General features: G+C 40.2%; 5 protein-coding genes and 1 long non-coding RNA gene across 28 annotated transcripts; 5 read left to right on the top strand and 1 right to left on the bottom strand.

Moving 5' to 3' along the window:
• Positions 1 to 3,654: 3,654 nt before the first annotated feature.
• On the top strand, positions 3,655 to 49,994 carry TMEM156 (transmembrane protein 156). Its single transcript, XM_025437921.3, has 7 exons — positions 3,655 to 3,842; positions 25,735 to 26,004; positions 27,427 to 27,687; positions 30,700 to 30,819; positions 32,198 to 32,281; positions 46,534 to 46,636; positions 49,431 to 49,994. The coding sequence occupies exons 1-7, from the start codon at positions 3,755 to 3,757 to the stop codon at positions 49,441 to 49,443; spliced, it is 939 nt and encodes a 312-aa protein (XP_025293706.1). The 5' UTR covers positions 3,655 to 3,754; the 3' UTR covers positions 49,444 to 49,994.
• Positions 49,995 to 57,569: 7,575 nt separating this feature from the next.
• Positions 57,570 to 61,330, top strand: LOC112653314 (uncharacterized). Its single transcript, XR_003132072.2, has 3 exons — positions 57,570 to 57,695; positions 59,210 to 59,346; positions 61,196 to 61,330. It is a non-coding gene; the product is annotated as an uncharacterized LOC112653314 (long non-coding RNA).
• A 3,016-nt stretch (positions 61,331 to 64,346) lies between these two features.
• On the bottom strand, positions 64,347 to 134,526 carry FAM114A1 (family with sequence similarity 114 member A1). Of its 4 annotated transcripts, none has more exons than XM_035714514.2 (14): positions 134,446 to 134,526; positions 124,968 to 125,323; positions 112,932 to 113,019; positions 100,735 to 100,848; positions 100,509 to 100,606; positions 97,867 to 98,001; positions 92,126 to 92,278; positions 85,649 to 85,769; positions 80,092 to 80,183; positions 78,219 to 78,380; positions 76,702 to 76,841; positions 74,022 to 74,094; positions 69,715 to 69,768; positions 64,347 to 67,996 (listed from the first exon to the last, which is right to left on the bottom strand). In XM_035714514.2, exons 2-14 carry the CDS (start codon positions 125,313 to 125,315, stop codon positions 67,895 to 67,897), a joined length of 1,680 nt encoding a protein of 559 aa, XP_035570407.2. In that variant the 5' UTR covers positions 125,316 to 125,323; positions 134,446 to 134,526; the 3' UTR covers positions 64,347 to 67,894. The 4 variants fall into 4 exon arrangements, with proteins under 4 accessions (XP_035570407.2, XP_025293117.3, XP_035570406.2 ...); XM_025437332.3 differs by having other exon boundaries at positions 100,509 to 100,609; XM_035714513.2 differs by lacking the exon at positions 134,446 to 134,526 and adding an exon at positions 133,401 to 133,747 and having other exon boundaries at positions 100,509 to 100,609.
• Positions 134,527 to 144,401: 9,875 nt separating this feature from the next.
• LOC112653490 (toll-like receptor 1) lies at positions 144,402 to 185,421 on the top strand. Of its 18 annotated transcripts, none has more exons than XM_035714522.2 (5): positions 144,421 to 144,530; positions 150,219 to 150,276; positions 166,239 to 166,417; positions 179,370 to 179,468; positions 181,814 to 185,421. In XM_035714522.2, exon 5 carries the CDS (start codon positions 181,881 to 181,883, stop codon positions 184,251 to 184,253), a length of 2,373 nt encoding a protein of 790 aa, XP_035570415.1. In that variant the 5' UTR covers positions 144,421 to 144,530; positions 150,219 to 150,276; positions 166,239 to 166,417; positions 179,370 to 179,468; positions 181,814 to 181,880; the 3' UTR covers positions 184,254 to 185,421. The 18 variants fall into 18 exon arrangements, with proteins under 18 accessions (XP_025293460.1, XP_025293463.1, XP_025293468.1 ...); XM_035714520.2 differs by having other exon boundaries at positions 144,464 to 144,619; XM_025437682.3 differs by lacking the exon at positions 166,239 to 166,417.
• Positions 185,422 to 188,279: 2,858 nt separating this feature from the next.
• On the top strand, positions 188,280 to 193,717 carry LOC112653675 (proteasome subunit alpha type-1-like). The gene has a single exon (XM_035714527.2). It carries the CDS (start codon positions 188,339 to 188,341, stop codon positions 189,128 to 189,130), a length of 792 nt encoding a protein of 263 aa, XP_035570420.1. The 5' UTR covers positions 188,280 to 188,338; the 3' UTR covers positions 189,131 to 193,717.
• An 8,800-nt stretch (positions 193,718 to 202,517) lies between these two features.
• TLR10 (toll like receptor 10) lies at positions 202,518 to 230,132 on the top strand. 3 transcript variants are annotated; one of them, XR_004814452.2, is made up of 3 exons: positions 202,518 to 202,614; positions 206,066 to 206,157; positions 229,743 to 230,132. XR_004814452.2 is itself a non-coding variant. In XM_025437861.3 (3 exons), exon 3 carries the CDS (start codon positions 209,148 to 209,150, stop codon positions 211,569 to 211,571), a length of 2,424 nt encoding a protein of 807 aa, XP_025293646.1. In that variant the 5' UTR covers positions 202,518 to 202,614; positions 206,066 to 206,157; positions 209,086 to 209,147; the 3' UTR covers positions 211,572 to 216,043. The 3 variants fall into 3 exon arrangements, 1 of the variants encoding a protein (XP_025293646.1); XR_004814451.2 differs by lacking the exon at positions 229,743 to 230,132 and adding an exon at positions 215,826 to 216,043; XM_025437861.3 differs by lacking the exon at positions 229,743 to 230,132 and adding an exon at positions 209,086 to 216,043.
• Positions 230,133 to 261,242: the final 31,110 nt, after the last annotated feature.

Below are 261,242 nucleotides of genomic sequence, written 5' to 3' on the forward strand. Positions count from 1 at the left end.
CCTCATTCACTTCTAAAGCTCTGGGAGCTGCCTTTGCTTCTCACAGTTCCTCAAGGTAAATAACCAAATTAAATTCTAACAATAACCCAGGGTCATGCATATAAAGGTTTAGACCTTGCCATTCCTCTGTTCCTTCATAGTATATAAATAGAAGTCACAAGTAACATCGTTAAAGAAAGCTTTTTTTTACACACCACTTGATGCTTGTCTATTACATGTTTGCTCCTTCCCTCTTTCCCTTCCTTTCTCCCTCCCTTCCTTTCTTTTTAAAAGATTTTATTTTTAAGTAATCTCTACATCCAATGTGGGGCTTGAACTCACAACCCCAAGATCAAGAGTCGCATGCTCCACCAACAGAGCCAGCCAGGTGCCCTGTTTTGCTCATTTCTGACTTTTCTGTTACTTGAGTTCTATTTTCAGAATAAAATTAAAAGTTAAATAATTAAATACATACCCTTACGTTTACTGCTACCCCTATGTTTATTTACAAAAGCCAAGATATGGAAGCAACCCAAGTGTCCATTAATAGATGATCAGATAAAGCAGATGTGGTATATATAATGGAATATTACTCAAGCTTAAAAAAAGATGAAATCTTGTCATTCAGAAACCATGGATGGACCTAGAGGGTATAATGCTAAGTGAGATAAGTCAGAGAAAGACATACCACATCATTTTACTTACATGTGAAATCCAAAAAATAAAACAAATTAAGAAACAACAAAGTAATAGAAACAGACTCATAAATACAGAGAGCAAATTTGTGGTTGCCAAAGGGGCAGAAGGTGGGGGGTGGGGTAGGCAAAATAGGTGAACGGAATTAAGAGGTAAAAAATTTTGGTTATAAAATAAGTCACAGGGATGAAAAGCATAGTATAGGGCACAGAGTCAATAATACTATAATAAGAACTTCAATCAAAAATAAAAAGTTAAATCAAAAGTGAGTGCAAACTCTGTTTTTTTTTAAATTTATTTGAGAGAAAATGAGCAGGAGTTGGGGGGCAGGGAGAGCAGAAGAGAGAGAGAAACAGACTTTCCACTAAGCAGGGAACCAATGCAGAGCTCTATCCCAGGCCCCAGGATTATGACCTGAGCTGAAGGCAGACCCTTAACCGACTGAGCTACCCAGGTGACCCTATTTGTTTATCTCTAAGAAACTATCATTTAAAGTTGGATTACCTATACGAAACTGCATCTTAATTCTTAAATTTTAGTGATTGCTGATATTTAAAATGCAAACATTTAATACTGTAATTTATGTAACAATTTCAGTTATAAAATATTTTAGTGGATAAATTTTGACAGTCAGAAAGAGCAAGATATTTTGACTCTTTAATTTTAACCTTGACATTGAATCTTGGAGGATTTCACCCAGGGGATATTTGAAACTTGCCATTGGTCATTGTTCTGCTAACATTTTATGCAGAGGGCAGAATGATTGAAAGTGTTTATATAAAACTTAGATTCAGATATAGTCAAAAAATCATGGACAATAAAGATTCTTGAAATATCTGAGGGTGTATTATATTTCTCATAATCTGCTGCTAAATCAGAGATGACACACTGGTGTCCAGCAAGTGGATTACAGGCCAGGTGTGAGATACTGACTCCCCCATATCGTCAGAGCAGTGAGACAGTGGCCTGGGTTTTAGGAACCCTGGTTGGTCTCCTGACATCCACTATCTGAGGAGCACCAGAGAAGCCAGCTGCAGAGAACATGGGTCAGCACATTATGTACAAAGAGCCCATGGAGCTTACTAGGGAAATTTGTCTTTCAGGTGCTCAAGAATAAAATAACCAGTCTGAGGCCATATCAGGGGTAGGGGTAGGTAAGGAAGGAGGAGGTCTGCAAGAATGCTACCACAAAGACAACTCACAAATCAATAAAATTTGATGTGGACAAGAGAATTCATCAATGAACCAACATGTTGTTCATAAAAAAAAAAAATAGATACTAACAAAAGTAGTTTCAGTAAAATCAGAGTAGAAGAATAAAGAAGTGGTTTACTTGCCCTTTTAAAGAAAATTAATCAAGGAATTAGACTAACTTGATAGTGTAACATCAGGTTAATATTTTCTTTTTTTTAAAGATTTTATTTATTTATTCATGAGAGACACAGAGAGAGAGAGAGAAAGAGAGAGAGGCAGAGACACAGTCAGAGGGAGAAACAGACTCCATGCAGGGAGCCCGATGCAGGACTCAATCCCGGGACTCCAGGATCACACTCTGCGCCAAAGGCAGGTGCCAAACCGTTGAGCCACCCAGGGATCCCCCAGATTAATATATATAATTTTAAATTTTATTTATTTATTTATTTATTTATTTATTTATTTATTTATTGGTTAATATTTTCTTGATCAATTTCTTCTCTAGTAGGAAAATTATGGTTGGAATGTGTGTATTCATAAATAAAAATTAGGAATCAAAACAAGGTCAAATGGGGAGTAGAAAGTCCACTGTCACTTAGTGCCACCTGTAGGATGGGAAAGAATTAAGGGACAGAGTCTCTTACCCCTTTCCACCAGCATCTTTACTGAAGACGCTGCCGGACTCGTAACACAATATATCTCAGTTCAGTAAGCTGTGTAGGCATTGACTCTCATCAACTCCTCTCTTCCTTAGAATGACCCTGATGCTATTCATAAAATAAGTCTAACGTTTGAAGTTCTAGTCCCATTTTGACTGTCCTTAGATTCAGTTTTTAAGGTCTCTTAACCCACTATTCCCATCTGTCTATCAAATCCCCACACCCAATCAGAAGATGAGTCAGTTCATTTGTATTCACAATCTATCCACAGCACAACCTCTGTTTCCTGCCTCCTGCTCCTCACTCACCCATTGTGTCATAAAGCCCAGAGTTGCACGGGTAAGAGCAGATAGGGTGAATGGAAACAGATGGGGTGATGGAGGTACCAGAGGGAACCAGCAAGCAGAAATTGATTGGAGATACCCCCTACCATTTTTTTTAAAAACCAGAAGGCAATGGAATAAAAGTGTTTGCACATATTCTTTTTTAACCATGGACTTTTCTTACTCTTCATTTGTATTCTAAAACAAAGTATTTTACTTCACTGAGATTACAATGAAAGATCATTTTTTTGAAACGAGAACTGACAGTGTAGATTCGGTAACAGTTGTCACAATGTTTATAGGCATCATGATAATGAGTCCCATTCCACTGCCTTATACAGGGTAGTAAAGTAAAATTGAGATTTTGGTTTATCCTTACATTCATCCTCACATTTATACTGTTTGCTGTCTTACAGACACACTCTTTTCCGAACACCAGGATGCAGTTCAGCCTGGTACATATAAGGGGTCATCAATCATTTAATAAGCAAATGAGGAAATGGACATGACTGACCATCATTTTATTTTGGGTGTCAATATTGTGGGTTTATATTTACTCATACAGATTGGTAAATATGGGAAAATAGCTTCAAATCCAGATGAGAACAAGACCCCTTAGCCTCTTGAGATTTTTTTTTTTTTTTTTTTTTACTCTTTCTTTTTTTAGAAGATAGTTTGAAAGTGTCTTCCTTATTAGATGGTAGTTTTCACAATGGTAAGTGACTCAAAATGAAGTCTCAGTTCAAGCCCTCTTTTTTTTTTTTTTTTTTAAGTCTTACCCAAAAGGAAGTGAGTATGAAGTAAATTGCATAAACTTAAAGCACCACAGAGATGAAGCCCGAAGCAGGAAGAAACATGCTACCGATGTCCCAGAAGGGAACACATCGTATCATGTGAAGAGACATGACAAAAACAGCCCTCTTTAAATTACTTTTGGCAATAGTGGTCACATTCATTTTAATTTTGCCAGAATATTTTAAGACATCAAAAGGTGAGTATGTAATTTATCTTTTCTTTTTCTAATTTTTAAAAATTATGATAGCTAATGGTTACAGGAAAGGTCTTTTTGGACACATGCTGCATGAGCTGAAGCTCTATGTCTGAAAAGTTAGGAAAATGAGATTGTAATTTTAGCTGTTAGAGAGCACAGTAACCTTATTCACAGTACTTAATTATTGTGGCACACAATAATGAGATAAAAAATGAAGAGAACTATTTAAACTCTATAGTCTAGATTTTAAACATTAATTTACATTAATTTTATCACATGATTTTGCTCTTTGAAAAGGAGTTTCCTTCAAAACAGTTTTAAGTATACTTTTACATTCTGGAGTTATTTTATAAAGCAAGTAATATTTATTATGTTAAAATGCTTGATTTCCCTCCATCACAGCTATTTCACACAAATAACTCACTGTTGCCTTTTGACAAGTAAGATTATTGAAAAATACAATTAAAATAAGATGAGTGAAAATTTCAGCAGGTGTGTGTACGTGGATTCGTAACTGATGAAAAAAATGAACTCTATGGGTAATTCAGGGACTTGTGATCTGATTGCTGAAGCCTAGGATAAGAAAATAAGTAAATGTAAACTATTTTTACATCGTTTTGAAAATATATTAATGTGACTGTTTAGATGATCATTGTGCTCCTCAGCATTTAATAAGAAAAAAGGATAAAAAGAAAGTGCTGTATTCTATCATTAAAGTTACATGAATTTGCTTAAAATCAGGGAAAAGCTTATTTTTGAGACTTGCTGGGATGATTATGGTTGCATATACATGGCATTAAGTGGCCAGAGAACAATATTTTACTAAATAAACACTATGTGCAATTTTGTGAATGACTGTATTTTTCAAAATTTTCTTGGTTTTCTGGTATTCTGTTGCTTAGATTAAACAATCATAACATATATTTTAAATTTTTGATTCCACTCAGGTGAAAATATAAAGAGAATAATTAGAATTGGAATAGAGACAACATATTTCAATTTTTAAGCTTTTTGTGGTGGAGAGTAAGCTCATTTAATGGTATCTAAGGTAGGCCATAAAGGTGCACCTTGTACTTCCAAAAAGGCAGGTTCATCTAATGAAAACCAGGTAATCAGCCTTTCATAAACTGTTTGCTAACTGTCGGTTAGTGTTTTATAAGACCTGGTGATTGCTAGAGCATGCTAGAAGTTTTTCTTTTGGGGGCAGATGCCTTGACAGTAATCAACCATCAATGATTTTTGTTTTCTTACTTTCATAACTGATTAGATCAGCTTTCAATACTCCCTGTATTGCCTCCCCAAACTGAAAATGGCCATTTCTCTTTTCCTAGACCAAGAATAGTATAGATATTTCCTTGGACATTTTGGGGGGGATGGATTTACTTGGGAATTTTGTTTCAAAGGGACCCTCCCTGGGGCCAACAAACAAAAATGTTTGAAAATCATCATCTTAATCCTGATGTCATGTTGTGGTAGAAGGAATTTTGCACAGAGCCACCATCAATGAAAGGTCGATGGTTGAGCAAAATATTTTACACATGCAATAGTGCAAAATAATACTTTATATTTCACAATGGCTTATGGATCACCAGGAACAAGTTCATATAGCCTCACCTTATATAGTTTAATATAGATTCAACTAAGGGCACATATTGTTTCACTTTTTCTCAGTACTTTTTTTTTTAAGATTTTATTTATTTATTCATGACAGAGAGAGAGAGAGAGAGAGAGAGGCAGAGACACAGGCAGAGGGAGAAGCAGTTTCCATGCAGAGAGCCCGACGTGGGACTCGATCCCGGGTCTCCAGGATCACACCCCAGGCTGAAGGCGCCGCTAAACCGCTGGGCCACTGGGGCTGCCCCTCTCAGTACTTTTTAAATCACAATAATAGTTGCCTCACGAAGTGAGTTGACTTATCAACTAGTATATTTTATAAAATAAAATATATGGTAAAATTATTTATATGATAAGCTAAGAGTGTTCAAGAAGTGCTAAAATTAACTTTGAGACTCTCCCTATTACTTGGGTTACTTGGGTTCTTTTTTTTCAGTTTTTTCTTATATTCTATTCACTTTAATTTCTAAGATAAATATTATAAAATGATTTTTACTTATAAATTATTCACAGATACTGTGTCGTTAAGATATCAAATTAATTCAGAAGGAATCTTAATGAGGAATAATGTATTCACGAAGTTTAATAGATTTGATTTCAAAATAATAAACCCTCTGAAGGCCTAAGTTAAAAATAGAGAACCGTGTTTGATCATTTTTCATCAAGAATGTATCTGAGACCCTGAATAATCATTACTCGGAATATTCAATTATCATAATTACACAGTATAAGCTATCTAGTCTAACTTCGCCAAAGAAGAGAAACTTCTTCAATGGTGTTTTGGACTTTTAATGAGTTTGCATTGAGCATGCACTGGCAAGAAAAACCACTTTAGTACTTTCAGTTTATTTGAAAGGCAGCTTATCCTAAGATACGGTAGTTAATATAATGATTTGATACACGCATATTGCATATAGATAATAGAGATAGAAAAGGGAATGCATATATTTTGATTCAGAACTGCTTGCAATTAAGGGAGCCTGGGTAGCCCCAAACAAGAGACTTCACCAACCTTTTATTGAATTTACAGTGTTTGGGAGAGAACTGGTTAACTCCTATAAATCTCAGTGATCTTTTATTTATTTATTGATACTTCCACTTATGAATAGTGCCTACCTGTGGTCGCTTTGGCCCATATACTGATATTGAAATGAATAGTGTCTACCTGTACCAGGAACCCAGGGCCACAGAAACAAAAGGCAATTCTTCTTTCAAGGAGTTTTCAGTTAGGGGGATGCCTGACTGATAAATAATTAAATATAATACTATAATTACTAAAATAGCAATGTAAAAAGTGTGATGGGAACATAAAAGTTGCTTCCATTCCTGTCTGGGGTAGATGTTCCTTCCATTTTTGTTGCAAAGAAAAACCACTGTCACAGTTCTAATGATCAGCTAATATTTCTCCTTACCTACTTGCAGAAGCACTCTCTAAGAGCAGTAATTATTGTTGATTTTCAAATAAAATGTACTCATCTAAATATCTCAGAAGTTCTGGAAACCAGAAACTGTAGTGAGTTATAAAAGTGCCTTACTGATACTGAGGCAAGGCAAGACAGGAATAGCAGAGATGAAAATACCTGAAACCTAATTTTATCTAGCTGTCTGACTTCCTCACTTACATTTAAGAAACAAACTGACATGAACCATGTTTACCAGCTTTCATTTCCCCCTTGCATTTCATACTTTTTGATGGAAATGGTAGTATAATGGTCAGTGAACTTTAAGAAAAAAATGGATAGGGATCCCTGGGTGGCGCAGCAGTTTGGCGCCTGCCTTTGGCCCAGGGCGCGGTCCTGGAGACCAGGGATCGAATCCCACGTCGGGCTCCCGGAGCATGGAGCCTGCTTCTCCCTCTGCCTGTGTCTCTGCCTCTCTCTCTCTCTCTCACTGTGTGCCTATCATAAATAAATAAATAAATAAAAGTTTAAAAAAAAAAAAAAGAAAAGAAAACAATGGATAAAAGAACTTTACTCATGAACTATAGGATAAACCCTGAAGTATATGAGCTTATGTACACTTTACTCAGGTCTGTATGATAAAGAAGAGTGTTATCAAGGGTAACTGCAACTAATTTGCCTGAAAGGATTATTTTAGTTCTTAGAGATGGGCACTTTATTTCCCTCCTATTGACTGGCTCATTAAAAAGTTAATCAGTAATTCCCAGTAAGGTCTGGGAAAGAGACTAGAGACTTAAAAAAAAAAAGATTTTTTTATTTATTTGAGAGAGTAGAGAGAGAGAGAGAGAGAGGGAGAGAGAGAGAGAGCGGCGTTTACGACCAAACATGGGTGGGGGGAGGGACAGAAGGAGAGAGAGAATCTCAAGTAGACTCCTTGCCTACCTCAGAGCTTGTTGGGGGGCTTGATCTTACTACCCTGAGATCATGAGCTGAGCAGAGATCATGACCTGGGCCAAAATCAAGAGTTGAAGAGCCGAAATCAAAAGTTGGATGCTTAACCAACGAGCTACCCAAGCACCCCTAAAAAAGTTTTAAAAATGTAATACTTACACATGTACCAGGTACCATACCAAGTACTTTTACATATAAAAATTTTTTTAAAAAAGATTTTATTTATTTATTCATGAGAAACACACACGGAGAGAGAGGCAGAGACAAAGCGAAGGGAGAAGCAGGTTCCCCATGGGGAACCCAATGCGGGACTCCATCCCAGGACCCCAGGATCATGACCTGAGCCAAGGGCAGTTGCTCAACCACTGAGCCATTCAGGCATCCCATGTCTCATTACAACACATTAAGTATTTCAAATCATTCATGGTGAAGCATCATTCTGAAGAGTGACTTTTCTTGAAATATTCAGAGAGAAGGAATAAAATTAGATGGATAGATTTACTTCGTTGTAACATTTTTTTTCTAAAAAAAAAACAAAAAAAAAACATTTTTTTTCTTATGGAATTTTCTGAATCTTTGTAGCATGGAAATGGATAATAATCAATACAATATGTTTACTTATATTTTTAGACAATAGGTGCTGGTTAAAAAAAAAAGGATATTGATGAATATAATGCTTTCCACTGCTTTCACAGAACTGTTTTATTCTCTCCTCTCTTATATTATATACCAGCAACCCTTGCTTGGGATGCTTTTGCTATCAGCTTGTCTTATTGCATTGGTAGATAAATGCTCTCTCTATATCTTTTTTGTTTTTATAGAAAAAACAACTTTCTTTAAAACAGCATATGGTGATATATCTTACCCCTATACTGCTCTGTTTCTTTTCTCCATAGCACTTATACCCTATATAACTGACTTATTTATTATATATACTTCTTGTCTTATTTCTCCAAATAGAATGTAAGCTCAATGGAAATGAGATTTTTGTCTGTTTGGTCATATTTTAAGCACTTAGGACAGTACACGTCACATTAGGAGGAACTCACTGAGTATTTGTTGATTGAGTGAATTTTCTGAGTCATATTGTAAAGGAGATAAAAAGGAAACATATTTAAAGGAAGCATTTCTTGGCTGATCCTCACAACCACCTTCTGATTCAGGCAGACCAGGCATTATTATCTTCATGTTACACTTTTGAAACAAAATTTTTCTGCACACCTAGAATTTTTAGGGTCCTAGGATTGAGCCGTGCCTCTAGCTTCTAGTTCAGTGGAGTGGAGTCGGCTTATCCCTCTGCCCCTCCCCCCAATTGTGCACACACTCTCTCTCTCTCCCTTCCTCTCAAATAAATAAATAAAATCTTAAAAAAATAAATTGTCTTTCCCAAATGTTCTATGAATAAATCCATTCGTAGGGATGCCTGCATTCAGCTCAGGTCATGATCCTGGGGTCCTGGGATGGAGCCCCACATCGGGCTTCCTGCTCAGTGGGGAGTCTGCTTTTCCTCTACCCCTACCTCCTGCTTGTGCTCTCTCTCTCTGTTAAATAAATAAAGTCTTTAAAAAAAATTTAAAAGCAAAACTAAAAAAATATCTTTATCATATCCAGACTCCCCCATTCCTTATCTGGTAACACCATGGGTATATTATTCATTTGCAACATGATATATTTTTACCCTTTCCCACTCAATATTACTAGAGAAGCTTCAATTACTGAGCCCCAAATAGAAATAAAATGATTTGAGCTTTTGCTATTGAAATTGGTACTCTGTGAGTCGTTGCCAGTTGTTAAAGAGGCTGACCTGTGACCAAAGGACAACAATGTACATTAACTAGTATCTCTGTAAATGAGGCTGCTAAGCCATAAGCTTTTTTCTCTCCTGGCAGCTAATATTTTTAAATTGCTGAATTATGATACATAATCTCCAATAACGATGAAAGATACTTAGAAACCATTGTCTGTGTTTTGTTTAGTTTCGTTGTTTTTAAAGGCACAACTTACAATAAAATACAAAGATCTTAAATGTTTGGTTTTATAAATTTTGACAATTGTATGTGCCTCTGTAACTACAGCCCCATACAAAATACAGATTTTCATCAGTACCAGAAAGATTCCTTTTGCTCTTTCCTGTCAAATCTCCTCCTCTCCCCAAGGCAACTTTCCGACCTATGTCATCATAGCTTAGCTTTATCCCTTCTTATACTTTATATAGATGGAATCATCACATAGTGTCTACTTTTGGTCTGTTTTTTTAGCTCAGCATAATGTTTTTGAGATTCATTTGTGATGAAGTACATCAGTGCCTCATTTCTATTTATTGCTAAATATTCCATTGTAAGAATAACATCACATCTGTCCTTTTGGCCGTCACATTTGTCCTTTTTGGTTGTTTCCAGCCTTTGGCCATTATAAATATGCTGCTATGAACCTTCTTGTACAACTCTTTGTATGAAAATATGTTTTTGTTTCTATCAGGTAAATAGTAGTAAAATAGCTTACTTTAATAAAAAAAAAAACTGCGTGCATCTTCAAAGTGGCTGTTTCTAGTGGTAAAAATTTCTTATTTTCTTCAGCTTGCATTTCATATATTGAAGAAATAACACCTAAAATACGTACTGTCTGAAATAATCCATGCTTCCTCCAAAGTTTCTTGACAACTCATTAAAAGAGAAATAGCTTAGGTATTGAGAAAATATGACTTGACATACAGTAGTTTCTGGAGCTCCTATTGTCTGTCAAACAATGAAGGTTTTCCTGTAAATTCTCACTTTTTTTGAAGGTCAACAGAGAGTTGAGACTTTTGTTCTTGCAGTTGTAACTTGGAAAATACACTTGGCACAAAATATCTAAAAATGTGAGATTAAAACATTGAAGACAACTACCAAAAAACACATAGTTGAAGTAGTAAGAAAATAAGAAAACTCCTTAAAGGTGGAAAAGGATTAGAAATTACGAATCCAGGGCCGCCCAGGTGGCTCAGTGGTTTAGCGCCGCCTTCAGCCCAAGGCGTGATCCTGGAAACTTGGGATCCAGTCCCACATCCGGCTCCCTGCATGGAGCCTGCTTCTCCTTCTGCCTGTGTCTCTGCCTCTCTCATGAATAAATAAATAATATCTTAAAAAAAAAAAAGAAATTACGAATCGAGATAGGTAAGCAAGAGTGAACAGATTGGTGTGATCTGAGGAACATCTACAAATTCCTGGTGGCCTAGAGTCTTGGTTTCCTGGGTCACACATGGAGGAACAGAAGCCAAAGCTTAACATTGGGATGCAAAGGTAACATGCTCTGTGAGGGAGTAAGGAGTAGTCTAGGAAAAGTCTTGCTTGGCTGTGAGGAAATTTGTCTATCTCCATCTAGGCCGTAGAGAGAGCAAGGAAAAAATTTCCCTGGAGAGTTTGTGAATATGTACTAGCCATAACTTGGATATTAATACTCATTGCCTATGAGGTGTGAAAAGCCCAATCCAATTGGGCTTTAATTTAATTAATTAAATTAAGTTTTGCTTTTGTTTTTTTTTTCTTGGATAAATTTGACATATGAGTTTGTATAAATTTAAGGGGTATAGCCTGTTACTTTGATACATTTATATATTTGTAATATGGTTGCCATCATAATAATTATCATATCACATACTTAAAGTAAAATGTTACTATGATCAATATACTGCACATTAGGTATCTATGACTTATTTAGTACTTATTTAATTACAAATGTGTACCTTTAAATACCATCAATCTTGTCCCCCCAGGGGCACCTGGGTTGAGTGTCTGTTTTTGGCTCAGATCATGATTCCAGGGTCCTGGGATTGAGTCTCACATTGGACTCCCTGCAGGGAGCCTGCTTCTCCCTCTGACTATGTCTCTGCCTCTCTTTGTGTGTCTCTCATGAGTAAATAAATAAAATCTTTTTTTTTAAGATTTTATTTATTTACTCATGAGAGACAGAGAGAGAGAGCTTGGCAGAGACACAAGCAGAGGGAGAAGCAGGCTCCACACAGGGAGCCCGACGTGGGACTCAATCCCGGGTCCCCAGGATCACACCCTGGGCCAAAGACGGCGCTAAACCGCTGAGCCACCCGGGCTGTCCCTAAATAAATAAAATCTTAAAAAAAAAAATCTTGCCCCTCTATCCTCATCCCTTGGTTTGTTTTACTCTCTCTTTTTAACTGCATTTTAAAAATATTTTTAAGTTTTTATTTAAATTCCAGTTAACATACAGTGTAATATTAGTTTCATGTGTACAATATAGTGATTGAACACTTCCATACAATACTCTGTGCTCATGACAAGTGTCCTCCTTAATCCCCATCACCTATTTAACCCATATTTCCAGAATGGCTGCACCAGTTTGCATTCCCACCAACAGTGCAAGAGGGTTGCCCTTTCTCCACATCCTTGCCAACATCTGTTGTTTCACGTGTCAATTTTAGTCATTCTGACAAGTGTAAGATATTTCGTTGTAGTTTTGATTTGCATTTCCCTGATGATCACTTATATTGAGCATCTTTTCATGTGTCTGTTGGCCATCTGTACATCTTCTTTGGAAAAATGTCTATTCATGTCTTCTGCCCACTTTTTCATTGGATTATTCATTTTTGGAATGTTGAGTTTTAGTTTTGTTAAATGTTTCCTTCACACTGGAGAAGCTTTTTATTTTGATGAAGTCCAATAATTTCTTTTTGTGTTTGTTTCCCTTGCCTCAGGAGACATATTTAGAAAGAAGTTGCTATAGCTGATTTCAAAGAGGTTACTGCCTCTAGGACTTTTATGGTCTCATGTCTCACATTTAGGTCTCTAATCCATTTTGAATTTATTTTTGTGTATGGTATAAGAAAGTGATCCAATTTCATGCTTTTGCTTTTTGCTGCCCAGTTTTCCCAACACTATTTGTTGAAAAGCCTGTTTTTTCCCCATTGGATATTCCTTCCTGCTTTGTCAAAGATTAATTGACCGTATAGTTGTGGGTTCATTTATAGGTTTTCTATTCTGTTCTACTGATCTATGTGTCTATTTTTGTTGCCAGTACCATACTGTTTTGATTATTACAGTTTTGTAATATAACTTGAAGTTTGGAATAGTGATGCCTCCAGCTGTTCTTTTTCAAGGTTTCTTTGGCTAGTTAGGGTCTTTTGTGGTTCAACACAAATTTTAGGATTATTCCAGCCCTGTGAAAAACCCTGTTGGTATTTTATTAGGAATTGCATTACATATATAGATTACTTTGGATAGTATAGACATTCTTGCAATATTTGTTCTTCTAATCCATAAGTATGGAATGTCTTGTGTGTCATTTCCTTGTGTCATCTTCAATTTCTTTCATCAGTATTTTATAGTTAGAGTACAGGTTTTTCACCTCTTTGGTTAGGTTTATTCTTAGGTATTATAGAATGAATATGGAAGTTTTCCTTTCTTTTCTATTTTTTTGAATAGTTTGAGAAGAATAGACATTAACTCTTCTTTAAATGTTTGGTAGAATTCACCTGTTAAGACTTCTGGCCCTGAAATTTTGTTTTTTGGGAATTTTTTGATTCTTGATTCAATTTCTTTGCTAATTATCAATCTGTTCAAGTTTTCTATTTCTTCCTGTTTCAGGTAATTTATATGTTTTTAGGAATTTATAAATTTCTTCCAGGCTGTCTCATTTGTTGGCATATACTTTTTCATAATATTCTCTTATAATTGTATTTCTATGGTATTGGTTGTTTTTTCTCCTCTCTCATTTGTGATTTTTTTTTTAAATTAGGTTCTTCTCTTTTCTTTTTGATAAGTCTGGATTCTTTTTGATAAGTCTGCCATTGATAAGAATAGAACAACAATTTGTTCTATTGTTTGTTTAGTTTCTATATCATTTATCTCTGCCCTAATCTTTAGTATTTCCCCTCCTTCTTCTGGCTTTAGGCTTTGTTTGCTGTTCTTTTTTGAGCTCCTTTAGGTGTAAGGTTAAGTCATTTTTTGAGATTTTTTTTTTTTCCTGAAGTAGGCCTGCATTGCTGTATACTTCCCTCTTAAGACTGCTTGTGCTGCATCCCAAAGGTTCTAAACCATTGTATTTTCATTTTTATTTATTTTCATGTATTTAAAAAATTTCTTCCTTTTTGATTTAAATTTTGTTTATTTAACATATAGTAGAACATTAGTTTCTGGAGTAGAATTCAGTGATTCATTACTTACATACAATACCTAGTGATCATCATTAATTTCTTCTTGGATTTTCTGGTTGACCCATTCATTAGTTAGTAGAATGTTTTGTAACCTCCATGTATTTGTGGTCTTCCCTATTTTTTTCTTTCGGTTGACTTCTAGTTTCAAAGTATTGTGGACAAAAAACGGTGCATGGTACGATTTCGATCTTTTTGTATCCGTTGAGCCGTTTTATGACCTAATACATGATCTATTCTGGAGAATATTCTATGTGCACTTGAAAAGAATGTGTATTCTGCTGTTTTACAATGAAATGTTCTGAATATATCTGTTAAATCCATCTTGTCCAGTGTGTCACTGAAAGCCATTATTTCCCTGTTCATTTTCAGTTTAGATGATCTGTTCATTGATGTAAGTGGGATGTTAAGGTCCCCTACTATTATTGTATTATTATTTATTATTCCTTTATGTTTGTCATTAACTGTTTTATATATTTGGGTGCTTCCATGTTTTGTGCATATTTATAATTGTTAGACCTTTTTGTTGGATTGTCCCTTTCATTATGATATAGTGCCCTTCTTTACTCTTGTTACAAGTCTTTGTTTTAAAATCTAGTTTGTCCAATATAAGTATTATTACTCCAGCTTTCTTTTTTTTTCCAGCTTTCTGGAATTTGCATGATAAATATTTGCATGATAAATATTTCTCCATTCCCCTCACTTTCAATTTTCAGGCGTCCTTAGGTCTAAAACAAATCTCTTGTAGGCAGCAGATAGATGGGTCTTGTTTTTTGTTTTAATTTATTCTGATACCCTATGTCTTTTGATTGGAGCATTTAGTCCCCTTATATTCAAAGCAATTATTGATAGATATATATTTATTTCCGTTTTATTTCTTGTTTTGTGGTTGATTCTGGAGATTTTCTCTAATCCTTTCTTGTCATTTTGGTCTTTCCTTTTCACTCAAGGAGTCCTCTTTAATATTTCTTGTAGACCTATTTAGTGGTCACAAAATTATTTAGTTTTTTTCTATCTCAGAAACTCGTTGCCTATCCTTTTTATTCTGAATGATAGTTTTGCTGGACAGAGTATTCTTGGCTGTAGGTTTTTCCCATTTAGCACTTTAAATATATCATGCCAATCTCTTCTGGCTTGCCAAGTTTCTGTTGAGAAATCTTCAGCTAGCCTTATGGGTCTTCTCTTGTAAATTAAAGACTTCTGTCTTGCTGCTTTTTTTTTTTTTTTAAGATTTTTTATTTATTCATGAGAGACAGAGAGAGAAAGAGGCAGAGACATAGGCAGAGGGAGAAGCAGGCTTCCTGCAGGGAGCCTGATGTGGGACTCAATTCCAGGACCCTGGGATCATGCCCTGAGCCAAAGGCAGACATTTGTTTTGGTTGCTCTATCCTTCAGCCTAGTCATCTGCAGAGGCTCTCCTTGCCTGCTATGGGCAGTGTTTGGTCCTTGGCCAATTTTAACTAGGTGTGCTCTATCTGCTTGTGAGATGAGACCTGATATCACTTCCACCAGAACTGGGACCCTACAGAACTCTCAGGTCAGGAGATGTGCTGTAGGTAGGAGTTTGTGCTGGCCTTTCTAATGAGGGGCTCACCAAGCTGAGACTGAGGCAGGCTTGCCCAAGAAGGGCAGTCTAGTCAGAGAGCAGGTGTGGGGGGCTTGGCGTAAGCAACACTAGCTAGTGTTGGTGCTGCCCTGACTCCTGCCAGTGGCTCTGGGTCTATGCTGAGGGTCAAGAGAGGGAAATGGCACCAGCCAGCTCCTTTGTTCCCAGAGAGGAGTCTCCATGAGCACTTCCTCTCAGGGACATGCTCTGAGAAGAGCAAATAATCTCCCCACTGTGTGCCTCAGGCACTCTTCAGACTGTTGTTTTCATGCCATCTGCCTTCCATCCCCGGGTTGTTTGCCTGTCTTCTCTCCAGGAGCAGAACAGTGTCCTCTAGGCTCTATTTCAACCAAGCCTACTGACCTTTCAAACTCCAGGCTTTAAGCCCTGCTGGTTGCAAGAACTCACAAAATTCAGCCCCTCTCATTTTCCAAGTCCATCACATCAGGGAATCATTCTCCTTGTGCATTCCCCTGTGTGCTCCTCTCTCTCTCTTTGCCTTTCTGCATGACCATGGCTTCCTCCCCTCATAGCACCTGTGATCCCGTTTCTCCCCTAAACCATATCTCCACATTTCCTACCTTCTTTTATGTGACCTCTTCTCTCTCTTTAGTTGTAGAGTTTGTTCTGTCAGTCTTCAGGTGATTTCTGGGGTGATAGGATGATTTGATAGTTATCTAGCTGTGTTCATGGGATGAGATGAGCCTACGGTCCTCCTACTCTGACATCATCCTCCCTCTCTCCCATTTGACCTTTTTAGATTTTACATATATATTATATCATATAGTAATTGTCTTTCTCTGTCTTATGTCAGAATAATGTGCTCAAGTGCATCCATGTTGTTACAAGTAACAGGATATTCTTCTTTCCCGTAAGTGAATAATATTCCATTGTATATGTAACATATCTTCTTTATTCGTTCACCCATTGATGGGCATTTGGGTTGTTTCCATATCTTGGCTATTATGAATAATACTGTGATAAACATGGGAATACTGTGAACCTGTTTTCATTTCCTTTGGGTATCTACCCAGAAGTGGAATTTTTGGATGATATGGTCTGTTTTTAATTTTTTGATGATCCTCCATATTGTTTTCCATAGTGGATGAACTAATTTACATAACAACAGTATATAAGGGTTCCTTTTTTTTTTCCACCACACCCAGAAATTTAATTTAAAGTAGTTTTGAGATAATGTGTTATTAGACACCAAGCAGAGGTAAACACCAATCCTCTCTGGAGGAAAATATCTTCAAACCAGATCTCAAATATTTCACAAACAAAATTCTAAGGAACATAGCTACTACTAAAAATCATAAAACACATGAAGACATAATAGACAAGAGTCAACAGAGACTAAAAGGGAGAATCAGATTTTTAAGGAATTCAGATATTGGAGTTATGAGATATATAACACAAAGTAAGTATTTGGTTTGTTTCAATAAAAATGATATAAAAAAGTATGAGTAGGAAACAAGACTATTAAAAATAATCAGGCAGATTTTTGAATCACTATATTGTACACCTGAAACCAATATAACACTGTATGTTAACAATACTGGAATCTCAAATTAAATTTAATTTAAAAATATAATCAGGTAGATTTGAAAGAGTCAACTGAAAATTCTAATTATAAAAATATAATAACATGATGTAGAAACACAAGGAATGAGTAAATGGATCAGACACAACTGAATAGTGAATTAATGACTGGGAATATAGATCTGAATAAATTATTGAGAACATATCACAGAGAGCCAGAGAAAGAGAAAATATGAAACAGAGGTTAAGAGACACAGAGAACAGAGGGAGAGATCTCTAATTGAAGTTACCACAGGAGAGAAGAGACAAAATGGGGAAAAGACAATGTTTGAAGAGAGTGGCTGAGAATTTTACAAAAGTGATGAAAGACACAAATCCTCAGATTCAGGAAACCCAACATGTCCCAAACAAAATAAATTTAAAAATTCCATGGAACATGAAAACTAAAGAGATAAACCAGAGATTAAGACTGATGGTCTTCACAGGAATAATAATTAGCCTGGCAGCTCATTTCTTGAAAGCAACAATGAAATTCAGAGGCCAGTGGAATAATGTCTGCAAAGTGTTGAGGTAAAATTAATGTCAAACTGGAATTGGTGAGATACATTTTCACATGAGCAAAAACAGACAGTTTATGACCAGCAGATCTTTTTTTTTTTTTTTCTTTTTTTTTTTTAAAGATTTTATTTATTCACGAGAGACGAGAGAGAGAGAGAGAGAGAGAGAGAGAGGCAGAGACATAGACAGACGTAGAAGCAGGCTCCATGCAGGTAGCCCGATGTGGGACTTGATCCCGGGTCTCCAGGATCAGGCTCTGGGGTGAAGGCGGCACTAAACCACTGAGCCACCAGGGCTGCCCCTGACCAGCAGATCTTTAGTGAAGGAATTTGTAGAGAATTAACTTCAGGAGAAAAACCATAATCCTAGAAGGGAGGCCAGAGATGTAAGAAATGGCAGGGAAAAGACTCTCAATAATTATAAGCATGTGGATATCTAAGTAAATCTTGAAAATATTAGCTGCGTAAAACAAAAATAACTACTAATTTGTATATCAATGAAAAAGTAAGAGAACTAAAATGCGTACAAAAATAGCATTCCTTTCAGAAGCTGTAGGTGAGAATCAATTTTGTTTACTTTTCCAGTTTTTGGAAGCTGCCTGTATGCCCCAGTTTGTGTCTTCCTTCCACCTTCAAAGCCAGCAATGGCCTGTTGAGTCTTTGTCACATTGTGTTATCTGACACAGACTCTTTTGCCTCTCCTTTCCACATTTGTGATTATATTAGGCCCTTGGATAATCTAGAATAATTTCCCAGTTAAAACTTTTTTTAAAAAGATTTATTTATTTATTTTAGAGAGAGAAAGAAGGGGCAGAGGGAGAGGTAGAAAGAGAATCCTTGAGCGCACTCCCCACTGAGCATGGAGCTTGATGTGGGGCTGGATCCCAGGACTCTGGGAACATGACCTGAGCCAAAATCAAGGGTGGGACACTTAACCGACTGAGCTACCCAGGCACCCCAATAATTTCCCTATTTTAAGATAAATGTACAAGATACCTTCATTCCTTCTTCTGCCTTAATTTCTCTTTAGCATGTACCATAAACACATTTATAGGTTCTGGGAATTAGGATGTGGACATTCTTAGGAGGCCATTACTCTGTCTATTAGAATTGAATAATCAAAAAACAAGCAAGAACAAGTAAGAAATGTTAGGACCGGAAATGGACATAGTAGAAATTTAAAATGTAGTAAGAGTATTATGAATAACTTTAAGTCAATAAATTTAAAACATTAAGGACATATTTATGGAAAAATATAATGTACCCAAACCTACTTTGGAAGAAATGGAAAACTGAAGAGTTGTAGAACTCAAAGAAATTGAGCCAATAGGTTATATTCCCTGAAGGAAACACTAGGTTTCAATAATTTTACATGGTTTTCTGCCAAACTTTCAAGAAATAGATTCAATAGATAAATGCAATTTTACAATAAACCTTTCCAGAAGATAGAAACAGGGGAATATTTTCCAATTTAATTTTAAGTCTAATTTACCTTGGTACCCACGCCTAACAAAGATAAAACAAAAAAGAAAAACTTATAGGCAAATCTCATTTATAAACAGACAAATTTGAAAAGGGGTTGGCTGGTTGCTTGGCTCAGTTGGTTAAGCATCTAACTCTTGATTTCAGCTCAGTTCTTGATTTCAGTGTTGTGAGTTCAAGCCCGGGTTGGGCTTTATGCTGGGCATGGAGCCTACATTAAAACATTAAGAATCTACTTGGATAAAAATGATCAAATATGTATAAAAATGTGTAAAATTATCAAATTAGATTTATGCTTGGAATTCATGATGAGTCAGCATTAGAAAATCTAATAATATAATTTGCTGTATTAATGATTATTTATGAGAGACTACATAATCATCTCAAAGTTGTTGAATGAACATTCAATTATATTCAGCAGCCCTTATAATGAAAAACTGTTCCTTCTATAAGGAACAGAAGAGAACTTCCTCCAAAAATGATTATGTAAAATATTATTCTCAGTGATGAGACATTGTAAGTATTCTTCTTAAGATTAAGAGCAAGCAAGGATGACCTCTCCCCACATGCCTGTTCATTGTGGTACTGGGGGTCATGACAGGGCAATAAGAAAAGTAAAAGAAATAGGACACCTGGGTTGCTCAGTTAGTTGGGTGTCTAACTCTTGGTTTTGGCTCGGGTCATGATTTCAGCGTTGTGAGATCAAACCCCACTTCAGGCTCTGTGCTCAGTGGGGAGTCTGCTCCAGATTCTTTCCTCTACCACACCCTCCCTCTCTGTTCCTCCCTCTGCTTGTACACATATGTACACTTTCTTGCTCTCAAATAAATAAATAAAATCTTTTTAAAAAATTAAAAGAAATAAATGTATGGAGATTGGAAATCCAGATATAAAGCTGTTATTATGTATAATTGATATGCGTATCTGCATAGAAAGCCCAAAAGATTTAATTTGTAAGAAACAGAAGTTAATAAGGAAGTTTGTAAAGTGGCAAAAATAAAATTGATATTCAAAAGTTAATTGTGTTTCCATATACCACTAACAAACTGAAAACATATTCCTTAGAAGATAGCGTTGGCACTGGAAACAGAAAGAACAGTACCTAGGAGGAAATGTAATAAAAGATAAATGAGACCATCATGGAGAGAATTTGGAAATTTCACTGAACAATATCAAAGAAAACTCATACAAATAGAGAAAGAAAGTAAGAAAAAAGTGATAGGAGGAACTCAGATTTTATCTTCTCCAGTGGATTTCAAGATTCAAGTCAGAATTGCAACTAGGTTCTTCACTGAACTTAAGCTGATTCTAAAATTTATTGCAAAGAGCAAAGGGCCAAGGATAGGTAAGACACTCTTAAAGGAGATGAACGAGGGGACTTTTCCTATCAGATATAAAAGCTTTTACATAGAAAAAAAAGAAAAACTATAAAAGCTTTTACAAAGAAAACGTAATTAAATAAGTATAATATCTTTGCCAAGATAGAACAATGGAATATAGAACAAAATTCAGACCCCAGAAACACACCCATATGTCTATGGATACTTGTTATATGGTAGAGGCACTTTATAGGTAGTGAGGAAAAGATAGACAATCTAATAAATGCTAGTGCAATTGCTTATCACATGTGGAAAAACTAATGTGGCTTTCCACACTGAACCAATTTCAGATAGATGAGGAACATACATGGGGACATCTGGGTGGCTCAGTCAGTTAAGTGTCTGACTCTTGATTTCAGCTTGGGTCACAGTCTCAGGGTCATGAGATAGAGCCCTGAGTTGGGCTGCAGGCTGGGTGTGGAGCCTGATTAAGATTCTCTCTCTCAGGGCACCTGGGTGGCTCAATGATTGAGCGTCTGTCTTTGGCTCAGGGCGTGATTCCGGGGTCCTGGGATTGAGTCCCACATTGAGCTCCTCTGCGTCAGCCTCTGTGCTCAGCATGGAGCCTGCATGAGATTCTCTCCTTTTCCGTCTCCCTCCCCTTCTACCTCTCCCCCTTCTTGCACACACACGGTGTACTGTCTCTGTCAAATAAATGAAGAAATAAAAAAATTTAAAATATTAAATAAAAAACTTAAAATTTTAAACAAAAAACTTAAGGAACTCCTAAATAGTAATAAGAAAAAGACAAACAGGGGCACCTGGGTGGTTCAGTAGGTTAAGCCGCTGCCTTCCCCTCAGGTCATGATCTTGGGTCCTGTGATTGAGCCCCGCATTGGCTTTTCTGCTCAGCAGGGAGTTTGCTTCTCCCTCTACCTCTGTGCTCTCTCTCCCTCTGTCACTCTCTCTCAAATAAATAAAATCTTAAAAAAAAAAAAGAAAAAACAAAAACAGAAAAAAAATGGAGAAGTAGAAAAAATGAAAGAAAGTACACTTTTAAACCATCATAAGATTCTATTTAACACTGACTAAATTGGCAAAACTTGAAAAGCCTTGACCAAGATGTATGTCAGGTGGAGCTTTTATACATTGCATGTAAGAGTATTAATTGGTACAATCACTTCATATAATGAATTGACATTTTCTAGAAAAATCAAAGATGTGCATACTGAATACCCAGCAATTTTACTCAGTATGTATACTAGAGGAACTTCTGTATTTTTGTACCAGCAGATACATTCATGAATATTCATAGCAGTATTCAAAAATAAAATTTGAGATAAAATATACATATAATAAAATGTTCTCATTTTAAGTGTATAAAGTTTGACAAATGTTTACATCAATGTAACTAGCACTACTATCAAGATAAAAACTTTCCAATATCCCCCAAAGATCCCTCTTTCTCCTCTGCAGAAAAACCCTTCTCCCACTGTCAATATACTTTTTCATTTCCCAGGATATCATATAAATGGAATAATGAACTATGTAATCACTTGTCTTGCTTCTTTTTCTTGGCATAATACACTTCAGATTCGTTGTGTACACGTTGTTGTTTGGATCAGTATTTTCTTGCTTTTTGTTGCTGAGTAGTATTCTATTGTATAGATATGTCAGGAATCGCTTTAATAATTCACTAGTTGTTGGGCTTTTAGATTGTTTCCAGTTCTTGGCTATTACAAATAAAAGAGCTGCCATGAAAATTCATGTACAGGTATTTTTATTTTTCTTGTGTAAATTCCTAGGAGTAGAATTATTGGGTCAAAAAATAAGTATATATTTAACATATAAGAGATATAATTCTGTTTTCCAAAGTGGTTGCACTATTTTACGTTCCCACTAGCAATATATGAGGGCTATGGTTCATAGCAGCGTTATTCATAACAGCAAAAATAGAAACAACCCAAATGTTTACTGTCAGAAGAATGAATAAATTATGGTATATTCATTCAAAAGAACACAACAGACAATTAAATTAACCATAGCTATATGGAGCAACATGACTAAAATTTATTTAAAAAGGCAAGTCATAGATGAATACATAAAGTCTATTTCATATATATATATATATATATATATATACACACACACACATGTCTAAAATATGCTAAATGAAACAATGTTATTTAGGAATATATACATTTTGGAAAGGCTCTAAGATAAAGCAAAGGAGTGATAAACACAAAATTCATGATAGTGGTTAACCTCTGTGAAAGGATTATGTAGGGATGGGAATGGATAGTGTTTTTCAAAGATATTGGTAATATTGATATCCTTAATCTTCATGATAGATAGATGCATGGCATTTATCTTTGTTATTCTTTAACTGGCACCAACATTTTACATATGCTTATATATGATAAAGTTTTATAACAAAAAATTAAAAGGAAACATATTTGATATTTCTTTAGCCTTACTGTCAGGTTTCCTTAAGGAAAAAAAGATTGACTTGAGCATTTGTCCTATACTGTAATATATTTTCCTAATTCTATTTAGTATTCTGTATACTATGCTTAGAGATTGTAGTCATAGTACTGGAATAATTCTGGAATGCATTTCTTTCTATGGGAGTAAGAAGCTAGATGTCTGACTCCCAGCAATATTAATGGCAGTAATTAAATTCATATATCCTTGTTTATGGAGATGAGAATATAGTCCACCTGATAACAACAATGATTGAATAGAATTCATTATTTCTTAAAATTATGCCAGGGAAGGATATATATCTTCTATTTATTTCCTTTCCAACTGAATAATTTAAAACTAGGGTTTAAAAACCATCATAAAATGACCTCAAAGTCAAAAATATGTCATTAATTCTAGAAAGCCTGGGTGGTCACTTTATTGGGTAAGAGGACTATAATATAGACAGTAGAAATTTCTCTATTTTGGTTGTATCTTAGGCATACAAGTTCAAGAAGTGGAAAATTTTGTAAGATGAAAAATCCCAGTGAGTAAAATAGAAACATGCAAGAAATGTTTTTATGTATTTTGTTAGTATAAAAAACCCCATAGGTTATAGAGTTCCATCAGATGGTACATTTCTGTCTCTTTCCTGGGATATTATTACTGAAGACAATTGTTTAAAAAATTAGTTACAATTTGATCTTTGTTTATCTACTTTGTTTACAAATATATTAAGACATAAAATTGTGAATTTGAGTAAAATACCATCTTCTCCCCCAAAAAAACCTTTACAGCAACTCAAGTATGAAACGTGTTTGTAGCTGGAAATCACATGTGAATTATTACAGAAACAACTTCAAATGTAGAGGGCTGGTAATGAGCTTCTCATTTTATTAAATAATAAAAATATAATAATCGTAAGGAGATACTTAAGGAATTACTATTAGAGTACAAATTCCACAAATAAAAAATTCCTTAATACCAATCAATAGCCTGGTTTACTCTTAAGATTGAACCAAGTTGTATGACTAGCAGTAATCATTTTAAGAACTAATGTGATACTTTCATTGTGCTCCACATTACTTAGAAAAAATTTAAAAAATTATTTTGACCTATATGATTAGATAAGAAATGGTAAAGAAAGCCACATAAAGGTACAATTGAGCATGTGAGTTATTTTCTCATACTAGCAAATGATTGTCAGACTAGGAATACCTGAGAGAGAGGTTTCCTATTCCTTAAATGATCATCACTGACAAATAGGGATTCTGGATTTTTATACAGTGAGCTTTAATTACTTGTGTGAATTGGATCACAGATAATCCTACTCTAAATGAAGGTTGAATTTTCATTTTCACTTTGGAATATAAGTTTGAATTTTTTAAAAAAGATTTATTTACTGGGGCACCTGGGTGGCTCAGTGGTTGAGCATCTGCCTTCTGCTCAGGTGGTAATCCAGGGGTCCTGGGATCAAGACCCACATCAGGCTCCCTTCATGGAGCCTTCTTCTCCCTTTGCCTATGTCTCTTCCTCTCTTTGTGTGTCTCTCATGAATAAATACATAAAATCTTTTGTAAAAAGATTTACTCATTTTAGAGAGAGAGTGCACATACATGAGTGGGGGGATGGCATAGGGAGAGAATCTTCAAGCAGACTCTACACTCAGCATGGAGCCCAATGTGGGGCTGGAGCCCAAGGTGGGGCTCGATCCCATGACCATGAGATCATGACCTGAGCCAAAACCAAGAGTCAGTTGCTTAACCAACTGACTATAGAGATAGGTTTGAATTTTAAATAATATACATTTGTGCAAATTTCAAAAATGTTTTCATATGTACCATACACTTGAAGCTACTATAACCCTATGACGTTAGTGGGATCTATAGTTACTTTTCTCTATTTTGCTGATGAGAAAACAAGACTTATGGAGATTAATTGTCCAAGTATCTTGCCTAATGACTGGAGTCCTTGTATTATATTTTGAATACAGTGCTCTTTCTTCTGTATATCATTTCCATATCTGATGTTTGTCTTCAGACAAAAATAAAAATTATGATGTCATCTTGTTACATTTCATCTTTGTAGGTTCAGGTAGGTTGAGTAATGGCTACCCAAAGGTATCATGTGCTAATGCCTGGGACTTGTACATGTTACCTTATGAGGAAAAAAGATTTCCACAGATGTGATTAACTTCAGGATCTTGAGATAGGGAGATAATCCTGCATTATCCAGGTGAAACTATATCCCATCAGAAGTGTCCCATATAAGATGCTTATAAGAGAGAAGCAGAGGGATATGACACAGAAGAGTAGAAGACAGAGACACAGAGGAAAAGGCAACGTGACCAGAAAGTCAGAGACTGGAGGGATGTGGCCACAAGCCAAGGAATGCCAACATCCAGCAAAAGTTGGAAGAGGAACAAAGAACAGAGCCTTCCCTGGAGCTTTAAAAAGGAATGGTGGTCAATGCAAACACCGAGATTTCAGACCAGTTAAATTGATGTTGAACTTTTGGCCTCTAGAGCTTTCCTAGGAGAGAATGGTTAAAATGTTAGGGTTTATAAGAATATCTCTAGTTCTCGTCTCTGAAAATTAATAGGGAATATTTACATATTTTAAAAGGAAATATTTAAGTGAAGTAGATATTGTTAATTCATGTAAAAACAAAGTCATATCACTGACAAACTGAAGTATACTGTATCCATCTAAGAAAAACTGGGAGCTTATTGTGTATTTATTTGAATGACAAAACCTCAGTATTTCATTTCATAGTAAACAATTTTTTTTCTTTTATAGGAAATATATTGGAGCTATCATGTCTGGAAGTATGTTTACAACCTAATTTCAATTATTCACTCCCCTCTTTAAATTTTTCTTTTGTGACTTTTCTGAAACCATTAAGAGAAACTCAGACTATTATGGGAATCTTTCTAAATCACTCCAACTTTCAAAACTTCACCAGAATTTGCCAAGGCATCACAGGTGAATTCAAAATGTGCTCTCCGTGTTTGGCTTGTAAGTCCAAAAAGAGCATGGATTTTATTTCTCAGGAACGAACATCAAAAGGTAAAATGATAATAGAATTTATCAAGAATAAATTACCTTAGTCTGTTAAAAAAATAATGATATATTACAATTTTAAATCCAATAGTATCAGAACACTCAGCAGTGTGGCTTTTGATGAGTGACTTGCAGGGCTTTGGGATATTACTTGTTCTTGGTTTAGTTTATCTAAAACAAAATATCTACTTTTAAAAGATATCAAAATGCCACCATAATTTATGTATGTTTGATGGTTAAAAGATTATTTAGCATGCTCTCTTCAGAGGTATTGCAATTTTTTAATTGAAAAAAAAATTCTAAGTAAATCTGTAGGCTCTCAAGTAAAATCAAACTTTGATTTCCTAAGAGGTCATTGAATCCTTGATACATTTGTACCTTCCCCTGCCTAACATTTATTCACTGTGTATGAATTATCTTTTTACTTGTCTAACTGTCCAGTGAGCCACTTGATGTTAGGGACTTTGTCTTTATTCATGATATTTCTAGATCTTAGAATAATGCCTGCCATTAGGCACTCAATAAATATTTCTTTAATGAATAAACAAACGAAAGAATAACCATGTATTATGTGTAATGTCTAACTGAATCTTGCATCTATTTTGAGATCAATATATGTTATTTAATTAAATTAAATCAGCTTTCATCATTGAGAAATTAAATGACTCATTTGTAGTCATAAAATATACTTGTGGCCTCAGGCCCAAGCATCAAATTTATTATTTATACCCTATTCAGTGAAATTGCCCTCTGTATCACTCCATATTGGCATCTTTCCCATTCTTTCAGGATGGGAATGAGATTTCTTGGCATGGAATTTGGATAAAAGACAAAAGATCTTTTTCTGAGTTCTTGCTCATGTAGTGCTGTAACTATTGCACTGTTCTGGGTCAAATTCACCAGAGAGTAAGCTGAGGTGATAAACCTTTATGCTGAGAGAGAACTAGGAAGTGTTTTGAGGGTTGCTAACTCACAGATGCTACTTCTCTGCCTCCTTGAAATGTGAGACACTGCATTGATAAGTTATGCCTGTTGCTATGGCTGTATAACATACCACCTGGAAACTCAGTGGCTTACACAATGGCAATCATTTTATTCTTTCCCTTCCTTTCCTTGTCTTCCTTTTCTTTCCCTCTGTCTCCCTTCTCCTTCTTCTCTGGTTGGCCAGGGATTCAGAATGGGCATAATGGGGACATTTCTGGCTTGGAACATTATAATCTGTCCCACAAGTCCTCAGAGAAAGGTCTCTATTTTGTTGAGATACTCCAATTCTATTTCAACCCTACCGTGACCTGGTTTTCACAATTAAAAAAAAATGTAAACACTACTTTATCTGTAGAGGAAAGACGGTGTTTAGTTCTGAGTGGTGTGTGTCTTCTTAATATGTATTACTATTTTGCAAATAATATTTTCTTAATCTCTTTCTAGTTCTTACCATGAAAGGATCAACAGAAGTGAAGGCAAATGATTTTCATTCACCCTGTCGACATTTTAACTTCACTGCAGCTCCTACATTTGATCCCTTGGAAGAATATAACATTACTTGTAATCTAAAAACCCACACGAGAAGGTTAGCAATCATGGAGGAAAATCCACCCAAGGAAAAGTCTAGGAACTATACTTGTAGGACTATGGAAATCCTGAACAATTGTACATACATTTCTCTGTACCTAGAAATGGATGTCAAAAGTAAGTACTTAAGGAAGTTAGAGGGAAAAGAGAATTGGATACAAAATCAAATAAAGGTTAACTAACACATTAACTTCATTAAAAGTTAAATAGTTGAAGACTTTGTTGATGAATATGACTAGAAAGAAGCTAGTCCTTTTACCTGTTTATATTTTTTCTTTCAAAATTTGCTTTTCCTGAGTACAGCTAGACCTGTACTGAGAAACAGAGAAGGCATCTGTGGGTTGTGATTTGAGGGGCACTAGCAAGACCTCAGAGTAAACTTTGGACATGCCTATTAGCTGTACTTGAAGTAACACTATGACACCTTCATAGTGTCACAGAGTATTAAAGGGTGAAATTTATTTATTTATTTTTGGTGAAATTTATTTTTAAATGCAAATATCCATGTACCTTGGGATGGGCTATTAAAATCTTACTTTGGATAGACTTATGTCTTCTAGAGTTGAGAACCAGGACTAAATAAAGATTTTTGATGTAAAGCCATAGAGATAGGCAGTGTGCAGATGAGGCATTTTGGGTCACTGGATAGCTCTGAGGCAAAGGGAGTAGCCCAAAAGATAAACATCACACATATCTTATTAGCTTATTAGCTTCCTAGGCACCCTATTCGCAATTACCACAATTGATCCTTTCCACTAAGCAGTATGCCCCACTTTACCTATAAAATCTATTTTTGAAGAGTATTTTATGATATAACCATTTAATAAGTGCCTACTGTATGGCAAGCAATATGCTAGCATTAGGGACACAAAAGTAGATGAATGTCAAACAATTCAGGAAGTGTGTCCAGTGTAACAGAAGCTATGGTAGAGTAAGTTGCTGAGCTTTTTGATACTCCAGACATATGGAAGCCTTTCGTATTGCCTTAGAGTGCTTTTTTAAAAGCTTTAATTTTTTAGAAGTAATTCTATTATTTTTAAAAATATTTTATTTAAATTCAATTTGCCAACGTATAGTGCCCTCCTATAGAGGTAATTATTTTTAAAATATTATATATATTTTCAAGCAAATAAACTATGTAATATGTATGCATTTTTAAAGTAAAATATAAGGCTTCAAAGGAATTTCTTTTGTGAGTTAGTCTGCAGGGCCATACAGCATCTGCAATTAGGGGTTATTTCAAGGTGTGTGTATGTGTGTAAGATACGGGGAGGATCTGAGATGATCTGAACAGAGGTCAATTCTCTTGGGTTTAGGAGTGAGGTTAGAAGGTAGGGTTTGGAAGGACTGCATAGAGATGGTGACAATGATGGAATGTGAAAGATAAAGAGGTTTAGATTACAAATATTAAAAATCATATTTATTTCCATGTATCCATCGAATTGCTTTTTTGTTTTCTAAAACATGAAGTAAAAATAAGCATTTCTATAATTATGATTTCAAGAGAATTTTCTGTGTTAATGAAAAAATCCATAAATGCTAGTCAAAGTGAAATAGTAGTTAACATAATTCAGAAAGATACAGTCTAAACAAACATATAGTCTTGTATTCTGGAAAAAGTATATCTATTTGCCACATGTAGAAGATATAACATTTATGTGTATTTTACTCTGCTGTGCAGAGACTAATTTGATCTCCCTTAAAAGCCCTATCCCCCAGCAGGTGAAAGTAAATTTAGTCCAATTTGGTAAATTTACTCTGAAACAATAATTTAAATTCTCTCTTCAGATTTTTTTTTCAGATTCCTGTCTGTTCCCCCTTGCTTCTCTCCAAGATGACTGCTGGGATGGGGGATAGGTAGGCAGCATGGGATGTGGGAGAGACACTCTTCTGCATTTGCATCAGGGCTTTGGTGGCTGTACAGGCTGGCCTGGCCCCAGTTGCACACATTCTGCTATTGCTAGATAAAGTTGGTGAATGTGTCATTCTTTTTTCATAGATTGATCAGTGCTCAACAACTCTTTGAGCATTGGCCCACCGTGGCTCTTGCTGGCACTGTAAGGCTTCTATTCCAATTAACTGCTGAGCAAGGAATGCAAATTTGCAGCTGAATAGCATGGGATGATTTGGGGGACACTGAGAGATGCCATCCCAGTCAACGTTTACCCTTTTAGCATTTAGCCTCTTTTCTGAATAAATGTTGGATGGCTATATAATGTACATCTGCTCATGGGGGTAGGTCCTGTGAAAGGGGTACCCAAATAGTGAACCCCACAAGGACAATCATCCAAGGGGATAAACAAGTTATATATCCTGCTAACTTTGAGCAAGTGTTGTGCTTTGTGTTCAAGAAAGAGGGTATATAGGGTGGCTTGGGAAGACAGTAGGCAGTTATATCTTGGACATGGCGAGGTCACCTTTCATTATGTCACTGATTCCTAGGTCCACTGGCCAGTGTATCTTTATGAGACCAAAGGAGATGGTGCTAAGCTATTGTTGGATGGGGACTATCCTTCCCGTGTGCCTCACTGTCATTTGAATGAACAAGTTTTTACTTAGGGTAACGGCATGTTTAATTAATGTGTGCACCTGCTCTGATCATTGCAGAGAGTCCATGCAGAAGGGGGGTTCTGATTATTCATCTGCCTTGGCTTCTCATATGCTCAGTCCAACCTTTTCTCTGTATTTTTCTTTCCTCTACATCTTTCTTACACTCACTATATCTTTGTCAATTTGAGGGCCATAATTACAAATGGCCTTGACTTTGGGACTCAGCTTGTTGTAGTCTTAGCTTTGAGATAGTAACCCCAAGGAAACTATCACCAACATAAATAATCTGTAACTGAAATTAATCCCACAATTTCGGAATTAGAGGGATCCCTGGAAGCTCTCTGGTCAAATTTCTTCACTTAATACAATCATTTGACATATCAGAGAAGAAATAAAGATAGCAAATGACCCTATAACAGAGATGATCATATATTCAGTGTTTCAGTTAAGGCCAGAATATGTAGTAGAACACAACTACTCCACCATAAGGCCTCTCTCTGTTGCATCATTTTATTGTATTTTTTGTGTGTGTGCACGTGTGTTTTTATTGTATTTTAATAGTACTTTTTTTCTTTGTAGATTTCACTTGTTCCATGAAGATGACTTGGTATGTTTTAGTTCTAGTCGTTATTATATTTTTTCTCATCCTCACTATCCATAAAATACTTGAAAGCCACAGAAGAATGTGGAAATGGCAGAGTAAGTATTGAGGGATAAATCCATTGTTTGGGACAATCCATTTAGGGTCTTACTTATAGATTTACATTTTTTTAAGGTTCAATTTATCACTTATTGAGCACTTACTATAAGTGGCAGTTCTAGGTAACCCAAGGAATATAAGCATAAGTAAGACACAGTATTGGCACTCAAGGAGCTTTGTGCATCTTTCTCTACTTAGACAAGCAAATAGGGAGGCTGAGCAGACGCTTAATGAACGTGAAGACAGAAGACAGGTAGAAGAATAAGGAGTGGTGATAAAGAATTTCAGAGTTGGAGATCTTAAACAGAGTGGTTCTAGGTGATGAGGGTGAATGGGAATGAATCTTTAATAAGTATAAGGGTGTCAGTAGAGTTTTGGTTGGGCAGAGGTATAATGTGTCATTGGAATCAGGCAATAGGGATGATACTAAAATTTTTAACTAGCATGACACAGGCATCCACCTATCAGGATGGACACTGACTGTAAACTACTCAGGTCACCCTAGTGGTCTGTACCCACACACATATACCAACCCTTCTCGTGTGTACCTATGCATGTACTGACACTACTAGTAAGTACCCATGCATATACTGCCTGAATATCAGGCCTGAGGGATGGGGGAGAGGGAGAGAAAGAGAGAGAATCCTAAGCAGGCTCCATACCCAGCACAGAGCCCCACATGGGGCTCGATCTCACGACCCCGAAATCATGACCTGAGCCCAAATCAAGAGTCAGATGTGTAATTGACTGAGCCACCTAGGTGCCCCTGTTGCAGATATTTCTGAGAGCAGTTTCAAATCATTGTCCTTGATACCTTAGTGCATAGTTTTGAGTTTCTTGATCTATTTTGCCACATAACTGCATATCAGGAAAGAGAGAGAAGCCAGATAGAGAAAATGTCTGGAAAGGAACCAATAGTGAGGAGTGAACATCCCTATAAACATCCACCCAAATGACGGGCTTAGCGGCTTTTGAAGGCTTGCCTCACAAATCCAAGTGTATGAAGTAATGAAACATGTCTCGCCATTTAGGGCATTAAAATCATTAAATATTAAATATGCATTAAATATTCTGTAAATATCTATGTATATATAATAATGTAAATAATATAATATTCTGTACATAAGACCTGGTGCTTTTCATTAGAGGCAATGGCATGATGGCACTGGCGGTCGTGGAGAAACCACTTGTTTTAGAAAGAACCTGTGTTTGCTCATGGAAAACCACTTAATGAGGAAAGCCCTTAATGTCTTGTTACTCCTGGCTCTATTGTAAATGGCCCATTTTCCTCAGTAACCTTTTGAATCAACATGGGGAATGTATATTAAGAATGTGCTTGTTTTTCATTTAAATATTTAATTTCTTTTCTTGGACTAGATCATAAATACAAACCTACATCTGCTCTCTTACGAGGACAAGATTCTGAGAAACTGCGAACACTGCACGTGCAGGTTATTTCAGGTGAGTTTTGTGGCCCGCAGCAGAGCATGGCTTTGAAAATCCCAGCGCTTCACCATTTTACTATAGACCCATGATCGAATGATCTGAGCTCCTTTAAATTAGCCTTGTATCTGGAAGAAAGGAGCTGCGGGCAAATGAAATCTAGTTTAATATGTCTCATTATCAGGGGACAGTTATGATCAAAACTAGCTCCTTAAATAATGGAAAGTTTGCCTAATTGGCAAGAAGAAATTCATGTGAGTGGGCAGAGGAGAGAAAGCAATAAGGAAGAAGCCTCAGATTTATTTTTAAATGAGACAAGATACCATTATTCCTCAGAATTGCAAGAGGTAATTGCAGAGTGGGCATGGCTTTTGCTGGAGCTTTCACTTAGCAAAGGGTGTCATTGTGTAAAGAGAACTTCTAATAGCCCCAATTAAAAAGTCCCCTGTCCTCTCCCGAGAAAGAGGAATGGAAGGGGGAACCCTAATTAGAGCAGTGAAGGGAGCTGTTAGCACAGACGCTGTGGTTCGATCTCCTAATTGCGAAGCCTCCTTTGGAATTCAAGCTGTCACATCCTATTAAAAAGGGAGAGAGGGAGAATGTGACGCGAGCAAAGTCCTCTTCATCAGGGAGACATCATATCCTCAGCTCTTTGAAAAACCGCAGCATGATGAGTGATAATTTCTCCAGCTCCTTGTGTACAGCCGGTGAGCGAGCAGTCGTCTTCACACTTTGAGAAGTCAGATAAGGAGGCTTCAGGTTGGGTGTATGAACGGTTTCCAAAAATGAAAGGAAAGTGAACAAAGCCCAGTCCCCCACCCCCCACGCCCCACAGCTGCATCTGCAGCCACATGCACATCTGCACAGCATTTCACTGGAAACTCTGCTCCCGAGGCTTTTCTCACCTATTTAAATTAGCAGCGACTCAGCAACCCTGAGCTGGAGGAAAAATCAGATGGAATGTACCTAGAGAACTCAATTAAAAAAAAAAAAATCAGGCTTTCTGTTCTCTGCATTAGCAGTAAGTATTCGCCTGTGGCTGATAATAGGCAGTAGCTAAGTAGTCATTTGATACCAGCTAAATGTGGGGACCATTGATGGAAGTGTTGTGTGCTCAATGACAGTTCTGTTTGATTAATGAAATGAAAATCAGCAGGTTGTTTCAAATGCCCAAATTCACCTTTATAGGGGAAAAAAAAATGCCATTCCTCTTGTTCTCCCCTCTGTGGCTGGACCCAGGCCTTGACATTCACGCACCCTTATAACCTTGTTCTGTTGAGCTTTTTCCGTGGCCTCAGGAATCCTGGTCCTGCCTCTTTTTTGAATCATAATTTTGAGCACTGCAGCTTCGTCTGAGAAAAAGGCAATAGTCCCCCTGTCAATTCACATCATCAGGGGGATCACAAATTTAAAGTACTAGCTAACCACAAGGCTAACCTCACAAGTTGTTTTTATGAGCCTTTGATTTTAATTCAGCAGAGGAAACGGTCTTGGCCATCCGCTCCCTTTAACAGCTCTCACTAAAAATCCTCGAGCTTTATCACCAGGTATAGAATATTAATGTTTCGAGCAAGCCAAGAGGGGAAAGACTTTAAAAAAAAAAATCAAGAGTCCTTTTGAGGCTTAGCATCTTAAGGGGGGGTGGGGCAGGAAGAAGCAGATTCTTTCTTGTTATTTATGATCCTTTAACCTGAATGCCATTTTTCCCCCTCCTATTATAAGTTGCTCTTTCTGAGAGAGAAACGGGAAGGAAATAATGTCTCCCTCGAGTGCCGTTTTTAAGGCCTCTCTTTGTAATGATGGATTACAGGCAGCAGTGAGAATGGAAGGAAAAAACGTGCCAGCCTGGTTTTCTGGCGAAGCAGTAACGCGAGTGCAAAAAAACCAGTTCAAAGGGAGTTGACTACTGTCACATTCAGTGGAGCAGCTTGCTGCTGTCTCAGGCTGTATGTTCCAGAATGTCTCTCCAGTTGTTCATGTATTACAAAGGAAGTGTTGTCACTCAGAGATAGATGGGCTCACACCCTCGAAAGACGGGAGAGAAATAAAGGGAGATGACCTTGACCTTGGCGCTGCGCGGTGCCTGGCGCCGCCCGGAGCCCAGTGACCACTGGCAGAAGACGTGCGTCTCCTGGCTGCAGAAAGCCGTGTCCCAAAGAATCAAATCCCAAGCTTTTATATGCCTCTGATGTTCTGAGAAGCGTGATGGCTTCTGTTGCCTGCCTTGGCATTTATCTACATTTTATTCAGCCGAGTGTTACCTTCACACAGGTGCTGACTCTCTTTTTTCAGCTTTGGATCCTTGTCTCCAGCATAATATCTGGCACTGTAGTTAGTGTGTGCACCAGAAAAGCTTATTAAGTCACATAAAGCCTAACAGGAAAGGAGTATAGAGTGAAAAAGAGCAGATGAGCAAGGAATGAATCTTGGGGTTTGAGAAAGGTGAAAAGAGAGAGTGATCAGAAGAGACATAATTCAACTTCATCAAAGAATATGTAACTTGGGGCATCTGTGTGGCTCAGTGGTTGAGCATCTGCCTTCGGCTCAGGTCGTGATCCTGGGGTCCTGGGATCGAGTCCCGCATGGGGTTCCCCGTGAGGAGCCTGCTTCTCCCTCTGCCTATGTCTCTGCCTCTCTCTGTGTCTCTCATGAATAAATAAAATCTTAAAAAAGAAAAGACTATGTAACCCTATAGAATTGCCAAGGATATTAAAGAATCACGGAATATATCAACTGTCTAGAAGAAGAGATTTTGAGAACTATGCAAAAGTAAATTTGAAATATATCCCTAGAAACAGTGTTTAAAGGTTGATCACATTGGGAGACCAGAGTCAAGAGCAGGAGCAGGGGACTAGGACCCCAATAACTGGATACAAACAATAGCAATCAACTTGGCTGGCTTGGCAGAAAGGAAACGTGTTGGAATACCAGCAGGTAACCCATAGAAACAACGGGAATGTTAGGCATTCAGAGATTGAAGATGAACAGGAGCTAAGGGAGGACAGGCAGCCAAAAGTACAATGAAAGTCATGATGGGAATGGTCCTGTGAGAATGCCTCTCTGTTGGTATCACCACCACTAGACATTCCCTCGGAGCTTCCAGACCTATCCTTTGATCATTCAGCTTTGCATCACTGTCCAGGATTGTAAGCCCTGACTGAGTGCAGGCCATGGATTGGTACTCTGGGTGCCAGGAAGCAGGGAGAAGGACTATCTGCCCCTCTGGCTTCCTGCATCTTTGAGAGCACCCCAGAGATGTCCCCATTGTTGGATTGCCAATAACTAAGTTTCTACGACACCAGGTTTCTAGGATTAGAGCCTCCACAGACTTGCTGCATGGGTTGGTGAAGGGGCTCACTTCATCTCTCCACTCTATGTCCACTGAAAATGGTGAAATCTTTAAAACTTGAAATTCTTCACCTTCAACTATTCAACCAAAATCTGTTGGACACTAAGGGCCAGGCATTACGCTAAGCACTGATGATACAGTGGCACAGCCCAGCACGGTCTCCGCTTTCACAGAGCTGATGTCAAGGTTAAGGAGATTCTATGCCCCCCACCCCCACCCCTCCACCTACCCTGTGGCCTTAGGAGAAGGGAAATCTGGTTAAACTATAAACATTCACTAAGCAACTTTCATAGACCACATTTTATTTCACAAGAATCTTACTTTTTTCCTGATGAGAAAAACTGGAACTAAGAGAGTTTTAGTAACTGACCCACAGCCAGTTCCTGGCACAGTCAGGGTTCAAACTCAGTTTTGTCCAGCGGGCTTTTCGGCACAGCACTTACCGGCTTTGGTGCACTGGGGAGTTTACCCCTGCTGGTTCAAGTCACAGATCAAAACTCACCTTGTTCTTTTACATTTAACATTGGAAACTGAGATGAAACATTTTTCCCTATGCTGTATAAGGTTGTGGGAGCTTGTGTGTGACAGTGTGAGTCACCCTCAAAGTAACACTTCAGCTTTAGTGAAATGTTTTTTGCAGTTAATGTGGGTGGGTTCTTAGGGACCATGAAGCAAACAAAATGGAATTTTACTGTGAAAGAGAATTACTAAATGCCAAAAGTAAGTGGATGACCCTATAATTTGTATTACCCCAAAATATAACTAATGGCAACGTAAAATCATAATTTGCAACATGTTTACGGCCAGCATAATAAAGACTAAATCCGTTTCGATTTCCAGCAGAGGAGAAGATAAATTACCCATGCCAGATGTCCAACAACCAAGCAAAATAACATGGAAATTTAATTTTTACTTGCTTAACTATAATATTTATGACTCTTAGAGTACAGATTTGGGTTCATAAAACAGTAAAGGTTGAAGCCATCTGCTTGATAACAGAGCAGACTGCGGAGAGTGACTCTTTATGCTGAAAGAATTTCTTAAGTGTGGAGAATCTACAGGCCAAATAGAATGATTTATTCTGTTCATTCATTGGATGCCTTTATGTGATGGCCTTTTGTGCAAGGTCTGGAAGACCTGATGATAAAACATATACAGACCAACCTCTTCTCCATCTTTGCGCAGATTCTCCTCGCCAGGACCATCCTGCCTCCCTTGCCCCTCCTTGCAGATCTCCCTTCCTCTTACCCTGCCTTTGTCTAGCTCATGCCAGCCCTCACTTCTGATCTCAGCTCCACAAACACTTCCTCAAAGAAATTATACTGGGCCTCCGAGTCTAGGTCAGTTCCCCTTCTTACCCTCATAACACCACACATCTCTCCCTGTGCCGGCTGTCACTACTGTTATTTTATTTGTGTTATTTTAAAAGAGACTTTTATTTATTTATTCATGAGAGATACAGAGAGAGAGAGGCAGAGACATAGGCAAAGGGAGGCAGGCCCCTGTAGGAAGCCTGATGTGGGACTTGATCCCAGGACCCTGGGACCCAGGACCCTAGGGTTCACGCCTTGAGCCAAAGGCAGATGCTCAACCACTGAGCCACCCAGGCATCCATATATTTGTGTTATTTGATTGATATTGTTCCCATGAGTCACCTAGCTCCTTGAGATCAGGAACTCTACCTAATAATATTCATCACTGCATCCCCAGCTCATAGCATAGTGCATATGGGGGCACAGAGTAGGTACCAATAAATATGTGTGAGATAAATACAGTTCTACATTGACTATGTGGAAAGTACAGCTGCTGTGGTGTCTTACGAAGACCCTTCAAAAACTCTTCCCCCCTAAATTATAACTGAGATCAGAAGTGAGGGCTGGCATGAGCTAGACAAAGGCACTTTATCAGCTTCATTCCTTGAAGTGCCAAGGATATCCACAGTGTGAATGAACTAGGAGTTGAGACAATAGCTCAGAATATTGGCAGCTGTCTGTTCTCTTTAGTCGTTAATTCTAGGTAATTTTGCAATCATGTACTTTCCCATCCTCATTTGATTTTCACACTGGCCAGATTTGGAACAGCTGAGTGGTTTTAGGATCACTGTTAACAGATGGAGCTTTGAATGTAGTAGAAAGTTGGCTCCTTGAATAATGGAAGTCTATTTCAAGCTGCCATAATTGGTTCTATTAGCCCTAAAAAGCAAGTAGCTATCTTGGGCTTGCACAAAAGTGCCCAGGTTTTTATGTGCTAAAAAGGTCAGAATGATGCATAGCAACGCTGAAGTTTTGGGTTCCTGGGGCAGTAAGAAGAAATAAGACTGGAAGGTTTTTTGGAGCCAGATTAGAGAACTGATTAAGAATCACCAAACCATCTGAAAATGCCCACATCCATCTTGACTACGGTCATCTGGGAGGGTTAATGTGAGTTCCTTCTTTTCTGGGGAAGCTCTTAAAAGGAAAGCCGGTACTTTGTGGGTACCAGGGTAGACATTATTGCCATTGGCACCACAGAGTCATAGCTGAATCTCCCAAAGTACGGGGAGAGGAAGGAAGCGCTAAGGTCCCCATTTCCAAGGTCAGCCATCCTGCTGAGCACCTATGCGGTCCCACCCAATTCCAAAAATACCCCTCGAGTGGGCTTAAAATGATGCTTGAAAAATACTCTGTTTTACAGTTGGTAGTGCTTTCTATTTTTCAAAGTACATCAAAATACACCTTAATTACCTCAATTACCCTTACCTTTAGTTTCTTCCATGTAGCTTCAAGGCAGCCACACTAGCTTTGCTGACGTCACAAGGAAGTTCAGGTGTTGTATCCACTGCTGAACCTTTAAAGAGAACCTGTGGGGAGAGGCCAGCGGGGACTGCCTCACTGCTCCACCCACCAGGCAACACGAGTGCCTCATGTAGGTGACTACTTGGTCCAGGGCCTTCCTTCAGGCTTGTAGGCTCAGCCTTCTGCAATAGCGGCCTACCAAAAAAGATCCATTGTGTGATCCAGCCCACAAAACAGGTTAATAAGAGCAGAAGGCCAATGCATTAATTCACAATGAGCAACACAATCGAGAGAAAATATGGACCAAAACACTTCAGACAGCTAACACGTGTGTCCTCTCTCCGTAGAGAAAACCACGTGGGAAGTCAAATCACGGCTAAGGCTTGTTTGGTAGGTCTTAAAAGTAGATTCCTTTGCCAACACAGCTTGACAGGCCTTCTCCCCAACTTTAGGGGTAGCCTGACTGGCTCACTTAACATAGCACTTTTAACACATAATAGGCTTTAACTTTGTTTGGAGTGATTTCTGAAGACGACTTTGCATGTTTCTGTGTAATCATGAGTTGATTTTACAGGCCAGCTCTCAGAGGACAATCTTATTTTCTTATCCCCAAATTCCTAGGTGGCACCTCAGAGTTGACTTCTTGTACTGCTTGGACCCCCACACTTTTATTAAGAAAAATGAAACTCAAAGAAGTTAGGTGTCATTCTTTCAGTCATTCAACATTTTTTTTTTTTTTTAACCTGTTATGGGTCATGCCCCAAGGTTGGTTTTGGGGAAAATGGGTTGCATAAAATACAGTCTTTGTACACAAGGAGGCAGGCAAATAAGCAGTTGCAACAAAATCGGATAAATTCACTATCAGGAAATAGAAGTCACAAGATTATAGTCTGGATCCCTAGCTCTGTCTACTACTCCTTGTTTTGTTGGTTGTTATTTTATTTCGACTTTCCAATTTCATACCCAAGTAGAGCTGAACAAGTAGTTTTGTAAATACAAATATAAAAAATTGATGGATCGATGGGGCAAAACTCTCTAAGCAGCCAAGAGATTCCCAGCTAGGACGAGGAGGTTTTAGATGTACCATCACCATGGGGGATGCGCCTTGTCTTTGACATGAAAATCATCAAGAAGCAAAGTGAAGAAAAGACCTTGCAAGTTTCCATTACTCAGTGGGAATCAAAAATTACTTTGGAAAGGTGAATTAAGGTTAGATACCAGATGTTATAGACATAAAGCACTTTTGAAAAGTGACAGAGATCTAAAAAAAAAAAAAAAAGAAGAAGAAGAAGAAAGGAAATATCAGAGGGCCATCTGGACATTGTCATGGCCAATGTGACAGGGGCTTATTCAAGAATATAAGGCATGGAATTTTAATTCAAGTTTCTACTGCTGGAAATTCATTTTGTGTACTAGATTCAGGCAGGTCAAAACTTATACTAAGGTTCTTTTTAATTTTTAAGGCTCTTCCAAGGTTCCTGAAAAAAAAAGTCAAAGAAGTATTTGGTTCAGACCTTTGACAAATTCATGAATAGACTTCTGTGAAGATTTAAAATATTCCTGACAGCTTCTGCTGCCTTAACTAGTCCTGGTGAATTAATATTATTTGAAAGAAATTCTATTTCCCAGTGTAGAATCAGAATAATATCCCACTCATCTTAGCTATTCTGAAGAAGGCCTACCTTTTTGCCTTTTTATCAATTTTTCAGAAATTTTTCTATTAGCATATAAGTTACATTTCCTTGGATATGAGGAGAAACAGAATATAATGCACTACTAGAAAATTATTTTGGACTAGCCACCATTTTGACAGATAATAGCTTTATATAGTAAATTATGGTTACACCATATTATCCAACATCAGCAAACCAAATAACTCACAAATGATGAACAGTTTGGCTTTCCAACCAAAAGAGCTCTGCTAATTTTCTTTGATAATTATTTAATGTCATGAATAGGTTCTTTTGATATTTTATCCATAGAAAGAACTGCCTCCAAATCTCAAATTCTGTATATAAGATACTTTGTCAAAGATTACCTAAGCAATTATCTGCATTCTGAAGCCTTAATGTGTATCAGAATCAACTTGGATGTCTGTAAAATTTCAGGCCCTTGGACCATTTTGAAGAGAGATTATAATTCAGTAGATTTGGGACAGGGTTCTAGAACCTGCATTCTAAACTCAACTTCTTGTGGTTTGCAGGCCAAGGGTCCGTTGATCACTTTATTTGTTTTCTATTGTTGTGTGAAAAATTACCACAAATTTGAAGCCTTAAAATAACACTCTTGTTATTTCAGTTTCTGTGGGTCAGAAATCTGGCCATAGTTTTGCTGGATCTTGGGGTCTGACAAGGCTAAAATAAAGATGAGAGCTGGCCTCTATTCTCATCTGGAGGCTCTACTTTATTTTATTTTATTTTATTTTATTTTATATTTTATTTTATTTATTCATGAGAGAGGCAGAGACATAGGCAGAGGGAGAAGCAGGATCCCCATGGGGTGCCAGATGTGGGATTTGATCCCAGGACCCCAGGATCATGACTTGAGCTGAAGGCAGATGCTCAGCCGCTGAGCCACTCAGGGGTCCCCTGGAGGCTCTACTTCTAATCTCATTTAGATTGTTGGCAGGATGCATTTCTTTGAGGTTCTATACTAAGGGCCCTGGCTTCTTACCACCTGTCTGCCTGAAGTACCTCAGCATCCAGAGGCCACCTGCAGACTCCCACTAACTGACCTTTCCATAGACAGTTCACAGCATGGCAGTTTGCTTCCTGGAGCCCCACAAGAGATCCTCTCCAATTTCAGGTTAGGCCCAGTCTCTTTTGTAAGGGCTTTTACCCCATGAGGTCAGGCACACCCAGAATAATCTCCCTTTTCAGTAACTCAACATCAACTGATTTGGAGTGTTAAATACACCTGCAAAAATCTCATCTTTGCCATATAATGTAACCAAATCACAAGAGGGAAATCCCATTCATGGTCCTGCACACACTCAAGGGAAAGGAATTAGAAGAGGCATTGTGCCAGGGGATGGGAATCTCAGGAGCTGTCTTAGAGTTCTGCCTACAACACTCACCTGTGGAGAAGGTGAGATTTAGAAAGACAAAAATCACAGATTCCTAGGAACTTTCAGTGTGAGACAAATAGGGCTTATAGAATTATCCCCATAGATGTGGTTGTCCTTATAGACAATAAGGTAAAAATAAAGGATGCTAAGGTAATCAAATGCGATGGGTCTGTGAGGAAGAGAGCAAGGAGATGAGAGCTTGGTGTCCACATAAAAACCGGTCTCATTTTCTCACCTTTGTCCCAGCCAGTCAGGAAAGCTTTGTCAATCACTTTTTAGAAGGCTAAATATTGTGTAAGAAGAAATTCTGGCTTTGGTGGTTATTTTAGCATTTTCATAGGAATGGAAGGGTCCTCAATGTCTGTTGAAATGGCCCCTAAAAGGCATCATTCCTGCCCCTTAAAGAGTAGTTGCTACTTTTTAACATCTCTAATTAACATTGATAATTTTCTGGAAAATTTTACAAAACCTGATACCAGAGGAGATAGAAAATCTAGACAAAACCATTATCATAGAAGAAATAGAAAATTTGTCAGTTACCCCTCAGAAAGTAACAGAGCAGTTCATGGGGGAATTTTTACCAATCACCAAAGAATAGATTTTCTTTCTTTCTTTCTTTCTTTTTTTTTTTTTAAGATTTTATTTATTTATTTACTCATGATAGACACAGAGAGAGAGAGAGAGAGAGAGAGAGAGAGGCAGAGACACAGGCAGAGGGAGGAGCAGGCTCCATGCCAGGAGCCGGACACAGGACTTGATCCCGGGACTTGAGGATCGTGTCCTGGGCCAAAGGCAGGCGCCAAACCGCTGGGCCACCCAGGGATCCCCGAGAATAGATATTTTCAATGTATTTATTATTGGCCATAGAAAAGAAGGCTGCTTCCAAATTCTATTGTAAAGTAAACATTAATAATATTTTATTTTATTTTTTTTTTATTTTTATTTTTATTTTTTTAATTTTTCTATTTATTATTTATGATAGTCACACACAGAGAGAGAGAGAGGCAGAGACACAGGCAGAGGGACAAGCAGGCTCCATGTACTGGGAGCCCGACGTGGGATTCGATCCCGGGTCTCTAGGATCGCGCCCTGGGCCAAAGGCAGGCGCCAAACCGCTGCGCCACCCAGGGATCCCAATAATATTTTAAACTAAGAAAGATTGTGCCTAAAATTAAATCATTGAGCAATATTGCTTATGTATATAGATGCAAAAACCCTAAACAAATATTATCAAAAGAACCCAGTAGTAGCACAGTTTAAAAAATATATGTATCTGGGCAGCCCGGGTGGCTCAGTGGTTTAGCACCGCCTTCAGCCCAGGGCCTGATCCTGGAGACCTGGGATTGAGTCCCACGTCAGGCTCCCTGCAGAGAGCCTGCTTCTGCCTCTGCCTGTGTCTCTGCCTCTCTCTCTCTCTCTCATAAATAAGTAAATAAAATGTTTAAAAATATATATATATGTATCTATACATACATATATACACTCCTACTTATTCCAAGACTATAGGAACAGTTTGCCATTAGGAGATATCTACTAACATCACTCATTAATAGATCTAAGGGAAAATTTGTTTGGTTATCTTTCTACATCCTAAAAATGCATTTGACAAACTCTAATGTCCATCCTTCATAAAACTCCCAACCAATAAAAATAAGATAAACAGGTACTTCCTTAACATGATAAAATATATCTATCTCAAACAAAAACCCAGAATTATATTTATTAGGGAAACACTAAAAGCATGTCTATAAAGCCAGCAATTTTCAAGACTGTCCACTGTTGCCACTTTACCTACCATCATCCTGGAAGTACTGGTCAACATAATTAGGTAAGAGACAGAAATCGGAAAGGTAAAATGATCACTTTATGTACTGGAAAATTTAAGAGAATTCTCTAGAAAAATTTAAAAGTAAAATTCAATAAGGGGCAAGGTATGAAATTAATACAAAAAATCAATACCATTCATATATTTAAACAACTAGTTAAAAGATATGCTGCATTTAAAACAACCATAAAAAGATAAAATAACTAGGAATAAAATTAATATAAAGAAATGAGTAAGAGCTTTCTGAAGAAACCCAGAAAAATGCTCCTGAGAGACATAAAAATGACTTGAAGAACAACAAAAAGGTATATCATGTTCTTGAATAAAAAGATGAATATGTAAAGTTGCCAGTTCTTCCTAAATCATAAACAAGGTCATTTTAGCATCCTGATGAAAAATAAGCTGTCAGTAATAGCCAGATAAAAATTGACAGAGAAGACTAAAGAAGAGAAGGATCTGTTCCACCATGGTACAGGCACATAAGTAGATAAATATATTTAATGAAGGGCACCTGGGTGGCTCAGTCAGTTAACTGTCCAACACTTGGCTTTGGCTCAGGTTGTGATCTGAGGGTTGTGAGGCTGAGCCCTGTGTCCAGCTCCCCTGCTCAGCATGGAGTCTGCTTAAGATTCTCTCTCCCTCTTCCCTTCCTGCTTCTGCTCTCTCAAATAAATAAATAAATCTTTAAAAAATATATATCTAATGAAATATGAGAAAGTTTAAGACTTGAGTAAATGATGAGAGTCACATATCTAATTGGTAGGAAAGAGAAGGATTACTGAATGAATGGTATTGGGACAACTGAATAACCACCAAAAACATTTCCTTTTTTTTTTTTTTAAGATTTTATTTATTTATGGCAGAGAGGGAGAGAGAGAGGCAGAGACACAGGCAGAGGGAGAAGCAGGCTCCATGCAGGGAGCCTGATGTGGGACTCGATCCTGGGACTCTGGGACCACGCTCTGGGCCAAAGGCAGGTGCTAAACCGCTGAGCCACCCAGGGTTCCCTGGAAAAAAATTTTCTTACTCCAGAGTTCACACTAGTATGAGGGTAAATTTCAAATGGATCAATAATTTTAATGTAAACATGAAACCATAAAAGTAATAGAAACAATGGTAGAATTAATTTATAATCACAAAGTAGGGCTTCCTATCCATGACACAAAATTCAGTTAAAAGACTGATAAATATAACTATGTGAAAAAGAATGTACATAGCAAAACCCACTAGGAAAAAATTATTTGCAGTTCGTCACATATGATAAGCAAACTTTCCTGGTAAAAAAGGAAGTTCTAATAATTGATAGAAGATCATAACCCAATAGACAAATGGATAAGGATATAAATGGACTGTTTACAGAAAAGAAACTACAAATGGCTCTTAAATATATGAAAGGTTGTTCAGTCTCATTAACAATAAATTCTTTCAAAAGAAACTTTTCTTTTGATGTCTACTATGTGCCAAATAATATTGGCCTTCTGGGAGTAGGACACACAGCAATGAGCCAAATAAAGATCTCTGTTTTGTTGAGCTTACATTCAGGTGGCAATGAAAATTAAAGTTACATGGAAATGCCATTTTCATCTACCAGATTGGTAAAAATCCAGAAGTTAGATATATTCTGTAGCAAGGGGCAATAGGCGTTCTGCATTCTCATACTTGGCTAAGGTAAACCGACAGGCTAAAATGAGTAACAACTTCTATGATATGTAATTTCAAAGTTACAAATATACAAGCCCTTTGAGCCAGCAATTCTATTTCTAGGAATTTTTCCCATGGATTGCTTATATATGACAGAAATGACAAAAGTACAATGTTTATTGCTAGCGTGTTTGCAGTATGAGACTGGACACAATCTAATAGGATGTGTTTGAAGACAGGATGATACATCCATACTATGGAGTACCAGGAAATTGTAAAAAAGAATGAGGAAGCATTTATGGAAAGATCTTAGCCATACCGTTAAATATACATATATATGTATAGTATGCTACCAGCTGTGTAAATAAAGACAAAAATAACATATATGTACATATGAAAGTGTAAATCTATCTACCTATTATCTATATATCTATCCCCCCATATCTAAAAGCCTTGGTTGCCTGTGGCAAAGAAAGGAAAGAAGGAAGAGAATTATCTGGTGTGGTAGAAAGTGATTGTCTATAGCAAATGGAGTAAGAGGGAGACATTTTGCTGAATATTCCTTTATAGTTTGTAAAATTTTAATCATGTTTATGTGTCCCTTATTCAGAAAATTAAATCCCCAAAATAAGTCTTTCTTATTAAATGTTTTTCTAATTAAAAGTAAATAATTCCAAAAAAAATTTTTTTTAAAGTATATAATTCCAAGAGATGGTTTGACAGTATTTCTATTTTGGTAACCTATTCCAGTGTTTAATCATCTTCATGAATAAGAAACATGATATTCTTTTTTTATGCATATGGAAATTTCTTTAAAATTTAAAAGCGTTTTTGATAAGCATCATATTCTTGATTACACTTAAGTCTTTTTGATTTGTCTTCTTCAGAAGCAGCTACTCAAACTTCTCTTTAAATTATAGGTCACCTCATTTCCATTCATGTCCATGGCTTTGTATAAAAAGTAGAGACATCTGTGAAGCAAAAACCACATGTATTATGTAAAACTCTAGTTTCAGTATAAAAACTAGAAAAGCAAGGCCCTAGATCCCAGTGGAATGAAAGAGATACCATATGCCATGGGCCTGAAATTTCATCTCCTACCTTGAAGTCAGCTGCAGATAATATTAGAAGGATTTGATGCCACATAGTCTTTGAAAAGGAGGACAGACTAGAATTCATCTGATTTGTAACTTGGTTTCTTGGTAAAATTGTCCCTGAAATCAAAGATGTTGTTAATAAAAATTCTTAGGGACCTATTTTAACGAAATGCAGAGATGGAAATGTTTGCAGTCAATTTCCATACTAAAGTTCTATTCTTTCTACTTGGCATTGTATGGAAAAAATGGTTTTCTCTGCTTTGCTCCTCCTTTAACAGTGCTTCGGGGCTTGTACTCAGGAAGTGGGGAGAGAGGAGAAATGAAAAAAACAGAGTTAAGAGAAATGGGTAAAAGGTATCACAGTTGTAGGCAGGAAATTCAGTGAGTGAGGGAAACTGCCAGTATCCTTGCCAGATGGAGGGCATGATTCTCTTAGTACGTTGGAAAATGTTGGATCTGTTTTTGCATTGCTATTAACTAAACACAGACTGGAACAGCTCTCTTTCTTAAAAACTAGAGACCAAGCAAAGGCTGCCCTTGAATCAGGTCAAGAAAGTGCTTCCTCCAATACCAGAACTAGAAGTTACTTCCACGGTGCATCCGCAAGATCAATATACACGGTGAGTGATGATTTGGCCTTCTTAATGATTTGCCTTTATCCAATTAAAAACATAAAAAAAAAACATGAAAAGACCTGAGGAGGTACAGTTTACCCCAGCCTCCCAACCTTCTTTTCTATCTGCGTGTAGGATACAAAAAGTGATGAACTTGCAAAAGCAGTTTATATGAATTAGATGACATGAAATAAAATCACTATTTCTTCCAAGGTCTAGGAAGTACGAATAAACTAATCTTTGTCTGTTAAACAGCATCTGCCCCTGAAATGTCAGCTCATCCCTTGGCTGTTTCCGGGGTTGAGTTATAGATGATTCTAGCAGGCCAATCGTTGTTTCAGTCAGAACATGAGAGAAGAGAGAATGCAAATTTATAAGCCGAGCTACCCACTGACCCTCAATTACTGAAATTAAAAAAACTTTCCTCGACATAACATCTGATGACCTAATTAACATGCACCGATTTTCAGGTGCTGGAATCCAGACTGTGGTCAGAAGTGTCTTAGAAATTGTTTTTCATTCATTCAACAAATATTTATTAAGTAGCTATTATGTTAAGGCACTATTGATAGCTATTGTAGAGGCTATAAAAATTATAAGGAAGAGGGGCGACACTAGCATTTACTAGTATCCTTCTCTTGTGCTTGGTAGCGATAGGCTACATCGTTTACTCTTTTTTATTTTTTTCAGTTTCAGGCGTAGACTTTAGTAATTCAAAACTTATGTACAACACCTGGTGCTCATCACAACTGCCCTCCTTAATCCCCATCACCTATTTCAACCATCCACCCCCACCCCTCCACCAACCTCACCTCTGGCAACCATGTTAAGAGTCTGTTTCTTGGTTCTCCCTTTTCTTCCCCCCCTATATTTGTTTGTTCTGTTTCTTAAATTCCACATGAGTAAAATCACATGGTATTTGTCTTTCTCTGACTTATTTCACTTAGCATAATACTCTCTAATTCCATCCACATCATTGCAAATGGCACGATTTCATTCTTTTTTTTAAAAAAATTTTTTTCTTTTTAAATTTATTTATTCATGATAGTCACACGGAGAGAGAGAGAGAGGCAGAGACACAGGCAGAGGGAGAAGCAGGCTCCAAGCACCGGGAGCCCGATGTGGGATTCGATCCCGGGTCTCCAGGATCGCGCCCTGGGCCAAAGGCAGGCGCCAAACCGCTGCGCCACCCAGGGATCCCGATTTCATTCTTTTTTATGAAGTGGTATACCTATATCTCCCTATTTACTCTTCATGATACTTGAGTAGTTACCAGTCAAGATTCTAGCAGGAAACTAATAGTATACTCAAATTGGATCATTTGAGGTGAATTTAATAAAGGGTCTATTAACTCAGGATGTGGGAAAATCCAAAAGGAGAGCACAGCACTGAAAACTAGTAGTAGTGGGGCACTGCCACTGTCCCTAAGACTAAAGTGGCAAGGAACCCAGAGAGACAGAGGCACACACACACACAAACACACACACACACACTCTCTCTCTCTGATGGACTACGTGGGGAGGGCTACTGCTAGGAACTGTGATTTTTAGTCAAGTGACACAACAGCCTGTGATTGCCCTGAAGAGAGAGAATACTTCAATTTGGCTGTCCTGTTCTCTTTCCCCCATGTGATAGTACTTCCCATTGGTCAAACCCAACCAGAGCCAGAAGACACTGAAGCTGGACTGAAGCAGTTCATATAGATTGGCCTCCCAGGGTACCAAACAGGGTGGCAAAAAATGAAATGCAGATCTAGAGAAGCAACCAAAGGGATCGAGTGTAGGTGGCTCAATATGTCAAACTGGAAACTAAGGGCTAAGGAGATACTTGTGTTCAGGCTTAGAGAGAAGCAGGTCTTAGTGGAATCAGAGTCTGCTATTGGTTCAGAAATCGTTAGGTAGACTAATGTAATCATACAGTTGTTTTAATGAAATAGGATGTTTGATACCTCTCATTCCAGTCCTTATTCTGGGATGATTAGCCTTGCCTATGAGGAGATTCTCTTTGTTCATTCACCTAATGCTTTTTGAGAACTACTGTATTTCCAGAGTTCTGCTATTCATTGGCAAAATAACATGCAGTCAGTGGGGAAATCAGATTGAGGAATCCCAATTCCAACAGAATGCCAATAATGTGATAGAAGTATCACAGGGAACTCACAGAGCACAACGGAGAGACCCCTCATTCTGAGGAAATCCTGCCTAGCATTTAGTAGATGTCCAATAAGTATATGTTGAATGCATGATTAAGTTCCAAATTTTATGTCTCTTTAAAAGAACTTGTGTGTAGGGGGCCCCTGGGTGGCTCAGCGGTTTGGTGTCTGCCTTTGGCCCAAGGTGTGATCCTGGAGTCCTGGGATCGAGTCCCACATCGGGCTCCCTGCATGGGGCCTGCTCTCTCTCTGCCTGTGTCTCTGCCTCTCTCTCTGTGTCTCTCATGAATAAAAAAATAAAATCTTAAAAAAAAAAAAAAAGAAACTTGTGTGAACACTTACACTTTCATTCTATAGAAGAGGAAAATAACCCAAACATACTGTGGTGACAAAAGCTCAAGGAGACCCTAGGTTTCCTGGGTCCTAGGCTGAGGAGTTGTTACCACTAACCACACTGTCTTCCTAGGCTTATTATGGAGGTTCCATTGCCTAACACAGGATTGGAAAGAGATGTTAATTAGTGATATTGGGAAGGTTTTTGGTATTCTTATAAGACACAGTTTTAATAAATGGTTTAAAAATTATTATCCACTAATCTTTTCATCTTTGTGTAAATAATATTTGTCTTTTTTCCCTTTCAATCTTCAGAATATCCTTATGAATTCCTCTGGACTGTTTGGACTGAATCCTTTTGAAGAATACTCATAATTTTACTTTGGGAATGAGTTAACTAGTGAATATATGGGTTCAGCTGAGAATTCACAATAGGAAACAGTAGGAATGCTGACTGGTTGATGAAAACTGGCTCAAGAGCATTCATTTGCCCCACGAGATCAAAGAAATGAGTTTTTTTTCCAGGAAGGCATCATGAGTCATGAAAAACAAGCTGATGAAACCCATGGAAACAACAAGGGAATGCTCACTGTCCTTGCATATCTGTCATCCTACAGCTTACAATGGACCCAAGATTTAGATTTTGAAAGGAACCAAAACCAGGATCAAGGAAGAAAATCTTTTCTCTCATTAGCCCACATTGCAGATTCTCATGTGATAGGTTTTCTTATATAAATGGATTCTATTTGGTAAATTACTTAACAGTGCCTGGGTTGTTTGTTTATACATTTGTTTGGATTTATAAATTTTGCCTCCTTTCAGCACTGAGGATGTTTTAAAAAAATCAAAGATATCAAAATAAAATGAATTTAAATGAAATACTAAGTGAAACTTGAATATTTAAATCTAATAGCAAAATGTTTCCTCTGATTCTTTTTGGTGTCATATTTTTCATAGCTGTTACTGATGTCAAGAAAAATGATAGTTATTAATTACAATAAAAGCACATATAGACAAAAGGGCATCTCTTAACATTGAAAAATAGAAAAATATCTTTCCAGAGTTAGGGTAGAATTTAATCAGTTGGCATCGATATATGGTTACAATTGCTTCTCTGAGCAGATTTCTAGAGTTTAACTTCAGGGTCAGATTTAATGTTAAGCGACCTAACAGGCATGGATGATTCAGCACACAGAGGTTTTCCCTTGTACTCTTTTCTTTCTTTCTTTTTGCTAGACCACAAACTGAGATTCTAATCATAACATTTAGGGGTTGAAGATTTGGCAAATGGAATTCTAGTAGCCTCACTTTTTATTGTCTCTGTAAACTTGATTAATAGGTGAGTCAGGCTCAGGTCTGGCATTATTCAGCAGGAGTTTAGGGGTATCACACTCCATGAAGGATGGATATTATACAATTTCTGAGAGGCCAAATTATTGTTTCCTCGCACACTGCCTATTATGTTCAGACAAATGACTTGAAAATCAATGGGAACTTGGCTTACAAAAGGCATAAATTAAGCTTCAAATTCTGTTAAATTGTGGCAGCTTTCTGGAAGCTAATTTTGCTTATTTATTGAAATAATAGACTCTAATAGATATTATGAAGCGTTCGAACATGTAGATGGCCTGCTGTCTGCCTACAAAGAGTCCAAAATCTGGTAGAGGAGACAGGGCATGCATACTACTAGTTATAATGCTAGACACAATAGGGTAAGATAAATGTCATTTATAGGCTCCACGCTTCCCGCTGAGAATTCACAGGCCAGTAGAATCATTTCCTGTTGGAGGTAAGCAGGGTAGGCTTTTCAAGAAAGTGGGTTTAGGCAGCACTGAAAATGGTTTCTCTTGGTCTTTTAGAAGAGGTCAAATTTTTCAAGGATACACTTTCTCAGCCCCCATAGCCCTTTTCATATCTGTTATTTACATTTATTTTCATGGTTACTAATTTATTCTGTTGCCCTTTCTAGACTGATTCTGCTCACCATAATATCCCTGGCAGCTGGTATGATGCTTGGTTCACAGAAGGTTCTTAATACATATTTATTGGATAAGAGACTATTAACCCCCCTGTATATCAGGCACATGTCCTCTATAGTCTCACTTCTTCCCTCCAATGACTCCGGGAGACAGATGTCATCGTCCCTAAGGAACCTCAGCCTGAGAAGCTCACCAATTTGCCTATGGTCTCAGGATTAATATGTAGTTTCCGTCCTAGATTGAAGTATATAAAATACATACACTTTTTGTATCTATATTTAATAAACCTAAATTTTACAAAAGACAAGTATCATATGAATTGCGTTTTCCTTTCTCCCTCTGTCAGTAGATAGCTTCTGCCTGTCTACCTTCTCTCTTTTGCTCTCCCAACTTATTTCTTTCTGTTCATGTAAAACATGATAGAATAAAGACTTGAACACAATTTTCTGACAATTTATTCTCATAATTTGACTTTGATTGCTTCCTTCTCTGTTTCTTTTTTACTCTACTTCTCTTTTCTGTCTACATCTTTCATAACCATCTCTAACTATTGGTGCTATTCTGATGGATGGTGATCTTAGGACAATGAGGGGGAGGAAGTTCTTACATTTTTAAAATCTAAGTAGGATATGTTATCAATTAACCTAGAGGTATGACAACACAAGGTGCATTAAAAACCCCTCTGTGAACTGGAAATCGTGTACTTTAGTAAAAGCAAAAGAGTCTAGAAGTTTCTGTGATTTGAAGGACAAGGTGAAGTGTACATGCCTAGCTAGGAAGGGGGAAATCAGAACATCCTGGTAAAAATATACTTCATAAAATCCTCTGGATAAGTCATTTTCCTTCCTGAGAGCTAAGGCTGTTCCAGAGGGAAATATGGATCTACCATGGCTATTTACTGGAAGAAAATCATTTTACGGGCTATCAGTTAAGATATTTTCATTTGTAAATAATAACAGGCCCAAGTCAAAATGCCTTAAATGATAAAATGTATTGTCTTACCTAACAGGAATTCTGAAAGGAACACTTCCAGAATTGGTGAATTCAAGAACTCCCACCGAAATACAACCAGGTTTCCCCCCACTTTCCTTTCTGCCCTCATCAACTTGCTCGCTTTTGTCTTCAGGTGCTTTGTCTCACGGTTCCAAGAAGAGATGAGATGGTGGTACCACAGTGCCAGCAACCATCACATCCACAATGCCATTTTTAAGAGTAAAGAAACCTTTATAAGAAGCCTCCCCCCGCCCCCCCAAAAAAAGAAGCCTCCCCAGATTTCTCCTCATGTCAGAGCATCTAGAATTGGATTATAGATGTGCTCTTACACCAACCAATGGTGAGGGAATGGGGCCATTGTTATAAATTCAGGAGGATCAAGATTTGCCCGGTTCTTAAGGTGGGGAAAGGAATTGACAGTTAGAATCAAAACAGGACTCTGCAAATATGGAAGACAGAAGACTGGCAGGTGCCTCTGTGCACATGTCTCCTCAATTCCAGGGAGATGTGAGGAGAGAAACTGACTAAAAATAAAACCCAGGCTTGGTTTTCCCGAGAACAATCCCTTGAAGCATGTTAAGGCTACTCTTCAAGTATGTGCTGTTGCCCAAACTTTCATGATGGGTGTCCACAAAGTTGTCATGGCATCATAATCTCGCTCCAAAGTTCTGTTTATTTTCAGATGGGCTGTAAAAATAGCCCATCTCTTTGCACATAGAAGAGTGATATCAGTGTGCAATATTACAAAAGCAGGCACAACATCCATAGTGAAGAGCCACATAGTAGGCATTATCTTTCTTTCATAGCCTTATACCAGTTTCCTCTTAGGGAATTACCTCTCACCCATGGAATGATGTCTTGACAGGACAGTAAATCAAGGTTTCTTGTCAATCAGCCAAGGGGTGACATGTGGCCAGAGCTAGACCACTTTGATCCTCTATGTCAGGACTTGGATTTATGGGTGTAATGATGTACGTGTGGAAAAAAAGACTTGGGTTTGTTCATTCCAGCAGCAGAGTTGAGTCATTTCTGCTTTTGGATGCCCCAGTACACCCCGAACTCCCACCCAACTGCTTTGGTTCCGAGCTTGCTTCTCCAGCCTTCCCTTTGATTCTGTGAGCTACCAATAATATCCTTGCAGAAAGATCCTTTTCCTGCTTAAGTTTCCAGACTTGGCTTCTGTTGCCTGCTGAATATAACATCTAACATCTATTTTATTTCATAAAGTCAGGATGTCTGAACTGTAGGAAATCTTAGAGATCATCCGGTTAACTCCCTCGTTTTACAGCTGAAGAAACTGAAGTCTCCCAGGCTGAGGCTTTCACCCAAGTTCACATCACAGACTTCATCTGTGACAGAATTGAGATGAAGGCAAGGTCTTCTTTGCCCAGGGTCCTAGAGTCTGCTTTTTATTTTAATTCCTTTTTAGTACAAACCACAGCCTCCTTCTCTGTCTCTCTTCTCTCTCTCTCTCTTTCTCCCTGCAATGCTTAATAGAAAATAGTGGCCTAAAAATCACCCCCCCCCCCAACTGACAACTTGCTTTGTATAGTTTAAAAACTTGTTTCAGAGATAGTCCTTTCTGGGATTTGGCATCTGGTAAGGACAGGCATCAGTTTATATCCTTATATGGAGCCTTGATTCTTCCCAGCTATCTTTAAATGTTTATTTTCCTCTTACATGAAAATAATGTTGGGAAAGGAAGTGGTTCGCTCTAGGGAAATGTATGGGCTGAGGTTCTCAAAGTGATTACTTACCACTTCCAAGTCTGTCTGACTTTTAGCTGTGTGTATTTGGAGAGAGCCTTTCTTCTTGCACACTAACAAATAATATATCTGCTGTATTTTTTTTCCAGTTGTTTTAGGGCAGTCATAGCTCATGCAATCACTGCCAAAAGGGCCAAATGTTGGGGTAGGAGTTGGGTAGGGGATTAATAATGATAAGTACTCTTCCCTTATCTGTGGGGGATATGTTCCAAGATCCTCAGTGGATGCCTGAAACCATGGATAGTGCCAAGCCCTATGTATACAATGTTCTTTCCTACACATACATACCTCGAGTTTAATTTATAAACTAGGCACAGTAGAAGATTAACAGCAATAACTAATCATAGAGAAAAATTATAACAATACACTATAATAAAAGTTATGAGAATGTGGTCTCTCTCTTGAAATATCTTACCGTACAGCACTCACCTTTCTTCTTGTAATGGGGTGAGATGAGAAAATGCCTCCTTGATAAGATGAAATGACAAGAACCACTTAGGCCTTACAATGTAGTGTTGGGCTACTTTTGACCTTCTGCTGATTCCTTGGGAGGATCACCTGCCTCCAGACCACCAGTAACTGATCCCAAGGAAAGTGAAACCCTGGATAAGGGGGCAGGACTGTAGCACTAATTATGTGCCAGCTACTACTATAAGCACCTAGCAGGGATTGGTTAATTGGTTTTGTCTCATAACACTCACAGCTATACCTTCCATCCCCCTTTTGGAGAGTTAAAATGCACAGTAACGACCTAAAACGTTTGCTGTGTCCTTGTAGTTAAGTTTTTTTTTTTTTAAGGTTTACTAGTGATTAAAGATAGTTCTCAGGAAAATCCTTTTCTTTTTCTTCCCAATTATCCCTAAATACCAGTACTGAAGCAGGAGGTAAGGACTATTATCAATCACCCCAATTTACAGGTGGAAAAATGAAGGCAAAGAGAGGTTATGTAACTTACTCAAGATCACACAGCTATTAAGTGGCAGAGTTGAGGGGAACCTGGGTGGTACAGTCTGTTAAGCCTCTGACTCTTTGTTTTGGCTCAGTTTTTGAGCTCAGGATCCTGGGATGGAGCACCTCATTGGGCTCCGTGCTCAGTTTGAGTCTGCTTGACATTCTCCCTTCCTCTCCCTCCCACTCCTGTCTCTCTCTCTCTCTCTTTCAAAAATAAATAAATAAATAAATCTTAAAAAAATAAGTGGCAGGGTTGAGAATCGAACCCAGAGAGTCTAGGTTTAAACTCCATGCTTTTAACCCTCTACTCTGTTGCATCATAATCATGGACTCTCTCTTTATGTAGGGAAGATTGGTTTATTTTTCTTAGGAAAAAAAATATCGTCCAATACAGACAAATGCCTTCTGTAAACACTTCCAACGGGGGTTCTGTATCATGAATTTCTGTGTTTCAACAATGCTTGGAGGGTACACTACAAACAATACTCTACCACAAGTATTCTTACGCCGCAAATGCTTCTATCTACCCGTGTATCAAAGTACCTTCATAGAACTGAATCATTTGGTGACTGTGAGAAGAATTGCACAGAATGAAGCTTTTGGCTCTAGATACTCATAAAATAACTCAACAAATCATTGTTTCATCATTGTGTCATTGATTACTTGAAAGAGTTAAAATCTTTTCATTCATTTCAAGATCCCCTGTGGTGGAAGATAATAATGACAATGCAAAAACAGCCAAATATTGATGAAGAAAGGCTGTGAATTGAGTACCTGAAAGTCTCTTTCTACTCACTAGGTTCAAAACATATTTTTTGACTTGAAATTTGCTACACAGAGACAGGAAATCATCTCTAGTCCCCTCCCTATTTTGGCAAACGGACAATATAGGTTTTATTTTTAAACAATGTAGCATAACAAAGTTCCACTGTGTCAAAACAAACAACAGTGCTTAATAATTACATCATAGCAAGATTTTTTTTCTTATTTTATTCTTTATTCAGAGTGAAAAATTCAGTAGGAAAAAAAAAGTGTTTTAAAAACTTGTCTATTTTATTCTATCTAAATAACAGACTAATACCAGAAGAAAAGTTTTCCATTATTCAGTAATTGTTACTTTTTTTACAGAACAATTAGATTAATGTGAGCAAAAAAGATCTTTTTCAATGGCATGTTTTAGTGCCAGAAATTCCATCAGAGACAGAAATCACATAGGCCATATTCTAGACAATGTTCTCATTTGGAATGAATAATGGTGGAGGAGCAAGAGTGAGGTCAGAAAAGGAGAGAGGACATTATCCTGCCTCTCTTGAGAACCAGTGGTATGAGCCCTGCAACTCAGGTTGGCCTACCTGTGCTCCAAACAAGCCAGTGTTTGAAAGTCCATCTTTCCTTCCCATTTAATTAATCCCACCACAATATTTGAGCAGTGTAGAACCTTCCCTACCATCTCAGTACCCAGACTTAATTTTTATTAGCAGTTTTTTTTCAGTGAAATTTAATTAAAGCTTTAGATGGGCTCCCTTTTAACATATTGCTGAAGTGCAGTCTTTTAGTTATTCATCCACTCGTTAATATATCAGCTACTTTATTTATTCTATTCTTTATTTTACCTGTCCCATAACCAAGACAGGTAATCCAGACAGTTATAATGCAGCCTGAAAAGAGCTGGGCTGGGGCTTACGTCCTTGAGGAACTGATTTCATCCGTCTTTGAATTCCTAGTACCAAACCAGATGCCTGATATGGAAATAACCCAATAAATGTTTGTGGACTTAATGAATGGAGTGCGATGGTACCCAGACAAGGGGCACCTAAATGGAGGAGGAAGACAGAACTGAGGGAAGACTTCCTGGAGGAGGGGACACAATCTCTTCCAGGAAGGAACACATATATAAAGACATCTGGGTGATGATGTACAGGAAAGGAGGCCCTACATCAAGATCTATGTGTTCTTCAAACACACACACACACACACACACACACACACACACACACACAGGGGCTGACATGCAGGAGACAGAAATATGCTCTCTTTTCAAATAGTAATAACTATGCTATTCTCTATTTCAAGGACATCACAGTAATTAATATGTGACAGAGATGGCCTTTGTTAAACTTGAGAATGCCAGAGTTCTGCAGGAGAAATTAACAATACTGTGATCTATTGTGATATTTTTCACACTATATAATTTGAGCTTGTAACTGCTTACCCAATTAAAGATTAAGCAGGCAGGCCTTAAATGCTACTGCACAACTGAAAGAATGATTTATTACAGCAAAGGATATTGGAATAGAGGGAAGGCAGATTGCAATCAGAGGAGCACCATTGCAGGGTGTTGTTCACTGGTGCTCCGGAACCAGGCTTTCCTATTCAACCTGGAGAAAAGCTGTCCCTTAAATCCACCTTCTAGAGAGTTCCAGTGAACAATAACTAACTAAAAGTCCCTATAGTTTAAAAAAGGCACGTGTGTGTGTGTGTGTGTGTGTGTGAAGGGGGGTCTCATTAATGGTTAAACACACTTTTTAGGAAAATCCTTTTTTCCCCCCCAAATTATTCCTAAATACCAGCTTTGAATCATTGCAGTAAGAGAAGACTGAGACACTGGAGGATTTATGGAATTTCATCCCACCTTTGGGGTTATACTATAGCCAAATTTTTAAAATCCAGTCAAAAATAAATTCCATTAAATACAGTTTCAGTTGTGCTAATGATGTTATACTGATTTTGGAATGCATTGTTCTATGATGTCATCAGTATTGTTCAATACTTCAATCCATGAGGGCCCTTCATGAGCTCCAGCTATGCATGGTGGCAGTTATATATGTTCAATTGCCACTACATAGAGATGAGAGGGGGCATGGTGCCAGGGACAGTCCGCAAGAATCTCTGTGAGTTTGACCCTTGAGTTGGTAAGGAATTGATGAAAGTGCTAGAAAATGTAGAACCAAAGTGTAAGGATTTGTTTGGGTATTTTCCAGAATACTGAGGCTAGTCAGTGAAGGTTTTAGTCAAGGGATTTCTCAGAGAGTCCGTCCCAATCCACTTCCATGGAGGAGTACTAGGACCTGTGTTGACATCAAGTTGGTGTTGAGGAGGAAAAATAATTTCCCCCCTACCTTTCTGAGTTCTTAGCTGAGACCCTTGTAATAAAAGTCAGAATAACAAGAGAAAAACAAAAACAAGTTTATTACCTTGTAACCTCATGTAACATTAGTGATACCCAGGGGAAAATGAGTAACTCAAAGAGGTGGCTTAGTTCAGGCTTATACACCATTACTAGGGAAAGAGGAGGAAGATACAGACCTCTTAGGAGAAAGCAAATGATTTTTAGGAAAGATGAGTCCGCCCTGAAAAGAACAGATGGGAGGTATGATGGGTTGTGATGAAATCTGCCTGGGTGTGGTGTCACTTCTAGTCTCCTCTCCTGTAGTTAGAGTTTACCACCTCTGGTTTGATGAATCTCCAGAGGAAAGGATTTGTGACAACTAAGTTCCTCTTTGGGAATTTTAGGCAGATAAAGGGAGCGCAGAGGAAGCCTTTCCCTGCATTTGCGGTTTTTCAAGTGCCTACAGCTCAAAGTAATCAACATACCGAAGCACCATATTTTGAGGTGTACATCCTAAGCCCCACAGTCACATAGTGGAGTGCCATATCCTGCTATCCTTCAATATCTTTTACACCAGTTCATAGAACAGAAAAGAAGAAAGTGAAACAAGACTGAGGCAATGGGATAACGGAAGATACAAAGAGAAGTGATAGAACTTGGCAACTGAATGAATGTTGAAGGTGAAGAGAAGCAGCAGCCTAGGGTGGCAGCTAGGCTTCTGACAGAAGTAACACCATGTATCCAACATAGGATGTAGGAGGAGAAAGAAAGATGATGGATTCAATTTGGACACATTCAGATTAAGTTTAGTGGGATATCGAAATACTGATGTACAGGTGTCTGGTAGGAAGACAATTCCGGTTAAAATTTAGGAGTGATGTTAGGGTTCCAGGTAGAAATTTGAGTGTCATTAGCATAGTGGGCTGTTTGTAGAACCATGGATATACCTACTGGATTTCTTGGCTCAAACTAATTTACCTAATTTTGGATGGGAGAAAGGCAAAGTGAATTTCAAATTGAACCCTATGTTGAGACCTACTGGATAGATATATGAATGGATAAGTGATTGAAGAAAGAGTATAGGTTCATGAACATCAATAAATGTTCTCTTTATCTCATGATTTACTTCAGCTTTAGCTCTGGTTAAGAAAAAAAAATGACTACTTCAAAAGGCAAAAGGGCAACATTTGTGTGCAAAATATGGAGGACTTTATTCCTGCTTTTAAAAATCCTTTCCTAGCCTTTCATTTTTCAAGCTAACTAATTTGAGACCATTTGATGTGTTATTCTCATTAGGTATCAATGACCTAGCAATGACTGACCAACTACTGCCATTGCAGCAAATCCTGATGGAGATGACCAGTCAAGTGACAGACTGGGTACTGGTCAGCAAGCAAACATGTTATTTTGCACCTGACTTCACTTAAGTAAATGTGAGTCTTCATGTTCCTTGCCAAAGACCAGGTGGTTTTAAAAGAAAGAGAGATGTGGGATACCAGGCATTGGTTTGTAACATCCACATCTTAGATAAATGGTCATATATGGTCCCAGGAGCTGCAGGACAAACAAGACTCCTTAGTAATCAATCACAACACTCCTCGCAACTCCCTTCCATCAAGGTAATGTACAGGGCAGGATGGAAACAAGTCTTTCATTACCACTGATGAATCATTTTTACCTTGCCAGGGAAAGGTAGTTCTGACCCTTCATGAATCGTTGAGGAAATGCTTAAAACATACAGTTGTGGCCCAAAATGGCCAAAATGTTTTCACACCTCACTACAGGCACCAAATAGTTTGGGCAATGCCAAATAAATTGCAAATCCATTTTGTAGTTCAGGAAGGTCATTAGGACTCAGATTCGTTTTCTACTGAGACTTTGCTTTGCTTTCCATTTATTACTCTCCTTTGAGTGAAATGGAGCCGTAGGAGGAGAGCAGAGACCTCAGTTCATTCAACCCTGACACATTATTCGTGTCTATGATTTCGCCATAAATTTGGAGGGGAGACAGAAATTGCAAATGCAGGGATTTAAATCCCCTTGTGCTACATTTGTCAAGAAGAGCAGATTGTAAACTGCTTCTTGCAAATATGATATGCATTTGGGCATCAAGCTAATAACTCTGAACCACAGACTCATTTATTTGTGTGGTGTTTCCCTCCAGAAGTTTCTGAAATTGCTTCTGTTGCCATTACGTATCTCAGAGCTGTTTGGATTTAGCAGGAAGATTACAGAGACTATCTGGCTAAGAAAGAAAGAGTCCTTCTCCAGTGAGATGAAAATGACAAATTTTTCTGTTTACATCATCACAGTCTTTACAAACTATGCTTTTGGAATACCTGGTTTGGGCTTCTCTGAAGAAAGCAAAAGAGATTTGTATAGTCATCAAACTTGTCTGAGAACCTTATAGAAATATTGATGATGAAGAAATCCAAATCATGAACATGCCCCCACTCACACTTCTGGCTCTTCTATTGAGAAATAATTTGTCTTTTACTTTTTAAATCACTGGTAGGGCCCTATCTTCTTGTCTTCCCAATCAGAAGCAATTTTCTTTTGCTTCTTGTTTTGATTTTTCTTGAGGGAGGGGGCGAAGAGGGAGAGAGAGACGATCTCAAGCAGGTTCCACACCCAACACAGAGCCTCATGTGGGGCTTGATCTCACAACCCTGAGATCCTGACTTGAGCTGAAATTGAGAGTCAGATGCTTAACCAACTAAGCCACCCAGGCACCCAGCTTCTTGTTTTGATTTTTTAAAATTTTGTTACATGTCATCTATTAATACATTTTCATTGTAAAAACAATTATTACAAATAACAACGGAGTTCCCTTTGATTACTATGCCAAATTCTGAAGTTCTCCTCTACCTTATCACAACACTTCCCACTCCTGGTAACAGCATTGTTGGTGGTTATATGTGTATCTTTCTAGATCTTCTTCTAGGGATGTGTGTCTGTGTGTAGTCTATCTTTGTGTGTGTGTCTGTGCGTGCGTTGTTTTAGATAATATTATACAAGTACCACCATACTGTGAATTTCTTTTTTTCAGTCAATAATACACCTTGGGGATCTGTTAGTACAGAGATCTATTCCATCCTGCCATGGACTGAATATTTGTGTTCCCCAAAATTCAGCATAATCCCCAGTATACTGATATTTGGAGAGATGGAACTTTGGGAGGTAATTGGGTCATAAGAGGGGAACCCTCATGAATGAGATTAATGCTCTTATAAGAAGAGACACAATAGAGCTTGCTTCCTGTTTCTCTGCTCTCTGCCACAGGAGGATACAGTGAGAAGACAGTCATCTGCAAACCAGGATACTAGATTTCACCAGACACTGGGTCTGCCAGCACCTTGACCTTGGACTTCTCAGTCTCCAGAACTGTAGAAATAAATGTTTGTTCTTTAAGCCCCCCAGTCTATGCTGTATTTGTTGCACCAATCCCAAATGACTAAGACATTCTTTTTTATTTCTTGTAATGGTTGCATACTATTCCACAGTATTGGTATACCATAGTTATGCAGGTGGTTTTAATTTTTCACCATAGGCTACCTCTGCTTGATAAGAGTCTTGAAAAATCTCTCAGGGAGTGAATTCCCCTAAGTTAAAAATGCAAACTCCATTCACTTTAATGGAAAAATGTTTATATATTTCTAAGCCTCCAAATCATATCTATTTGTCCCATGACATCAAATACCATTATAACGGACACAACTACTTCTATAGTTAACATTTCATAATCTAATTCAACCATTTTCTCATTAATTGCTCTATAATATGGCTGTTTCCAACCTCTCATTCAGTATTCACAGATTGTACATTTAAGACTTTGATGGATTTGTTCAAATAATTACTGAGCACCCACTATGTGCGAAGCACCAGCTTTGGGTATAGAGAATATGGTAACAGACAAAAAAAAAATCTCTGTCTTGTGGAATTTATATCCTAGTGCAAGAGGCAGATAATAGACAAGTAAGATACAAAGGATGTTAGCTAGTGATACATCTGAAGGAGAAAAAGACAAAGCCAGGAAAGGGAATATGAAATATTGGGAAGGTTGCAATTTGACCTGGAGAGACCTCACTGACAAGGTGGCTTTTGAATGAAGACCCAGGAGAAGTGAGGGAGGGAGCTGTGAGTCTGCCAGGAACAAAACTATCCCACACACCGGTGACAGAGGTGCCCTCTAGGACTAAATCATTCTTTCTGACAGAAATGGCCAAAGTCTTTCAGCCCTGCAGTTCATCATTTGGTTTCTTGTCCTTTATCACATTTCCTAGCCATGGGATTTTTTTTGCAAAGATGGCGGACTAGAGTTTTCCTGCAGAGGTGTCAAAAAAGGCAATCAGTGTTTTCAGTGAGAAATGGATCATCCAATGTGAGGTTTATAACATGAGGGAGAATGGGATGTATAGGTTGCCCACCTTCTCTTGGGATTGGAGGTGTCTGCAGGAAAAATGTGGTTAGACTTCTGACAAGGAGATTTGTGGAACAATTTCTCTCTGCCTGAAGCCACAGGATAGGAAGAGGAGAACCCAGATATTAGCTGGAGGAGGACTCAACCCAAATGAAAATGTCCTTTTTAGGACCAGGTCTTTGCTTGTCTGTGGGCTCTATTATTTTACTGCCTGGACATAAATCCTAGCTCTTCCAATTATTAGTTGGATAAACATAGAGATTATTCGATCTGAGCTTCATTTTTCACCTGTAAAATGGGTATAATAAAAGCTATCTCATAAAATTGACATTGGGGATTAAATGAGATCCTGGAGATAAAGAGTCTGGAACATAGTAAGTACTCAATAACTAAGAATGCCGCCGCCACCACCACCACTACCACCACCATCATTTCTTGGGCTTCCTAGGGAACAGCACCAAGGCCAAGACAAGAAGGTATGATGTAGCACATCTTTAAAACATTTATGAGGATCTCACAGCACCTGGTACTGAAGATCCAGCTAAACGGCTGCCTAGATAAACCGATAATCTTCAAGACAACATGAAAACATCCTGGTGCTCCAGGCAGGCAGGAGAGGGTTAAGGATTTTCAGGAAGGTGGTGATTTACAAATGGGTTTCCCTGGCACCTGGGAAGGGGGTTGGTGAGGAGAAGGAAATGAAGCCATTTTAGGCATTTCAAAGGCACCCGTGAGACAGGATGCTGTGTTGATGGCCAGGAAGCTGCTTGACATAAATGTCTGTGAAGCAGTGTTGTGGCCAGCCTGGAGTGAGAATAATCCAGGGGTGACCTTGCATGGCTTCATTTTGTGTCTCTTTAGTCCCCAGTTTGTTCTCAGTTGCATGGAAACAACCAAAGCTGACAACAGAGTCTTTCAGCTACAAATCCACCTCATGGTGTAAAAGAGAGCTAAACATATAAGGTTCAGATGTCTCTAAAAATAGCATTACGTTTCTTTTTGTTTGGAGGCTGTGTATGGTGCGTTAAAATGCTAGCTTGTCTGGTCAAACTGCCCTGGGTTTGAATCCTGGCTCTGTTTTACTAGTTGTGTAATGTTGGATGAATTATATAATTTCTCTGGGTCTCGGTGTTCTCATTTGGGCAGTGGAGATTGTAATAATAATTATCCAATAGAGTAATTACGGAGATGAGATGGGACAATGCTTATAAAACACTCAGCCCGGTGTCCGGCACATAGTAAACACGTATTAATTATTATTATTATTGAAATCTTTTGGATGGATTGTTTTCTGATGAGATCAACAGGGAAAGGGTCATATAATCTTAAAGAAAGGGGAAGGAGTGATGCGGAACACAGAAGCAGGACTGTACAAGCTGATCCCGGGAAGGAGGCACTTACTGTCAAAAAAAAGGAAAAAAATCCTGAGAGAGAAAAAGGATAAAGATGGCAGAGGCTCAAAGGCAGAGGCTTAGCTTTGCTTTTTGCCAAGGTTCCATCCATCTGGCCTTGGCTTCAACGCGGGCTTTTTGCTCCAAATGACAGCTCTAGAAGCCCAGTGGTGAAACCCAGGGCAGGGAGATAGATCATCTCGGAAGCACCCTAAATTCTGTAGTCAGGAAAGGCATATAAAAATGTACATATTATTCTTTTGAAGTATAGAAGTCCCCTGAGACCAATAGGAGAGACAGGCCTGTCAAGTGAGTCAGCAGTGACCACAGGCAGACATAATCCCATTGCTTTCTGGTTGACAGCTCATGCAGAGGAAAATATTCTCTGATCCACACAAAGGTAAATGTGGCTTCAATCCCAACACAAAATTCTAACTGTAATCATCTTCTATGCCCAGTCGATGATGAATGAACCCAGATGCCAGAAATATCAGGACCACCACCAATACATTTCTTACCATTGGGTTGTAATAGCTTAATCATCGCTAATGGTAAGATGCTCAAAGGGCAGGATAACTCAGGTTACCTTCAGATCTAAGCAAAACAAAACAAAACAACAGAATGACATCTTTCCTCACATTTGTTTAATAGTGGATATTGCAGCAGAGCATCTATTATGGGTGAACATACAGAAAATGAGAACCAACCCGAATAAGTCATAAGAGATCTAGAAAAATAAAACACATGGTGAGCCACATGATTTTTTCTTCTTTAATGTGAAAGAAGGGTGGCTGGTCTGAACCCACTCCTCTAGCTTTTTGAATTCTAATCAACTGTAAAAACAAGGAAAAGCTGCAGCTCTAAAACGGATTTTCGGTATGATCTCTTCTGATGTGTCTTCACAAACACAATAATTTAAGAAACCGAGTTGAAGCCTGGATCTGAGTTTTCAGAATGTGGGGCATGCTTCAGAGGAAGATCAAAGGGCAATTTTTACATTACAAAAATTAGCTTGATGCAGAAGAATAACTGCTCTTATAAAATGAAACATGGATTGAAAACATGTATTATGATCCTCACCATCTGTTCAGCATATACTTTATCATCTGTCTGTCTATCTATCATCTTTCTCTCTATATATGTATATTTTTTAAGGAGAGAAATCTGTTTATTTTACTTTTTTGCTAAATTACTTCTCTAAGCCATTATTCCTAGACCTCTGGGATGGCTTTGATTGAAATCTGCCTGCTTTCATTTCTGATTTAAGTGCAGCATGGCCAGTCTACGCAGAAGGTGACTTTCCAGACAGGTGAGCTCCTGGGTCAGCTGATTTCTACAAAGCACAGGAAATGCTCTCATTTCTGTGTTCAGACTTCCACCCTATAGTTAGCACTTTCCTTTAGCCCACCCGAGGCCAGCGCTTCTCCAGCCCCTTGGAGCCCTGCTGCCAGAGGTCCATGGCTCCTTAGCTGGTGTTGCTGAGGCTCCTGCATCCTGCACCCCCACCCCCACTCCTGCCACCACCTCAGCTCATCCCACTATTCATTTAATCATGAGCTTGATGTGCAGCCCAGTGTGAGACCCAGAGAGAAGATGGAATTCTGTTCTCGGTGGGATAGAATATTTAAGCCTAGGCCTCTGCTTTAAGATTTGGGACTCAATTTTACCCTTTAGAGCTGTATGTATCAATACCCCAAAGCAATTTTTCTTGGATGCATTTTGCTTTGAATTGGAAATATGCTTTTGATGTTTTTATATTTAATAAGGCACAGGCATAGGACTACATTCATTATTTAGACTAGAACTTATTTTGCACTTGATGTAAGAGAAAAAACTGGTACATTTGTTCAGGGTAATTGCATAGAGTGAAATGAACCCAATTTATGTAAAGGATTATTGAAGGGATACAAAACATCCCAAGTAAGCCTGCTAAATCATTCATTCAGAAACTGATTGACGTTTGCCCAGACCTGGATCCCGCACTTTGCTAGGTTTTAAAGCAAAGCAAAGAAGCAATTATTTAAAAGTGATGATGAGAAACAGCATTCTTGAAAGAGCAGTCCTGGAGGGTGGATATATTTTAAGTGATTATTCTCTCTTAAATAATGTAATTCATAGACCATTGAGGAAGGCCCCTGGAATCAGCTCTCAGCCTATGTTTCTACCTGGCAACCTTTGATATTCTATCATTGAAAGATATGTAAGTGCAATGTAAATAATGTCAACTACGTTTTTAAAGGATAATTATCTCTTTTATTCTGCAGATTCCTGTTTCATTTTGTGATTTAAAATGTTGCTATAAACTAAATGGGTGCAGTTGGGCTTAAAGTCTATTTCTGGGATTCTAGCTCCTTTGAAACTACTTGGTCCTATTACATTTCCAGTTAACATCTATAAATTCGTCTGATGCTAAAAAATCTCATGTGAAGAAACTGTAAATCTAAGTTCTTTCGTCTGCTCTATACACGTTACGTCCAAAATTTACAGAGGTAAAATCAACATTTTCATTAGTTAATTGTTCTCTCGACTTACTATCAGAAACATTTCAGGCAATCAGGAAGCAAGAGGGGGGAAGAAAGAATCTTTAATTGATTCCTCAGAGAATTCTTTTCCAAATTGTAAATAATTGTTTTTATGTTTTCTATTTGGCTGGTTCAGGAGATACACAAACAAATGCAGACAAATAAAATGCTAATAAGACACAGGAAAATATTAAAATAGTCCCACCTTGCCTATATGGGAAAAAGGCTGTCCACTCCATCAGGAGAATTAAAGCAAATGTGAATGAAGGATTTTTACCCTTCTAAGAGTACAAGCTTCCTCTGCCTTGGAGAGAGCCATGGAGCAAAACATCTTGTGATGATTGATTCCTGTAGGGTTGCTGATGGGGCTCTGAAATAGGAGGAGTATATGAACCCCCACTGGCAATGAACTTAGGGAGCTCAGGAGAAGTGGCCACTGACAGTCAATGCCTCGCCTGGCTGCAGGGTCTTCTGGGCAGCCTTTCATGGATCAATACACCAGTCAGTCAGTCCATGCATTGGTATTTTCTGCCCTTTAGAAACAATGATGGTATTTACCATTGGTGAGTGTGATCTGTGTATTTATAGAATATCTTGCCTCAGATTTAAAAAATGCAGTCTAAGGGTCTCCTGTGTTGAAATCTCTTTAATTTTCTATTTGGATATTTCCAAGCTTTGTAATTATGCTATCATGCACTTATGCTCATAAAAAGTCAAGTTTAAATGGAATACTCTTTAGTACCCCTTTTTTCAGATATATTTTCACCCCAAATCTAAAGTTTGGGATCAAAAAGTCAAGGCAATGTGGAAAAATTCAATAATACGCTGAAAGAACATTAAAAAAAAAACCACTAGTTTACCTTGTTCTTCAAATTTTTTTAAGGTTTAGAATATACATTAGTATTTTTAAGCATTTTAAGAATTATTAAAAACCCTCTTTTAGAGCATCTATCTAGAGGTCCCTGGCTGGCTCAGTCTGTAGAGCATGCAACTCTTGATCTCAGAGTTGTAAGTCTGAGCCCCAGGTTCGGTGTAGAGATACTTACAGTGTTTGTCTCTACTGGGTTGAGATCATGATCCTCTATTATGAGCACACAGTAGGAGCTCAAAGAAAGCTTGTTTTCAGAATGAGTTACTATAAAGAGATACTTACTGTTTTTCTTTTACCATAATAGGTAATATCTATAAGTAGTGTTATCTTTGCCTATGATATTTATGTGACAAAACTAGGTTCAGTATAATTGATTTAAAATAATACTATCAGAATGGGAAATTGAGAGGCGGGTATTTAAAGGATTAAAAAAAAAGTCTAAGATCTGCTCACGAATTTCAAAACATAGCATGCTTGACCAGGAAAATGGAAATGAATACTGGCGACCGAACTCCAAATCAAAGGAAATTATTAAGATAAAGCCATGTACATTTAAATTAATATAAAGAAAACACAATTATTTGTGAAAACCGCCATATACATTAAGAGAAATGATATTCCCTCTATTGCATTCTTCATACTGTCCGTGCAAAAATTGCGTGTAGAGTCCTCAATGGGGCGTGTGGGGCCAGAGGTGTCGAAAACATCCCCTGAAATGGTATGTATCAAAGCACTGTGACCTGCCTGCTTTTTTAACTAGACGGAGTCTAGGCCAGGTTACGGCTGTGCTTCTGAACAACTGGTCTGGATGTGTGACACCTGCAGGACAGGCAGCAGCAGCTGGAAGGCGTCCTGTATGTACGTGGTGCTGTTGCAGCCCTGGGGAGAGGGAGAAAGGTGGTTGAAGGGTTGTTTCACAGGTCAGTCTTGACAGTTCTTCCAATTTAATAACGGCCCCTCTCTTCAAACTTCACAACATCTCGCCCTTAATGCTGGTGCTTAAACCAAATGTAAACCCGCTCCTTTGGATGGACTGATTGCACTTAGCTCTTAATTATCTATATTAACGAGGGGAAGAATGCACTCAACACGAGGCAAGTCCTTCCCATAGACACAGGGGCCACATCGATAGGCGTATTTTCATGACCCAATAGGTCTGGTCTTCCCCATCCTTCTCCCAGACCAAACCCACTGTCCTGAAATAACATGCAAGCCCAGGGTGAAGGCAACTCTAGTGTGTCCCAGCCTAGAGATGAGTAAACAAGAATGCGCCACATAAAGGTAACTGGAGGTATCATTCATTGTGCAGTTATCCGTGGCAAATCCTTGGGTGCTGTCATCCTCCTGTGCACACGTGTTGCTACCCTCTACTTGGTTTGGATATTTGATGTTGCCATTTGTGTTCTAGGGCAGAGAGAACAGTGGGCAGAGAGGCCATTTGATGTTCAGGTCACTAAATCATAAGAACCCCCCCATCCTGGGGAAATGAATAAACATTTGACCTCATATTCTTCATGACTGACATAGTAAATTAATCTGCTGATGCCTCCTGGGTGGCCAGGGAGACATTTTCTTATTCCACGTTCTGTCCTGACTACCTGGCTTTCTTTGTAGCTGTGGCCTCCAGACCTTACCCCTACTGCTCCTCACCCCTTCCAGGTGACTTCATCCCACCGTGCGGCTGTGTCCTAAACAGTAACCCTTGATGCCAACACTGTGTTACTTTCGTACCTTCATAGTTTTCCGTAACAGCAAGGCAAATTTCCCACAAACATATATATATGAATGAATTTGGTAAAATTTCCAAACCCTGCACTCAGCAGCTACTTTAGACAGCAAAAAACTACAGTGGATGTGTTGCCCATGTTCAAAACTTAACCTGTGGCTTCAGCTGCATGCCCCGGGGCTACAGATGTGCCAGTTCCTTATAGTTAGGCCCCCCATGGAAAGTTTTCCTCCACTGGCCACAGATAGAACACAGCAAGAATGAAGCCTCTCAGGCTTATTTTCTTCTCTCTTATGGCCCTGCTTCTGGCAAAATCACAGCAATAGGGGGAGGCTTCAAGCAGTGTTACAGAGTCCTGGTGAGCTAGCAGGCCAGAGAGTGAGTGGTCTCTGAGGACAGAGCCTCTGGTCATTGACCTGGCCGAGGCTAAACAGACAGCTTGTCACCATTGCTAGTCCTAAACTTAGACCCAGCAGAACCAAAGGTTATCGGGAATGGAGAGAAGCACCCATTTTTACAAAAATCACCACGGAGCAAGAATCCCTCATTGCAGCCAATAATCACAGTGTTAAATCTGGTGTCAAACTTGGCAGCAGAAATGTGCTTCTGCCGGAGGAAACAGCAACAGAAATAACGTGCAAGCTTAGCATTTCTCTTTATAATCAGGGATTCTTGAAAATTAGGTATTGTTGCTTCACGCAAGGGTTTACAGCTGGTTGGGCTATACAACTGTACTCAAAAAACACTGTTGATGATAAGATTTAGAATTGCAACAACACTTGCTGCCTGGGAAAGATACAAAAAAAAAAAAAAAAGTAGCTCTAAGATTTGCTTTGATTCAGAAGCACTTTCTCCCTTGGGGGCTACTTACCTCTAACAATACACTGTTGATCATGGGGTTAAGGACCTCAGCCTTCTTGTTGCTCTGTGGAATCAAAAGGATGAGATTGACTGATTAGGTGCTCATACTATAAGGCTTGTCACATAAAATGTCATGCTGGCTTTGAAAGAGGAGGGAGAGGAGTGGAGTGCTTATTATAGACCAGGTTTCACATTTGGTGCTTCTTCTATATAGTCTTATTTAATTTTGACAGCAATCCTGGTAGGTAGGTACCATGATAACCTTAATTTAAAGATGAGAAACTAGGAATCAGGAAGGTGGAGTAACTTGTTTAAGGTCACACAGCTAGACATTTAAACACAGACGTTTTTAACTATTGACAGCTTGTAGCATGTCTGGGATTATGGGGGCGGGGGAGTGTGAGGCTGAGTTGTACAAGTACAGGATTGAGTCCTGTCTCTACTTGAAATGTTGATGTTTTGTTCATCGTGATCTTTTTGCGTTCATTTTCATTTTTAAAATTTTTACATTAAAATATCTATCTAGATGACTGATGTTTCTTTGTCTTTTTGGGGAGCCTGGGAGCAGCGTAAACTCTTAAATTTTGTGGGTGAGTTAAGTCCCTTACTTGCCCACCCTAGTTAGACCCAGCCCTGGTCAGTAGCCTTATTTTCTTTCTTGTTTTAAATGCAAATATAGGTACTTGGTTATAGGGCATGTCTTCTAGATTAGCAGCAGAAATAACACAGTCTTTTTTTTAAAGACCTTTTTAAATTCTTTTTTAAAGATTTAATTATTTATTTTAGAGACAGAGGGAGAGAAGCATGTGCTTTCTCTTGCATGCCAGGGGCAGGGAGGGGCAGAGGGAGTGGGAGAAAGAAAATCCTCAAACTGACTCCCTGCTGAGTGCAGAGCCAGTGTAGGGCTTAATCCCAGGACCCTGAGATCATGACCTGAGCCGAAATCAAGAGTCTGATGCCTAACCAAATGAATCAACCAGGTGTCCCCAAATCAACACATTCTTAAATAGAACTTATAGTCAGATCTGCAGATTCCAGTTTGTAACACATGAATATACGTAAAGCACAGAAATACAGAGCCTGATATTAAGTAGGTCTTCAAAAAGTGAGAGTTAGTGTTAGTATCATTATTATTATTTCCACTACTAGTCTATCAATCAACACTCTTCTCCAAGTGTTCACTTTACTCTTAGACAATAAATAATTAAAGGGACTGGAAAGAGAGAGGGCAAGTTTAATGGGCTGGTTTTCTTTACTGTACCCAGAAGACTTTATGGTAAACAGAAGTATATAGATGAAATACATCTTTCCCGAGCGGCACACTTTCAATGACACCACTCTACTGAGGGCAGAGTAATGTCTTATGAGGGAAACCATAATGGAGTCTTGGGGAAAAACTCTTTAAAAACCCAGTCATTTTAGTAACTAACCAGAAAATCCATTATGGTATTTGCTTTCATGTTTATTTGATTATCAAAAAACCTCTAAAATATAATCAATATGAGGGCAATAAAATGACATTGGTTTTCAGAATCAATGAGATGTGCAAGCAATTTAAATGGAGTCTGGAGAGTAATATGCACTCATTAACTTCAAGTTATGAATAATGGCTGTTTTAGAGAACAGCAACTCAACATAAATGATTCATCCTAGCACAGGATCAGGGGTATTGTTGTGATGGGACGGCATTTCAGTAAACTCTGTTCAGCTTTAGCTCTTTTTTTCTCCAATGTGGTAACTTGTGTCTTTTGGATTTTGTGTACACAAACATTTGCACACAATATATATGTGTGTACGCAAGTGTAAGTCCAAGTGTACACCCAATTGCTAGAACCTTGCTACTCAGAATGTACACCGTGGATCAGGAACATTGTTCTCATCTGGGAGCTTATTAGATATACAGAATCTCAGTCCTCATCTCCAGCCTACAGACTCAGAACCTGCCTTTAACAAGGTCTCCAGGAGATGTGCCTTCACATTGAGATTTGAGAAGCACTGCGCCAGAAGACAATATGTCAAAAGAAATGGGAAGCAATACTGTGAATATTACCCATGAATATAAATAAATGAATGTTCAACATGAATCATATATAACATATGACACACACACATCCTCATCACTAGATAGCCGTAGAGAAACAAAAAGTTGGCCATCTGTCTTCTGGGCAGCTGCCTGGGAGGTGAGAGATCAATGGAGAGGCCTGGGGGAGTCGGTCGCCCCTCTAGGTCTCAGTTTCCCACCTAGTGAACTGGGGAAAGAATGAGAAGAGGGTCCAGAGAGCCTTGGGCAGCTGGGTGGCTGAGGCTGTCTCATCCTGATTAAAATCTCACACCTCTCTGTAAATCTGGCAGTTACACCAAAGTCCACAGGGGTGGGTTACCCAGACAACGCTGAGCACATAAATGTATTTTATCAAGCCTATCATATCAATGAACTTCTATCTCCCCCTTCACTCTGCCTACATATAGTGAAGCTCTTATTGCTGAAGCCCCCAAATTATACAAGTATGAAAGCTCATGCTTTACAAAATAGGAGAAGCAAACTAGATTCCTTGACAACAGAATGAGTAAGTGGTATGTAGTTCATCCCTAATTAATTGAGTCGCTTATCTGCTGACAGGCAGGTCTGCAATCATTTCCACTTCTTTTGAGAACTGCCCTTAGCGAGTGGGGGCGGGGGAAGTGCAGCCTCACAGTCAGGTAGGTCTGTATGATATGATCCTGTCCCCAAGTCACTACAGGTGACCCACACTGATGAGCCTTTCAACCTTCTCACCCAGGAACCCAGAATCTGAATGGAAAGACATGGGGTCCGGGAACTGCTACAACTGAGTCACATTAACGGTAACACTTTGGCGAGAGAGGGTATATGTATTCTGGTGCTGGGTCCCACAGCTTCTCCCATTCCTCCACTGCCTTTAGTAAAGTCCCTTTTCTGCATAGATTACATAGATTTCTCCATAGATTATGGGCTGAATGGTGTCATCCCAGAGAGATACACTGCAGTTCTCACCTCCATGACACCAGAATGTGACCTTACTTGGAGATAGGGTCAGTCATTGCACATGTGATTATAAGATGAGGTCACACTGGTCAGACCTGAATCCAATACAAATGGTGTCCTCAGAAGAGAAATATGGACACACATAGGCCTAGAGGGAGGATGATGTGAAGACAGATAAAGAGATTACAGTTAGGCTGCCACGAGCCAAAGAATGCCTGGAGCTCCAGCGGCCAGAAGAGGCGAGAAATGATCCTCCTCTAGAGGCTCCTTGGGAGAGTGTTGGCCTGCCCATGCCCTGACTTCAGACTTCCAGCCTCTAGAAGTTTCTGTTTCTGCTGCCAGTTCATGAGACCTGTCATGGCAGCCCCAGCAAACTAACACATTCGCAACCCCCAAAGGCCAGAACTCAAACAGGAAATAAAACCTGCTGTTCCTCATGGCAAGGATCATCTCTACCTGCCCTTGCATTGAGGGCTTAAAAGAAAAAGTAGAAAGGTTAAAAAGGAATATTTTCCACTTGTCTTCCCGATCCCACTAAAGGGGACTTTCTGAAGAAACTGTGACTGGTTTCTGAAGAAAATAATAATCAGAAGTCACACCTCCAAACCAACGCGAAACCTTTCAAAGTTGTTCCCTTGAGAAGAGAGCTGCTTACGCTAATTGGTAAATTTTTTTCTTTTCGTTAAAGCTGAAGTGTAATAATCAAGGAAAGAAACCTCTCACCTCGGGGAGCCCACAGGACAGGCTCTGAGGGCAATAGTGAATGTGAATATTCAAAATTATTTTAATAGGGATTCTTGAATTATGTATCACAGATATTAAGTAACGAAAGGAACTTCTATTTGACTTTTTAAAATCACTTATTCAATATTTTGTAAAAGATTTTATTTATTTATTTTTGTGGGGGAGAAAAGGGGTAAAGAGCTGAGGGGGAGGGAGAAGCAGATTCCTCTGCTGAGCAGGGAGCCAGAGGGCAGGGCTCAATCCCAGGACCCTGGGATCACCACCTGCCCTGAAGGCAGACGCTTAACTGGCTGAGCCACCCAGGTATCCTTTACTTCTTTTTAAACAAATAAAATGAGGCCCAGAAATGTTCCAAAACCCACCTAATATCTTGTAAGTCAGAGATGGCAGTGTCAGAACTAGAACCCTCGGCTGTCCATCCTGACACAAAGCTCCTGGCCTGCTTTTAGTGGACATCATGGCACAGCTTCTGTTTATGGAGCCATCAAAGAAGGCATTGCATCCTGCCCTGCTCCTCACAGTTCCTCACAGACCCATCTTCCATAAAAGAATCAGTATTATAAACTTACCCCAACAGTGGTTAAAGAATTCATAAACTTCTTTGATAAGGAGGCCACTTCTTTACACATCGCAGTAGTTAATCTGAAAGGAAAAAAAAGGGGTTGGGAATTTTCCATCAGATCAAATAATTGAACCATCAAGACAATTACTGATATTGATACCATATTCCATTTAAAAGAACACACACAAGTTTTAGGATGCTCTGTAGAAATGTGTTCCTCAACAATCTTCCAAGATTCACAATCACAGTTGAATTGAATCCTCGTTTTCTCGGCATGTATAATTAACGAATAATCACCTAATTCACCCTACTTCCTTTTAGAATCAAAAGTGTATGCAGGAAAATTTGAGCCTTGAGCTCCATACATTTAGAGGTATAAGCCTCTTGCCAAGTAGCTTTTCTCTAGCTTTTGGTCATTTTGAAATAATAAGGAGCATTCACTGGGGTACTATGTTAAGTACTTTTATATGCACAATCATATATAATCCTCATAGTGACTTTATGGATTACATTAATATCTCCATTTTATAGATGATAAAACTGGCATTTAAGAAAGTTATGTAACTTTTTTTTTTTTTTTAAGTAGGCCCCACACCCAACATGGGGCTTGAACTCATGACCATGAGATAGAGCCACATGTTTACTGACTGAACCATCCAGGCACCTTAAGAAGGTTAAGTAACTTGCTTAGGACACCCTGGGACAGAGCTGGGATTTAAACTCAGATGTCTCTTGATTTCTTGATTATGTTTTTATTAGATGCCTCGTAATAAAGATCCTGTAAAATCTGTTTGAAGACTTAAATCAAAACTTCAAGTTTATTCTAGCCATTTGACTTGTAGGACTTTACCCCAAGAAAAGAATGCAAGACCGGTACAAATATTTAACAAAGCAGTGTCTGTTATGACATCACAGGTGATGACAAAAACAAAAACAACCCAGTTAATGTAACAATGTATTGTTTTCTTTTATAGTTAGTATATATGACTTTTATGAATAGTGGTTAAAATGCTACTAGAAAAACAGTAACTCCTAATCAAGAAAAAGATCTAGTAAAATCAGTAGAAGTAAGCTTTCTTTTGATAAATACGGGTTCTAAGTTATGTATTTAGATTTATTGAGTTCTATCTGTCCACCATTCCATCCATCCATCCAATCATGCACCTAAAACTTAGCTGTAGAAAGAGTCAGGAGTAAGGTCCAGGGATAGCCCAGAGCCATTTTTGTCTATGTCCTTGGGCAGGTGGGTGGAAAGGCACTTATTATACAGACAAATGTGAGGTCTTGTTACCTTTTGCTCGTGGCAACTTGGTAAGGTTGAGACAATCTGGACTGGAAATCAGAGGTGCTAAGAGTAAGGTCCTGCTATATACATGCTTAGAGACTTCTTAACATTCTCCCTTTACAAACAAGTGCCACATACATAAAAGAGCACTTAGGTGTTTTCCTCAATACTTTAAACTTTTCCTTCTTTTCCTTTTCTTCTTCCTTTTATACACTGAAGTAAGTACATATTCTTCCTAAGTCCATTAAGTGCAGGATTGTACGGTTTTTATAATACCTTTCATTTTGGGGATGCCTGGGTGGCTCAGCGATTGAGCACCTGCCTTTGGCTCAGGTCGTGATCCTGGGGTCCTGGGATCTAGTCTCACACCAGGCTCCCTGCAGGGAGCCTGCTTCTCTGTGTCTCTGCTTCACTCTCTGTCTCTCATGAATACATAAAATCTTTAAAAAAATATCTTTCATCTTCACATAGGGAAATCTAGACTTGTAAGACATCCTTACAAGTGAGGAGAAGTGCTACCAGTAGGACAAAGATGCTAACATTGACTTTTTGGAAGGTTCTTTGACTAAACATTTGCTCCCCAATCTACAAGGCCAAATGCAGTAATAAGCAAAGACTAGTTAGCTAGCAAAGCAAATGGGTGTATTGAGATGTGTGTGCCTGTACTCATATATTTTTATGAGGCTCTATTTTGACTTCTGTGTCTGTGTAGTAACGAGAAGGTACTTGGATCTGTGCTAATTTTCTATACCACGGCATACAGTCATGCGCGTAAAGTTAACAGCTTGTTTTTCAGCTCCATACCAACTATTTTAATATATGCTTCATACCAACTATTTTCATGTATATAAGGTTACACTGATACACATGACTATTTCACTAGATAAACTAATAATAATGGCTACTATTTGTTGAAGAATATAACATATGACAGCACATATGCACACACACGCAATCCACAGGGAACTGGCTTACATCAACAACCATCACTGCCAGAATTCAGAATACGCAAAGCGGTATAAGTCGCATCCAGGTGTTCTTTCTCTATTCTTGTAGTACGTTAAAAATGCGATTTCCCTTAAAGGTCCGTGCTTCTAAGACTTCGATCTACGAAAATAAACACCTTTGAATGATGTAGTGTGTCTTTCCTTAAATCTCTTCATAAATCCTAGTTAATTATTATTATTCTTGCTAACATGATTCAGCTAAGAATCTTATGACTCCTAAGAGACTCTATTTCCTGAGATGACCACAGAACAACGTTATGCAAATTCAGAACTTGTAATTTAAATCTTTAGTAGCCCCAGGTGTGTGGGTGCATGGGTGTGCTTGTGTGTGTGTGTGCATTTGAATGGCTTGTGTACATAAAACTGGAAAAATAAGAATTAAAAGTAACATTTACTTTATCAGCACTCTTGCTTGGTCCTGCGCTGGTTTTTCCTCTTCTTGTCCGTGAAGAATCAATTCTGCTACTTTATGAAGCTGCTCGATACAGCGTGCTGTTACTTCTGCCAGACTTTCGATGGATAGCATATATACTTCCTGAAATAGATAAATGCAAGTAAGATAATTATTCACTGAGCAGAAGCTTTTTTTAAAAGAAAAAAAACCTGTGACGCAAGGCACCTGGCTGGTTCGGTCGGTAGAGCATGTGACTCTTGACCTCTGAGTTGTGAGTTCAAGTTCCACATTGGGGATAGAGTTTACTTAACAACAACAAACAACAACAACAACAACAACAACCCTATAATGTCAAAAAAAAAAAAAAAAAGATGTAATTCTTGAAAAAAATGTCCTGAAAAGTTTACCCAAAGATTAACTGAGTGTATCTGAGACTCTTCTAAGTAAAAATGCTGCCATCAAATGCCAGTGCTTCCAGGTCCCAGGTGACATGCAAGCCTTACAGCTGTGTCCCTACTTCTCAGAGCAGTTCTGCACACACTACAGGCAGGTGCTCAGAAGGGCAACCGAATAAATAAACCTCAATGGCCATTTGTCTTTAAAGTGACAGGATTTAAAAAGTTACTTTCATGGGGCACCGGGTGGCTCAGTCGGTTTAGCATCTGACTCCTAGTTTTGGCTCAGGTCATGATCTCACAGTTGTGGGACTGAACCCCTCATTGGGCTCTACGCTCAGCGCAGGGTCTCCTTCAGATTCTCTATCCCTCTCCCTCCACTCACTCTCTCTCACAAATACATAAATAAAATCTTAAAGAAAAAAAATAAAAAGTTACTTTCTCTAAAATGGAAATTCAATGTAGAGATGAAGTTATTGCAAACTCATTTGTGAACACAGGCAGGCTATAAATTATGCACACATAAATTTATTAAATTACAGATTAAAAACTACGGCCGTGAAATTTTTTGGAAAAAAGCTTCAATTACCTCATTAGTTTATGGGGCATAAAGACATTTTATAGTTACACATTTGCATATCAGATGGAATTTTATCCTAATGATAAATCAACTATGTTCTTAAAGATCTTTTTTTTTTTCCTTTCAATTATCATCGTGAAGCTCTGGAGAAAAACTACAATATCTATGCTAAGTCCCGAATTGTCTTGGCACTGAGAAATTTTAGTGTTTATCACGTTAATCCTCATATTTCTATACTGTTTGAAACAGGGTACAAACGAAAATGAAATGGTTTCTGCTCACTTGAAATTCAGCTAACAAAACTAAAGTAATATTACCGCTCTTTAGGGGCACCTTGGTGGCTCAGTGGTTGAGCGTCTACCTTTGGCTCTGGTCATGATCCCGGGGTCCTGGGATCAAGACCCACGTCGGGCTCCCCATAGGGAGCCTGCTTCTCCCTCTGCCTGTGTCTCTGCCTCTCTCTGTGTCTCTCAGGAGTAAATAAATAAAATCTTTAAAAAACATATTAGTGCTCTTTAGGTGGCTAATCTCCAATAAATTTACCTCAACTGTCTTAGTTTTCGTTTCTTCTTTTTTATCTTCTTTGGGATTTTCTGGTCTCTCTTCCTCTTCTTCCTCTTTAGTGTTCTCCTCCGACTCTTCCATCATATCTACTGACACTGTAGCTTGATTTTCTTCCACCCAGTCATGAGCCTTCTTCATGGCCTGTGAAGCACCCCCAACCAAAGCAACTCATTTGTTATGCAAATTTGGAGACTAAGAAATTCCAATTCCCAGACTAGAATCCAGTTGCCCTACACCTTCCACAGTGGTTCTCTGTACATTCAAAAAGCGATGGGGCATTTCCCTAGGCTCCTTAAAAACACCATGTTGGTGCCTTCTGGTGAATCTAAAGTAAGGAAGGGGGACAGAAAAGAAAGGAAGTATGGAGAGAACCTTGCAGGACCTGTTTAAGGAGCACTGTAAAATGCTACACAGATAGGCATAAAAAATGACTGTCACCTTGAAAGAGCAATAGTATATTTTTCACTTTTCATGACCAACTATAAAAGAATAACAGTACTTTTTTTATATATATGGGTTAAAGATTTAGCCAGGGTCATTGCTAAAGCAAATTTCCTCATTTGATATGTCTCATGAAGCCCTTAATGTATCATGAACCTAATAATGTATCAAGCAGGGAAGATGAAGGATGGCTCTGCTCTTCCCCAGTCATGTCAGGGGAGGAGAGAGGCTGTTGGAAAGACCTGGAGCTGCTCTGTGACTAGTTTAATCTCACACAAGTGCCGCTGGAGACACCTGTAGCCGAAAAAATTATGGCTAACTTGAACAGGCATAGCAGCTTCTCTGTTATTCCCTGAATTTACAAAGGGCAGACTCCTCCAGCTTTGATCCTTGGAGTTTAAAGCTGTTTGCTTAAGTGCAAGTCGTATCTGAGCTTATGTTAGACTTTCTTCTCATCTTAGAGCTCACCTATATCAACAGGCCCATGGGATGTTGGAGGCACCACACACACACACACACACACACACACACACACACACACACACACATTCTCTCGCTCTCTCTCTCTCCGCCCTGGAGCAGGGGCAGGTGCTGCACAGAGATGAATGAGGCAATTTCCCACTGTGTTCAAGTCACTGACCTGTCAGAATCAGTGACCTCTATCTGAGATAAAGAAATTACTCATGTCTCCCCCTCACTGCCTCATCCTGCCCTTTTCTCACCCACCTTGATAAGTGAGGGCCTGCGTCACCTACTGCTTGCTAAAGAGGAGGAGGAAAAAAGAGAGAGAGAATAGGGAAAAAAAATACACAGTTTTAAGTAATTAATAATGAGTGTCCTTATTAAGAATCTCCACCGCAAGACCATATACTAACTTGCAGAACATACAATTAGAAGCAGCCAGACCAACAGCTGGATCGTGCTTGGGCACCACGTGGCACCAGCATTGGGGTAGGGGTAGGGCTGGGATACGGGGCGTGTGGCTGACCTGCCCGATGGGCTTCTCTCTGCCGTATTCTCACATGGCACCCCAGGCAGGGAGTGGAGGTGGAATCTGAAAAAGCTCTTACAGTGATTCTGCACCCCTCTTCCTTCCCCTGCGCTGAAGATACCTACTGCTCTGATATACAGTCCTACTTCGAGGAGAAGTGACTTGTCCAAGGTCACAGAGTAATTACGAGGGGGCTGCAACTAAAATGCCTGGTTTGTGGCACAGTCTTGCACGTTCTCTCCTGTCACACCTCATTATGTTGCCTCCTGGGATCTTAATTACAGACCTCAGACTCTCCTCCCCTCCTGTGCCATTTGGGGTTTGGGGTTTTTCCATTTTGGGTGGATCACTTGAATTTTATAAGCAATACCTTTAAAAAGAACACCAACAAATAAAAACTCAGACTTGGACAGCGCTGACCTTATTGAGTTTGTCAGGTGTGGCTGCAACATGTAATTCAAAGAGAAGTTCTGTGAGCCTGCTAGCAAATTCTTCTCCCTTTTCTTCTAAGGCTGGAAATAGAAAATGACAGAAGTAAGAAGCATGATTTATTTTTCATCCTTCAAAATGTGGCAGCTGACCTGACCTGATGGCCTGCAGTCAGAGTAGAAGTGGGGGCTGCAGCGGCCTGCCCCCTAACCCCCATCCCCACCCCGGCTGCAGAGGGCAGCTTAAGAGCTGCCCACTTACAAGCGTGACAGTCAAGCAGGCAGCTGCTGCAGTGTGAGGGGCTGCCCTAGCCCTGTTGCTCGATGTTCTAGCTGGGGTGTCCCAGGCTGGCCTGAAGGCAGCATGAGGATGGGGAGGGGACTTATCTGTCTTATTTACAGCTATAGGTGATCAGCAGCTATTTGTTGAAGGAATGACTGAATGAACAAATGAATGCTGTATCTCGGGTCTAGAAGACCTGGACCACACTGTATTTACACCCTGGAGGATTGCTATGCTGAGCACTGCAACCCTAATAATACCCAGGGCACCCTTTTATGTCCACAGAGCCCCAGTGCTGGGCAAGCAGAACCAGTCTCCATGGGCCATACACTATCTGATGTAACTACACTGTGTCTCTGGAGAAACAAGGTTTCCGAGGACACCTGTTGGTCCTATAATATTTCTTAATAGCCTTCCCTCCAGAATGGGAGCTATCTAAGGATGGACATGGTATTTGTTTCTGCTTATTCTTGAATCCAGAGCATCTAACACAGTGCCTGGAACATAGTGGGTACTAACATGAGTATTTATTAAATAAATTGTTGATAAATTATAGAGAATAACATACAGACCCCATATATCATGTTATGCATAATATGTCATCAAATAAAAATAAGTTGATGTCATTGGTGGGCCGGAAAGAGGGATTTTTAAGTTACAATCTTACTTCTTTTCCTCATTTATATCTATGGGTTGAAGCCATTTTTAGAGTTTCAAAGTGCTAAAGAGTTGTTTCCACAATGGGTTAACCACCAGTTTGGGGGGAAATAAAAGCATCATTAATCTGCCCTGATTACACGATCTCAAAACACTCTGGCTCACATCAGTGGGTGAAGGCAGTAGCTTCAGCAAAAGCTAAGCCACGTGAGAAAAACTGTATCTAACACTTGTGTGCATGTGCTCTTTCCTGTTTTACAGACAAAAGGCTAATTAGCAGCCCGTGAAGATAGCCAGGGTAACCTGTAGGTCTTTGTTCAAAACATTTGGCTTAATCCGTTTATTATCACCTTGAATCCATATAACCTCAGGGGGGAAGGCAGATTAATAAATAGAATAGAGAAGTAAGACATATATGTCAGGTGATACGTTTTGTGGAGAAGCATAAGCCAAGGAAGAGGAACAGGGACGGGTTTGGAAAGCAAGTGGGCAACTGACAAGGTGCCATTTGAGTAATGACCTGATGAAGGAGAGAGGTGAGCAACACCGGATGGGGTGCAGGAAGAGATTTCCAGCCAGAGGCTTCACCAGTGCAAAGTCCAGGAGGCTGTGTTCCTGGGCTTGCTCAGGGGGGCAGTGGGGGGGAGAGAGGTGTGTGCCTTGGGGGTGGAGGGAGAGAGATGGCTGTCTTTGTTCAGGATGAAGGGGACACTAGCAAATCATTATAATCCAAAGAGGTAAGTGCACTGATTGAGGAGGCTTTTCCAGTATTGAATCTTGTCCTCAGAGGGGTGTTAAGAAGGCTTCCTGGAGACGATGATACCTGAACCTAGTCTTCAAGAATGAGAAGGCATTAGCTACTTGTAAAAGAAGTAGAGATGGAGGACTAGAGAGAGAGACACACACACAAAGCTGAGACACTCTCTCTGCTGGGCAGAGGTCTTAGTCTCTTCCTCTCTAAGCAGGCAAAGTAAGAGGGGGCAGGGACATATCTGGGCAGCATGGCCTAGGTCTCATTCCCAAACTGCTTGGTCCTTCTCATTCTGTATGAGGCAACGCTGCAGGGCAGAAAGAGCCCTGGCTTAGGTGTGGGTTTTAACCCCAGCTCCTGTATTCAGAGACTCTGTGGCCTGGAGGGGCTACTCATGGGTCTTCGCAGCTTCCACACCCTCCTGTAAATTTAGGCTAATAAAACCCACCCATCTCAGCTGTAGCACTGTTGTAAGGATCAAATCATACAACAAATGTGAAAGTATTTTGTCAACACTAGTTTTATCTAACTATATTGTTATGTGCTACAAAGATATAAACACTGAGAGATTAAAAATATTGGGGAATCATCACCAATAAATTAGGATGCCAGGACTCTGTATAGCTCCAGCTTTTGAATGTGCATTTGGGGGGCACCTGGATGGCTCAATGGCTGAGTGTCTGCCTTCAGCGCAGACTGTGATCCCGGGGTCCTGGGATCGAATCTTGCATCGGGCTCGCCGCAGGGAGCCTGCTTCCCCCTCTGTCTATGTCTCTGCCTCTCTGTGTGTCTCTCATGAATAAATAAATATTTTAAAAATGTACATTCTATAAAACAGAAAGGTTTTAACTTTTAGCAAACTTTTAGCAAAGATTTTAGGGAAAAAAGTCACAGGAAAAAAATGGAAGTGGATAAGAACAGATGATAAATAAAGTTGCAATAAAGAATACCTATTACTACAGCTCTTGGTTCGTACATATGGTCCAGATCTTCACCAAGGCAATAAAAGTAGAAAATAGCCTCTTAAAATCTCTTCACAACAGTGGTAAACCAAATTAGAGACCCATGGCAGTGTGATAAAATTACATGCTGCTGGAAAGACAAACCTACAGATCATTAGCTAACGCTATCAAATGCAGAGGAGCCCGATACTGGAGTTTATCTAAAAATGACAGTTTGTTGCATTTTTCCAACACTTGCAAATGAATTATTAAGGTGTTAAGAGGCTTTTAGAAAGGTAAATGCTTACAAGAAAAAACAATGGATGAAAATGCTCTGGTTTCTCCCCGAGTTTTCCTCCTGGCTTGTCTGCTCACCCCCACTGATGAGATTCCTCTTTATAGCTTTTAGATAATCCCTCCACCTCTGGAGTTGTCACACTATCCTAATTGGATTGATTTAATGACAACCCTGCTATTCTTCCCTCCCAGTTTTTCTTTACGTGTTTGACATTTATTTATTAAACTAAGCTAATTAAAATTAATAGTGTTTTGATAATCTGGAGATGCCCTTTGGGAAAATGGAAATGTTCTGGGAGATAACAGGGTACTGTCACTTAAGAAAAGACCAGTCTACCATTTAAGCATGCTGTTCACAACTTCAATTTTTTTTTTTTTGTCATATGAAAAAAAAAATCCCAATTTACTGAGGCTCTATATTAAGACTGGAACACATCAGATGTAGTAACATTTTCTATTTAGAAGTATTGAATCAAGGTTCCTCTCTAAGAAATTGTGCTAGCTGGGGATGACTTGCACTGGCAACAGTATTACTTGGATGTTAGGAGAAATCTGGGATCTTTTTACCCTTTCTGAATGACACACCCTGTAGGATCAAGGTCTCCCTTAAAAATCAGGAAACCAAAGAAAAATTACCTGGATCTTTTTGGGTGATCATTACTCTGGAAAACAGGCAGCTCTACTGGTTCACCGTGGGCCCATAATAATGCCTGTATGAACTCTGGTGGCTGGCGTCTTAGTTTCTCATTATTAAAACAGAGGCTGTCATCCGTTGTGACTCTTGTGAAACACACAAATGCCCCAAAACATTATTCTCCAACAGCCTCTTTGCTATTGGCCTCTGTCTATTCTTCAGTATAATTGAGTCTTCTATTTTGATGCAATGAGCATAAATCTCATTACACTGAAGGCACATAAGGTCAGTATGGGAGACTAAAGCCAGAGATGGTATTTAAATAACAGTTTGCAAATACTTAGAATAATTTTGCCCTGAGCGTTGAGGCTGACGCACTTGGCTCTCCAGGTTGAGCTTCGATTAAAGGGATGCAACACACCTGGACACAAAGACACTTCCAGCTACTCAACTGGGATGAATGAGCATGATCGGTACTCTGCGTGAGGGTAACAGCAAGTACAATCGTAAATAAAAACTATGGTTTATCGTACTTTTGCTATTTTCCCTACCTTGTTTTAGCACTTGAAATAACAATACCAGCTCACATTTTTGAGCAGTTCTGTGTGACAAGCTCTGTACAATATACCTTTACGTACGTTACCTAATCTGAGCCCCACAATAGCCTTGGGGAATATGCATCAGTGTCTCCGTTTTATAGGTGCAGATAATGAGTTTCAGAAAGGTTATATAACTTGCTCTAGGCCAATGCAGCCAATTAGTGGTGAAAATGTTTCAAATGGACCTTTGAGACAGTCCTAGGAGAAGCCAGCCTTGTGTGTCCATGGTTGACCTGTGTGTCAGCATGATTCAAACAATTGTGGTTGCAGGGGTAGGTGATAATACCAGTAAGAAATCACTCTCCTTGTACACAGCAAAGGTTTTGCTATCTTCTGTTCCTAAATGGGCAACCTCAAATAACTCTTTTTTTGTAAAAATTTATTTATTCATAAGAGACAGAGAGAGAAGCATAGAGATAGGCAGAGGGAGAAGCAGGCTCCCTATAGGGAGCCTGATGCGGACCTCGATCCCAGGACCCCAGGATCATGATCTGCACTGAAGGCAGATGCTCAACCACTGAGCCAGCTAGGTGCCCAACCTCAAGTAAGTCTTAAGCATGTCTAACTTTGAAAACTCTTTTTCCCCTCTCAGGGAAGACAAAACAGGTCCTGGTCTCCTTGGGGTCTGGCCATTGGGTGGCTGGAGGATTCTCAGGGGCATGCACCTGGCTCAATGCAGTGTCTGACAATCTGACACATCACACCCCAAGGCCCTGGGTGCCATTGTCAGAACCCCACTTTCTAGGTGGACAGCAGGCCACTTACAAATACACCTTAATTCCTACGCATATAAGTGAAACATAGTAAGAAGAATGTAACAAGAAATCCATTGAGAGGGACGCCTGGGTGGCTCAGCGGTTGAGCAATGCCTTGGCCCGGGGTGTGATCCTGGAGTCCCAAGATCGAGTCCCGCATTGGGTTCCCTGCATGGAGCCTGCTTCTCCCTCTCCCTGTGTCCCTGCCTCTCTCTCTGTGTGTGTGTGTCTCTCATGAGTAAGTAAATAACATCTTTAAAAAAAAAAAAAAACATAAAAAGAAATCCATTGAGAGACCTGCTCACCGCATGCAGATAAAAAAGTTAGATCTCAGAGCATAAGCTCTAGTCATCAGGGCCTGGCTCGGCCCACCGCAATCTCGGTTCGTTCGACCCTCTGTGTGTACCGCACGCCTGTGATGTGCCAGGAACTGTGCCACCCACCACAGCAATAAAGATGCTTCTGTCAGGAGAGAGGATGATAGATCTACGTGGCCTGCTCCTGTCACGAGAGCAGGTGCACAGAGTGTGGGGAGGAGAGGAGGAGGAGCACTTGAATGAAATCCTGCCCTGTTCAGAGGGCGATCTTTATTAACAGCTTGTTTGGCTGTTTCACTGCTTATTTTCCTTTACCTTGTTCTTGAGTGTCTTCATTCTCTAATTCTTTGGCTGCAAAGATGTCTTTAATGGAAATTAGGTCAGTTTTTAAGAGTTCCAGCTTCTCTCCATCGAGTGATGCTAAAAATGACTGAACCTGAAAAAAGAAATAGGTCAGCATCACTGTCATCATTTCTTCCTGTTAATCATGTTTACGTCCAGCTGTCCCCGGTTCTCCCAGGACTGAGGCGATCGGTGGGGGACGGTGGGGGGGCGGGGCGAGGCCGGGTTGAATGGGCTGAGTTCCATAAGCTCCCTGGGCCTCAGTTTTTAAAATTTTCAAGTGCGATCTACTCTTCGTTGTGATCCTCTGTGAGGAAAATCAAACAGCGAACATGAGACACATTCCACAGGTGCACACAGCAGCGGCTGAATAAATAGTGGTGGTGGCCCTTCTGGCCTCGTGGTTAAAAACATGCGGGCTGTCAACTCTGAATTCAAATAGGAGCCCCTCACTTGTGACTTGTGTGCCCTCGGGTAATTTATTGACCTTTCCTTCCTTATCTGTAAAATGAGGACTAACAGCATAGCATCTACCCTGTAAGGTTATTTTGAGGGTTAAATGAAATAATGTACTTAAAAGTACTTGTAGGCATGCCTGGCCGGCTCAAGGGGAAGAGCATGCAACTCTTGATCTCGGGGTGGTGAGTTCAAGCCCCACGTTGGCTGCAGAGATTACTAAGAAAAAAATAAACTTAAAGAAAAGTGCTTGTAGTGAAGGTCAAGAAATTACATACATATTATGTATATATATAATAATGTGAACATATGCGTATATATAATACATATACGTGTAAACAAACACATAGAGAAATGTTTTATGTATACAGATACGCATACATATACACTTGCTACATGTGGGTTCTGGAACCGGGGTCACAAAAACACACGAGACACATTTTTCTCCTCAGAGATCTTGCAGGCGGGAGGTGGGAGGCCCAGGGTAGCTGCTAACCGCCGTGTCAGGGGTGAGTGGAGTGGTAACGGGGCACCAGGAGGGAACCTCAGTTCTCCTTAGGGGGGCGACAGGGCGGGCAGGGAGAGTCCTCAGAGGGTAAGGTGTGAACTGACATCCTTGCTGCTTATGGTCTTCAGAGCCCTTCTCTGGAAACTGTCCTCTGTAAACACTTAAAAATTACTTGCACGCCTGGCCAGTCATCCTCTGTGAATCTAAAGACTGATATGAATTTCCAAGGTGGCCAGAGCACATGGAGAACCATATAAAAAGTGAAGTTGGACTCTACATAGGAGTGCCAGGGTGGTTCACTCGGTTAAGCAGCTGCCTTTCGGCTCAGGTCATGATCCCCGGGTCCTGGGATCAAGTCCCGCCATTGGGCTCCCTGCTCAGCGGAGAGCCTGCTTCTCCCTCTCCCTCTGCCTGCCACTCCCTCTGCTTGTGCTCTCATGTACTCTCTGTCAAATAAATAAATAAACTCTTTAAAAAAATCCGTAAAGTAGTAAGGTTTTTATGTTTTCATTCTGCAGGTCAAACACCTGCTCTGGAGGGAGAGCCAGCAGAGGAGCCGCATGCTCTTTGGAATATGTTTTAATATTCATGATGGTACTAGATTCACACATCAGGACAAGGAGAGAGTCAGAGAGGGAATCAGGGATGCCAGGCACCATTTTCCTAAAAATTGTAATGAATATCACCAGGGCATAATGCAATCGGCAAGGAGGCTCAGGAGAAGCTTAGCAGGAAGTCATCAACACAAAACCCATTAGTTATAGAGTTCAGCAGGTGCAAGCTAATGCTCTCAGCCTGATGGCTGCCACCGTGCCTTTTTGCTCTGACCCTTCCAGAACCTTCTTTTCAGCTCATATACTCATGATTAGGTCTCAGTGTCCTAGATAGGCCCACAGCAGAGTCCTACACTTTATTACTATTTTTAAATATTCATAATGACTAGTTTTTAAGATTTTATTTGACAGAGAGAGAACACAAGCAGGGGGAACAGCAGGCAGAGGGAGAGGGAGAAGCAGACTCCTCACCGAGCAGGGAGCCCAATGTGGGCTCAATCCCAGGACCTCGGGATCATGACTTGAACTAAAAGCAGATGCTTAGGAACACCTGGGTGGCTCAGTGGTTGAGCGTCTGCCTTTGGCTCAGGGTGTGATCCTGGGGTCCTGGGATCCAGTCCCGCAGTGGGCTCCCCACGGAGAGCCTGCTTCTCCCTCTGCCTGTGTCTGTGTCTCTCATGAATAAATAAAATCTTTAAAAAAAAAGAACTTTTTAAAAAAAAAAAGACTTAACTGACTGAGCCACCCAGGTGCTCAGATTCCAATACTTCAGATATATTTTCTAAACATTAGTTTTCTAAGAGTAAAATTAAAAGGTAATTATTGAACACATGCTTGAGCACAAAACTAGTGAAAATGTATATACACATGTGGGATATTATGATTTCCCCATGTCTTCTGGAGGGTAGCCACCCTCTGGGAGGGAATGCACTGGGGTTTTATGCTTTGGGCATCCACTGGGTGGGGTTCTTTTTAGCACAGGACTCTATTGTCAGCATCTTTCTGCCACAGTATCTCTTTTGCTTCCTTCTAGATCACTGCATTAATGCCAAGGTAATGAGCAATGAGTCTTTACTTCATCCAATAATAAATAATCATGCACTCCTCAATAAATATTCATAGAATGCTGACTAGATGCTTGGCACAGTGCTAAGTGTTGCCGGGAACACAAGGATAGACAGTCTGCCTTGTCAATCTTTTCCCTGAAATGGAGCATGGGGCGCCATTTTGAAGACTCTTGTTTACTTTTTTGTTAGCTATTGAGTATAATAGCAATAAAAATTATCAGGTGTTTTCTTAAGAGTTATAGTGTACCACATTGCCATGCCTGTTCCTAGAATCAATCTCCTAGAATAGCAATGATAGTAATTCCTTATATTTCCATACAGTGTGTCAGTTTTAGCCAATGAAATGTCAACAGAGGTGATGTGTATCATTTTTGGGCCAAAGCTCTTAAAAACTGGGACTGAGCCCACATCGGGCTCCCTGCATGGAGCCTGCTTCTCCCTCTGCCTGTGTCTCTGCCTCTCTCTCTCTCTCTCTCTGTGTATCTCATGAATAAATAAATAAAAATTTAAAAAATGGGACTGAGGAGCACCTAGGTGGTGCATTGATTGAGTGTCCAACTCTTGGTAGGTCATGATCTCAAGGTTGTGAGATCGGGCCCCGCAATAGGCTTCACACTAGGTGGGGCATCTGCTTGGGATTCTCTCTCCCTCTCCCTTTGCCCCTCCTGCTCATGCTCTATTTCTTTCTAAAACTAAACAAATATTTTTAAAAAATGGGAGTGTACCCTCTACACTTCTGTCCTTACGCTGGTAGGATAAAGATGAATAAAGATGACAAGGAGGCTCTAGAGGATGGTGACCCAGACATACGGGAGGCCACAGGCCCAAAGGGATGTGCCCAGTACTAATGTTACTAAAGTTACCCTTCCATAGCCTGTATGGATCTCTTGCCAGGCTGTGCTCCTTGTGTTGGGACCATCCACTGGAGGGTGCATCCCTAGGTCTAAAGGATGGCTAAGAGGTGGCTGTTTGCAGGGCTGCAGGTACAGCGTAAACCAGGGCATCCTCACATGTGCACATAAAGCTCCTTGAAGTGAGAGACAGCTGGAAATAAAGGGATAAGAGCAGGAGGAGGGTGGCATGGAAACGTGAGGAGTTTGAGAATTCTAGATGGGAATCTGATTTTCAAAGTCATTATAATATATTCTTTAACAGCTTGTTTCAAAAGTCCTCTTAACTTTTTTAAAAAAGATTTTTATTTAGTTATTTAACAGAGAGATTGAGAGAGAGCGAGAGCATGTGAGCACAAGCAGGGGGAGTGCCAGAGGGAGAGGGAGAAGCAGCAGACTCTTCCCTGAGCAGGGATCCAATGCAGGGTTTGATCCCAGGACCCCGGGATCATGACCTGAGCCGAAGGGACACTTAACTGAGTCACCCAGGTACCCCAAAAGTCCTTTAACTTGAAAGTATTTGGTATGTATAGGAGGTCTAGTTAAATTTTAATTCTAGATAAACAATTCTAGATAAAAAAATGAATATTATCTTAGTATGAGAGTGTGTCCCAAATATTGCACAGGACATATTTACACTAAAAAAGTATCTAATGTTTATAAATAGTTGAAGTTTCACTTGGCATCCTGTGTTTTTATTTGCTAAATCTGACAACCCCAGCAGGAGTCTCCATTTGTATTCTGGCCAGGAGCCTGTGAACATCTGGATGAGTCGAGGGGAGACATAAAATGGACAGAGCCTGGCCCCTGAATCCCTAAGGCAAGAAAGCCTTCTGATGACCAGGCAATCCCATCTTGGACTGTTACAGAACTGAGGATAACTCCTACTGGTTTTGACCCATACATTTTTAGGACTTGTTTATTATAGCACCCGGTAACTATCGTTACTAATCCAAGAAAACATTCTGCATTCCTTACCATGAATACTACAAAAATCTCCAGGCTGGGGGAAAGGAAGCAAAGCTTGCAGGAGCAGTGTGCAGACAGAGGGGAATGCATCCCTCCAGGGACCCAACCCCCTTCCTAGCAACATCAGTCCTTTGGGGCTCTTTTCCAGGAACCTGGAACTCTCCCAGATGAGACCTGTAACAGACCCCACCAGAGTGGAATCGCTCTACCAGCATGATAACTTCAAGGCACCATGCATGCCTGTCATGTTTTTAATAATAACAACACACACACACATATAAAACATAAGGATGCATGTAAAAATAAGATGTCATCGACATTATTCATTGCATATACATATATGTATAAAAAGGTAGCTAACATTTGTTGAGAATTTATGTACTAAGCAAGCTGCAACTGGCTTCACATGGATTACCTCATTGAATTCTTTTAATATTCCTATGAGACAGGTTTTATTATTATTCCCATTTCCTGGATAAGGAGATTGAAGTGAGAGGGGTCCAAAATCATGCAGCTACTGATTTTGGATATACTATTACTGAGTAATTTGATCACATAATGTCTGACTCAAAACCCAGCTTTTGGAGGAACAATTTACGCTTCCGTGGAAAACTGCATTTTTTAGAGCATACGTTACCGATTATCTGAGTCTATGGGAGCAATTTCACAACTCTTTAGATTGTAGCTAGCTGATAGCAGTGCAAAATAATTCTTGTCCACAGACATGTGAATAGATTCCGGAGGCAGAGGGGCAACCTCACCTCCTGTGGAAAAACGAGGTTTATGCCCATTTGCACATGCACTGCAAAATTGCTCTACTCCATACAAATGTGCGCGTTGGCTTTTTCCCTTGAACCACTTGTAACATCTACTTTCCTTCATTTAATGAAGGGGCTAAACAAATTCTTTAATTCGTGTGCATTTTGTATCTGTATATGAGGTATGATTTTGTTTTTAAAAAAATTACCCTTTAACAGTTTAACTGGAAGACTGTCACTGATGACTCCAGGATAACACGAGGAAATAAACACAGATAGTAACTCAGTAATCTGGAGGGAGGGGGATTTCCATCCTGTTTGGTTCTTAGTTGCCTGTTGCATGGCAGATGCCATTTTTCCCTGCCTAGGTGGGCATCAAGAATGTCTCAACCCTTTAAAGTCCAAACTTAGAGGATGTGGCCGAGAGAGAGTAAAAAATCACTTCTCTGTTCTAAAGCTCACTTCCAATTTCCTCTTCTCACCGGAGGGCTTGCTTCCCTCCAGCGATGTCACCAAGATGACCCAGAGCCTCTCCCAGAAGGCTCAGAGGGTGCTGGCCTGTGGTTTCTACTGGAAAAATACCCCAGAGTATAGTCAGCCTGACATTCACACAGAAGAGCTGTATATACAGGAATAATAGTTTTAAACTGCTTACAAGAGTGACTATATAAGTACCATGTGAGTATTTGCTAAATAACCCTCCCTCCCACATAGATACTTGAAAAAAAAAAAAATCTCCAAACTCTGCTGATTTCTGTTATTTCTGTTCTGCTTCTTGAGATCCCAATGGGGGAATGTGAATGGTCAGGGCTGTTAGGAAATTCCCAGGTTTCTGTTTAGGAACAGTCTCAAAAAGAACTTTAACTCCCAGTAAGATGATCCTGCTCTTTGTGCAGGCAATTTAACAAACAGGTGAATAAATCATTACCTAGCCCATAAAACCCCAAAACTTTGCAGTCTGGAAGAAACCTCGATGCTTTGTTTTCACTGGGTGGAAGTGGTGACCTGGCCTGGGGGTAAGGATCACTCTTATTTTGCTGGCCCTCTTCGGGGCTGGGGCGGGGTCATAGCACAGCACAGAGAGGAAATAATATGGAGCATGTGGGAGTCATCAGGCTTTATAATATTTGTGACCCTAGCACAATACTCATGAGGTCCTAAAAATGAGATATTTTAATGGCAGATTTTCTTGTTTCTTTTGTGTGTAAGAAAACACATTGGTGAACATGGTGTTTCAAGTGACCATACCTTGCTTTCACTTTCATTGGATAGAATTTCCAGGGCTTCCAGGTGTGACAAACCTTGATACTCATCAAACAGCATCCCATAGTGTGCAGTCCTCTCGGCCGTGAGCTGCTGGGCCAGTCTCTGTTTCTCTTTCTCTTTGGCTTCCCTTAACATCTGCAGAAATACACACAATGTTTGTGCACTAGATCGTGCTCGTAATGAGCGCTTACTCATTTCCTGTGTAAGACGTAGGAGGAGATGAGGGCTGGCTTTGTATTTGTGAAGAGTAGGTTTTAGTCGCTTGGGAATTTCTAACAAAATGACTCTTTCATTGACTCTACCGACAATTTTTACATAATATTCCACTTCAAATTTTACATGTTCATTATGTATGCAACAAAACAAAGCAAAAATTCTCTGCCTGGGAACAGGATTGGAAAGAAGCAACACAGAAGCTGAGCGAACAATGCTTTCCGCCAAAGTGTTTTCCATGTGTGTGATTTTCTTATCTTCTAAAATACCCAAATTTTCCATAATGAGCAAATTGATGTGCACCGGGAAAGTCTCATCTATTGTGACAGGGTTCATTGCAACTTCTGCACCCAGGACGACCTCAGAGCAGCCACATGCTGGTCTGCTTTGATCTGAGTTAACATTATTTTGAAAATTTTATGTGCGTGGTTATTAACCATCTTTGATGAAAAAAATTAATAAAATATAAACTCATCATGCATTCCTCATCAGGTACTGAGTATAAACAAGAATAGGAGCTTATCAGTTCTTGAGAAGGATGACTGTGAACGGCATCCCTCTCCATGCTGATCAAAATTTTTCTCCAGTTTTCTTTTTTGTTGATGACATAAAGAGAACAAAATGAACACGAGTCCCTCAGTCAATCCCAATTTCCTGCCTTTGCTTTCTGTGATTCTAAGCATCTTTTATTTGGTTCCTCATTAAGTTTACTGGGCATTGTGTTTATAGGGTTCTTTAGTATCTAAGGAGAACGCCATAAACACAGTGGCCGCCACAAGTTCACAAGGGAAAGATCAATGGGAGAACAGACTGTGGTTTTTACTGTGGGTCAATAAAACAATCAAGCTCCTTCTCCTTTTGGGTTCCTGAGGCTGGTAGCCAAAAACTCCCTGGGCTGCAGAAAGAATTCTCCCCTCTGTCGGTCTTTAAGACTAAATACGCACAAGCTCTGAATTTTAAAGTTTTCAAAACAACCTCGTCAAATTACCACTGGGGTTTTTTAACACTTAGCAATAAAACCCCACTGTTCCCACTGATCTTTCTGGCTCCGCGATGGTGGTAAAAACGAGACAACTGGACACTGAAATCGCTTCCTTTCCCTACGACAACTCCCATCTCTAAACCTGGGCTTTGGGACCGAGGGGAAGGGATGAAGCGAAGGGGGAGGAAAGGTCGCTCTGCAGTGATTCTGATGCCCTTGAAAAAGCTGCAGGGAAATTAAGGTTGCCTGGAGAAGAACCGGCTTTCCAGGGGAGATGGGCTGAGCACAGGAGCGGCTCTGGCGTGGGAGTCTTCCCGCCTCTGGGCAGCTCTGCAGACTTGCACCTGTGGGCCCCTCCGGGGGGGGCGGGGACCCTGTGCCACGGGGACAGGACAAGGGGCCAGTTCCGGGAGCTGGTGTAGGAACACCTCGGGTGCCCCTGGTTATGTCGTGTGGATGCGGAAAATCCCAGCAGAGCTCCCGAAGTCAGGGGTGACAGCTTCGTCCCGCCAGGGCTCGGGCTGATGACCCAGGAGGCGCTCTTGCTGCCTCCGTATGTCACACCCCGCGTTCCCTCCATTGGGCAGTCTGGGGGGACCTTCCAGAATCTCCCCGGAATTTGCATTCGCCACGGCTTCCTCCTGCTCAGGTAATAGCCCTGGCCCCGAGGATGCGGGGGGATGCCCGGGGTCTGGATGCTCCACCAGCACCAGGGCGCGCTCCCTGATCCAGTCCCAGGGCAGCGGGGACACTGCGGGGAGCCGTCCTGGCAGATGGGGACCCCTCTGTCAGCGCCTTCAGCTCACGGACTGTCCCAGGGCTCTGCTGGGCCTTCCTGAGGACACGGGCACCTTGGGCGCTTCCATCTCATCTCCTGCCCTCTGCCCCTCTCTGGGGCCAGGCTAGCATCTTGATCTGAGGGACCCCCCGACCTTCTTACCCCCCACCTCCATTTCCTTTCTTTGCATTTCCCCTAATGAAATCCTCACGCGTTAAGGCCACCTTGGCCTCTACTTCTGGGAGAGCCTGGGCTGGGACACCCTCTCTCCACCTGGTCTCCTTGCCCTGGGCCCTTCCCACACCCAGTCTGTCCTCAACACAGTAACTAGAATGATCCTGTTACAGTCAGAGCTCATCACTCCTCTTTCGGAAATGCTGTAACGTGTTCCCCATTTCATTAACAGCAAAACCCAAAGTCCCTACAAATGCCCTCCAGGATCTGCCATGACCTGTTCTCCATTACCACTCTAGCCTCATCTGTAACAGCTCTCCTCCCGGCTCACTCCTCTCCCACCATGTAGCGTCCTTGTTCCTTGTCCACACTAGACAGTCTTGCCTCAGGGCCTTTGCACAAGCTGTTCTCATGGCATGGAATGTGCATCACTCAGATTTCAACATGGTCAAGCCCCTGATCTCCTTCAATTATTTGCTCAAATGTTATCTCCATGACATCCTCTCACAATCCAATTTAATACTTAACCTGCCTCCTCACTCCCACATTCCTGCTCTAGTTTTTCTTTTTTTTTTCCACAGCACTCAATCATGTTTTAAAATACTAGATAATGTTGATGGTCTGTTTGTCTCTCCTAGCTGTAATGAAAACTCCTTAAGGACAGGGATTTTAATCTATTTTGGCTCCTGATGTATCTCAAGTGCTTGGAACAGTGCCTGGCACGGAGTGGACATTCGAAATGCATCTGTGGAATGAATGAATGAATAAATGAATGAAAACTTACTGTTTGGAAGGAGAATGGAGTCAGTAGTATTGTGGTGATCCAGTTTCAGCAAGGCAGGGGAATTAGAGATGCCATGCTCAAGTGTGCCCCAGAATGTATATCATACTCGTTGCACTTTTCCAATGTGTGATGGGAATAAACACTGCAGATGGCTAGTGTGGATTCTCAGGTGACGTATTTACATGAGTGTTGCTACTTAGTTTTTAGCAATAGCCTGATAAAAATTGTGAAAGTGGCCCCAAACCTACAGTTATCTGGGAAGCTGACCACATCCAATTCTCCATTTTACAGGTGTATAGATTGAAACCAAAGAAGAGTACAGTTAGCCAGTCTCTGGACTAGGTCACATTTTTCCCATACAGCTTCTCAACTAGAATCAAATTTATACATATTCACATATACTTATTTATGTATACATATGAATGCTTATATGTTCATACATGTGATATATAATATATCATATATATGTATATATAAATTTTATGTAAATATAAAGTCTGTGACAAAAAATATTCCTACAAGCTCACCAAATACCCTCTTCCTCCTAGACACATGGCTAAACTATATTTCTCAGCCCGCCTGAGTTGAATTAGGTAGATCATGTGATAAGTTTTGGCCAAAGGAATGAGGGTAAAGTCCTCCATTGTCCCATCTAGCCCTCTCCATCCTACCTTCCCCTCTTTGTGAGAGTAGAAGTAAAAAATTTTAGGATGGAGGAGCCACAGGATAGGAGTTCAGAAAAAAGGCTGCCTAGAGAGTCCCTGAATAGGAACACTCACATCGTAGGAGCAAAAGATAGACCTTTTTTTGGTCTCAGTCACACTGATCCTCGGGGGTTAGTTTTTTTGTTTTGCTTTTGGTTTTTTGCAACATCTACTATTAATGACCTGATTCATATAAATCTGTTTTCTTTTTAAGGATCAGTAGGGTAGTGGTTTAGATGATCCCGCCAAGTTCTGACCTGAGCTATAATATCAGAGTGGTTATGTGAGTGTTTTTCCGGAAGAGACAAGAGGAAACAGTTTAAGACCAAACCCTTTCAGGAACTGCCACTAACATGATGTCAGTGATAGCTCCTTAGTGGCTTCTTGGGACTGAGCCGTGAGAAGATGTGTTTGTCCGGCCTGTAAAATTTACAAAATCCAGGGCCATATCAGCTGCTCTTGATTTTAGGAAGGCAAGGACTGAGGTGTATCTGACCGCTAGGGAGGAAGGGGATGGGTGGTGTGCTTGTACTCTGGAATATGAACAGGGCATGTGCCGTCTATAAAAGTAAGTTCAGTATTAGGGTTTTATACTTAAAAAATAAGAGAAATACTATTTTTAATTTACTTGACTACTATAAGTAAGGAAAACACAGATTAAATCCTTTTCTATTTTTTTAAGTAAGCCCTACATTTGATGTAGGGCTTCAACTCATGACCCCAAGATCAAGAATCGCATGCTCTACTGACTGAGCCAGCCAGGCGCCCCATAGATTCAATTCCTCATATCATATTTCTCAAGGAGGGCTGGAAAACTTTAAAGCTGGACTTGTGAGAACCTCATCCTTGTACATAGTAAGAGGACTATGAATTAAAATTCCAATGAGATACCATTTCCAACTATTATATTGACGTGTAATGACAATAACAATAACAAGCACTCCTGAGTGTTTGCTAAGAGTCAGGTACTATGTGAACTTATTTAATCCTTACCTCAAAGCTATCAGTAGGTATTGATGTTATAACCACTGTATAGATGAACAAACCAGGACACAGAAGGGTTAAGTAACCAGCACAAGGTCATGTAACTAGAAAGTGGTAGAGTGGGAATACACACAATAGTGTTTTATATATATGTGTGTGTGTGTGTGTGTGTGTGTATTTAAGATTTAATTTATTTATTCATGATAGACACAGAGAGAGAGTCCGAAACATAGGCAGAGGAAGAAGCAGGTCCCCCACAAGAAGCCCAATGCAGGACTTGATCTCAGGACCTGGGGATCATGACCTGAGCCAAAGGCAGATGCTCAACCATTTAGCCACCCAGGTGTTCCTACAATAGTGTTATAAACTGAAGGCTTGTGTCTCCCCTGAAGTCTTATGTTGAGATCTAACCGCCATGATGGTATTTGGAGGTGGGGTCTTTGGGAGGGGATTAGGTCGAGAGTGAAGCCCTCATGAATGGGATTAGTGTCCTGATAAAAGAAACCCCCGCAGAGCTCCTTGCCCCTTCTACCATGTGAGGACATAGCAAGAAGACAGCTGTCTATGAACCAGAATGGGCCACCACCAGACACGGAATCGGCCAGTACCTTGATTTTGGGTTTCCCAGCCTCCAGAACTGTGAGAAATCAGTGTTTGTTGCTTGTAAGACACCCAGTCTATAGTACTCTGTTAAAGCAGCCTGGGTGGACTGAGACAAATGGCAAAAACGTAATAATCTTCAAGAAATCATTAAATAAATAAAGCAAGGTACAAAAGAGTGTGGTTAGTATGCTACCGTTTGTCTGAAAAGGTAGATATGTGTGTATCTGTACCTCTATTGCATGAACACACGTACGCATGCCCGTATCTATAGTTTTATGATAATTTCAACAGAATCCATAAGAAGCTCTTAACAGTGTTTATCTCCCATGAGAAACCAAGTGGCTGGGGAAAGAGGTGTATTAGAAACTCAATTTTCATTCTCTACTATCCTATGTTATTTGAATTTAAGTCATGTGCTTTAAAATACCTATTTAAAAAGATGAATAAAATATATTTATTTTACAGACTGAAAGAAAACGTTGCAAAAGTATATAATCCCACCTGTGATAAGGAAACGGTTCTCTCCATGAGTGTCTTGGTCCGCTTAAAGCCTGGGTCACTCTCCGCAAGGACATTCATGGTTTTCTTACCGATAAATTCCAAAGCGTCAAGACCGCCCGTTAAGACACTTTTACCCTGCAGATGAGATAATTGCAGGAGATTAGTTTTTGCCTTTTGCTATTCCACAGCAGTCAGCAACTCCTAAATGGCACCGTCTTCAAATATTAAAATCAATATAAAGTCACAATTTTTTCTTATCAGGGATTTAATATTCGCTTAATCCTATTTTCTTTTACTTGGAAAAGCATAAATCATATAATTTCTAGGATATATGATATTATTTAAAAAGGATGCTTAGGAAAAGCCAAAGCAAATTTGGGATTAATTTTGCTGGCTCTGTGTGTATGAGTAGATATGTATCTAAGACAAAAAATTAATAGGTGATCCCATTACTGTTTTTGTTTGAAAAAATGTTAACCCAAGTAACAGAATTATTTGGAGCAGTCTATTAAAATGTCAGATACTCTTGCCAATTACTGAATTTTAATCTAGGGCCTCGGAGTGTAAGACCCTTAGGCTGTTTCAGATGGCTCTTGCATACTTTCAGAAAATAGTAATAACCGCCCATAATTAGTATATTCATGAAATAAGACAGGTTGATTTCCATATACCACTGGCTTTGGAAACTGTTCTATCATACAGTTATCCTGTTGCAAATCCTCTTGTCAGTCATTGTTTTTCTTAAAAAAGAAAGATTAAAACAACCAAGGTTTACTCACATAAACTGTTCATATAAATAGAACTGCTTACATTTCTTTGCAACTTCTGTCCAGATACTCCCACTGGACAACTACAATTATAGTATGTGTACATCTGTGTTTTTTCCACCTTACATGAATTGATATACATTATTATATCATTGCCTATATATATTTCTAATCTTCTTAATTAATGCTTCATTAGCAATATTAGACTTCACTGAATATGCTTTAGTAGTCATTTCCATCTCAGACACTTAGCCTTTGTTTTCAGATTTGGGAGCCAATCAATTAGTCACACTATAAAACAGATTTTAACACACACATATTGTAGAAGGACTATGGGATACATCAGCAATTTATATTTTTGCCTAATTTGGTTTATTTTAACATCCTATGAGGGAGTACGCTGGTAAAGCATAAAATGGGAGAAGGAAGGACATAGGGACTTTGATTAAGGGACTTTGGTGGGAGCGTCTGGAGCTTTGGAAAAGGAAGTATCGGAAGGTAGAAGGAAACACAGAAAGGAAATGAGGTACTAAAGACAAACTCAGAGGGCCCTGCCTTGTTGCTCAGGGAGACGATGAATGCATGTCTCACAACCAGGGATAAGGAAGGTGCTCCTCCCCATCCCTGACCATATCCACCCCACACTGTAGACATGTACTCCTGAAACATATTTGCTGCTTTTCATTCACCCTACTTAGTCTAGAGGACCTCAAGTTTCAAGAAGAGCAGGTATTTTCTAATTGTGGGTAAGATACCCTCACATGTGTGTCCACATCCTTCTCTTCTTCCTGCATTGCACTGTACTTGCCTGTTGAGTTGTCTCTGTCTTCCAGAATGTTATGCCGTCTTATTTGTCAACATATGCCCAGCATCTAGCATAGCTCCTGGTACACAGTGACAGCTGACCACTTTTCTTTTTAAATGAATGAATGAATAAGTTGGACATCAACTATATTTCTAGAAAAACTAGTTGGTTGGTCTTACACAGCAGAAAATAAACCTTTTCTTCTTGGCACTGAAGACCAGCTAGTTGTGTCATCTCAGTTGGAGTGACTCCCCCTTTCTGCATTATTCATCAGTGTGCTGTTTTTTTTTAAAGATTTATTCATTCATTCATTCATTCATTCATTCATTCATTCATGAGAGATACAGAGAGAGAGGTAGAGACATAGGCAGAGGGAGAAGCAGACTCCATGCTGGGAGCCAGATGCAGGACTTGATCCCAGGACCCCAGGATCACACCCTGAGCTGAAGGCAGATGCTCAACCGCTGAGCCACCCAGGCATCTCTGTTCATCAGTGTTATGTTGCTTCTTCAGGACGCAGGCAAGGGTCTGGGGTGGGGGATAAATTCAGGCTTACCTAAGGTAGGGGGAGAGTAGGAATTGGGAGGTAGGGGTGGGGTAAGAATGTTGGTCTTAGTTATCTGGAAACACTTCAGAAACATCTCAGGATGTTGTTCCCAATTCCCTACCAGCATTTTTTAAAAAAATTTGAATGGCTTTATCATTTTCAAATTGTTAAGAGACACAGACCACCTAGGAAAAACAGCTGTCTCAGCTCTAAGAAAGAGGCCTCCCTACTCCCCGAGCCGGGGGCTGTCCTTGCAGCTGTTGGAAAGGACACCGTCACATCAGACAGAAAACATTCCTTCTAAGCAGCTCTTTGCTTTGAAACATAAAATATTTTTTTTTGCCCTTATTCTTTTAGTGCCAAGGTTACGCCCACTCTGTAGGAGAAAGCAAAACAAAACCCTAATCCAAAGTTATGAGCAAGGCCATCTTCTCTCTGATGTTTCTAGGTCACTGGTAAATACAGATATCAAAAGGAGGCGCTGGGAGACGCAGGGCAAACAGAGAAGCAGCTAACAACTCACTGTGTTTTGAACCACGTTGGTGATGGTTGACAGCACACCCCGAGACCCGGAGGCAGAAGCGGGTGGGCTTTCTGCAGGGCTCTGATCTGCGGCCACATCTGCTGGTAAGGAGAAAAAAATCCTCATAGAGCTCATCCTGCTGGTCTGAAATCAGAAATCTCCCATTTGTGCACATAACACACTACAGCCCAAGCCCAACATGCCCCCAAATAAATGCACCACTCACTCCGAGGGCCTCCACTTCCAGCATCAGATTGGGCCCCTTCGGAAGAGCTGGAGTTTCCGCTATGAATCCGCAGGGTGGCCCCTGCTTTTTCCTTGACTGCTGTCAATCCGTGACCTGTCAGGAAACAAAAATATGGTTCACGAATACTCTAGAAATCTGCAGTCTGCCAATTCAATAGCTCATGTTCCAGAGCTGTTGCAGGCTGTAGGTGTACACCCCGGTTGTAAGAGTGTGGCGGTGAACAGCGTGGCCTTCTCCTCTTTCCTAAACTCCTCAAAACCCGGGCACTGCATCATCCATTCTTGGATTCCTTGCAGGCCCAGCCTGTCACAGACACTCAGTTAATGTTTGTTGAATTGAAATCAGAGGCTCAATACGCTCTCTCAAACTGTTGGGTGCTCTTTTGGTGCAGAGGGTGCAAGGTCTGGAGCTGACAGGTCAAAATTAAAAGGCAGATCAATGAGAAGACCCAGAAGGGCACCCACTGGCTCTGACAGTCATCGGAAGCAGTCACAGTGGGGACACGAGCTCTAACTGGTCAGCCAGGATGAGGGACACTGGCTTTACCCCATCTGAGCAGGGCCAGTATACCCATATTCTCCACAGCCCAGCACAGTGGGTGTTTGATAACTATTTGGTAAACACAGAGCTGCCCTCCTCATCCCAGCACCCCCTGCCACTCACACAAGCAACCCCTGGCCTGACAGATAAATACTCTTGTCTGCATTTTATTCTGGAGCAATTCTTTTTTTCTCCTTAGAGTCCCCCATGATGAGCTGTAGCTTTTCTCAAGTTCCCAAACAGAACAGCAAAATTAATAGTCTACTGACAGTGCTAGGTGGCTGTGTGAGTTCTTGAAGGAGAAATAGCCCGGCATGCCATTGTCCCCTTAGCCTGCAGGGAGAAAGGAAAAGATTTCCTCGGGAACCCAGGCAACATCAGGTTGTTAAAACCCAAGACGGCAGCAATATTAATACATGGGGTGGGGGGAACCCCAAATCATGGCAGGGTTTGAGAGCCAAAGAGAACCACCTACTCTTAGAAAGCACTGCTAAAATGACCAATTATTCATCTCCTAAATAAGAGAAATGGATGAATCCCAAACCTAAATAGTAGTATTTTACCAGTTGTAACTTTATTTATCAGAGTGATCTTAATATAATCAGGGCACTGATATTTACCAAACAGAGGGCTAATTATATCCAGTGGAAATCACCTGTCATTACACACAATCTAGGAAAGAGGGAAATTTAAGAAACAGTATTTACAATGTTTACAACATTAATTTCATAGAGACGTAGGTCTATATTCATGTGTAGCTCATTAGATACAGTTCAAATTATTACTGAGTTACTTGGAAAAAACATGCCCTGTAACTGCTAAAACTGAGCCTTGAATTCATGTGCCCTACCTTCCAATAAATTCCAAGCATTTCAATGGAAACTTCCTGGAGTTTCAGTAACACACTGAAGTTATAGGATATCATCGCACTTATTTACACACCAAGTCCATACTCCTTGCCATATTTTAAAAACACATATATTTTTTAATTAAAACATTTTTTTGACATTTTTTGTTACATTTATTTTCCAAAAGGAAATAATGTATGTCCAAGCCACAACCCTGATTCTCATTGAGATTTCTGTGGGCTAAAATAAGGGAATAAATGAGTTTGAGAAGGCTGGGAGGTGTCTGCTACACTTTCTTTGTGAAAGCCATGCAGGAAAGATGATTCCACATCCTTCCTTGAGAACAGGCAGGGTTTAGCGAAGTTCACTGCCGTCATCATCTCCTCCTTCATCTTCTATATCCTTCTCATGTGAGGGCCACGTCTGATTCATTAACGAGGGAAAACCAGCTTCTCACCATCTCAGAACACAAATGATCAGAGTATGTCTGCATTCACTGCCTCTAGAAGTTACTTTGTTTTTGGAGGGAAATACTACCTCTGTGTTCATATAAATGGGATGTGCCTGTTTATTACACATGATACTATGTTGAAACTCCAGACACACAGACACGCACACACACTCACGGTTTTAGTGAGGCGTAACTGAGATTTAAACATTTTTGAAAAAAAGATAAATAAAAATAAAAAAATTTGTACATGTTTAAGTTTGCTCCACTTGGATCTTCTGATGAACAATTCTCTTTTCTGAATTCTTTTGCTAGTTAAAGTACATCTTCACTGCATTCTGCTAGAAAGAGAAAGCTAAAACCTTCACAGAGAAGGTTTAGAGGATACCACACCCTACTTTGAAGAATAACTTCTAAAACTTTACTAAGTGTGACATCTAGTGCCCAGAACAAGGAAGTAATAATATGGAGTCTGTTGCCTTTTGATTGTGATTCATGCTCAGAGATATTGATCAGATTTTACCAATAATAGGAAAAAAACCCAACCAACAAATACAAATAATGCTATAGTGTAGTATAGCATGGATTCTTCACATGTTATCCTGAACTCTTCCTCAAAGAAATGAAACTCCTCCAAATTCTATGGAGGAGTTTCAATATAGAATATCCTCTCTGCCTTGACTTACTGCAGCAAAAATTGGTGAATATTGCAAAGAAGATAAGGATGTTGTGCAAATGCTGTGATACTGTATCATTTTAAAGCAAACGTTCAATGACTGGCTGGCGTTTCTCACCTATACTCTAGTGGAAAGCATCCTAAACTTTGGAGTCAGGAGACTCGTGGAGGAATTTGGTTTCCATCACATACTAGGTGTGTGGTCTTCGGGAGTTACTTAACCTCTCTGAGTATCTACTGTTGTGTCTTCCCTGAAAGGAGGATGATAACATCTATTTCCCAGGGTTCTACAAGGTCGGGAAGGAGAAATACGTGAAATCCTTGGTCCTGGCCAACAGTTACTGATCACTTACTCTGTCCCAGGCACTGAACTAAGTATTTTTAGTATAGTGAATTATCTCATTTAGCCTTCTCCATATGAGGAAAGGGATATTATTATACTCATTTTACAACGGAGAAAACTGAGATCTGGTGACATGAAATCATTTGCCCAAGGTCCCAAAGCCAATAAGGGGCGGAGGCAGGATTTGAACCCAGTTCCAACTCTAGAACTTACATACTTAATCACTATATTATATTGAGAAAGTTTTATATGTCATTTACAGTTTATTAAATATCATTTTAGTCCCATTTCTTTTTTTTAAGATTTTATTTATTTATTCATGAGAGTCACAGAGAGAGGGGCAGAGACACAGGCATAGGGAGAAGCAGGCTCCCTGCAGGGAGCCCGATGTGGGACTCGATCCCAGGATCCCAGGATCATGCCCCGAGCCAAAGGCAGATGCTCAACCACTGAGCCATCCAGGCGTCCCTTAGTCCCATTTCTATAACTGCTTGGAAATCATATCCTTGATCAGGAGCTTTCTTATTTTGAAAACACTGGCTTAGGTTTAAATTACTTGACTTACCTAACTTTGACCAGACAGCAAGGTGAAGGTCACCTCTGGAATGGAACCTTTCTCTAATCCTGCCCCTTTCAGCCAGGTCTTGGGTTGACCTACAACCCTGGGTTGGTGATATTTTTAGAACCATCCTCTGCTGTACAGGCACAGATCCTAAGACATAATCACTTTCCTGATATATCTTATACATCCAGCTTATTTTTTTTTCTTAAAAGGCACTGTGCTATCACCAAGCCATTATCTTGTGAATTCCACCAAGATCAAAACAAATAAAAAAAAAAGTGTTGGGGTTGAGAGGGTCTCTCTGGCAAAGTGGTAACTTATGGAAGCAATAGCAGTTCCCTGCACCACCCTGGATGACCGACTAGCTCTAGGGGTACTTTCTAGTGGTTCCCTATAGTAAAGCACCTGTAAATAGGGCATCAACTAACTCATTCAGAGGGCTCCCTCCATGCTTTAATTTTTAATGTGATGTTTCTTTTTTTTTCCATTTCTTTTCCTTTAAAAATGGATACGTAAAAAATAAACTTTTTAAAAATCTCATAATCTCATTTTCCTGATATATCTGTTTGATTTTGATTTAAAAATTTTTTATTTATTTTTAAAGATTTTATCCATTTGTTTAGAGAGAGACAGAGAGAGTAGAAGCAGGGGGAAGGGCAGAAGAAGACAGAGAGAGCCCCAAACAGACTACAGGCTGAATATGGAGACTGAGGCAGGGCTTGATCCCATGACCCTGAGCCGAAATCAAGAGTCCGACGCTTAAAAGACTGAGCCACCTGGCACCCTTCTGGTTGGTTTTTAAAACAAAAAATGTACATATTATCAAATTCAAAGAGTTTAAAAACACAGACTACAGAGAGTGGACCAGTCTCTCTCTCCCTCAACCACTTCTGACTTACTAACATAATAGGCAATAGAGTCCATGAACTTATAAGGGCCTATGGGAGCTGAGCTGAGATCAAGAGTCAGACCCTCAACCTACTGAGCCACCCAGGCACACCCTATGGAAATACTTAAGCCCTGAAAAAAAAATATTGCTTCTAAAAGACAAAAAAAAAAAAAAAAAAAAAAAAGGAAAATTTGCCAATTGGAAATAGAAACTATTCAATATTTACTTCAATGTATTCAAAATGTGATATAAGGTCAACTGGATCAACTGTAGTTAAATGAATCCAACTCTTACATAGTTATATGTAAATTATGTATTTAATGAGGCATGTGGCTATATTTCATTGCATTTGCTGTGATATGAGGGACTTCAAATAGAAATGTGCTTGGCGCTCTTAAAAGACTGTGACTCTGCCTTCCTCCTCACCACCCCACCCCCCATTTCCCTCTAAAGATAACAGCTGTTTGTTTCTTGTTATTTCTTTCATAAAAAATCTTAAAAAGTATACCTACTTCGAAGTGTTCTGGACTTGGCTTCTCCCACTTCAAAATATACAGCAGAGGTCTCAGCACATGCAAGTGCTCCTCTGCATCAATGCAAGACATCTTTGAGGAGTCATCCTGACCCCCAACCCCCTCAGCTCCCTAGGGCTGAGGCAGGCAGAGGCCTCAGACACAACTGCATTATAGTTCAGCTTCTCCTATGGCCCAGTTCTGCTTCCCAATTCACTTTCCTACAAGGCTTCCTCCTGACAGCACTTTCACACAGAAACTCCCACAGCCTAATTTCTGCTTGTGTCTCTCCTGGGCATCTGATCTAGAACACTGATCTATCTGCTTCCTTCTTTTTAATGGTTGCACAGATTATTCTTCCAAATGGCCATGTCACATTTTAACATTCTCTGTGGGTGCATACTTGGGGTGTTTCAAGTTTTTCACATCTGCTGGGTGAACGCCCTCACTTCCTTTAGGTCTGCTCAAATATCACTTCCTTGAGGACTATCCTTCACCATCATTTTAAAACCTTAACTCCATTTTATGTTTTTCGTGGACTTGCCAGTTTCTAGCCATCTTTGTTGTTTTACTGTTCACTCTAATGCATTGTTTATTGTCTGTCTCCTCCCACTTGTATGTAAGGCCTACAAGGGTGAGGATCTTTGTGTCATTTGTCACTGCTTATCTCAAGTGCCTACAATAGCATCTGGCACAGTAAGTATTTGCTGGGTGAATTCAACATTGAACATCTTTATATATATTAAAGAATTTTTGCAACAGATCAACAGAACTGTTGGGTTAGAAGTTATGTGCATATCAAATTTTAAGGACAGTGCTAACTGCTTTTCTGAAAGTTGCATCAATTTACACTCTGGGTGAGTTTTTGAGAAATACGATAGTTTGGAAATACCTGCTTCATCTCAGACTCCTATCAAGGAATTGAAGATAGTATAAAAAGTTGTGAGGAGTCATTGTTTAGAAAAACACACTGATGATGTTGCTTCACTCAGCTAAAGCAAACGTCAGTGCAGCAAAAAGAGGAGGCATTCAAACTTTCTTCTGGAAAAATCTTCTCTCTCCATAATGAGGGTTGGTGTCCACTCTGTAATCAGATAGTCACTTTTTTTTAGGTTCAAAATTGATGGGGTGCCTGGGTGGCTCAGCGGTTGAGCATCAGCCTTTGGCTCAGGGCATAATTCCGGAGTCCTGGGATCGAGTCCCATATTGGGCTCCCTGCAGGGAGCCTGCTTCTCCCTCTGCCTGTGTCTCTGCCTCTGTTTCATTGTGTCTCTCATGAATAAATAAATAAAATTTTAAAAAATTTGACAAGAGTCTCTGAACTGAGAGCGTATGCCTGGCCATCAGAGATTCATTAACTAAAAAAAAAAAAAAAAAAAAAAAAAGAGAGAGAGAGATTCACTAACTCCTGGGTCTTATTCATAGATTATAAATGATCGTGAACAAATTCCATGCACCAACCTATAATCCTGTAATCTTTTGTATTGACAATTCTTGAGAATTTTCACATCATCAGTGATGTCACCTTCAAAAATGAATCCATAAAAAAAAAAATGAATCCATGTGATATCGATAGTGATTTGTCCCTTTAAGAGTTCTCATTGTAGTATGATTTTGACAAGTTTGCCATTCTCTGGAATAAAATGCTGTCATTATTTCTGACAGTGCTGGTAGAAGGGTTTCATTAAAATGTGCAGAAGGGGAAAACTGTGTAACTTGGAAGAGGGTGGGAAACAGGAAGACTGGTAATTTTGAAAAGATAAATATAGACATCAGATACACCTCTCCCCTCTCAGGTAGTCCTATATAGGGTGTTTAGACTTATAAAACTGTCAAAACTAGAATTAAAAACAACAAACAAACTGGGATGCCTGGGTGGCTCAGCAGTTGAGCGTCTGCCTTCAGGCCCAGGGTGTGATCCTGGAGTCCCGGGATCGAGTCCCACCATCAGGTTCCCTGATGGAGCCTGCTTCTCCCTCTGCTTGTGTCTGCCCCACCCCCCCTCTGTCTCTCATGAATAAATAAAATCTTTACAAAAGAAATTTAAAAATTAAAAAAAAACTAAACATTCAGGACATTTGTGGTATCTAGAAAGAACTTGCTCTATTCTTCTATAGAAGAATCTTTACCTTGGTATATTCATGTATGTTTCAGCATTGTCGACTTTCACGTTGATTGTCAGGTTATCTATCCCTTAGCTTAGCAATATAGTCTAGGAATAAGTCAGGTCTCTAAGATGCTGGCAGGAAATCACATCTGGTTCTCACAGTATCATTTTGAAATGATTGTGAAAATAATAATTTTTTTTACGCTTTCTGCCTGGATCTAAAATAATAACCATTTTAATTTCATTTTATGAACTTGTCTAAAGGCAGGGGTGGCAGGTGATCAAGTTTTCTTAGAATGTGATGACAGTGTAGCTGCAGATGAAGCTAATGCAAGAGTTACAGTATCTCCAAAAATAGTTGTTGGCTGAGAACTCTTTGATTTTATATAAGCATTGGGGAGGTCACTTTTTCTTGTTTTTCCCTTAACCTTTGGGTCAAAGTAGTGAGGCAAAAGACAAAATATAAAAGGAGTAGCAAGAAGTCAATCAGCTTCTTGTATTTTCCCACTTAGTATGGGGTTATAAATATCTTTCTCCTCCTATATATAGCCATAGACTATGGAATCATCACATTACAGGAAATTGGAAGGAATCTTAGAATTTCTCAAGTTCCCCCACCCACACTTTTCCAAATAAGGAATCTGAGTCTGAGAGAGGTTAGGTGCATGGTGTTGCTAGTTAGTGACCAACCTCTGTGATCACAGGTTAGTAGCAGTGAGGACCGGGGCTCAGGTCTTTGTGACTCCTTGGGTCCAGTGCCCTTTCCAAGAGAGAACCACTCTCAATCCAAATGTTTCAATTCCAAGTACTCTCTTGCTAACTATGCACAGTTCAAACTACTGTGACTGCAGTTTTTCAACAAGTGTAAGAAGTATTGGTTTCTGTTTCTAGTGTTCAATGACAGCTCTGTGTTTTGTTACCGACTATGTGTTTTGCACTCCTGTCTGCAACTGGATTTACCCTGGGGGTGACAAGAGGTTTCCAAGTGGGAATCAATTGCAATGGAATATGCAGTTATTTTCTTTCTTTACTTTCCACAGGCAATTTATAAACTTTCAAGAGCTCATCTATCGCTGTGAGTGCTCTGTTTTCCAATATGTTTCTTTGCCCTGTGATAATAACCTATTAGCACTGCAAAGTCTTAGGCAGATATTATGGTTGTACATAAAAGTGTGTCTGGCTTGCTTCTCTCAATCCCTAGGCAGCAGCTTGATGTAGATGACAATCCAGGATGGCACCCATAGCTTTTTAAGCCCTATTCCGACCCTCTGTTTCAGACCGTGAGCCTAGCTATGGCACCCCTCCATTTGTGGGATGCTAGTGATCCCTATTATGTTTTGGGAGTCAAATTCCCAGCCATTACGATTGCCCATTTCCAGCCTCGGAACCCATAACTTCAGCCTTTCCCGATGCTACATGTTGTAGTTCTCTCTCATGTCCACAGAGAAATACTTACCCAGTGTTAAAGTACATATTACTATTAATTTAGTTACTGTTACCATGGATAGGCATGATACCATGTCTTTACCAGAAATCTCCAAAATATGCCTTCAGAGCAACTTAGGGATGGTATTCAGGATTATTGCTTTGGCATTCATTGGGGTTGTGACAACCAGGAACAGGTTTCAGCTCTGCTTTTCTATTTTTCTTTTTTAAAAAAATATTTTATTTACTTATTCATGAGAGACACAGAGAGAGGCAGAGACATAAGCAGAGGTAGAAGCAGGTTCCCCGCAGGGAGTGTGATGTGGGACTCGATCCCAGGACCCCGGGATCACAACGACCCGAGCCAAAGGCAGACACTCAACCACTGAGCCACCCAGGTGCCCCCTGGCTCTGCTTTTCTAAAGATAGCTCCAATTTGTCTAATAGGATTCTTAGAATAGGCATCAGCATTTCAAAATGTCTTTGAGCCCCTTTATGTGACCTTTGTACCTTGTGGATGCAAACAAGATTTAAATGCATCTAAACACCCCAGCATGTAGCTAGAGCCATAAAAAATAATAGGTTTCCGGACTTAGTCATATAACTGAGGAAGACTTCGAACAGAAAACAGAAGTGTGCTAGGTAGTTTCAAGAGAGTGACCTACAGTTTCTGGGTCATTCCCCTCCCTCTTTGAGCATGGGCAAAACTGTGGAAAAGATGAGATTTCACTCCCGGGATTAGGTGACGTTATATGGCAAAGGTGAAGGGACTTTTCAGTTAAGTAAGGTCCTTAATCCGTTGAATTTGAGTTCATCAAAGGAGATCATCCTAGGTGGGGCTGATTTATCAAACAATCTTTCAAAGGGCTGAGGCTCTTCCTGAAGGGAGAGATTGGAAACCTGGGTGACATTACCCTGTTGGCTTTGAATAAGGCAGCTTGTAGGAGCTGAGAGTGACCCCTGGCCAATAACCAGCAAGAAAATGGGGGTGTCAACCCTACAACCTCAAGGAATTGAATTTCGCCAACAACTTGGATAACTTCAAAAGATAACCCTGGATATCACACGAGGACACAGCCAGCTGACTGATTTCAGCCCGGCAAGGTCACTCAGCAAACAGCCCAGCTACCCCCTCCCTGAGCTCCTGACCCACAGAAACTGAGATAATCAACGCATATCATTTTAAGCCTCTTAATTTGTGGCAATTAATACTGTGTACAGCAGTAGCAATGAATATAAGAGGTTATATTGAACTTCATTCTGATAGTTTATGGGGTGATGTGCAAATGTCATATAGTCTCAGAAAAACTGTATCTGCACCAACCACAGAAGGGAAAGTGGCAACAGTGAGCGGCACAAGGATCCTGCTGGTCCACGACAATTCTCTCTCTCTAGGCTTTTCCAGATCAATTACTGCACAAAGCCAGAAGAGAATCACCAGAGATTTTAAGCGGCTGCAACATTAACAAGGTCCAAGCATTTCTCATCTTCATGGTGCCTTAGACACAGGGAAACTTCAAGAGTAACAGCAAATACAAGCCCAGGCTACAGGTTAAATACACTGACTTCAGATCAGATTAAAAGATGAAATGTCCCACCAGTATGAGGTGGGACCTGCCACAGGAATCACAGCCTGCTTTTTAAGCACTAAAGCAAGCATCATCTACTGGTTGCACTTGAACCAGGTAACAAAACCCAGAGGCCCTGGAACGCAGTCCACTGGACCACAGCTGCACTCAGCTCTATTTGTGCAAAGGTCAGATTACAACAGGACACCTAAGAAGATAATGGACGGTAAATTTAACAGGCAAGCTGTCCATCGGTGGGTGGAAAACTCTGTAAGGATCCAGTGAAGCTCAAAGTCAAAGGAGTAGACATAGCTGCTGACTGGCGAGACACAACAGCAAACACACCAGCTGGCAGCAGAACAGGTACAGGTAGGGGCACCTGTACGCGTAGCAAAAACACCTGAACTGCTACCCACGGGGCAGCTGGTTTCAGAGTCTACTGTGGAAGGAGCTTATATTTAAAATTTTAATGAGAAAGTAAATCCTTCCTATAATAGAAACTTTCAAAGCACCGAATTCATTATAAGGGCAGGGCAGCTCTGGACATGATTTGTACTGCTAGAAGCCCCCAGAATACTTGATGTTTTATGACCTAAACCATGAGGAGAGCTGTATAATTTGGTAACCATATTATTTACTGTTCTATGGCTTATCAAGTGTCAAAAACTTTTGGAACCCCGCAGTTTTAGCTTTGGGGTCAGAAAGCATGTCACTTTTATATGCCGTCCTGGGGCAAGATCCATGTGAGAGCCATTAAAAGCTCAAATGTTTTCCTTAGGAAGCAAGATGCCTCCAGGCACCTGTCTTCAGTCTCCTGAAGAGACTCTATCCTGATCAGAAAACAAAACAGGCCCCTCTACTTTAACTTGGCTGGTTTTTCCATCTGCGTATGTAGTATCCACAGCACACCTGGCCCCTTCAATAAGCAACAGAAAGAATCTGCTCTCCAGGGTCTCCTCAAAGACCAACATTTATCTGACCACCATCTCCTTCTTGCCAGAGTTCCCTGATATTCCAGTCATGAGGTAGAGGAATGTAGTCTACCTATTCTTGTAGGCAGTCTAAGTTCTATCAGATTAGACATCTGGCCCTTAAACTGGAACCACAGTCCATTGGAGTGGGGCAAAGGACCTTTGGCTTCCTATCCCTTCCGCTTTTAGGACTAACAGCCATGGGCTACACCGTGAGAACACCTGACTCAGATGACCTGACAGCTATGTTACCCGGGGCTTCCCCTGTCCTGCTCCTTGCTCTCCACCTTCAAGATGAAATGCCTTTGCTAAATTAGCTTAGACATGTTGATGTTACACCTTCAGTTCTTAAAAAGAATGCACATGAGAAATCGTCACACGATGAATATTTTGACAAACCCATACCGATGAAGACATTGTCCAATATATTTTCTCTTTGTATATACAGAGACAATACAAGAAATGACTCCAAAAATTTAACACCAGGAAAAGCAATTTATCTAGATAAACTAAGTTTTGGGCTATCATTCCATGAAAAATTGATTATCTACTGGCAGCCAAGAAGCTCAGAGTCAAGGTCAATGCTCAATTATAGTAACTCTATCAGCCTTGGGATATATATGCTATATCCTTCATACCTGCATATGTTATTGAAATACCTCAAATCCTTGCAAGAAGTAGGTTAGTTGTATATTTTTAAACATTCAGGGGGGAGGATAAATACAAAACTTTAAGGATAGAAGAGCCCAAATCTTATATTTTAAGATGCAATATAATATAGTGGTTAAATCTATATTACTTGGTTCAAATCTCAGCCCAGCTACTTTTTTTTTTTTAATATTTTATTTATTCATGAGACAGAGAGAGAGGGAGAGAGGCAGAGACACAGGAGAGGGAAAAGCAGGCTCCATGCAGGGAGCCTGACGTGGGACTGGATCCCTGGTCTCCAGGATCTGGCCCCAAGCTGAAGGCGGCGCTAAACCGCTAAGCTACCGGGGCTGCCCAGCCCAGCTACTTCTGACTTTGGACAAAGTCTTACCCTCTCTGTGATTCACCTTCTTTACCTCTAAAATGGACAAAACAAAAATACCTCTTTCTAGGGATATTTTGAGGAACAAATGTATCAATATATGTGAAGCACTTGGAATGGCAAGCACTAAAAATGATTGCTCTTCTTATCTCACAGGCTAATGGTAAGCTCTATCAGTACATGGTATGATCAAAATGTCAAATGCTATTATTAGGCTTTTGAACTTCATCCACTCAAATGCAACATATAATTCTTACCGACTGTAGCAGATGCTGATGAGAGCAGAGATTTGCCCCAGGAGCCCCAGCCTGCCCATCCCCCTCCAGGTGAAGGTGAATCCACAGTCTGTAGGAAAACAGATTAGCAGAAGGTTAGCAATTCAGTACATGCAGGAATGAAAAAACACTCATTGGTTCGAAACAAAAAGGTTTTTAAAGAAGTTACCAGTAACCATATCTCCCTGGCTTAAAGTTTATAAGGGCCATAAAAGAATACACCAACCCACAGTTTCAATGTGTACTTTGGAACAAAATTGTTTAGTAGTGGTGTTGGCTTCAACTGGCTCAGCTTGAAGTGAGAGGAAGGGAGTTTGATGTTAACAAAGACCCATATGTCCCCTTGTCTGGAAGAGAGGGACCAGGCTTCAGGGGGAAACCATTTAATACATTAGGGCACAAAGTGATTTGAAGAAGTTCAAAACTCTGGCAACTCTGACACAACTAAACAAATATTCTCTTCCAGGTAGAGGTAACTTTCAGATCTCTGAGGTGATAGGAGGGAGCTCTGGGATGTCAGGTAAAGAAGTGTCTAGAAAAGCACCAATGAGCTGGGGGATGGGGAGAGCAAAACAGGTACACTTTTGAGGTAGACATTTTTTTTAAGGTTTATTTACTTCTTTGAGAGGGGTTGAGGAGGGAGCAGAGGGATAGTTTTAAACAGACTCCATGCTGAGTGTGGAGCCTGACACTGGGCTTCATCTCATGACCCTGAGATCATGACCTGAGCCGAAATCAAGAGTCAGATGCTCAACGACTGAGCCACCCAGGCGCCCTGAGGCAGACACCGTTCAAGGTGTCCACTCCACTCACAATGACCCCTGTAACTGTCTCTCTCACTGTCCCTGGGCTCCGTGGATTCAAATTCTTCTGCCTAAGTATTTGGATGGAGATTGAGAGACCAGTTCAGCTTAAGCTGGTTGCCTGACTAGAAGATGAAAACTCAGGCAATGTAGGGTGACCATATTCAATCCAACATGCCAACTAAGGATGAAGAGAAATCAGAGTGAGTAGAATGAAAGGTGTACGCTCAGAGAAGCTGCTAAATCCCTGACAGCTTCTCAGCCCCTGCTTCCTGTCCTTCTTAAGGCCCTACTGCCTTCCTATCTTTGGGTTCCATAAGATTGCTGCAGAGTCTGTTTCTTTTTTAAATATTTTGTTCCCTGATGTATCTCCAGAGCCTAGACAAGGACATGGCACATAATGAGTGCTTAGTACATTTATTTGTTGAATAAATGATTGAAATTCATCCATTTTCTTAAGTATATAATAGTTTCTGTTACTTGCAACTGCTGAGCCCTGACTCAGTTAGTGGAACTATAGCTTTCCCTTATTATCTAGGAATATAGTCTAGAAAATGAGGCAACCCGATGTTTCTAGCAGCAATGTCCACAATAGCCAAACTGTGGAAGGAGCCTCGGTGTCCATCAAAAGATGAAAGGATAAAGAAGATGTGGTCTATGTATACAATGGAATATTCCTCAGCCACTAGAAATGACAAATACCCACCATTTGCTTTGACATGGATGGAACTGGAGGGTATTATGCTGAGTGAAATAAGTCAATCGGAGAAGGACAAACATTATATGGTCTCATTCATTTGCGGAATATAAAAAATAGTGAAAGGGAATAAAGGGGAAAGGAGAAAAAATGAGTGGGAAATATCAGAAAGGGAGACAGAACATGAAAGACTCCTAACTCTGGGAAGCTAACTAGGGGTGGTGGAAGGGGAGGTGGAAGGGGTTTGGGGGTGACTAGGTGACAGGCACTGAGGTGGGCACTTGACGGGATGAGCACTGGGTGTTATTCTATATGTTGGCAGATTGAATACCAATAAAAAAAATTATAAAAATAAAAAAAGAAAGAAAATGAGGCAAGATTACATTAGGAGTAATACATTAGGTACTGGAAAATCACAGCTCTTTCCTCCAAAAACAGAAAGAAGTTCAGTGAAATATTCCTACAGAGTTTGTAGCTTCTATAACTTTTGACCCAAGGTTGTCTATCAGTCAGACCCCCCCTACTCCCTGCTGCCTTCTACCTTTGCAGATGAGGGTGGTCATGTCAAAGAGTTTGGGCCAATGAGAAATAAATGAGAAGGCTTTTGCTTTCATGATAAACTATACACTTATGGCCAGTACCAACTCTTCCCACCATCCTTTTTTTCTGCCCTGAATGTGAATATGATGCTTGAAACTGAAGCAGCCATTTTTGTGGCCATGAGGGAAAGGCCAAGGAAGCATAGAGTCACTGGTCCTGCTACTGTTGAGCTACTAAAGCAATGTTTGAGTAGTTGACTGTCTTCATTCTTTCTGTTAAGTGAGAAAAAATAAGTTGCTATTTGGTAAGCTAGTCTATGTTGGATTCTAGTTATTTGTGCCCAAATTCTTAACTGATTCACCTATTAAATATCAAACACCAACCATCAGTGTAGAATACTGTCAAGAGAAAAGGTTATGGAATTAAATCACCTGGGCTTGACTCCAGGCTCTGTCATTTGGGGTAAGTTATTTAAGTCTTTCAAGCCATCATTTACTCATTACAAAATGAGACAAATGGTAGTATAAGAACCATAAATATAAGAACCAATAACTTCACACAATTATTGTGAATATTAAAAAAAATAATTCATATAAAGCTTTGAGCATAGTGTCTGGCACATAATAAATACTTCACCAATGTTAACTAGTACTAATAATAATTATTAATATTAATAATAAAACTATTTTTTTAACACTAAGAAGCAAAAAGCTTTGAAAGTTGGCTGACATTTATTTCTATCTGGAAACAATGAGGAGCTTGTTAACATGAATGGAAATACTCATGATTCATGACTGTCTGCTTTCATTTTTGGTGTCTACGTTGATTTACTTCACTTCTGCAATGGAAGCCAGTGGCAATTTTATACCATCATGAAGACAGATGTAAGTTGGTGATTAATATCATTCTTTCACAGGACAAATCACTACCTATGTGACTAGGGAAAGTTAATACACTTAGGGGTGACAGCTTCTGACTCAAATTTATAATACTTAATATGCTCTGACAGCTGGTAATTGACTAGCAAATGAAAATAAATGTTAAATGAGTCTAGAACTTTTCTGCAGTATAAATGACTACTTCAATTGCTTTATTAATAAAACTCCTTTGACATTGAGCTGTGACCTCGTGATCAGCTGCAAAGAATATTTGCTATCAATGGCAAATACTCAAATGACTAAATGTGTACATTTAATATAAAAACCATCTAAACTGTTCAACATGAATTCTCATCTTGAGTAGTCTCCACTTTATTTTTTTAAAAGGTTTTATTTATTTTTTAGAGGGAGAGAGAAAGTGTACAAGTAGGGGGAGCAGTAGGCAGAGGGAGAGATGTGGGGCTCAAACCTAGGACTCCAGGATCATGACCTGAGCTGTGAGCAGACACTTAACTGACTGAGCCACCCAGGATCCCCTTATCTCCACTTTAAATGGCTTTAATGTCACACACTTATGAGTCTATAAAGTAGGCAGCATGATCTATTCAGATCTTTCATGATCAAGTATGATTATTTTAAAACTTTTTTTCTCATCCTCATCCCATGTAACCCCCACCGCCTTTAACAGACAGCTTCACATACTAATTTGCAGAGAAAACAGGGGCCACTGGATGGGAACTCTCTTAACTTCCCATCCCCCCTCATAAACTCTCAGAAGGATGAACTCATTTCACAAGAGTGAATCAGACTTGGGTTGATGAAGAAGGGTAGCCAGAACTCAATTGAAGATCATAAACATCTGCAATTGTTGTGTGGTCCCAAGAATATGAAGAATGCAGGATTCCATAAAGTTCAAATTTCTTTAAATAGAAAATATATGTACGTATCTGGCATCCCATTTAAAGGTCTTTAACATTAGATGGAAAATACATTTATTTTAGCCTATCGTCTTTACATGTATCATTAGATAGAAAAGGAATGTACAAATGTTAGCATTCCATAGAATTTGAAGGTCTTTAACATTCAAATGGAAACATAAGTACCTGTTGTAAAAGAGCAAAGATCCACCTGGTTGTCTTATTTTCTTGAGTAGATCAAGAAACAGGTACTGTCCATTGCTCATATCTGTGAGATCAAACTCATTTTTAAGTTTTGTTACTCATGACAGAGCTGCTCTAAAAAGGGGCTCAGTGTGATGTTCAAGAAGATGGAAATTGCTCTGGCTGCCTGCAGTTCTGTCAAAATACTTGCTTGAAAATAGCTTCAGTTATTTCCCAGTAATTTTCTCCTTGGTGAAGTATGCATTATTCCATTCTGGGAATATTTAAAATTAAATGTACAAAGATTTAAAGCGTCAAAATCATGCTATTAATATTTTAATGCATATTTTGTCTTTTCTGCACTAAGAGAGTGAAACTTAAAAAAAAAAACTAAGTGAATAATTGAATGATTAGATTTCTGATTTTAAGTTGAAATCATCCTATGTTTATACATTGTATTATAACATCCAACAGGTCCTCAGTTTCACTCTATAATTTAATTTAATAGGTTTATAATACTTCCTATACACTCAGCAAGGTTTTGTTTGAGTAGACAAATGAGGTGCTTAAAAAAGAAAACAGAATATATTGCATTTATATAGACACAGTTTTAAAATATTTGAACATATTTATGTTGGTAAAAAGGACCGACCATCCATCAAAAACCTCTTGAAAGTGCCTGTTCAATTTTGCTAGACTCAAATAGAGTAAGATTTGTGAAATGGATATAAAGTCTAGGAAATTGCATTTTTGAATTTATAACCTTAATACATTGAACAGTAATTATTTAAACCGAATTAAAAGTCTGAGTAGTCCTTTTTATTTTTAATATTTTTAAAGATTTATCTATTTATTTATTTGAGACAGATACAGAGTGAGAGAGAGAGAGAGAGAATAAGCAGGGGGAGAGACAGAGACAGAGAAGGGAGAAGTAGGCTCCCCACTGAGCCAGGAGCCCACTGTAGGGCTCCATCTCAGGACCAGGAGATTACAACCTGAGATGAAGGTAGATGCTTAACCATCTGAGCCACCCGGGTGCCCCTGTATCTAAATTTTTTATAAAAGATTTATTTATTTTAGAGAGAGCGAGAAGGAGAGAGAGATGGAGGGAGGGGCAAAAGGAGAGAGAGAGAATCTAGAGCAGACTCCCACTGAGTATGAAGCCTCATGCGGGGCTTGATCCCAGGACCCCAAGATCACAACCTGAACTGAAATCAAGAGTCAGATGCTCAACCAACCGAGCCACCCAGGCACCTTACGAGTAATCCCTTTTATGTCCAAAACACACACTAGCCTATACCAAAAACCCATCTAAACACAAATTTAACATAATTGCACCACCACTCACAATTATCTCCTTCCCTTCTAAAGCATTATGGAAGTGATATCTTCCTCTTAGTTAAAATTATCACCTCCACCAGAACCCTCCTGGGCCTGAATAGGTTGGTCTTCCCTTCTCTCCTGGCTTTTCAACCTTTCTCTATCTGCTACTTCCCAATTTAATCATGCACATGATTCCTCCACCTTAAAAATCAACAAGTGAAAATCACAATGACAAAATATTTCTTTAAAACCAGTCTGGTTTCTGCTCTACATCCTGCTTCTTCACCTCTTACAAAAAGTGCCCACTGTCCATACCCGCCCCCCTCCATTCTCCCACCTGCCACAGTACTCTCCCATGGCCATCAGTACTGCATAAAACCATTCTCATCAACGTCACAGCAGCTTCCTTTAGTAATTTTATTTCATGACCTTTCACTAGCATCTGAAGCTTAACCACTTCTATATATATATATATATATATATATATATATATATATATATATAATTTTTTTTTTATTCATGAGAGACACACACAGAGAGAGGCAGAGACACAGGCAGAAGGAGAAGCAGGTTCCTTGAGGGGAGCCCGATGCAGGACTTGAACCCAGGACCCCAGGATCATAACCTGAGTCACAGGCAGATGCTCAACCACTGAGTCACCTAAGTGCCCCTTACCTGTGTTTAAAAAAAAAATTCAACTGAGTAGATTTTAAAGATCTTCTTGACTTTATTCACTGATTTATGAACTGACCAGCATAACTGCCCCCACTTCATATTCTTAAACTACTCTATTTTCATGGCTCTGTCTTCTGACTCTTACTTTTTTGGCCCAACTTTTATCTTTATGATTTCAGTTTACTTTAGAAGTTTCTAAATGCATATTGTAGATATTATGGGGAGTGCTTAATTAAGCTATAATCCAAGTGCTTCCAGCATTCCAATAAAATATGCATAGTTCAGGGTGGTCAGCTGATATCCTAATCAGGAAAGCCATATTCCAGAGGCATCTATAATGAGCATTTCTATTATCTGTCACTTAATTAACACTGGATGCTTTGCTAATTAGCATACTAAATTGCAGAAGTGGGTTTTAACTGGGAGACATGGTGAACTATTAACAAGCATTCTGAATATCTGAAAGGGGGTCTATCTGGTGAAATTAAACATATTCAAGAGTTACTGATGGCTAAATTTATTTTAGAGCCTCTTTCGATCTTTTTATTTAAAAAATATTTATTTATTTACGAGAGACACACAGAAAGAGAAAGAGGCAGAGACACAGGCAGAGGGAGAAGCAGGCTCCATGCAGGGAACCCGATGCGGGACTCGATCCTGGGTCTCCAGGATCAGGCCCTGGACTGTAGGCAGCACTAAACTGCTGAGCCACCCAGGCTGCCCTTGATTTTTTTATGATCAGGGCATAAGAATGTTTTTGCCCTGTGCTAAACGGGGTTCTATCCAGCTCTGAACTCTGGGGAATTCCAGTGTTTTGCTGCCAGCTCAAAAGGAAGAAAACCCTGCCTCTAGAATCCTAGGCATTTGTCTCGAGTGAAACTCATTCTGGGTAGTGGTCAAAGCACCTAAAAGGACAAATCACTGGGACATTCTCAAGCCTCCATGAAAAACAGTAATCATGAACTGTTTTTAATTTTCTGGTTAATTAATGTTCAATTTTAAAATATCAGCATGGTACAGTGTGATTTGTGGTTTGATTTCCCTTGTAGAACGTGACGATAAGATAGTGCAGAGAAGAGGTAACCCTCACCATCTCAGCTTCTGGCTGCCACAACTTATCAAAAAGAATCTAAGAGCCAAATTGGCCTGGAGACAGGAACCTTCCAGGGCCCACGCCTTGGCCTCTGTGCTTCTTTAATAAACATATAACACTGGAGGTAATCTCAACCACTCCCATTTCTTAAATAACACCCAAGTATTAACAACCTCCAAATCTCCCTCCTGGACTTTAGGCTATTATAACTAAGTGCCCACAAAATGCCTTCACTTGGACCCATGGCATGTTCAATACTGAATTCACCATCTTCTTAGTCTCATCTGATGCCCTGATTATCTCTTTCTGTGTCCTAGTATTAGTAGTTCCCAAACACCAGCCCATAGATTGACTGCAAGAGTATTACTTATGGGAACTTATTAAAAATACAGAGTCTTAGCTCCCATTGTGATCTTTTTGAAAAAGAATCTCAATGTAGAGTTTAGGAATCTGAATTTTTAACAATCTCCCTGGGTTAGTCCAATACACCACCAGATTTAGGAAGTACTGCCCTATATGGCCAAATTGCACCAGTATCCACCAAAGCCAAACACCGAGTGCCATCATGTAGAGTAGGCTTGAAGGGGGAAATACTCCAAAAGAAGAGGAGCAAACGCTACTTATTCATTTAAGAGGCAAAAATCTGCCATCGTGTATCCTGGTCTACATTCGCTCTTTTTCGTCTCCCTTAACAGCAATTTCATGGCTCTTATCCATTCTGATTTTCTTTTTCTAGGGAGAGAACTAACCAGTGGTAGTCTATGTTTTCCTTTGTGAGTACCTTTAGTGAAAACGTTGAAATTCTCTACTTTCATAATTGGCCTTGTATATTGGTGTTGAACAGTAGAGATGACTTTTTTCCCCACTCTGGGTAACATTTCTTGGTATTAAGAACTTAAGAGAAATTTGATTTAGATTGGATCTTGTAGGGGCTGAAATTCCGTATATAATGAAGTCCCAAGAAATCTCTGGAAATAAATGTCACTCCTGCCTAGCACTTAAGACAAACATCTCTAAATTGAGGCTGAAGATGTCCCCGACTCCTGAAGATTGATCTAATTGCCCTATCTAAGGCTTCCCTTGTGTCTGCCCTGTCTAGTACTATAGGATATGCTATCATTACTTTTATACAACACTCCCTTCTCCAACTAGACTGTAGGCATCCTGAAGATAGTTCCACCGCTTAGATTCCTGGGCACGACACATGGTGTCATGGGGCATGTAGAGGCCCTTGAGAGTCTAATCTAACCTCCAATGTTCAAATGAGTTTGAGGGTCATCTCTCATGGATGTTGTAGAGTAGATCCTGCACGAAGTCTCAACTCAATGGCCTCTAGTCTGTACATCATAATGGATGAGAAAAAAAAGGAGCACCAAAGACAGAGGTAGCTTCTTGAGAGCATAAACTGTGAGTGGTATGATCCTTCAAAGCAGAGGTGCCAGCTGAGCAGCTGCCAGAACCACTGGCCTCTTTCTCTTCTCCAGGCCTCTCCTAGTCACACCCCTATACCTGCCAGGTTACAGCCACTGGGCTGACTCAGGCAAAGCGTAGCTAATAAAGTGGATTTTGAGGGGACCCAGACCCAAAGTCACCATGCAGATTCAAGTCACTTAAAGAAAAAAAATATATATATATACATCTAAGCACATTATCACAAAATGTAGTGTATCCTCGAAGATACCGGTTTATACTTTCTCAAAGGCTACTTGGCCAGTTTGTTGTTATTTACAAAACAGGCATTTTCCCCACAGAAGCTTGTTTAAAAGGATAATGAGGTACTTTTAGGCTCAGACAGACCTGGGATCAAGTAGGCTTTTGAGCTTGGCTGTTTTTCTATTGGACCTGCCACTCCTTAGGGAACCTATGTTCAAGTTCCAAACAGACAATGTGTCAATGAACTTTTGATTCAAGGTTTTCTGTAGAATTAATTCTCTTCTGGACCAAGAGAAAAATAGTTGTTTTCATCATTGCAAAAGGATTTTTCATAAGTATCCAGCAAGGCAATAACACAGAGCAAATGAACAATGCTTGAAGACAAGGCACAAAATTGATTTCTTGCATTAACTTAAAAGGATAAGTTACCAAGAGAGAAAGTAGAACCCCCTTCTCTGGGTAATCCTTAAAAAAAAAAAAAAAAAAAAAAGGACAAAATTTGCATCTACTTAGAAGGGTTTAAATATGACCTGGGTGGAAGAGATATCCTCCTCCTGCAAGGCCCTTCCACCAGCCGTATCGGTTTTCTATCTTCTTAGAACAAACATACAGATGGGCACTCCTCCCACATCTTGGTTTCATCTGAGCTCCTGGTGCAATGCCACACACATACACCCAGAGCCACAGTCCCAACCCTGTGGCCAATATTTGTACTTCAATCCAGATAGTTTTGTGATACTTCATTATGAAGAAATACTCCTTTTCAAGTCCTTGAAAACTCTCAGTGTTATGCAGGGAGAAGAGGGAAGTATCTGTCTACTAATTGGCTCTAACCCTGTAGCATTAAGGTGTGTGTGTGTGTGTGTGTGTGTGTGTGTTTAAAGATTTATTTATTTATTTATTCATGAGAGACAGAAAGAGAGGCAGAGACATAGGTAGAAGGAGAAGCAGGCTCCCCAAGGGGACCCCGATGCAGGACTTGATCCCAGGATCGTGAGATCAGGACCTGAGCCAAAGGCGGATGCTCAATCACTGAGCCAACCAGGCAACCTGCGTTAAGGAAGTTTATTTATTTTTTTTTATCTGTATATTTTTTTATTGGAGTTCGATTTGCCAATATATAGTGTAACACCCAGTGCTCATCCCATCAAGTGCCCCCTCAGTGCCCGTCACCCTATCACCCTGTCCCCCTTCCCCTTCCACTACCCCTTGATCATTTCCCAGAGTTAGGAGTCTCTCATGTTTTGTCACCCTCTCTAATTTTTCCCACTCATTTTCTCTGCTTTCCTGTGTAATCCCTTTCACTATTTTTTATATTCCCCATATGAGTGAAACCATATAATGATTGTTTAAGGAGATTTATAAAGAGCTATAAAGGCAGGATTCATTCAGTTTGCTCAAAAAATTAAGAAGGCAGATATGTAGGAGCATACTAACTTTCTGTAGTGCTATCTTTATTAGAAATCTCATTTTCATTACTAGAAATCTGGAATTGGAATGTATAACCTATCTATCAGGAGCATATATATTTTGAATTAGTGGAGCTTGTGTAGTTTCTTTAGGTCACAATGCTGTAGTCAAACTATGGTTTTCTTAATGTACAAAGATATTTATTAACAGTAGCACTTATAATAAGAATTGAGAATCAATGATTCTCACAATAGAAAGATAGTGTGCAGGGCAAACAGGTTCCAGTGTCATGTATCTGGGTATGAATAGCGATAGGATTTTTAAATATATAACCTATTGGCTCTGTTTCTCTACAGAACTGACTAATACAGTATCAGCATTTTCTAAAGCTTTCCCAGTGGTTGAAATGTTCAGCTCGAGTTGAGAACCTCCGGTCTAAAAGTGCTTAATCCCTTAGGGGGTGCATAGATGGCTTTGAAGAGTCCGTGAACCCTTGGAACTCACACATGACATTTTGCCTGTATGTTTACCATATCTCATTCCAACTCTCAGCTGGTCCTCAGAGCCGCTCCCTGACATCGCTGCAAAACCACTGTTTGCTTTTGTTTAAACATCTCTGGTCATGAGGAACACCCTCCTCCCTGAGGCAGTCCATCTCCTCTCAGAACAGTTCTAAAAGTCAAACCCCTTGAGGAAACTGAGGCACAAAGAGCCTAATTTCAAATGAAAGAACCACAAAACATTAGTCAGACGACTACCTAGTGCAAACTCTTCATTTTATAAAGGGAAAAATTAAGGCTCGGAGAAATTAGGTGCCTTGCCCGAATTAATAGTGTTACTATTGGGTATGAGGGGGAAAGCTAGGCCCCCTGGTTCCCTGATAAGTTTCCTCCCTTCATTACATGCAGTAGAGTCCCTTCAAGTAGGTAACCTGTGGTGGTACACTTCAGATGAGTCAGGGCTGGGGCCTGACTGAGGGGAAACCCCGATTCTCCATCTGGTGCCATCACTCTGGAAGGCAGGATTAGAAGGGAGTGGCCTGCTTCCTTCTTTCATGCTGAGCGCCTCTCCATCTCCACCAGCCCCCACATGACTGAAGGTGAAGATCCCAAGAAAACCCAGCTCAATGGTCATACTGATGTTGTACCAGGTACCAACTGGGAGACACTGGCCTATCTTATCCCCCAGAAAGATAGGTACAGGTATCAAAGGGAAAGGGCAATGAACCTGCTCTGCCTCTGGTTCTCTGGAAGGTGGTGTGTGATGATAAAATAGTGATCTGAAGGTTTGAGATCCCCACAGTGGATTTGTAAATATGTGTTAAAACGTAAGTGATACTAAAGAAACACTGACTTGTTTAGGGTAGAATCAGGTTCATTAATAACCTGGACTCGTTATATTCAATATTTCAATATCTTCCATTTGTTACCAGTGGTGTAATATCTTACTAGGTTGCTTACTATCTCTGAGCCGGATTGCCTTGTCTATAAATTAAGATTAATAATATCCAGCTTAGAACCGCAAAGAACTGTTGTATGGAGGGAATTACATCACATATAAAGTGGCTAGTGGGGTGCCTGGCATACAGGACGTAGCCAGTCAGTCAGTGGTGGCTGTTACTATTATTAGAACTATCAAAATGCAAATATTATAATAACCAGTTATTCTCATGTACGCCTTTTCTCACCACACAGCACCCTTTTGATGACAGAGGTGATGTCACAGTATCTGAATCCCCACCCCCTGCTGCCCCCAGTCCCTGTAAGCATAGAAAATACCCCAAACTGTGCCCATGGGGGCTATCCATAAGAATGTAGTTAAACTGAATCGAATGAACCACACCTACCAGATTACTCTGGTCTTTCAGGGGTATTTCAGATCCAAGTTCTGCCTCAAAGCTGACAGAGTCAATGCATTCAACAAGTGCATCCTCAGTCACTTCTCCATTGAGGGGGGGCTCCATGGCACTGGTGTGTTGGGGCTGCTCATGCTGCCCAGTGTCAGTAGTCTCTGCACCCTGAACAGTGGCATTTTCATGCCCATCTTCTCTGCCATCAGCTGTTGTCGGCTCATCTGAAATCATAGCTGAATCACAGTGTGCTTCTGTGTCTTCGGGCACAAACTCATTCTTGGGCATCTTGGCAATTTCTGCTTTGTCTCCAGTGGCTGAAGGGTCACCAGCATCGTCAGACATTTTAATATCTGTCAACATGATTACAAACAAACACTTTCTGCTTTAATCTGAGTTGTTAAACTTAAATCCAAAGCCCCAAGTACTTAAATATGGTAGGGGAAAACTTTCTTCTACCAGTAAGAAACTTTATGTAACCTTGGGGTAGGCTAAAATACGGCCCCCAAAGGGATTTCCTGAATCCTAGGAATCTGTGAATGTTACCTTTTACAGCAAAAAGGATTTTGCATATATGGTTGAATCAAGGCTCTTGGGATGGGGAGATTATCCTGGATTATCTGGGTGGGTCTTAAATGAAACTGTAGGTGATTTGACAGAAAGGCAGAAGATTTGTTGGGTTTTAAAAAAGACTTTCATTTATTTACTCATGAGAGACACAGACAGAGGCAGAGACATAGGCAGAAGGAGAAGCAGGCTCCCTTGGGGGAGCCTGATACGGAACTCAATCCTAGGACCCCAGAATCATGACCTAAGCCAAAGGCAGATGCTCAAACACTGAGCGACCCAGTGAATTGCCCAGGAGAATTGATTACAAAGAGGGGAAGGGGATAAGAAGACAAGAGTAGAGCTTGGGGTGATGAAGATGAAGGAGGGGCCATGAGTAAGGGAATATGGGTGGCCACTAGAAGCTACAAAAGTCAAGGAAACCATTCTCCCCTCAGAGATGCCAGAAGGAACCAGACCTACCAACACCTTGACTTTAGCTCAGTGAAACTGGTTTTGGACTTCTGACCTCCATAACTATAAGAGAGTAACTTTGTGTAGTTAGAAGCCACTAAGTTTGTTGTAATTTGTTATAGCAGCCATAGGAAACTAATACAACCCTACAGTGCTATCTCTAAACTCTCATTGATCTCTTACTTGGTACTCAGGGATATGTGTGTAGAAACTAAGAGTAAGAGTATTAGCTATATCTGTGAAGTTATTTAACATCACTTTATTAGTTATAATCATAGCAATAATGAGAATAAGCATAGAAAATACCTGAGAGCTTATCAAAAACTACTTGACATTTAGCTTCACATCGCTATCAGAGATTCACATGGAGAAAGAGACACATATACACATAAATGTGCTTTGTTGGACACCAGCTGGTGAAGGCCTGTTGGACCACAGTTTACACAGGGAAACACAGGAGGAGTTGGAAGGGAAAGAAGCAGTATTAAGTCAGATGAGGAATGTCACCATTATGAAATTACCTGTAAAGCTGAAAGCTCTTTACAAAGCTTGCAAGTTATTGTATTATGTAAGACAGAATGATTCAATAGAAGTTTCTGTGATCATGAAAATGTTCTATGTCCATACTGTCCAATGTTGTAGTTAATAGCCACACGTGCCCCTTGAGCATGTGCAGTGTGGCTGGTGCAACAAGCAACTACATTTTTTGTTAAAGATTTTATTAATTTATTCGTGAGAGACAGAGAGAGAGAGAGAGAGAGAGGGAGAGAGGCAGAGACACAGGCAGAGGGAGAAGCAGGCTCCATGCAGGGAGCCCGATGTGGAACTCGATCCCAGGACTCCAGGATCACACCCTGGGCCGAAGGCAGGCACCAAACCGCTGAACCTCCCAGGGATCCCCAGCAACTACATTTTTTGAAAAAAGATTTATTTGAGAGAGAGAGAAAGCAGGGGTGAGGGGAGAGGGACAGAGAGGGAATCTCAAATAGACTGCCTGCAGAGCATGGAGCCTGATGTGGGGCTTGATACCATGACTCTGAGATCACGACCTGAGGCAAAATCAAGAGTCGGATGCTTAATTGACTGAGCAACTCAGCCTCCCTCCACCCCACTTTTTACAAGTAGGTTCCACACTCAGCGTGGTACCCAATGTGGGGCTTAAATTCATGACCCTGAGATCAAGACCTGAGGGTCAGATGATTATTCGACTGAGCCACCCAGGTGCCCCAGAAACTACATTTTAAATTTTATGTAATTTTATGTAATCATTTTTATGTAATCATTTGATTTAAGTTTACATTTTACATAGGCATGTGTAGCTACTGGCTACCTTACTGGATAGCACTGATCTAGAAGGCTTGTTTGAGGTGATAATTTTCTTAGGCTAACATGAAAACAGTGTTCTCACTATAACAGAAGCCAAGTCTCAGTGAAATCAGCTGGTATTTTTGTTGAGCTGTGTTTACTAGTTGGTCAAACATCAAGTTGCCATTAGAGCCATGGTAGGTAAGTAGCCACTTAACATATTGGCTACATGGAATCCAGGCTTAGAATCACATGCACATGAAACTCTCTGGTCCCCTCATGTAGCCATCCCCAAGGTCCTCTGGCTATTGTCTCTGCTCATGCAACATTCTCTCCCTTGGTGAATCACATCCCTTTCTCAGGGTTTCATACACCACTCTCATGTTGTGAGTTTTGAATATCTATCTCATTCCATTGAGATGGAAGGTGAATTAGTCGTTTCCAGGAGCTGAAGGGAATAAGGAGGGACGACTAATGGGTACAGACTCCTTTCTTTGGTGTATGATGAAAACGTTCTAAAGTTAGATAGTGATAATGGGTGCACAACTGTGCAAATATTTTGAAGACCACTGAACTGCACATCAAAGAGTAAATTTTGAGGCACGTGAATTATATCTCAATATATTAAGAGTATCTGTAACACATATAACCTAGTGCTTCATGTTAATAATGCTGTTATTAGAAAAAATTCTACTTCTGTATAAGTAGTTCCAATGGCCAGTTGGTCATCTGTTCCCATCCAAAATGGAGTCTGTTGTTTTATTGTTAATACTAGTTCTTCTTCTTGACTTTTGAGTTTCCTTTAATGGTGCCTAGATTTCCCCTCAATAACCCAGGCTTAACACCTCAGGGCTGTCATTAACTAAACCTTCACCCTCTCAAGAATATATAACATCAATAGCTATCATTTATGGAGTGCCTGTCAAGTGCAGGCTCCTTAAATGTATTATCTCCTATTAGATATTATGAGCTCCATTTTACAGGTGAGACAACTGAAGCTCAGAAGTCACACTTTCAGCAAGTTGTTAGATTTGAGATTTGTACCCACATCTAACTTTGAAATTGAACCATATCAGAACTGTATCTGCAATACCACCAGCCTCTGCTCTCACATTCAACCAGTGGCCAAATCCTAGAAGCTCTTTATTCAGAATTCATGTCTTTTTTTTTTTTTTTATTTTTTTTACCTCTTCTCACTGCCACCACTCCAGCTCAGGCTCTCATTATGGTTCACACTGATGATTTCAACATTGGATTCAGCCCTTCCCTGTTGCTCTCCCTTTCACTTCCCCATACCTCCCCATCCTGTTCATACATCCCCAGGGTTTTCCCATTTACTATGGAGATGAGGCCACCAGCTTTAGTTGGCATTCAAGCACCTCTGCACATCGATGCCACTAGCCTTACTCCACAGGTCCCTCCCAAAACCTAGAATGAGACCATGTAAGCATGTGTGCAATGTCTGACATTCACAGAAGATCCTCACATGGCTGTTGGTTCAAAATGTTGTCTTTCACACATTTAAAACCCAGTTAAAATAACCACTGCCTCCACTGTTTGTTCTTCCCAACTGGATATATTTTTTCTTCCTCTGAAGTGCCGAGTGCTTTGTGTCTGTCTCACCTTGGTGAGAGCTGCTTCAGTGTTTTCCTTGTACAGTATGTTGGAAATACTATGAAGACAAGGATCTTCCTTGTCTAGTTTTCATGTTTTATGTGGCACTTAACCTGGTTTCTTGAACATATTGGGGAGCTCAACAAATATGTGTGTTGTTATATTAATATATTTGGAGACTTAAAATTAAAATGTAATTTGGATTACTGTTTTTGTATTTCTTGGGTAAATACTCAGTAGTACAATTACTGGATTGTAGGCACACCTCTATGTTTATAGCAGTGTTATTTACAATAGCCAAACTGAGGAAGCAGCCCATGTCCATCAGATCAACGGAAAAAGAAGATGTGAAATATATATATATTTAAGTATATATATAAAAATATATAAGTATATATATATTATTCAGCCAGCAAAAAAGAATGAAATCTTGTCATCTGCAATGATGCGTGGAACTAGAGTATAATGCTAAATAAGTCAGCGAGATAAAGACAAATATCACATGATTTCATTCATATGTAGAATTTAAGAAATATAACCAACAAGCAAATTAAAAAAAAAAAAAACAGAGAGCAAGAGCAAGAGAGCGAGACACACCAAGAAACAGGCTCTTGACTATAGAGAACAAACTGATGGTTACCAGAGGGGAGGAGGGTGCGGGTTGGGGGAGACAGGTGATAGGGATTAAGGAATACACTTGTGATAATCACCAGTGGATGTATAGAACTGTTGAATCACTATATTGTACACCTAAAACTAATATAACCCTGTATGCTAATTATATTGGAGTTAAAAAAATTTTTAATGTAATTTGAAATGAAAACTAGCAGAAAATGCCTTTACCCTATTTACTACTCAAGAGCTACTTTACAGCAAATGGTTCCAAATGATCCATATTGTCTTTCCTTGGTTCCTTCAACGTCTAACGTCTCCTTTTAAATAAAAATCCTTGAATTTAGTAATAACACTCCTGTAAACAAGTCTATGAGTGGGAAAGGCAAAAAATGCATACTTCCTTTTAGCTGGCATATAAAGAAAATCTCTGAGTCAGAACCAGGTTAGGACAGGGGGTTGGCAAATTGCAGCCTTCTGGCCAGATCTTGCCCTCTGCCTGCTTCGGTAAATAAGATTTTGTTGGGACACAAACACATTCATTTGTTGATGTACTGTCTATGGCTTTTCTAGCACTGCAGTGCCTGAGTTGGGTATTAGAAAAGACCATATGGCTCACGAAGTCGCAAAGCCTAAAATGTTTACTATCTGGCCCTTGACAAAAATGTTTGCTGACCCATGGTCTAGAAGATTGCCTGGTTGCCACGACCTAAATATTCTTGTTTTAATTTATCCTATGAGTCCTAGGGGCATAAGGAGAATGGGTTTGTGAATAAATGATGCTTTGACATCACTTTTGTTCCCAGTTTTTATTCATCAATAGCTGGTTCCTGGTATTGTCTGATATTTTTGTGTAAGGTAATTTGAAAATCGTATTATTAATCTGATTTAGGCACTCCAAACTATTTCACTTTTCTGTAAGTAGGGACATGGGACTAAACCTGGCTATAATAAACATTCATGGGCAAATAAAAAACATTTTGGACACTTTGTCGATTATGCTTTGCCCTAAATGTGTCGCCAGGCTATTCATCATGTACTCTAAAATCCTTCAGCATATATCATGGGACATACATGCCGGTTAGTTGTAATTTACAGCCTGGGGTGGTTGGTTAACATCCCAAGTGCCCTATTCAGGAATATACTCTCTGGAGGACTTCAGTTGGCATTCAAAATCTATAGTTGTCCACCTCTAGAGAGGGTTTCCCAATCACCCTTTTGAGTCAGTACCCCCAAGATGTGCTAATTAGAAATTCCACTGGTGAAACGGAAAATGCTGAAGATATGTGGACTGGCAAGCAATAATGGACAGGTCAGTCTGCCCTTCTATCACCAGGGCAGAAGATATTATTGGATATTATTGAGTTCAGCAGCTTAGCCCTCTTTGAGATATTTTCTAGTTGCGCTTGAATTGCAGAGAACCCCAAAGCCTGATTGGGTTAGCTGAGCCCTGCCTCTAGAGCAGTCCTCACCAAAGGCCAGAGAGGACGGAGAACACAGGTTTCATCAAGCTTGTAAAAACAAGCTGAGGGCCAACCTGCCTTAGGTCCGTTCACCTCAATTGCAGAGAAATGGCTGTGACAAAAACCTCCTTCCCTGCAACTGCTCTGCATGTTCAACCAGCAGTAGGAAGCCACCCCTTCAGAAATACCCCACATCAGCTGTAAGGTGTTGAACCCACACCGTTAAAAATATTTACGGATGACTTCTATGTTTCAAGACATTTTCACATCAGTTTGGATAATAAAAATGGTCACTATAGTTTTCAGCCCTACTTTAATTTCTTATATATATCTTTAATCTCTATTTCCTTCTACCTGCTACAGGTCTGTATTTTCTCTAAACCAAAACCAAAACCAGAAATCTTTTTCCTTTGTTCTCGTAGATCTTTATCTCCTCTGGGTGTTATGACAGGAAAGACGGAGTTAGTTTTAGACTGTGCCCTTTTCTCTGAGGCCATCAGAAAGTATCGCATCCTAAAGACACAGCTGCTTGGGGCCAGTGACTGTCGGAGTCCACCAGGACTACAGCTGTGACACATGCTGTTTCCTAGGACAGTCCCCATCTCGGCCTGGGTGCCCCAGAAGCAGTCAGACTTATAAATCTCTCCTGATTTATGGTTTGGAACGTTGATCACTGCAGCCATGTCTTGTGGCTTTGATGCTAGTGAAACTCAACCCACAGAAACAAGGAGGCTTCTTTAGAAAAACTCAAGGAGAGGAAGAGTAGCATATAAAGGAGCCTTTGTGGGCTGGGAATAAGTTAGTTTTTCATGAGTAAATTCATTCATCACCTAAAACGCTCCCAGAACTATGCTAGGTATTGGAGCAGCAACATCATAGGCTCCAAAAATAAGTTTAAAACGGAAGACACGGCTACTATCCTTCAGAAAATGAATAATCTGTTTTCATTTTAGCTCTGGTCAATGAAGGTCCACGAAACTACTTCAGCAAACATGAGATGGTTAAACGATGATACAAAACAGCACACCGAATGAGGGAAAGATGTGCCTGAATTAGACTGACCTTGTGCAAAGGAGAACCTTGAAAATAGCTTTGATAGGATTACTTGGGCCTGATGGGAAAAGAGTATGTGCAAATGCCCTGCATCAGGAACGAATTCTAGATAATCAGGATGAACATCTGTGTGGCCCAACCAGGAGGCAGTCTAGAGGAACAGTGAGGGCAGGTCAGTGGTAGGAGTGGAGGGGGGGTGGGTACTCTGAGGCAGAAAGAGTGTTCTCTGGTCCCACCATCTCTTTGTGGGCACACAACTCACTCCTGTTGGGCTTCCTCACTTCCTCCTCTGTAAAGACTGGACAAAATGACCTGGATATTTGGTTCCCAAACACCAAAGACTGCGGGACTGGGACCAGTCCATGATGATAGAGAAAAATGAGGACAAGATAGCAAGTTTTTCATCCATCTAAATTTATTAAAGGGCTGCCTTCATCTTGCAAGTTTAGCCTTCATGCTTTTCTTGGTATTAAATGTCTTTAATTTTACCGCATAGTAGTGCAGTGGATGGATTTTTTTTAAAAGGCCACTTTCGGCAAAATATGAATTTGGTAATGCAATACCCTGGATAAGATCACTGCCCCCAATTTTAAAAAGGGCTGGTCAATGAGGACCAGGAACAAAAACTCTGGGTGAGAGGTTAATCAGCAGCTAAGGTTCCCTCCTATGAAGCTCAACATGTGCCCCAGCCCAAGCTCCCCCTGCACCCAGCCTGTTTCCTCCCCTCTCCACCTGTCTCCTATGTTTTTTTTTCTGAAACACAGATGGGACCTATTTGCTCCCCTGTTTAAAACCACCAGGATTAAACACCTTTGCATGACACCTGTGGCCCCACACGGTTCTGCTCCGATCTCTTCATCCACCTCTTGTAACTCTTGGTACACCGAGCACTGTCGCCTGGCCAGACTCCCTCAGTGACCGCAGCCTGCAAATGTGCCCCCCTTGCCTTTGCCTCCCTGCTTTCTCCGCCCCTGGGGCTGCCCTGCCTGTAACTGCCGGGCAAACTCCCATTTGTCTCTTTCCACATCTAGCATCACTTTTTACTCTATCATTGTCCTTAATTTCCTCCACCCTTTTCTCGCATTAACTGCTTCCCCTTCCACGTCCTGTGTGTGTCCGTGTGATCCTCTGCACTGACTTCTATGGCATTTATAAGGAGTCTGCATCTGTGTCATTTCCTCCTCATGGACTGTGACCAACACGCACTCAGCTCGGGTTCTGATCCTCAGATGTTTACAGAACTGAACTATATAATTGTCTGATATTGATCCAAGAGAAAGAATATTTGACATAAGTCAGACCTATAAATACACGGCTACTTATATGGGCTGAATCCTTGGTATTCTAGAAGGCTCCCTCTCACCCTCCAATTCCTTCTGCACTGGCTCCGTTGTGCTTCTGACACCACCCTGGAAGTTTCATGCCTTCGCTTAAAGCTTACAGGGTCAGGAGCTGTCAGTCTTCCCTGAGCTCGGGTTCTGAGGGAGGAAAGGGAGGAGGGCGCAGGGGGTGAATATGGGTGAGGTTGGGAGGGGCCTCCGAGGAGAGAGACTGTCTCTCCGGTGACCTCGGGGTGGAGGTCGAGAGACGCGGATTTCAGAAGCCACCTGCTCGTACCCTTAATGTTCGGGATGGGATGGGATGGCGTGAATGGGGCCAGATCCTGCCCTGAGCCCACACTGAGAGGTCTCCGGACTCTAGGAGAGGGCAGCGCAGCTCAGGCGCCCGAGCGGAGGCGGCGGGAAATACTCACCCGATTCCGGGGCCCAAAGGGAGACAGTGGGTGAGCGGGTGGGGCCTGGGAGCTGGGGGGCTTGCAGCCAGGGCGCGCTGGCTCTTCGGGCGCTGGCTGGGGCGCTGGCTGGGGCGCACGCGAGGCCGCCGAGGGAGGGAGGACCCAGGCGGGTGGGGGTCACGGCCAGAGCCCCCCGGCTCTCCCACGGCGGGCCAGCCGGGGAGGGAGGCCTCTGCCTTACGGGGCCCCGCTCCCCCTGTGTCGCCGGCGGACCCGGGACACCGGGGAAACTTCTCCAGCCTCGCTCGGGGCCGGGACCCGAGACCTGGAGAGCTCGGGGCAGGCTCCGCGGGGGCTGACGGCGGCCGAGGGCGCAGACCCCGAGCGCGGGCGTGTGGGTGTGTGCATGAGCGTGGACCCGGAGCGACACACACTCACACACACACACTCACACGCCCGCACCCACGCAGGGCCCTGGGCCGCGCCGCCCGCGCCCCCCGGACCTCCAGCCCTGAGCCCGCTCCTCCCGGTCCCGGCCGACGGCTTCCCCGGAACGCGCCGGGCGGGATGCGGGCCCAGGACGAGGAGCGCCGGCAGGGCCCCCCCGCGCCCCCCGCGCCCCCCCGCGCCCGCCCGGGGAAGGGGATGCGGAGACGGCGCCCCGGGCTCTTACCGCTCCGGCGGCCGAGTGCGCGCGGGAGCGCCCGGCGGGTCCCGCCCCGCCACGTCGGCAGGGCCGGCGGGGACGCGGCCGGAGGGCGGGCCGGGGGGCGGGGGGGACCGCGCGGCCGGCCCAGGAGGAGCCCCGCCCCGCCCCGCCCCGCCCCCGAACCCGAACCCGAACCCGCCCCGCGCCCCGCGCCCCGCACCGGGGGGGCCCACTGGGAGCCTCCCGCGCCGGCCGGCGCCACCCCACCTGGGGAGGACCTCGGGGTTCCCCGCCACCGTTCCCTTCCTCTCAAGGCGCCCGGAAAACCCCGCAGCGTCCCCGGGAAAGGCTCGCTTCGACTTGAGCAAGAGTTTTCCATGCGCCGATTGTGCGTTCAGCAGCTTTCCCTTCCTTCCCTGGCTTCAGGGAGCGCCATCCGATGCAAAACCAACTAAACACGAGCACTCTCTACAAGGCCACTTCGGAAATGTAGGTCAGGATGCAAAAGCCCTGGGGCGCCCCGGTGGCTCCGCGGGGCAGCGGCTGCGCCGCTCAGGTCAGGAGCCCGGGGTCCTGGGATCGAGTCCCACAGGAGGCTCCCCGCGGGGAGCCTGCTTCTCCCTCTGCCCGCGTCTCTGCCTCTCTCTGTGTGTCTCTCATGAATGAATAAATAAAATCTTAAAAAAAAAAGATTCAAAAACATTAGCTGTGGCCTGGGAATTCCACATTTGCAAGTTTGTCTTAAATAGTCAAATGTAAGAATATGTATGTACAAGGATATTTACTGTGGTTGTTTATGCCCGGGAAGACGCATACATAGTCCATCCCACAATAAAGGATTTTTTTTTTTTTAAGATTTTATTTATTTATTCATGAGAGACACAGAGAGAGAGGCAGAGACACAGGCAGAGGGAGAAGCAGGCCCCATGCAGGGAGCCTGACGTGGGACTCGACCCTGCGTCTCCGCCGAGCCACCGGGGCTGCCCCAAAGGATTGTTTAAAGAGTAGCAGCTTCGAACAGTCTCATATGCTGTGGCCATTAAAAATTATAACTATCCATCCGACTTGTTGACATGCAAAGAAAGCAGGCCGTAGCCAAATTTCAAGTCGAGGCCTGGGGAAGTTTACCAAAGTGTATGTACGGTGTAACTCTTTTCCTGTAAATACATCTATATGTGTATATATTTTATATGAGTTAGGGAAAATACAATTTTAAAAACAGTGATTCTTTCCGAGTTCTGTAATTCTGAGTGTTGGCAAATTTTGTTCAAAAGGCGTGACAGGTGTGTTTTGGTGTTACCATGGACACAAACACTGTGCCTGTGACTTCTGCACCCGCCTACTAGGGACAGCAGGTACTTTTGCCACACCTGTCCTCCCTCTGCACTGAACGGCAAGAGCACAATCAGACCTGCCTTGTAAGGGCTGGCTGGTTTCCTTTTCTCCTTTGACCCAAACCACACCTTTCCAATAAAAGAATATCACACAAGGAACCCTAGCCACAAGGGTTTTGTTGATGACTGCAGATTATGCCCTGCTACTCAACTGCTGCTGCTTCCAAGCCCACCAGGTTTTAGTTCAAAACCTGTTATTTTTTGCAACTTAGAAATTCTTTATTCATTTAAAAAATTCCAGAGTCTTAAAACATATTGAAAAGCAGAGAATAATATGACAAATACTTATTTAAGAAAAAAAGTGGAGAATGACAATAGGTAGATTGAACAACTTTTTTGTCATATTTATTTTAGAACCTTCTTTTAAAAGAAAATAATGTTAAAGATATTTGGAAATCCTTTCCCTTCCATTCTCCACCTTCCCTGGAGGTAACCATTGTCCTGAGGTGGTTGTAAACTCTTCCCACCCTTATTTCTATATTTTACGGCACATACCTTTATCCACAGATACTATATAGGATTCTTTTTCCAGCAGCCTGGGTGGCTCAGCGGTTTAGCGCCTGCCTTCAGCCCAGGGGTGATCCTGGAGACCCGGGATCCAGTCCCACATCGGGCTCCCTGCATGGAGCCTGCTTCTCCCTCTGCCTGTGTCTCTGACTTTCTCTCTGTTGTCTCTCATGAATAAATAAATAAAATCTCTCTAAAAAAAAAAAAAGAATTATTTTTCAATGTTTTAAAATTTTATTTTTTTTTAAAGATTTTATTTATTTATTTATTCATGATAGTCACACAGAGAGAGACAGAGAGGCAGAGACACAGGCAGAGGGAGAAGCAGGCTCCATGCAGGAAGCCCGATGTGGGATTTGATCCCGAGTCTCCAGGATCGTGCCCTGGGCCAAAGGCAGGCGCCAAACCGCTGCGCCACCCAGGGATCCCCCTGTTTTAAAATTTTATAAGTAACATCCTATACATTTGTTTACTCAACATTATATTTTTGAGAATCATTTATGTTCATATGTGTAGATCTAATACATTAATTTCGGTCTTTATAGGATTCCACTGTATGAATATCCACAATTTATCTATTTCCCAGTTGATGGAAATTTGGTGCATTTCATGTTTCACTATTACACATAGTGCTGCAATGGCCATCTTTGTATATGCTTTCTGGTATCCCAGGCTAGACATGGAATAGCCAGGCCGCCTTTCCTAGATTTTTGAAACTGTCCTTCAGTGTGGTCCAACTGAGATGAGGAAACTGAAGGGACTCCATAAAAATCTACTTTTTGTTCCCTTTCCTACTTCTATTCATGCTATGACCTGCACCCCCACCTTACACATGCCTCATAGTACAAATAATACATGTCCTCCTGTTAAGGGACAAGGAGTTAATGACTTCTTTATTTTTCCAGTACAATAGATAACATCTAAGAAAGGACTGGTTGAGAATGACCAGACAAACCATATTCTGGATCATTGGCTCTAGACATCTCAGTGCCAAGACCCCCTGGCTCCAAGGAATAAATGACTTATAGAGGATACCTGGACCCTTGTCTTTGTTCTGACCAGTTCTTGGATGCCTGAGAGGACACATATACTAGACCACAATCTTCAATAAAAACTCCAGACCCCAAACAAAAACCACAGTAGGGACTTTGGCTTATACTTTGAATGAGAAGAGGATCTTTACAGATTTTGAGTAGGCATATGTGATGATTCTAGTGTCTGATTCTCACTGGGTTGGAGTGGGATAGGGTGAAGGTGGGTGGGTGGAGGAAAGAGCAGAGGCAAACAGACCAGTTTGGAGGCCATTGCAATTATCCATGTAAGAGATGACTATGGTTTGGCCACCATGGGAGCAGTGGAGGGCATGAGAGGTATTTTGCTTTTGGAGATATTTCCAAGAAAAACCCAATGAAATTTGCTCAAGGATTGGATGTGAGGTTTGAGGAAAAGAAAGAAGTCACACATTAGTCCAAGGATTTTGACCCGAATGACTACAAGAATAGAAGTATCATGGGGCACCTGGGTGGCATAGTCAGTTAAGCCGCGGACTCTTGGTTTCTGCTCAGGTTATGATCTCGGGGTCACGCGATCCAGCCCCATGTCAGGTACTGTGCTAAGTGCAGAGTCTGCTTGAGATTCTTTCTCCTTCTCCCTCTGCCCCTCCCTCTTGTGCTCACTCTCTCTTTCTCTTTCTTTTTCTCTCTCTCTAAAAATCAATAAATAAATCTTAAAAAAAGAATAGAAATATCACTTATTGAAATTAGGAAGAATGCAAAAGGGACAGGTTTGGGGTCTGAGGTAGTAAGGATTCAGGCATTTGATTTTCAACAAGAAATGTTTAGCAAATGCTTAGCAGGCAGTTGGATATAAGAATCTGGGGTTCGGGGGAGAAGTCTAGGCTAGAGATAGTAACTGGGGAATCTTCAGCAAATTGATTGTTTTTTTTTTTTAAAGATTTAATTTATTTATTCATGAGACAGAGAGAGAGAGGCAGAGACATAGGCAGAGGGAGAAGCAGGCTCCATGCAGGGAGCCCGATGTGGGGCTTGATCCTAGGTCTCCAGGATCAGGCCCTGGGCTGAAGGCTGAGCTAAACCGCTGAGCCACCTGGGCTGCCCAAATTGATTGTTTTGAAGCCACAAACCATGATGAGAATTCATGAATTGCAGAAGAGGTCCAAGACTGAGTTTTAGCTGTGCCAAATCAGATAAGGAGGACCCAGAAGAAGACTGGGAAGGAATGTAGTGATATAGTACGAAGTTGGGAGGGAGGTGTGTGTGTGGAGGGGTGGGAATGCAGTATGGGGTTCCAGAAGCCAAGTAAGGAAACTTTTCAAAGACTTTTAACTGTGTTAAATCCTGCTGATAGTTCTGATGAACATTGAGAATTGACCCTTGGATTTGTCAATGTGGAGGTCATTGGTGACTTTAACAAGAATGATTTCTCTGGAGTGGTGGAGAAAGAAACCTGATTGGAGTGGGTTTGAGAGAATAGAAGAATATTTAGAGACAGTGAGTAAGATGACTTTTTCAAGGAGTTCTGGCATAAAGAGGAGCAGAGATTAAGAGACTGGGGGTTCAAATATGAGAGAAGTTGTAGCATCATATGCTATTTAGGACCATACATTAGAGCAAAAAATGACGATGTAGTAGAAAAAAAGATAATTGCTAGAGTGAGAGAGTGCTTTTCTTGAGTAGACAAGCAGGAATGGTGTTCAGTACTCAATGGGGAGGAATTGGCTCTGGACAGAGTTCATTCAGGAGAACAGAGGGAAGTACAGCTAGACAGCTACAAGTAGGCTAGGGAGTTTTGGGGGGAGGATGTGGAAATGCTCTTCTGGTCACATTTATTGTCTGCATGAAAAATGAAGCATCATTAGCTGAGAGAGAGTAAGGAAGAAGGTATTGGAAGCACAAGAGAGGGAAAGAGGTATAAAAATGAATGGGCTTGGGAAGGGGAGTAGAAGGGGTAGTAGAATTGCAGTTCTGTCTTGAGGTTGGGATCCAGCCATGGATTTCAAGTAAAACAAGTCAACATGGATGTGTATTTTCTCCAATTGCAACCAGCGGCTCAGGCTTAGTATAGTCAGTCCAGTAGTAATCAGTGGGATTTAACCTGGGAAGAGGAGACAGGAGGAAGGGAGCTGAGGGTGAATGCAGAGGGATGATCAAAAGGATAGATCATGACCTTTCAGTCCAGTGCAGTGGAGCTGAGGAATTGTTGGCAGCAGAGGGAAAGAGTGGGAGGTGATAGCTGGAGAGTGAAATGTCGGCAACCGAGATTACGGAAAGGGTGCAGCCATTGGTAGTAATAATATCCAGGATGTCATGAGGGAATACATGGCTGAGGTAGGTTGCAGTGTGAGATCATTAAAGGAGAGACTATCAAAGAACTAAGAAGCTGCCGGAATGAAAGAATCTCTACATAGCTATTAAAACCACTAGATTTAAAAAAATAATCAAAAAATAAAATCATTAGACTTATGGCAGGGATAGTGTTGCACTGGGACGGTGAGCAGAGCTGAAATACTCAGTGAGTAAGGAAGTGACTGCCACAGGGAGGGGTGGGTTTCAAGGGCTGATGGGAGGATGGGTGACCTGGAAGTAGCAGCAAGAGTTAGGACGCCTCCACCACCTCCAGGCACTGAGAGGTGAGGGGTGCAGTTGAGGGAGTCTAGTGACCACTAGAGGGGGATGTGTTCAGGATGGTGTTTAGATCTCAGAGTGTCCTGGTCCTTTGGAACTAGATCACCTGAAGAGCTTTTATTTTCATTTCATTTCATTTTTTTAAGAGATTTTAAAATAATACAGATGTCTGGTGCCATCCCAGACCATTTAAGTAGGAATCTCTGAACATGTACGAGAGTCCCTGTTTCCTCACATCTGTCCAACGTTTGGTGTTATTAGATGTTTTGATTTTTGTACATCCCAGGTGTGGACAATGGTATCTCCTGGTTGTCTAAATCTGTATTTTCCCATATCCTAATGAGGATCCATTCCTTATATGTTTGATATATTTACTTTCCTGTTGTCCATCTCTTTATATCCTTTGCTAATCTCCCCGCATTGAGTTTGTTAGTCATTTTCCTATTGATTTGTAAGAACTCATTATATACTTTAGATATTAATCCTTTTGTAGTTATATGTGTTGCAAATATCTTTTCCCTGAATGCAGCTAGTCTTTTTTTTTTGTTCAGCAGATTTAGATTTTAATATAAATATTTAAGTTATCAATTTTATTTCTAGCAGTTTGTATATTTTATGATATAATTTTCATATAACTTGTTTTAAAGCTCTTGCTAGACACAAATATTTATTGATTGATTTTCCAGGGAAAGAGAAAGGCAGTATGTTAAAAAGTAAAAAGCATCAAAATAATGTTTTGCTTCTGTCTGTATTGGGATGGTACATTTGCCATTCTTAGACTGTTACTTTACTTACCCCACTATGACATTTTTAAAAAGATTTTATTTATTTATTTGAGAGAGGGAGAGAAAGAGAGAGAGCAGGGGAAGAAGCAGAGGGAGAGGGATAAACAGATTCTACATGGAACATAGAGCCTGATGTGGGGCTCAATCCCACAACTCTGAGATCATGACCTGAGCAGAAATCACGAGTCAGATGCTTAACCAACTGTGCCACCCAGGCACCTCGACACTGTTTTATTTTTTAAAAATAAGACCAATGCATATACACATTAAAAAATTAAAGGACATTAAAAAGGACAAAAGAGCATAAAATGGTGCAAAAAATTTCTCTTTTGGTTCTGCTCAAAGTATACATAATAAAAAATTATGCATATAGCAGCATACTATGTAGACCCTTGTGTCAGTGTCCTGTGGCTGTCATAACAAATTCCCATAAACTGGTGGCTTACAATAACAGAGAGAGATTCATTCTCTCACAGTTCTGGAGGCCAGATGTCCAAAATCAAGGTGCTGGCAGGGCTGTTGGCCTCTGATGGTCCCAGACATTCCTTGGCTTGTGGCTGCTGTGCTCCAATCTCTGCTGGTTTCCCAGCCTGTCCTCTCTCTCTCTGTCTCTCCTGCGGGTGTGTGTCTTGTAGAGACACACGGTGTCTTCCAAGGCGGCCTGGTGGAGTGCTGAAGCACACAGATGCTGGGGACAGATCTTATCTGGGTTAAGGCCCCAGGCCTGGTACGCACAACCTAGGGCACTTACCTGTTGCTCCTTCTGCAGTTTAAGTGGAGATAATGATAGTACATATCTCACAGCACCTTTATGAGGGTTAAGTGAATTAATATTTGTAAAGTACTCAGAACAATGCCTGGCAAGAAAATAACCTAAGTAAATATCTCACAGATATTTACACAGATATTTATTGATTTACAATCAATTATATTGATTTTATACAAATAATATCATGCTTTCCACACTCTTCTGCTCCTTTTTTTTTTTTTTTTCACTTAAAAGTACATTTTGGGATCCCTGGGTGGCTCAGCGGTTGAGCATCTGCCTTTGGCTCAGGTCAGGATCCCGGGGTCCTGGGATCGAGTCCCACATCGGGCTCCTGTGGGGAGCCTGCTTCTCCCTCTGCCTATGTCTCTGCCTCTCTCTCTGTGTGTCTCTCATGAATGAATGAATGAATGAATAAATAAATAAATAAATAAAATCTTTTTTAAAAAAAGGACACCCTGACATCTTTCTACCTCAACATGTAAAAATGTAAGGCTTGTCTAGAATTCCAAAGCTCCTCACTATAATAATTTCTCTTCTGTGTCAAGCACTATTTTAGTCACTTTATATTCATCATCTTCCCTAAAAGTCACAAGTACTCCCAGTTTGGAGAAACGGAGACTCTCTGAGGTTAAGCAATTTGCCCAAGACCGCACAGCTGGAACTTGGTATTGTGAGTTCAGTCTAGTACTGTCTGTTCCACTGCCATCCTGTCTCTGTATAAGCTGAATCCTGTGGGTTTTATCACCTCCCTAAGGACATTTCTCAGAATTATAACAGCCTCAACAGGAATAGTCAGTCGCCTTGTTCTCGAAAGCCAGCATTATGAAATGTCCTTATGAGCAGTTGTTAAATCATTCTACGATGTGACCAAATCTGCAGTGATGTGTCTGTGTGTGTGTGTGTGTGTGTGCACGTGTGTTGTGTATGTAAATATGTGTGCGTGTTGTCTTAAAGACTTCGGTCCAGTGTTGCTGAGATTCCCTTAAAACCCCAGCTGGCCCCTTTCTCCTCTGCCTGGTTCACAAAGCTGGTTTCCCAGAGTCACAGATACCTGCTGCTCCCTAGCTGTTGCTTTTGCTGGTCCACCAGATCCCTCCACCCCTTGCTGGCCCTCCCCAGGCCGGAGAAGACTTCCTGTTATGGTCAATGAGTAAGAATGAATAGTAAGAAAGCTAGCCTTTCCCTTCCTCCAGAAAGCAGAAGTGATTCTTACCCAAACATCTCACTTTATTACAGGCCAAAGTATAGTTTTTTTTTTTTTTAAGATTTTATTTATTCATGAGAGACACAGAGGGAGAGGCAGAGACATAGGCAGAGGGAGAAGCAGGCTCCCCAAAGGGAGCCTGATGCAGGACTCAATCTTGGGACCCCAGGATCATGACCTGAGCCAAAGGCAGATAGATGTTCAGCCGCTGAGCCACCCAGGTGCCCCCAAACTGCAAGGTCTTAACTTGTTTTTTGGAAAGATGAGGTAATGCTAGACAGCAGGATTGATTATAGAATGATTGTTCAACTAATATGTTCAGTTCTTTACAGGCTCTTGATTAAGTGGAAAGTCTTGGGTATCCTGGCTGCCTGAAGTGTCTGGTTAGCTGGACACTTTCTTTTTGTATCAACCTTTGTTGATTGTTCTAAAATTATTCTAAATGGCCTTTAGAAAATTGATTTTCATTTAGTCCTGCAGCATGTCAGTGTCATTTATTATTCTAGAATTAAGAATTAATGCATCTCAGGGTCCCTGAGTGGCTCAGTCAGTTAAGCATCAGCCTTCAACTCAGGTCATGATCTCAGGGTCCTGGGATCGAGTCCCACATTGGGCTTTCTGCTCAGCAGGGAGTCTGCTTCTGCCTCTCCATCTGCCCCCTATTCATGCTCGCTCTCTCTTTCTCATATAAATCAACAAAAATCTTCTTAAAAACAAAAAAAGAATTAATGCATCTCTTGACCCTTACTAGCTCTGTGACTTTGGGCAAATTCTGCAGCCTTTAAGGCTTTGTTTCCTCATCTACAAAATGGGCACAATCATAATATCTACTTCGAAGACTCGTTATCACCATCAAATGCAATAATGGCATATAAAGCCAATAACACAGTGTGTGACACACAATGAAAGCCCAATCAACGTGATTAATAGTAAATAATAATAATAATAATAATAATAATAATAATAATAATTAGTGGATCTGGGCTGCTGAAGTGGCTCAGCGGTTGAGTGTCTGCCTTTGGCTCAGGGCATGATCCTGGGGTCCAGGGATCGAGTCCTGCATTGGGCTCCCTGCAGGCAGCCTGCTTCTCCCCCTGCTTGTGTCTCTGCCTCTGTCTCTGTGTCTCTCATGAATAAATAAATAAAATCTTTTTTAAAAAAAAAGAATTAATGGATCTAATAATACCAAACGTTGGTCAGAACATGGGGGGGGGGGGGAAGAACATGGGGAAAGAGGATGCAACTTCCCCCAGGTGTGGCTATGTACACACATATCAACTACTAAAATCTCCTTGAAAGTTGATTTTTCCAAAAAACAAATCCTGGACCTAAGCTTATTTTACTTGGAGGCATGGCACCTCATCCAGCTAAAAGCATGCTCCAAAATTGCTTGATAGGGGTGGTTGCAATTCTTTTGGAAATGTTAAATCCGCTGCCAATAGAAAACAGGCAATGTTCATTCAATAACTACCCTGGTGACAATGTAACATTCCTGCTGCAAACTCTTACAGATCAGTCTCACCTTAGAAAAACCATTTTTCTTCACCTGGTCCTAACCTGTGCGCTCCTACGAGTTTAAAAACTGGTCCGCAGCCGCTCAAACCTTGCTGACCCACCTGCGTTTCAGGGGACCTTTGAAAAGGAAATCCCTACGCAGGGGTAATTCCAGGAAGGCTCAACAGATGGCACAAAACCATCTCTGTGGTGTCACTTCCCTGAAACCCAGGACTTGGCCTTTTGTCATGCACTTACTTCCCCGGGGGCCTGTGGCTTACTTTCTCTTTCTTCTAAGCAGGAGACGTCTAGGTAAGTAAACTGGCTTTTGTGGCCCTTCCAGATTACGGCTCCCACACTTCAACTATGCGAGAAAATGCCAAAGGCGACACCGGAGGCAGGTAACGCTTCTTTGACATTTTTGCCGGATGAGTTTAAGTGCCCTTTTAGAGGGGCCGTGGATGTCCTTTGCAATTACAAGGACAAAAAAGCAGGTGGCTCGGGGCTGTCTTGAGAAGACGGTAAAGAGACGGAGCCCTTGCGCAGCTCCGCGGAAACCCCGAGCGGTGTTCCTGCCTGGGTTTGGGGCTGCGCTCCCCAGCCCCCTGCAGCGCCGCGGCAGGGCGGCCGCCCCGGGGCAGCCAGCACCCGGCGTGGGGGTCCCAGCAGACGCGAGCGGGAGATCGCCCCCGTCTCAGGGGACCCTAAGTTGTCCTTGGATAGCTGTCGCTAATGCAGAAGCATCCTGGAGATGCTGTGGGCGCTGTTCCTCTCGCTGTGCCCGGCTCCCCACGCGGGGACAAGCCCGTCCTAAGCCGAGGGAGTGGCCGGGAAGGGTCTCGAACCGCCTGCTTCCAGGTCTGGCCGCTGGCCTCGGACCAACACGGCAGAGCCTTTCTTGCACAGCGGGTGACCTGACTGTGCCCTCGCGCTCCCTCACCTCAGTGTTTTGTCCATCGTGTCTTTTTGGTGGTTTTTAATTTTCATAGATCCTATCCACCCAAGGTTTTTTTTTTTTCTCCTCCCCCTTGAAGTAGAGCCTCTTCTGTCTTTTTCTCCCTCCCTTTCTTTGATGCAATAAAGGAAAAAAAACAAAAACAAAAACACCTTTTACCTTTTATCTCTGCTTACTTCCTTTGAAAACAAATTATGAACTCCTCTCTGGCCGACTGCTTCCCCCCCCACCCCCCTTTTTTCCCCTGCTACTTTCTTTTGCTTAAATAGAAAAGCTCCTGGCCGGCTTGTTAAGAGGAGACACTAGGGACTGCTTGAGGATATAAAAGCCCTTGGAGGAGTATTGTGTGTGTGTGTGTGTGTGTGTGCATGTGTGTGCACGTGTGTGCGTGTGTGTGCATGTGTTGGGGGGGCAGGCTGTTCTCAGGCACCTGGTCAACCTTCCTACACGGTGGCTACGTTTCAGTCCCCCATCACCGCACCGTGGAGGGACCTCGCGGGGCTTCTCATCCACGAGTGTCAACTACCTAGTACCCCGGGGAAGCAGTGCTCCGGAGTTATCAATATTCCAAATGATATAGACATGTTTCTTTAAATATAAAATATTTTTGCATTAGCTGTATTTTGAGACAAATCTTTCGAGTTAAAAAAATGTTCAAGGGACGCCTGGGTGGCTCAGCGGTTGGGCGCCTGCCTTGGGCTCAGGTCGTGATCCTGGTCCTGGGATCGAGTCCCGCATCGGGCTCCTGCATGGAGCCCACTTCTCCTCCCTCTGCGTCTCTGCCTCTCTGTGTCTCTCATGAAGAAATAAATAAAATCTTTTTTAAAAAGGTTCAAAATTAGAAATTTTGCAAATACATATAAAAATATAAGAAAGAAAATGAAATTTATTTATGATTCAGAGATAACCACGATTGGCATTTGGTGTATTTATTTCTTCCCGTTCTCTTTTTCCCGAGGCTTGTGTATTTTGTCAGGTTTTAATCATATTTTACAAAATTACAGTTCAACTACATATACGATTTTGTGTTCTTTTACTCATTATATTAGTTATAAATTACAAATATAAATTAATATAAATATAAATTATATTTACATAACATTATATTACTTCAAAAGTACAATATTTGAGGCTGCATGCTATCCCTTGTTATAGGTATATAATAGCTGACTAAACCATTTTCTACACTAGATATTATCATTTTTTTCAATTTTTCTTCATGTCACAAGCATTTTTCATAGTAATATTTTTATGTGTATTTCTGATAATTCCTTTTGGATAGAATCCTGAGAAATGGAATTGTTAAAATAAGGATAAGCATGTTTTTTAAGGAATTTACATTTTGTACTAATTTTTCATTTCTGCCAGTAGTAAACAAGAGTTCTTATTTTACTCACACCTACCAATACTATATTTTTTAATTCTTCCAGCTTAGTAGGTAAAAATAATCATACTTTGGGATCCCTGGGTGGCGCAGTGGTTTAGCGCCTGCCTTTGGCCCAGGGCGCGATCCTGGAGACCTGGGATCGAATCCCACGTCGGGCTCCCGGTACATGGAGCCTGCTTCTCCCTCTGCCTATGTCTCTGCCTCTCTCTCTCTCTCTCTCTCTCTCTCTCTGTGTGTGTGACTATCATAAATAAATAAAAATTAAAAAAAATCATACTTTTTTTAATCTTTAAGAAACAATTCCCATTTGATTCACTTTCTTTTATGCTTAAATATATTAAATTATAGCCATCCTAATATTCCCTTTGTAAATGCTTCATCCTATATCTCCAAAAGAAGTATGTTTTCCTACATGGCCAAAGAACATTATCAAAAATTAACATTTATAATTTTTTAATAGAACCTAATGCTAATCCATCTTTTTTTTTTTTTTTTTTTAATTCATGAGAGATACACACAGAGAGAGGCAGAGACATAGGCAGAGGGAGACTGATACAGGACTTGATCCCAGGATCTGGGATCACCACCTGAGCCAAAGGCAGTCAACTACTGAGCTACCCAGAGCCCCCTGGTGGGTCCATCTTAAAATTCCTTCTCCCCTTATTATTCAAGTAACTTCTTTGCTGGGTCTGTCTAAACTGAGATCCAATCCAAAAACATGATTTATCTAGATGCTATGTCCTGTTTTATTTTAATATGCATTTTTAAAAATTCAAGTATGGTTGACATGCAATGTTACATTAGTTTTAATACGTTAGTATCAGTTCACAACATAATGATTCAACAAGTCTAAATGTTATGCTGTGCTCACCACAAGTGTTGTTACCATCTGTCACCATATGACACTATTACAATAACATTGACTATATTCCCTTTGATATACCTTTTATCACCTTGACCTATTCATTCCATAACTGGAAGCCTGTACCTCCCACTCCCCTTTACCCATTTTGCCCATCTTCTCAACCCTTCTCCCTTCGGCAACCTCCAGGTTGTTCTCTGTATTTATGGGTCTGTTTTCTACTTTTTTTTTGTTTATTGATTTATTTTGCTTTTTGAATTCCACATATAAGTGAAATCATATGGTATTTGTCGTTCTCTGACTTAACTTCACTTAGCATTATAGGTCTGTGCCTGTTGTTGCAAATGGCAAGTAATAATTATGGTTGAGTAACATTCTATTGTATAGCTATACCACATCTTCTTTCTCCATTCACCTATGGATAGACACTTGAGTTGCTTCTATAATCTTGACTTTTGTAAATAATGCTGCAGTAAACATAGGGAGCATTTTTATTTTATGTGATATTGGACATAATTCATATTATTAACTATTGATTTTTATTAAGCTCATAATGTGCTCTTCGTTTAAATACTTATTGTTATTTTTTAATTAATTAATTGCTTTTTTATAGACAGCAAGCACGAGTAGGGGGAGGGGCAGAGGGAAAAAGAGAGAATCTTAAGCAGGCTTCACATCTAGTGTAGAGCCCAATGGGAGGGCTCTGTCTCATGACTCTGAAATCAGGACCTGAGCTGAAATCAAGAGTCAGATGTTTAAGTGACTGAGCACCCAGGCACCCCAATAATGTGATCTTCTTAATTTTGAATCTAGAAATTTGAAGAATACAGATAACAGCTAAGAGGAAAATAAAACTCCCTTATAATCTTACCAGGTAGAGATAATTACTTAGTATCTTGATATGTATCTTAATTTTCCCACATATATCTATACATATTTATTGCTGTACATTCAAAAAATAAACTTTTTGTCACTTACACATAGTGTACAGTTTCCCATGGAATTAGGTTTTCACTATTTCTAAAGGCCACACTGTAATATTTACTTATATGGAGATAATTATAATTTGCTTGACAACCCAGTAATTTTCGATGATTAGATTTCTTTTTCAAAAATTTTGTGCTGACCACTTTATTGTACTCTTTTACTGGTCCTAACAGTTTTTCCCTTACTTCTCTTGGATCTCCCACACTAACAATCATATAATCTAAAAATAGTGATAATTTTATTTTCTGCATTCCAATATTTCTGTCTCTCATTCCCCTCCTACATCTTAATTATAATGGCTAGAACTTCTAGAACAATGTTAAATAATAGTGGACATTCTTGACATTGAATTTAACAGAAATGCCTTGGGAGTGTGATATTTAAGTTAGACACTTTATATATTTTATATGAAGCTTTCAAAGTATCTTTTCAATATCTACTTTATTTAAAGTCATATTTTTAGTCAAAGGTGAATGCTGGAATCTAGCGAGTGAATTTTTAGCATCTGTGGAGATGCTCATCTGTTTTTCTTAGTTTATCTATTGATGTATTATCATCATAGATTTGCTAATAATAACAAGCCATTCTTACAATATAAAAACATCCTAATCAATCATTACATGTTATCCTTTCAGTAAAGAGCTAGATGGATTTCTTCATTCTGAGCTTTTCCCCACCACCAAATGATTGGAATTTATCTCTTTTATTTGTATTTTCAAGTAACTATTCTTAATTTTATAATATACGTACTTAAAGTTGCATTTTTCTAATATCTTCAATTAATTGGTATCTATCTGTAGATTCTCCCCAATCAGGCAAGGATCATAGCATGCTTTTTGTTCACTCTGTCCATCTCCCCCACTGTCTACTAATTTCCCTTGTGATTGTTGGCAATTTTAATTCCACGTTGTTATTAAAATTTTTGTCATCAATATTTATTGGAATTTAGCACTGAATTTTCCTACCTTTTTTTGCAAAGTATTGCTTCTTGCATTCTCTTTATTGCTTTTTTTTGTTAGGGAGTCAGTTTATTTTTCAGAGGATAGTCTATCCTCTGGTAATTCAGACAGTGGATCTGTCTTCCATATCTTTTAGGATTTCTTTTATGTATTTCATCACTTTGGGCTCATGTGCTGTGCTTTGGTCGTCTATCTCACTAATTCTCACATCATCAGCATTGCCACTCTGCAATTCAACTCACACAAAGTGTTTTCCATCTTAGTTATTAGGTTTTTAATTTCCATGATTCCTGCTCCATTCTTTTTTAAGATTCTTATCTCTCTCTAAGGATATCTATCTATTACCAATAGCTATTCTATCCTTTTACCTCTGTTTCCTTGGGTGTTAACTTCTATCTTGAGTTTGGTTCCTTTCTATTCTGGTGTTTGTTTTGTAAGTGTCATACTTTTTGATTGTACAACCCAAATTGTGGTTGAAGCTCCATGTCAAACTGCTTGTTGATCTCTTTTCACAGCCTATTCATCAGAAAGGTGGAACAAACTAGTCTGTATTAATTTTATATTGCTGTTGTAGCAAATTACCACAAATTTAGTGGCTTAAAAAACACATCTGGTATCTTACAATTCTGTAAATTAGTATTCCAACATAGGCCTTGTTGGGCTTATATAAAGGTGCTGGCAAAGCTGCATTCCTTCTGTAGGCTCAAGGGGAGAATCTATTTACTTGCCTTTTTGAGTTTCTAAATGCTACCTGCCTTTCTTGGCAGATGATCTCTTCCTCATGACAACTCAAGTTCTCACATCACAGCACTCTGACCTCCTCTTCTGTCTCCCTTTTTTTGTTTTTAAGGACCCTTGTGATTACATTGATTCCATTTGAATAATCCAGGACAACCCTCTTATTTAAGGTCAGTGGATTGGGAAATTTTATTCCATTTTCACCTTGAATTCCTTTTCCATGTAATAGCATATTCACAAGTTCTGGGATTAGGAGGTGGACATCTTTTAGAAGCTAGTACTCCATCATAGTCCAATCTATTTGTGATTCTCAGAGACTTCTCTTGGGGTCAGTTCCCGTAAAGACTTCTCTTCCTGACTTTAAATGTGTGTGTGTGTGTGTGTGTGTGTGTGTGTGTGTGTGTATTTTCTCCCCCAGCATTTAGGGGATTTAGGGTGAGAAGAGGAGACTAGAGTATGTGCACAACACATTGTTGACACTAAGAAATTTTAATGTTTGTAATTGAAAACGTGATTTTCTTGATCCAGAAAATGTTTAGAACATATAAAACAGTGGTTTAAAGAATTTATTCTGGGGATGCCTGGGTGTCTCAGTGGTTAAGCGTCTGCCTTCAGCTCAGGACATGATCCTGGAGTCCTGGGATCAAGTCCCACATTGGGCTCCCTGCATGGAGCCTGCTTCTCCCTCTGCCTATGTCTTTGCCTCTCTCTCTCTGTATCTCTCATGAATAAGTAAAATCTTAAAAAAAAATAATAAAAACATTTATTCTATAGTCTGAAAAATGACTTATGAATTCTGCTTTGTGGTATTTATTTAAAAATTTATTTGACTAAAGAGTAAATATTAACAAGTGCTCCATGAAACCTGGGGACTTAGATATACAATATTCTTTTTATATAGATTCAGTATTTCTATTCAATCCTTTATTATTTTATTCAAATCCTCTTATGCTTATCTTATGCTGCTTGATCTAATTGTGACCCAGAGGAATGCACCGTCTTCACTATCAATATCTCCTTGTGTTTTTAGCATTTTTACTTTGTAAATTTTGATGCAGTTATTCATTGTGTAAGTGTCCTTATCTGTTATATTTTCATTGTGAGCTAGCTATTTGTTTTAACCAGTATGAAGGAGTAGCTTCTCTTATTCTCATTGCCCAATTCTTTGATACTTTGACCTAATGGAGTATTACATATACAAACTGCAACTCTTGATGAATAGCGCCCCCTAGCGTTCTTATCTTTGCACTCTTTACAAGTATTGTATGGCTTACACATCTCAGAATGCAATAGGTACCCACTCTCAAGTCCCTCCCTACCTCTTGTTTAGTTCTTTTTCCCTCTCTGGATTTGAAATATAATTAACACATAACACTGTGTAAATTTAAGATCTACAGTGTGATAATTATATATATATCTTATTTATAAATATATATATATATTTATTACAAAATGGTTACCACAGTTAACACATCCATGACCTCACATAATGACCTTTTATTTTAGGTTGTGAGAATCTGCTCTCTTAGCAATTCTTGAGTATATAATATGCTACTGTTAACTATAGTTACCAGGCTGCATATTAAATTTCCAGAACTCATTCATATTATATCTGGAAGTTTTAACCTTTAACCAACATCTCCTTATCTCTCCCTGTCTTTGAGCCCTTGGGATCCCTTTTCTACTCTATTGGTTTGGCTTTTTTAAGATTTTCATACAAGTGAGTTCATAGTATTTATTTTTCTCAGCCTGACATTATTTCACTTAGCATAATGCTCTCAAGTTTCATCCATGTTTTCACAAGTGGCAGGCTTTCCTTCTGTCTATGGCAAAGTAATATTCCTTCGCCATATATATATGTGTGTGTGTGTGTGTGTATTTTTTTTCACATTTTCTTTACCCTTTCATCTGTCATTGGACACCTATGTTGTTTCCATGTCTTGGCTATTGTGAATAATGCTGCAAAGAGTATGGCGATGTATGGTTTTGAGACAGTGATTTCATTGCCTTTGGATATATGCCCAGAAGTGGGATTGCTGGATATATGGTAATTCTATTTTTGATTTTTTGAGGAAACTACTGTTTTCCACAATGGATGCACCAATTTACATTCCTACCAATGGTGCACAAGGGTTCCCTTTTCTCCACATCCTTGTCAACACAAGTTATCTTTTATCTTTTTGATATCCATTCTAACAAACATGAGGTAACAGCTCATTGTGGCTTTGATTTGCATTTCCCTAATGACCAGTGATGTTGAGCATCTTCTGATGTACTAGTTGGCTATTTGTATGTCTTCTTTCAAAAAATGTCTATTCAGGTCTTCTGTCCATTTTTAAGTCAAAAAAATTTTTAATGTATTATTATTATTTGCTATCGAGTTGTCTGAGTTCCTTATATATTTTGGATATTAATCCTTTATCAGATAATATGACTGAAAAAATTTCTCCAATTTTATAGGCTGACTTTGCATTTTGCTGCTTGTTTCTTTGGTTGTACAGATGCCTTTTAGTTTGATGAAGTCTCATTTGTTTATTTTTGGTTTTATTGCCTAAGTTTTTGGTATCGGGTCCAAAAAATTATTGCCAAGACCAATGTCTGGGAGCTTTCTCTCTATATTTTCTTCTAGGAACTTTATGATTTCAGGTCTTATAATTAAGTTTTTAATCCATTTGGAATAAGTTTTTTGACAGTAGAATAAGATAGGGGTTCTATCTTACATGTGTATATCCAGTTTTCCCAACACCATTCACTGAAGAGACTACACTTGCCTTATCAAATATTTTTTACTCCACTGTCAAATATTAGTTGACTATATATATGCATGGGTTTATTTTTGGGCTCTTGATTATGTTGCATTCATCTGTGTGTCTGTTTTTATGCCAATACCATACTGTTTTGATTACTACAATTTTGTAGTATAGTTTGAAATCAGGAAGTGTGATTCCTCTAGCTTTGTTCTGTCTTAGGATTGCTTTGGCTAGTTGGAGTCTTTTGTAATTTCATATGAACTTTAGAATTTTTTTTCACTTTTCTGAAAAATGCCATTGGAATTTTAATAGAAATTGCACAAAATCCATGGCTTTGGATACTGTGAAAAATTTAACAATATAATTCTTCTAATCCATGAATACAGGTTATCTTTCTATTTATTTGTGTCTTCTTCCACTTCTTTCATCAATGTCTTAAAGTTTTCAGGATATAGGTCTTTTACCTCCTTGGTTAAAATAATTCCCAGGTATTTAATCTTTTTGATGCATTTGTAAATGAGATTCTTCTTTCATTTCTTTTTCAGAGAGTTTGTTGTTAATACATAAATATGCAACTATTTTTATGTTGGTTTTGTATCCTGCAGACTTACTGAGTTTAATAGTTCTAACAGTTTTTTAATGAAGTCTTTCAGACTCTCTACATATAAGATCATAGATCTGCAAACAGAGATGCAAACAGAGAGAGAGAGAGACAAAATTCCTTCCCATCTTTTGTCAGGGAGTCTATTTTCCTGAGGCAAAGCTTGAGTATGCCAGGGTTTTTTAAATTTGGCTCCTGATACCTTTTCATGCGTGCAGATGCTTTTGGATCCCACCATTAATTTTCCATCCTTCTTTGTTTTTGGTTGCAAGGTGGGTTTTAAAAGTTTCTGTGTTTTCATGGGCGTTTTGGTGGCAATTGGAAGAGGCTCTAGAAGAGGAGTAGTGAGGGATGTTTAAAGATTTTATTTATTTATTTATTTATTTATTTATTTATTTATTTATTTTAGAGAGAGAGAGTGTTGTGTGTGTGAGTGGTGGAGGGGGAGGAAAGAGGGTGAGGGAGAGGAAAGGGGAAAGAATCTAAAGCAGACTCTGCACTGAGCCGAGGTGGGGCTTGATCTCATGACCTTGAGATCATGACCTAAGTCGAAACTAAGAGTTCGATGCTTAATCAACTGAACCACCCAGACACCCCTAGGGACTTTTAGCCATATGCCATTATTTTTTAAAGATTTATTTATTTGTTTGTTTATTTATTTATTTATTTATTTATTTATTTATTTATTTATTTATGATAGACAGAGAGAGAGAGAGGCAGAGACACAGGAGGAGGGAGAAGCAGGTTCCATGCTGGGAGCCTGTCGCGGGACTTGATTCCGGGACTCCAGGATCACGCCCTGGGCCAAAGGCAGGTGCTAAACCACTGAGCCACCCAGGATCCCCCCATATGCCATTTTGTAATGAAATTCTCTAGACAGAAGAGTTTTACTCTTCCAAAGAATGGTTGATTGAGACCCTATTTATCTCTTAACTATTTACTATTTCCAATGTGCCCTCAGGTAATGAATAGTGGATCCTTTTGTTAATAAAACTGAACAAGTAGTCAAATCTGCTTTCAATTTTTTCTGCTCCACAAGGCCCTACTTAAGTAATGTTGTCTACTCTTATCTCCTGGGAGCTTCTAGATGTTTACATGTGTAGATCAGTCCCTGAATAGGGTAGAATGAACCTCATATTCCAACCCTTTGTACCGGTCCCAAGTATGGCATCTGTTCTTGCACCTGCCTCCACCCGTCAGACAGGTAATCTTTTCTCATTCACTAAGCATCAGTATCATGAACATCGATGACTATAATCTGTTGTACAGTGAGACTTTCTGGGCTCTGGGAAAACTGTTATCTCTTACACATGGCAGCTTCAAATTGACATGCTTTCTGATTTCTTCAATGTACTTTTTAATATTTCACTCTTTTCCTGTTTTATCAGCATGTCAACTGTAGGAACTTGATGTTTTCAGATTATCCAATGCCAGATCTTGTCACGTTCAATTTGTTGCTTTTGGTCTAATGTGAATTGGAAAAAAACACATATCCATTTTTATGGGAATTGTGTCAAAGATCCTGTGACTAAAAAGATTTCCTGTGACCACAAAGGGTGGAGTACAAATGTGATCTCATCTGCCTCTTCCCACTCTGTAACAGTACCTCTAATATCTACCTGTAGGTGGTTCTAGGTAGGTGTGGCTGTAAAGACTCTGGTGTAGGTGCAGGATGCTGCCCTGTGAACATCACAGCTGCCATTGCTGCTCTTAGGATGCTGCGGAGGGAGTAAGGCAGCTGTGGGGCCTGTCTGTCCTGCTAGCTTTTGTTCCCTACAAGGGCTTTTAAGTGCTTTTCCATGCAGATCAGAGCTGGAATGGTATAGACTCATGAGTGTATGTCTTAGTTTCTGGGATTAGCTTCTTCTTTTTTTTTAAGATTTTACTTATTTATTCATGAGAGACAGAGACATAGGCAGAGGGAGAAGCAGGCTCCCTGTAGGGAGTCTGATGTAGGACTCAATCCCAGGACCCTGGGATCACCAACTGAGCCAAAGGCAAACACTCAACCACTGAGCCAGCCAGGTACCCCCGGGACTAGCTTCTGCTTGACCTTTTGCAAAATTATAGTCCCACTGTTTTGTCTCAGTCACAAACATGGGATCCATGGGCTGGTGTGCCCTCAGCCAGTCATTAATGCCCAGTTTGGCATATATTAATCATACCTACTCAGATGGCTCCATGAACAGTGGTATCATCTCTGCTAGCCCAGCTACAACTGGTTTTAGTGAGGTCCAATTCATGGAAGTGGAGATGGTTCTTCATTGTGACACAAATTTGGCCTTATTCCAGTCTTCACCTTCACAAAAGGATTTATCCTGTCATGTACCAAAGAGATTTAGGCATCAAGCCACAGGTGGATGCACCTTCCAATCCTTCACCATTCCTTTTTTAAAAAGATTTGTTTTTATTTGAGGGAGAAAGTGTGTGAGCATGAGCTGGGGGAGGAGCAGAGGGAGAGAGAGAATCCTCAGGCAGACTCCCTACTGAGTATGGAACCCCTTAGCATGGACCCTGAGATCAAGACCTGAGCCAAAATCAGAAACTGGATGCTCAATCAATTGAGCCACCCAGGTGCCCCTCCCCCAATCCTTTTAACTCATGTTGCCTTGACTGATCTTAGCTGAGGACCTGAAAGTCTGGCCAAATGAGTGCATGGTTTCTCAATGACCACCAGGAGTTTATCTCAGGTTCATCTAATCATTCACACCAACAAGCCCTAATAGGCCACACTGTTCACTTTCTTGGAAAGATGTAGGAGAGGAAATATAGCATAGGTTTCTTACTTTGTACTTACAGTTCATATATAGTCCTTTTAACATGGATACTATTTACCATTCAAGAGTCATTTTTACCAAAAAGTAGTGTTTTCTGGTAACATAGTGGACATTCTACATGTGTCAGATTATCAGAAAAGAGCTAGAAAGTTAATCGTAGGTCAGATTAATCACTGGAGCAAGAGATAGATAGATAGATTGTTAACCCTTTACCCATGAGAAGTCACTGGTTGCAACAGATGGTTGAGTTTAGTGCCAAATTGAATACTGGTGTAAACTCTTGAGAATGTCTTATAGTTTCTGGGAATAACTCCTTGATTGCCCTTTTGTAAAATTTTAAATTATCACACTGAGTGATATAACATTTTGGAGGGATAAAGGAGTGCCCTTTAAAAGAGAATAAAATATCCTCTAAGTCCAATGAAAACAGACCATAGTCATGTAGTTAACTTTTAAGACAATTGACTTAATACCATTGTCCAGTAAGTGAACTGCCTGTGCTTTTTCAGAAACCATTTCTATTAATACCTTCTTCTTCTCCTTCTCCCCCCTACTTTTTAAAATCCATTTTGATTTTATTTTTGTGTATGGTATTATAAGTGGCCCAGTTTTCCTAAAACCATTCGTTGAAGAGACTGCCTTTTCCCTATCGTATAATCTTACCTCTGTTATTGTAGATGAATGGACCATATAAATGTGGGTTTATTTCTGGGCTCTCTATTCTGTTCTATTGATCTATGTGTCCATTTTTGTGCCAGGATCATTTTTTTTTTATTACTACAGCTTTGTAGTATATCTTGAAATCTGAGACTGTGATACCTCTGCTTTGTTCTTCTTTCTCAAGGTTGCTTTGGCTATTCAGGGTCTTTTGTTGTTCCAAACAAAGTTTATTTGTTCTAGGTCTGTGAAAAATGATGTTGGTATACTGATAGAGATCTCATTAAATCTATAGATTGCTTGGGTGAAATGGACATTTTAATAATATTGATTCTTCCAATTCCTGAGCATGGAATATTTTAAAATTTTTGTGTCATCTTCAATTTCTTTCATCAATGTTTTATAGTTTTTGGAGTACAGATCTTTCACCTCCTTCGTTAAGTTTATTCCTGGGTATTTTATTATTTTTGGTGCAATTGTAAATGGGATTGTATCTCTTAAATTCAAATTGGACAACATAGAAGAAATGGGTAAAATCCATTTGTAACCTTCCAAAACTAAATCAGAAAGAAATAGAAAATTTGAACAGACTGATTACTAGCAATAAAATTGGATCAGTAATAATTAAAAAAAAACTCCCAAAAAACAAAAGTCCAAGAGCAGATGGGTTCACAGACAAATTCTACCAAACTTTAAAGAAACGTTAATATCTGGTCTTCTTAAACTATTCCAAAAAATGAAAGACGAAGAAAAGCTTCCAAGTTCTTTCTGTGAGGCCAGCATTACCCTGAAACCAAAACCAAAAAAAGACACCACACACAGAAAAAGAACTACAAGCCAATATCTCTGATGAATATAGATGCAAAAATCCTCATCAAATATAAGCACGCTGAATCTAATAATCATTTTTTAAAAATCATTCACCACTATCAAGTGGGATTTATTCCAAGGATGTAAGGATGGTTCAGTATTTGCAAAGTAATCAACGTGATACAGCACATCAAGAGAAAGGATAAAACCATATGATCATCTCAATAGATTCAGAGAAAGCATTTGAAAAGTATAACATCCATTCATGATAAAAATCTCAGTCAAAGTAGGTTTACAGAGAACAAACCTCAACATAATAAAGACCTTATATGCAAAACCCACAGCTAGCATCATACTCAATGGTAAAAAACTGAGAGCTTTTTCTGTAAAATCAGAAACAAGACATGATGTCCATTCTCACCATTCTTATTCAACATGGTACTGGAAATCCTAGCCATAGTAATCAGATAAGAAAAAGAAATATAAGGCATCCAAATTGGCAAGGAAGAAGTACAATTTTCACTATTTACATAAGGCATGATACTGTATATAGAAAACCCTAAAGAGTCCCCCCAAAACTACTAGAGTTATTAAATAAAGTCAGTAAAATTGCAGCATAAAAAATTAATATACAAAAAAACTTGCATTTCTATATACTTCTCTTTTTAATGGACTCCATTTTTAAAGAGAAGTTTTAGTTTTATAAAAAAATTGAGCAAATAGTCCAGGAGAGTTCCCATGTACCCCTTCTCCACAGTATACAGCTTTTCCTATTACAAAATTTTGCATCAGTTAGGCACATTATAATTGATATATTATTGTTAACTAAAGTCTATGATTTACACTTAGATTCAGGCTTTGTGCTGTATAGTTCTATGGGCTTTGACAAATGCAGAAGTTCATATATCCACAATTGCAATATCATATAGAATAGTTTTACTGTCCTAAAAAATCCTCTTTGTCCTGGTTATTCATCTCTCTCTTCTCCCAAACACTAGCAACCATTGATCTTTGTATTTTATCTTTAGTTCTGCCTTTATAAAAATGAATGCCATAGAGTTGGGATAGAAGGCATGCAAATAAATTAGAAACTATTATCCATTTATAGAAGAAAAAAAGAAAAGAAGAAAGAGAAGTAACACTACCCAACTTCAAGACTTCCTGTATACAAGACAGTATGGTATTGGTGAAAGAATGGACAGAGAAGTCAATGAACCAGAATGAAAAACTCAGAAACAGGCTGACACAAATATAGCCAACTGGTCTTTGACAAAGAAGCAAAGCAATTCAGTAAAGAAGATAGTCTTTTCAATAAGTGGTGCTGGAACTATTAGACATCCACATGCAACAACAACAACAACAACAACAACAACAAAGAGGGAAGGATCTAGACACAGACCTTACACTTTTCACAAAAAATAGCCCCACATGGATCATAAATCTAAATGTAAAATATAAAACTAGAAAATTTCTAGTGGATAATATAGGAGAAAATCTAGGCGACCTTGGTATAGAGATGATCTACATCAAAAGCATAATCCATGAAAGAAAACATTGTTAAGTTGAACTTCATTAAAATTAAAACTTTCTACTTTAAAAGATGCCATTAAGACATGAAAAGATAAGACTCTAGCTTGGAGAAAATATTTACACAACACAATCTGGTAAAGGACTTGTGTTCAAAATATATAATGAACTCTTAAGTTCAGCAATAAGAAAATAACACAGTTTAAAAATGGAGAAAAGAGGGGATCCCTGGGTGGCGCAGCGGTTTGGCGCCTGCCTTTGGCCCAGGGCGCGATCCTGGAGACCCGGGATCGAATCCCACATCGGGCTCCCGGTGCATGGAGCCTGCTTCTCCCTCTGCCTGTGTCTCTGCCTCTCTCTCTCTCACTGTGTGCCTATCATAAATAAAAAAATTAAAAAAAAAAGAATGGAGAAAAGAAAAAAAACAAAAACAAAAACAATAAAATAAAAATGGAGAAAAGATCTGAACAGAGACTTCACCAAATAGCAAATTAGCATATGAAAAGATACTCAATATCATACGTCATAAGAGAATTGCTAATTAAAACAATGGGATACCATTAGCTCTCTGTTGATGCATTGCCTCAATGTTTAACCAGGCTATTTGCAACTTTGCCCTAGCCTTCACTTTCTGTTTTCACAAAGCCAAGGTCAGCCAGGGGTGAAAGTTTAGGATTTTCTTAGGTCTTTTGAGCATGCAGATAGCCCTGGACACATGTGTGGCTTTCTAGATTTCCTGGTATACGTGGAGCTTTCCAAATACTTTTTTCTCTCCTGTGTTTCTTTTCCAGCCTCTTCCTTCCCTGGCTTTTGGGTGTGTGTGCTGTTTGTCCCATTTGTTATTCCTTGTTCCAGGTGCCTGTGGCTGGTACGTTTGCCTTTAAAGATTTTCAATAAATATTACCCAGGAGACTGTTCCAGTCCTGAGAAAGTTCTGAAGAGGGTTAAACAAAGCTAAGCCCCTGAGTGGATCCCTCAGAGAGTGCCCAGACAGGATAAAACCCAGAACCATAAATATTCGGTAACAAGGTCTGTATTGCCTCCCCTGGAACCAGCAAGCTGCATAACTGGGAAAAATATCACACTAATTATGTGGACAGAAATGACTCTGATAGTGAATGAAAAGATCATTGAGATTTTGTGTTTAGAAAGTGGAGGTTTGAGGAGCAATCATTCAAAATTTATACATCTTAATGTGTGTTATATATTTTATTTATTTATTTATTATTTTTTTTTAAATGTGTGTTATATTTTTAGAATTTGGATACATATCAAGATGCTCTGAAGAACAGCAACAACCCTTTGGGGAATAGTCATTTCAACATCATGATCAAAGACAAAGACTCTATCACTGGAAGCTTCCATTTTGTGTACATTGTGACCTTAATAGTTGGAACCATAATCCAATTCTCTGATGAAAGTGAATTTACAGTAGACATGTCAAATATGAACCTTACTCATGTCCCAGAAGACCTGCCACCAAAAACCAAAATCTTAGATATGTCTCAGAACAATATATCTGAGCTTCACCTCTCTGACATGAGCTATCTCTCAGGACTAAAAATATTGAGAATTTCTCATAATAGAATCTGGTGGCTTGATTTTAGCATTTTCAAGTTCAACCAGGATTTGGAATATTTGGATTTATCTTACAATCAGTTACGGAACATGTCCTGCCATCTTATCAGGAGTCTCAAGCATTTAGACCTCTCATTCAATGACTTTCATGTCCTGCCCATCTGTAAGGAATTTGGCAACTTGACACAACTACAATTCTTAGGTTTAAGTGCTACAAAGTTACGGCAATTAGATCTGCTACCAATTGCTCATTTGCATCTAAGTTATATCCTTCTGGATTTACAAGGTTATTATGCAAAAGAAAGTGAAAAAGGAAGTCTTCAAATTCTAGATACAAAAACACTTCATCTTGTTTTTCATCCAAATCAGTTATTCTCTGTCCAAGCAAACATGTTAGTTAATAATTTAGGGTGCTTACAACTGACTAATATTAAGTTGAATAATGACAACTGTCAAGTTTTAATTCAATTTTTATCAGAACTCACCAGAGGTCCAACTTTACTGAATTTTACTCTCCAACATGTGAAAACAACTTGGAAATGCTTGGTTAGAATTTTTAAATTTCTTTGGCCCAAACCTGTACAATATCTCAATATTTATAATTTAACAATAGTTGAAAGCATTAATAAGGAATATATTCATTATCCTAAAACAGCACTGAAAGCATTGACAATAGAGCATGTTAAAAATGAAGTTTTTCTTTTTTCACAGACAGCGTTATACACAATTTTTTCTGAGATGAACATTATGATGTTAACCATATCAGACACACCTTTTATACACATGCTTTGTCCTCCACCATCAAACACATTTAAGTTTTTGAACTTTACCCAGAATGTTTTCACAGATAGTGTTTTTCAAAGTTGTTCCCACCTAGTTAGATTGGAAACACTTATCTTACGAAAGAATAAATTGAAAGACCTTTACAAAGTAGGTCTCATGACGAAGCATATGACATCTTTGGAAATATTGGATGTTAGTGTGAATTCTTTGGAATATGATAGATATGATGGAAATTGCACTTGGGTTGGGAGTATAGTGGTGTTAAATTTGTCTTCAAATATACTTACTGACTCTGTTTTCAGATGTTTACCTCCCAAGGTCAAGGTGCTTGATCTTCACGATAACAGAATAAGGAGCATTCCTAAACCAATCATGAAGCTAGAAGATTTGCAAGAACTCAATGTTGCTTCCAATTCTTTAGCCCACTTTCCTGACTGTGGTACTTTTAATAGGCTTTCTGTACTGATCATTGACTCTAATTCAATTTCCAATCCATCAGCTAATTTCCTCCAGAGCTGCCATAACATTAGGTCCATGAGCGCAGGGAATAATCCATTCCAATGTACATGTGAGCTGAGAGAATTTGTCCAAAGTCTAGGCCAGGTAGCAAGCAAAGTAGTAGAGGGTTGGCCTGATTCTTATAAGTGTGACTCTCCAGAAAACTATAAGGGAACCCTACTGAAGGACTTTCACGTGTCTCCGTTATCCTGCAACACAACTCTGCTGCTTGTCACCATTGGGGTCGCTGTGCTAGTGTTCACTGTTACTGTGACTGCGCTCTGTATCTACTTTGATCTGCCCTGGTATCTTAGGATGGTGTTTCAGTGGACCCAGACCCGGCGCAGGGCAAGAAACACACCCTTAGAAGAACTCCAAAGAACCATCCAGTTCCATGCTTTTATTTCATACAGTGAACATGATTCTGCCTGGGTGAAGAATGAACTGGTACCCTGCCTAGAAAAAGAAGAACTAAGGATTTGTCTCCATGAGAGAAACTTTATTCCTGGCAAGAGCATTGTGGAAAATATCATAAACTGCATTGAGAAAAGTTACAAGTCCATCTTTGTTCTGTCTCCCAACTTTGTTCAGAGTGAGTGGTGCCATTATGAACTGTACTTTGCCCACCACAATCTCTTTCATGAAGGATCTAATAACTTAATCTTGATCTTGCTGGAACCCATTCCACAGAACTGCATTCCCAGCAAGTATCACAAGCTGAGGGCTCTCATGACGCAGCGGACTTACTTGGAATGGCCCAAGGAGAAGAGCAAACATGGACTTTTTTGGGCTAATATTAGAGCTGCTTTTAATATGAAGTTAACACTAATTGCTGAAAACAATAACGCAGAAGCTTCTTAAAAATCAGGAAATCCCATTTAAGAAACCATCATTAACTTGGATTCTGATGAACATGATGGTTTTTTTTTTTTAATTTATTTATGATAGTCACACAGAGAGAGAGAGAGAGAGAGAGAGGCAGAGACACAGGCAGAGGGAGAAGCAGGCTCCATGCACCGGGAGCCCGACGTGGGATTCGATCCCGGGTCTCCAGGATCGCGCCCTGGGCCAAAGGCAGGCGCTAAACCGCAGCGCCACCCAGGGATCCCGAACATGATGGTTTTAAGTTGCTGTCTAGATGGTGCCCCTAGTCTCTCTACACATTCAGTGAAGACTTCATGAAAACTGTTTCAGCTCATCTGGGGAGCAAGGCTGGAGGCTGAGGTGGTGCTCAAACCTGTGTATTACAGGTAGCTCAGAGGCTTCTGGTTCAACCATTCTGTTTCAAATGCAAACACCCTTGAGTAAATGCTCGTTAGAGGACCTTTGCTCTCCCTTCTCCTTTCCCAAATGGATTCTGTGTGAGCAGGAGTTTATGGGACTTCATGGTGACAAGGAAAGGCTCAACCTCAGAAATGTACACAATGGCCCTTGGAGTGTCTTATGGAGCCTCATTGGCCTCTAGGTGAACTTTGTCATCCTGTTCAACTTTGGAGTTTGGGAAAAAATTAGACCAGTTATAAAAAATAAATATTTTTTTCTGAGTATATTATTAAATTTTTGATCCTGGCACACAAATATGTAGTTAACCAGTGGGGACTCATGATTTAATAATTTATATATATAAAGGGAAACACAGTTGACCCTTGAACAACATGGGTTTGAACTGCATGGATCCACTTGTACGTGAACTTTTTACAGTACAGTAGAATAAATATATTTTGTCTTCCTTGTGATTTTCTTAATGTTTTCTTTTTTCTAGTTTATTTCATTGTGAGGATACAATATATAACACATATAAAATATGTGTTAATTGACTGTTTATGTTATTAGTAAGGGCTCTGGTCAACAGGAGGCTATTGGTAATTAAATTTGGGGGTGTTAAAAGTTATACATGGATTTTTGAGTGCACAGGGGGTGAGTACTCTTTACTTCCACATTGTTCAAGGGTCAGCTGTACAGCCTTCAGTAACAGATTGTTGAGAGCAAAGATATGGATTTATTTGCTTGCAAAGGAAACTCAGAGCCAAATTTATTTATAACTCGTTATTGAATAGGACTTTTCTGGTTGTTTTAGAATTTTAGCAAATGGCTGCCTTCTTGCTGTGTCCTCAGATGGCCTTTCCTCTGTGTGCACACATTCCGGTGTCTTTTCCTCTTCTGATAGGGAAAATCACACTGGATTAGGGTCCCACCCTTATGACCTCATTTAACCTCAACCTCAAAATTTGTATCTCCAAACATAGCCATATTCTAAGGTACTGGGGGTGAGGACTTCGACATGTATATTTTGGAGGGGACACAATTTAGTCCATAACAGATGACTATGCAGATAAATTAAAAAACATTGTGAGAGAGGTTATTAGTTGTCACCAATATTCCATCACCTTTAATTTAATTAATGTGTGAATTTTCTCGGAGCACTGGACAACTCAGCTAGAGAGTACATTTCTCAGCCTCCCTTGCAGCTTGATGTAGACATGTGACTGAATTCTGAGTGTGGGATGTAGCTGGAAACTGTGTGCCACTCTGGGTCATATCTCTAAGAAAAATGAGCATGGATTCCTTTGCCCCTTCTACCTTTCTACTGGATAGGAGATACGAACTGGAGGATCCATCCAGAACCTGGAGATGATAGCCACATGTGGAGGATATGCTCCTCATTGTACCATTTTGAGCTTTTCAGGCCAGCCTCTCACCCAGTCCTGGAATGCTCACCTCTGTTATGTGAGACAGAAGTAAACCTGCACCTTATTTAAACCAGAATATGTTTGGGATCTTTTAACAGAGCATCTTCACCTGCACCCTCATAAATAGACATTAATGCCCCACAGGCAGTGGTACAGCCCATGACATTTTCCTCCCTATGTAAACATATTATGAGAGAAGAGTGTGTATAGTCCATCCTGAAACCTGCAGCAGAGTCCCTGACATCTCGACTAAGCCACCAATACTTGTCCCTTGTACAACCGCTGGCCTCCTAACTTACCTTACTTTTACTTTTTCCTCACATATTCTCCAAAAAGCAATTGGAGAGATTGTTTTTAAAGTGTAAGTTATATCAAGCTCTCCCCTTTTTAAAACTTTCCAATGAGCTCCTCTTACAATTAGAACAAAAGCTGAGCTCCTCATGACCTGTTATCATGGTCTGCTCTCCTCCTGCTCTGAACTCACCTGTGCATCTCTTTCCTCTCTCTCCCTGCCCACCACACTCCAGCTACAGCTGCCTCTGGCTCTTCCCCAAAGCTCCACACTGATTCCCACTTCTGTAGGATGAGCAACTTAAAATTCTATTCTAAATTTGGATTAAATAATCATAGAAATGATATATTATTCATAGTAATAGAAGATGCAGAGAATAATGACACAGATTTACATCCATTGGTTAAGAAAGTCCACTTCATGGAGTATATCCTTTTTTTTTTTAAGGTTTTATTTATTTATTTGAGAGAGAGACAGAGAGGGAGAGTGCATGTATGTGCAGGTCGGGGAAGAGGCAGAGGGAAGGCAACAGAATATCAAGCAGACTCCCCACTGGGTGTGGAGCCCAAGGTGGGGTTCAATCCCATGACCCATGAGATCATGACCTAATCTGAAATCAAGAGTCAGACACTCAACCAACTGAGCCACCCAGGTGTCCCCCACCCACTGGAGTATATACTAAAGAAATAATTGTTCATACACATCCTAGGAAATGTATGAATATGCATGAATATGCAGTTTATTGCAGTGTTGTTTATAATAGCAAAAATTGAAAGTAACTTGAATACTCAACAATAGATTGGTTAAATACATTGTTAATTAAAATATGCATTGTAAATAAAATAGAATATTATTTAGCCAATAATAAAGTTGTAGATGATGAGAAGAATAAAGGCAAAAAAGGTAGATAAAATTAAATTTCCTTACCACTTGCAGCCTATTGACAAATACTTGAAATAGGCAGAGTAAGGCACTCCTCGAGGAACTCACTACTGCCTTAATGTTAATACTTTGCCACAGGCAAAAAGCAGCCTTAGCTTGACGTTAGCCAGAACTCCAGGATCCTAGTAAGTCTTCTTTAGCATGTGAAAATCCTTTTGGGAATTTCCTTTGTCTTTACCACCCCCTCAACTTGAAAGTATATAATCAATCCTTCCTCACAATTCCAGTGCAGCTCTTCCTGCCCAAAGGTCCGGTCTCTGAGCTTTAAGAAAAACACCTTTCTGTACCAAAAACATCTCAACAATGCTTTCTTGAACTTTTGCTGCTGGCCCACATCACATCATCTTGGTGCCCAGTATGTAACCTGAGTCTTCTCATCTGGATTCTAAGCCTGGATACAAATTTAGTAAGTAGTTCCTCTTCTCTTCTTTTACTTTCATTTCAGGAGCTTTTTAAGGAGTGTGGTCTTATTGGAGCACTTTCATGTTGATCACTCAGGCTGCAATCCTCTATCCTGTGGCTACTCTATGGGAGGGAGCAAAAGACTGCCTTTCACCTGGAGGCTAGTACTCTGGCCAGAATGGTAATAAGACCCAGAAACTTGATGCTCTCCCTTTATTCTTACTGTTTTACAAAGTTGTCTTTCTTGAGCACAGGGCAGCTGTCTAAGTTACTAGGATGGCTGCTGACCTTGACTCCTGTGTGTGGTTTCCTCCTCACTGGTCTAAGGTGATCCCCTTCACATCTCTGGTCTAGCCACTTTTGACTATGAGACCTCCAGTAGGAGCTGGCCAAAAACTGTATCAGATGAATTAAAACCCAACTGGGGAACCTCTTCCTAGGGAAGTCGGCTGGAAAGACTACAAGTGTTGGAATGTCACTTAGACCATGAAGATTTTTTTCTTTATTTCTTAATTTTTTAAAAGATTTTATTTATTTATTTGACACACAGAGATAGAGATAAAGAGAGAGTAACACAAACAGGGGGAGCAGCAGGCAGAGGGAGACAGAGAAGGCAGGCTCCCCGATGAAAAAGGAGTCCAATGTGGGGCTCGATCCCAGAACCTTGGGATCATGACATGAGCTGAAGGCAGCCACTTAACTGACTAAGCCACCCAGGTGCCCCCATGATGGATTTCTATTTTAACTGTTTTCTGTCAATGTTTTCTGTCTCTACTAACTACTTAAATCACAATATTGGGCTATTTACCCTTATAAAGTTTTTCTAGTGATTTCCATGGGATAAAATGGTGGGCTTTTCTTTGGCCCATTCACCAGTGCCATTTGTAACCTAGCATGCGATGGGGAAGCAGGGGCAAAGGCCAGCATCTTTCCTACAGGACAAGGCAGTGTTCATAGTGATTTAGTTCAAAAGATGCCCCCAGTTGCTTTGACACTAGGAACCTCTGACGTATCCTGCATGGGACACCACCTGGGAGTTTGGGGGGATTTTCTTAGTAATGGTCCTTCCCTAACACTGTATGGCCCCAGTACTCCTTAGTCCTAAACAGGCCTCCCTCCTCCTAATAAACCCAAGCTGTTGGAGGAATCACAGGTGATCCCTCACAAAGAGGACATGACTCTCTCACTGTTCCTCCTCCTAATACACCCTGGTTACTCTTGTTGTGTGTGGGAGCTTCTCTCTCATTCATTTTCTGGGTAAAAGGCTATGATTGGAGCCATTTGTCTCTGGCTAGTCTACCTCAGGATGGGAAGTTTAAGGAATATTCCCAAGCAGCTGCCAAACTCCTTTTGTTTCAGGGAAGTCCCTCTGTCCTGTTGTGGACTCCTATTTTCACTTGGTAGAAAGAAAACATGTCTTTCACCTGTCCAAGCTGATAAGCTTTAGGATAGGGAGTCTACTTCCTCTGCCCTCTGGGCTTTTATCTACCTCCAACCTTGCTGGCAGCACCTCACCTCTTCTGTTCTCCCCTTTCCTCCCCTTCCTGATTCTGCTCTAGCTTGGTTATGACTTGCACAACTGGCTCCAGTATCATCCTGGGTGCCTCCAATGCCTTTGGCTCCTCCTTCTACCATTGCTATCAAGGAGCAGAGAGCACCCCCTTGGACTTAAACCACCCACTTCAGATTACCCCACTGGTGTCCCAAGTAAAAATTGACAATGGGGAACACATTGACTGACTTTTAAGTGGAGCCAAGTGGAAGGTATTTGGTATTTAAATTAATTTAAGTTTGTTAAGTTTAATTAAGATAGACCTATCTTTAGAGTTACCAGCATTATGTATGAAACTTTAATTCTACCAAGGTTTACTAAAGTCAAATAAGCTCCTGTTATTTCTTTTACAATTTGTCAGCAAAAAGATGACTTAAAATGATACTTAATTTTGTCTGTGTCATAGTTTTCATGGGTAATTGTTAAGATAGCTATCAAAGTCTTTGGTAACCTGAAACCTTAAAGTTTTGCTTGGATGGTGAATTGGATTGAATTTGTTGGACATTGAAGTCTTTTCCAAATAGGATAAAACACTAAAGCATTGATGATGGAATGTAGGTGTATGCTTTTGGCTTTGTATTGCAAAGAAGCTGAGGATATTTGCATCTGTTGGTAAAAGGCTTTGTGCTTTATTAAAAGATTGTACTATGGAAAAACATGTTTTTTAAAAATCATGAAATCTACTTGTTGGGGGAACACAGGGCTAGCTGAGGACAAGCATGAGCCAGGGGCAACACATTGACAAGTCCTTGAAACAGGCAAAGGGACATTCCTCTACGGACTTAACTGCCTCAATGTTCATACTTTGCTAAGGGCAGAAGGCAATCTTAGCCTAACCCCCAGGAGCCTGTAAGCCTACTTTAACATATAAAATTTCCTTTAGAAATTTCTTTTATCTCTAAGCCCCCAAGATACATGTTGGCAATCATCCTCCAAGCACATGTCCCACCAATATCCATCCGAAGGGTCTCATGACTCAGGTTTTATTAGACAGTAATAAGTGACCTTTCCCAACATTAGCTAACCCCCTCAAGGTCCTAGAAACCTTGCTTCCAAAATTCCTTAGAGAGTACACTATCCTTAAACCCCTCCCAACTCCCAGGCATATAATCAGTCACCCCTCACAGGTGGGGACAGCCGCTCTTCCTGCCCACGGGTTCTGTCCCCATGCTTTAATAAAACCACCATTTTGCACCAAAGACATCTCAAGAATTCTTTGTTGGTTATCAACTCCGAACCTCAACTATATTCTAAAACTTCCAGTACACTGGTATATTGGGGTGCCTGGGTAACTCAGTTGGTTAAGTGTCTGACTCTTGATTTCAGCTCTGGTCATGATCTCAGGGTTGTGGAACTGAGCCTTCCGTTGGGCTCTGTGATCAGTGTGGGGTCTGGTGGAGTTCTCTCTCTCCCTCTGCCTCTACCCCTGCTTGTGGGTGCGCTCTCCTTCTAAATAAATAAATAAATAAATAAATAAATAAATAAAATCTTTTAAAAAGTACACTGGTATAATTGACACTCTTTTAAAAAGGAAAGGTTTTCTTGTATTTTTGGTCTGCTTTTGTTTTTGTTTTTTCTTGGTCTGCTTTTGATAAGAAAATGTAAACAAAGTTTTTCCCCCCTCTTTTGTCTGCCTGGAAAACCAAAACTTTTATATTTTGTCTTTATTAGACCTTTGATTACTTAAGATGGTTAAAACTTCTCAATATTAAGGGAGGTAAGTTTTGCTAACAACTATATAACTACATATTTGCTTTTGGAATCTTTTATTGCCACCTTGGTTAAATAAATAATTAAGTTTATAATGATCTGTAATCCTATTTAGGCATCTGCTTTGTAACTTTCTGAGGTTTTAAACAAACTTCCCCAAGATTTGAATTGTAAATGAAATCTTTGTGACTAATTAGGCCTTTTTTATTTCGTATGTTAAGTTACTTTAGAAGCAGTGTTAAACAAATAATGACAAACCTTAGGTTATATTGCTTGGGTAAATGCTACAGCTATTCTAGAGATTATCTGAAATTCCTGAAGTTTTCATATGTTTTGGTATAAGGCCAGTACTTGATATTCTGATTCTTGAAGTGTTATGTGTCATGGAAATAACGGAATTTCCTTATCAGCTTTATTATAATGAACTATCCTATCAGATTTTTTAACCGTGTCCATATTTAAGCCTTTGTCATATATAGTTATTGTTCTTATTCTCTTGTAAAACATGTTTCAATTTCCAGGAGATTCATTAAAAGGACTTTGACAAATACAGGTTTTTTTACATCTTTAAAATCATAAAACTAAAATGGGTAAGAATTTCCAAAACTAACTAAAAAAAACTGCAAACTGAATGAGAATGAGTAACAGGAAACTAAATAAATTGAGGAAGATATAGTTTTTGCGACTCTCGTTTGAAACATTGCTGGTTTGCTAGATTAAGGAAATTTTCTCTAAAATATCCCTGATATACAGAAATATGATAAAATATTCCTTTGTAAACAAATTTAACTTTTTTCTCTACCTGAGAGTTAAATGTGAAGCATTTAACTTTTCTCTCTACCTGAACCCTGAAATGCAAAACTCTCAGTGACTGTTTTTTCTTTCATGGCAATTACAATTATTTGCATTAGTAGAATCTGTTCATCAAGTAACAGGGCACCACTGGAAACATTTGTTATTTTACTAAGACTTTAACTGGAATGTCATATTTGAGAGAGGTGTGCATAGATCAGATATGATCATACAGCTTTAAGGAAGTAAGGTTGACTTTATAAAGCTTGAAGCCAACAGAGTCCCTTGGAAATGTTGGCTTGACACCTTACAGAGTTCTCAGAAGTCTTACCAAGTTAGTAAAGAATGTCACCTCCTGGCAGGTGCAGGAATGTCAGAATATTTGGAGGACCTCAAGAAGAGGAATTCACCTAAATCTACAGATATTGCAGGCATGTATGATGGTAAGGAGAACAAAGTCAAGAGAAATGTAGATAAAGTTGAATTTTCTTACAACTTGCAGCCCACTGATAAATACCTGATACAGGCAGAGTATGACATTCTTCAAGGAACTCACAACTGCCTTAATATTAACGCTTTGCTAGAGGCAAAATACAACCTTACCTTGACAATAGGCAGATTTCCGGGATCCTAGGGAGTCTCCTTTAACATAGGAAAATCCTTTTGGAAACTTCCTGTTTCTTTACCCCCCAATTAAAAGGATAAAATCAATCTTTCCTTACAATCCCAGTACAGCTCTTCCTGCCCAGGGTGTCTTGCCCCTGTGCTTTAATAAAAACACCTTCTGCACCAAAAGTGTCTCAAGAATTCTTTCTTGACCATTTGCTCCTGGCCCACATCACATCAGTAGAGAGATATTTACTGACATGATATTTATGATGTGTTTATGATGTGTTATAAATTAAGAAGAGCTGATAACAAAACAGCATTCATAGTCTTATGACTTCTGAGTGTGTGTGTGTGTAAATTGGTACAAACTTTCTGAACAACAATTTGGCAGCAGGCATCAAGAGACTAAATCATGTTCATTTACATAAAAAAAAGAATGCATGGTTGCTATAAAAATGACCCTGGTGTATCTCTATATGGTACATTATTGTTGATTTAAATTTTTTTCTTTTTATTGATTTATATTTTCTGATTTCTTCTCAGTAAACATTAATTACTTGGATAATAAAAATTAAAGTAATTGAAAAGTTATGCTTGAGAAGAATGCATTCACATATATTTGTTTGACCTTGTTATAGAGAAGAATTTTTAATCCAAAAAGCAATGTAGCAGTGGTCCACTGGAGTTTGTATAGATTGTGAGAGCTAATTGTTAAATATTCAGGAATTTTGCAAGCAGGTCAATTGGCAGCTAGAAGTCATCATGGAAATATTTACAGGGCAGATACTGGCAAGTGCTAGAAATCAGGCTTTTTTTGAGTGGTGGTGGTGGTGGTGAGTAATCTCGTTTACCAGCGCACAACTGAATGATCATGATAGCAAAGAAAAAGTCAACTTACTTGTTTATAGAAATATGTACGCATTTATTGGTACAAAAGATCATGAAATGAAAAATAAACAATGGGGGAAGATGTTTCCAAAAAGTTTAACAGAGGGTTGGTGTCAGTAACATAAAAGAGAATGTATAATTAAAAAGTAAAAACATAACCCTGATGAGAAATGGGCAAATAATGTGAACAGGTAATTCACTAAAAGATACAGATTGCAAATAAACATGAAACACCATCGGAGACACTTATAATAAAAGAAAATAAAAATGAAACAATAATGAGATATCACTCTTCATGTATGAAATTGTCTCCAAAATGCCACTTTTGTGGAGAATGTGAGTACTCTGATATCCGTGGAGGCAGGCAGATTGGCACAAACTGACTGGAGAGCAGTTATGCATCAAGAACATAAAGTTCTATGCCCTTTAACCTATTCATTCCTTTCAAAAGTTTATCCTAAGACAACAGTAAAAAAAACTCCAACCAAGACAGTGTACAAAGGTCTTGTTGATATTTTATGAAACTGAAAGAGGGAACCTCCCATCAGGTAAATAGCTAAAGGCAAGGCTGGCCTTGGCCTATAATTTTCTCAGGTGGCAGTTTCAAAACTTTGGCTGGAAAACTTTAAGCAATTAAGGCAGAATTAATTATAAGGCAAATGTCCAAATGATGCCATTTTTCATTCCCAGCTGGCTTGATGGGACATGATTTGAGCTCTAGGGTCAGATGGGTAGGAAGAATGGTGGTATGAGAAAAGTAGGAAGGGCAGGAAGGAAGAAGAGGCACCCCTTCTAAAGCAGGGCACTGTGGTCATAGCACTGTCCTCTTCCTTATTGATTAAGAAACCATACTCTCTACCCCTTCTTGATAAAAGCACTCAACAAACAAGGACTGGGCGGGGGGGGGGACTTCTTCAACCTGGTAAAAAGCATCAATTAAGTATTCATAGTTAACATCATACTTAATGGTGAAATACTCAAAGCTTTCCCCAAACATCAGGAACAAGATGAGGATGTCTGGTCTCACCACTTCTATTCAACATTGTCCTGGGAATATGCTAGCCATGACAATTAAGCAAGAACACGCTATACAAGGCAGCTATATTGGAAAGAAAGATACTTTGCAGATGATATGATCTTGCTTGTAGAAAATATTTAGGAATCTGCTAAAAAACTAATTAGAACTAAGAAACAAGTTCAGCAAGGTTGCAGAGAAGATATACAAAAGGCCAATATCTACACATAAAAAGATGCTCCACATCATTAGGCATTAGGGAAATGCAAAATAAAACTGTAATGAGATACCATTTCATTCCCACTAAGAAGCTATAATAAAAGTCAGATAATAACAAGTGTTAGCAAGGATGTGGAGAAATTAGAAGACTTACATACCACTGGTGGGTATGTGATATGGTACAGCTTCTTTGGCAACAGCCTAGAACTTTCCAAAAGACTAAACATAGTTGCCATATGATGCAGCAATTCTACCCCTAAGTATATACCCGAGAGAAAATACATCTATAGGAAAACCTGTACACAAATGTTCACAGCATTATTCATAAAAGTCATTTAGTGTAGGCAACCCAATTGTCCATCAACTAACAGATAATAAAATGTAGTGTATCCATACAATGGGAAATTAGTTAGCAATAAAAAAATGAAACACTGATACCAGCCTAACATGGATAAGCCTTGAAAACATCAAACTAAGTGAAAGAAACCAATTACAAAGAAGCACATTTGGATTCCATTTACATGAAATGTCCTACAAATCTACAGGGATTAGTAGAATGTATTGTGGTTTTCTAAGGCTGAGGCATATGCAGTAGAGAGTGACAGTGAGGGAGTACGGTCTACCTCTTTAGGGTGATGAAGTTTCTCAATTGATTGCATTAATGGTTGCACAATTCTGCGAATATACCTAAAGCCATTGAATTATATACTTTCAGTAGGTGAACTTTTTTGTGGTATGTGAATTATATCTCAATAAAGCTTTTGTTTAAGAAAGAAGAAAACAACTATAGGTCATATCTAATTGGCAGGATATTTATAATGCCCTAGGTCCAAAAAGAAATGCCTGGGTGTGGGGTGGGCAAGAACTGCTATTGAGAGTAGGTGAGGAGTGCCTAGAGTCTAAGACATGGAAGCTCTATTTGGAGTTAGTTCTCTGGGCTGATATTAACTAGACTTAGGCGTGTCCTCATTTGCATGACTCCATCTAGAACTGGGCTCTCTCATATGGTAGCCACCAAACCAGTGTGACCATTGGCTACCTGAAATGTGGGTATTCCAAATGAAATGTGCTGTAGGTGTAAAACACACACTGGATTTTGAAGACTTAGGATAAAGCACATACAAAATACCTCATTAGTAATTTTTACATTGATTGCATGTTGAAATAATATCTTGGACCTATTAAGTTAAATAAAATATTTAAAATTTTGCAAGGAAACCATATTCTCTGAGAATTAAAGTTTTTTTAGGACATGTAGATCAAAGTATGATTACAAGTATACAGGATTACAAGTGTGTGTTCATCCAATGACAATAGAGAAGAAAGAGGCAGGTGTGTAACTCAGAGTGGTGGGGAGGAGTCTAAAGGGAAGCACAGAACTTCTGAGCTCTCAAATGCTTTATTTACTGCCCTGTGGGCTTCCCTCTCTAGACCTGGTTCACAAAGTCAAATACCTTTGGAAGCCAGGAGCTGAATTTCTTAGTCAAAGATGACCTTGGGACACCTGGGTGGCTCAGTGGTTGAGCGTCTGCCTTTGGCTCAGGGCATGATCCCTGGGTTGGGATTGAGTCCCACATCAAGCTCCTTGTGGAGAGCCTGCTTCTCCATCTGCCTATGTCTCTGCCTCTCTGTGTGTCTCTCATGAATAAGTAAATAAAAAAATCTTTGAAGAAAAAAAAAGATGACCCTCATTAGGGGTCTGAGGGAAGGAATGGTTGACATGGAGGAGAAGGAAGTTCATGCTTTCAGTTTCAGAAATATATTTATAGACACATTTCCCCTATTAAACAAATTATGAGGGGATGGGGGGAAACAGAGAGAGCAACAGAGAGGGAAGCTGGCCTTGCTGACTGTGGAAGAAAAAGCTGATTACAGAAAAAAAAAATGTATCCAATCTATTACTGCACATCATGTAATACTAGGCTAGGGACAAATTTTTGGCACAGTTGGCATTGCTTAGCTTTGTTTGCCTGTTTGTTGTTGCTTTTTGTTATTTTAAGAGTGGAGCTGTCAGAATGTATTTCTTGAGTGTGCAGCTAACTAACCCAAAGGAGATGTTACAGACCTTATCGCACAAAAGAGATTGTTCGATAGCATGTTTTTTCAAATGGAATCTTGAAAAATCACTTTTTGAAGAAAGTTTGAAAATATCAATGGAAAAAACTTTGAGCACCATATTTTCTCTGAAAACCAACTTGTCTAAAAAAGGAGACATGATTAGCATCCATTCTATATCAACACATGAATAAGCTTCCCTCTTTATGAGTCTTAGCAGAACTTTGATCTTGAACCCCACCCTCTTTCCTCTCTTGGTCACTCTTAATAGTGGACTGATCAAGAGGCAAGAAGAAAAGTAAAGGTAAAGCACTTGGGATACGTCTGGACCTGTACTTCTACCTCCATCAGCACAGCTGCAACCATATGCATTTTGAATTCAGCCAATAGTCATCTGTGGTTTGTTAACATCACCTCCCTCGCTTCCTTAGTGGACAATAGTGAGCTGACTATAGTGAAATACAGAGCCCCCCCAAATTCTATGTAAATATAAGTCTGTCGATTAACACACCAGACCTTATTCTAATATGTGACTAGAAGAAAATACGTCTATATTTACTATGTAATTTCAGTGGGATTCAGTAGATGGCATAAAAGAGCTTTTCTCTCCATCCCCCAACATTTAAATGCAGTTACCACTGAAATAAATGCTTGAGGAAGTACTTACAGTTTCCTACAGACTGCCAACGCGACAGAAGGGCAGGTTGTGTTGGTAAGCAACATTTTTTTTGAATTCTACAAAGAAAATAATGGTTTAACTAGTTAGTCTCAAAAGTCTCTATGACTAAGAGAAGTGGGTTAATTCTGATATATGCTTACCGAGTATGAACTAGAATTTGTTTATCAGCTTCTCATCCCACGTCAGTGAAAGGATTTTTTGGGGTGTGTGTGTGTGTATTTGTTGGTTTTTCTCTGTGTGTATTTGTTTTTCTTTGGATGGCACCTCATCTCATGCATGGCTCGCTTTCAGGAGCTGTCTTTGAGTCGGGAGATGAATATTTGGGTCGCAAAATCTCAAGGTTTTCTACAGAGCTGCTAATACTGGTTTCAGACACTGCTCTTCATCCCATCATTCCTATTTCACCCTTTGCAGTGAGAATGCTGAGGAAGAAGGGGATGTAGGTAAATTACTTGTGGAGGCTGTAAATTACAACCCCTCTATTTTTTTTTTAAGATTTCATTTATTTATTTGTGAGAGACACAGAGGGGCAGAGACATAGGCAGAAGGTGAGGGAGAAGCAGGCTTCCTGAGGAAAGCCTGATCCCAGGGGATCAGGGACTCGATCCCAAGACCCCTGGATCATGCCCTGGGCTGAAGGCAGATGCTCAACCCCTGAGCCACCCAGGCATCCCAACCCCTCTGTTTTTATGGGCAGGTTTATTTTAATTTTTTTTCTCTGTGCTGTTCCCACTAGATATTCTTTTCTATTTTCTCAAGCCACTGAAACTATTCTGAGTGCTACTAGTCAGGTGGAATTGTAGATTTTGAAAATGTTTCGCAGGCTACACCCAATTTGATCAAAAGAATTGAAAGTAAGTACATCTTTACAATAAAAAGCAAAAGTTTACAGATCCACATGGAAAATAAAACCAAAATGCTCTTGAACTGGTTCCTATCCTTTTAAACTAATAGCTAGTTGGCCTTGTGTAGGGAAGGTTCTCAATTACTATTTGTGCTACAGAACTTAATAGGCCAGGTTGATGTATGGATTTTATCCATGAAGTCAAGTCAAAGTCCTGATTTAATTACTCTAAAGACAACTCAAATGTATTGATGTATTATATCATATAAAGTGAGGCCAAATCATGATCATTAAAATTGACACAAGAGATACTTTTATCTTTTAATTAAAAATTCCTTTTACTGATCAAGTTAGCAAATAATCATCTTATTTGGTAGTAAAATAGTTTGAAGATTCAGTGCTGGCCATCAGGACTTTGATTAAAAATTTTTTTGATTTTTGCTGATTTAGCAAGTTTGGTAAATGAAATGTAAAGGTCCTGTAAGTACCTAAAAAACAGTCTCTCTTGTTTCCAATACTTTGACTTCTTAATCACAGAAATAAAAGTGGTTTCATCAACTGAGCACTTTAAACTGATGATTATAAAGGCAAGGAAGGACAAAATGGAGGCTGGAAAAATAGAGGATATTTAAGTCAATCAATTGAGCGAGACATAAAACTGAAGCCATGCTCTCATTAAATGCTGGAGATAGGCAGTTTTATAAATTTATATCCCTTGTGGTAGTTGCTGTTTCTAAGAAAACAAGGACAACTTTTTAAATTTGTTTGTGGTGGGTTCATTGTGTGCAAAGCACTCACATCTGTACATGGAGCCCTGTCTCTGCTCTTCCTTGTCTCTCCTGTCACTCGTGTACCATACTTGATCATGCTGACCACTGCTACCTTGACCTCTGGAGTTGGCCAGAAGTTAGAAAGATCCCCAGATTTGGATTCAGGCTAAGGAACAAGTTAAGGAATTCCACCTCAATCTTTTTTTTTTTTTTAATATTTTATTTATTTATTCAGAGAGAGAGAGAGAGAGAGGAGCAGAGTCACAGGCAGAGGGAGAAGCAGGCTCTATGCAGGGAACTGGATGTGGGACTCGATCCTGGGTCCCCAGGATCACACCCTGGGCCACAAGCAGCACTAAACCGCTGTACCACCGGGCCACCGGGCCTGCCCCCACTTGAATCTTAAACCCAAGATCCTTTTACTTTGACCTGGCTTTTACTAGGTGGTTCTATTTTGAGAGATTAGGCACTGACCCAGATAGTAATTGGGTATAATTTTGATTCTCACTTAACTATTTTTACTTGTATGAGTAACTCTTTCAGGAAGCTGGAGAGGAAAAATTGCGAAATTTCTGGGTCTTTCAGCCAAATACAATCAATGCCATAAAAATGCCATCTTTAATTTTTTTTTAAATTTAGACATTCTTTTAGTTGACATACAATGTTATATTAATTTCAGATATACGATCTAGTGATTCAGCAATTCTATACAATAAGCTGTGTTCACAATAAGTATAGTTACCATCTGTCACCATATAATGCTATACTATTAGTGACTGTAGTTCTAATGCTGTACTTTTCATCCCAGTGACTTATTTATTTTATAACTAGAATTTGGTCTCTCTTATTCCCCTTCAGCTATTTTGCCCATCCTCCTATCCCCTTCCCTTTGGCAACTACCAGTTTTCTCTCTGTATTTATGATTGTTTTTGTTTTTTTCTTTGTTTTGTTTTTAGATTCACAGTAAGTGAAATCATATGGTATTTGTTTTTTTTCTCACTTATTTTAATTAGCATAATATCCTTTAGGTTCATCCATGTTGTTGCAAATGGCAAGATCTCCTTCTGTTTAATGGCTGAGTAATATTCCATTGTATGTATATATTATTCCGTGTGTGTGTGTGTGCGTGTGTTTGTTTATGTGTGTGTGTATCTTCTTTATCCATTCATCTATCACTGGACACTTAAGTTGCTTCTATATCTTGGCAATTATAAATAATGCTGCAATAAATAAAGGGCTGTGTTTATTGTTTTGGAATAATATTTTCATTTCCTTTGGGTAAATACCCAATAGTGGATTACTTGATCATTTGGTATTTCTTCCTTTTTTAAAAAATATTTTATTTATTTATTTGAGGGACAGGGAGAGAAAAAGAGCACGAGCAGGGGAAGGGACAGAGGGAGAAGCAGACTCCCCACTGAGCATGGAACCCATTGTGGGGCTTGATCCCAGGACCCTGAGATCATGACCTGAACCAAAGTCAGACACTTAACTGACTGAGCCACCCAGGTGCTCCTTGATCATATGGTATTTCTATCTTTAATTCTTTGAGAAGCCTCCATACTGTTTTCCACAGTGGCTGCACCAGTGTGCATTCCCATCAACAATGCACAAAGGCTATCTTTTCTCCACATCTTTGCCAACACTTCTTATTTCTTGTCTTTCTGGTATTAGCCATTCTGACATGTGGAAAGTGATATCTCATGGTTTTGATTTGTAGTTCCCTGATGATTAGTGATGTTAAGCATCTTTTTGTGTGTCTTTTGGGTGCCACCTTTCCTTTTAACATGCATTTTAATGGCTGGGTTCCTTTCTTTACACAGAGTTTATATGAATGGTGATGAAAGGGGTATATTGGGCCCTCTTACATGTTTAAAGAAATCAAGATAACCAAGGCATCATTTGGATACCTCTACAAAAGGGTAAGTCCAAACAGTGCTCCAAATACTAGACAAGTTTGCATGTGTACCTTAAGGAAGTTTTATGACAGGGTTTTTTCTGGGACTTTTATTATTTAGGTCTTTTTGTGTCCATTGAGAGGTGTGAAGAGATATGTAAAGAATTTGACTCTTTGCTGATACAGATGGCTTGCCTGTCTAATTCAGCTCCAAAAGATTGAATAAGTTCCCTGAAAGATCTGTGTAGCTATGTAGCCCCAGATGAAAGGGTCTCAGGGGTAGGAGTATGCAGATCATACTCTAGGGTTCATCCAACTCCCTCCGGTCTCCTATGTCATTGGAATCTTGGTAACAAAATAGTGTCTGGGCTATAGTGGGTTGATAACTAAAGCAATAAGCATAATCTAGTACTTCATAGGGAATAAATACATATTTGATGAATGAAAAAAATCTTTCTGAAGAAGAGGAAACTAATCCTATCCTTGAAACCTTTCAGTGCTCACCACTCCCTCATGACTTTCAGACTAGAATCCCAACTTCTTGTAATGATCTGCACCTTGTACAATATTGGCTCTACTACCTTTCATCCTCACTCATTCTATACTAACATTTACCACCTTACTATTCCTCAGATAAACCAACGTCAGTCCCATCTCAGGACCTTTGCACTTGCCTTTTTCTTTGTCAGAAATGCTTTCCCCCCAGATCTTCCCATAGATTACTCATTCACTCCATTCTGGTTTACACTATAATGGCATCTTCTCAGAAAAGTCCTCTCTGACCTAATCTTAAAAAGTCATTAGCCACTGTTACATACCTACCATTATTTTTGATTCATTTACTCTGCTTAATTTTTCTTTGTTTTTTTTTCTTTTGAGGGAGAAAGAGAGATAGCATGTGCAAATAGAGGTTGGGTGCAGATGGAGAGGAGAAAGCGAATCTTTTTTTTTTTTTTTTTTTTTATGATAGTCACACACAGAGAGAGAGAGAGGCAGAGACATAGGCAGAGGGAGAAGCAGGCTCTATGCACCGGGAGCCCGATGTGGGATTCGATCCCGGGTCTCCAGGATCGCGCCCTGGGCCAAAGGCAGGCGCTAAACTGCTGCGCCACCCAGGGATCCCAAGAGGAGAGAGAGAATCTTAAGTAGGCTCACTTCCCACACAGGACCTGACAGGCGGCTTGATCCCACAACTATGAGATCATGACCTGAGTCAAAACCAAGAGCTGGGTGCTCAACTGACTGAACCACCTGACTCTACTTAATTTTTCTGTATAACATTTAATACTACATGAAATTACATTTAGTCATGTATTTTCTGTCTTCCCAATAGATAATAAGCTCTTTGAGAGTTAGGATTTTATTTTGTTCACTGCTTTATCTCTAGTTCCTAAAATATGGCCAGTAGGTTATTAATAAATAGTGGTTGAATAGATAAATGGATGAGTAAATGGATTTTCTGAGACACCTTTTATCATGATCTAGTTACCTTTTGAGTAAGATCAAGGTTAGGCAGGAAATCATGTGTAGGTAATAGAAAGTAAAGCAAGAAGAGTCCAAATTCATTCCCCATGGGAAAAGAACTCTTAAGAAAGCCATGAGGTGATATATGTCAAAGGTAGAAAATACACCAGCTGTGAATTCTAGTTTGAGTTCTATATGATCTTTGGAGGGTTGAGGTTAGTGGGCTTTCCATAAATATGTAAAACCATCTGTACTAGTTTCCTGTGGCTGCTGTAGCAAGTTACCATAAACTTGGTAGCTAAAAACAACAAAAATTTATTCTCTCATGGTTCTGGAGACCAGAAGTCTAAAACCAAGGTGTTGGTAGCACTAAACTTTCCTTAAAACCTCTTCCAGCTTCCAGTAACTATCAGTACTCCTTGGTTTGTGGCTATATCCACTTCAATCTCTGCCTCCGTCTTCAGATGGCCTTCTCTGTGTCTCTGTTGTCTCCATCAAATATCCCTCTGTCTTTTTCTTATAAAAACACGTATCACTGGATTATCCAATTGGATAATCCAAGATGATCCCCTTACCTAAAGATCCTTAACCTAATGATCTCTACAAAGACCCTTTTTTGGAATTAGGTAATGTTCACAGTTTCTGGTGATTAGGATAGGGTTAGAAGGTTGGATATATCTTTTGGATGAAGTCACTATTCAGCCTGTTACACCTTCCATATTAAAAGTTATTTAATTAGAGGTAGTATAATTGTCTACAATGTATATATTTCCCTCGTTTCAGGTTATGTGACTCTAAAGAACACAGTCTTTATTTTATAAATCTCTAGAAAAAAATGTTTAATGTCAGCCATGCCTAGTTTAATAATATCATTTAAAGTGGTTTTCTTTTCTTTCTTTTTTTAAGGATCTTTACCCGAATTGCGATATTCTGAGGAACAGCAACTACACTTAGGGATGTCTAGTGTTACAAAATGATGAAAACTAATCCTAGCATCTTCCAATTTGCCATCATCTTCATATTAATACTTGAGATCAGAATACAATTGTCTGAAGAAATTGATTTTCTAGTTAACAGATCAAAAGCAGGTCTCTTTCACATTCCCAAAGACCTATCCCTGAAAACAACAATCTTAGATATATCACAAAACTATATATCTGAGCTTCAGACTTCTGACATCCTATCACTATCAAAGCTGAGGATTTTGATTGTTTCTTATAATAGAATTCAATATCTTGATATCAGTGTTTTCAAATTCAACCAGGAATTGGAATACTTGGATCTGTCCCACAATGAGTTGGGGAGGATTTCTTGCCATCCTACCGTGAACCTCAAGCACTTAGACCTTTCATTTAATGCATTTGATGATCTACCCATATGCAAAGAGTTTGGCAACATGTCTCAACTAGAGTTTCTGGGGTTGAGTGCCACACAGTTACAGAAATCTAGCATGCTACCAATTGCTTCTTTGCATATCAGAAAGGTTTTACTGGTCTTAGGAGACACTTATGGGAAAAAAGAAGACCCTGAGAGCCTTCAAAAGCTTAACACAGAAAGTCTTCACATTGTTTTCCCTATAAGAAAGGAATTCAGTTTTACTCTGGATGTATCAGTCAGCACTGCAGTAAGTCTCGAATTGTCTAATATCAAATGTGTGCCAGATGGTCATGGATGGTCTTATTTCCAAAATGTTCTGTCAAAACTTCAAAAGAATTCAAGGTTATCAAGTCTTACTTTAAACAACATTGAAACAACTTGGAATTTTTTCATTATGCTCCTTCAGTTGGTTTGGCATACAAGCATAGAGTATTTCTCAATTTCAAATGTAAAACTACAAGGTTACCCTGACTTCAGAGATTTTGATTATTCTGACACTTCACTGAAGGCCTTATCTATACACCAAGTCGTTAGTAATGCATTCAATTTGCCACAAAGTTATATCTATAAAATCTTTTCAAATATGAACATCCAAAATTTCACAGTGTCTGGTACGCACATGGTCCACATGGTTTGCCCATCTCAAATTAGTCCATTTCTGCATTTGGATTTTTCTAATAATCTCTTAACAGACATTGTTTTTAAAAATTGTAGAAACTTGATTAAACTGGAGACACTTAGTTTACAAATGAATCAATTAAAAGAACTTGCAAGTATAGCTCAAATGACCAACGAGATGAAGTCTCTACAACAATTGGATATTAGCCAGAATTCTCTAAGGTATGATGAAAATGAAGGAAACTGCTCTTGGACTAGAAGTTTATTAAGTTTAAATATGTCTTCAAATATACTTACTGACTCTGTTTTCAGATGTTTACCTCCCAAGGTCAAGGTGCTTGATCTTCACGATAACAGAATAAGGAGCATTCCTAAACCAATCATGAAGCTAGAAGATTTGCAAGAACTCAATGTTGCTTCCAATTCTTTAGCCCACTTTCCTGACTGTGGTACTTTTAATAGGCTTTCTGTACTGATCATTGACTCTAATTCAATTTCCAATCCATCAGCTGATTTCCTCCAGAGCTGCCATAACATTAGGTCCATAAGCGCAGGGAATAATCCATTCCAGTGTACATGTGAGCTGAGAGAATTTGTCCAAAGTCTAGGCCAGGTAGCAAGCAAAGTAGTAGAGGGTTGGCCCGATTCTTATAAGTGTGACTCTCCAGAAAACTATAAGGGAACCCTACTGAAGGACTTTCACGTGTCTCCGTTATCCTGCAACACAACTCTGCTGCTTGTCACCATTGGGGTTGCTGTGCTAGTGTTCACTGTTACTGTGACTGCGCTCTGTATCTACTTTGATCTGCCCTGGTATCTTAGGATGGTGTTTCAGTGGACCCAGACCCGGCGCAGGGCAAGAAACACACCCTTAGAAAATCTCCAAAGAACCATCCAGTTCCATGCTTTTATTTCATATAGCGGGCATGATTCTGCCTGGGTGAAGAGTGAATTACTACCAAACCTAGAAAAAGAAGAACTAAGGATTTGTCTCCATGAGAGAAACTTTATTCCTGGCAAGAGCATTGTGGAAAATATCATAAACTGCATTGAGAAAAGTTACAAGTCCATCTTTGTTCTGTCTCCCAACTTTGTTCAGAGTGAGTGGTGCCATTATGAACTGTACTTTGCCCACCACAATCTCTTTCATGAAGGATCTAATAACTTAATCTTGATCTTGCTGGAACCTATTCCACAGTATTCCATTCCTAGCAGCTATCACAAGCTCAAAAATCTCATGGCACAAAGGACTTATTTGGAATGGCCCAAGGAGAAGAGCAAACATGGACTTTTTTGGGCTAACCTAAGAGCGTCTATTAATATTAAATTGAGGGAGCAAGCAAAAAAATAGATCACACATAGGTCTAAAAATATTCTCTTGCTGCTTTTGGAAAAATGTTCCTGTTTTTGGAAGCTCTATTGTAATTGATTATTTTGTATCAGCACAAATATAAATGCAATTTTGAATCTATGATGTAGATAAAAATGCATACTTTCAGGCTCTCCAGTTCACCATTTATATGTGGTAATAAAAATTAATGAAATGATATAATTTGGATTTAAATAGTTAATTTTGGGAACCCTGGGTGGCGCAGCGGTTTAGTGCCTGCCTTTGGCCCAGGGCTCGATCCTGGAGACCCGGGATCGAATCCCACGTCGGGCTCCGGGTGCATGGAGCCTGCTTCTCCCTCTGCCTATGTCTCTGCCTCTCTCTGTCTCTCTCTCTGTGTGACTATCATAAATAAATAAAAAATTAAAAAAAAATAGTTAATTTCTAACACATGAGAATTTTTGTGGGGAGGGAGGCCTAGGGCTGAATTCATTGAATTTTTCATGTAATCAAGAGAAGAACCTGTTAAACAACTTCAGTTCCTATAGCAGATATCTATAGCTATTGGTGCCCTTCTCGTTTCTACTCAGCATTTGTTTCTGCATGTTGAAGGCCACCTATTGCTAATGTTGCAGACTCTGCCTGGAGGGTTTTCTCCGCGCGTGAGAACTTACAGGGCTCACACAAAGGGCAACTTAAAAGTGCTGGAGAATTTTTTTTTTTAAGATTTTTTTATTTGAGAGAGAGAGAGAGAGTATGAACAGGAGGGGCAGAGGGAGAGAGAAACTCAAACAGATTCTATGCTGAGTGAAGAGCCCAATTTGGGGCTTGATCTCATGACTGTGAGATCACAGCCTGAGCCTAAATCAAGAGTTGGATTCTAAACTGACTGCACCACCCAGGTGCCCCAAAAAGTGTTAGAGATTTTTCTTGGAAGGAGCTCTCAACAAATATCAGGAAGAGAATTGGTTGATAAATGACCCAAATTTCTCATTTTGGAGATAAATCTGGAGTGTGCTTTACATTATCCCTGAGTTGCCCAGTAGAATGGATTTTAATTCTCTATGGTGGAAACAGCTTGGTAAATATTTTTTTTATTGGCTTCCTTTCTATCCTTATCTTCTACCTTCATTCTTCTAAGGGTGTCTCCTGGGATCACTTCTGCAATAAACTACTTGTAGTTGAATAATTATCTCAGGGTCTGTATCTGGGGGACCCCAAACCAAGAGTGAGTTAAATCTCAGGCCAAATGAAAATTCTGAGTCTGGTTTTCTGTGGCTGGAAATCTTGCTGAAATTCTAGTTGCCTGATCCAGCATGCATGAGAGACTTTGCTCTTTTTTTTTTTTTTAAGATTTTATTTATTTATTTGTGAGAGACACGGGGGGAGAGGGGGAGAGAAGGAAAGAGAGAGAGAGAGAGGCAGACACAGGCAGAGGGAGAAGCAGGCTCCGTGCAAGGAGCCTGACTTGGGACTGGATTTCAGGTCTCCAGGATCACACCCTGGGCTGAAGGCGGCGCTAAACCGCTGAGCCACCCAGGCGGCCCGACTTTGCTCTTTTGATCAGAAGGAAGAATATAGTTCATTGTGTACTGTTTCTACACATAGTATTCTTGTCTTTGGGAACTATTCAACATGACTAGGGCACGAGCAGGGCACAAGCAGTTTGGAATAGTGTAAGGAATGGGCTATATTATTTTTTCCTAGTGTTATTTTATCAGATTTTTAAAATAATCCTCATTCATTCAGTTTATCCTTTTAGTCTAACTGCCAGCTCTGGAAAGATGCCATTAGATAGCTTCTCATCATAGCTGCACCATGTATGTCTCACTTTATGCCCTGTGGCTTTATTAATACCACTTCACATCATGTTCATAGAAGCCTGTTCAACCATTTTGGTATATGCACAAACCTGGAATTGCCAGAGATAACCCCTAAGGAGATCCTTGACCACTTAAGGGAAGGGATCCATCAGATAAATATTGCTCTTTTTAATTCTTGGGTTAACAAATGAGTTATGTTCTATATCATTCCTCAATGAATCCCCAGTAAGACTTAGCTTTACTCACACTCTGAGATTGGCTTTTCCTTCTTCCTCATTCATTCTTCCTAGTCCCCTTGCTCTCGACCCCTGAGATAACTTCTCCAAACAACCTGCACACAAAGATTTTGTCTCAGGTTCCACTTTTGGAAGAGGAAACCCAAATAATGTTTACATGTATTAGTTGCTTCTTGCCCTAAGAAACTTAAAGTCAATCAGAGGATATTACATGAATCCAGGTAACTAAAATAAAAATCAATGAAATAAAAATATGCAATGGAAGTTCAGAACCATCTAGACTGAATGAAAAATAGTCTTAAAAGTGTTGGGTTTTCTACTGGGCACAGAAGGAAAATATTAACTTTGGATTTTTCAATGTGTGATGATGAGGAATGGAAAGGCCATTCTAAGTAGAGAGATGAAGAGAACAAAGACAGGAATATCCAGGCCTATTTTGGTATTGGTGTCCCAGTTTGACTGAGCCATGTAATTTATGAAAAATGACAGTGAGATATAAGAATGAAAGTTAGATTAAGATCATATTGTCAGGGATCTGGAAAAGTTAAGCTATGTAATTAGAATTTAGGGATATAGGTAAATCATCATTTAAACTTTTATGAGGTATTATACTGGAGAGGAAATTAAAACCATGAAATATATGCTAAAAAAATATAAAAGTTCTTGTTTTGGGGCTCCTGGGTGGCTCAGTCAGTTGAGCATCCAACTCTTGATTTTGGCTCATGTCATGATCTCAGGGTCATGAGATTGAGCTCTGCATCAGACTTAGTGTGGAATCTGCTTGAGATTCTTTCTCCCTCTCTCTCTCTGCCCCTCCTGCTTCTCACATCTAAATGCATAAATGAATGAATAAATAAATAAATAAATGCAATCTTTTTTTAAAAGTTCTTGTTCTGTAAATGAACAGTAGTTGTTAGGACTGGATTTTCCTGTTTTCTCTAGGATGATTGTACTTCTTATACTGAACTTCAAGATTTCATAACCAGGCTTCAATGTTCAGCACTAATTGTGTATTAGTTTGCTAGGGTTAATGTAAAAAAGTAGTACAAACTGAGTGGCCTAACCACCGGAAATGTATTGGCTCATAGTTCTGGAGGCTTAAAGTCCAATATTAAGGTGTTGGAAGGGTTGGTGCCTTTTAAAGGGTAGAAAGGAAGGATCTGTTTTAGGCCTCTTCTCCTTGGCTTATAGATGATCACTTATTTGTCTCTGTACATTGTCTTCCCTCTATGCCTGTCTGTGTCCAAATCCAACCACCCCCCTTTTAAAAGATTTTATTTTTAAATTATCTCTACACCCAATGTGGGGCTCAAACTTACCACCCCAAGATCAAGAGTTGCATCCTCTACTGACTGAGCCAGCCAGGTGCTCCAAATTTCCCTTGTTTTAAATAAGGATGCCAATAATATTGGATTAGGGGTCATCCTAGTGACCTCATCTTAACTAATAATATCTACAATAACCCTACATCCAAATAAAGTCACATTTTGAGGTATGGAGTGAGAGGGGTGGTTTAGGATTTCAACAAATGAATTTTGGGGAACACAATTCAATCCATTGCATCTTGCAAGTCTAAAAAAATTCTTAAAGGGAGTAATAGAGTCAGTTAAAGTTTATCCCTGAATCTCATAAATGTTTTTAAGGGGGCTACTAGAAGGTTGAAATTCTACTAGTAGAATCCAAAGAAATCCAAGTGGAAGATGAAGAATTCAGGTCAAAGTATGGACAAATATATAGTAATGAAAATAAAAAAAGATTTCACAGGTAAATGAGAAGAAATATTGCAGAATGGGTAAATATGCAAGCCCTGATTCAGAACATCTGGGTTTCAATTCTAGCTCCATTACTTCTATTGCTTACTTACAAATGACCTTGAAGAATTTACTCAAATTTCTAGGCCTAAATTCCTTTATTTGTAAAACATACCCTTAGAGTACCTGTAGCCAAGAACTTTAGGTTTCCAGGAATGAATTAAAGACTGGTTATAGGCCGCGCTCCTGAAGCCGCCACCTCTGCCGGAGGCCGCAGCGGGACCCGCGCCGGAACCATGTTTCGCAACCAGTATGACAATGACGTCACTGTTTGGAGCCCTCAGGGCAGGATTCATCAAATTGAATATGCAATGGAAGCTGTCAAACAAGGTTCAGCCACAGTTGGTCTGAAATCAAAAACCCATACGGTGTTGGTCGCATTGAAGAGAGCACAGTCAGAGCTTGCAGCTCATCAGAAGAAAATTCTTCATGTTGATAACCATATTGGTATCTCAATTGCGGGACTTACTGCTGATGCTAGACTGTTATGTAATTTTATGCGCCAGGAGTGTTTGGATTCCAGATTTGTATTTGACAGACCTCTTCCTGTGTCTCGTCTTGTATCTCTAATTGGAAGCAAGACCCAGATACCAACACAGCGGTATGGCCGGAGACCATATGGTGTTGGACTGCTTATTGCTGGTTATGATGATATGGGCCCTCACATTTTCCAAACCTGTCCATCTGCCAACTATTTTGACTGTAGAGCCATGTCCATTGGAGCCCGTTCTCAATCAGCTCGCACTTACTTGGAGAGACATATGTCTGGGTTTATGGAGTGCAATTTGAATGAACTGGTTAAACATGGTCTGCGTGCCTTACGAGAGACACTTCCTGCAGAACAGGACCTAACTACAAAGAATGTTTCCATTGGAATTGTTGGTAAAGACTTGGAGTTTACGATTTATGATGATGATGATGTATCTCCGTTCCTGGAAGGTCTTGAAGAAAGACCACAGAGAAAGGCACAGCCTGCTCAACCTGCTGATGAACCTGCAGAAAAGGCTGATGAACCAATGGAGCATTAAGTCACAAACCAGTCTATATGTGTATTATCAAATATGTAAGAATGCAGGAGCCTTTACTGATGACAGTAATCTATACTTTGAACCAAAAGATGCAGCGTGGTCTTCTGGTATGTTTTAGGAATCGGTCCAGATGTGTTTTTCCCAAGTAACTTGTCTGAACCATATAATGGTGTGCATTTTTCTTTGAGAGGGTCTATATAATCATTTTCTAGAAAGTATAGTTATCTGTACTAATGTTTTTATATGAAGAACATAGTGTCTTTGTGGTTTTAAAGACAACTGTGAAATAAAATTGTTTCACCTGCCTGTGAAAAAAAAAAAAAAAAAAAAAAAAAAAAAAAAAGACTGGTTATAATATGTCCTCCCAAATGCAGAGTTCACATGGTGAGGTTTCCAAATGGTTCTGCTGAAGCCCTTTTTCCTAGGATTTAGGTAAGAGGGAACACATCTGATGCTTCCATCTTGAGGGTAAATGGAAATCATAATATACCAAAAACTCTCCAAAATCCTCTTCTAATCTTTAACTCCTCTCAGACTCTCTAACCTCACTTATTGGCTGGAAGTCAGCAAATGGTTGCAAAACCAGTTATCTAGTCTCACACTTCATTCCAGAGACCTTAATCAAATTGAGATTAAAACAGTCTCGTTAAAAAAAATTTTTTTTAAAGTCTCATTTTTATCAGCCTGTTATACTAGTAAGACTGCAGTGAAATGGGCATTTTAATAGTGATAATAGAAGGTCAGAGTAATTTGGCAGTATATACTAAGGGCTTTAAAATAATAATATTCTTTGACCTATAATTCTACTTCCAGAAATCCAGCCTGAGAAAATAAGTTGAAATACGGACAAATATTTCTTACAAGTATGTTAGTTGCACAGTCATTGTTAACAGTGAAAAATTTGAAGCATTCCAAATTTCCAATAATGGAGGAATGTGCTGTGCTTGTTTAATAAAATATTTTGTAATCATAATCATTAAAAATAGTGAATAGGATTAAGATAATAAATTTTGTGTTATGTGTTTTTTATCACAATCTTTAAAAAAAAGTACAGGAAGTCTTTTTTATTAACATAAGAGAATGCTTGTATTACAATATAGATGAAAAACATAGGATACAAAAGTTTATGTACAGGGTGGTTTCATATGTTAAAACTATGCAGAATAAAAGGTCTAGATGAAAATATACAAAAAGATTACCACTGCTTTGCCTGTGGCTGGTGCTAGCTTTTGCTTTTATACTTTTCTGTACTTAAAAAATTTACAACCAACAAAAGGAAATGATATCAAAACTAAGTTTTCATCAGCTCCTGGTGAGAAGGCAAGCAAACACCCTGGGGGCAGACAGTGTGGAAACAGGAATCTGAAAAATGCCTGGGGCACACAAAGAGGAGGTTATTGGCTATTCTAAGAGTGCTTCCCTGAAAGGCAGCATTGGGTGAGCACCTCTTGGAGAATAAAGGAGCTGACTGGCGTCATCCCCCATCCCCTATTCTGCACCCCTCCTCCCTCCACCCCCCAACATAAGGACAGAGCCACCTGGGGGAAGCAGCTTAGAGAAGACACTGGCTGTTTACTTACAACAAGCCCCACTCTCCTGTGCTCTGGTGGTACTAACCTTCTCAGTCCCAGTGCACTGGCCTCTCTCCAGAAAACCGCACAAACCTTTCCCCCACCATGTCTCCTGACCAGAGTTCTGTACAGATCTCACTTCACAAGCAGACCAGAGCACATCAAGTTAAAATTTGTCACATTCAGGCCAAGGATCAAAAACGGCCCATAGCAGGCAAGGAGAGCCTCTGCAGACAAGTAGCCTGAAGGATAGAGCAGTCAAATCACAACAGCAGAGCACATTCAGCACACACCAGAGAGATTCCCTGAAGCACCAGGCCCTGGGCACCACATGATGTCTTCTTCCTGAGGCCATTACTTTCAGAAGCAGGAGACAACAAGAGAAGAAGGCAGAGACTTAGACATAATGCCAAGACAGAAATTTATCCCAAATAAAAACAAGATAAGGCCATGGCCAGAGATCTAAGTGAAACAGGAATAAGTAACACACTTGATGGAGAATTTAAAGCAATAATCATAAGGCTACTCACTGGGCTTGAGAGAAGAATAGAAGACATCAATGAGACCTTTATCACAGAGATAAAGCAGTTAAAAAGGAATGAATCAGAGATGAAGAGTGCAATAAGCAAGATCGGAAACCGGCTTGATGCAATAAACAGCAGGCTAGAGGAAGAGAGGAATGAATTAGTGACATAGAAGACAAAATAATGGAAAACAGTGAAGCTGAACAAAAGAGAGAGAGAAGAATTGTGCAACATGAGAATAGATTTGGGGAACTCAGTGACTCCATCAAAGGAAATAATATTTATATTATAGGAGTACCAAAAGAAAAATAGAGAGAAAAGAGGGCAGAAAATTTACTGGGGAAAATAATAGCTGAAAACTTCTCTAATCTGGGAAGGAAGCAGTCATCTAGATCCAGGAGGCACAGAGAACTCCTACCAAAATCAATAAAAGCACGCCTACACCAAGATATATTGTAATTAAGTTTGCAAAATATAGTGATAAACAATTTTAAAAGCAGCAAGACAAAAGAAGCCCATAACTTAAAAGGGAAAACCTATAAGGCTACCTGGATATTTCTCAACAGAAACTGGCAAGCCAGCCGAGAAAGCCATGATATATTCAATGTACTGAATGGGAAAAGTCTGCAGACAAGAATACTCTATCCAGCAAGGCTAGCATTCAAAATAGAAGGAGAGATAGTTTCGCAAAGGAAAACTGAAAGGTTTGTGACCACTAAACACCAGCCTTGCAAGAAATACTAAAAGGGCCTTTGAATGCAAAGGAGAGACCAAAAGTGACAAAGACAAAAAAAGATCAGAGGAAAACCTCCAAAAACAACTACAAATCAAGCAATAAAATCACAATAAATACATATCTATCAATAATTACTTTGAACATAAATGGACTAACTGCTCCAATCAAAAGACACAGTGTCAGAATGGATAAAAACAAAACAAAACAAAACAAGCCCCATCTATATGCCACCTACAAGAGACTCATTTTATACCTAAGGACATCTACATATTGAAAGTGGGCGGGTAGGGGATGGAGAAATATTTATCACTTGAATGGATGTCAAAAGAAAGCCAGAGTAGCAATACTTATATTGGACAAACTATACTTTAAAACAAAGACTGTAATAAGAGACAAAGAAGGGCACTATATAATAAAGGGGACAAACCGACAAGAAGATATAACAATCGTAGATATTTGAGCACCCAACATGGGAGCACCCAAATATATAAAACAAGAGCAAACATAAAGGAACTAATTAATAATAACATAATAATTGTAGGGGAATTTAACATCCTACTTACATCAATAGATCCTCTGTACAGAAAACCAACAAAGAAACAATGGCTTTAAACAGCACGCTGGATCAGATGGACCTAACAGATATATGCAGAACATTCCATCCTAAAACAGCAGAATACACATTATTTCAAGTGCACATGAAACATTCTCCAGAATAGGTCACATATTAGGCCTCAAAACAGGTCTCCACTAATAAAGGAAGATTGAAGTCATAATATGCACACTATGCATCTTTCCTGACCACTAGAGATCAATCAAAAGAAGAAAATCTGGAAAGACCACAAATATGTACTATGTTGAACAGTGGTGGTGATAATGGACATCCCTGCCATGTTCATGACCTTAGGGGAAAAGCTTTTAGTTTTTCCCCCATTGATAATGATATTCTTTGTGGGCTTTTCATATATGGCTTTTTATGATATCGAGGTATGTTCCTTTTATCCCTACACTGTGAAGAGTTTTAATCAAGAAAGGATGCTGTACTTTGTCAAATGCTTTGTCTGTATCTATTGAGAGGATTACATGGTTTTTGAACTTTCTTTTTATTAATGTAGTGTATCACATTGATTGGTTTGTGGATGTTGAACCACCCTTGCAGCCCAGGAATTAAAAAATTTATGGAAACAAATGGAAATGAAAGCACAACTGTTCAAAAACCTTTGGGATGTAGCAAAGGTGGTCCTAAGAAGGAAGTACATAGCAATACAAAACTTTCTCAAAAAATAAGAAAGATTTCAAATACACAGCCTAACTTTACACCTAAAGGAGCTGGAGAAAGAATAGCAAATAAGGCCTAAACCCAGCAGGAGAAAAGAAATAATAAAGATTAGAGCAGAAATCAATGAAATAGAAACCAAAAGAATAGTAGTACAGATCAATGAAACTAAGAGCTGGTTCTTAGAAAGAATTAACAAGATTGATAAACCCCTGGCCAGACTTATCCAAAAGAAAAGAGGAAGAAGGGACGCCTGGGTGGCTCAGCAGTTGAGCATCTGCCTTCACCTCAGGGCTTGATCTCAGGATCCGGGATCTGGGATCCAGGATCAAGTCTTACATTGGGCTCCTGTGAGGAGCCTGCATCTCCCTCTGCCTATGTCTCTGCCTCCCTCTCTCTGTGTCTCTCATGAATAAATAAATAAATCTTTCAAAAAAGAAAAGAAATGAGGAAGAACCCAAATAAAATTATTTTATTTTATTATTTATTATTTATTATGATTTATTTATTAAGAGAAGCTATCACAACCAACACCAAAGAAATACAAACAATTATAAGAACATGTTATGAGCAACTATATGCCAACAATTTAGGCAATCTGGAAGAAATAGATGTATTCCCAGAGACATATAAACTACCAAAACTGAAACCAGAAGAAATAAAAAAATCTGAACAGACCCACAACCAGCAAAGAAGTTGAAGCAGTAATAAAAAATCTCCCAACAAATAGAGTCCAGGGCCAGATGGCTTCCTAGGGGAATCCTACCAATCATTTAAAGAAGAATTAATACCTATTCTTCTGAAGCTGTTTCAAAAAATAGAAATGGAAGGAAAATCTACAAGCTCTTTCTATGAGGTCAGCATTACCTTGATCTCCAAACCAGACAAAGGAGAATTACAGACCAATATCCCTGATGAACACAGATGCCAAAATTCTTACCAAAATACTAGCCAGTAGTATCCAACAGTACTTTTAAAGAATTATTAAAATATTAAAAGAATTATTCACCATGAACAGGTGGGATTTATTCTGGGGCTGCAAAAAAAAAAAAAAGTAAACATAAACTTTTAAAAACCCCACAAAACAACTAAGTTTTCATCAAAGCTAGGAGTAGTAAAATTAAAAACAAAAAAGCTAGGAGTAGTAGAAAATAGAGGTTATAAAGCTGGCTTCTATACACAAACATTCTGGAATTAAGTCCTGGCTCATTTTCTCTGTAGCTCTGTGCCCTTGGATGAATTCTTTAACCTCTTCCAACCCCCTGTTTCACATCTATAAAATTAGCATAAGAATGGTCCTTCCCCCATATGACTGTTATAAGAAATTGGTGGTATAATGTATGGAAAACCAGGGTGTGGCTATTCGCTCTAAAGCTGGCAGGATGAAGTTAGCCAGAAGACACTCCAGAGACAGACCACCCGTGCCTGAATTCTGCTGCCCCTCCCACCTTTTTCTAGTGACCTGAGTAGTTATGCATTTCCTCTCCGCTTTATTACCATGAATGTAAATGAGAATAATCATACTTGTCTCATACTATTGTAAGGCGCCTTAAATGAGTTAAAACATGTAATATGCATAAAATAGCACCTGGTGCAGAGCAGAAGCTCTGTAAATGTTCGCTCTTATAATGATGCTGTGATTATTATTATTGGTATCTTTGTTATCTCATGCCACTACGTGGAACTGGAGCTGAGCTGCTAATCGTGTGCAGTCCAGACAGTCCTAGGCTGTCTCTAAGATTAAATAAAATCAGAAAAGATACAGAATTTGACTACATAAAAACTAGAAACAACTGCCTGTTAGACAAACAAGCAAATGAATCAGCAAACAAACACAAACAGCTAAACACAGCCAATAGAAAAATGATAAATTGGGAAGTAAACCAGTAGTAAATATCACAGATAAAACTGACTTTTTTAATATAAAGAACTAGCAGAATAAAATAGAAAAGCACTAAATCCCAATTGGTATATTGGCAACGAGGTAGAGAGCTCAAAACAGGTTTCAGTCAGAAAACAAACACATGGAAACTTCAACCTCACTCATGCAACCCAAATATCACCGAAGTTTCTAGTTTTTCCTTTTATTTTCAAGTAAAACCACTCAAATCCCCAACCTGCATGGTTGTAGGAAAGCAGTCCCTCCTGAGGATTTCAGAGGCATGCTGAATTTCTGGCTACCTTTCATGTTCTCTCTTTCTGGACTATATCTGGTCCGAAATGTTGGGGAGCCAACACATCCCTGCCTTCCTTCATTTTTCCAGAACTCTGATGGACTTCATCCTCTTTCTAGGACACAGCCAACTCTTGAATTCCACAAATAAATACCCACACAAGTGGATGCCCACCCTTAATAAAAATCCATTATCAAAGTTAACTAACTAGGTCCTGGGCACTATGTCTCTGAGAGTCAGGGGAAGGAGTGCCCCATTGATGATGTGGTCTATGAGGATGTTAACCTGTCTTCCAAGACAACTTGAAGATACTTCTTGGAATTCAAATAAATAGCCCCTCTCCCAAAGAAATTGAAGCACTGGAAAATATGCTAAGGGAAGTTTTTTTTTTAAGATTTTATTTATTTGTTCATGAGAAACACACACACAGAGAGAGAGAGAGAGAGAGAGGCACAGAGACACAGGCAGAGGGAGAAGCAGGCTCCATGCAAGAAGCCCGATGTGGGACTCAATCCCAGATCTCCAGGATCACACCCTGGGCTGAAGGTGGCACTAAACTGCTGAACCACCTGGGCTGCCTGTTAAGGGGGGTTTTAAGGACTTAGAACAGCAAGATTAATTGCCAATGTAAGGGGAAAAAATAAGAAGCAAAAGCCTAAATCTGGGAGGTCCACCTGCATTTAATAAGTGTTCCCAACAGAAAATGGAAGGGAAGACATTGTCAAAGTAATAAAGCAAAGAAATTCCACTGCAAGACATGAATCTCTTTACTCTGTGCAGCAAAATAAATGGTACAAAGCACCTCCTCTTGAAATTTTTGAATGATTTTAGAATAATGTTAGATAAGGATCCTAAAAGTTTCCAGAGAGAAAGAGAAAAGCATGTACAATCAGATATCAAGAGGGCATTGCACTTCTCAGTACCAGGAGCTAGAAACGAAACTTGTGTGGGGAAAATTATTTGGAACTTAGGGATTTAGATACAGCTAAGCAATCAACCAAATACGAAGCAGGACATTTAAGTTCCTGCTCTAAATTAACCCTCAAAAACACGTTCTTAGGAAATTACTGGAGGATGTGTCCCCCTAGAGAGGTAAAAACCAGGAAAGACAATGCTATGCATTCTTTATAGTGTTTCCGCCATATAGATACAAAACACATGGGTAACTTGGGTAAGAGCATAACAATAAATATCTAGTAAAATAATTAGGAAGAGATGAGTATTGAGCACCTATTACTCTTGTTTTTAATATAGTTTTATTTAATTGCAAGCATATACAGTTTAATTTTTAATAATAGTTGTTTTTGGGATCCCTGGGTGGCGCAGCGGTTTGGCGCCTGCCTTTGGCCCAGGGCGCGATCCTGGAGACCTGGGATCGAATCCCACGTCAGGCTCCCCGCATGGAGCCTGCTTCTCCCTCTGCCTGTGTCTCTGCCTCTCTCTCTCTCTCTCTCTGTGACTATCATAAATAAAAATAAAAATTGAAAAAAAAAATAATAGTTGTTTTTAACAACTGGCTCACAAAATTCTTGAAAATTAAAAATTAGCCCTCATAAGTGGGTATAACCCAGTCCTAGCACACCACTGGATATGTTGGAAGATATCTTAGCATGATTCAGTGTATAATTTTTTCATATTCAGTCAAAACATTGCACATATTTGGTTGTATACAAGGAAATCTAGGGAGATTCCTCATGCTGATGTGTCTTACAAGATGTTTGCTACATGATTGCATTTTTCTATTACTTGGTCTAAAACAAACATGAAACAACTTATTAATAAAACTATAATAATAACTGGCACCTGGATGAGAAATCCAGACGTTCCTCCTTTCCTTCCCTACTCTTTTCCCTTTGTCATTCTCCCGTTTAGCCTATAAATTTAATTTTGTCCCCTTTTTTGGGGGTCTCCATTCCTATCCCATCTCTTCTTTTTCATCCTGATGTTCCTCATTTTGTTGTCCCTTCTTTCCCCTATCTTTTTGCTTCCTCCTTTAGATCTGCTATGCCTTCTGCTTTTTTCAAACCCTCCATTTTCTCTGTTCTCTTCTTTAATCTTTCTTTAGTATTTGTTTATCTTCACCCTTCTCTCCCCCATTCCACCTCTAACTTATGACTATCTTCCTCTTTCTTAATCTTCTTCTCTTTGTACTGCCAGCTTTTCTTGATTGCTGCCTTTGTTTCTATGTCTTCTGACAGCCTTTTCTCAGTGTCATAGTTTATGGGCTGGACAGAGACTCATGTGGGGGTACTTTCTGAAGATAAGAAATCTGATCATATATAATATTTTATATATGTTCTTATATGTATATCCCTATATTTTGATATAGTGACTAATATATTACTAAAACTAATTTAACCTGTTTCTTTTTATATCTTTAAATATAGTTACTAGATAACTTAAAGTTACTTGTGTGGCTTGCATTATTTTTATATACTATTGGATAGTGCTGCTCTAGTCCTTGATAATGAAGTATTTACCAAATCTCTGCAAAGTCTTTCTTTAGGTTTCCAATACACATTTAGGATCATTCAGCTTATTTGTTCAAACTAAAATGTTCTCCCCTCCTTATATTTGTCAAGTATAGTAAATTTTAGTATCTGTGCTGTCAAAGCAAGCGCTCAAGTTTAGTAAGTGCATACATTATCAGAATTTCCTAATCATGTGAGAATCTTGTTACCTTTTATCTTTCAGAAATATAATTCAGAAAAAAGAAACTGTGTCACTCTTTTCTCCTACTGATATTTATAAGTAAACTAGAGGAGCTTTACTCAATTAACACATGCTTCATACTAGACTATGAGCTAGCCCGCAATGGCTTCAAGGGAAAGCAGCCCAGTCCCTTCCTACCACCGCTGGAAAGACTTGAGTTGTGTGATTTTCCTCCTGGCCCAGATCAGGGGCCTAGGCCCCTTCAAAGGCAAGATGTAAAATAGGCCAGTAGACCTATGTGTCCCTGTGTCCTCTGCTCAATAGAGATGCTCCATTTTGGAGCTCCCTGGATACAAGGATCCAATCAGATTTCTTCTCTTCAGAAAGTACCCTCAGCATGAGTCTCTTTCCTGCCCATAAGCTATGACATTGAAAAAAGGATCTCAGAAGACACAGAAGCAAAGGCAGTAATAAAGAGAAGCTGGCAGTAGGAAGAGAAGGAGATTAAGAAAGAGGAAGAGTCAAAGAGAAGCTGACTCATTACCAGAGTAAAAAACAGCCTTTGCCCACTTTGGAGAGTACAGTAAGATGGCCCCACTATCAGGGCCACTGTGGGAGCCGTTTGGCTAGTTCTTTGTGGTGTCTGACAGTGTGTGGCTGTGCTTCCTTCCTTCCTCGAGTATCTTTAAAATAAACCTCCATTCACCTGTTACACAGGTTCTTTGTTCATTGCAATTTATATATTAAGGAAGAAATACGACAAGCAGAATTCTGAAATCAGGAAAGTTATAAGAGGGGGAAAGTATGTGAGAGTGGGTGTGTGTTTGTGTGTATGTGTAAGTAGTTACCATGGCAGATATCTCTGAAGCTCACAGTAAGGGGAGAGGAGAAAAAGGGACAGAAAAAGGAGAAAGATTTTGAAGCGAATAAAAAAAAATTACATCCTGAAAGTATCAGCACATATGGTTCTAAGCTTACTATTCCTATTGCTAATTGCAAATAAGGATTTAAATATGTAGAAATTCCAGGTGAAGGCAGAGAGAGTAGTAGTACATGAACTTTTGGGCACCTGGAACAGTGAAAATGCTGTGGACTTTGGAGCCAGACAGGCTCAGTTTTGAATCCTGACTCCAACTCTTACTAGATGATGACATTGGGCACGTTTCTTATTCTCTCTGAACTAGTTTCATCATGTGTCACATGGGAATTATATATGACTTTGGTGGAGTTTCTGGTGAGGATTAGCCATTATCTTGTATATTATACTTCCTATAATACTTCCTGTATTTGGGAAGTAAATATAAGCTGTTGTGATGATGATTGATGATGATGATGATGGTGACATAGAATACTACTCTTTACCTGGGCTTGACTTGTTTTTCGTAAGTAAATTAAAAAGTAAGTAAACAAAACTTCTCCATTCACTGACAGGGTGAAGTGTTCAAACATTTTGGGCTCTGGGAAAAGGAATAATACGTTTTTGGACACCCAAAAAGCCAAGTGATTTTTTTTTCTTGAGAAGACAATGGAGATTGTGAATGTGCTGATCATAGTAGTCTGAGAATTTCTGAGATGAAAGAGGTTTTAGAGCCTAGTTCATCCAACAAGCTAGGAGTATCTTCCTCCACACTTCTGATGGGTGTGCATCTAGCGCCTATTTTTACATGTACGGATATATAGACATGTTTGCATATGCTTAGGTGTGCAGTAGACTGTTCATTTTCTGTTGTTTTTCTTTATACTGTTTTTATTGTATGATTCCCCCCTAAATTATGTGTAGAAATACATGCATTACATCTTTATTAAAAACCCCAATATTATTGTTAAAAAATTTCTTGTTTTAAGAATGTACCCCCTTCCCATTTTCACATTTACGTAAACCTATTATAAGCATTCATTTTTTTTATTGGTCTTCCCTTCTGTGGACAATCCATTCGGAAGTTATTATCTTCACTAGTGATGTCCAGCAGTGTCACTTGAATTTTGAGTATAAATAAAATCTCAAAAACTGTTCCTTAAAAAAAAACAAACAAAAACAAAACTGTTCCTTTGAAAAAATTGATGTGCACTCTGCAATCTATATAAATAGTACCATGCTTGTTTTATCACATTACTACAAAACAAGGCCTCTAGCCCCCTTCCCACTATTTTCTAGTCAGATTGCTGAAATTATGGAGTCACCATTCCTGTTCCTTCTTATCACCACTTAGCCACCTCACCAATTTGATGGGTGGGATAACTCATCTGAACCTTGAAGGAAGGCACCAACGAAGTGCTCTAAAATGTTTTGGGAAACAATATTGCAGTTCTACAAAAAATTAAACATAAAATTGCCATATGATCCAGCAATTCCACTTTGAGGTATAAACCCAAAAGAATGGAAAGCAGGGACTTGAAAAGGTATTTGTACACCATGGTTTATAGCAACAATATTCACAGTAGCCAAAAGGTGAAAACAACCCAAATACCTATTGATGGATGAATGGATAAACAAAATACGGCATATACACAAAATAAATTATTATTGAGGTTTAAAAAAGAAGGAAATTCTAATACACACTACAACATGGAAGAATAAAGTCCTGCTTTACCATTCTTTTTTTAAAAAAAAAGATTTTATTTTTATTTATTTATTTGAGACAGAGCATGTGCATTTGTGAGAAACGGTAAAGGAGGAGGGGAAGAGGGGGAGGGAGAGGCAGACTCTGTACTGAAAGCAGAGCCTAATTCAGGGCTCTTTTCACAACCCTGAGAGTTAGGTGCTTAATTGACTGAGCCATCCAAGTGTCCCTGCCTTATCATTCTTTAATTTTTTTAAATTTATTTATGATAGTCACAGAGAGAGAGAGAGAGAGAGAGGCAGAGACATAGGCAGAGGGAGAAGCAGGCTCCATGCACCGGGAGCCCGATGTGGGATTCGATCCCAGGTCTCCAGGATCGCGCCCTGGGCCAAAGGCAGGCGCCAAACCGCTGCGCCACCCAGGGATCCCTGCCTTATCATTCTTTAACAAGAGTTATAAATAATTTTTTCTCTAACAAAACTTTGACCTTGAAGTTAGAATGGGAGCAGTTAGAGATGGAAAGATAGATAAAGGAACCAGAATAATGGAGGGTATGGCACTGGGCCTTACCACCACTGGTAGAGAGAAGGATTTCCTTGAGAAACAGGTTCTGTTCTGTTTTGTTTTCTAAGCAGGGTCAATGCCCAGTGCAGAGTGTGACATGGGGCTCAAATCTCATGACCCTGAGATCATAAACTGAGCTGAAATCAAGAGTCGGATGCTTACCCAACTAAGCTACCAAGGCAACCCAAGAGACAGATTTCCACCATGGAGGCCAGACTAGTCCAATATGAAAGGTGAAATGAGATATGCATGGACCTAACTGCTCTCAAGGAAGGTATTAGAACCTTTTTTATTTGTTTTGGTTATTACTAGACCAGAAAGTGTGACTGGGCCCCAAAGAACTCTCATGGAGGGAGGTAAGATTTCAGAGATCAGACTGGAATAATCTATGCCCTGCCACCCCAACAAGGGAATGATGTCCCAGGAAGCTCTAGAGAAGCACCTTTTTTTTCTTTCTTTCTCTTTTTTTTTTTTTTTTAAAGATTTATTTATTTACTTTAGAGAGAGAAAGAGAGCACAAATGGGAGGGGCAGAGGAAGAGAGAGAGAATTTCAAGCAGACTTCCTTGTTGAGTGTGGAGCCTCACACAGGGCTCAATCTCACACTCTGAGATCATGACCTGAGCCAAAACCAAGAGTTGGATGCTTAATCTGCTGAGCTACCCATCTGCTGAGCTACCCAGGGACCTGAGAAGTCCCCTCTTAAAAGGTTAGAAAGGAGTCAAAAATAAGTTTAATTGGGGAATCACCTTTTAAAGACTGTGACAGTTACACCAGGTAATTAGACAACTGTGGCCACGTTTGAGGTGGGAGGTCTGAGAAGATGAGCATAGCATCTTCTAGCTTTTAGCTTTACCAGTGAGTTTTGAGGTGGCTCCATTATTATAAGAGAGGGGGAAAAAAAGGAAGGAAATTGTGATGTACATGACATGGGAGAACCTTGAAAACATGCGCTAAATGAAAGAAGCCAGTCACTCAAGGACAAACATTACAGGATTCCACTCCTATAAGTGCCTACAGTAGTCAAATTTACAGAGATGGAGAGTGGAGTAGTGGATGTTAGAGGCTAAGAGGAGAGGGAATGGGGAGTTGTTTAATGGGTCTAGAGCTTCAGTTTGGGAGAATAAAAAGATCTGCAGTTGGGTAGCATGATGGTTGCACAACCCCGTGAATGTGCGTAATGGCACTACACTTAAAAATGGTGGATGTTATGTATGTGAATTTTACTGCGATTTTTTGAAAAATGCCTGAAGATTGTAATGAATTCATGCAACATGTAATGCCACTAGCATGCAGCAGAGGGCAAAAGAGCTTGAGCTTCACTGAAAAGCTTGATTCCAACACCCCTGCAGCCAGTCTAGCTCTGTCAATGAATCCTCTACACATCTACACCTGCAGCTCTGCTGGAGCCGCCACAAGCCCTGGGGGTAAGAACTGTTAGCCTGGTTTGCTCTAACACTCATGAGAAAGAATTAAGGGTTGAATGGGTCTTTTCTAAAGAAGAGATCATTTGATGGGGGAAAGTAGCCTTACTTAGACTTTTAATATTTATTATTTTGTCTATATTAAAGATAAATGAGTGACCTTGGGGGCTACGGATCTAAGAAACTGTCTTGCAGGTGCTTGAGGTTTGGGCTTCCTTTCACTAGTTGCTGATTTAACCCAGTCAGTCCTTTTACCCAGAATGGATGGTCCTATCACTGTGGTGAGGTTTCTCCAGCTTTTATTTTCCTGTGATGCATGTTAATGACATCTGCCATTTGGCTATTCAAAGCATAGTTGTTACTCCGTTACTAGTTTAAAAGTTCTGCATTTGTGTTGTATGTAGAAAAGTAGGAGCACATCTGATTGATTTTGTATGTGTAGATCTTGTTCAGTCGCCTGCAGGGGTCCAGAGTGGCCAAAGATAGCCATGTGGCTGCTGCGGAGGACAGAATGATTAACAGCACCTAGGCGTTTGATTCCTAGGAGAGCTTTCTCACAGACCACCTATACTGAGTTATGAGTTAGAGTTCTATGTACTTCCTAAGTTCTGTTTCAGTTCTTGTTCCTAAGTTCATAACTTAGGAATTCATGTAGGCAAAGTCTTGAGCTTTATGACACCTAGCAGTGTCTAATAACAGCTGCTTGCCACTTCACAGAGAGGCACATGGGGTGGGAAGGGAGGAAGAAGCCACCGTGATGGCTAGCCCTGACAGTGGAATCAATGTTGGTAATCACATCCTAAACGACTTCATTTCAGGTTTTGAAATGCCTACAGTCTGGGTTCTGAAAGGAACCACATAGGTCTGGATTCAAATCCATGCTCTATCTTATTCACTGGGTTTCCTTGGGTAAGTTACTTACCCTCTAAGTTTTAGCTCCTCCCTTTGTGAAATAGGGGATGAAAATAGCTACCATTTTGGTGAGTTGTTAAAGGCATTGAACATAATAGCATGTGAAAGCGTTTGCTCTATGCAGCCACATAGGAAGCACTCAAAAAATGTCATTCTTGCTCTTTCTTATGTTGCAAAGATCATTCAACATGCTATGAAGTTTTAACCCCTTCTCTACTTTTTTGCATCACCAGGAAAAGAGAAATTCAATGATTGAGTGTTCTTTGGTAAACCACAATGGTCATTTCATAGTGTCTTTTGATTTGGACTTTCAAATCATAAGCTATTAATGAAAGTCATTCTCTGTTTTTCACTTCCTCTCACCATAGTAGTAATAGTAGTAGGAATATGGTAATATACAATAACACCTATTGAATGCATCTTTCATAAAAAAATTATGCCCTACTTTTTAAAATGTTGTAATGAAATGCCATAGTGCACATATATTGACTGAGAGGTAGGACCTTTTTATTTTATTATATTAAGAGAAGTTCAAAAAGAGTTAGTTCCTCTCCCTTCTTTAGAATAAATTACAGATGAGGTTGTGGTATTGGGTAAGGAGAAGAAGTCAGTAAAATATGGAAGCTATGACACTTCATTTCAGGGGACTTCTGAGGTAGCAATTCTGCATTTTTCAAGGACCATAGCCCCAAACCTTAGGAGCTACAAATTGAAGTACTCTGTGAGACAATAATGTTAAAAACACTTATGTCAGCTTAAGGACTCTAACTGCCTGGGCCACATTGGATCCTGAGACAAAAGGAAAAATCAGTAGTAATGATCCTGTCTTTATGAAAAATGTTGTTCCTTGTGGATTTTTGTTAAAATTAATGTTTAAAAATGTTTCATTAAAATATTATTTATCTTGATTATTGACTTTCTTGGCACCCCTTAAAATTTTTGCCTGAAATCACCCTGCTCTTGGCCTAGATGACTGCCACAATTTGTGATAATCTACACATGGTCACAGTGATTCCTATACATTATCTCTTTTATGCCTCTGCACAAAATACATTTACACATGAAAATATGGAACATTTCGGCAATGAAATAAATAGTCTGTTGACATAGCCACTAAGTGGCTAAGATAGGACTTGAACACAAATCTATTGATGCCTAACACTAAATTCATTCTCTCACCATCTTGCACTGCACCATATCAGGAATTCACAAAATTCATTCATTTGACAAACATTTTTGAGAGCATATTATGTGCCACCTTGTGCTAAGAGATACAAAATTGAAATCACTCATTCATATATACATTCAAAAAGTATTTTCTGAGCCTGTGCTATGTGTACTCTTCTATAGAGTGGGAATACAGTAGTGAACAAGCTCATCAGCCCCTTTCTTCTCTCATGGGTGTAAGAGGTGGAAGGGACAGTCAATAAATTAATGAACTAAGATTTCAGATAGCAGTAAGTGCTCTGTTTTGAAGAGATATAATAAGATGATGTGAACTAATAGCAAGTTGGCCACTTTAAGATTAGGTGGTAAAGTCAGGTCTCTTAAAGGGAATAAACTTTAAGCCAAGATCTAAGTGACAAGAGACATCCAGCCAAGGAAGGATGGGGGAGAGAACATCCCAAGGAGGGGTTAAAGCTAGTACAAGGCTCCAAGGTCAGAACAGATATGGTATGAAGTGAGATCCCAAGAAGAAACAAGAGCAGCTCATGGAAGGTGTTATAAACCAACATCAGGAGTTTGGATTTTGTTCTAAGTGTGACAGTACATAGTTAAAAGGATATAGCCTGGCTGCCATAACAAGATTCACTAGCTTAAACAAGATAGGGCTCAACATAATGGCTCAATCCCTGGCAGTCCTTGTAAGTAATTGATATAAAACCTAAATTGAGTGGCCTTTGCAGACTTACTCATTAGGTTCCTTGGACTGTATAATGGGAAACTTTAAAGAACCAGTATGAATTAGTGAGATATAATTTCATTGTGATTAGGGTATTATAACATATTTGAAAACAAATTTACCTTGACTCACCCTAGAGAACCAGGGTAGCAGAGTTGCTAAGACACCAAGTGCTGGACTCACCATGTATTAACTTTGTGACTCTGGGGCAGTTATATGACCTCCCTAAGCACCACCTTCCATATCTGGAGAAGGTGAACAGTGATACCACTGACACTATAAGGCAGTTATTGTAAGAATAAGGATCAAGCTATATGAAGTTAGTATTACTTAGCTCAGTGAATGCTAGTTGTTATCTAAAAAGACATCAAGTGGCCACTGCCTCATTCGCATGACAGAGTCAACATGGAGATGCTATCAGACTTGCTGAATAGATATAAATGTTTAGATTCATCACACAGAATAAATTATTCAGGTCATCTTAAATATGGGTAATGGATTACTGAATGTGAAGTAATATTCCAGGTTTCCTTTTGTCTGAGTTGTAGCTATTTTGTCCCTTCACCATGTCTATGTATTAATTATCTCATTTATTTATTCCAAACTCAATGAGGAGAGTCTATTACCTGCATTTTACAGATGAGGAAACTCATGGATGCAGAATTCTGAGGACATTGAGAGAAGAGCCAGATTTCAAGTTGTTTGAACACGGAACAGAGATAATTGAAGAAGTAAGATTTTCCCAATATTCATTTTTCAAGATATGTATTAAGTACCTACTCTGCTAGGAACTTTTCTGGGCCCTGGGGCTGTAGCAGTGAATAGAACCAATAGAACTTCTATTCCTACACAGCTTATATTTTAGTAAGGGGATAAGAAAAGAGAGACGATAGGGCAGCTGGGTGGCTCAGTCAGTTAAGTGTCTGCCTTTGGCTCAGGTCATGATCCTGGGGTCCTGGGATCGAGCCCCCACCCCTACCCCCCAGCATTGGGCTCCCTGCTCAGGGAGGAGCCTGCTTCTCCCTCTCCCTCTGCCCTTCCCCCTTCTGGCTCATGCTCTCTCTCTCTCACTCTGTGCTCTCTCTCTCAATTAAATAAAATCTTTTTTAAAAATTTTAAAATATTAAAAAAATGATAAAATAAAAAAACAAGAGAGACTATAAACAAAATAATAAATGTATATGTAAGGTGGTGAGAAGGGTTAGAAAGAAAAATAACTTTAAGATAAGGAGTGTATTCTGGAAAGAGGATGGCAAGTACAAGTTCAAAAGTCTGATGTGGGATCCTACTTGGGAAGTGTAAGGAATGACTAGACAAGAGTTGAAGATGAGGATTGAAGATGTCAGATCTTTCAAGGACTTGGGACTTTCCTCTGGTTGAAATAAGAAACCAGTGGAGGATTTGGAGTAGAGGAATGGCAGATTTTGAGTGCATTTTAAAGATTCCTCTGTCTGTTGGGAGGAAATGATTGAAGAGGCACAAGGCTTGTAGGAAAGACCCCCTGGGACTCTATCAAGAAAGGAGTCAGTAGGGAAGGTGGGGAGAAGTGGTTAGATTCTAATATTAAATTCATAAACTCTTAAACTTTATGTTTTCCCACACCAGGCATTGGGAAAACACCAAGCCAAGGTAAATAGCTTGGTGAGAATTTTCCTGCTTATCCATGTCCAGTACACACTGGCCTTCACTTTCCTTAGACTGGTCACTCCTATAGACAAGAAGAAGGAACAAAAGATATATTCCATGGGAAGATATGGTGTAGTGAGACCTCTCTGTGCTATATACACTGTCCCATTGTTCTGAGGAGCTGTGTGTGCGTGCACCCATGTACCTGTGTAGCCATAGTGTATACATTTTGGCACTGTAGAAAGCCCCCAAGAAATGGAAACTGTTTTCATCATTATTGTTATTGTTTGGCAGTAATCCAGATTGCTTTTGCCATCAACCTGAAGGCCTACAGAACCATAAGGACAGAAACTATTCTGTTTATTCCTATGTTTTGGACCTTCCAAGTATATGAGTAAGTGTTGTAAAAAATAAGATATTAGCTCAATGGACTCTCTATGTCCACAAATATAAAAGTCAAGGAACAATTCCTTGACATGAATTCAGGAGCCCATAGCGCTTGGTAATAAAAAATTACTTCATCGAGAACTTAAAACCCACACAAAACCTGCACATAGATGTTTCTAGCTGTTGTAGTCATAACTGCTGAAACTTGGAAGCAACCAAGATATCCTTCAGTAGGTAAATGGATAAAGAAACTACGATACATCCAGATAATGGACTACTATTCTGTGCTAAAAAAAAAAAAAAAAAAGCTATCAAACTATGTGAAGGCATGGAAGGATTTTAAGTGTGTATAAGTAAGTGAAAGAGGTTGATCTGGAAAAGTTACATACTGTATGTTTCCAGCTATATGATATTCTGAAAAAGATAAGACTATGGAGACAATAAAAAGATCAGTGGTTGCGGGATCCCTGGGTGGCGCAGCGGTTTGGCGCCTGCCTTTGGCCCAGGGCGCGATCCTGGAGACCGGGGATCGAGTCCCACGTCGGGCTCCCGGTGCATGGAGCCTGCTTCTCCCTCTGCCTGTGTTTCTGCCTCTCTCTCTCTCTCTCTCTGTGACTATCATAAATAAATAAAAATTTAAAAAAATTATTAAAAAAAAAAAGATCAGTGGTTGCCAAGGGGTGTGGAGCAGGGGGAAGACAAATGGGCAGAGCACAGAGGAATTTTAGGGCAGTGAATGTATGCATAATGATAAATGCATGTCATTATACATTTGTCCAAACTCATAGAATGTCCAACACCAACAGTGTGAACTGTAATATCAATTATGGACTTTGAGTGATGACGACGTGTCTGTGTAGGTCCATCAATTGTAACAAATGTGCCACGCTGATGGGGCATGTTGATAATAGGAGAGGCTGTGCATGTGTGGAGGGGGGGTGATATGGAAAATCACCTTTTCCATATGTACCTTCCCCTCAATTTTGCTGTGAGCCTTAAACTTCTCTACAAGAATAAAGTCTTAAAATTGTTTACTTTCAATTGTCTTAAAGCCTCCAGCTATCAAAATGGCACGTAAGGGAGAGTGTTGAGTACGATCTGGCAATGAAGCTCCTAAGTTGAACCAGGAGACAGGCACTTCTACGAACTATTATATATCTCCCTTCTGGGAATCCTCATTTGCTTCAGCGATAGGGATATGGCACAGGTATACATATATATACACTATGCCTGCACAGGTACATGGGCGCACGCACACACAGCTCCTCAGAACAATGGGACAGTGTATATAGCTTGGTAATCTATAACCCAAACTCTCAGATCAAGTCAAAGATTTAATATATAGGTTGGAACCCTGTTCCAAACTCTTGGTGAATAGAGTCAATTCTTGGCATTAAAAATAATCTATACTGGGGCATCTGGGTAGGTCAGTTAAGTGTCCAACTCTGATCTCAGCTCAGGTCTTGATCTCAGGGCCATGCGTTCAAGCCCCACCTTGGGCTCCATTCATTCATTTTAATATTAATATTCATTTTAATAAAAGAATAAGGTATTAAATTATAAATAAATAAAACTATAATCCTACAAGATTTAACAAACAACATAACCACTTAATATTTTAAATATATATCTAAATATCTTTCTAGGATTTTGAGTTCATCTTCATCATTCATATGAGGGAACCAGTGGTAAAATTCTTGGAATTACAATGAAACGTATCAGAAGCATTTATATATTTTGTAGTATTGCTATATCAGTGCAGGGCTGGGCTTCGAAGCTGCCAGAAGAAAGGGAGTTGACAACCAATTGCTCCAACATGTCCCTAAGAAAAATTCCTGCAGACTTGACCCCAACCACAACCACACTGGATTTATCCTACAACCTCCTTTCTCAACTCCAGAGTTCAGATTTTCGTTCTGTCTCTAAACTGAAGGTTTTGATTCTCTGCCATAACAGAATTCAAGAGCTGAATATCAAGATCTTTGAATTTAACAGAGAGTTAAGATATTTAGATTTGTCTTACAACAGATTGAAGATTGTAACTTGGTATTCACTGGCAGGTCTCAGGCATTTGGATCTTTCTTTCAATGACTTTGACACCGTGCCTATCTGTGAGGAGACTGGCAACATGTCACATTTGGAAATCCTAGGTTTGAGTGGGGCAAAAATACAAAAATCAAATTTCCAGAAAATTGCTCATTTGCATCTAAAAACTGTCTTCTTAGGATTGAGAAGTCTTTCTCACTATGAAGAAGGTAGCCTGCCCATCTTAAACACAACAAAACTTCACATTGTTTTACCAATGAACACAAATTTCTGGGTTCTTTTGCATGATGGAATCAAGACTTCAAAAATACTAGAAATGACAAATATAGATGGCAAAAGCCAATTTGCAAGTTATGGAACTCAAAAAAATCTTACTTTAGAGAATTCCAAGACATCTATTTTATTACTTAATAAAGTTGATTTACTCTGGGATGACCTTCTCCTCATCTTCCAATTTGTTTGGCATACGTCAGTAGAATGCTTCCAAATCCAACATCTGACTTTTGGAGGCAAGGTTTATCTCGACCACTATTCATTTGATTACTCAAACACTGTAATGAGAACTATAAAATTAGAGCATGTACAGTTCAGAATTTTTTATATTCCACAGGAGAGAGTCTACTTGCTCTTTACCAAAATGGATATAGAAAACCTGACTATATCAGATGCACAAATGCCATATATGCTGTTTCCTATATATCCTACAAGATTCCAATATTTAAATTTCGCTAATAATATCTTAACGGATGACCTGTTCAAGCAACCTATCCAATTACCTCATTTGAAAACTCTCATTTTGAAGGGCAATAAATTGGAGACGTTTTCTTTAGTGAGTTTCTTTGCCAACAACACATCCTTGAAGCACTTAGATCTGAGCCAGAATCTGTTACAACATGAAAATGGTGAAAATTGCTTTTGGCCAGAAACCTTGATCACTATGAACCTGTCATCCAACAAATTTGCTGATTCTGTTTTCAGGTGCTTGCCCAGAAATATTCAAATACTTGACTTGAATAATAACAAAATTCAAACTGTCCCTAAAGACATTATTCATCTGAAGTCTTTGCAAGAGTTAAATCTTGCATTTAATTTTCTAACTGATCTTCCAGGATGCAGTCATTTCAGAAAACTTTCAATTCTGAACATTGAAATGAACTTAATTCTCAGCCCATCTCTGGATTTTTTTCAGAGCTGTCAGGAAGTTAAGATTCTGAATGCAGGAAGAAATCCATTCCGGTGTACTTGTGAATTAAGAGATTTCATTCAGCTTGAAGAATATTCAGAGGGCATGATGATTGGATGGTTAGATTCATATATCTGTGAATATCCTTTGACTCTAAAGGGGACTCTGCTAAAGGACGTTCATCTTCCTGAGTTATCGTGTAACACAACTCTGTTGATTGTCACCATTGTGGTTATTATGCTAGTTCTGGGGATGGCTGTGGCCTTCTGCTGCTTCTACTTTGATCTGCCCTGGTATCTCAGGATGCTAGGTCAATGGACATTGCAGAGGATTAGAAAAACAACCCAAGAACAGCTCAAGAGAAATGTCCAGTTCCATGTGTTTATTGCATACAGTGAACATGATTCTACCTGGGTGAAGCACGAATTAATCCCCAATCTAGAGAAGAAAGAGAAATTGATTTGCCTTCATGAGGGAAACTTTGACCCTGGCAAGAGCATTATTGAAAATATCATGAACTGCATTGAGAAAAGCTATAAGTCCATCTTTGTTTTGTCTCCCAACTTTGTCCAGAGTGAGTGGTGCCATTATGAACTTTACTTCGCCCACCACAGTCTCTTCCATGAAAATTCTGATTACATAATTTTTATCTTACTGGAACCCATTCCACTCTACTGCATTCCTACCAAGTATCCTAAGCTGAAAGCTCTTATGGAAAAGAAAGCATACTTGGAATGGCCCAAGGATAGGCGTATATGTGGACTTTTTTGGGCAAATCTTCGAGCTGCTATTAATGCTAACTTATTAGAAACCAGAGAGATGTATGAACTACAGACATTTGTGGGGCTGAATGAAGAGTCTCAAGGTTCTGCAATCTCTCTGATAAGAACTGACTGCCTATAAAATCCTCCCTTCCCCTAGGGAGATTGGGGCCTGCATACACTGTTGGGATAGAAGTTGATACAGTCTTTATGATGGTAATTTGTCAATGTCATTAAGATGAAAAATGATTATTTTTTCATGTCAGTTCCTGGAAGGATTTCTAAGAATATATTCTACAAAATCACAAATTTGCAAAGGCTTATGTAAAAAGATTTTCATCCTAACATTGTTTATAATCATGAAAAATTGAAAACAGCTCACATTTCCATAGAATAAAGATTGATTCAATAAATCATAGTTCATTAATGCAACAACATATTACACAGCCATTAAAAAAATGAGGTAGTTCTATATTTACTAGAATGGATAAAATTATACTAATATGATGGTTTACATATTGAAATAAAAGTCTAAATGAATCTCTACCAGTACAATGGTATGGTAACACTGGCTTGGATCTGGGAGCTTGTATTACAGAAAACATTAGGTCTCTATTTGTATATTTCTGTAACATTGGAATTGCTTTAAGTGAATCTGTATTTCTTTTGTAGGTAGAAAAAACAGCAAAGAGATTTTTTGAAGCCTACACATCCTACTCATTTTGCTTGATTCTTCCTTTCTAATCTCATCAGTCATAGAATAAAAACAAGCCTTTTTAAATTTTGCAAGATTATATTTCAAAAAATGCTACTTCCCCTGATGAGAAATTTTTCTGTAGTTTCTATAGGCTTACGTACTTACTATAAAGGAAGAAAATGGCCCTACTTATTTAAGATCTGACACCAATCTCCTTTTACCTCCCTGCATCCTATCATTGAGCCCTATCAGGTTATCGGCCCTTCCCCAGAACATTCAGTCTCTTTCTCTGCCTCCCAGACCCTAGCGTTTGATATCATGATGGACTGTTCAGGGTATCTTACATCTCCTTCAAGGACAATCCAAATGTCAACTCTTTTTTTTTGAAAACTTCGTCACACAAAAAAAAAAAAAAGAAAGAAAGAAAAAGAAAACTTCCTCACTTCCAAGTATGATGTTCCTTGATGCCACATAACACTTCAGACATATTTCTATCACCAAACAGATCATTTATGTTTTTAAAGTTTCCCTTTCTTATTATACTATGAGCTCCTCAAAGGCTAGGACAGACTTCCCTCTGTCCTTATTTTCAGCATCTATTTGCTCAGTCCTTGGTTCAGGGAAGGTGTCAATGAATGTTTATGTTAGGTAAGCTAGAGGAACTTAGCAGGGACCCAACTGGCTTCAGGATAAAAAGGTGAGAAGAACAAGAATCTAGAATTGAAGGATTTCTGAGTATAGCTTGAATCACATGAAATTGCCAGTATGTGGTTGCTCTTGACCTATAAGAACATCTACTTCATTCCATTCAATCTAATAAAACTAATCTCCTAAGCAGGGTAAAATTGGGATCTGCATCTATTTTATTTCCTTACAGTTGCGGTCTTATGAATTCTCATGCTAGTAGTCATTTGAGAAATTGTAATCAAAATGGTCAACCTTGGAGTATAGGGACAGAGTCGGGTGTCAATCTACAAGCCAGGCTGTGGTACCATTTAGCTAATGACCAGTCTACTCCGAGGAGTTAGAGCTCAGTAGCCTTGAGGCTGAGTGTCTCTCTTCTCCCCCCACTGATGAGCCCATAGTCTATTTGGTAGAAGGGGAAACCCAAGGAAACCACAGTGCAGGGAGAGCAGAGAATGGGGAGAATGCATTTCCAACCAGGCTCTCAGCATCTGGGCCACTGCTATTAGTGTGATTTGTGGCTTCTGGAGGAGTCAGACAGATGCTGTTGGAGGATTTTGTAAATTTTGAGTAAATTACTCTGTGTGAGACTCTTACCTTTAAATATTAGTTAATTGGGAGCATGTAAAGTAGGTGACACTAGCCCTGAAGTCACCCAGAATTGAGTCATTCTATAGTAGAATCTGAAGTTTAGTAATACAGTTTTAAAAATAAGTATATTTGATCACAACTAAAAAAAAAAAAAACAAACAAACGTGTTAGGCATAGCTCTCAGCAATTTCTTGTTTCAGCAGTTGGACTACCCTTCAATCTTACCTATCAGACCACTGTACTATTCCTTTCTCAGAAACTTGGATACCACCAAAAATGTCCTAATTTACTTGGCTTTGACTCTTAAGGCTCATAGCAGAAAATGAATTTTGCATAAGTTTAATGCTGGGACTTGTGCTAGAAGTAGAACCTAGCCTCATGCAAACCTGATGATATATTTTACCCAAGACATCTCATATTCATTGAGAGACCCACTGTGCTCAAGAATGACATTGATTAGGAAGTAAGCATTACACAAGACTGCATGCTATAGTGGGACTGAGCGTAAAGACCCTGATCATGTGTTGAAAATGACTTCAGGTCTTGTGAAACAGCAAGACCTTTTCATTTCCTTGCCATTTGTCAACCTGGAGCTTCTTCCACTTTTTTACCCCTAGGAGACTGAGCTCTATTACTAATGTTCAAGTCTGTCTTGAGGTCTTCAGGGTGCCTTCACCACAACTGTGCATCTCTGCAGATAAATGACAATCTTGTCAGGATGCCACTGGTCCAATGTTGACAGTGTTCTATAGTCTGTAAACATGCCAAAGAGGTCTATACTAACCTGGGATTATAATCCTCTAATTCCAAGTGGTTTCGAGGGAGAAGAGTTTTAAATGTAGTTTATGGCAAATGTTCCAGAGATTCAACTCCTTTGTGAATTATAATGAACGGTTCCAGAAAAGCACAGACTAGGAATATTTAAACTGAGTGAGAGTTTAGAGCTTATGGAGTATAACTCTCACTTTTAAGTGGAAAATTGAGGCTTTGGAATTTTAAATGACTCTCCTAAGCCTGAAGTCAAACATCAGTCTTTTAACTCCTAGACTGAAGAGGATTTTCTTTCCAATGTAGGACAAGGTGCCTCTTACTTTTTGCATTTGATTTTATCTTGATCCTTTCATTTCCATTCTCTACAATGGGGCCCTGGATTGGGCTCCTTGAATATCCTGCTTATACTGTCCATAATTATTTGTGCCTGGACTCTGCAGTCTCTCCCTACTGTCTCACACTCTTCCCCTATTCCATCCCCCAACTCTTTCTTTGGAGGTCTTTCCTTGAATTTCTAAATCCTTCTTAGGGTCTGGTACAGCCAAGACTGGCAATGTTCTTTAAGTGAGATATCCCTGGCTCAGACCCAGACCCACATGGATCCTGGTCTTCATTTGTCCCCTTAAAGATGCTTTCTGATCCTCTGCCGTGCACATGAGGAGCTCTGGAACTCATGCCTACATGGTCCTCTCAGAGTCTGGTGGTTGGGCCCAAATGTGAGTTGGACAATTTGGCAAGCAGATCACTCCTACTGGCTGATGTAGTGTGGGATAACCCAAGATTGGGCCACCAGAGTGGTGCTAACACACTAATTTGGGGTGACTTTCACATCCAACACAAGATGACTTCCAGGGTCAGAGCTGTTAATAGTCTACCAACAACTCTTGGGTTTGGGCCACCGGTTGGGCTTTGTCCATCTGTGTTTTGACTGTGGTGCCACCTCTTGTCAGTAGAACCTTAGGATAGCAAGCATAGTGGGAGGTGTCTTTTACCTTGCACTCCTCCTCTTCCCCCAACCTCTGGCATTCAGAATGATAATCACCATTGCTGTAGATTCTGTGTCATGTGTTAGGTAGTCCTTCAAGGATGGTTTTCAAGACTGAACACCAGTGGGCCTTCCAATCAATATCCTCTCTTATCTGCCATTGATGTGGTGATGTTGTGCTCTCCCTGTCTTAAGCCATGAAGAAGGAAGTACATATCTTGCAGGAATGGAACTGTGCTTCTGTCTTCAGACATGAACCCCTCACCTGACCTCCCCACTGGTGTTAGTGTGTGGAAGGCAAGGGTTTGGTCAACACCGAAAGACCTCCCATTCTGGAAATGCAATGATTACTACATCAAGAGTCCAAGAGAAGACAAGACTGGAAAATACTTTGTTCTCTGTTTATACCATAAAATTCTGAATGGTAAAAGGGCCAAAACCAAAAATGGTTCACAGTTACCTATGTATTTTGGGGAAGGCTTGCATCAGTGAAACAGTACCAACCTTTTAGAAAGTGTCATTGGAAGGCAGTGTGGATGGATGATACAGTATCATGGTTAAACGTGTGACCAGTATTATAGACATGCTATTGGGGAACTTGAGAGGAAAGAAGAGCTATACTGTTTAATGTAAACAGGCTCTGAAGACCTGTGTCCTTGTGATTACAGCAATGCTACCATTTTCTCCTGATGGGACATATAAATTGAACCAGGGAGAATGCATTGGACAATACAATGCCTGAAGGGATGGTTCCTGAATTTGAACCGGAAGAGATGGTGCTTGGATCCTACAGAGAATCTTTCAACATGCCAACAGGACAATTAACAATACATAAGTAAATCTTCTCTGTCCATCTTCATAAATAAAACACTATACTTCTCATGGGTCCATGTATTTTGAAACATTTTTAAATCAAATTATTTGTAGAGTTAGGAGCTCTGTATTGCAAAAAATCTTTTCCCAGGGCCCTGTACTCCCTGGAGACAGCTCTGGGAAGGAGAATATCCTACCTTATGCAACCAGAACTTACCTTGCTTCTTATTTCTTGGCTGCTTAACTTGGGTTGGTTTTAGTGTAAGTGGTTGACAGCAGGAGAGTTTTGTCTCAGGTCCTAATGGGTCAGGTGGCAAAATTCAATGGTAAGACCCATGGATCTCACAGAATGGCAAAGGCAAATTCTAGTACCACTGTATTAAGGTTGTTAGATATTCCTCCTATGGTTTTTATAAAAAATGGAAAGAAAGAGAGGTGTTTCTTATTTTATGTCATGATGGGTAAAAGCTCCACATTACTAAGTTCTGTTCTCCCTAAGGAAGAAGTTAGATTTTTAGTTATGTCTCAGAACTTTCTAAACCTAATGATCTGAAATATTTAACTTCCTGGCAGCAGTACCTTTGGCCCTGGGGAAAAAATAGGGCAGAGAAAGAAGCTATATATACACAAGGTTAGCTCTAATTGTCCATTAGGACCAATGTCTTCTTTTGATTCCAGGACTCAGTAGTCCTGGGGAGATCCAGAGACCCATCAGCCCTCAACCTCCTCCTGATTCCTTGATTTCTGGAAAAGAGTTGAGTCAGTCTCCCTGATACTGTTATTAGTATGATGGCCATGTGTGTAACAATACAGACTGCCAACACTTCTTGAGGTTTTTATGTGCCAGACACTGTTCTAAGGATGTCATGAGTTATACTTGCTAATTCTCATAGATCTATGAGTTAAACTTTATCATTAGTCTCATGTAACAAAGTACCCAAGGTGCCCAAAAGTTAAGGGTTTATGGCTAATAAATGACAGAAATGCAAGGCAGTCTGATTGTAGTGCCTGCTTTCCTATCTACCATGCTACACCGCCTCCCAAGAGTTTGCTAACTATTGGTTTCATTCATATTTATATTCACCATGAAGATGCTTGTTCCTACTAGACTAGATTGTAAAATACTAGACTGTATTTTTGGATGGAGGTGTCTTGTTGCTTAAGAGTGATTCTCATCATTCAGTGTATAACCCAAATGCTGCCAGGCTTCACTGTGGCTAAAATAAAGCACATCAACATCAATGACCCCAAATTCTTGTCTTACCCCCACCTGCTTAAACAGGACTTCTTGCCCTCCTGTAAAGGTCCCTGTGTATAGTGTTAGGAGATCCCAAGGAGGCTCAGTTCTGCTCACATGTCACATTGTCAGCTACATTCCCCATTTGGCACCACCATAGTCGTCTGCACAATCTAGCTAACTCAGGTGGCTAGAAATGGGGCCTTTCAAAGCCCTTGAAAGAGCCTTGCACTATTGACACTGCTGAGTGAAGGGGCCTCTTAGATGATGTTGCTGTCCATGCTATGGTGTTTTCTCCCAATAATCCCCAATTAATTTATCCTTGAGGTAAGGAAAAGAGTCATGCTTCCCAAAAAAGGGTGTCAACATCTCAGCATTCCAAAGCTGCAATGCTGGAATCCAAAATCTCACCAAGTCAACATGCTCAGCATCTCTCATTATCAGGGAAATGCAAATCAAAACCACAATGAGATATCACCTCACACCTGTTAGAATGCCCATTATCAAAAAGATAATAAATAACAAGTGTTGGCAAGGATGTGGAGAAAAGGGAATTCTCACTCCCTTGAGAAGGGAATTCCTTGTTGGTGAGAATGTAAATTAGTGCAGCCACTAGGAAAACAGTATGACAGTTTCCCAAAAAATTAAAAATAGAAATACCATATGATCCAGCGATTCCAAAGAAAGTGAGAACACTAACTTGAAAAAATATCTGGACCCCCCCTACCCCCGCCATGTTCACTGCAGCATTATTCACAATAGCCAAGATATGGAAAAAACCAAAGTGTCCATTAATAGATGAATGGATAAAGAAAGTCTGGTATAAATCTATCATGGAATATTAGCCATAAAAAAGGAAGGACCTCATGCCATCTGTGACATGAATGGACCTAGAGGCATTGAGCTAAGCGAAATAAGCCACACAGAGAAAGGCAAATGCTGTATGATCTCACTTATATGTAGAATCTAAAAAACAAAATGAAAAAAAAAAAACAAAAAAACAAAAAAACAAATACCAAGCTCATAGATACAGAGAACAGATTCATGTTTGCCAAAAGCTGGCGGGTGGTGGGTGAAATGGGTAAAGGGAAGCAAAGGTATAAACTGCCAGTTATAAAAAAAGTCCTAGGGATGTAACGTACAGCATAATGACTATAGTTAATAACAATGTATTGCATATTTGAAAGTTGCTAATAGGGTAGATCTTAAAAATTCTCATCCCAAGAAAAAACGGTTTTGTAACTATATACGATGATGGACGTTGACTAAATTTATTGTGGTGATCATTGCACAGTATATACAAATTTCAAATCATGTTTTACACCTGAACTAATGTAATGTTGTACGTCAATCATGTCTCAATTTAAACAGTTAGGAGAGAAAAATAAGACAATCATACTAGTGTTTACAGCTTATTTAAAAATACTTTGAAATTTAGTGTCATATTAAATAACCCTGTTAGAAAACAGATAAACCTCTAAAAATAAAACTGAAAATTACTCAACTGGATGCACATAAATATACATCATAAACCACCAAATCTGTAATAGCCAATTAACTTTAAAAAAAAAAATAAGAAGTGGCTAGGGGCACCTGGGTGGCTCAGTGGTTGAGAGTCTGCCTTCGGTTCAGGTTGTGATCCTGGGGTCCCAGGATTGAGTCCTGCATCAGGCTCCTCATAGGGAGCCTGCCTCTCTCTCTGTGTCTCTCATGAATAAATAAAATTTTAAAAATAAAAATAAAAAGTGGTTATATACACAACCTCAGAAAACTTCATGATTAAAACCCACTAAGAGGAAAAACACTGCATATTCATTACAATAAAAATAGTCCTAGGAGTATGTGTAATCAACCTAACTGGTGAAAACTTTCTATAACTATTATAATATGAAAATAAAAATTTCTGTTCATTTTTAAAACATTGCCAAATACTCATTTGGGCTCTTTTCTATAATATTTTTCTGAAAAGTAGAAGTGAAAAAATCACTAAACGTTTTGATGCTTAGTAATAAATTTATGAGTGTTTAGTTGTGAATACTTAGCCAATTAGGCAAAAATTAATTTTGATCCTTTGCTGCTTCCCTTTCAGTTTTTGTCCATTATCGTTCCAGGGCTCATAATTGTATAGAGACCACAAAGTCATGTCATCTTTCTCAGTCTTTACAATTTATATAGCAAATTTGAATTAAAATTTAAAAAAAAATTTATTCTTTAGAAAGTTAAAAAAATCAGGGCACCGGGGTGGCTCAGTGGTTGAGCATCTGCCTTTGGCTCAGGTGGTAATTCCAGGGTCCTGGGATCGAGTCCCGCCTCAAGGTCTCTGCAGAGAGCCTGTTTCTCCCTTTATGTCTCTGCCTTTCTCTGTGTCTCTCATGAATAAATAAATAAAATCTTAAAAAAAACAAAACTTCAAAAAATCTGCTCCCCCAAGCCAAGCATGTTTGGGTTATAAAATGAAAACAAATAGCTGAACTACATATGTTGCCCAAGATTAGAAAAAAAACCCTCTGTCCTCAAAACCAAGTGTGCACATCTCAGCACTCCAAAGCCTCGGTGCTGGGATCCAGAGTTTTATTGAGCCTCTCATGAAATCTATTTGTTCAGCAGTCACTCCTAACATTTGTGGGAGCTCCGAACCACTCCAGGGGCCAAGGAGCATGCTTAGCACCTCATCCCTCCCACTTTCCTTATTCCTTTTACCTCTCCTTTGCAACCCTGCCCCCTGCCCCCACCAAGTACTCTTTCCTCCTCCCACCTATGCATATTAATATACACACAGAAACGGGGAGGAGTGAACATCATCCAACTAGCCCAACTTTTATTCCCAGTTTGGTTTCAGTTAGAACACACTGCTACATATTTTATTAGGCAAATTGGATGGAGACGTTTGCCCCATAAGGAGGCCCACAAGAGGATGAGGGTGGGGTGAGGATGAACAAATTCTCCATTGTCAGAACCTTAGAAAACCTTAGACCCAACATCTTCCTTAGGCTTTCAAATAAGCAGGAAGCTCGATCAGCTTGCAACTGACTTGATATTATAGCTAAAACCTGAAAGGACAGCAGTTCGCTTTTAATTTTTACATCTCTCGGTCTTAAAACTTAGCTACAAAAAAACAAAACAAAAACAAAAACAAAAACCCACCAAAAACAAAACCCCCCAAAAATTAGCTTCAGGTCCCAAACTAGAAAGAACAAAAATGATATACGGAGGTCATTAAAAAGGAGAAACCAAACCAAATAACAACAAAAAAAGAAAATGAGAGAGAAAAGGACCGAGAGAGAGAGAGAGAGAGAGAGAGAGAGAGAGAGAGCAAGCTGGCAGGCGCCCACTATCCTGCAACTTCTCATTTTGCAGCGCGCCTCTAACCTTAAAGCAACGGCCGGCCCGGTGGAAGGCAAACGCCCTGGGGTTCACCAGTTTCACTTCACTGGTTCCCTCCTCACCGGGGATGGAAAGCAGAAGTTCACCACATGAAAATAGACCCCTGTTGGGCATGCAACAGCAACACCGTCAGCAAAGCGTCTCTTCCTGTTAGTTCACTTCTTCAATTCTCAGCTTGGCTCTTTGCAACCTAATTAGTCGGGCTCTATGAGAAACCCTGCCTGGCCTTGAACCGGTGGCTTTACAGTGTTTGCTGAAGCTCCTGACCGCCCAGTGTTTCGGAAAGTCTGCTCTAAATTCCTTAATGGGCCCTTGTGCCGGAGAAAGAACTACAGGGAAAAACCTTTCTGACCCTCTCCAGAGCTCACCTTGACCCGGGGCACCTGTCCCAGTAGTCAGTCTTCAGAGAGCGGACCTGCAAGGGACTCAGGGCGTTGGGATGTTGCAAGAGAGCTGCCCTGATTTTTCTTTTGCTGTTTTCCCAGTTTTCTTTCTTTTTCCTCTTTTGCTACCTCGGAAAGGCAGAGAGTGAAGCTGCTTTTTGGGTCTACTCAATTCTTATTCCTGTCTCCAATCAGAAATAAGTGGGAAAAGAAAAAAAAGAAAGAAGAAAGAAAGAAAGAAAGAAAGAAAGAAAGAAAGAAAGAAAGAAAGAAAGAAAGAAGAAAACAGAAAGAGAGGGGGGAGGGAGAGAGAGAGAGAAAGAAGGGAGGGAGGGAGAAAGACGGAAAGAGAGAGGAAGAAAGAAAAGAAAGAAAAGGAAGGAAGAAGAAAGAAGGAAAGAAAGACAGAAAGAAAGAAAGAAAAGAGAAAAGAAAGAAAGAAAGAAAGAAGGAAGGAAGGAAGGAAGGAAGGAAGGAAGGAAGGAAGGAAGGAAGGAAGGAAGGAAGGAAGGAAGAAAGAAAGAAAAGGATCAACAGTGGAAACCAGGGAAAGTCCTTGAAAGCCGGAACCTTGCTGCAGCCTCAGCATCACACCTGAGAGCTTGTTAGCGGCCTCACCTGAAAACTTGTTAAAAATGTAGTATTTCATGATTCATCCCAGACCTACTGAATTAGAATCTGCATTTTAACACCCCCCCCCCCCCCCCCGCCCCGTGATTCCTACGTACAATAAGGTTTGAGAAACTTGGAAAAGAAACTCGAAAAATGAATTCAAGTCTTGCCCCCAAGGGCGTGCCCTTGGGTGAAATTTTGGGATCACAGCGACACCTTGTGGTCGCCTTGGTAGTTGCTGTTGTGCTTTCCGTGGGGGACAAGCAGCACCTGAGGGCAGCGGGTTGGTTCATCCCTGGATCCCTGGAGCGACAGGTGACCGTTGTACCAGCGCCCACGGGTCTCTCTCCACCACGCTGTCAACGGAAGGGATCCGGGCCCTCTTTGAAGGATGCCTTCTGCTGGAGCTTAGGACGGCTGGTGGGCAGCTGAAACAGCAGGACAACAGATCTCAAAGCATTTCTTCACCCTTCACTAGACTTTTCATAAAATTCACAAAGCCATTAAAACTCAGAGGCACAAGATGGTTCTGGAGATCACCTAGATGAGTGGTCCTCACCTGTCGAGGATGACGATCACGATATAATATGGTTATTACTGAACATTTGTTTCAAGGGCTGGTCTAAGTGCCTGCATGCATGAAGTCCTTTAAACTCCACAAGCCAGCGAGGCAGATGATAGTATATTATCTCTGTTTTGTGGATCCTCATCCACTAATTTTGTTAGTAGTCGTTGTTGGTTGAGAAATATCTAGACCGATATGAAACTATTATGATGAATCTCGTAACTCTCGAAAATAAATTTGCATTGAACGAAGCTCGATGGCTTCATACAATACATATTTTGGGGAAGAGTAGTGCAGATGTAGAAGGTTTGTTATCTTACTCAGCCTCAGGCTGTGCTTGGGCACAGAGAGACTTTTGGCTTCTTGCAACAGCTCCAAGGCTCTCCAAAGGATTCGTAGCCCACAGGCTGGGAATCCCCAATGTAGAAGCAACCCTATTGTTGATGCCATACCATACAATCCTGAACACACCTGATTTTATCTGGGCTCTGATCCACAAGAGGATCAAGGCCTGCCTTGGCCTTGGATGGCAGACTTTGGGGAGTAGCAGATGAGGACATTGACTTCAAGGAAGTTACCAATGGCTACACCTCTAGCTTGAAAAGCTACACTATAGTGTCCATGGCCAATCTCTTTGTTCTGTTCTCCAACCTATACACCCTAGGAAGAATAATTTTCCTAAAGCACAGTTATTTATTTGGGTTAGTCTCCAACTCAAAATTAACTCCAATTATGCCCAGCTGGCTACATGAGATAAAGCCCATTCTGATTACCTTGGCTTTCAAAGCATAATCTTACACCAACTAATCACTTGCTTGTCGCTATTCTCTTCATGTCTCCTATGCTGTCTAGACTATTCCTCGTGTCCTCTGGGTTGTCAGGCCTCAGAGGAGACCTCTACGAGGCCAGCTAGTGGCTAGGGTGACCCTCCCTGGGAAGTCTCGCCTTGGTTAAGTCACTTGGAATGCAGTGTTAGATCCTACGTAGACACAGAAGTTTGACAGCCTTCTCTTAAGAGCAAACGGAGGTTTACTGTAAAAAATATAATTACTGATTTGACCACATAAGTGCACATGCTGTTGGGTATTCTCTTCTACTGGCCCTTATTGGAAGAAGTAGCTTGGTCAGCATGAGTCTTAGCCGTTTCTTGTTTCTGGCTGCCCAGTATCAATTCCCTCTTCCTAAAAATACATTATTTCCTTTTTAGGCATCATTTCTTCCCACTGGATATAGTCTGTGAGACAGTGACCAAGATTCTGGCACTTTCTGGTTAATGGGTAGAGAGGTGGCCCAGGTTCTTCTTTTTTTTTTTTTTTTTTTTTTTAAGATTTTATTTATTCATGAGAGACACACAGAGAGAGAGAAGCAGAGACACAGGCAGAGGGAGAAGCAGGCTCCATGCAGGGAGCCCGACTTGAACCCGGGTCTCCAGGATCACACCCTGGGCTGCAGGCGGCGCTAAACCGCTGCGCCACTGGGACTGCCCAGTGGCCCAGGTTCTTAGAACAGTAGATAGTTGCATGCTCTCTTCCTGTATTTCAATCTTGACCAAAGGATCAAAGAAATAGAAAATAATTCTATTTTATCTCCACACTGGTGCCCTGGTCTTCTTCCGGAGCAGCTTCTTTTAGATTTCCTGGTGGTCTTCAAATTCTATCCTCCAGGGGAGGAGGTAACTGGGTGATGGGCATTAAGGAGGGCACATGATGTAAAAGACTGCTGAATCACTGAACTCTACCTCTGAAACTAATAATATACTATATGTTAATTAATTGAATTTAAATCTAAAAAATTGTTTTAAATTCTATCCTCCAGAAATATCCTAGTTCCTGTTTCCAAGTCTCCATTTCACTGATTCTGTGAGCCCTTGACATCCTTCCCCCTCCCAAAAAAAAAACTTTAAGTTAATATGCTATGCAACTATTTCTAGAATATGTTGTGTAAAAAACAACCCTTCAATTCTCAGTTGTTTATACCAACAAGAATTTATTTTCCAAAGTCACAGTAGTTTGGGTCAGCTGGGGCAGTTGTGTTTCAGACTTCAGGTCTGGTTAGGTCTGTTCCACGTGCCTCTCATCTGAAGACAGAAGCAGCTCTTCAGGGCATGCTCTTCTCATGGTAGATGGTATGGGGCAAGGTAGCCCACACAAGCACATTTAAACTCTCTGTCGAGCATTATACATGTTAGTCTGCATTTCGTTGGCCAAACCAAGTCACATGGTCAAACTTAAACTCACTCGTGCGGGGATATGTATTCTGCTTTACTCTATAGGCAGGCACCACAAAGTCCCCATTGAAAGGGCATTGGCGTATTTGTATCCTGTTGCAAGTAGAGGGTGCAAAATTAGGACCATTAACCTACCTTGGTTAGCCAGAAAGTAATAAAATGTTAACAGAAATTAATTTCAACATAGTTAATTTTATCCATCTTTGCCATGATGGTTTGTGTTGTCTACCTCTTGTTTAAGAAATTTCTGGTCCTGGGACGCCTGGGTGGCTCAGTGGTTGAGCCACTGCCTTTGACTCAGGGTGCGATCCTGGAGTTCCAGGATCGAGTCCCACATCCGGCTCCCTGTGAGGAGCCTGCTCTCCTTCTGCCTATGTCTCTGCCTCTCTGTGTTCTCTCATGAATAAATAAATAAAATCTTAAAAAAAAAGAAATTTCTGGTTCTTTGACCCAGGAATATGGTAAAGATAGTCCTTTTTATTTTGCTTTTCACATTGAAGTGGGCACCCAACTTTGAATCTTTGCTAATGGCTGACCAATTGGCTCAGTCTTGGTTTTGTTTGTTTGTTTGTTTTAAAGATTGATTGATTGATTTTAGAGAGAATGTGTGTGCACATGTGAGCAGGGCCTCCGAGGGGCCAAGGGAGAGGGAGAAAGAATCTCCAGTAGACTTCCTGATGAGCATGGAGCCCATGGGGGTGGGGATGGGGGAGCTCAATCCCAAGACCCTAAGATCATGACCTGAACCAGAACCAAGAGTTGGACGCTTAACAGACTAAGCCACCTGTGTGCCCCTGCAGCCTTATTTTTTGAATAGTTCATCCTATTCCCACTGACCTGTAATGCCACCTTTGCCATAGACCAAGCTTCCATAAATGCCAGAGTGCCTTTCTGGATTCTCTCTTCTGTTTCATTATTCTGTTCATCAACTTCAGGGCTGATATTGCCCTTCTCAATTATTCCATGTTTAATCTTTATTTAGAATCAACCTATCAAGTTCCACATATGCACACTAAAAATATCGATCAATATTTTGTTTGGAATTTCTTTGAATTAAAGATTAATATGGGGGGAAAGAGGTTTTTCAAGATAATAAGTCTTCCTCCCAATGGAGGGCTTCTAATTGCATTCTGCAAAGTTTTATAATTTTCTTCTTATAGCATGCAATCATTTGTTAGATTTATTCCTAGAAATTTTATTTTTATGCTGTGATTTAAATGTAATCTTTTAAAAATTACATCTTTTAATTATTTGCTGCATATATAGAGAGAACATGATCAATTTTTGTATGTTGCTCTCAAAGCCAGCAATCTTTATCATATAGCTACCATTTATATAATCCTTACCATGTGCCAGGCACTGTCCTAAGCATTTTATATGTATAGAATACATTCAAATTCACAATGACTCTCTGAAGGAGGTATTATTATTATAACTATTTATATATAAGGGAACTGATGTTTAGAGAAGTGCAGAGAGATTAAATAAATTGTCCCAGATCACAAACGGTGAAGCCAGGATTCAAACTCATTGTCCAATATCCAGGGCTATAACCATGAAACTGTATTTGCCTCTTAACCTTGTCAAGCTTTTGCAGTTAATTCAAATGATTTGCTTGCCTAGTCTCTTAGGTTTGCTGTGTAAACCATGAAAACAACAAATACTTTAAAAAAACAACTAGCAAATACATAGTTAACACACTATTGAAGCTGTGCAAGGGTTGTGTGTGTGTGTGTGTGTTAGAAGGAGGAGCTTTATAAAAAGCAGCATTCTCAGAGCAAATGGAATTCCCCAAACCTTTGGGATTGCTGGTATACTTCACGGAGGAGCCAGGCATTTCAGGCAATGCAGTACTAGTCACGTCAGGGCATCCAGAGAGGCCTGAAAGGGGAAAGAGGCCCAGGGCCAAGTGCAACAGACAGTGTCAAATGACAGGCCCTCTCCTTCCCCACCCCACCCCCAGATTTGTGCTGAATCCAAGGCCATTTGGGCCCCTCCCTCTCACAGAGCCAGGCCTAGGGGGCCATCTCTGGAGGCTGAAATACGACAATCCCATGGGCTTCTGCTCCAAACAGGCTTGTGTTTGAAACCACTGTATACTTGGCTCTGGTTGTACACACATGACTTTCCTGGTGCTGGAAAAAAGCGGGGAGGGGGAATCAGGAGGATGAAAGGGGAGGTCTTGAGGGATGGGGAATTCTTTTTCCAGTCTAGTGAATGAGGTTAATAAGTGGAAAAATAAAACTACTCTCCGTGAAGGGTCTTTGGAAGGGTTACCAGGCCACAGTAATTAAAAGCAAATTAAAAGGCTATATCATTCATGCAGCCTCAATGGCCTGTCACAGCTCTGAGGGAGCTGAGTCTGCTTTGGGGCAGTGGAGGGAGAGCGGGCAGGAGGGAGGGTGGGAAGGAGGGAGAGCGGGGAGGACTGGGGGTCCTTGCATGTGGGGTGGCCACCAACGAGAAGCAGGGATCCCGCCTATGTCTCCCTCTGTGGCATCCCAAATGCTAATTCATGAATTAGGGAATTGATGGGATGATCATCTTCCAAAACCCCACGACAGACTGAACATTTGTTCACACATTTCCAAGAAATGTTTTCTAGGGCTTTGTATGGTGTGGAAAAAAACCCACACCGAGCCAACCTTCAGTTTGGTCATCTTGAGGGAGTCACTTGATTCTCTCTCTGGCTCTCAGTTTCCCCTCTGTAAAATGAAGGTGCAAACTAGATAAAAAAAAAAAAAATTTTTTTTTTTTTTTCCAAACAAGTGCTCTCCTGAGTCTTCTCTGAAACTCGGGACAGGTAGGAAGAAGAGAGATAAAAATATTCATTAAGCAATTCAGCCCTTACGGCTTCTGTCGTTTTTGACCTCAGACCACTTGTGACATCACCTGGTTGAGCAGTTAATTCTAACAAGCTCATTTCTGTGACATGCTAATGCTGTCCACAGTTCTGGGTGACCCCAGAGGTCTAGGCGCTGCCTCTGCACGGGTTTGGCCCCTCTTGCCACCTCGTAGGAGGTGTGGAAGGCAGCCCACATCATGTCCTTCTCAGGAAGACTGACCTGTGACAAGCCACTGGGTGGGGAGAACTCAGGCAGGTTCTGGGCCAGCAGAGGAAACCTTGAGGCCCACGTCGAAGTGGGTCCCAGAGATCTACATCTGTATTGCATGAGAGTCTAGAGTTTCCCCATGAAACCTTTCTTGAAACCCCAAATTCGGGTTGTGATGTTGTTCCTGTTGTCCAAAGCACCCTGGTTATTTGCTAACCGAGAACTTAAAATTTGTTAGTGGTATTGCCTGTATCCATACCCAGGCTGCATGTGCCCTTTCTCTGGTCTTGAGGTCAGAAACCATGACTTTACCCAAAAATCCCCGCACCTAGCAAAGTCCTCACCATACAAAGGTGACGATATTCTTCAAAAATAGCAGCAGCAATATTTCCAGTGTCAAACGTTCCATTCCCCTCCCCAAGGCAGGATCTATTTCCCCTCCCCTCGGGGATGGGTGGGGAGGGGCAGCTCCGTGACTGCCTCCACAAATAGAATCCTGCAGAAAGCTTGATTTCCAAGGCTAGATTATAAAAAGAAATAAGGCTTCTGCTGGACGCCACCTCCCTTGGGATGCTCACCCTTGAAACCAGCCACTAGCTTGTGGGGAGCAAACGATGCCCCCAGCTGACAGCCAGCTTCCACTGCCAGACAGATGAATGAAGGGACCTTCCAATGATTCCATCCTGTAGACTTCAAGTCTTCCAGTTGAGGCATCAGACATGGGAGGGCAAGACAAGGTGTCCCTGGTTTGTCATGTGCAAATTCTTGACCCACAGAATCTGTGAGCATAATAAATGATGGCACTGCACCACTAAGTGTTGGGGATGTTGCCCAGCCCTAGTGTTTGGAACAGTGGTCTATGATAGACACTAAATACATCAGTGAACAGCCAGCTGTAGGTTCTAGAGGATCCCTGTACCCTCCTGGACCCTCCGAGGATGTAGAAGAGAGAGAGAGTCATTTCAGGAAGTAAGTAGAAGTATACTTTGTTTCTCTAAAGAGTTAAGGCATATGTATCTATAAATACCTACTCGACTATAATAATAGAAAAGATTCTTTTAAAAATCAGGATCCTATCAAGCCATGAAAAAACATGGAGGAAACTTTAATGCATATGGCTAAGTGGAGGAAGCCAATCTGAAGAGCCTATTGACTGCAGGTTACAGCTACTAAGACCTTCTGGAAAAGGTGTAAGTAAAAAAAAAAAGAGAGAGAGAGAGAGAGAGAGAGGAGAAGGTGTGAGTATGGGAGCAATAAAAAATATCAGTGGTCGCCAAGGTTTAGTGGGGAGAAGATGAATAACAGCGCACACAGGATTTTTAGGGCACTGAGACTATTCTATATACTATAACGGCGGATACATGTTATTATATACCCAAAGCTATAGGATGTACAACACTAAGCGTGAACACTAAGGTAAACTATAGGCTTCGTTGGTTTGTCAGTGTTGGTTTCGAGATTATAGTGTTGGTTTCTCGACTATAACAAATATACCACTCTGGGGTTGATGGTGGGGTCACCTGTGCTTGGGTGGGGACAGGAAGTATATGGGAAAATCTGCATTTCCTATTTAGTTATGTTTTCTTTCCATTCCATTTTGCGGTAAACCTAAACTGCTCTAAAAAAATAAAGGTTGGGGCACCTAGCTGACTCAGTCAGTAGAGCATGAGACTCTGGATCTTGGGGTTGTGAGTTTGAGCTCCATGTTGAGTGTAGAGATTACTTTAAATATAAATTAAAATAAATTAAAAATAAGGTCTATTTCTTTAAAGGCCATTTAAATATGGCCTTATTTAACAGCCTAGGGATTCCTTCTTCCCTCTCTCCAACCTTCTTGCAAACAAACAAGCTGTGGGTTTCTGGTGTTTGCATCATTGCATTAGAGCTTGAGGGTGAATCCAACCATGTACACCATGGGTTAATTTGCCCCAGGACTTAGTCTTTCCTTCTTCTTTCCTTTCTTTGGTGGACTGCATGTTAGCTGGGAGCTGATCTGTTTCTAACATAATTTAAGGAGTCCTCTGTTGTTGCTTTGAGTGACAGGAAAAAAACTTGAGCCTTAGAAGGCACAGAACTAAATGAATGGCTTAGGAAGAGATTAAAACAAGGACTCCAGGGCAGTTTGAATAATTAATTAAGCCTTCATTATCCTTGTTTCTCTAACAGTTATTAATTAACTCTTTTCTATAAAAATATCAAGGGAATCATCATTCTTAAAACTGGCCAACATAAACGTGATGTTTAATTTTGTGTTGTAATTAAAATTGGATGTTAAAATGGGCTTTTATTGTTATATCTATTTATTTAATAGGTACCTCCTCAGAAAATTCAGCAGCTGACCATGTCGTTTCCACATGATCTGGATAGAAGCTTAATTTATATGGACGTGTGTGCATGTTTACACAGTTGCTAAACATCTTGGAAGAAGAGTGGTTGTCTCTCTGTGCCACAGAAATTTCTAACCTCCATGGGAGTAGAGATTTGATGACTGGGACACCAAAGGTTCAGTGGGTTGTGACACCACAGGACAGGAAAATGCATGACCAGAAGCCTAGGCTGACAAGGGGGAAGTCTAAGAGCTGTTCTGTGAGGTTTTGCATAGAAATCATCATAACAATATGTTGGCTACTTGGATTGAAATTTAAGAAAAAGAAATCATTATAACAGAGAGTTTCTTTTTATTAGTTAAAATATTTTAAGAATGTGCATTTGTTAATCATTTTTTAGTTTTATCCATGTTCAACATGTACAAAGGTTAACATGTCAAATGGTTTTATTTATTGAAAGATTTTATTTATTTATTTATTATTATTTATTTATTTATTATAAAAAGAGAGCATGAGCAGGGGGAGGAGCAGAGGGAGAGGGAGAGGGACAAGCAGACTCCTTACTGAGCATGGAGCTCACCATGGGACTTGATCCCGGCACCTTGGGATCATAACCTGAGCTGAAGTCAGATGCTTAACAAACTGAGCCACCCTTGCCCCTCAAACGGTTTTATAAGGCTTCAATTGAAAACCAGCCATCTTCTACTGTCCCTTCCCATTCCTGCTTTCTTCTCCACAGAGATGATCACTTCTGTTACCTAAAGCTGTTTCTTCTGGAGCAAGTGTGTCTCATATTTCTAAAATATAAGCTCATACTACCATTTTTCATACTTTCATTTGCAAAATGGGTTCCACAACCCCCTAAGTTTGGTGTGAGCATTAAAAGGAATTAATTCAGGGGCATCTAGATGGCTTGGTCAGTAGAGTGTGCAACTCTTGATCCTGGGGTCATGAGTTCAAACCTCACATTGGACACAAAGCTTACTTAAAAATATAAAATGATAAAAAAAGGAATTAATTCATATAAAGCACCTTTAACAGTGTCTGGCACTATTGTTATATTAACTTTTTGGTTTTAGTTATTACCTATTGTCTTCTTACCATTATGTTTAGCTCTATTGTAACACCCCCTTTACACACACACATACACATACACAAACAGTTTCTCCTCCTGGCCAGTATTTTTTATTATAAATTTAAAAAATTTCATGTCGTAAATATCATAAATAAAAAAAATTATCATAAATTTTTAAGATCCATATTTAGTGTTTACACTATTATAACCTTGAGTATCTATAGCTGAGCTACATAGAATATTATGATTACATTTTCTTACTGGAGTTAATCATTATCTCTTCTTTTTACTTATGTATTTGCTTAGTATAATTCTGACACTAATTGTGATGTGTGTGTTTTTTCCCACACCAGCAAAAATTCTCTGACACCAGCTAAGTGTCCTGCAATTCAATTCAGTTCTGGCACCATGTGCCTGGAGCTAGTGTCAGATCCCACAGGTTAAGGGTTTGGTCCCACAAGACTGGCCTCTGTCCCATTTCAGATGCAAAATAGCAAGTCCAGGTTGTCACTTGTGCTTCTAACTCACTGGCTATAAATCAGAGTTCAGGTTCCCTCCTTTGATTTGATTAATTTGCTAAAGTGGCTCACAGAACTCAGAGAAACATTTACCTTACTAGATTACCAGTTCTTCATAAGTGGATATAACTCAGGAACAGCCAGGTGGGACAGCTGCATCGGGGGAGGAGTGTTGGGAAAGGGTGAGGAACCTCCACGTCCTGCCTAAGCAGCCACCCTTCCTAAATATCCAGGAAGCTTTCCAAACTCCATCCTTTTGGGTAATGATGGAGGCTTTATTAGCTAGGGACTGATTGATTAAATCACTGGCCTTTGGCTACTGAGTCAACCTCCCAGCCCCTCCCCCCTTTCTGGAGGTCAGGAGGTGGGACTGAAAATTCTAACCCTCCAATCACGTGGTTGGTTCCCTGGCAACCAGCCCCCCCCATCCGTAGATTATACAGGGGCTTTCCAAAAGTCACCTCATCAACATCACAAAAGACATTTGTGTTACTCTAATCACTTAGGAAATTCCAAGGGTCTGGGGAGCTCTGTGCCAGGAACAGGGGCAAAGACCAAATGTATATTTATTATAAATCATAATGTCACACTTCACTGTTCTGCATGCTACTCCTTAAATCATTCCCAACCCCTCCACCAGAAATGTAAATCTCTTCTCAATATGTTCTACAAGTGTAAAAGTTTTAGGGGGGAGATACCCTTTCCAGGGTTCTCTCTTCTGCTGTCTGTGCTGGGAAGTTCTAAAAGTCAATTGCACAGCTGTGACCTCGGGATTGCCTTTGACTATTAGCCCAAAATTCCTTTTTGTTCTCCTTGACAGTAGATCCTCTTTTTTCCCCCCCTTCCCATGAAATCATCTTTTTGCTTTACATTTTCATTTTGAGTGAGCACATCCTTCAGTAGGATGAATAGGTTAGGTTATGAATGGTTATGAATGTCTAGGTTATGAATGTCTACAAATGACTCACTTTCCTACATGATTGATAGCTGGACTAGGTATAGAATTCTAAGTGGAAAATATTTTCCCCTTAGAAATGTGAAGACATTTTTTCTAGCTTCCCCCACAGCACTTGAGAAGTCTGATATTTTATCTTTTGAACGAGGCTTGTTGCTTCCTCTCTGGATGTGTTTAGTATCTTCTCTCTGTCCTTGGAATTCCAAAATTTTACAATTATGTGTCTTGGTGTGGGACTTTTAAAATTTATTATGCAGGTGGGGTACCTGGGTGGCTCAGTCAGTTAAGCATCTGACTCTTGATTTCAGCTCAGGGTCGTGAGATTGAGCCCCATGTGGGCTCTGTGCTCAGCGGGGCATCTGCTTGAGGTTCTCTCTCTCTCTCTCTCCCTCTGTCCCTCATGCTTTCTCTCTCTAAAATAAAATAAATAAATCATTTTTAAAAATCTATTCTGCAGGGAACACAGCGAGTCTTCTCAACATGAAAACTCATGTCCTTTTGAGTATTTTAATCCCTCTATTTTTCTCTTTCTGGAATTTTTATTCAAACATTATAAATTTTGGTCTGGTCTCCAAATTTTCTTCTTTTTTTTCTTATATTTCCATCTCTGATATTTTTCTACTTTCTCAAAATTTATTTTCCAACCTTCCTATTATATTTGCATGTCTGCTGTCATAGTTAATTTCCAAGGGCTTTTATATAACCTCCTGATATCTTTCTTTTTGTTTTCCTCTGAACATATTAATGACAGAATTCTGAGGTTTTCTTCTGCTCTTGCGTTATTTCTATTTCTACCAAGCTCTTCAAAAATTTATTATTTGTTTTGATCTCAGTGTTCCTATTAGAAAGTTTTCTCAGGGGGATCCCTGGGTGGCGCAGCGGTTTGGCACCTGCCTTTGGCCCAGGGCGTGATCCTGGAGACCCGGGATCGAATCCCACGTCGGGGATCCCGGTGCATGGAGCCTGCTTCTCCCTCTGCCTGTGTCTCTGCCTTTCTCTCTCTCTCTCTCTGTGACTATCATAAATAAATTAAAAAAAATTTTTTTAAAATTTTTAAAAAAAAAGAAAGTTTTCTCAGATATTTGGTCATCCTTAGCTCCCATCTCACATTTAAGAGTGAGGCACTAAAAAAATGGATGAGAAGCTGTGTGGGGTCAGTGTGTGTGAGTGTGTGTGTGTGTCCATGTACACACATATCTTGTTAGGGCTATGGGGAGCTTGCCAATGGGTGGAATTCTTTGTAGGGTGATCTTGATGGGCTGTCAGCAATCCAAGACCAGTGTGGAGGAAAGGGGATAAAGGTTCAGAGTTTAGGAAGTAAAATTCTATTTCATTCTCAATTTTCTGTTTGGTGCCCTGCCCTGATGTCACTGAATCTAAGTCCCTCTGGCCTACCTTCTTTAGAGAGTTGGCCTCTGGATTTCTGTGGGGGAGGTAAAGGTTGACAGTGGAGGTGTCTGTGTACTTTTTGTACAAACTTGTACCTTCTGTTTTCAGCCTCACTTTCATCCCAGAGCTGCCAACTGAGAGTCTTTCCAAGATTCTGTGACAAATCAGCTCCTTCCAGGTGGCCCCAATGTTAGCAGTGGTTCAGCCTCTTTTGGTCAGCTAAGTCAGGAAGCACTAGTTCATAAGCTTCCCAGCTCCCAAAATATTTATTTCATTTTCCACTTTATTTTTCTTTTGTCTTTGGGGCGGCATGGGGAGACACAAAACTGTAAATGGTCTTTTCAACTTGCCACATTTAGCAGGATTTTTGAGGGATAGAATTCAAACAATGTAGTGACAAAATATAAACTGAGCTATGTTAATTTAATTCCTATTAGATTCAGTGCTGACTTTTAAAATTTCCTGGGGATAGTACATCTGGTTGTTTTTATAGGGTTTTATATTTCTGTAGGTGTCCCATTTGTGTTGCCTGTTTAGATCAGGGGGACAAAAGCACTGGAAATTAATAAATCACCTCAAGAATTAGAAAAAGAATAGAATACCCAAAGAAGCAGCTGAAAGGAAATTGCAAAGATAAAATCAATCAAAACCAGGGGGCGCCTGGGTGGCTCAGTCAGTTAAACATCTGACTCTTGGTTTCAGCTCAGGTCTTGATCTCAGGGTCATGAGTTAAAGCCCTGTGTTGGGCTCCACACTGGGCGTGGAGCCTACTTAAAAAAAAAAAAAAGTCAAAATGAACTGGGAAACAATGTACAATAGAGAAACTCAGCAGAGTCAAAAGTAAACCCTGGTGAGACTGATCATGAACAAAAAAGAGAAGACCTAAATTACCAATATCAGAAATGGAAAAAAAGACTTTACCTTAGAGACTAAATACATCATATTATGAAAAATTACATATTTAAGAATTTTATATAAATTGGACAAATTCTTAGAAAAATAACCTTGCAGAATTGACATTAGGCATCTGAATAGTTCTTTAAATTTTTTTTTTTTAAATTGAATCTGTAATTTAATCCTTCCCATAAAAAACAAAAAGAACCCTCCAGGCTAAAATGGCTTCACCAGAGAGTTTAACCAAAGCTTTAAGAAATAAGACCAATTTCACACAAACTCTGCCAGAGAACAGAAAAAGTGGAACAATTTGCAAGCTGTTTTAGGAGGTCAGCATACCCTTGGCACCAAAATTGAACAAGAACATTTTAAGAAAAGAAAATTAGAGGCCAATTCCACACATACATGAAAAAAAAATCCAGAATAGAATATTAGTAAGCTGGACCCAGCCATGTATGAAAAATAAAAAACATCATGACCACATTTATTTATTAAAGCGTTTATTGCAGAACTCCAAGGTTGATTTCCCTTCCAGAAATCATCACCCTGGCCAAAGAAAAGCCGCATTTGTGTTGAGGTGACTGTTTAATAGGCTCTACTTTAAGCAGAGTTTTGGACACCTGAGTACTTTTCTCTACAATGCACTAACCAAGGCAGAAATGAAGAAAATTTGTCCAAAGTCTAGTCAAGGCCATGTTCGTTGGGGTGGGAGTAGAGAGCCAGGCAAGCTGGAAAGCACAAAGCCCAGGACCTAGATCTAAACATGGAGGAGGCCAAGTGTAGGGAAAGAGGCCCCAGTACCCAGTAAGTAGGACCCTCAATAGGTCGCACATCCCACCCCATCCCCCATCCCCCATCCCCGCCCCTGGACCCACCACCTTCCAATTCATACAAAGCTTTCCTAAGGAGAATATGCATTCTGGTTTTCAAAATATGTCAGTACTCCCCAAAAAGATATTCAATGTTTAATAATAAGTACCCAGTCCAACTTCCTTCTGCTAACATCCCAGTTGGGTTAGCCGGGTTCCAATTGTTCCACAGATGAGCCATGGTCGTCTGTGACACACTGACCCAGAAGGGGAGGGGCTTGCAGGAAAGCATCCAGAGCTGACCCACCTCCCTCCCCTCAGTCACACCAGCCATTCCAGAGACATCCATCTCCTGTGGTATGCCCAGCTACCCATGGTTATTTCTTGGAATCTTGGATTAGCCTTTTTTTTGGTTTGTTTTGCCCCCTCATTTTTTTTCTTTTTCTTCTTTTTTTAACCATCAGAGGTCTTACTCTAGCCTACCAGGTAAGAGCGCTGCTTCTGAAGACAGTTCTGGGTTCAGAACTTGTGATGACACCAATCGAAGTCAATTTAATTAGACACATCTCTTGGTTCCTTCTGTTGCCATAACAGGCGTGAAGTAAGTGAACGTGAGTGACTCCCTCCCTCACTATCTCGCTACCAGGTTATAATTCTGCCGCAGAGATATTTAATAAGTAAATGGTTATTAACAAGCGAGTCCTGAAGCATTTCTGCAAACTGTCAGTTAGCTCGAAGGAAGACCCAGCTTTCTGCCCCTTCACGTGCTTCATCGACTGCCTGGCCCGATAAGGTCTTTTTTTTAATATTTTATTTATGGGACGCCTAATAAAATCTTTTAAAAAATAAAATAATAAAATAATTTATTTATTTATTCATGAGATACACAGAGAGAGAGAGAGGCAGAGACATAGGCAGAGGGAGAAGCAGGCTCCCTGTGGGGAACCTGAGGAGGACTCGATCCCAGGACCCTGGGATCATGACCTGAGCCGAAAGCAGATGCTCGACCACTGAGCCACCCAGGCGTCCCTTGATAAGGTCTTTCAAAACAGACTCACCAAATTCCTAGACACAGGGCTCTCTTTGCTTTAGAGCTGGCGTTGGCTGCAGAGTGAGCCGGAATGCTCTGAGTCCATGGCTGTACCCGGAACCAGTTAGGGACCTAGCCTCAAGTTTACCCTTAAGGGGGAAAGGCACAGGAGTCAAGGGCCCACCTATTTCATTTGTGCCATTGTGGGGAGGGCCCCTAAAATAGTTTAGCCAAGCCACATACGTTCAATACCTTTAATTGTGCCACACAAAGCCCATTTCTAAAGTCTACCATGCTACATAACCAGCCACTGTGATCACAAATGAAAAACCATTCCTGACATTTGCTCTGCTGATTGGCAATGCATTAGATGTGGACCGAGATGCAAGAAAAAAAACAAAAAACAAAAAACAAAGCTTGCCTACTGGCTGCCTCTGGAGCACAGGTCCTGATTAGAATGTTCTCCAACTGCTGTTCATTAGAATAGACCACCTGAGTCGTTGCTTAACCATAGTAATACATATGACACACTGCATATATACAAGTATTTGAAAGTAAGCTAGAGACATTGAAACAACCATCCCTGCCATGTTCTGATTCATGGCCTGGACAAAACATTACATTGCCATGCCTCGGTTTCCCCATTTGCACACATGGACTGGTTGGGTCAACAAAATGAAATACTGTTTGCAAAGTACTTAATATTGTGCCTGGCATACAAAAAGCAACTAATAAATGTAAGCTACTATTATAAGCTGTATACTGTATGCCACTGTACATCTCTCATTTGCCTCTCAGAAAGCCCCAGCTGTCAGTCCACACTGTGGTACAAATGGGGAGATGGAACTGAGGTCCACCTAGGTATGCTGGATGCGACCGTGCACCAGGGATTAGATTGCCCTCAGCTTACAAACCAGGAAATGATTTTTCCTCAGTATTTTCAGAGATGACTCATGATAATCAAGCTCATTAGAGACTGATATATAAATGGACGCTTCAATTTATAAATCATAGTGAGAAATATAGCTACTATGTACATTGGTTATTTGAGTTCCTGGATGATATCTTTAGTGTGAGTTCATTTTATGCAATGGATGAATTCCTGAAGAATTTGCATTATCCAAAACTCATGTAATTCAAAGCAAATGTTCCCATATTAATAAATTTAAAGTATGGAGGAGTATGTTCCCAGAGCACACAAATCCTCACCCATTGGCGTGTAACTTCCTTTTAATGGTGCCTTTCATTTCTTCAGCATGATCTCTGGTATTTTGCAAGAATGAATCTGCTAAATTGTAATCATATCATATCATGATGGCTGTTAGGTCTTCTTCAGAGCCTTTTTATGATACCCAAAGTCGGTAATAAATGCATTGCTTTTGGTGCTTTTCTGTACCACCACATTATAAATGCTCTGATGGCATGGTCATAGGATATAAAAAAATTTTTTTGAATTATAATAACCACACAATTGTCACCAAAATCACTTGAAGTTCGAAGCCATGTGAATAGCAGCATAGTTTAAAAGATACTAACAAAAAGAAGAGAGGATTTCTGTTTTAGAACCAAAGTGTTGCGGCTTATAAATCACTTGTCGAGCAGGTTTGAAATTGAGCAATTCTTTGTTTCTTTTTTGATTTGGAGGATTTGCATGATTTCTCATTTTGAGCACAAAATAAAAACTTGTGAATGTTTTGCATCACACAGTTACACGTAACTCAAATTCACTTAAAATGTAACTGTGGTACTGACAAATTATTGCTTTTTGTGGTCTTTTTAAGGAGGGTATAGCAGGAAGACCTTGGCTTTGAAGCCACCAGACAGATCGAGGTCTAATTTAGTTTTCTCTGATTTATTAGCTGTGTGAGATTCAGTTTCCTTATGTATAGAACAGGAATTATAAACGCCTGTCACATAGGGTGGTTCTGGAGATGAATATTAATATTTACCACTTATTATATTTATTGGATTAGTCTCACAGAAATTCCATGACGTAGAAATTACTATTCCATTGAGAACAAGCGCTCATGGAAGTTAAGTAACATGACCAAGGCCAAATAACTAATAAGCAGCAGAACTGGAATTCAAACTCAGGTTTGAATGGACTTCACATCAAGAGACACTACTCTTTCTTCTAGAACTAAATGAGGTAATATGTTTAAAATGACCGAGTACAGTATGTGACACAAAGTAGGTGATTAATAAATGGCCATTAAGGTTACATTATAACGGGGACCTCCTCCCTCATGTCCAAAACACACACACACATACACACACTCACGCTCAGACACACAATTATGAAGAATCTATATACCACATTGCCTGAACCTTCTTCCTTATTCATCACTCACGGTATAGAAATAAATAATGTGGGCAGCCCCAGTGGCCCAGCGGTTTAGCGCGGCCTTGGCCCAGGTGTGATCCTGGAGACCTGGGATCGAGTCCCATGTCGGGCTCCCTGCATGGAGCCTGCTTCTCCCTCTGCCTGTGTCTCTGCCTCTCTCTCTCTCTCTGTGTGTCTCATGAATAAGTAAATAAAATCTTTTAAAAATTAAAAAAATAATGTGAAAGGAGAAATAGCACTCTTTAAGGCCTTTTCAGAGGACTTACACTAACAAAAATACCTATTGCTTTTCTTCCTAGACGTAGCTAACTGGCAAAGTCACCAAGCTATCTGCCAATGAACTGAGTGTGTGTATTTGTTTCCAAGGGCTGCTGTAACAAAGAGACACAGACGAGGAGACCCAAACAACAGACATTTATTGTTTCACAGTCTGCGAGTTTCCTTCTGTTGGCTGCGAGGGAGAATCCGTTCTCTGCGTCTCTCATAACTTCTGCTGGTCTGCTTACTGTCAATCTTTGGTGTTCTTTGGCCTCACAACCATGACCCGGATCTCCACCTTCTTCCTCACATGGTATTTCCCTGTGTCTCTGTCTCTTCGCAGTCTTCCCTCTGTGCCGCATGGATGTCTTGGTGTCCAAACGTTCCCCTTTTATCAGGCACCAGTCCTAATGGATTAGGGCCCACCCTAATGTCCTCATTTTAACTTGGTTACCTCTGCTGAAGACCCTATTTCCAAGTAAAGCCCTGGGGGTTATGAGTTCAATGTATCTTTTGGGGGAGGGTTTCCGTTCGACCAATAACAGTGTGTAGAAGTATGTGTGTGTAGGAGAATATGTATGAGCAAGGCTAGCACTGGACTTCCCAGAAAACTGGGCAAGGTAAGAATTGTTGACCACCTATTGGCTAGAGGTCTCCTGGCCTCTGGCACACTGGATGTGTTAAGCAGCGACTCTTTGGGTTGCAAGGGACAGAGAGTCAGCTAGTAGTAGATAAGCAAAGAGAGAATGCATTGGTTTCTATAACCAAGCTACAGAAGTGGCAGGAAGGGGATAGCCTTGAGGATCAACGGACCTGAAAGCCATCCATTCTCGTCTCACCCTCCACTCTTTATCTACATGCTGCTTCACTCCTCTGACTGTCTCCATGAATGAGGCTGTGGGCAGGGTGCTAGACCACTCCACGCTTCCAGCCACCCTGCCTCATAACCAGAGACTTAAGAACTTTCTTAGTTGGGGAGGGAAGGATGCCAATAGGCTCCCCTTGGATCACATGACTTTCCTTCAACTAACCAAGCCTTGATTCTCAGGGGAGGAGGAAATAGGATTGGGCCACCCCGGGGCACATGCCCATCTCCAGTCATGGGTTTGGGGCTACTAGGATTGGCAAGGTTGAGATTGGACAGGACTAGTTGCCTACAGAAGAGGACAAAACAATCAAGGCTCATCACAAAAGGGCCCTGGGCACGTTTGCAATTTTCAGCTTCCAGTGCAGCTAGAAGTTTGGCTTCCTGCAAGCTTGCCGGGGGGAGGGGGAGCGGATGTCCCCAGTGAAGGTGTGACCTATGCTTTTGCTCTGTCCTGGGATCTCACTGCTCCTGGTCATTGGAGAAGTCCATGGTGGGGACTGCCCTGCTCAACAAAACTCATTTCCTTCTTTGCCTGGACACAGAGTTATGCTACACTTCCCAGCCTGCCTTGCAGTTTCACTGTTGCTGAGCACTGACCAGATCTCTGAGTTCTAGCCAAAGGAATGAGGCTCAAAGTGATGTATGCTTCTTCCAAGTCTGACCCATAAAACCTCCCATTCTGCATGCTGCCTCCCCTACTGCCAGTTTGATGCAGATGGGTACAGCAGCTTGAAGCCACAGATGGAAGTCTGGTGGAACCACCACATAGAAGGGGCATAGGCTCCTGAATCCCTGCTTGGAGGAGAGAAGCCCTGTTTTAGACTTATTCGAGTGAGAAGCGAACTTCCATTATTGGAGCAAATACAAATTTCAGAGCTTTTTACAGCCATGAGTGCTGCCCCTACCGATAGACTTTCTTCCCTCTCTTCACCATTGGCTTCATCATCCCTGGTTTCCCAAATAGCTGGAGGGGAATGCTGGAACCCACTGTGCCATGGACTCTGCCGCTTACCAATGGTGTGACTTCAGGCAGGTCACCCATCTTCCTTGAGGTGTGGTTTTCTGATCTGTAGAATAATCATGCTCACTTCACAAGGCGGGTGTGAAGATGAAACTATAGATAGTATATGAAAATAGTTGTGGATTCTAGGTGTTGATATATATATATATATATACTTTAAAAGATTTATTTTATTTATTGGAGAGAGAGGGAAAGCAAGGGGGAGGAGAGAAGGCATGAAAGAGGGGCAGAGGGAGAGACTCTTTAAGCCAACTCCCAGCTGAGTGTGGAGCTGACACAGGGCTCGATCTCACGACCCTGAGATCATGATGTGAGCTGGAACCAAGAGTCAGATGCTCAACCAACTGAGCCACTCAGGCACCCTCAGTAAATGTTATTTTTAACTGCCACAAGGCGACTTTTTCCCACCTGGTTCTGGCTACGTTGGGTACTATCTTATCAGTACGGAGATTCCTCAGTCTCAGAAAAAAAATCCTTCCTGACTTTGAAAGCTAAATTATGTCCTTGGGTTATGGTAAAGTGCTGTTGCCACCAATCTTCTTTCTACCAGCAGGCAGACTCCAGTGGATGTTAAATCCCAGGCTCTTGTCCTGCCCCTCTGGATGCTTCAGATAGGAATTCACTTCTCAGTCCCAGGCTTGCAGCCCTCTGCTTCTCCGATTCATTTACTCATTCATTCATTTGTTCATTCATGCAGGTGTCCATCTGTCTGCTTATCCATTCACACCCAGAACAAATATTTATTTCACGCCAGCTCTTTGCTGGAGTTACTAAGATGAAAAAGAAAGGCATATCCTCACCCCTGTGATGCTCCCATTCTAATGAGAAGTCAGAGGAGAGAGTGAGAAGTGCCACGCCTGGTACAGGGTGTTGCAGAGGCCCAGAGGAGGCACGTGGTCCAGGCATTGGGGTCATGAATGGTGTTCCACAAGTAGCAGTGCCTCCAACAAGTTTTCCAAGCAAAAGGATGGCAAAGCTCTTTTACTACAACTACTAGCTACCCCTGAAATCAGGCTATTGGGGGAGGTCTTCCACTTGCAAGCTGAATCATCTAGATATACCATCACCACCAATCACCATCATCTCCCTTTCCAAGCCCTCCCTACCCAACTTCCAAACTTTTTAAGTCTTGGGGTGCCTGGGTGGCTCAGTTGGTTGAGCATCCAACTCTTGGTTTTGGCTCAGGTCATGGTCTCAGGGTCATGAGATCAAGACCTGCATCGGCTCTGCTCTCAGCTTAGAGCCTGCTTGGGATCCTCTTTCCCTTACCCTCTGCCCCTTCTTATGCTTTCTCTCTCTAAAATACATAAATAAATCTTAAAAAAGAATAAAAAGTATACAGGAACCTCTGTAGTCCTCTAGCTATCAAAATTTCTTTCATGCTTCATTCTCTCCCCACAACCACCAACATTCCACTCAAAGGGGCATAAACATCTTCGAGGCATTCTGTATCTATTGTATGTATGTATATGTACAATATATACAGTCTTTAAAATGTTAGTTATACATATGCAAATGCTTTAAAATGTAAAATATAAGTATATATGTTTGCATACATATACATACACACAATGCACACACACACACACACACACACCAATATACATATGAATAACCTCCAAATTTCCAAGAACACTAATTGTTCAGTTGTGGTTACTATTGCTACCTCAGACACCAAACTATATTAAATTTCCCCAAAAGGTGGCCTACAGCTTATTTTCCTGTCAAAAAAAAAGCCAACAAACCTAACAAACTTGTCTAGCTAGCTGCAAGTGCTTGATTGATGCAAGTTATTTTACCTTTTTCATTTGAGAAAGATTTATTTTTTATTTTTATTTTTTTTTAAGATTTTATTTATTTATTTATTCATGAAAGACTGAGAGACAGAGAGAGAGAGAGAGCCAGAGGGAGAAGCAGGCTCCATGCACCGGGAGCCTGACGTGGGATTCGATCCCGGGTCTCCAGGATCGCGCCCTGGGCCGAAGGCAGGCGCCAAACCGCTGCGCCACCCAGGGATCCCGAGAAAGATTTATTGTTGGAATAGTGTTAATAATTTCTCTCTCCTTACTTTGGTATCTAGAATAATGTGTGCTATGAAGTATGCTAAGGTTTGGATGACTAACAGCTGCCAGGAATTGCATATTTACTGAAGGGTGGAACTGGAGATGTATTTTTTATATATGTCATTATCTCTACCATCTTCCCTCTCTGAGCTGTCTCCCTGCTAGGGGACTCCCAGATTATTAGAATTTTTGAGGGCCATGAGAGTGACCCTTAGGGTTCAGAGAGAGGAGAGAAGGTTTCTCTTAGGTTTCATTACTAAAAATAATAATGATGATGATAGCATTTATGATAGCAATAATCAATACATATATAATTAAGTATTATGCCCATTTACACATATTACCTCATCTATATCTCAATTTCACATATGACTTAATTCATGTCTCATAACTGCTCTGTGAAGTGGGTTCTAGCATTAGAATCCTGATTGCACAGATGAGGAAGGTAAGGCACAGAGAGGTTTAATGATCTGTCCAAAGTAGCACAGCCGTGGCAGAGATAGGATTGAACCCAGGCAGTTGAGCTCTAGGGTGCATCCTCCTCACCCCTAAGCCATGTTGCCGTTTCACTATTGGTATGCACTCTGGTCCTGGAAGGACAAGAAAGAGAATAGCCAAGTATCTGAGGGGAGCAGGAGCTACTCCAAATACCTCCTTAAGACCACTGGCTCTGAACTCAAGGCCCTGAACCTCTGGGTCTCCCCCCTCTCCAGCAGGGGGCGCCCATAGTCCACATTTTCTGGGTGCCCTTTTTTTTTTTTTTTTTAAGTTTTTATTCATGAGAGACACACAGAGAGAGGCAGAGACTTAGGCAGAGGGAGAAGCAGGCTCCCTGCGGAGAACCCGATGGGAGACTCCATCCCAGATCCTGGGCTGAAGGCAGTCACTCAACCGCTGAGCCACCCAGGGGTCCCTCTGGGTACCCTCTTAAGGACAGAAGCCTCAGCTGTTGAGAACCAGAACTCCAGACCCTTATCAGGAGAAGCACCGATCTTAAAACTTTGTCTATCATTCTCGAAGTATTTATAGTGAACTAATGAAAGAAATGACCCAATGTGTGGAAAGAACCAGTGCAATAATACCACTATATTTCTTGGAGGACCTGCAATGGGCATTGAGAATAACCACAAGCCTAACAGACCTGCATAAGCCCCAAGCTTATAGCATCACTCCCCGGCTCCAGATAAACCACCAGACATCAGAGGCAGGGATTTTTCTCGCCACACTCAGAAAGCATTTGATTCAAACGGGCCCCAGCCCTCGGGGTGGCCTTGAACATACATACAGGCCCTCCCACCTGGTTTGTTAGGTGGTGGAGCCCGTGCCATATGCATCGCACTGCCCTTTGGAACTTCTGTTGAGGTGTTTCCTCTAGTGACTTTTGTTCCATGCTTCCTAGGAACTAGAACACAGGAGCAACGGAAAAGGCCAAACTTCAACCTTATGATAGAGAGGAGACCAGTCTTGACACGATTTGCACCTTTCACAGCGGTGGGAGGAGAATAGCTCTACTGGGGTCGGTGGTGTGGGTGGGGGGGTCGGGACCCCTGGCTCAGGCACTGCCTCCACCCTTATAGTACTCTCCAAGAAGACTGGGGGGTGGGGCAGCTTTTAAGCAGGAACAGAGTTGATTGCCTAGAGCGGACCAGTTTCTCCCATCCTCCCTATCCCCCTAGCAGCCTGCAGGGCACCCTCACCCCAGCCCCTCCAAGTGATCCCTTTTCTCAGTATCTTTTAGTATAAGAAGCCCGATTCAAATTAAAGGAGAGGAAAAACAGAGAGAAAAAACCTGATGCCAGCCTCCAGGGAGGGGCTAGACATCTCCAGGCTTCAGATTCTAGTTCTCCCTCCCATGGGCTGGGCAGCCCCCAGGAAGTTTATTTACCCTTTCTTTCTCCCTGCGCGCTGAAGGTAATGAAATGCATGTCACAGGGTCGTGGAGCAGTGGACGAGGGCGTGTTAAGAGGAAGCCCGGTGTGTGGCACGTAGGAAGCACTCTATAAGTCTTAGCTGTTGTGACCAAACTCAGGCCAGCACTGCTCAGCAAAGGAAGCTTGCGCTCTGTCACCATTGCCAACTTTGTTGTTACCAGGGCAGTGTTTGTGCTCCCCGGCTCTGGGCGACCTTGGCAAACTTCCTGTCTTCCCCCAAGAATACAAGACCCCTCCTCACCTCCTCAAGGTCATCGACTAGATGCCATGTGAGAGGTTCTCCCTCCTGGAATTGGGTCCCTGGGCACTTATCCTGGTGACTTACTGGCTTGGGCCTGAGGTCAGGTGAAGGGCAAGAGGGCCTCAATCCTGACTTTTACTGTTATTGATTTGTGGTGATTTTAAGGCAGAGGGCACTGGCCTCTGGGGCCGGGACTGCAGGCCCAACAATGCGTCCCTTCTCCCATGGCCCTGTTTACCTTCCGGGAGCGGGCAGGGTGTGGCCAGAGCTCCTGGCGTGCAAGAGCACCAGGGTGTGGTGAGGACACTGGGTGTGGGTGCCCAGGACAGGCCGCAGAGGAGGGACCCAGGTCTAAGTGCTGAGGCCACCTGTCGGCCCTGCTCTGCTGTGGAGCAGCTGTAAGACTCAGGCTCTCAGCTCCTCGCACACAACAACAACAGCAACACGACTAGCATTAGTTTTCCTGAGTCCTTATTAACCACATGTGGCACGCCAAGCACACCCTTGATCGTTAGGACCTCGGCTGCGTGTGAGTCCTGGAACCACCACTCACTGGCTGCGTGACTTCAGGGACATTGCTTAGCCTCTCTGCTCCTCAACATCCTCCTCTGTAAGAAGGGCGGTGGTTAAGGCACTTCTGCTGACAGCAGGCCTGGAGGTGCCCATTGGAACCCAAGGCCATCATGCTGGAGCCCAGGAAGGGGAAGATAGAATTAGGCCATTAGACCATGTGATATTGGGGTGGGGAATTTACCTTGATGACGTTAGGATGCCGGGTCCGTGTAGGTGTAAGTATGCAAAGCTAGGAATCCAGGAAAGAATTGCCAGAGGATGCATGAAAAACAAGATTTTTTTTTTTTTAAAAGATGTTTTTAAAACAGATTTTATGTATTTACTCATGAGACACACACACACACACACACACACACACACACACAGAGGCAGAGACACAGGCAGAGGAGGAAGCAGGCTCCACGCAGGGAGCCTGAGGTGGGACCCGATCCAGAATCACGCCCTGAGCCAAAGGCAGACGCTCAACCACTGAGCCACCCAGGTGCCCCCAAAATAAGATTTTATATGAAAATACTCACCTTGATCCTGAGAGAAAATAGACCACCTGGCATCAGTAATAATTGAGCAGAGTCATGAGCGCAGAAAATCAAAATAGAACTCACTGAAGTCAGTGTAAACAAGACTGAGGTCAACTATTTAAAACATTTTATGTACCATAAGAAGGCTTCCAATGAAGTAAATAAAGTATAAGTTGTAAAAGAAGAAGGAGGGGAAGGAGAAGGGGAGGAAGAAGAAGAGAAAACGTCTTCCTCCGGTTGTCGGAGGATGAAGTGAGAAAGTCCTAGAATAGTTTCTGGCCCGAGGTAATGTTGAGCAAGTATTAGCAGTTGCTAATGTAAAGTTCACATGCATGACTTCATGCCATACTCATAACAATCCTGAAACAAGCCCTCTACAGAGAGGCTTAGGGCCCACTCAAAGAAGCAAGCAAAGCTGGGATTTGCTCAGGATTATCTGATTCTGAATCTCAATCTCTAGATCCAAAACCAGTGTGTCTTGCTGCCTCTCATTTAGCAACATCACCCGAAGAAACCGTGATCGAGTGCCTTGCTTTGAGCCAAGCTGCTGTGACCTTATTTAATTGGTTGAAACATTCCAATTTGATTTGCTCAGCTCATAAGCGCTTGCAGAGCTCTTCTCATGGGGCACTGAGCTGGGTCCTGGACTCACCTCCAGAGCCAGATGTTGGTCTTGCCCACAAGGAGCTCACTGGCCAATGTGCAAACAGAAAAGCCCGTGTTGTGATCAAACAGCTTGACAAATCTAAAGACCCTTTTGGCTTGCAATTCCATTTGGACAGCTTCTTGAACTTCCTTACCTCTTTTGAGGGCCTTAACTAACTAACTGTGTTAACTAACTAACTATCCTGTGTTGCCTGAAATCCCCACATCTAGATTGAGGTTTAAACTAAACTGTTACATGGGGCATCTGGGTGGCTCAGTTGGTTAAGAGTTGGTGTCCAACTCTTATTTCAGCTCTGGTCATAATCTCAGGGTCGTGGGATCGAGTTGCACTTTGGGACTCTGCACTGGGCATGGAGCCTGCTTAAGATTCTCCTTCTCCTTCTGCAACCCCCCACCCCACCCCTGCCCCCTGCTCTCTCTCTCTCTCTCTCTCTAAAATAAATGAATAAAACTTTGAAATAAAAAGTTTTTTCTAAAAAAAAACTTTTTTCTCATCGTAAGATGAAAGAAAGGAATAAACTGGGGGAGACATTGACCATCCATTGATCAGTTATCAATTAATCCTTGAAGGACTAGAAAGATTTGGTAAGGGTTTGAGGAAAGGAAAGACACCCCTCTGGGCACAGGCCTCGTCTAAGTAGTGGCTTTGGAAAATTGCAACCAGCTTCCAGAAGACAGGTTGGGTAAATTTTACCAACAAGAAATTAGGGAGAAAGTAGTAGATGAGATTTGCTATCTGCAGGGGTAACTCCCCCCAAGGTGTGTTGTAGATGGCTGCCTAGGGAGACTTGAGACACTATGCAAAACTGTGGGGATTTCACACAAAACTAATCCCAGTCCCTGCCTCACCAGGTGCCTTGGAGTATAACCTGCAACTAAATGTAAACAGAGAGGTGTAACCCAATCAGTTGAATTAATCTGAGTGTCTAAAGCCTTGAATGTGACAATACAAAGTGTGTGGCCGGCATAGAGTCCTAGAAAGGGGGCATTTGAGCCCATTCCCTTAGGGTTTATCCAGCCCCCAGGAGGTCCCGAGTTCCAATCAGGAGAGGTGTGAGCTAGTCACCTAGGCCAGGGAAAGCTTTCTCGGGCTCTCCACACACAGGTAAATTTGTCACCTACAGACCTGATGTGTTAGTACTCTGTGCCCAGGGCTATTCTAAGCACCTGACACCTGATGGTCCATTTAATCCTCACAATAACCCTATGGAGTACGCCTACTGTGCCCCTCAAAACTCTAAAACGTGTGGCTTTGAGAGGTGGGGTGGTTTAGTCAAGATGTCTCCTATGGCTAGGTAGATGGCAGAGAAGGGCAGTCCTGGCACCGGGGCTAGAATGAATAGCGCTAGCAGACCTTCCAGAAGGCACCAAACAGCCTTCTCATGAGGGGCTTGGGGTCCTCGGTCACACGGTTGTGGGTGGAGTAGGGCACAGCACAGACACGCCTCTCCCTGCAACTTAATTATAGGGCATCGGGTCTGTACCACAGTCCTTCCTGTAAATGTGGGTCCCATGCCTCAGTTTCCCTGAGCCTGACCTCCTCACGGTGCTCAGGAGAAAATCTAATCCCCCACTAGGATCGAACCCAAGAGGGAATGAATCAGAGTTCCATCAGAAAACAGACGGTCCAAGATCTTACAGGAGAATCAGGACCAGAAACCTGGTGTTTTGGCCTCGGCCATGGTACTTTATACTTGGAAAGAGTGAGGGGAACCTGGTGGCTCAGTGGCTGAGCATCTGCCTTTGGCTCAGGTCCTGGGATCGAGTCCTGCATCCGGCTCCCTGCAGGGAGCCTGCTTCTCCCTCTGCCTATGTCTCTGCCTCTCTCTGTGCCTCTCATGTATACTTGGAAAGAGAAAGGAAGGACCTCTTACTGGAATGAAGTTCTGAGGACATGGAGCCAGCCGCACTCACAAGACACACACGTTCGACGTGAACCCCACAATTGAGGAGTTCAGTGGGTACCACGGGGTGTGTTTTCTATCGACCACCTTCACTCACAGGGCAGGGGCTCCCCGAAGTGCCCACCTCGGGGTGGGGGGGTGGGCCCGGAGGCCTGGCAGTGGAATGCAGGTAAGCCAGCCCAGTTTCAGAAACTCGAGGTAAGCACCTGAGAGCCCAGGTAGACCTGAGGAACTCACAGGGCTTGGAGAGGTTGTGAAATGCCGCTGAGTTAAAGTGAAACTGGATGCTTCACAGGCTCTGAGAGTGGAAGTTCTTAGACTTTTTGGGTTAGAGCCTCAGGACTTTCTGTGGTTAGGCAGAGGAGGGCCCTGGGGCCCTAGGGGTGTGGCCTGGGAGTGGGGGAGGGGAGGGCTGGGAAGGCTCCCAACCCCACCCACTTCCAAGCCCTGGAGCCACTAGAGCAGGACCCAGAGGATGCAGTTCTGGTCTGAAAGGGCTCGGGTTTGACCCTTACTGACGCAGTTTCGGGAGAGTAGGCCCTCCAGGGGGAAAGGGGGCCTCTGGAACCCAGGAAATCCGCCCTTGATCTTAGCCAAAAGGCCGAGAAGTGATGGAGCCCAGGAAATCCGAAAGGGCCCTGAAGCTGTGGCTGCTTCAGTTCAGTTCAGCTTGACCCAACTGAATGCCCCCCTCCCCCGTTCAGCTGCGTCCACCTGCTGGGGGGCGAGGACACAGCCGTGAGTGACCCAGGCAGACGGGCCCTTCTGCCTGCCAGAAGCGCAGGGCCCAAAGGTGGATGCAGCTCAAAGCACCATGCATCGGCCCTGGGTTGCGTCCCAATGCAGGGCTGCCCCCAGACGCTGGGTCAGAGGATGGAGGGGGCCAGCTGCTTTCCACAGACCGGGTCCCCCCCCCCAACCCACTCGCCCCCCTGCCCCCGGGAAGTGGCTTCTCCTCTGCGGCCTGCAGGGTGAGGCCGGGGAGCCCCCAGGGGACAAGTGGCTGCCAGGCAGCAGCTGCCTCCCAGAAGTTGTTCTCTCTCCAGAATCAGCCCTGCCCCATCCCGAGCCCGGTGGCTTCAGCCAGCCCTCCACTGCTTTTGCAAGATTTTTTTCCTGTGGCATCTAGATTTTCCAGTTTTTTCTGGCAGAAGCTTTGGTTTGCTGTAGGCTCCTTTATCCTCCGTAGAAGTGGAGTTCACATCACTTACTTTCACACATTTCTTTCTTTTTTAATCACACAAGTTGTACACACATGCAATATCCTTCTACAAATGAATTTAAAATTATTAACAAGGCCACAAAAATGGTTGGCCCTTTCCTGGGATTTTCTGTCCATAGGTAACGGATAAAGATGAACGCTTCTTAACCCCGTTGGTGTCTCCTTTCCAAGTGAAGTTGGGACACTCCTGTCCTCTCTCTTCCCCTCGCTTTCTGGCATGTCTCAGGGAGAAAAGAGGTGGCTGCACTGAGTTGGTGAGTGGGGAGCAGTACGGGAGGTACTCAGCTCGGGGTTTCGCCCTCCTTGCACCTGGGAGTGAGCTGTCCCTATGAAAGGCAAGTTCTCCTCTGCCCTGAGTGTTCTCAGTCATTGCTGCCACCTCAGCTCCCCCAGGAGGGAAGGCCACCACCAGTCCTACCCAGGCAGTGTGTTGGCCTGGTCCTGAGCTTCGATTAACAGGCCATCTGGACCTCACATGAAGTGTGCCCTCCAGCTTAGCCTTTTTCTGTAAAAAAAAAAAAAAAAGGGAATATTTTAAACCACACCTGACATGCCTTTGGCGGAACCTAATTTTCACCCCCGATCTCAGCTGCAAGACAGTGCAGGAAATGTTATTTTTAGTTTTCCAAGCTCTGTAGTCCAAGAAGGCATGTTGGGAAAAGGTTGCATAAATGCAGAGAGCCAATTCTCTCTCCCCATCATGAGTGTGAGCGGTGCGTGTCACAGTATTTCTCGCAGCTACACTAGGGCAGCTAGTTGGTCTTGGAAGCGCCCTAATCAGATGTCTGGTTCAGGAGGTGGTTCAGTATTAACACTGTATCATCTGCTTCTACTCACTGGAGTCAACTGATTTTACCAACAGCAGCTGAAGGATAGCACCAAGGATAGTCTTAGTTTAGGTGGGTTTGCAACACATTCCTAGAAAATACTTAATTTTGATAAACACTACCAAGTTACCTTCTATTTTTTTTTAAGATTTTATTTATTTATTCATGAGAGACACAGAGAGAAAAAGAGGCAGAGACACAGGCAGAGGGAGAAGCAGGCTCCACACAGGAGCCCGATGGGGGATTCGATCTCGGGACTCCAGGATCATGCCCTGGGCCAAAGGCAGGCACCCAACCGCTGTGCCACCCAGGGATCCCCCCGAATTACTTTCTAAAAAAAAAATCTTTATCTTTTACCCAGAGGCACCTGGGTGGCTCAGTCGGTTAAGCATCTGCCTTTCAGCTCAGGTCATGATCCTGGGGTCCTGGGATTGAGTCCCACATCGGGCTCCCTGCTCAGCAGGGAGTCTGCTCTTCCCTCTCTCTCTGCAGCTCCCCCTGCTTGTGCTCTCTCTCTCTCAAAGAAATAGATAAAATCTTTAAAAACAAAAAAAAACTTTGTCAATCCTCCCATTAGCAGTGGTTGAGAACGTCCTTTTCCTGTCACCTTAACAGCTCTGGGGTCTCTTTCCTCTTTTTATTAGCATGACTGCCTTATTCATTCTGAGAGCACAAATAGTAATGTAGTGAGTACAATAGCTATGGTTTATGAAGCAAAACTCGACATTGCACTAAGTTAGGACTTTACAAACACAGTTTCATTCCATTCTGACAACCTCATCACATCAATATGAACCGCCCTTGCTTTACAGACCAGGCAAGTGAAGTCCTGAGAGGCTAAAGAGCTTGCCGGGTGTTCAGAATGGCAGAGAATGCAGCAGGCATGTGAACACAGGCAATCCCCTCTGAAGCCTGTGTGCTTAGGAGCAGAAGTGTAAAAAAAAAAAAAAAAAAAGAGAGAGAGAGAGAGAGAGAAGAACTTAATGGCAAGGGTTCTTATCTTTTTCATATTTTTCATACAAGTATTTGGTTGGTATTTATTATTCAAATGGCTTCTCAAAGTCAGAGTTGTGTCTACCTCCAGCAGTGAAGAAATAGTCTTATTTTTTAGAAGGAAGATCATCCTCAGGTTTTAAGCAGCTTTCTATGAACCCTGGTGGTGGGGGTGGGGATCATGTTGATTTAATCGCTCACCTGGACTTGAGATGAGCACAAGTACAATGGCCTCCATTTTAGAACACACAAAGGAATCCAAGGCTTTCCAGTTTGCAAGTGGCCAGTCCAAGATTCCAGTTGATAGATTCAGCCGTTGACTGCATGTTTGCCCTGTGGTGGTAACTTAGAGGAAGCTGCATAGGGTGTGGGTGTGTGCACGTGCGTGTGTGCCTTCTTTAAAAAGGGTCAGAACAAGGAGAAGTGGGATGTGTGTGTTGGTGGCGGAAGGGCAGTGCTAGCAATTTGGAGAAGCTGACCTTGGCCCTCACTCCTTGGAATACTGGGAGACTTTAAAGGTTGACGCGTAGGTCATAGGTTGGCAGGATGAGCCCTGGAGAGAATGATTTCTTCATTTGTTTAAGATAAGATAATGAGGTCTCAGTAGGTCTCCTCTGTCCTCTCCTCCCTCCCAGGGTCACACCCAGCTTGCCTCACCCCACTGGGCTCCAAAGCACCACTTCCACCACTGAGTCAGTCTCCAGAGGTGAGACCTGAGAGTGTGCATTCTCTGACTGGGTCTGCAGATGAATTTATCAGCCATGTTTGCAGCCCAACAGTGTCAGACGTGGATTTACTACGAAGCTAATAAAGCTTCCAGGGATTCACTTGCATGAGTCCTTCTAAGTTCTGGGAGGGCACTGGTGTCCTGCTGCTCTCTTGCCATTTCTCTGTCTGAGATTTGCAATAGTACAATATTTTAACTGCATTTGGCCAAGATTCCTGTCTGACTTTTTTGTTCGTGTCGATGGGACTGAAGCTGCTGCAGGCACTTTTGGGATTCACTTGAAGGAATATCATCTAAGGGATTTCATTTCGTTGGGGGTTAGTAGAATATATTCAAGTTTTCACATTACTTCCATGCTGAGTTATTGTCAGTGCATCCCAGTGTGGGACTAATATCCAGGAATACTTTTATCACCCACTGGGCTCACTCAACGGGCATGCAAACATGAAGCTGCAGCAGCAGAGGTCGTATCACAATAAGAATGTGTCCTGTGGCATCTGGCCAGGTATCCCAGTGCAAGAACAATTGGGTCAGAAGCTAATCCATGGAAAATTCTTCCAGCCATCAAGGCACGTAACATCGTAAGCAGGGGACCCATTCTCATCAATACCTGGTCCAAATGGAAGTTCTTTCCTCTCAAGAATCTACCCTTTTGTTTGTTCATTTGTTTTGTTTCTTAAATTCCACATGTAAGTGAAATCACATGGTACAGACAAACAAAACCAGACTGTTTAATACAGAGAGCTGGTGGTTGCCAGAGGGGAGGTAGGTAGGCGATGAGTGAGATAGATAAAAGGGATTAAGAATACACTTATCATGATGAAGCATTGAGTAATGTATAGAATTGCTGGATCGTGATATTTGTACACTGAAACTAATACAGTACTGTGTTAATCACACTTCAATTAAAAAAAGGAATCTACTCAATAATGCAACAAATTACAAATGAAGCATATATATATGTCTTTCCTTTTTGAAGGAATTGCATGAAATCGATTTTTTTCCCCAGCATTTCTATATTTATAGGATCCAAATCTGTAGCAGTTCTACAAAGGTGAGTGCTTCGGTGTGTGAAGTCACCAGGTTTATACATCCAATTATTAAAATTAAAAGACAAATTTTAATCAACCACGCTAGAAGAAAGACTGGCTTGTCTTTTTAGTCTCTCTATAAAAAAATAATGAAATTGTTGCCATAGAAAGAAGCTATTAAAGACTCTGCATCTAAAAAATGCAGAAAATGAGCATTGTGGAGATGGCCAGCCAGTTTGCTAAGAGATACTATGATATTTTTAGAGATTTTATAATGTTTAACATATCTATTGGCTTTTCAATTTTATAGTTCATTTAAATTTCTTTTCTCCTTTGAAATAAATATTCACATTTTCACATAATCATAGTTGATTTTGTGTTTGTATTTTTATAATCACTTTTTAGAGAGTCTTTCCCTTTCCCAAATATGTAAGCTTCAGGTTTCATAAAACCTGGATTTAATCCTGACTGAATTACACTGCATTTTTTTTTTTTTTTTTTTGAGAGAGAGAGAAAGAGGGAGAGAACTACTGGGTGCCAGGGGTGGGGGTGGGGGTTGGGGGGAGAGAGAGAGAGAGAGAGAGAGAGTCTTAAGCAAGCTTCACACCCAGCATGGAGCCCGCCACAGGGCTTGATCTCACAACCCTGAGATCATGACCAGAGCCCAAATCAAGACTCAGACGCTTAACCAACTGAGCCACCCAACAGCCCCTACACTGCATTTCTGAGACTCACTTCCCACATGGCTGCCTGCCCATCCTTCTTGTCCTGCCTCCCCTTCCAAAAAGGTTGTATTTCTCCTCGATTTCTTTTGTCATTCTCACTTACCAGGATAATCTCCTATTTAATCCCAGCCAACTTGTCTGCCCATGTATTAAATTCTTGTAAAATCAGCAGCAAAGATTTTTGCAATGCCTGGCAGGCAAAATACTTGTAGGCATATTAAATTTGGTCCAATTAAAAGCTCAAATGAAACCAATTGTTTCACTCCATTCTTTATGAGGGAAGAGAGGCCTTTAAAAGAAGTTAGCCAGATGACTCTTTCACTTCAAACATTCAGGTCAACCATTTTCTTACATTTTACTTTTAGTAAAAAGAAAGTTCTGATCAGTAAGGTTGAAAGCTTGTGCTTATTAAAAAAAAAAAAATACGTACAACAAACCCAGGCTGGGTTGCACAGACTTATATGAGTTTTTAAGGAAGTGGTGGAAGAAGGCATCTAACAGCTCTGCAGCAAGTATACGAGGTACTAGGCTAGTCTACTTGTTTTCTGCATACAATTGAGTTACTCTTAGGTAGACTCATGATGCCCTGAGGCTCTGGGCTGAGGTCTTTCTTTCTTTCTTTCTTTCTTTCTTTCTTTCTTTCTTTCTTTCTTTCTTCTTCTTCTTTCCTTCCTTTCTTTCTTTCTTTCTTTCTTTCTTTCTTTCTTTCTTTCTTTCTTCTTCTTTCTTTCTTTCTTTCTTTCTTTCTTTCTTTCTTTCTTCTTTCTTTTCCTCTTTCTTTTTCCTTCTTCCTTAGTTCTTTTTTATTTTCCTACCTCCATTGAAACACAAAGTTGTGACTTTAAATATACATGTATTCATTTCTTTTAAAAGCTTTTATTTATTTATATACTTAAAGATGGGAGGGGCAGAGGGAGACAGAATCTCAAGTAGACTCCGCAGGGAGCACAGAACCCCAAGTAGGACTTGATCTCAGACCCTAAGATCATGACCTGAGCCAAAATCAAGAGTCAGAGGCTTAACTCCTGAGCAACCAGGTGCTCCAAATAGGCATGTACTCTTATGAAACATGTAGTTTTGTTTTGTATGTATGTATGTATGTGTACCTACTTTATATGAATGGCATGTGATATTGTTTCCTACTTTTCTCACTCTGCACTGTTTTTGAGACTATCAGTATTTATTTACATGTGTTCTTTGTATGGTCCTTATAAAGATATTGAAAATATCTCCTTTCATTCTGTTAATTACTGCTAACTTTGCTGGAAAAAACTTTTTTTTTTTTTTTTTTGGTGCAATCCAATCCATCAAAACCTTGCCACATGGTTTATATATTTTCAGTCTTATTGAAGAAATCTCTCCCTACCCAGAGGTCACAGGGATGGTCTCCTACATGTCCTTCAGTTAGCTTTTAGTTTTTTTCTTTATACCAGGTATCTGTCTTTGTAAATGATAAAAGATAGAAAATCCAGCTTATTTTTCTCCAAAGAGTGATTCAGTTCTCTTCAAGCCATTTCCTGAGTGGCTTTTCATCCATTTATGTATGGCATGGCCTTTCTTACATCACATGAGGCCGTATGTGCAAGGATGCATTTCTGATTTGTCTATTAAGTTTCATTGGTCTGTTTTCCTTTGCTTCTCTAGCATATTACTAAAATGAAATCACAGATATCTAGAAACTGAATAAGACACCACCAAATAACTCTTTGGTTAAAAAAATAAAAATGATACGAACTTCTAGGGCATGCAGGTGTAAGGAACCAATGGCAAACACTGGTGGGAACTTAAAGGCAGCCTTCACTACAAGAGGACTCCAGGAATCCTTCTGCAGTATTTGGTTTGTCCTCTCTTTAAAGGAGACTTTCCACCATGGAAAACATAAGCCTTCACCAAGAATGGTAAGTGCAGATCTCTTGATTCTTTGTGTTTACACCTGTTGAGTCCCCAGGTGCCCTCCCATATTTTCTGCATTTTCTTCAAAGGAAGACATAGTATCAGTAGCACATCTTCTACTTTTAAAGATTAAAATTACTGAGTGGCAGAATGTAGAAAAAAAAAGGTGGGACTTTGGAATACATGTGGATTTATTTATATATAAAACAAGGACTTAAATTTTTAAGGACTTATTTATAATCCTATATGTGTAGTTCTTCCTTAGTTCATTCATTCATATGATATTTTTCATTGAGCCCTTCCCAAAAAGATCACTAGTGAATTTAAGCTAATTCTCTTGGAAGCATTTTTGAGATCCTGTACTTTTTCCATAAATAATTTTAAATACTTGCCTTTTTCAACTCTTCCCTATAAATCATTTACTAATGAATAAAAAAAGTGACATTCAGAAAAAAAAAATAAGACAAATAACAAAACACTTGGGGCTGAGCAAGCAACAGGCACATCTCAGGATTCCCACCACCCTATGTGGCATCTCTGTTTGAATCAGAAAGAGGCATGTGTTTCCAGCAATTCCATTCCTGAGGGGCTATGAGAAGTGAGCTAAAGGTCCCTTTGGGAAAAGAAACAACATTCCTTCATTTATGCAGGGCCTCTGTACACCCCTTTCCAGGCCTGATGGTAAAGTAGATACACATACATACATACATGCACTGAGCAGAATGCATTACACTATGGGGCTACTTCTCCTGTGTGCCAAAATTTATGGGACCCAATTAAAGCAGAACATAGAAAGAAATTTGTAAGTTTAAACACATTTTAAAAACAAGCAAATAAGGGAGTTGGAAAACAAATGAGTTAGGCAGTTTTCTCAAGCAGTTAAAAAATAGCAACAATGCAAACCTAGCAAGCAAGAAAGAAATAATAAAGATAAGGAAATTAATAGAATCAGGTACTAATAGAACTAACACAAAACACTCCAGAAGATAAATTAACAGAATATATTTAGCTGTTTTGGAAAAATTGAGATGATAGAGTTCTGGGAAAACTGATCGAGAAAAGGAAAGAGAAGATAGAAATATGTAAAAGGTAGACTAAAAAGGAAAATAGCTATAGGCACAGAGATTAAAAGAGTTTTGAAATGCTATTATGACTATTTTCAAATAAATGTTGACTTAGAAGAACCAGATACATTTCTGGAAAAATGTGAAAGGTAAAAATTGGTGAAGAAAGAAATAGAAAGTTTAAATAAAATGATTATTTAAAACCCTAATTACTTAATAGTTATTAAAAACATAGACCTCCACTGTCCAAGATTTAGCCCAAGCAGTTATTAGAGGAATTCTACCAAACTTTCAAGAATTTCTATCTAAGTTATTTCAGAAATTTGAAGGAAAGGGGTTCAATTCCACTGAGAGGCTGAATATATAAACAGATAATGGCCATATCACTGGCAGAAATAGAACTCTGGCCCACAATATGCAATGAGCAGCCCAGGAAATTAAGTCATTATTTATAGTAACCATCCCAGGAAGCCAACATACTAGCTGCAAGTGAGATTTGTAGGAAGTCAGACCACTATCTCTAATAAACAGTCCAGGCAGCCAAACAATACCTTCTATAACAATTGGCCTCAAATAGCCTGGACTTGATTAATAATTGACAGCTTCCCTGATTTTTGCCCTCACTTTCAACTTAGGGCCAACTGGAAAAAGCCAAATGTGTAGCCCTAACCAATCACATAGAATGCCCTGCTTATACTTGGCCTTCCCCTGTCTTCCACATGTCAACAGCCTCCAATCAAGGCATACTTGAAGTCATTTTTTTTTAATCCACCATAAAGCTTTCCCACTTTTCTGCCTGTCTTCAAATCTCCGCCAAAACCCAAGTGATGGTTTTTGATTCTTTTGCTATATTAAGCTCTAAGTAATAGCCTTTGCTTGTTCTCATCTAGTTGGTCTTCATTTGTTTCCACACGGTTTAGGAAGCTAGTGAAACTGTGATCAAGAAACTGTAAGTTCATTTCACTTATTGTCACAGATACAAAATCCTTAATAAAACATCAGCTACACAAATTTTATATTTTATTAAAATATGCATATTTATATATCCCATGTATAAGCAGACTTTATGTAAGAAAAGCAAGGCTGGCTTCACATTTAAAAAAAATCTATCACTGTAACTTAACATATTAATGATTTGCCCAGATTAAAAAGTCCTATAACAGAAGTCATGCTTATTGGAGGCATTTTGAATACATTTCCATAAAGATCACAATAAGACAAGAATGCCACCAATGCTTAATACAGTGTTTCAGAAATAACCCAACAGCATAAGATAGGAGGAGAGCATAGCAGGTATGAGGATTTTTAAGGGGAGGAGAGTAAATAGTTATTATTGCAGGTATTTTAATTATCCTTACAGAAAGAAGACCGCATAGAATCAGCAGACTAAGTAATAGAGCTAATAAGATAGTTCAGCCTGTTTGCCAGATACAAGATCATCTTATAAAACCAATAGCATTCGTTTATAACAGAAACTAGAAAATATAACAGAAATAAGAAGGGATGAGTAAGCTCACTCCAAACATTTGTGATACCTGGGGCAGGAATACAAATGAAAATCATATTGTATATTTAAATATCAAAAATTTAAAAATCAAAGCTATTTAAATCAAGCTATAAAATGGGAGTGGATTTAACAATATCTATCAGCAAGCTCACCATTTCCTTATCTCACCACACCACCATGTGAAAGAAGAGACAGAAGGCCAACATTTCTTTCTGCCACTAGGCCAATTGGCACATGGCCAGGCCAGGATCCCTGGAAATAGGCTCCCAGACAGAGATTTGCATGCAGGTGGTTTAATGAGGAGTGACGCCTATGGTATAGAGTGTTCCTTGCATAGAGACTGTGGGAAATAGGATTAGGCAGGGGGAGAAGCTGAGACACTTTGTTTTTGGAAAAGTTCATGAAATATTATTAAATGTGTTTATAAAAATAAAGCCATCACAATTCTAGTATTTCATATCCATCTAGTTGCCAAGGTAAAAATTCAATATCACGCTTCACACATGTTATGTCTAACCCTACACTGTTTTGCTTTGTTTTTCATTTTCAGCAGTTTGATTATGATGGGTATGGGGAGGGGGGATTTCTTTGGGTTTATCTCAAGACATTGTTTTGGGATTGAGCCAGCTACTTGAATCTGATGGGTTTTTTGCTGTGGTGGTTATTGTTTATTTGTTTGTTTTGGCTTTCAATAATCTGGGGGAGGGGGTTCAGACATGATTTTTTCAAAGATTTCTTCGGGTCTACACTTTCTTCTCTCTGTTGGCACTCCAGGGATATGAATGTTAGATTTTTTATAATTCTGCTGTGGGTCCCTAAGGGTGTGTTCATTTTTTTTTCAATCCATTTTCTCTATGTTGTTCAGATAATTTGTATTGATGGTGAAGTCATTGACTCTGTCTTCTGTGATCTCTGCTATTGAGCTCATCCTCTGAAATTTTTTTTTAAATACCTAAATGCACAGCATGGAACCCAACACAGACAGGGCTTGAACTCACAGCCCCGAGATTAAGATCTAAACTGAGATCAAGACTCAGATGCTTAACTGACTGAGCCACCCAGGTGCCCTATCCAGTGAATACTTTTTATTTTGGATATTGTATTTTTCATTTTAAAAATTTTCATTTGATTCTTTTTTGAAAAATATCTTTTATTTCTTTGCTGAGATTTTCTAGTTTTCCATTTGTTTCAAGAGTATTCATAATTGCTTTTGGAGAATTTTTATGATCGTTCCTTTAAAATCTTTGTCAGATAATCCCAACACTCTTTAGGCATAAGTATCTGTTGATTTTTTTTTTCTCATGCAAGATGAGATTTTTCCTGATTCTTGATATGCCAAGTAATTTTGGATTGTAGCTTAGAAATTCTGTGTGTTATGTTTGAGACTTTGGTTCCTCTTTAAATCTTCTATTTTAGCAGGCAGTCAACACATTTAGATTTAGGACACACATCCTGGCCCACTTTTGTGGGCTGTGGTTTAAATGTTAATTTAACTTTTGAACCTTTGCAATGCTATTCTGGTCTGCCCCACTGTGCACTGCTGAAAGGCCAGTCTGCAGGCTTGGTGGTACTCTACATGGTACTTAATTCTCCAAGCTTTTGCTGTGTTGATTATGGTCCGTGTAATGCTGGGATCACTCAAGGAGGAGTCTCTTTTTTCTGCTCCCTTCTCTTCTCTTCTCATAATCCTCTCCCAATTCTCTAGTTGAAAGCGGAGGGTATGCTGCCTCTTTGCTGCTTAGTGCTGGGTAAGCATTGTGGACAACGCTCCTGCCCACTGTCCCTGCTGCCACTGCACCAGTACACAGAGAAAGGGGAGCCACTTAGTGCAGAGTATAGGATGGTGATTTGGCTCCATCCTGTAGACTCTACAGCATGGTGGGCAGTGGGGGAGTGTTGCATCTTTTATGGTTATGGTCATAAAGACTAGGGCAGTTATGATCATAAAGGCTCCATCAGTTATGGTTGGACAGTTATGGTCATAAAGGCTCCATCCTGTAGAGCCATCCTCTTCCTGGTTATTTGTTGAAAGAGAGTGGATTTTACTTGGGTCTTTTTTTTTTTTTTTTTTTTTCTCTGTCTCTACCTCGCAGTGGTTCTAGGTTGTGAGCTGCTCTAGTTCCCACACTAGTCTATATGGCAGAGAACAAACAAACAGAAAACTACCCCAAGGAATTTGCTGCTGGGTTGTCCCTCAAGTCCTAAGTTCTCTAGCTGGTCTCGCATCTTCTCTTCATCCTTTGGAGTCCATTCAGAGTTGCTTTATATGTCTTATTTTAGAGTTTTCTGTAGTAATTAGCAGGAGGAATAGAGTGGAATGCTTTTATTAGTATCTTGACTGGAACCAGAGACACTTTTCTTAAGGCTTTGATTAATTCTGTTACGTCTTTAAATGTACTTATTTTATAGTTGTTTCTGACAGTTCAACCATATGGATT

This window comes from Canis lupus, chromosome 3 (genome assembly GCF_003254725.2).
Source record: "Canis lupus dingo isolate Sandy chromosome 3, ASM325472v2, whole genome shotgun sequence".
NCBI classification, from domain to species: Eukaryota; Metazoa; Chordata; class Mammalia; order Carnivora; family Canidae; genus Canis; species Canis lupus.

Excerpts from the sequence above, each read along its gene's own strand:
- TMEM156 (XM_025437921.3), top strand. The coding sequence starts at position 3,755 with ATGACAAAAACAGCCCTCTTTAAATTACTTTTGGCAATAGTGGTCACA. Across the intron at positions 3,843-25,734 it reads ATATTTTAAGACATCAAAAG|GAAATATATTGGAGCTATCA; the intron begins GTGAGTATGTAA and ends TTTCTTTTATAG. Across the intron at positions 27,688-30,699 it reads CCTAGAAATGGATGTCAAAA|ATTTCACTTGTTCCATGAAG; the intron begins GTAAGTACTTAA and ends TTTTCTTTGTAG.
- FAM114A1 (XM_025437332.3), bottom strand. The coding sequence starts at position 125,315 with ATGTCTGACGATGCTGGTGACCCTTCAGCCACTGGAGACAAAGCAGAA. Across the intron at positions 92,279-97,866 it reads GAACCGTTTCCTTATCACAG|ATGTTAAGGGAAGCCAAAGA; the intron begins GTGGGATTATAT and ends GTATTTCTGCAG. Across the intron at positions 76,842-78,218 it reads CGAAAACTAAGACAGTTGAG|GAAGTATATATGCTATCCAT; the intron begins GTAAATTTATTG and ends TATCTATTTCAG.
- LOC112653490 (XM_025437675.3), top strand. The coding sequence starts at position 160,555 with ATGATCAAAGACAAAGACTCTATCACTGGAAGCTTCCATTTTGTGTAC.
- LOC112653675 (XM_035714527.2), top strand. The coding sequence starts at position 188,339 with ATGTTTCGCAACCAGTATGACAATGACGTCACTGTTTGGAGCCCTCAG.
- TLR10 (XM_025437861.3), top strand. The coding sequence starts at position 209,148 with ATGAAACGTATCAGAAGCATTTATATATTTTGTAGTATTGCTATATCA.